The sequence below is a fragment of the Leopardus geoffroyi genome, chromosome B3 (assembly GCF_018350155.1).
Source record: "Leopardus geoffroyi isolate Oge1 chromosome B3, O.geoffroyi_Oge1_pat1.0, whole genome shotgun sequence".
NCBI lineage: Eukaryota > Metazoa > Chordata > Mammalia > Carnivora > Felidae > Leopardus > Leopardus geoffroyi.
In genome coordinates, this window is record NC_059337.1 from 58647414 (window position 1) to 58904287 (window position 256874).

Consider the following 256874-nt stretch of genomic DNA (forward strand, 5'->3'; position numbering starts at 1 on the left):
ATGCCTTTACTAATATGTAAATGATATAGAAGTACCAGCTTCTGAAGGATACCCTTTATTTGCTCTTTCAGGGATATATGAATGAAAAATCATCAGTCTTACTTTGTCTGAAAATATCTTTAGCTCTCCTTCAGTTTAGCTAGGGATAGCATTCTCGTTTGACCATTATTTTTCTCAGTACTTTGAAGAATTTATCCCATTGTATTTTGGTCTTTAATTATGCTGATGAGAAGTTCATTGTCCAATTGTGTCTTTGTAGTTAATTTGTCTTTTCTCTCTTCTGTTGGAATGTTGTTCTTTGTGTTTGGAGACCTAAAGTTTTACTACAATGTGTCTAGCTATGCATTTATTTTGAGTTATCCTGCTAAGGACCTGAGGACCCATGCCTTTCATCATCTTGATGTTAATCCCAATTACGAGATCTCTTATCCACTACATTCATTGTCTTGTGTATTCATTTTCTTTTATTTTTTTAATTTTTTTTACATTTATTTATTTTTGAGAGACAGAGAGAGACAGAGCACAAGTGGGGGGAGGGGCAGAGAGAGAAGGAGACACAGAATCCCAAGCAGGCTCCCGGCTCTGAGCTGTCAGCACAGAGCCCAACTCTCGAACTCACAAACGGTGAGATCATGACCTGAGCCGAAGTCGAAGTCGGAAGCTTAACCGACTGAGCCACCCAGGCACTCCTTGTGTATTAGTTTTCTACTGCTGCCATAACAAATTACCAGCTTAAAATGACTGAATATCCTACAATTCTGTAAATGCAACACAATTCAGAAGTGCATCACATGTCTCACTGGACTAAAATCAAGGTGTCAGCAAAACTATCCTCCTTTCTGGTGGCTCTGGAGAGAATCCCTTTCATTACCTTTTTCAGCTTCTAGAGCACTCCCTATCCCAATTCCTTGGTTCATACCCTCTTCCTCCATCTCCAAAACCAGCAATGTAGAATCTCATTGACATTTCTGTTGTTACATCTCTTTCTTTCTGACCACAGCCAAGAAAGATTTGCTTTTAAGGATTTGTGATTACAATGGGCCCACAGGGATACTTCCAGATGATCTCCAAATCCCAAGATTCTTAACCTTAATCACATCTGCAAAGTGCCTTCTTCCTTGTAAAGTAGCATATTCACAGATCCCACGGATTAGAAAATAGACATCTTTGGAGGATCACTATTTGGTTTATCACACCTTTAGACACTAGCTCCTAATACCACAGTCTCATCCAATTTTTGCTGGTGTTCCCAAGAATATTGAATTCTCTTGCTCCAGCTACCTTGTTGAGAGGCTTGGCTACCATTTCTACTACCAGTGCTCTCTGTGAGAATGTCATTCCTCCAGATGCAATAGTCACTGACAGTAACCACTGATGACCACTTATGATGGTGGTCATCTGGAGCCTTTGGAGTCCCAAAGCTACATGGAGGTGAAGAGAAAGAAAAAAGAAAAATGGCCTGTTCCCTAGCCTTACGGCTCCATTTCCTCCCGCCCACTGAATTTTGGTATATGATGAATAATCTCAGTCTCTTAAATTTTTTCATGAGTTTATAACTTTTTCTCTTTCTAAAAATAAACCTTCTTGTCATGATCTCATGGTTCATGAGATTGAGCCCCTCAATGGGTTCTGTGCTGACAGCGTGGAGCCTGCTTGGGATTCTCTCCCCCTCACTCTCTGCCCTTCCCCCACTCTTGCACACACACCCTCTCTCTCTCTTTCTCAAAATAAATAAACTTTAAAAAATGAATAAACCTAAACCTTCTTTCCAAAGACACTCAAAACTAGACCATTGGTTTTAACTGATGGATAAGCCCCATTCTATCCCTCATACTTATTATCTCCTTTTTCTCTTAACTCTATGTCCCTGACACACCTTCCCAAAATGCCTACTAAAATAATGAAAGTCCTTGTGCATATCAGTTCATGCCCACAGCTTACCAAAGTGCTATTACTTTTCCACAGATTCTCTAAACTGCCAATTTCTGAATACATTTGGAGATCAGTTAAGACACCCCTCTATAGAATGATTGAGTTGATGAATCTCCCACCTAAACACCATTTGGTGGGGGATTCACTCCTGGGTTATTTTCCTACAATGTACATTATTCAAAAGAACGTGACATCAGAGATTATCTCAATCTTCTATCCTACCTAGAACCAAAGTCTTTTCAAATCTGGCTCTGCTTCACTTTTGTCAAGTTCGTTCCTGTATTATTCTGATCCCCACATATTCTCAATTATAATTCTTTTGGAATGTAGGTGAATCCCTTCTGCATAGGACCTGTACTTCCCTGCTCAGGCTGTGCAGAGCTCTAACACCAGTTATCAGACTGAAGGCAAAACCGGTGATGGAGGCATGTCTTGAGGAAAACAAGAGTCATCTTGCAATGAATGAATCTATTTCAGGTGAGTTCATATATGGTCTCCAGGCATGGGGAGGTTGTTTTCCTCTGTTAAGAGGAAATGGTCTGCTTCTTTTGGCTAAGAAGATTTAGGGACAATTGAGAGCTCAAAGTTCTGAGGCTCATCCACCCATATATTTCTTGGCCAGGTGTTAAGGTCTCACATTTTTCCTATATGGAAAAGACTTTGACATGGAAGACCTATTGAAACTATGCATTCAATCTCTTTTGCAGCTCTGCCACGCTAGATCTTGAACTTAATTTTCAACAGTGTCCAACTTACTGCTGCAAGAGATGGGAATCTCCTTTATGTTTGCCACAGAAGTCCTCTGGCTTTCATAATGTTCTTACATTGGCGATTAGCTGCTTCAAGCTGTTGTTGTTGTTTTGCAAGACTTCTAATGCTATTAAAAGCAACCAGTCTATTCCTCAATTCTTATCATTACCATTTTTCCCATACCAGTCAGGTACAGCATCTACTTGGTACCCCAATGCTTTATCTTCCACCTGCACCTCATCTCACCTTTACTGTAGGTGAAAAGCTTGGTTACAGTAATGCATGCCACTGCATAGCAGGAATTATTATCTCACTTGCCATCAAGAAAACCATTCCTATTGCTTTCAGATTGGTTGGCTGTTCAACTCCTAAATCCCATTTTGAGGGTCTGGTCTTTTTTTTTTTTTTTTTTTTTAACATTTATTCATTTTTGAGAGTGAGAGAGACAGACCATGAGCAGGGTAGGGGCAGAGAGAAAGAGAGAGACACAGAATCCGAAGCAGGCTCTAGGCTCTGAGCTGTCAGCACAGAGCCCGACGCAGGGCTTGAACTCACAGACTGTGAGATCATGACCTGAGCTGAAGTCAGACGCTTAACTGACTGAGCCACCCAGGCACCCCTGAGGGTCTGCTCATAAAGACCACTCCTGGTACGAGCATTTTTAACTGAGGGTTCTAAGAAAATAAAGCTGGAAACAAAGCATTATGTGCAAATGTTTTATTGATGGATGCAATTCCCCCAGGGAAGTACATGTGAGAGAAAACAGAAGTGAAGTAGTGAAAAAGCAAAAACAGACATAAGGGATGTATTACCAAGATGGACATAGCTTCATTGCAAACAAAGCTGATTGTTTCATCTTACAGGGCATCTCCAGAGAGTACTTACAAAGCTACTGCTTCTCAGAACCATCTACCACACAGGAGGCAGCGTTTACAATGCTGGCTTCTTTCTGTCTCCAATCTCATTGGTTAAGGTTTACCACACCCCCAGACTTTAACTCCTCAACACTTCTGGATTGTTTTACCCAGCCCCATCAGGTAGCTTCTTGGGAAGCTAGAGCCTCTGCAGTCTATTCTGGCCAATTTTCAGGTGCTTTGGTCCCTCCTCCTAGTCAGTTCTACATGTGGGGGTCAGATAGCAGCAGGGGCTATGGTTATAGCTTTATGACAACTGGATGCCTCATAGGGTTTTTGTGAGGACTCAGGCAATACCCAATATAAGTGGCTACCCATAGTTCAGCAAATGTTACTGTTATTATTAATAGTAATTGAGATTTGTATGTGTGACTATTATGTGATATGACTGTTATGAGCATTTCTCCCACCCCTTCTAAGACTTTATTAAGCACCGCTGGACTCAGTCAGCACTTTGATACAGAGCCAGACACATGTGAGTGGTTCAACAATGCCATGGGCTGTTGTCTACAGCAGTAGGAGACAGCCAAGCAGCCAAATGCATTTACAACAAATTCATAATAATGGTGGCCACCAGCCAGGCGGGATGTAGTTATGCAATGCAGCTGAGCATTTTGCCTTTATAAAAACATGACTATCATAATGCCTTCCATTGTCTAGCTACTCTAAAAAATTATTTTAAACATCTAACTGGACTCTGAAATCCACTAAGGAAATAAATTGGTATTGTTTTTTGTTCTATAAGTTATAGCCATGTAGCTGAAGGATAATTTCCCCATTCACAGAGTCATAGTTTGCTTCTAAAACCATGAATACAGGAGCCCTCCGTTGTAAAATATCTGAAGGATAATATGTTCTTTGGGAAATTTTCTGCATCATCCTGAGTTTGGTTAATCATAAATGAATATCCTTCACTTAATGAATAATTCAAATCAGTCTTGTCACCATGGAAAAGGGGTTACCCTCTTCTAATGTTTCTTTATGAGGCATTCAGTGCCACAGACATAAATGTTTACTTCCCCTGAGGGAATGACAGCTCTTGACAAGTAGAAATATGATTTTGGCAAAGAAATTACTGTTCTCTAAGTTAAAAATGGCTTCAATATTCCTGTTTGGATTCCTGCTTAAAATATATGGAAAGGATTTTTATAGTCAAAGTAAATCTCTGTACTTTTGAATGTGATAAACATGAGCCTTGAGACAGTGAAAAAGTGAATTTGGGGAATTCAAAAATATGCCTTTGCCTTTCTGGAAGCAAGAGTTGAGTTTTTAAAAATAAAAACTGATAGGGGCGCCTGGGTGGCGCAGTCGGTTAAGCGTCCGACTTCAGCCAGGTCACGATCTCGCGGTCCTTGAGTTCGAGCCCCGCATCGGGCTCTGGGCTGATGGCTCAGAGCCTGGAGCCTGTTTCCGATTCTGTGTCTCCCTCTCTCTCTGCCCCTCCCCCATTCATGCTCTGTCTCTCTCTGTCCCAAAAATAAATAAACGTTGAAAAAAAAAATTTTTTAAAAATAAATAAATAAAAACTGATAGAAGTTACTCAGTCTAATGAAAAATGTAAGCTTCTTATGTCATGTAATTCTTCTAATGTAATTTCTTATGTCATGTTCTTCTTGTTGATGACTATAGTGTTTACCATGAGTGTCTCGTATTTGTTTTGAATTCATTTGATGACCTAGTTGTCTCTTTTCCCTGATCTACATCATCCCCATCACCTAAGAACAGATTTGGTTTCATCAGTTCTGATCTTTGGCCTTGTGCCCTAAACATGGCAGGAGGCTCCTGTCTGCATGCTTCAAGCCATCCCGAGCAGCCTCTAGCTACCAGCCTCTAGCCCCTTCTGAGACTATCTTTGGTCCCAGGAAGAGTGGTAGGACTTGCACAGGATATGGAATCAGGTGTCATCAAAGTTGCAGAGAAATATAAGGAATATATGGTAGAATTCTGCAGGAAGTATTGAACTTTAAGTTGGAAGATATTAAAGAGAAAGAAAGCCAGGGAACCAAGGAGAGAACATTCTTTAAACATCTTTATGTTCCAAGTGCTTTAAGGTTAAGACATTTAATCTCCACAACAACGCTTTAACAAAGCCATTATTATCTTCATTTGCATAACTGAGAACAGAGGCTCTGAGAGGTTAGGTGCCTTTTCCAAAGTCACTTAGGTATAGATTTCTTAGGGAAAGTCAATAGTTCTGTGTGGTGATCGTGTACTTGGACAGGTGGCATGAGACAGTGGTAAGAAGGAGATTGGAAAGCTAGATATCATCCAGAGAGTGAAAAGCCTTAATAAGCCATGTCCTTTTTCACTATGCAAGGCTGGCTTAGGTCCTTGTTAGCTTTGTAACCAAAAGCAAGTATTTAACCTCTGTCTGCCTGATTGTCCTTGTCTTTAAAATGGAGGGGGGCTGGACCATGACACCCTCACACCTACCACAAAAGGTTTTGTTAATTTCAGTGAGTTAGTGTAAAGAAAAGAAATTCAAACATAGAAAAGTGCCATACAAATTCTACTCATTTCTCGTCATTTCTAGTTGCAAAAATTTACAATCCAGCTGGGAGGACATGACATACATACAATGTACACAGAATAAATAGAGTAACCACAGAAGTGTAACTTTAGGTTTAGCTGTCTTGATGTCCCAAAAGTCATCCACTGGAGAATCTCCCATCCTATAAGACTTAATGGAAATGGTTTTGCACCAGCGTCCTAAATGAGAATCTCTGTTGACTGGACTGCCTATACCACACCATCAACACTGCACACCATCTGAATTCTTGAATTCTCCAAAATACCACTGGCAATGGAATATATAGAGAGTAGACTTTTATTGAAGATTTGAGGGCAAAACTGTTGGGGTTAAGGCAGGGTAGATATTAGGTACCTTTGTTTTCTCTCTTTTTTTTAATGTGTATTTATTTTAAGAGAGAGAGAAAGACAGCATGAGCAGGGGAGGAGCAGAGAGAGGGAGAGAGAGATTCCCAAGCAAGCTTCATACTGTCACTGCAGAACCCAACGCAGGGCTCAATCCCATGAACCATGAGATCATGAACTGAGTGGAAACCAAGAGTCAGACACTTAACTAAGTGAGCCATGCAGGTGCCCCGGTATCCTTGTTCTTAAATGCCCTTTGCCCTATTCTGCCTATGAGAAGTCCTCACTGGCCATCTCTTCACAAATAGCCCTAGCCCAGTATCATTTTGCTCCATTTCTTCTTCTTTTTTTTTTTTGCCTTCCCATGTTCTACCTTTCCACAAACCTATTCATATTATACTTATGTAGCAATAATAACTAACATGGATTTAAAATCCTATTTTGGGAGTGCCTGGGTGGCTCAGTCAGTTAAGCTTCTAACTCTTGATTTTGGCTCAGATCATGATCTCATGGTTGGCAAGTTCAAGCCCTGTATCGGGCTCTGAACTGATAGCACAGAGCTTGCTTGGGATTCTCTCTCCCTCCCTCTCTCTCTGCCCCTCCCCCACTCACGTTCTCAATCTCTCTCTCTCTCTCTCAAAATAAATAAGTAAACATTTAAAAAATAAAAAATGGGGGCGCCTGGGTGGCGCAGTCGGTTAAGCGTCCGACTTCAGCCAGGTCATGATCTCGCGGTCCGTGAGTTCGGGCCCCGCGTCAGGCTCTGGGCTGATGGCTCAGAGCCTGGAGCCTGTTTCCGATTCTGTGTCTCCCTCTCTCTCTGCCCCTCCCCCGTTCATGCTCTGTCTCTCTCTGTCCCAGAAATAAATAAACGTTGAAAAAAAAAAAATTAAAAAAAAAAAAAAAGAGTAAGGCCTTTAATTTTTTTTTAATGTTTATTTATTTTAGAGACAGAGCACAAGTGGGGGAGGGGCAGAGAGAGCTGGAGACAGAATCTGAAGCAGGCTGCAGGCTCTGAGCTGTCAGCACAGAGCACGATGCGGGGGCTCAAACCCACAAGCCATGAGATCATGACCTGAGCCGAAGTCGGACACTCAACCGACTGAGCCACCCAGGCGCCCCAAGAGTAAGGGCTTTAGAATCAGTCACACCTGGGCTCAAATCCCAGCTCTGTCACTTACTATGTGACTGTAGGGAGCAAGTTAATTTAATTAATTAAGCAACTTAATTTAAGCCTCTCTTTCCTCCTTTGAAAAGGAGGAAACTCGGAAAAGGGCACCTGGGTGGCTCAGTCAGTTGAATGGCTGACTTTAGCTCAGGTTAAGATCTAGTGGTTTGCAAGTTCAAGCCCCATGTCGGGCTCTCTGCTGTCAGTGCAGAGCCTGCTTCAGATCCTCTGTCCCACTCTCTCTCTGTACCTCCCCTACTTATGCTTTCTCTCTCTCCCAAAAATATACAAACATTAAAAAAAGAAAAAGGAAAACTGGGATAATACTAGTACCTTCTTCAAAGGGTTGTTGTATGGATTAAATGGAGGGAAAAGAAAAAAAAATGTAAATCTTGTTAAGCAATGCCAGGAGTAATAACTGCCAAGCAAATGTTCATGTATAAAGAAGCAAAGCCTCTCTATATAAGGTCCTTACACTTTACTTGTGAAAAGAATATCTGGGGCACCTGGGTGGCTCAGTGGGTTAAGCATCCGGCTTCGGCTCAGGTCATGATCTCACAGTTTGTGGATTCAAGCCCCATGTTGGGCTCTGTGCTGATAGCCCAGATCCTGGAGCCTACTTTGGATTCTGTGTCTTCCTCTCTCTCTGCCCTTCCCCTGCTCTCACTGTCACTGTGTCTTTCAAAAATAAGTAAACATTTAAAAAATTAAAAAAAAAAAAGAATATCTTTGGAGCACCTTACCATTTACACAATATGGTTTTTTTCACAGGCATTAATTCAAATTTCTAGCAGCTTGTAAGGTACATATGATTATCATCACATTCAATATGCAGAAATAGAACTAGACTAAGACCATTTACATGGCTGTATAGGGACTCTGGTCAGGACTCCAGATCTTCTGGCTCCTAATCTTTGTATTCCTGTCTTAAAAGGCAATTATTCCCACAGAGGTGATAGCCTTTTAAATGCTTGACAACCACTAGCTTAGCCAAGGGCTTTCACCAAGAGTAGATCAGGAATCTAAAGGTGAGTCAACAGTGGGAGTCAAACACAAACTTTGCCTACCTCAAGTCTCTAGAAATAACTGGCCAAATATAAGCCAATCTAAATGTCCATAAATAAGGAAACACATACCTTAGAGTACCTCCTTATATATAATATCATGTAGCCAATAAAATAAACGAGGGAGATCTGCATGTACTGGCCCAGAAAGACGGCCCCACACATAAGCAAAGACGCCAAGCTGTGGAACAATATGCACGAGACGCTTTCCAGTGATTAGAAATCCGACTCCACGCATTCAGTGACCCAGTCTGCCACTCTCCTCCTTTCCTCAAGCCCAAGGTCTCCTTCCCACATTGATACCCCACATCCCACCAGAGCCCCCCTTCCACAACCCCCACTTCTCCTGTCCTCTTTTCTCTTGCCCGCTCTCCCTTAGCCTCCACCCTTTTCTGCTTGAGAATCCTGTACCTGACCTGCGGGTGTGGGGCACGGGGAGAGGGTGCGACTTCCACGCGGAAACCTGACGCAGGCGCTCTGGCGCCTCCCAGGACGCCAAGTGGCATGTTTGCCCCGCCCCCAGGAAGGAGCCCGAGAGCGTTTGGTCTCCGTTGTGCGCCTCCCAGGAAGGACTGGGCCGCCCAGTCTTCTTCTGACCAAATTACTTTAGCCTTCTGAGGGTGCCTCTTAGCCCTAGGAGTCGGCGTAGCATTTGCTGAGATCGAGTTCAGTACCAGATTTTCCTGCTCGCTCCTCCCGCTTGTGAGACTGTTTTTGCAGGTGATGGTGTTGTCAGGCTTCCTGCTATTGCAGTGCGGTGCTATATGTGCGAGAGTTTAGACCAGATTTTCTTTAAATAGGAAACGGAGAATCAGAAAGCAGGCCCTTACCTATGCAAGGAGATATAGAGCTTTCTCCGTCCCGCATTCTTCCCTGTGTGGGCTAAATCGCATACATAACTCAAATCAATAGTCGTGAACTCAGTTCTTTAAGTAGTAATAATAGTAGTTAACCCTTACATTGGGCTTAACAATGAGCACTGTTTTGATCCCTTTAAAACCTCACCTAGGTAAAACCTTTAGCTAGAATGCAGGTTCCATTATCCCCATTTTATAGACAAGGATGCCAAAAACTCAGGAAGTTAAGGAACTTGCCCAAGATCACCCAGGGGTAAGTGGCAGAGCCCCAGTCAGAACCTGGCCTACTGTCCAGTACCACCCACCACTGCACTGCACTGCCTCTCAGAAAGAAACCAGGCTAAGGCAAAATTGTTATTGTCCAGGTCAAGAAGCAGTTTATTGGGGCTTCGTTTTGTTTTATGTCAAGTTTGGAAAATATGGGAGAAGAGAGAGGAGTGGAGACTGGAAAGAAGACCAGGAGGTTCTGAGCTCAGGTAATTGTAAAGGAGAAGAAAGTAGATTAGCTATGGGAACATACAAATACCCATATCCATGTTTAATATATCTATATCTAGATAGATAGATAGATAGATAGATAGATGTGTGTGTGTGTGTGTGTGTGTGTACTTTATTGAGGAGAAATTCACATACCGTAAAATTATTTTAAAGTGAAAAATAAGTGATATTTAGGGCGTTCAGAATATTGTGAATATTGACAACATTTCCACCATCCCAAAGTAAAACTTACATTCTTTGACTAGTCATTCCCTATTTCTCCCTTCCCCCAGTCCTTGGTAACCACCAATCTGTATTCTGTCTCTATGGATTTATCTATTCTGAATATTTCATATAAATGGAATCATACAAAATAGAACCACACAATAATAAGACTTGTGTCTGGCTTCTTTGAATTAGTATAACGTTTTCTAGGTTACATCATGTAGCATATATATCAGTACTTCATGCTTTTTTATGGCTGAATAAAATTCTATTGTATGTATATAACACCATTTGTTTATCCATTCAGCAATTGATGGACATTTGGATTGTTTCCACATTTTGACTATGATGAATAGTGCTGCTATGAACGTGCCTGCACATGTACTTGTTTGAATACCTGTTTTCAGTTCTTTTGGGCATATACCTAGGTAGGAGTGGAATTGGGGGGCCATGGGATAATTCTATGTTTAACTTTTTAAGGAACCCCTGCGTCCTTCTGAAACTCATTCTTAAGGCTATAGTATTATTCATATTATAAATAATATTAGATATATGAAATATTTTAAATCAGAGTATATCAGACTTGGCAATGTTGATATTAAGATCAGAGAATTCTTTGTTGTGGGGACTGACTTGTGCATTTGAGGATGTTTAGCAACAATTCTGGCCTTTACCCAGTTGATGTCAGTAGCATTCCCCAAGTTGTGGCAACTAATAAGGTCTCAAGATATCACCAAATGTCCTCTGCGTGGCAAAATTTCCCCCTCTTACCACTGAAACCCATTGTTTTAAAGGATTCTCTGTATACGTGAAGCAAATTTGTCACTAAAACAAAACACTCAAAGTAAAGGCCTTTAAGAAATGTATGTTCCTTGCAAGTTTGCATACAGGAGATATTTTTTGTTTACTGTGTAATAATGTTAAGGAGTTTGCAGGTTTACATACAAATGTGTGACAACCAGAAAACTGTATCATTAAATATTCATGTAACTTTCATATGTACCGTTTGTACCATAAACTCAGCTCATCCACAGAACTCTAAGAAATATAGCTTTTTATCTCAGTATGTTATATACCAAACCACATTTACAGCACACTGTGTCACATAATTTTTAAGTTCTAGGCAATCACCATTCTGCTTTCTGATTCTCTGCTGGACTTTTTTTTTGTTTTAGATTCCACATATAAATGATATCATGCAGTATTTGTCTTTGTCTAGCTTATTTCACTTAGCATAATTGTTTATCCATGTTGTTGCAAATACCAGGATTTTCTTCTTTTATAAGGAAGAATAATATTCCATTGTGTATATATACCACATTTTCTTTATCCATTCATCAGTCAGTGGACATATATGTTATTTGCATATCATGGCTACCGTGCATAATGCTGCAATGAACATGGGAGTACAGATAGTGATTTCATTTCCTTTTAGATGTACACCCAGAAGTGGGATTGCTGGATCATATGGTAATTCTATTTTTAATTTCTTCAGCAACCTCCATACTCTTTTCCATAGAGGCTGTACCATTTTACATTACCATCAATAGGGTATGAGGGTTTCCTTTTCTCCACATCCTTGCCAGCATTTGTTACCTCTTGTCTTTTTGATAATAGCCATCCCAGCAGGTATAAGGTGATATCTCATTGTGGTTTTGAGTTTAATTTTCCTGCTAATTAGTGATGTTGACCACATTTTCATGTACCTGTTGGTATGTCTTCTTTAGAAAAACTGTCTATTCCTCTGCCCATTTTTTTTTTCAACGTTTATTTATTTTTGGGACAGAGAGAGACAGAGCATGAACGGGGGAGGGGCAGAGAGAGAGAGGGAGACACAGAATGGGAAACAGGCTCCAGGCTCTGAGCCATCAGCCCAGAGCCTGACGCGGGGCTCGAACTCACGGACCGTGAGATCGTGACCTGGCTGAAGTCGGAAGCTTAACCGACTGCGCCACCCAGGCGCCCCACCTCTGCCCATTTTTTAATTGGATTATGGTTTTTTACTATTGAGTTGTATTGCCTGCAAATATTTTCTCCCATGCTGTCAGTTGACTTTTCATTTTGTTGATAGTTCTCCTTTGTTATGCAGAAGCTTTTTAATTTTATGTGGTCCCACTTGCTTATTTTTGCTTTTGTTGTTGGTGCTTTTGGCATCATATCAAAAAACTCGTTGTTGGGGCGCCTGGGTGGCGCAGTCGGTTAAGCGTCCGACTTCAGCCAGGTCACGATCTCGCGGTCCGTGAGTTCGAGCCCCGCGTCAGGCTCTGGGCTGATGGCTCAGAGCCTGGAGCCTGTTTCCGATTCTGTGTCTCCCTCTCTCTCTGCCCCTCCCCCGTTCATGCTCTGTCTCTCTCTGTCCCAAAAAAAATAAATAAACGTTGAAAAAAAAAAATTAAAAAAAAAAAACTCGTTGCCAAGATCAATGTCAAGGAGCTTAACCCACTATGTTTTTTTCTGAGAATTTTAAGGTTTCAGGTCTCATGTTTGACTCTTTAATCCATTTTGAGTTGATTTTTGTCTATGATGTAAGATAGGAATTCAGTTTCATTCTTTCGCATGTGGATATACAGTTTTTCTGGCACCATTTATTGAAGAGACCATCCTTTCCCCATTGTATGTTCTTCGCTCCTTTGTCAAAAATGAATTGACCATACATGCGTGGGTTTATATTTCTGGGCTGTCTATTCTGTTCCATTAATCTATGTGTTTGTTTTTATGAGAATCACTATAGTGATTACTATAGATTTGTAATATAGTTTGAAATCAGGAAGTGTGGTGCCTCCAGCTTTGTTTTTTCTCAAGATTGTGTTGGCTAGTTAGGATCTTTTGTGGTTCCACATGAATTTTAGGATTTTTTCTCCATGAAAAAGAAATGCCAGTGGAATTTTGATAGGGATTTCATTAATTTGTAGATCACTTTGGGTGGTATGGACATTTTAACAATATTAATGCTGCTAATCCATGAACAGAGAGCATCTTTCCATTTATGTCTTCTTTAATTTCTTTCATCAGTGTTTTATAGTTCTTGGTGTACTGATCTTTCATCTCCTTGGTTAAATTTTTTCCTAAGTATTTTATTATTGATGCCTTTGTAAATGGGATTTTTTTTTTATTTTTGTAAATGGGATTTTACAATCCCATCTCTTTTCCAATAGTTCATTATTAGTGTATAGAAAAACAACTGATTTTTATATATTGATTTTATATCCTGAACTTACTAAATTCATTCATTAGGTCTTCACAGTTTTTTGGAGTCTTTAGGGTTTTCTATACATAAGATCATGTCATTTCTACAAACACAACTGATTTTTATATATTGATTTTATGTCCTTAACTTACTAAATTCATTCATTAGGTCTTCACAGTTTTTTGGAGTCTTTAGGGTTTTCTATACATAAGATCATGTCATTTCTACAAGCAGAGACAATTTTACTTCTTTCCTGATTTAGGTGTTTTTTTTTCCCTTGCCTAATTGCTCTGGCCCTGACTTACAGTACTGTGTTGAATATAAGTGATGAAGGTGGGAATCCTTGTCATATTCCTGATCTTAGAGGAAAAGTATTCACCTTTTTACTGTTGAGTATGATGTTAGTTGTTGGTTTGTCATATATGGCTTTTATTATGTTGAGGTACATTCTATTTGTCCCAATTTGTTGGGAGTTTTTATCATGAAAGGATACTGAATTTGTTCAGTGCTTTTTCTGCATCTATTGAGATGATATGATTTTTATCCTTCCTTTCGTTAAAGTGGTATATCACATTTATTGATTTGTGTATGTTGAACTATCCTTGCATCCCAGAAATATATCCCACTTTATGTGAATGATCCTTTTAATATCCTGTTGAATTTGGTTTGCTAATATTTTGTTGGGAAATTTTGCATCTATATTCATCAGGAATATTAGCCTATAACTTTCTTTTCTTGTGGTGTCCCTGTCTGGCTTCAGTATCAGGATAATGCTGGCCTCATAAAATGAGTTTGGAAGTGTTCACTCCTCTTATGTTTTTTGGAAGCATTTGAGAAGATGGGTATTAAATCTTTTTTAACTGTTTGATAGAAATCACCAGTGAACCCATCTGATCCTGGGCTTTTATTTGTTGGGAGGATTTTGATTACCAATTCAATCTCCTTCCTAGTAATCAATCTTTTTAGAATTTCTGTTTCCTCCTGACTCAGTCGTGGTAGGTTGTATGTTTCTAGAAATATGTCCACTTCTTCTAGGTTATCTAGTATGTTGGAGTATAATTGTTTGTAGCAGTTTGTTATGATCCTTAGTATTTCTGTGTTATCAGGTGTGATATCACCTCTTTTATTTCTGATTTTGAGTCTTCCCTCTCTCTTTCTTAGCTGAAATTTTGTCCATTTTGTTCATCTTTTTTTTTTTAAAAATCCAGCTCTTAGTTTCACTGATCATTTCTATTATCTCTTTTGCCTCTATTTCATTTATTTCTGTTCTGATTTTGTTCTTTCCTTTGAGCTTAGTTTGTTCTTCTTTTCTAGTTCCTTGAAGTGTTAAATATGTTTATTTTGAGATCTTTCCTTTTTAATAATGTATAAACTTTAATGTATAAACTTTATTAATGTATAAAAGCTATAAATTTTCCTCTTAGAACTGCTCTTGCTCCATCTCCTAAATTTTGGTGTGCGGTGTTTCCGTTTTCATTTGTCTCAATAGTTTTCTCAAATCTTCGCCCATTTTACTTAAATATAATTAACATATAACACTGTATAGATATAAGGTATGCAACATAATACTTTGATGTATGTATATATTGTGAAATGATTACCATGATTAAGTTTAGTTAACATCCATCATCTCACATAGCTACAATTTTGTTTCCTTGTTATGAGTCAAGATATTTTAATTTCTTTTTTGATTTTTTTGTTTTGACCCACTATTCAGGAGTATGTTGTTTAATCTCCACATACTGGGCAGTTTACCAGTTTTTTTCCTTGTTCTTGATTTCTAGTTTCGTCGCATTGTGGTCAGAAAAAAATGATTGATTTCAATCTTCTTTAATTTATTAAGATTTGATTTGTGACCTAACATATGATCTATGAGATAATCTCCCTGTATAACTGAGAAGAACATGCATTCTGCTGCTGTTGGGTGGACTGTTCTGTAAATGTCTGTTAGGTCCATCTGGTCTAACATGTAGTTTAAATTCCCTGGTGGATTTTCTGTCTGGATGATCTATCCATTGTTGAAAGTAGAGTACTGAAGTCCACTACTATTATTGTATTGCTGTTTCTCTCCTCAGATCTGTTAGTATTGGTCTTGTATCTTTAGGTGCTCTATGTTAAGCGCATAAATATTTATGATTATTATAGCTGCTTAATGAATTGACCCTTTTATCATTATATAATGTCTCTTGTTACAGTTTTTGGCTTAGAGTCTATTTGTCTATTGTAAGTATAGCTACCTCTGCTTTCTTTCGGTTTCCATTTTCATGGAATATTTTTTCCCATCCCTTCACCTTCAGTCTGTATGTGTCTTTGAAGCTGAAGTGAGTCTCTTAGAGATAGCATATAGTTAGGTCTTTTTTTTTTCTTTTTAATCCATTCAGCTACTCTATCTCTTTTGATTAGAAAACTTAGTCCACTTACATCTAAAGTAATTATTGATAGGTATGGACTTACTATTGAAAATTTGTTGTTTTCTGGCTCTATAGTAGTTTCTTTGTTTCCTTCTTCCTCTATTTCTCTCTTCCTTTATGAATTGATGGTTTTTCTTTTTCTTTTTTTTAAGTTTACTTATTTATTATGAGAGAGAGAGAGCATGCATGTGAGTGAGGCAGGGATAGAGAGAGAGAGAGAGAGAGAGAGAGAGAGAGAGAGGAGAGAGAGAATCCCAAGCACTGCCAAATCTTTACCTACAACCTATCTATATTCCAGTCACATAAATACAGTACCTTCTTCTCAGGGAAACCACCCTTCCTTACTTCTTCCTCTGGCCCTCCACTTCTCAGTACCCTACCAATACAGGTAAAATCTGTCACTTATGCATACTAGAGCTACTACTGAGGATGCACCTAATGAGAGAAAGGGACACAAATCTAGACTACCACATATACCAATCTCTTTTTATATACTATATTAGCATCCACATGATTATCGAGACCTTATTTCTCCCCACTCCCAGAAAATTCCTGAGTGGAGAATAGAGTACAAGAGAAGGGAGCAGGAATCCTGGTGCTCACTCAACTCCGAAAGAGGTCTCTGCAGCACACATAGGCCTTGTAGGTGCTACTGGTGAAACCTGTGTTTAGGAAGGAGACACAGTCAGTTTCAGCTCCCTGGGGGCATAGAAGATTCCTACATAAGGAAGACAGAATTACTAAGAAAAAGATTTTACACATATTCCTTAAGGCTCTTAATTCTTGGGTGTGAATTGAGAATGTTGTTTAGATGCCTTTTCTATGCATCTTTGAGATGGATGGTTACATCAATATTCTCAGAGAGATTTTTTTTTTAGGATCTAGGTAAGGGATTTCTGCCAAGAGAGTAAGCTGAGGTGCCTACCTGCCACACAGGCAGCGATAAAGGATACATAGGCCCCTGTGAAGAGGGCACTGACCTCAACCTTGGAAACAAGTCACTCTTCTGGTGGAGTACCATTGATGCTATAGACAACAAAACACAATAACTTGATCTCTTCCCCACCAGGCAATCAGGTATACCCAGTGAGCACCCACCTAGAAGAATGCAGAGGAACAAACACAGCAGATGAATACGATCCCTACCACCGACCACCAGAAGCCAGCCAATGGTACCCCAACAAGTGTGTTTTATACATTAATCCTGATGGGTCACTAACTCAGAAATTCCCTAGGTCAAGGATTTGTATATGACCCTAACTTCATTGCTTCTGTGAACATTCCTAAGATGTATATGGACCAAGCAAAGCTCTTCATTGCTGCAGGCAGGCACAGATCCTTGGGTGTTCACTAGATGAGATCTGCATTCTTAAGCCAAGACCAGAATTAGATGGACTGCTTTGAGCCAGAGGGATAAGGAAGGCAACATTCACCTAAACCTCAGCCACATGATGCATTTCCCACTACTGGATGGCAGTTGCAGTCAGACAGTAACCAGGCATCAGGATTAGAATACAGCCAGCTGTTTAACAGAAAGGAAAAGATAAACTGAAATGAAATTGTTTCACTTTTAAGTTGTTCAATCAGCTACCAAATAAATCAATGTAATGGTTCTATTCCAGAATATGAGTGCCATAAAAAATGGACACACTGAAGTGTCTTTCTTTTTATACATTATTTCTAACCTGGAACTTCTAAACTCTTAGAATGCTAGTCATTCTCCCTGCTGCTACCCTCAAAGACAATTCCACTTTCCTCATATCATTTTCTGGCAATCATCACCCACATTCAGCAATATCTTCAGTAGTCTAACTGTATCTGTGCCTGCTTTACATACTTACACCTCCTACACCTGATGACCTGTAGCTTTTAATCCAACGCTTCATACCACTTGGACTTCCTGTCTATCTGCCTTATGTGTGCACTGTTTTTATTTGTATTTTGATTCCTTGTGCAACTTCTATTTCTATGAAGGTAGCTGGTGAGTACCCTAATTTCCGAAGGGACTTTTGCTACTGAATAGAACCCCAAATATCTTTACTTATATATCCACTATGCCCATTTAATGGCAAAAGAAAAATATATCATTACAATCTTCCTCATAGAAAAAAATAAAAATAAAATTGGTCTTTTGGACCTCCAGTCAAAAGGGAAAAAAGTAACAAAAATTAACATTGTAAATCCAGATGGGATACATGCATAGCCCAGTATCATGGTTGCCTTAACTCCAAATTAACTGCTGCCTGAGAGGGCCCATTTCACATCAGCTTCTCTATCTGGTCTCAAGTTGTACTGAAGTACCAGTAGTGCCCACTGGGATCTGGTTGGCTTATTGGGTAGTTGGGAAAATGAATTAACTCATTCAACCCTCCCAGTATGATTCCTATGGAACTGAGATTAGCAAATCCACAGTGTGAAAATATAATGATTTCAGCTATCACTTAGGGAAATAAAAATAAATAAGTAAATAAACTCAGTCCCTTGTGTGCACCCATATAATCAGGATAAAAGTTCCAGAGTACTTAGAACCCCAATCTAGTCCACATTACCCTAAAGAATGTGGAAAGGATGCTCAGAAAATAATCAGTTCCTGAGTTGTTACAGGGATAATTACATGGAAACTACCATGGGCCTCTTTGCCCAACACTCTTCTTGTTGAAGCCTGTGAATAAGGAGAAGGCCTAGGAATGATAACAATCAAGAAGGGAAAGACAGAGGGAGAGAGAGAAAAGGAGATCAATTTATGGCAACTTAAACTTATAAATGAAGAAGGGACCTTAGACCATCAGCAGATGAGCAGGGGTGCCTCTGTCATTAAACAAGGAGAGCTGTGTCAGATTCAGGAGGGTGTGGCTCCCCAGCCCCAGAGTGCCCACCCCATACCCCGGGACACATCCCTCCAGTGTGAGTGCCCTTTCAGCACTCAGCTCTGCTGTCAGACCTTCCCAGTGTCTGTCTCACTCCTTCTGGCACCTACTTATATCCTGGCTGGCATTGTTCTCATGTTTTCACATGAGTTTGTCTCATCAATTTAAATTTTAAAAAGCTATAGAAAGGAAATGGTATCTTTCTTGTGTATGCTCTCAGTGTCTAAAGCCATATACTTAATGAATGACCTTATGGAGTACATATTAGCTGCTTAAAAAGTACTTATTTAAATGAATTGCAAATAGGTTATTAGAGCCCGGTGTTGATGAAAGAATCAAAAGAAACCATGTTTGTTGTAACACTGTGTGTCAATTATACTTCAATTTAAAAAGGTTGTGAAAATGTTGTGAAAGTATGAAGACCTAACTATATGCCTACTGCTGTACAAGATAATAGGGATATTAATATGACTAAGGCAAAATTCCTGCTGTTAAGAGTCTAGCAGAAGAAACTAAGCTGATAATGCATAATTGCAGCAAAATGTGAAGTGCTATGGTAGAAGTGTGCAGAAGTACCCTAAGAACATTTCAGAAACAGTTAATTAGCCTAAGCTTTGGGAGACAAAGACCTCAATACTAACTTCATGCCAATTTGACAAGCTATCGTCCCAGGCATTGAGCTGAGCAGTCAATAGCATATGCTGAGCACCTACTCCATAGAGACAAATGTATCAAATAAGTATTATGGGAGAGAGCCTTCATGTTAGCCCTGAGCAAGGTAAGCTATTGCCTCATTAGAGATACTGGAAAACAAGGGTCTCAGAGAGAAACCAGAATATAGGGCAAATATCCGTCATAGTCCCCAAAGAAGGAGAAAAGTTGGACCAGGACATTTCCATGCATTCCTGTGTAAAAAGATGGATCAGTGGTTAAGGATATCCAGAATAAGGGTGCCCAGATAAGTTTGAAGTATGAAGGCATGAAGTGTGAATGCAATGAGCAGAGTTCCCTTGGAGCTTCTGAGTTTTCTTTTATCAGTGATTGGCTGCCCATACAGTCCTCATATATTTGACTTACCAGAAAGCATACTTTCTCTCAATCTGTTTTCTGCCCCACTTTGTGTTCCCCAAAGAAAAGGAGATCAAAATGCCTTCGAGTGCTTACCAACCCCTCAAAGATGTTTCCTGCCACAGCCAGGGTATCTGTGACAAGTGGTACTCATGGTGATTTGCAAAAACCAGGTGACCTAAAGGGATATAAAGACCTAAAGCATTAACATTAGCAAGAATGTTAGACAGTCTCCAGCAAAACCCCTCCTCCATGTTATTGGTAAGGAAACTAAGGTCTAGAGAAGTAGAGTGACAAGCTTAAGACCACAAAGCAAGTTACAAACAGAGCCTGGACCAGAACTCAGGACTCTTGGCTTCCAGAACAAGTAGATTAAAATAAATTAATTATGAAATAGTAGTCCAGCCTATTTTCTGTCCCTGCTCTGACCCTCAGCCTACATAGGGCCTGAACCTGACCATCTGAAATCAGGTATGCTTGAAAGGGTTTGCCTCTTCACATTGGGTTTACCACTCTACATCATACATATGAGCATTTTTCCAGAATAAGTGTCAGAAGTGTCATTTCTTTTTTTTTAAGTTTTTTTTTTAATGTTTGTTTATTATTTTTTTTTTAAATTTTTTTTTCAACGTTTATTTATTTTTGGGACAGAGAGAGACAGAGCATGAACGGGGGAGGGGCAGAGAGAGAGGGAGACACAGAATCGGAAACAGGCTCCAGGCTCTGAGCCATCAGCCCAGAGCCTGACGCGGGGCTCGAACTCACGGACCGCGAGATCGTGACCTGGCTGAAGTCGGACGCTCAACCGACTGCGCCACCCAGGCACCCCATTGTTTGTTTATTTTTGAGAGAGAGGGACAGATCACAAGTGGGGGAGGGGCACAAAGAGAGGGAGACACAGAATTCGACACAGGCTTCAGGCTCCAAGCTGTCAGCACAGAGCCCGACGTGGGGCTCAAACCCACAAACCATGAGATCATGACCTGAGCCGAAGTTGGAGTCTTAATTAACTGAGCCACCCAGGTGCCCCAAAAAGTGTCATTTCTTTGCCTCTTGACAGATCACAAGATGAAAGCCCACCTCCTGAGTGGTATAGGAGATGACTCACCTTCTGTAACACCCAGGTAGTAGAGAATGGGCATCATGCATCCAAAGAAAGGGATGATTGGTAAGGTCCATAATAAGAATGACAGGGCATCTGGTGAGATGTTACACTGAATGTGTTCATGTATGCCATAAGTGAACTTCATTGCAAGCCTCTGAATTAAGCTCTTAGCATCCCAAGGATAGCTGATACAGTGTAGGTATTCAGTGGATATTTAAACACAGGCTATTTCAGGAATACATTTAAATGTACTACAAATCTATTATCCCATCAGTACTAAGCCACAAGGGGTCTTCTGAGCCTTCCTCCCCAACACCTATTTCATTCCAATTTCCAAATATAATAATCAATGAGCAAGAGATTGATGCTGTTTCCTTTACTGATGGGATCAAATTCTCTTCTTAGAGTCAAACTGACATATATACTGGCTCATCTCTTGGACTCACATTTTCATCCTCTACACCTCCCCCAACACTGACACTCTCATTCCTCCCCATGAAAATTGATACGAGCTGAAAACCAATGATATTCTTCACTGACATATCAAAATTGGAGCCAGCCACAGTATAGTTCAGGAAAATTTGAAAGAAAAAAAGAAAGAGTAAACAAAAGTGAAGCCAGGAAGGACGCAAGGGAGAGGGGATTGGCCTCATGCATGATTAGGACCTACTGCCGCTACTAAGGTTGGTCTCCCTCGTGGAGGGAGGGCTATGTCCTTATGAGCTGCTCATTTAATGACATAGGACTCAGCTGTTCAGTTCCCTTTATGCATATGGTTAGTTGTACCCCAGTGTACTTTTTACTTTCCCACCAGATCTCCCACTGCCATCATTAACAAGACACAGCCCAACCTGCTCATGCTTCCCCTAAATTTCCTTTCTCTAGGGTTATAAAAGAGCAGAACCCTCACATTCAATTTCTCATACCTGAACCTGGTCTCCCAGCCATTGAAATGCATTAAATTGAGGATCACTTCTGATGACCAAAATCCCAAAGGCAAGTTGAAGACCCAGGCCCAAAGCACTTCCCTCCAGGACACCTAGAACCAATTAGAACATTATTCCAATGTGAGTCTTGAATCCTAGTTGTCCATTACCTGATTGGGGTTTTAAACATGAGTACATGTACTCTGGAACCAACCTAAGATATTAAAAGTAAATCTGGGGTGATATAGAGTAGGGAGCAGGGGGAAACAGGTTGGTAATATATAAAGAGCCACATATGTCCATATGTTTTTTTTAAACTGTCTACAGGGTAGATGTCACACTTACATACATACAAATAAAAGCATCATAAATAAATACTTTAATATTATTATGTGCAATGTGGATTCTCTATTGTATTCTATTTTCTTTCTTTCCTTCTTTATTTTTGTTTGTTTGTTTGTTTGTTCTTTCTTTAACACTGGCCTAGACCCACAAATTGACATCAAGGTTCACTAATGGATCAGAACCTACAGTTTGAAACTAAGTGATCCAAGGCCTCTAAGAACTTTAAAATTTCTCTTAGGAGCAAAACTGTCACAGAAGCAAATTCCAAAGATTGTTAAGAACTTAGTTCTGTGCCTTTGCAATCAATAATTAGTAACACATGGTCCTTGGCTATGTGTTGTTATACTTATCCTGCATACCCAAAACTCTGCACTGTGGAATTTGGAGGAGGCAGAGGGTAAGGATGAACATGCAGATTCCTGAAAAGGAAAGACACAACTGCTCTGTGGGCTGTGTCTAGGGCAAGACATAGGATAGGGCCAACCAGGAAGACTCCTGCAAACACCCTGAAGAGGAAATGCCAAGACTATGTCACCAACTTAGTGAATGGATAACAAATAATTAACTTTACCATTGAAAAATAGAAGTTCACCCCAAGGGTAAGTGAAATAATTCAACAGATCAGACACAGAGACTTATCTTGAGAATTTTCATCTGGTAGTTTTCTGGTTACCATCTCTCTCCCCCGACTCTTACAGAATTAGGACACAAATCACATGACTTCTTTTTCCTCAAGTTTTGGTATCAGTAAGATGTAATACAAAGGTTTATTCTGTAAGATTGTTCTAATGAATAATCAAAATATTTTTTAAGGGGGAAAAGTATACTTGGTTCTCCCATGGAACTCCACCCGATATCCAACCACTCCCAGGGCAAGAGTAAAGGCTAAGCCATAGATCAACTACCTTATGGTCCTTTGATGTACCAGATATGTCTGATCAATACACACACTGGTTTCCTCATGTCTGAGTGTTGGACAAGGACAGAGAATTAGAAGAGAGGTCACATATGAAAAGAAAACAAAAAGAGCATGTTGCTCATTAAGATGCCTCAGAAACAACAATGACAAAAGGCATCACAGGTCAACAGAGTTTCATTTCAGAGCTGTTCATGTTGTGAACTCATTGCACTTAAAGTGAATAAAATCTGGCTTCCAGAATCCATCCTCCTAATGAATGCAGTCTTTTTAGCTCTATCTCCTCAGTGCCAAATAAGTCAAGGATACAAAATTTAGGTTGTAGTCTTGGTGTGTTTCTCCAAATTATCACTGTTGCAAGCATTCTTAACACCTATTTTCTGTGCATCCATTTGGAGAAAAGGCAGAAAAGAGGAACTTGAGAGAGAGAGAGAGAGAGTCTGAAAGTTACTCTCTCCCCCTAGGCCTGTTACCAGAGGACATGTACATGCTATAGTCAGATGAGCTGTGGCTGCTACAGAATCCAGTTCAGCATACACTGAACAGGAAGTTTGCTCCTTAAACTGTAAGGAATTGTAAAAGACACCAGTGGGTGCAGGAAGTTGGGAGGACAGGAGGGGAAAAAAGCATAAAAAGTATCAGGGAAGTAAAGGGAGACACATACGACCACCAAATCAATTCGATAGCTTAATGCAGCTGCAAGCCTCTTTGTTATGATCACTTTGATGAAAAGGAGTATGGTTTTTCTCATTTCTGGCACAAGCCCTGATGATAAACAGACTGAAACTCTTCTCTGAAACATAACCCCTTCTGCCCCCTAGCAATGTTGAGACACGAGGCTACAAGAAACTGGACTAAAGTCCAGAGCACAGAAGTTTGTTGCTATTTTGCTCCCTGAGCCTTGGGTTTGTAAGTACAGAGGTGGGGGTCGAGAGACAGCTCAGGAACTGTCCAAGGAGAAAAAGGAAAGAGAACAGAGTTCGGGACAAGTTATGGAAACTGGGATACTGAAATTTTTATCTTTCTCATCATTTCATCCAAAGCTTCCGGCAGGAGTTTTTAAAGGGCTTTAGACATCTTGTTAGTTTTTTACCAAAGAATCTTTTTCAGAAAGTGGTGAACCAGGATCAAGAGCAGCAAACAGGTGGGGTGCCTGGATGGCTCAGTCGGTTAAGTGTACGACTTCGGCTCAGGTCATGATCTCGCAGTTCATGAGTTCAAGCCCTGCATCAGGCTCTGTGCTGACGGCATGGAGCCTGGAGCCTGCTTCGGATTCTGTGTCTCCCTCTCTGTCTCTACTCTTACCCCACTCATGGTCTCTGTGTGTGTGTGTGTGTGTGTGTGTGTGTGTGTGTGTCTCAAAAATAAATAAATAAATAAAATAAACAAAATAAACATTAAAAAAAAAGAGCACCAAACAGGTAAGGACAGACAAGGCCAGTGCTCTCTGGAAATCCACAAGGCAGGCTGCCAGGCAATAAGCAACATAAAAGAAAGTACAGAGTAAGGTTCAGCAAACGGGGCTCCTTGGGGGCAAGTGAAGCTCTAGTCATGAATGTTGGAGATAAAGCAAGAAAAACCCTCCCACGACCTTGCTACCCAGCCCTAATTGTCAGACTGAGCTGTCATTCTCAAGGCCAGGACAGATGGCTGTTTTCTTCTTGAGGATTCCCAGGGAGAGTTCAGCTTAGTTTGAATACTACATTTTTTCACTTACCTCTAGTGAAATCTCACTCTCTTCTAATTTATCTGATATCCTCTTTATGTTCCCTGGAGTAGATTTGATCAGTATCTACCACTAGACTCTTCAAAAGTCATCTGTTCTCAAAATTGTATAATCCCAGTCATTTTAACCTTTCCTCTGGAATAAAACCATGTAAACAAGGCTACTAATAGGAAGTATAGCCATATAGTTCTCACCTCGTGGATCCATGACTCACCCCAAAATAAAAATTTTCTTTTCACTACTCCAGCTCTCTCTAACATTGTCATCAAAGTCCCATACATCACCGACAGTATATTTTAAACAGATGTTTTCTGTCTTTTTCAAATATTTTATATCATTTATCTTATGAATAAACCAGGAAATAAGTAACAAATACTAGGCTTCTCTTGTAAAGCCTATAAGAACCATGCCCTGCATGGTTATCAGATACAGGTAATTTTTTTTTTTAATTTTTTTTTTCAACGTTTATTTATTTTTGGGACAGAGAGAGACAGAGCATGAACGGGGGAGGGGCAGAGAGAGAGGGAGACACAGAATCGGAAACAGGCTCCAGGCTCTGAGCCATCAGCCCAGAGCCCGACGTGGGGCTCGAACTCACGGACGGCGAGATCGTGACCTGGCTGAAGTCGGACGCTTAACCGACTGCGCCACCCAGGCGCCCCTCAGATACAGGTAATTGAGAGAAGAAAAAATCATCTTTATCACCATGTAACTGAATCAATTCAAGAGGCTGCTTTAGGATCTCAAGAAACAAAAAAGAGACAAACCCAGATTCTCTCAAATATTTAAGTCTATCAAATAGGAAAGTTTCAAAAAATAGTTGATTCTCGGATTTTACCTATTCCTGGAAGTGCAATTCAATAAATTATGATTCACTTATAAGTAATTAAGATTTACACATCAAATAGCTCTTTAGATCAATTTGTGAATAGAGTTGCTTTCTATCTAGTAATTGTCTTGACACAAGGTCACTTTCCTAAAACAACTGTGTCTCTTGCCCCTATGAATTCTCACCCAAACAGGCCCAGCAGGATCTTCCTGAATAAGCCAGCACGTGTTCTGCAGAAACTTCTTGCCCTGGTGAAAGGTTATGGGTCCCTCCTGATAAGAACCCAAAAATTAAGTTACAAAAGTTACTCCATCCCATTTGTATCAATTCCCAGAACTTAGATTATCTGGCCTGAGAAAGAATTTTCTGTTTCTCAATAAGGACAATTATTCAGCCAGAGGACGACTGATAATGTTGTGGCAGTGGCAAAAAAGCCAGATCAAATCTTGCCAAGGAGCAGCAGGTCAGAATAACCATACCCTGCCTGGACTAGCAGTATCCCCAGCAATCTCTTACCACACAGGTAGACACTAGTTCCATCAGGAGAGACTCTTGGGACTTACTCCTTCCTTGCTCCTCAGGAACAAGGGATTGTTTAGCTTCCAGATTCAGTAAAGGGCCTATTCTGAAAGGCAGCTTTGACCATTCCTCCCTAAAAACCACACGAACCCATAATCCTGAGCAGTCAATCAGATGTGCACTGACAGACTAGAAGGAAAACACCGCCACCCTCAAGAATCTCTGGTGGGCAGGGCCTGAGAGAAGATGCCCAGCAAGTAGAGCTATTCAAATGTGATTTAACATTTAGAGTGTGCTTTCTATATGTGGGGCTCTTTGTAGGAACTTTACAAGTAGTAAGTCCTCCCAAGAATTCTTGAGGTGATTACTGTTATCTTTTCCATTTTGCAGATGTGGAAACTAGAATACAGAAGTTAAATAACTCTCCCAAGGTCATGGAAGCTATAAGGAGCAGACAGAATGTAAACTCAGGCAGCCTGGCTTCAGAATCTGAGCCCTCAATAATCATCCCATGCTGCATCTCACCTGGCCTCCAGACTTACCCGTCTCTGCCATTCCTAAGTATCCTCAGCACACTAAAGTCATGTAAGTAAAAACTCGAATTCTCAAACTCTTGGAAATTTCAAAGAAGGTGAGCCCAGCAAGAAGGCCCCAATTGGTCATTATGCGGAGTCAGAAATGCTTGGCCAGGGCTGGGTGGGGCCAGTCACTAAGCTCAAATGCCCAGGGGTCTTGGTTCACAGATTTCCATGACTTTCTCCACTGCTGTCTCTGCCATCTGAGATGTTCCCTCTTCCTATACATAGCCTTTCTTTTCCCTCTTCCCTCCTCCTCCCCTTCCTCCTCATTTCCCTTTGGCAGGGAGTCCAACCCTGCTGGACTGAGAAGAGTGTATATTATCAGATATAGGTAATCTGAGAGAAGAAAAAATCATCTTTATCACCATGTAACTGAATCAATTCAAGAGGCTGCTTTAGGATCTCAAGAGCTCTTTTGCCTTTCCATGCTTAACAGAGAAAGTGTAAGTAACAAGGATTGTTTAGAGGTGTCAGTATACCTAAAAGGGCATCATTATCTCCGGAATATCATTCACAAAGTGTGTCAAGGAATTGATTTAATTTTAATCCTAGACTTCTTGTGTGTGTCAGGTACCTTTGGTTTGCTTCTCCAGACCCACTCTCCACCTTTCTCTATACCCTAGGAGCCTGACCCTGTTGACTCTGTCAATGGGCTCCTATGCCCTTTAGCTCCGCTAGTTGGGTTCTACCAGGGTGACTCAGAAGGAGATCAGAGTATATGAAAAGACTGAAGTCAGTGTATTGAGGAGCTCTTTATCTGACTTTCCTCCTCACTTCTCTTACGTCTTGTCCCTTCGGGCCTAGGAATAGCAAGAGTTCACTGCTTACAGGTTCTTGCACTATCCTTTCTTGTGGCTCCACCACATCTTGCACACATCTTTGTAATGGTCTCTTTGTAAATAAACCCTCCTGTAATTATCTGAATTTAAGTATTCCATCTGTTTCCTATTGGGACCCAAACTGATACACTAGGTGAAGCTGATTTAAAGTTATACTCGGTCAAATGCCAGTTCAGTAAAGCCACTGCAAAATTAAAGGGGGCGCACTAGTCTAAAAATAAATATAAACCACATGCCTAGAAATGATTTCTGTCATCACTTCGCAAGCACATTCTACCATTTCCTGGGAAAGTTCAGTGGGTACCACGAGAAATCAGTTAAGAGCAGTCACTTTAGGGGGCGCCTGGGTGGCCCAGTGGGCTGGGCATGGGCGCGGACTTCAACTCAGGTCATGACCTTAGGATGCATGAGTAGGAGCCTGCGTCGGGCTCTGTGCTGACAGCCTGAAGCCTGCTTCGGATTGTGTCTCCCTCTCTCTCTGCCCCCTCCCCCCACTTGCATTCTGTCTCTCCCTTAAAATAAAATAAAGACATAAAAAAATTTTTTTAACAGAACAATCACTTTAGGGGTGCCTGGGTGGCTCAGTCAGTTAAGCATCCAACTCTTGATTTCAGCTCAGGTTCATGATCTTGAGGTTTGTGAGTTTCAGCCCCACGTTGGGCCCTGCACTGACAGCACAGAGCCTGACTCTCTCTTTCTATGTCTCTCTCTGTCTCTGTCTCTCTCTCTCTCTCTCTCTCAATAAATAAACTTTAAATTTTTTTTTAAAAATAAAAAAAGGAACAATCACTTTAGCAAAATCCATTAACAACCTGATCCTAGAATATCAAATTGAAACCAGACCTCTGTTGCAAAACATTAAAATTAAAAAACAAGAAAGCCATAAGGGGCATTGCAAAGGAAAGAAAAAACAAACTCTCACACCTTTTAAACCAACTGAGAAGCAGTACGTAGGAGCATGTGAGTTCACTGTCTTGGTATCCTGTTTGGCTTGGGATCTAATACTATCAAGCTCTTTACATAATGGTACAATTTGAGGGTTAGTAACTGTGTTATATCTGGAAGCTGAATTGAGAAAAAATCTATCTGATAAATGTGGAACATAATAGCTTGGCCATAACTTGCTGTGAAGTATGTACCCTCTGATAACTTCTCCAGGTATGTGTATGGGGGGCTTTTCAGATATGGACTAACAATAATCCTTTCACGTGCCTACTGCCCGCAGCTTCAACTGACAAAGCGAGAAGAGAGTAGGGTAAAGATGATAGGTAGTGTTAGCTAAATAGAGCATTAGTGGTCACTACAGGTCAGGCTTAGCAGCAAAGGTGTTTGTGCATTTTCTCAATGGCCTTATCTATAGGATGTGGAAACTCCCAACTAACACAGACAAAGCTATGGAAACTCCCAGGGTCTGGGGTATTTGCATTTAGCAGTTAGGGTGGAAAGCTTAGGACAACTTTCAGAAAATCCATCTCTAGTGACTCTTGACATTGTGGCCGGGTTGATTCTTTCCTGCTCTAGCTTAAAGTAAGAATGACTGAATCTAAGAAGCAAAAAGGTTATCCATAAGCCACAGTGGAAAGCTAAATAGGAGCTGGAAAATCACAGAAGGCACAAGAAAGCTCTATCAGATGGAGGCCAGCAAACTTACATTGAAGGAAGAGACTCCATGAACCTGGGGATGACCAGTTCTGAGAGCCATCAGCCCAGGTATAACGAGAAGGGAACCTAAATCAGAACATGGTCAGGTGCTTAACTGCTGAGTTGTGATGGATGTATTACCTTAGAAGAGAACTCTTTCTCCACAGAGCACCCACATCTGTTTCATGTGCCCATTTCAGACAACAGAAAACATCAGACCTTCTTCACACTAATGGTGGAGATCTAACGCCAAAGATCCACAAAGACAGTCAAGACCTATGAGGTGAAATATCCAAATGGCCCTTCAACCCACCCTCAACTTCTTCCTTATAGAACTCTTACCTCTCTGAGTTAGAGGTAGCACTGGTTCTGATGGGCAGTAAAGTCTTTCCCAGATAAGGTGCTCTCTCTCACTGGGGAGAATCATGACTCTATCTCCAGGGGCCTTTTCAAGCCAAGCCCTAGGTTCTGTTGTTAGCAAAAGTTTCTCCTGGTTTCTAGTATAAAGTTAATGCTGATCACTGACTTCCTGTGCTGATGCAATTTGCCCTTGTTTATACGTTCTTTTCATGATTTCAGTAGGAATTTGAGGACACAAAAGCTCTAGCTCCTTCAGCTGCAGATAGCAGGCTCAGGCCCTAATGAGAAAAAAAATGGAGGCGGGGAAGGAGCTCCTACCAAGGATGGGCTGCCTAAAATTCTTCACTTAGGATTTGCATTGACATGTAACATAGTCAGGCTGGAGACATTCTTCCAGACCTCCTCCCTGGTAACTTGTCCAGATCACACCCACCCACCTACCTTGCTATCCCCATCCAACCCTGCCAGGCTTACCACCATTCTCCCAGGAAGTCAGAACAGTTGCTCTGATAGGACAGCCAGAAGAAAAGGAGACAGTAGAATCAGTTGGAGAGCTAGGAGGAAAAGTGAAAAAGAGAGATAATCTGTAAGAAGGAGGAGAGGTCAATGATATTCAGTGATGTATACAATCAGGTAGCATGACAAATGAGAAGATGCTAGATTTGGTAGTGAAGAAGTGACTGGTTCTGTTTGAGAGAGCTGTTTACAGGAGAGCCAAGGACGATACCAAGTACTAATGAGTTTTCAGAGCAACTGTAATTCTCATAAATTGGTGGTGGGAATGATTTACGCAAGAACAGGCAAAAACAAAATACAAAAACCAACGGTGTTTCTATGAACCAAAAAATGAAGTTTAACGAAAGATACTTTAACATATAATTTTAAAAATAGTGTATCTTCGTTGGTGGGAATGCAAATTGGTGCAGCCACTCTGGAAAGCAGTGTGGAGGTTCCTCAGAAAATTAAAAATAGACCTACCCTATGACCCAGCAATAGCACTGCTAGGAATTTATCCAAGGGATACAGGAGTACTGATGCATAGGGGCACTTGTACCCCAATGTTCATAGCAGCACTCTCAACAATAGCCAACTTATGGAAAGAGCCTAAATGTCCATCAATTGATGAATGGATAAAGAAATTGTGGTTTATATACACAATGGAATACTACGTGGCAATGAGAAAAAATGAAATATGGCCTTTTGTGGCAACGTGGATGGAACTGGAGAGTGTGATGCTAAGTGAAATAAGCCATACAGAGAAAGACAGATACCATATGGTTTCACTCTTATGTGGATCCTGAGAAACTTAACAGGAACCCATGGGGGAGGGGGAGGAAAAAAGAAAAAAAAAGAAAAGAAAAAAAAAAAAGAGGTTAGAGTGGGAGAGAGCCAAAGCATAAGAGACTGTTGAAAACTGAGAACAAACTGAGGGTTGATGGGGGGTGGGAGGGAGGAGAGGGTGGGTGGTGGGTATTGAGGAGGGCACCTTTTGGGATGAGCACTGGGTGTTGTATGGAAACCAATTTGACAATAAATTTCATATAATAAAAATAAATAAATAAATAAATAAATAAAAATAGTGTATCTTCAAATATTTTTTGTTTCCCCATCTATCCTCTCTTCTAGGACTCCAGTTATATGTATATTAGGCCATTTGATGATATCCCACAGATCACTACTAGTATTCTCTCTCTCTCTCTCTCTCTCTCTCTCTCTCTCTCAGTCTTTTTCCCCTTTCTGTGTTTTATGTTGGGTAGTTTCTATTGCTATGGCTTCAAATTTACTAATCTTTTCTTCTGCAATGTCTAAGCTGCTATTAATCCCATTCAGGTATTTTCCATTCCAGATGTTATATTTTCATTTCTAGAAGTTCAATTTCAAACTTTTTTATAGTTGTTTAAACTGTCTACAGATTAGATTAACACACAAAAGGCCTTCCTGCTCCTGTCTCACCTTCAGAAAGATTCCATTCTCTTCTGTGGTGTCCTCAGCCATCTGTCTAAAGCTTCTATCACAGCCCAGTAATCTAGGTGAAACACACAAACCAACCAAAACACTCATTGCTCATAACTCTAATGCATACTGCTTCCTAGGGCTGTTACACAGAAGGCACTTGATAGATACTTGTTGGATAGTGAATAATGAAGAACAACTCAACACCAAAAATAAAAAATAAAAAAAAGTCCAAATACAAAATGGAGAGAGGACCTGAATACCTTTCCAAAGAAGATATATAGATGGCCAACAAACACATGAAAAGATGCTTAACATGACTAATCATCAGGAAAATGCAAATCAGACCACAATGAGATATCACCTCACACCTGTCAGAATGGCTAAAATCAAAAAGACAAGAGAGAACAAGTTGTTGATGAAGATGTGGAGAAAAAGGAATGCTCATGCATTGTTGGTGGGAATGCAATTGGTGCATCCACTATGGAAAACAGTATGGAGTTTTCTCAAAAAATTAAAAAGGGAAATACCATATGATCCATTAATTCCACTACGAGGTATTTACCCAAAGAATACAAAAAAACACTAATTCAAAGGGATACATGCACCCCTATGTTTACTGCAGTATTATTTACAATAGCCACAATATGGAAGTAGCCCAAGTGTCCATCAATAGATGAATGGGTAAAGAAGATGTGTTATACACACACACACACACACACACACACACACACACACACACAGGATTATTACTCAACCATAAAAAAGAATGAGATCTTGCCATTTTCAATAACATGGATGGACCTAGAGGATATTATGTGAAGGGAAATAACTCAGAGAAAGACAAATACCATATGATTTCACTTATATGTGGAATATACAAAAACAAAACAAATGAACAAACAAAACAGAAACAGACCCATAAATACAGAGTACAAACTGATGGTTGCTAGAGGGGAGGGGATGGGAGGGATGGGTAAAATGGGTGAAGGGGAGTGGAAGGTACAGTCTTCCAGTTGTGGAATGAATAAGTCACAGGGATGAAGGGTACAGATTTAGGAATAGAGTCAATGATATTGTAATAGTGCTGTATGGTGACAGGTTGGAGGTACACTTATGGTGAACATAGCATAACACATACAGCTGTCAAATCACTATGTTGTACACCTGAAACCAGCCCTGTGTATCAACTAAGCTTCAATTTAAAAAAAAAAAGGAAAAAAAATTTTAAAATAATGAAGACAGAAGAAATCATGCTGTAAGGAAAGGAGCTAGATACCTTTGAACATCAGGATCATCCTGGCACTCCTGAAATCTTTCTATGTGGTTAACCCCTTCTTGAGCTCTAACGTTGGGTCTGCCAGTGTTAATGCAGTGCTGAAATCATTTAGCCACCTCTGGAGAAAATGCTGAAAATTTGTTTAAATGAAGGAGTTATATTAAGAGGAAAGGGAGAGAGCCAAGAGACTGAAAACTCCAACTTTTTAATCAGGAGGATTAAAAATCAGGAGATTTTAATCTCCTCCTGATTTAATTAGGCTGAGCTAATGTTGAGTGGTTATATTATCTTGCTATCAGCTAAGAGAACAGACCTAGAAATTATCCTGCTTCCAAGAGAATGACTGAAGAAATCAAAGTACCAAGAAGGAGTAGTTGAAAGCCCTCCTGTTCCTCTCTTACTCAATTCCATTTCAATTCCTTGGCGTCAGCCAGAGTCATAAAATAGCTGTTATCTGGGGGTGTCAAACGGATTATCTTGTAGAATTATATAGATTTGTAGAGCAAAATGGACCTTTAAGATCTTCCTGCTAACCACAACTACACTGTGCACTGTGCACTGAGGGCTGTGCACTCAGGCCCTCAGTGAACTCACAGCCTATTACACCTCCCACTTCATGGAGAGGACATCCAGTTCCTCTCTCTAACCCTGACCTTAAGAAGTTTCCTTCCAGACTCCTGTCTTCCCCAAAACCTGAAGGTTATTTCCACTTAGATGACCCACTGATGTCTCAGCACCAATGTGTTCTACACAAGAACTTTCTGTATCTTCTCAGATACCATCTACTCCCAGTTCCCCTCTGTTAGGTGAAGCACTCCTTATACTTGCTTCTCTCCTCCTGTGTCCACCTACCCCCATCCCCCACTGGCACTTTCCCTCACTTGGCCTTAAGTTAAGCATGGGTTAGGTTAGATGAGGTCTGAGAGTGGGGCCCTCATGGTGGGATGTGAAGCAAGTATGTGTTAGAGCTAGGGCCTTTGTTCCCTTTCTCCAGAGGGGAAGTTCTTTGAGGGAAGTGTTGGTATTTGGAGTTGAAGCCATAACCCCCAATATGATGGTATTTGGAACTGAGCTGAATTTAGCCAATGGGAATCAATGGCAACCAATGGCAGGAGACTTGGTATCTTTCAGTCTATTTCATCAACTACCCCAGCACTTGTTCAATGGACTCATAAACAAAGTGGCCATGATAGCAGGGGTGGAAGTTTTGCATAGGCTCTACAACAGGGACTTCTTCTTACCAAGGCTAATCTGGCCTCTGCTGGTGGTGATTGCTGAATCTACCAAGATCAAAGACCAATGCTAAACCTATAGTATGGCATCATTCTTCAGGGACACTAGCCAGTCACCTGGGACAGATTGATTATGTTGTCCCATCATGGATGGGGCAGCAATTCCTCAGTGAATTTAACATTTATTCTGGATATGGTGTCCCTTAATATTTTTATGTCCCACAGTAAAAGTTAAGGGAAGACTTTAGCAATATAGTTCAGGACCACAAATAGTTCACACACCTAAGAGTAAAGGTTTGAGTTATCAGATAAAGAATCAGTAGTTGAAGTACTGGCTGAGGGCATAGGGCATGTGATTTCGGCAGGGGAAGAAGGAGATTATAAATACCAACTACTAAAAAAATTAAATAAACAAACATCAATTACTGTCTTGATTACCAATTAAGAAAAAAGGTCTTAGTAGCTAGGCATATTTTTTCCTTGGTTTATCCTGTATATATTTACATTTGTTAGTTTCTTTCTTCCCCTCCTTTTTTCCCTTCCTGTACTCTTCCATATAGGATGGAAACTAAATTTTAGTAAAATGGTACGTATGGATACTGAGTACCTGAAATAATGAACTGCACCAGCCTGTCTACTGGCAACTCAGCTGTGCTTCTGTACTTCTTTGCTTCCCCAAGAGTTAAGAAGACTAGACTAGAAAATATTTCTTAGAATACCTTTACAGCCATTTTCCATATCAGATTCCACAAATGAGAGGCACTTGTATGAAATCTGAAGAACAGAAAAGAGGCAGCTTCTTCTAGACTATTCAGACTTTAGTACAACATCTATTCATGATTTAAAAAAAAAAAAAAAAACCTCTGCAAATTAGGTCTAGAGCAAACATACCTCAACAAAATAAAGGCCTTCTATGAAAAATCCATAGCTAACATTATACTCAATGGTGAAAAACAGAGCTTTTCTCCTAAGTCCAGGAAAAAGACAAGGATGTCCACTCTAACCACTTTTATTCAATACAGTACTGGAAGCCCTAGCCACAGCAATCAAAATAAAGAAATAAAAGGCATCCAAATTGGTAAGGAAGAAGTAAAACACTCCCTGTTTTCAGGTGAAATGATACTATATATGGAAAACACTAAAGACTCCACAAAAGCTACTAGAAGTGATAAATGAATTCAGTTAACATTGTAGGATACAAAATCAATGTACAGAAATCTGTTGCATTCCTATACATTAATAATGAAGCAGCAGAAAGTGAAACTCAGAAAACAATCCCATTTATAATTGTGCCAAAACAATAAAATATCTAGGAATAAACTTAACCAGAGGTGAAACACCTATAATCTAAAAACTATAAAACACTGATGAAAGAAACTCAAGATGATGCAAAGAAATGGAAAGACATTCCATGCTCATGGGATGGAAGGACAAATATTGTTAAAATGTCTATACTACCCAAAGCAATCTACAAATTTAATGCAATGCCTATCAAAATACCAACAGCATTCTTCACAGAACTAGAACAAACAATCCTAAAATTTGTATGGAACTACAAAAGGCTTCAAATAGCCAAAGCAATCTTGAAAAAGAAAAACAAAACTTGGAGGTTATCACAATTCCAGACTTCAAATTATATTACAAAATGGTAGTAATTAAAACAGTATGGTACCAGCACAAAAACAGATACATAGATCAATAGAATAAAATAGAAAACCAGAAATAAATCACAATTACACAGTCAATTAATCTTTGACAAAGGAGGAATGAATATACAATGGGAAAAAGAAAGTCTCTTCAACAAATAGTGCTAGAGAAAGCTGGGCAGCTACATGCAAAAAAGAAACTGGACCACTTTCTTACATCATACACAAAAATAAAGTCCAAATGGATTAAGGACCTAAATGTGAGACCTGAAACCATAAAAACCCTTGAAAAGAGCACAGGTAGTAATTTCTCTGACATTGGCTATAGCAACATTTTTCTAGATAAGTCTCCTGAGGCAAGGGAAATAAAATCAAAAATAAACTATTGGGACTATATCAATTTGTCATCCTTGCACAGGGGTCGTACTAATCTCTGTATTGTTCCAATTTTAGTATATGTGCTGCCAAAATGAGCACGTTCTTGGGACTACATCAAACTAAAGTTTCTGAAGAGTAAAGGAAACAACAAAACTAAAAAGCACCCTAATGAGTGGGAGAAGATATTTGCAAATGACATATCCAATAAAAGATTGGTATCCAAAATATATAAAGAACTGATACAACTCAATGTCCAATAATCTGATTAAATGAGCAGAAGACATGAACAGATATTTCTCCAAAGAAGACATACATATGGCCAACAGACACATAAAACAATGCTCAACATCATTCATCAACAGGGAAATGCAAATCAAAACTACAATGAGATATCACCTAACACCTGTCAGAATGGGGAAAAAAAAAAAAGAAAAAAAAACTCACAAGAAACAAGAAGGGTTGGTAAGGATGTAGAGAAAAAGGAACCCTGTGCATGATTTGTGAGAAGACAAACTGGTGCAGCCACTGTGGAAGACATTATGGAGGTTCTTGAAAATATGAAAAATAGAACTACCCTACAATCTAGTAATCACACTACTCGGTATTTATCCCCAAAATACAAAAACACTGATTCAAAGTGATACATGCACCCCTGTTTATTGCAGCATTACTTACAATAGCCAAACTATAAAAACAGCCAAGTGTGCATCGATAGATAAATGGATAAAGAAGATGTGGTGTGTGTGTGTGTGTGTGTGTGTGTGTGTGTGTGTGTGTGTGTGTGATGGAATATTATTCAGCCATAAAACAGAATGAAATCTTGCCATTTGCAACAACATGGATGGAGCTAGAGAGTATAATGTGGCACAAAATAAGTCAGTCAGAGAAAGACAAATACAATATGATTTCACTCATGGAATTTAAGAAACAAAACAAGCAAAGAAAAAAAAGAGAGAGAGAGAGAGGCAAACCAAAAATTGACTTAACTATAAAGAACGAACTGATGGTTACCAGAAAGGAAGTAGGTGGGAGAGATTGATGAAATAGGTGATGGGGATTAAAGAGTACACTTACCATAATGAAGGCAAAAAAAAAAAACAAAACCAAAAAACAAAACAACCATTCAGACTTTCCCTAACACTTTCCTCAAAGTTCTTCTAATGTCTGCCCGGTTCCAAAGCCACTTTCATATTTGGGTTTTTATGTTATGGCAATGCCCCATTTCTAGGTAATAAACTCTGTATTAATTATCTATCACAGTGTAACTAATTACCTGAAATTTTAACAGCTTAAGATGATGAACATTGATTATCTCAGTTTCTTAATTCAGGAATTTGGAAGTGACTTAGCTGAGTGGTTTAGGTTCAGAGTTTCTCATAAAATTTCAAGTCAAGATATCAGCCAGGGTATAGTCATCTGGAGGTTTGATACTGATGCTGGAGGAACTGCTTCCAAGATGGCTCACTCACATAGCTATCGGTTAAAGATCTCATTTTTTTTGTTAGCAGGAACCCTCAGTTCCTCAACTCATGGGTTTCTCCATAGGGTTACTTGAGTGTCCTCATGACACAGTAGCTGGCTTCCTCTGGAGGTAGTGATCTGTAGGTGCCAAGGGCAGGCTGCCCCAATATAGACCACTTTGATGTGAACATATTTTGAGCTAAAAACAATCAAAATCCAGTAGATTCAGGAAAAGCTCTTTACGTCCCCCTCAACTGCCTGCTTGTACTAGGAAGAGAGCTATTAACAGATTCCTCTTTACCTAAGGAACTTATCTACATCATAGGGTAACCTTTTTTTTTTCCCAAACATCTCCTTTCATCTTCCTACTAATAGTCTTTCTCCCCTTTGTATCCTCAGATTCCTATCCTTCCCCTTAGCTCATATAAGCATCATGTTACCTCACCGTCTTTGGAATTTCCATGTCTATGTGGATTCCCTGTGCATACGCTATTAAATTTGATTTTCTACTGTTAATCTGTCTCATGTCAATTTGATTCTTAGTCTAGCTAGAAGGACGTTGTAAATTATTCCTCCCCGACAGATCCAAGAGAGAGAGCAAACAGGAAGCCACAATGCACTTTATGACCTCTTCTCAGAAATGGCACACTATCACCTCTACTTTATTCATTTGAAGATGTCACTAAGTCTAGCCCTCACTCCATGGAGAGAAATGAAGCCCTACTTCTGGGAGGAGTATCAAAAAAATTTGTGAGCATATTTTAAAACCACAAGTTTCCTTGGAGCATTTAATCTAAAGAGATTTAAGGAGGAAAGGAGTTCTTAGCAGTTTTGATGATATGGTAAGAAAGTCATCCAGACTCAGGATGAGGCCAGTGAACCAAAAGGTAGTCATGATGCAGAAGTACTTTGACCCTGAAATTTAGGAGAAATTGGGAAAAGAGTTGAGTCAGTTTTTTGCAACTTTTATGTGTGTCTCTCCCTTTTAACTTAAAATTACATTTGAAATTTGGATATTCTGTCATTCATGTCAGATTCTCAATACTAACAATGATATTAGGGTAACACAGATACATCTATTTTCACACTATTTTGACTGCCACGACCCCAAAAGTATTCCACTCTTCATATTGGAGGTTCCTCTCAAACCTCACATCCATTTCCTTCATCCATCATGTCCATCCCCTTACCTCTGGGCTAAAGAGCCTTTGAGCTCACTGCCCTCTGATCATACACCTATGGGAAGGAAGAGTGTGAGGGAAGAGTCCTTCCTTCACCCCCAGATTAGTCTCCAAGCCCCAACCTCAAAAACCAGACAAGGAAGCTGAAATTCTCCTCTGTCTCTCCTTTGAATTAAGACTTTGTCAATAATCACCCATTTACACCTCACCTTTCTAAAATACAGATGTGATTATGTTCCTCTCCTGCTTAAAAATGGACACAAAAATGGTCCCCCAATGCCTATAACAAAGTCTATAAATGTCCTTCAGGAAATTGGTGTATTCCTGATATTTTTGTGATAGGTACATCATTTGGAGAACAAGCCTATAGTTTTAAGAGAATCCCCCAAATAGGAAGTTACCACAAAATGCCAGGAACCACTGACCTCCAGGGAAAAGGCCTGACTCAACAAGGAGCAACAGAATCATCACAATTTGGCTCCACCCTTACCCTCCCTTCTGTATCTTATGTCACAGCTCTGACTTGTCTTTCCCAATGCTACCTGTATGTTCATGCTTCCTTGCCTTTGTTTCTGCCTTTGTCTCTGCCTAGAATACCTTCCCTCCTTTCTGCCAGGAAAATTACTATACATGCCTTGGAACCCAGCTCAAATATCATAGCCTGGGGGAATGAGTGATCTAAGCTGTAACGCAGTTCATATATACTTCTCACATAATTGTAATTGTTTCTCCCCCCTTTTGATTAACCCTGGACTGAAATTATAATCTCAGAGTAATAATGACTCTTATTTACATTTAAATCTCAATGCCTAGCATAGATCATACTAGGACCCACTGTTTGTTGTGTAGGTGGATGGGTGTTGGCTTGGACTACTGACTGACAGAACAGGGACACCTCCCTCTGAGCATTTCTCTGCAGACTCCCTATAAACTGAAGACCATTTCTTCCCAGCCTAATGCTTTGCTCTGTAATGAGCTTTGTACTTTTAGATTTTACTCATTTGTAAAATTGCAAAAATAATTTTGGAGATCAACATAGGCTTGCCAATTTTTAATTTTCCAAGCAAAGACTTAAAAAATTATCAGTTCTCCATCAGGTAATAAAAGCAAAGCCACTTTAACACCTCAAAAGTATGAAGGACATAATCTCAGCCTAGAAGACAGTCTTTTAAATTAAATACATTCAGCCTTTCGAAAAGCTTACCACATTGACCTTATTTTCTCTTATTCCATGATGAAACTTCATCCCTGTTTATGAGTTCTAGAATAATGTTTGGAAACCACTGATTTAAACCTTTGCTTCTGAGAGGCAGCTCCTGCATTCTTCCTCAGGAATGAGATTTAGGCCTCATGACAGGACTAGTCCTGCCGGATCTACCCATGGGTTTCTTTTTGAGGAAACAGAAGAACCTAGAAACAAGAGACCAACTAAGCATACTGAGCACTTACTGTGTGCAACTTCTGTGCTGGTCACTTGGCATTGTGTATTAGGTGCACCGCTCAGTTAAAAACTCAAGAATACAAGCAATGCAACTTTATCTCTTTTTCTTACTGAATTTATTTTTTATTTGAATATGTTCCACTAGGTGACAACAATGATCTTAATTCAGGGTCTCTCTCCCTTTCTTTCCCTGAGGGTTGCATCTTTGATCCAGGGGACTGACTTAGTGCACAAGCAGGGCTAGATTAAACCTCCCAAGGTCTTAAGCAGTGAAAAGATTATGATGAGTCATATGTAATTGAAAAAAATTTAAATACTTACAGTTAATTATTTCCTAACAAAGTTCAGTCAGGGTTTTTTTTTCTCCCCTCTCTCCTGAAATTATCACATCAGTGCTTTTTATTCTTTCAAAAGAACTGTCTTACATTCTTGGATAGATGCTTTCTTTTCCTGGGGCCCTTGATAAGTTCTTGACCTACCAGAGGGTTCATCTGGTTTTGTTCATTGGCCCTTAGCATCCACTTGGATGGGTTGGATTTTATTGTGGGTCCATGCAGATCACCATGGACTCCTCCTCACCCTGTCCACATAAGACTGCCTCCAATCTGAAGGCTCTTTATGCCACATCTGGGCCACTCAAGGTTAGACTTTATCTCTTCAGTATAAATTTCGATCCCTTTTAAAATGCAACACTTACTATTATCAGTCATCATACTCTGTACAGACAAAGGAACTGAGGGAATAGAAGGGTGGACAATAGGCAGGGAACAGTATCACATTATCTGTATCACATTACTTCCATTGGCTCAAATTCTCCTATTTATTTTTTGTTCAGCTTTCTTTTCTGATGTCTGCACTAGACTACAGTTCTATGAGAACAACACATCTGTCGTATTCATTACTATAACCCCAGAACCTAGAACAGTGTCTGGCACATAGGCCCTCAATAAATATTGTTGCTCTAATGACTGAGAATAAATGAGATAAGAATAACACAAAGAGGTGGAAGGGTGTCAGAGTGAGGGGGCTGGAAGTGCTAAAAATAAACTTCAATTATTTTACAATTATGGTGAAAGTTTATGTCAGCTTTCCCTTGGAAAAATTTTGTTCCACTGCAGCAAGAAATGCCTCTTCATTCTACCATTTCTTGTGCTGTTTTCTGGTTTTTGTTTCTGGGCTTTCTCTTGGCTGGAAAACTAAAGTATTTTGGGTCAAGAGTATCAGTATATACCTTTGGAGCTCCCCAAAGGTATATATCTCTCTTTTAGAGATAAAAGATGCTAGTTTACTGAATGAATGAAGAATGAATGAATAAATGAAACTTGAGTCCCGAATATCCAGAGAATCCCTGAGGAATGGGCTCCCTATTGGGGGTTAAGTCCAAAGTGGTGTCTTCTAGACTGAGTCTTATCCAGCCTCAGCATTCCACATCCACTTCTGGGGTGTAGCACCTCCTAGTGGAAGTCCAGGGGTGCTGCCTCTTCCCAAGCCATCCCTCAATATGGGCCTCTTGGTGACTCCCTCCCAGACCACCATCTTTTCATCCTCAAAACCTTAATGTTACTCCCCTGGATGAGGCCCAGTAGACTCTGGCAGGTCCCCTCTAGTCACCCCAAATACTGACAAGGTGAACAATGAAAGCCTCCATTCCAGCCAAGTGGTTCTAGGCAACAGCAGCACTTCTCAAATTTGAATGTGCAGATGAATCACCTGGGGAGGATCTTATTAAAATGAAGATTCCAGGGGCGCCTGGGTGGCGCAGTCGGTTAAGCGTCCGACTTCAGCCAGGTCACGATCTCGCGGTCCGTGAGTTCGAGCCCCGCGTCAGGCTCTGGGCTGATGGCTCAGAGCCTGGAGCCTGTTTCCGATTCTGTGTCTCCCTCTCTCTCTGCCCCTCCCCCGTTCATGCTCTGTCTCTCTCTGTCCCAAAAATAAATAAACGTTGAAAAAAAAATGTTTTTAATAAAATAAAATAAAGATTCCAATCTAGTGGTTTTGGGTTGTGAACCAAGATTCTGAATTTTTAATCAGAAAATATTCAAAAAATTTTTGCAGGGATCTTTTGCAGAAAATATTTTACCTAAAACATTTTTGGATCTTGCCTAAAACATTTTTGGAATTGCTGTTGAAGCTTATTGCACCTTTAAAACTCAGTGGTGACATCTTTTTCTTTGAAGGTGAATTTGAAAAGCAGTCAAAAAACATTTCAAAATAAAATGTGATTATAAATATTGAGATGGATTTACTTACATGGCTTATAAATCAGCCCTGAAAGTTATCCCCAAACAACAGTTCCAAAAATATTTGGGGCAGCTGGTTGGAGAAAGGGGAATGCTTACTTTGAAACATTCAGATGCTTAAGTGTCACTGTGTCCATTTTTAAGGAGTTAATTTTATTACTAGTTTATTTAAGTAAAACTTAAATAGGGCTTGATGAGTGGCAGGCACTGTTGCTTTACAAGTATTATCTCATTTAATTCTCATAAGCCTGCTTTTATTCCCATTTTACAAATGAGAAAACTGAGGCACAGAGACAATACGTGGCTTACCTAAAGTCACCCAGCTAATTAATGCAAGAGTCAGGTTCAAACCCTAGGCAGCCTGCTTCCAGGTGTCACGGAATTAATTATTAAGCTATGCTAACTTTAAACAGTGTTAGGAATAGCCTAAAGAAAGAGTGTCAGCTACTATGGAGTCTATCAGAAGGAAAAGAAAGAAATTAAGTGACTTAGAGTGGAGACTGGAAGCCTACAGAAAATAAATCCATCCCCAAAACAGAAACAGCTGGAGCTGGAATGTGTGACTAGAGAGTTCTTACAGCCTCTACCCCTTTCCTGGTTCTGATGCCTAGAAAAGACCTCAAGATGGAAGAAAAAGCAAGTTCTTAGGTTCACCTTCCACCATTCTATTCTCTCATGGTCTTAGTTGTCCTGTTTTGTAGCTTTAAACTCATCAAATTTAGGGAACTGGGAGCAGGAAGACCCAGGGAAATTGCAGCATGCAGCATTGTCTTGCTTTTTACATGCTGTTCAGTGAGTTTTTGCTGATGGATTGTGAGTAAAGGGAGCACCCCACCGAAATGTCCAACTCTTCCAGAAATGATTCCTGACTTGCCTTGCCACCCTCAGGTCCCCTGAGAGGAGCTGGAGAGGCTCATTCTTCACTCACGATCTGACCATTAACAGAGGCCAAATGAGGAAAGAGAAAGTACCCCCACAGAACGTCCTAAAACACACAGCGGGCAAGATGGAGAGTGGGCCGATTCGCTAGCACTTCTAGAATTAGAAAGAGGAATTAAAGTCCCAGAACTTCAATTTTGGCACTAACCTAATATTAAGGAGCAGCGGGGCACAGTCACGGAGTACAATGTGGCTTCCCCAACCTAAAAAGGCGCCCTAGCCGTGCCATTATTCCCACAATGCCGTAACTCGGATTCGAACCGAGGTTGCTGCGGCCACAACGCAGAGTACTAACCACTATACGATCACGGCGCGCTACCGGAACGCCACAAGAAACCATGCTTCCAAGTATGGATCTTCTAGTCTAGCTGGCCGGCCGCCTTGGCCTTCCGAAGTCGCCCACGGTGTGCCAGGCCCTTCTGGCACTCGCGCTGACCCCTAAGCGGAGTAGGGGCGCCAAGGACTCTCCAGCAGGTCTCAGCCGGTCGTGCGTACGGATCGTAAAAGAACTCCTATGAGGCCGTTATGCTCACGTCTAGCCTGTACGGACGTGATGCCCCGGGGTCGCCCGAACGGTAGGTCCGTTTCACACCCCCATGCCCTGGCGGTCACGCTATCTGAGTGGACTCCGGCTGGGAACGGGGTTGTCTCTAGAATTCCACAAGAAGGAAATACAGTTCCGACGCACCCGCACAACTTCCTTCGAGGTGCGGGGCGCGGTGGGGGGACGGAAACCTGGAGCGCAGCCTTCAAACTGGTGAAGCAGTGGGGTCTGACCCCCGGGCAAGTGTAGACAGAAATCAAAAAAGCAGGGAAACGAGGGCGTCGGTGTTCTCACAGCGAGAGGCTAAGTTGGAGATCAGCAGGTACAGACCGTGACGTAACAAGGGGGCGGGGCTTTCAATAGAGAAGAACTCAGGCGAGGAAACCGAAGGCCAAGTCCCCAGTAGCTCGCCGTGATCGTATAGTGGTTAGTACTCTGCGTTGTGGCCGCAGCAACCTCGGTTCGAATCCGAGTCACGGCATTGCGAGAGCAGTGGCACGGCAGGGGATTTGGCTTTTATTGCTGTCCTCCATTTTTATTTCGAGTTTGTAACAACATTCTCGAAAATGGATCCCAGTCCCCTGTGCCAGTTGGAAACGACGTTTACGTCATGCCAGCTCTGGCTAAATTGGACCTCGGAAGAATATAGGCTTCCTGTTACCGCGGCTACGCGCTATACCGTTCACTGGAGACAAAGCACAGAGCACTCACAAGGCTAATAAGTGTTGTCATAGGCATATATATGAATTTCCATAGCAGCGCTGGAAGAGGACTCCCGATAATAATAGGAAGAGAAGTCTTCACAGAGGAGGTGATTTTTGAAGTAGCTCTTAAAGTCAGAAAAGGAATTTTCCGAGCAGCCAGGATAATCTCATGTGCACAGGTATGATGGAGGTCTCAAAAAGGAACTATGGCAATTACTCTATAAATCCTACCTCTTCCCTACCCTCACTTCTAAAGGACCTGTTGAGTGAATGAATGCGAGTAATTAGGGAATGGGAAGCGACACTGAGGGAGGGCCAAGGATGGGCTGCAAAAGGTGGACGAATTTCCTACACTCTGTGGATGGGGGTGAGGGATGGAGGAGTGAAAGGATTCAGCTTGTATTTAGTAATATCCCTCTGGTGACTCTGCAGGCGGTGAGGGTGATGATTAGAGCAGACAGGTGGCCACCCTAGATTCTCTTGTTAGAACTAGTGGCACGTTCTCAGTTTAGCAAAACTCCTCTGCCTACTGTGGACTCGGCCTAGTTCTAGGCGCGGTGGGGCGGGAACACTGATGAACAAGAAGAAAAATGACACCGGCCCCTGCTGCTGCCTAGGGCACAACCCAGGTGGCCACCGGTACCGGCGGGAGTACCGCGGAAGAAGTCAGGATCGTTGCGGCAGTAGCAGAAGCTGCAAGGAAGTTGGTGGGGAGCGGGTAGGCAGGGTGAGATGCATTCATTGAGTCCCTTACATGTGTACAGTCAGGCGTGGGGGAGTCCACATCCTCCGCGGCGGCGACATTGGGTCACTCCTGGGGGAATCAGCAGGGACTATAACCCCTTAGGAGCGCCCCCTTCAGATCCGGGGTCGCTGCAAAGATCTCCCAGGCACAGGAGATGGGCATCCTAGGAATGGTGGTTACACAACTTGTGGACACTGAGTTCCGGACGGTCCCGTCCCTGGATGCTCAAGTGGTCCCCCTAAACGCCCACCTCATTCACACGGAACCCACCATTCCCCACTACAACATCAACACTTTCTGTAGCTAATGGACCAAAACCCGAGAGAGCGAGAGCGACTGGCGAGAGCGCACTGCGCCTGCGCATTCCCAGAATCTGTGTTACGCTGGAACTCCGCCCTATAGGTGGATCTTTTGGTGACGTGCAGAGCGGGAAGGCCTATGACTGTTGAAGAGGACAATCAGAAGGCGATCCTTAGAGGTCCCCGGTAGCTCGCCGTGATCGTATAGTGGTTAGTACTCTGCGTTGTGGCCGCAGCAACCTCGGTTCGAATCCGAGTCACGGCATTGTGGGAACAATGGCACGGCAAGGGGCTTGTCCTTTTAGTTTTTTTTTTCTTTTTGTGGACAACGTTTTATATTGATCACAACTCGCTTTCTTGAAGTGAATCACCGAGTCTTTCCACCTTGAAAACTGAGCCGGCCCTAAGATCACCACCTCCAGTAATTCTCATTTAATGCTCTGAATACGGTTTCACATGAGTTAGAATCCCTCCCTGCCCGAAAAAATTGGAAATCGGTGTCTAAATCACTCTACAGCAGCAAAAACGCGCCCTTGTGACCTTCCAATTTTTTTTCCTTTTCATGAATTTTTAAAACTTGAGTTGTATGTTTAAATAGAGAATACATGCGCACAAGTCCAATGAACAGTAAGTCTCCCTATCTTCACCTCACCCACCAATTATTAGTTTCCCTCATCTTTCCATGACAGTCCTTGTATAAACAAATATTTATATATGCATATTTGCATAAAAGTATAACCCCAATCTCTGCTTCTTACATAACACAAATGACCTCTTCCCTTCCTCGCTTTCACCCCCAGAAGTCAGACAGGACTTGAGGTAACAAATATGCAGATAGGCAAACTCCCTTTACAAAGAAGAGTACACATACCAGGAGGGAATATCCACCACGGATCCTGTCCTTTTTCTCCCCAGGTCCTGGATTCTGGCTGGGGCAAGTGAAGGCTGACTGGGTTGGTGAGATATAGGGGAAAGGGATCCCTCATTGTGTTTATAAAAACCTTTGGATGGTAGCCTGGGCTCTGCTGAGAAGCAGCTCTATTTCGATTGCATGTTGGAAGGGCAGGGTAGTATCCTAGTTTTGGAGTTGGGAAGAGGGACTTGGTAGTCCATTTGGAGACCCTTCACTTCCATCTCTCTGCTATCTTATCAGGATCAAACTTAAATTACAGACCACTAAAGTTAAACAATTCAGGTTAATGAAAGGTAAAACTGAATCTTACTATGTGTATATTCCAAGCATACAGCATCTCCATAAATATTTGAAGAGAGGTTTCTTATGGAGTCCAAAATTGAGGCAAGTGGCCCAGTTTACTTCATTGCATCTCAGGTTGTATTCTTTCAAAACAAAATCATGTTATTTTCATATCAAATAGAAAACTTGGCCCAAATGAAACTCCATCTACATCTAGAATCTCAAAGAACAGAGTGCATATCTAAGCATACTAAGATGTTTGTTCTCTCAAGTTTGTGTACAGAGATGGGGCTGAGGCAAGGCTGGAGACAAAAGGCAATCACCAGTCTTAAAAGACAAAACCCAGAAGGGATCAGAGCTCCGGAGAGGACTGGGCATCCAAGGTCAGACAAACAGAAGGGAGGACACCCCCACTCAGTACCCACTAAGAAAAGTGAGGGCTAAGGACCAGGCCTTGAGACAGGCACAAATTTAAGAGGTTAAAGGAGGAAGAGGGTATAGCCTGAAAGAAAGGAGGAGAATGATAACAGTGTCATTTAAGGAAAGTTTGGGAGAAGAAGGTTTCAGGGATGGAGGTCGGCACATTCAGGTGCTGCAAAGGAGAAAGAGGAATAAGATAAAATCTTTGGGCTTGACACTTAGAAGTCATTGTTTATTTTAAAAACCTTCCATGAGAGCAACTAGGCAATGTTTATCAAGAATCAGAAAAAGAAAAGTACACCTTTGCCCCAATAATTCCATTTCTGGGAAACTTACTAAAGGAAATAATCCTAAACTTGGAAAAGTTATGTGCATAAAGATGTTTATTACAGGGCTATTTAGAAGGGAAGAGAGTGTAAATAGCCTGACTGCTTAACAAATAAGGTAATATTGAACTAAACTAAAATATGTTCATTTGATGATATATTGAATTGTCATTTTTAAAGTATCAAAAGTACATAATGAAGTATTAAGTCAGCTTTTAAATACCATTTCCAACTAAAAGGAATGAAGTTCCTTTTTAAAAAATGACTGATTACAAGTCTACAGAAGGGGAAGTGTAAGTCTAGAATATTTTCTGTAAGAAAGCAAGTTAACTGCTTAAATATTGAGGGGACCAAGTCAAAAGGACACAGAAGCCTCTTTAAAGAGCTTCTGTTGGCCAAATTTGAGACAATTGGAGCATCAAAGAATAATAACGGTGAGAATGCAAGCTGGTGCAGCCATTCTGGAAAACAGTATGGAGGTTCCTCAAAAAACTAAAAATAGAACTACCCTACCACTCAGCAATTGCACTACTAAGCATTTATCCAAGGGATACAGGTGTGCTGTTTTGAAGGGACACATGCACCCCCATGTTTATAGCAGCACTATCAACAATAGCCAAAGTATGGAGACAGCCCAAATGTCCATCGATGGATGAATGGATAAGAAGATGTGATACACACACACACACACACACACACACACACACACACACACACACACAATGGAGTATTACTCGGCAATCAAAAAGAATGAAATCTTGCCATTTGCAACTACGTGGATGGGACTGGAGGGTATTATGCTAAGTGAAATTAGTCACAGAAAGACAAAAATCATATGACTTCACTCATATGAGGACTTTAAGAGACAAAACACATGAACATAAGGAAAGGGAAACAAAAATAACATAAAAACAGGGAGGGGACGAAACATAAGAGACTCTTAAATATGGAGAACGAACTGAGGGTTACTGGAGGGGTTGTGAGAGGGGGGATGGGCTAAAAAGGTAAGAGGCATTAAGGAATCTACTCCTGAAATCATTGTTGCACTATATGCTAACTAATTTGGATGTAAATTTAAAAAAATAAAAAATAAAACAAGTTTAAAAAAAGTAATAACAGGGGCGCCTGGGTGGCGCAGTCGGTTAAGCGTCCGACTTCAGCCAGGTCACGATCTCGCGGTCCGTGAGTTTGAGCCCCGCGTCAGGCTCTGGGCTGATGGCTCAGAGCCTGGAGCCTGTTTCCGATTCTGTGTCTCCCTCTCTCTCTGCCCCTCCCCCGTTCATGCTCTGTCTCTCTCTGTCCCAAAAATAAATAAACATTGAAAAAAAAAAAAAGTAATAACAGTAATAATGATAATGGATTATATCAAATTTGATAGATAGATAGATAGGTAATTTTTGAGATGATGGAGATGAGAGAGAGAAACAGAGACAAAGAGACAGAGATAGGAGCAACAGCAGCTCTTCTTTTACAAAAGAATGCCAGATAATAAATGCAGAAGAAATGACAGGGTTAGAGTCACCATTTTTTGCAATCCTCAGTGTAATAACAAATACAAGCAGAGATCATCAATGGAAGTAAAAACCGCTAGGTAAAACATTATTGGGAGCAAATAATCAAAGATCTTAGGCTATCACACCACAGCTTACTTTAAATTGCAAAGGAAAGATCTGATGGACTCCATGTTAACCAAGTGATCTAGCCTAGTTTCACCAATAAAGGGACAAATGTGCATTATTGGCCTGCCAGTGTAACACAGTGGGAAGTACACAACATCCTCTATGTAGTGGTCTTTTCCAAAATGTCTGGACTGAATCTAATAAACTATGGAAAGATCCAGAATGTGGGACATTCTATGTAACAACTGCCCTGACACTTCATAATGATCAGTGTCATGAAAAACAAAGTGGCAACGATAAAATGGGGACCTGTTAAAGATTTCGAAAGATTAAAGAAATTTAACAAACAAATGCAATGGAGGGGTCCTGATTAAATCCTGAATCAGGACAAAAATATATATGTAAAAGACATTTTGAGGGAAAAATGGGAAAAATTTAATATGGACTGCATAATAGACAACACTGTTGTGGATGTGTTCATATGGCCCTCTAGAAGAATTCTTTATTTTTAGGAAATGAGTGTTGAATTATTTAGAGCGAAAGCGTCATGATATTTGCAAATTGCATCAAACATTTAAGGAAAGAAGAGAAAGGGATAGAGTAAATATGGCAAAATGATAAAAAGTAGTGAATCTAGGGAAAGGGCACACAGATTTCCACTGTACTTTCTTTGAACTTGTCTGTAGGTTTGACATTATTTTTTAAAAATGGAAGAAAATAAAGCTTACATAATAAAAATGGGGAAATTATGCAATGTTAAGTGAAAAAAATAAGGACATAAAATTGTGTATACCACAATTATAGCTATATAAAAATAAGAACAAGAGAAATTATCTTTATTCATTTCAACATTTGTTAAGCTCCTGCCACATGACAGGCTCTGCACTAAATGATGAGAGTACCCTGCTCCCCTACAGACTCCTGATTTTATGGTGTAATGCTTAAAATGCAAGACTTTGAATCTGGCAAACCTCACCCAAGTCTCAGAGAGCCTTGCTGTGATGACTTCACCCCCATATCCTTGGTTCATAGCAAATTCCTTGGCTTCCATGAGGTGCTCAACAGCCTGCTTCCAGGAGTCCGTACCCTGGTGAGGGAAGAAAGTGCATTAACAGATCAATTAAAACAACAGGAACTGCAGGGTGCACAAAAGGTAGTTTTAAAATTATCATTTAAAGGCTACCTTTATCATATCCTCTCCCCTCCTCATCTAGCATTTATTCGCGTTCTTCACCACCATGAATCCTCTCTCTTATACTGCTTCCTACCCCATTGCCTTTGCTCAGCTCATGCTGACCTCGTAGCTTAGAGTGACCTTTCACTCTTTTGCTTCATCTGTCCAAATCCTACCCAGCTCAGTTCTAACTCCCCCAAGAAGGCTGCATCTTCTGTGTAAACTTGATTGATTCCATTCCCCTGAGCTGTCAGCAGGTTAACTCCAAACTTTTTAAACATATGGGCCTTCATGTGACACCTACCATTGTAAGCATTTTTTTACAGGTTTCAGAGCATGTTCATTATCCATCATCTCCCTAATCCTCACACAACAATTATGCCCTTTGCAGATACAAGGAAAATGAGGATCAGTTGCACTGAGTATCTTGCCCAGAAATCTGGCTAGAGCCCACAACTATTGGACTCCTTAGTCAGTGTCTCCCACAGCCAAGTGTGTATATGTTTGGGGGTGGGGTGTGGAGACCAGCAGCATCTGGATAACGGTGAGCCTGTTAAAACTACAGTCTAGGACCCCACCCCAGCTAGACCTGCAGAATCAGAAAATGCAGTTTATCAAGTTCCCTAGGTGTTTCACGTTCACATTAAAGTTTGAGAAGCACTGTCCTATAATGCCAACCAGAATATGCACAAAGCAGAAAGCCAACAAATATTTCCAGACCTGGGCCCTGGGATTCCGAGGGGACTCTCAGGTTTGCCATCACATCCTTTTCTACTACCCCACCTTTGAGCCCCCTTCCCTCTGGGGCCTCATGTGGCTCTTTGCTCCCTCACATGGCAGATGTAAGCCCAAGGGTGAGAGAGAGACTGAGGCAGTGCCGGGGGGGATGGATGATGATGAGGTGAAGCTGCTATCTTCCCAGCAGAACCAAAAGCAAATATTGGTGTTGGCTTCAGGGCTACATTATTTCTGTGCAGAAACTGGCTTTATTTCTAAGACAAAAATGCCTATCGCTTGAGCATCCGAGCCTCCAGAGGATAAGGGGTTTGTGATAGACAACATTGGAACTGTTTCTAGACTTGATTTATTGACTTGTCTGTTTCTATTCTGTCACTAATCTGATTGACAATGAAACCCGGGATTTGATTGAAGGGATTTCTGCGTGTGTACGCGTGAGGCCGTCAGGGCCGAGTGGGCCTGCTCCAAGCTGGTGCGCCCGTGGATGGGAGACGTTTGCGTGAGAGCTGTTTGCATGTGAGGAAGGCGTGTGTGGAAACGACACGGGAGAAGTGGGTGTCACTAGGGAGTTGATTATCTATGATGTGAGATGTGTCTGCCTGGATTGGGAAGCAATGCAGTGGGAGCATTCGGATGGGAGGAGGTAGGTGGGGCTCCCATGGTACACAGAAGAGAGGCGGTTGTTAAAGACACATCTTATTGAACAGCCCCTTCTCTCGCCCTCCCTAGCTTTTCCTCCTGGGATATTTTCCAGTTAGGAGGCCTTGGGGGAAGGGAGGGGAGGGACGGGAGGCGTCCAAGGGCCAGGACCCCAGGAGTGTGAGACGCCGCTCGTGAGCTGGGAGCTGGGGAGGGGGAACAGATGGAGACAGGTGCGCCCCCACAGGGGCACGTGTGGGGACACGTGGAGGTTTCACCTTCAGTCCAGGATTCGCATCGCCTGCCCTGGGGTCGCCCACTTACTTCTCGTGCGTCCACACCGGCTGGAAACCCGCACCCCCTCTTCTCCTCCCTGGCGAGGGGCGGGGGGGGTGTCGACCCCGAGAGCGAACGGAACCCCGCCCCTCCCTTGTTACTGAGGAGCCCCGCCCCCTCCCGCCGCCCGGCGGAGCTCCGCCCCCGCCCCGCTCCGGCCCCCGCCACCCGCCCGGCCACCAAGCTCCCCTCGCTTAGTCTGGTTGGCCCCATGTTACTGAGCGGAGCTCCTCCCGCGGGCTCCGGCCCGGGGCAGCGGGCGCAGGGGAGCTCGGGGAGCGGCCCGGGGGGGTCGCGCCGAGGCGCCGGGGGAGCGGGAGCCGGCCCAGGAGGGGGCGGCAGTGGCGGAGTGGCCAAGTGGCTCCGGGAGCACCTGGGCTTCCGCGGAGGGGGCGGCGGCGGAGGTGGGGGCAAGCCGGCGCCCCCGGAGCCAGACTACCGTCCCCCCGCACCCTCCCCGGCCGCGCCCCCTGCGCCACCCCCGGACATCCTGGCCGCCTACCGGCTGCAGAGGGAGCGCGACTTCGAAGACCCGTACTCTGGGGGGCCGTCCAGCTCCGCTGCTGCCCCAGCCACCCCCGCCGTCCCCGGCCCCACGCCGCCCCCGCGCCACGGCTCGCCTCCCCACCGCCTTATTCGGGTTGAGACCCCTGGCCCCCCAGCGCCCCCTCCCGAGGAGCGGATCTCTGGACCCCCCGCCAGCAGCGACAGGGTGAGTGCTGCGCCGGGCGGGGGTGGCCGAGAAGAGAGGTGGTAGGAGGTCTGGGGCTTTCAAGAGGGACAAAGGTGGCCTGGCCGGGGCTGGGCCCCTCAGTGTCACAGTTCCTGGCGGACACGATCTGAATCCTTGACCCGGGGGCTTGGAGCCTTCACCCACCTTTGTTCAAATTCTCGACCGACTAATCTGGGACGGGCGCCCCAAACTCTGCTTCTGCCCCTGTTACCGCGCAGGACTAGTGACCCTCTTCATCTTGGGCTCTGCTCTCCTCATCTCAGTCCCCCCGCCTACCCCCCTCGCCCGGGGACCTAATCAGCTAGGTTTTTTCTAACTGGATCTGCGCACACCACTCCCCAGCCCCTTCACCAGTTTATGGCCTTTCTGCCCTCCAGGAGCAGCAGCTCCCTGCCCTTTGATCTCTGACCCTCCCCCCCCCCCACCCCCCAGGGCAAAAGCAACACAAAGCTCCATTCCTCCTCCTCGGGGAGCCCAAGCATCCTTGCAGGTGCTGAAAGCCCCAGGAAGGTGAGGGCTGGGGGTTCTCCCTGTGGATAGAGCAAGAGCTGGCCTTTGCCTTACCCAATGGTACTGGAGCCAGGTGGACTGTTGTTCTCAGGAAGCCGAACAGGCAGTATGTAGCTCTTCACCAAGGATACTGACCACTGAGGTCCAGCCAGGCAGGCCCATTCCTGCACTCCTTCCCTTGTCCCCCCAGGTATGGGGGCAATCAGTGCTTAGAACTTGTTGCCCAGAGGGGATGAACAGCAGATCCCACTTCTCCCCTCCTGGCCTCCCCTTTCCTAGGTCCATTCTGAGGGAGGCTAGAGCCTTTAGTGGACCTGCAGGCATGGGATGAAAGGAGAGCTGGGCATTCACTGTTCTAGAGAACATCCACTCTGCGTCAGAGGCCCTCGGTGGAGAAGCCATCCCCTATCTTACCCCATTTTGGCCTTATCCCTCCTTGATAGCTTGAAAGCCATCCCCAGGGCTCTGTAGCTCTAAATTCCATGACAGTGACTCTGGGCTGCCCTGGCTTTGTTGTCCCCTCCTCATACATCCATGGGAGCTCAGCTCTAGGATTTAATCCCTTAGCAGAGAACACAGTTTTATTTGATTGGAGACCAAAGTTGCTGTCTCAATCTATTGGCTCCAATGTTGAGGCTTTCAGTGGAGAGAGCGACATTCTGCCTGATTCCCTGGATAAGATAGATGTGTCAGGGTCACAGCAGAAGCCTCAGGAATGTGAATTATTTTTCCCCTAGTTCCTGCCATGGGGCATGACTGCCCATCCTGGGCCAGGATCCTTAGCCTGCAGAAGAAGGCTGTGCTTTCATCACATGTCCTTTGGCTCCGCTCCTTCCTTGTCCCCTTCTACTGGGTGATGTGATGGTGGTGGTGGCAGTGAGGCAGAGGGAGCATTAGGCCTTGTTATTACTATTGACCAGTTTCCTCCCTGACCACCATCCATTGGCACGTGGGCCTTAGTTGTCCCTGGCCTTCCTCTCTGCAATATCTTGGAATGTCCTAACAGGCTGCGTCCCAAGCCAGGGGCTCCTCTAGGACAAGGATGGTGTCCTCCTCATATCTATATCTCCCAAGTGCCTGACATACGCTTGGCATAAAAAAGGGTGAATGAGGGGAGCCTGGTTGGCTCAGTCAGGTAAGCAGCCGACTTCGGCTCAGGTCATGATCTCGTGGTTTGTGGGTTTGAGTCCCTTGTCAGGCTCTGTTCTGACAGCTCAGAACATGGAGACTGCTTCAGATTCTGTGTCTCCCTCTCTGCCCCTCCCTGACTCACACTCTGTCTCTCAAAAGTAAATAAATGTTAAAAAAAAAAAAAAAAGGGGGGGGGGCAAAGTGAATGAAATATGTCCATTGAACAGTAACTGTCCATTGCTAGGGTGACCTGAAGGTCAGAGACTCCCTTGACTATAGCTCCCTTTTGTACATTCCCCCCACAGAGACCCCCAAGGAAGGGGCTGCATCCACACAACGATGTGGAGACCCATAGCCTCTCACTGAGGGCATCCATGCCTCAACCTGGGTCAGCTCTATGATCTGTGGGCTATTCAGACCTTAGGGGCCAAGAGTGTCTGACTCCTTTGTCAACTACAGGGACAGGAATGAAATCCAGCAGGATCTCCCAGGAGCCACACAATCTGTGGTTTCTTTAGTGGGTGTGATGAGAGGGATTCAGGGTGCCATCCAAGCTGGCTCAGGGGCAGGGACATTGCTCTGTGGGCCCTGACCTGGAGCTTCCCACCATTGAGAAAGGGCAGCTCCACTCCTCTAGAAGCAGACTTTGGGGGATCCTAGAGTCTTACCTTAGGAAGAGTCCAGGCTAGGTACCTGAACTCCTTATCCTAAACCTAAGTGTTCACATAGACCTGCAGAGCTCACACAGAGTTGCTGTCCCTAAATGGTGAGCCTGCCTGTCAAGCTGGAATTTCTGTTCTGTGAGGCTGTTTTTGCCCTATTCTCTGTTCCTCTCCTCTCAGCCATGCAGGTCTTCTTGGCTTGTTGCTTTTGGGTTCCTTCCTGAGGTGAGATGGGGACTATGGACCAGGGTGTGCCTTGGGTTGGTCCATTTTCCTCCTCCTGGAGCCCAGTGGTTGGTGCTGGGTGGGTTAGAACCCTCTGAGAGGGCCTGGGTTGTGAGGTTTGATGAAATGGGTGGAAATGCTTCTGTGATGAGAAGATTGAGGGGGAAATGAGCCCTGTGGGAAGTGAATGTGGGGGCAGGAAATAATGGGGATTTGGACAGAATCCTGAGAGGCCAAGGGGGCTTAGGACCAGTAATGTCTCCCCATGCAGGGCTCTGGCTACTGGCTCTCCCTGAGACCCACCGCTGCATTTGGCAAGGGGGCAAGGGTGGCCATCTGGGTAGGCCTGGCAGGGCAGGTGTGGGAGCAGCAGGAGCCGCACCCTGAAGCAGGCAGGCAGGGCCTTGCCATCTGGCCATAGGAAGAACTCCCTCATGGTGCTGGGCCCTGTCCGGCCTCCAGGCCATGCTCTGTCAGAGGGGTTAGAGAGCTGGGCCTTCCTTACTTTGTTCCCTTTTCTCAGACCTGCAACAGGAGAATCCTGGTCTAATTAGGAAAGGGGGATGGGTATAGGAAAGTGGCCCTGATTGGATGAAGCTTTGAGCTGCCTGTGACCATCTGCACAGTGTGTCCTTTGCCTTGATCCTGCCAAGATTGTGTGTGTGTGTGACAGAGAGACAGAGAAAGAGATGATGTGAACAATAAGACAGGCACCCTGTAGGAGTTGAAACTAGGGCTCTTGTTCTTAGCTCATGGAGGGGCTTCTGCAGTTCATGAACCTTCCAGAAATTGTGTGCAAATATTTGGGTGCATGAGCATTTTTCTCCCAGATTCTCATAGGGGTTCCTAGGACCCAAAATACTAAAAACTTTTAAAATAGGTATACCTTATACATGGTGTCCACAGGGACTTTGATCCTCCAGGCCCAAACTTGGAAACAAGTGAAAAGACAGGTAGAATGAGGAAAGGGAAGGAGACATTCAGGGTGTCTGAAGTCAAGCAAGACATCCATGCCCTGGGGTTAGGAAGGCAGGTGGGGGCTGCTACTGCAGGACCCTGCTTTAGCCCGTGTTCACTGAGGGTCTGTATATCATTAAGTGACACTGGTCTGGGCGCTGAAAGGGACTCACCACCTAGAAGATCTACCTGGTCCTTGCCTTTTTGGAGTTCATTTGCTTTAATTTTCCTTCTATGAGTTCCACAGAGGCTGGAGTTTGATCTGCTTATGTTGCAAATGTCCTCTGATGGAGGCAGAGGGAGAAAAGAAGGGCCCAGGTTAAGGGACCTTTGTAGACTGGTTAGACCTCTTAACCCTTTGGGGCCTGGGCTGCCCATCTGTGCTGCCATTGGTTTGCTGAGGCCTGTAGCTACCCTGGGATTTTATGGCAGGCCTATCCACTCTTCCCAGGGTCACCTCCTCACATGGTGACACTCCTTTGGGAAGACACCTGCAGCTTGTTGGCTTGGCCAGTGACTCGGTGACACCTCAGTCAGCCATGGCACTCCACCTGTTGGGAGCTGGGAACAGCTGGGGCCCTGTGGACCATGGGTGGGAGCAGCTGACTGGGGCCTGGGGCTTGGAGGGGTAGCTGCTGCCCTCTCCAATTTGCCCTCCCCACAGAACCACTGTGATGTTATGTGAAAGCAGAGGTGGAGCCCAGTCCCAGCACGCTGCCTGATGCCCAGCCGTGGGGCTTCACAGCACCTCAAGGTGCCACACTCATTTTGGAGCTTGCTTTGTGGCTGTCACCATGAGCTCCTGGAGGACCCAGAAATTTGGTCTTTTCGTCTTTAATGATATAATGGCAGATATTTACTGAGTCCTTACCTTGTGCCTGGTACCATTTTGAAGCGGCTGATACGTTTTAGACCAGTTGATTCTTACAACGACCTTACGAGAAAATTCTGTTATTATCCCCAGGTTCTATCTAGGGAAACTGAAGCACAGCAATGTTGAGTCACACTTGCATGGTTTCACAGCTAGTAAGGAGAGCCCAGGTTCACAACCAGGCAGCCTGACTACAGACTGGCTACCAATGCCAGGCCCTGGGACCTTGCACCTGAGAGGGGCCCTGCAGACAGGAAGCATTCACTAAGTATTTGTTAATGAACAAGGGGAAGGAGACTCAGAGAAGGAATGAAGAGTGCATTCTGTGCTGAGTTCGCCATTACCTGAATGCTGAAGGCCAGCATTTGCCACCGAATCCAGGGCCACAGATGTTGTCAACATCGATTGTATGTCTGTGACATTTGAATGTTTTACAAGCATGGCATTTCTCTGTAATTAGAAAAAGATGATATAACAAATTCATTGCATGTGAATGAGTTTCCATGGCAGATAAAACTGGGAAGGCTATTCCAAGAAGTCGGAACAGAGGGTGCAAAAAGTTCGATCTTGAGAAAGGTAAATGGTATACCTTTTCCTGAACTGACAGACTTTCAGTGGAAAAAGGACTTCACAGTTAAATACTTTGAGGAAATGCTGAGTTAAACAAAATTAGCTGTCATGAGTTTTAAGGTCTTATTTATTTATTTGGGAGAGACAGAGTGAGCGGGGAAAGGGTAGACAGAGAGGGAGAGAGAATCCCAAGCAGGTTCTGTGCTGCCAGAGCAGAGCCTGATGCGGGGCTTGAACCCACGAAAGCGTGAGATCATGACCTGAGCCAAAACCAAGAGTCTGGTGCTTAACTGATTGGGCCACACAGGCACTCCCATGCTAAAGTGTATTTTAAATCTACAAGCAGCAGAGAGAAGATGCTACATTTCCTAAATTCTCTGGAAAATCTGCAGCAAGGCCCTGAGAGTCAGGACACCTGGGTGTCTCTACTGCTGCAGGCCATGCACCCCACCAAGCACCTAAACTGTGGGCTGTAGTGTCTGAATATAAGAGATCATCATCAGGGCTAACATTTGCTGAACACTGACTCCATTCCAGCTTCTGAACTAAGGATTTCTATATTCATTTTCCTCTTCCCAATCCTCTGACATAGGAACTAATACCATCCCCATTCTACAGGTAAAAAACCAGGGGCTCCCAGACATTAAGTGTCAACAAGAAATGGAGGATAGGGGCAGTGGTAGACTTTGGGGACCTTGCAGAGCCCAAATCCTGTGACACATGCCCCCCCCCCCCCCCGCTCCACTTGGACGCGCAAGCTCCATGGACATGGTCAGGAACTCATAGCCAGCTCCAGCTGCAGAGCGGAAGGTCAAGCCAGATGGTGGGCCTAACAGCCACCTCAGGAGAGGCTTAGGCAGGAAGGAGAGTGAAAGCATGACAGCTGCTGTGGGAGGGGCACTGCCCAATTGGAACAGGCACAAGAGCTGGGTCTGGAGGCACCCTGCTGGATGGCAGGAGGGAGGGGATCTGGTTGGCAGGAGGCAAAGGGGGCCCTTTGGGCAGCAGCTACTTGCTTACTAGTTTGGAAGGATTTCAGCATTTCAGTAGCATTCTGTCTACCACAGTGTTTGCCGAAATATTAGCCCTGTTTTTAGATACCTTCCCTGCCAGTTCTTTCACCTCTGCCCTTGAATCAGAGGCTTGGATTCCCTTTCACATGTCGATTCTCCTGACAGCCTGCTCCTACAGCTGCTACTGGTTGGTCAGAATGGTCAGAGTTGGGGCAATTGGGGATCTGAGAGTCTGTGTCACCCCAGAAGATAGAGTCTGAGGAGAGGGAGGCCTTTCGAGCATCCAGTAAATGTGCATTGAGCACCTACCGTGTGCCAGGCCGTGTGATGGATGTGGTATACAATAGTAAGTACAGCAGAGTCAGGTAAAGGTCCTATAAACAAAATAAATCATGGTAGAGCAAAGGTGTCAGAAGCCTGCAGAGGCAGCTTTTCCCCGCTGAGCAGTTTTGCCTCTGCACATGATCTAGAAGCCACTGGGAAGGCAGGCCTGGCCTCTGACAGGGATCCTCTGTGCCCAAGATGGGTGTCCATCTTGCCAACCTTTCCAGCAGGAGTTTCTGCCTCTGCTCCTGACTCCCAGCCCTGTGGGTGGCTTCTCTGGGTGACCCGCCCAGGGTGGGGGGCTAGGTTTTCCTGGAGCAGGGTGTGGAGTCAGGGATGGAACAGAGGAGCCATTGAGCTGCCTACAGAGCTGCCACCTGGGTGCCCACAGGCACCGTGGGCTGGCACTGGGGAGGCCCACGCTGGCTGGGAGGGGTCACAGCTCGAGCACCAGCCAGGATTCCAGTGGGAAGGGCACTGGCTTGGGAGGGAAGGGCTAGGGTGCTCTGTAAAGTTGGGGTTGCTGGGCTTGGCCAGGTACTTCTCACTGAGCAGTTTCCCAGGATTCAATGCCCCCCTCCCCAACCAGATTCGTGATTCCTTTCTTTTCCTAATAAACAAGGAAAAGTGGTTCCTTTGTCCATTCTTCCTGTTTTATGTGAACTAATTTAACAAGTATCTACTAAATACTTTCCTGTTCTATGTGAACTAATTTAACAAGTATCTACTAAATACTTTCAGGCACAGGGAATTTAGCAGTAAACGTGTTTCCTACCCTCAGGAAGCTCACAGTCTGTAGGAAGAAGATAAAATAAGTGCTTACGACACAATAATAGCCCAGCACAGAGGCACCTAAGCATACCTGTGGGGAGAATGGAAAGGCTTTCTGAAGAAAGAAAATAATCTAATCCGGGCAGAGGGAAAGTAAGAAACAAAGCATAGAGCTTTCAGGTAACAAAGTAATCTATGGTGGGTAGGGAGAAAGGTAAGAGGAAAATAGAATCTTTAAATCCCTTTAACTTTGGGCTTTTTTTTTTTCTCTTTAATAATTATTTAATTTTGAGAGAGAGAAAGAGAGAGCATAGGGCAGGGGAGGGGCAGAGAAAGAGGGAGACCCAGAATCCAAAGCAGGCTCTAGGCTCTGAGCTGTCAGCACAGAGCCCAACACAGGGCTTGAACCCACAAACTACAAGATCATGACCTGAGCCGAAGATGGCTGCTCAACTGACTGAGCCACCCAGGTGCCCCTACTTTGGGCTTTTTCTTGTGGGCATTACATGGTTTAAGGATAACACATTCATTGATTCAGTTACTAAGTAGCTGCCACATAGAAGCATGAGGCTGGGTGCCAACTGCCAACTCCAGAGTCCCCTTTGGTCAGGCGGGTGGGGCTGTGAGTGCTAGTTGGCCTAGGAGGAAGCAGCTTGGGGTGGGAGTGGATTTCTTGTCTCTACTTCACGGAGGAAAGAGGACTAGGGGTAGAGGGCTCCATGGGGAGATAGGCAGTGATCTAGTAGAAACATTTTTCTAGTACCTACTGTGTGCCAGATGCTACAGCTGGAGAGACAGAAACAGGAAAGAACTCTAAGCTAGTGGATGATATGGTGGGGATGGGATGACCTGAGATGGTGGTCTTCTCAGACGCAGGTAGAGATTTGAGGGAGGTGAAGTTGCTAGGGGGCTTGGGTGGAACAAGATAGAACAAGGTGGGAGCTGAGGAACCGAAGGAAGAGATGGTAGGAGTTGTTCGGGATGTGCTTCAGAGACCCCTACAGGGCTCGTACAGGGCTCAAGAAACATGCAGGAGTGGTCTCTGTAGTTTCCTTTCTCCATCTCTGCCTTGCTAGAATCCTAGATCCACTGACCCAGGGCAGGGGGTCACCCCACAGCATCCCTGCTCAACTGGCTCCCAGAGTCCTGGTCTGGCCCAGACCCAAAGCCTACACTGAGAATGGGGGAGAGGCAGGATTGGCCCCTCCTTGTGCCGCAGGCCCCAGAGCCACCTCTTGTCAATGCCTGTCAACTCAGTGTGCACTGCTTCCCCTGAGGTGCTGGCAGCCCTGGGTGGGCTGGGCTCTGTCCCCGCCTCAGCCTCCCCACTTCCAGAAGCCTGTGCCCAGCTTGGAGAAAGGCTCTATTGTCCTCAGCTGCACCCCGCCCTGAGCACCTTGAGCTCTTACTAAGGGTGTGTGGCTTACAGTTCACTCTGCCTTGACTAGGAGCAGGTACAGAGGTGTAGTCATGAGCCACTTGTAGGAGAGACAGGAGCAGTATGGGATGTGGTGGGCCAAGGCAACACCTTTCCTGTTCCTGTCCTCCAGGAGCCAAGAGATTTCAGAAAAGCCCAAATCCTGGCTTTCCTCAGGGCTGTCCTATAAAGTGGTCTCTCTCCCAGGATGGCCAACTTGCCCACTGGTGGCAGGTTGGGAGCATAATTTTGCACAATCCTGGTTCCTCCACTTAAGAGAAATGGTCTTGGGCATGTTGTTCCCTACCTGCCCTGAGCCTCCATTTCCTTAAAATGAGGATAATAATACCCACATGGCATTGTGATGGATGTTGTGAGGATAAACCAACAGAAATGTGCCATAAAGTGAGTACTTAGCCTTTCTTTTCTCTATGGTCAGCAAATTTTTCTTTGTTCTGCATCTGGGAATGAACTTCTAGGCATGGACCATGAGTCCGTGGTCCTCTGAGTCACCTGCTGCTCCCTGCTTGTTCTTTGAATTCCCCCACCACCTTTGTAACCAGCTCTCTGATTTAATTCCTTCTGTTGAACCACCTGGTGTTGAACACCTCTGTTGCCCTTCCTGGACCCTGACTGAGGCAGGCCTTAAGACCCAGAGATTCATCCTGGCAATTTAACCTAAGGAATGGCCCAGGAGCACAAAATTAACAGAAAAGAAAGATCTCCCACTCTGTTGGCAGCCTAGTAGGGGAGCCCTGCAAAGGAAGATCCAAAGCTTGTCCCCATCTAAGCTCAGAGCCTTCCCTTGGATGCCTCAGGCTCTGTGTCTAAGACATTCTGCCCAGGAGTCATTCCCACGGACATAGCATCTGGGGAGAAGCAGAGATGTCTCTCAGATGTCTGAAGTCTGCTCTTCTCACTGTCTTCCCACAGTTGGCAATCCTAGAAGACTATGCGGACCCATTTGACGTTCAGGAGACTGCTGAAGGCCCAGCAGGAGCTTCAGGAGCTCCAGAGAAGGTCCCTGAAAATGATGGCTACATGGAGCCCTATGAGGCCCAAAAGATGATGGCTGGTGCGTGACGGAGTTAGGAGTGGGGGATTGCTCCCTGAAGCCTGGGTATTCGTACAACAGGCCCTGGGACCTACAAGTTTAAGGACTGATCCTATGGTCCCTTTACTGGGTCCTTGGGGACCATGGGTCCACTTATGGACCCCCTTGGGTCCTTGGCCACTGCCTTCAAGAGAGTCACTTTGGAGAAGGAGCAGTGACTTGTGATGCCTGAGACATGAAGCAGTAGGGAAGGCCACACACCAAAGGTCAGACAGATAGAACTAGGATAGTTAGGAAGGGAAAGATAATGGTGTGGGCTGGGGGTCATGGAACCCAAAAAGAAAATCATTAGATTTAGGGAAGGTAGTGAGTTTGAGATGATGTGATGTTGACGTGAAACATCTTTATGGCAGTTGGAAACACATGGCTAGAGAAGCAAATGCAATGCACGTGAGACTGGGCAAGCATGTCGAGAAATGGGCATAGGGAGCAATGAATAAGACCTGGCCCTGGGGAACAGAGCAGAAGTCAGGAGACGATCCAGGGAAAGAAATGAATGGGGGTGATCAGAGAAGAGAACAGGGGTGAGTCAGGCCAAGCCAAGGTCCCAAGTCAGGATGAAAGGAAGGTTTGTTCAAGAGCAGATAGTTTTAGTGTTGGGCATACCAGAGAGCCAAGATGAGAGTGGCCAAGAGGGGCAGTGAAGGGCTTCAAAGGCTGGAATGAGGCATTTGGACTTGCTCCAGAAGAGGAGGGGAACCATTGTGGATTCTTAAGCAAGAAAGAAATAGGACAAATATGGCGTGTAAGGGGATTACTGAGGCTTCAGTGTACAGAACAGACTAGAAGAACTGGGCATCAGAAAGATGAGTTAGTAGTTGTAGAAATTGTTGAGGCTTTAATGGACCAACAACACCAGTTTCCTCCTCTCCTGAGCTTCGAAATAATTGAGAAATAAGATTAAGGAAACAGATGAAGATGAGAATGTCAGCTTTATTCCTGATAAAGTAGACTGGAGAACACAACTCAATTCTGTCTCCACAATGAGCTTCTTAATACCTCACAGAATTAAAATGGGGCTTGGGCTTGCTCAGGCTTGTGCCATGCAGGACAGCTATAGGCCTCTTCACGGGAGCAGGAGGAGAAAGAACCAGAAGGCCAAGCTGAGAAAGAGAGCGAGCATCCACTGGTGATCAGATAAGCTGCTCCCCTCCTTGGGAGAGGGGGGAGGGGTGGAGCTGTCAGCAGTGTTATTCCATGGAGCTCATGGAAACGTGAACCTGTAGAGTAGAGGTTCGCCCTAGTCAGGGGTGAGAGTCATCAGGTACTGGTGGTAAACACATGGGATTTAGAGAGATGGAAGAAGACCAGGACCGTGGAGAGCAGTGTAGTGGACAGAAATGAGGAAAGTGGGAGTGGGAGGGTGGCTACCCTATTTAGGTCAGAGAGGTGAGTACCCCTAGGAGGCCCACAAATGCCCTGGTATTGGATGTGAAAATGAGCACATTTTTATGGGGGAGTAGCTCCATGGCTTTTATTCAGTTTTCACTGGGGTCAGTGATCCCAAAAAGAAAATCACAGAACAGACCAGACTAGAAGAACTTCTGGGGAAAGAGGAGAGTTTGAAATGCTGAAATGAAAAATCTTGATGGCAACTGGAAGTGTGTAGGTTGCCATGAAACAGACAGGGCAAGGAGTGAGGGTGGGAAGAGATGAAGACCTGGTTCTGGGGAACAGAGACCAAGAGAGGGTCCAGGGAAAGAGACCTAATGGGTGATCAGAGAGGAGAACCATGAAAATGACTTGTCAAAAGAGACAGTTTCAAGGAGGGAGTGATCAGCAGTGTCTCAGCAACAAAGAAGGATTTTCTGATTGTCCAGTGACAGTACTTGGGACACAAAGAAAGAATTGGAGCTGGGTAGCCAAGAGGAGGTGGATTAGGAGAGGACCCTGCTTCAGTTTCCTAACTGTGTCAGCCTCATTTCCCAAGCCCTTGCTGGCCATCAAAAGATCTTTTTTTCTGTCCTTCACACTGGTGCTTCTCTGCCCCTGCCTCCATTGGATCCCATGCTTTTGGAACCCCAGAGGTGTTTTGAGGGCAAGGGACCCTGGATGTGCACCCATTGGGCCCCTAGAGCCAATGGCATCTCCTCTGCAGGAGGCATGGTGTGATGCTGAGGGGCACTGCCAGAGGAGCTGAGCCAGGCAGTGGGGGCTGTGCTCACACCTCCCCTCCTGCCTTGCCCTGGCAGAGATCCGGAGCGCCAAGGAGACAGCAGCTCAGCCCCTGCCTCTGTATGACACGCCCTATGAGCCAGAGGAGGAGGGGACCACCCCAGAGGGTGAGGGGACCCCCTGGCCCCGGGAGTCCCGTCTGCCAGAGGATGATGAGAGGCCCCCTGAGGAGTATGACCAGCCCTGGGAATGGAAGAAGGAGCGGATTTCCAAAGCCTTTGCAGGTAAGCCCTGGGTGGAAAGAGTGGGTCTGCTGGGGCCTCTAAACAACTCTCCAGGTTCAGGGGAGTGGGAGGAGTGGACCTCAGGGGCTGGAGGAGGCCCAGGAGCTAGGCTCAGGGGAAGTGTAGTTGAGTCTGCACCACAGAGATTGGTGAATTGGGCAGTGTGGTTGCAGCACCATGTGCAGGGTCAGGGAATGGGCATGGGGGAAAGATGAAGGTGTCTCCCTACATCACCATCTCTTGGAGGCCAGGAGGCTTAGGCCACTTCTATGTTTTGAGAGACTGGGTACGTTTTATTTATTTTTTTGTTATTTTTCTAAGTTGATTTATTTTGAGAGACAAAAATGCATGAGCAGGGGAGTGCAGAGAAAGAGAGAGAGAGAGAGAGAGAGAGAGAGAGAGAGAGAGAGAGAATCCCAAGCAGGCTCCACGCTGTCAGCACAGAGCCCAATGCAGGGCTCGATTTCACAAACCGTGCAATCATGACCTGAGCCAAAATCAAGAGTTGGACGCTCAACCAACAGAGCCACCCAGGTGCCCCATGGGTATGTTTTAAAATAAAGAAATTCCAAACAAAATGATAAAACTTGTGGCATATATTAAATACTTACACTTAACAAAAGAAGGCATTTAACACTCTAGACAATGAGAACAGCTGTGTGTGTAATCTTTAGAGATACCAGCCCTGAATTAGAGAGCTGAGTCTCCCAGTAGCAAGCTGTGCCAGACCAGGGGTGCATACGCCCCAGGGGGATGTCTGAGAAGCAGGAACCCATAGGGCGAGGGAGGCTATGAGAAATCCCCTTTGCTGAATGAAGATTAAGTGTCTCCTGTACCAAGCACCCTAGTGCCTATCCCAGGCCTGGAGTCCAACACGGGGGTGTGTGTGTTGGTGGTCTGAGTGGGTGGCGCTACAGCCTGGGGAGCCTGGAGAGAGCTTTAGCTCCTGGATCCTTGATTCAGTGAGAACGTAAAGGATTTAAATGCCATGAGACTTCATTCCCACTTTCATGTCCCCCTTACCCCTCCTTGGGCAAGGGGCTCATCCTGGAGCTGGACTCAGCTATCCTCTGGGTCCTCCCCACCTTGGCAGCCAGACTGGGAAACCACAGGTTTCTAATTTGTTTCCTGTAAAGCGTGCACCATTGAGGATGGCCCATTTATCTCCAGAAGTCTCCTTGGAGAATCAATACTGTTTGGATTGCTTAATGGGAAAATCTATGCTCGTCATTAGGAAACCTCGTTAGCAGTCCTGCAGCCGCCAGTGGCATCACCCTTCTAATTGTCAAGGCTCAGGATTGAGGGTGTGGGGGGTAACTTTCAATAAATATCTGCCCCCACATCTGAGTATTCCTGACAGCCTGAAGCTGGGCTGTCTTGGTCCTGCTGCCCATGAGTTCCCAGGCTGTGGGGAAAAGGAGGAAGGGAGGCAGGTCTGAGGGTGTCAGGAGGCTGTGGGAACCTGGGTGTGGTGCTGGGAGGTGTGGGCAGCTCCTTGTTCCTCTCTTCCTCCTTTCCTGGTCCCTTTGGGCCCTGGAGGCCTGTGAGAGTTCAAATGAAGGGGACCCACATGGCTGGCAGGGCAAGACTCTGCTTCCTGCTCTTTGCTACCTGTGCCTCCCACCCTTTGACTAAGCTAGCCTAGTGTGGGTGCTGTGGCTCCACTCAACCCTCTGAGAGTCCTGTTCCCCCCTCAGAAGCACCCCTGCCTCTGCTCCAACCCTCCTCCTTTCTAGGCTATCCTGTGTCCTGGCTCTGGGTTTTGGTGTCTCAACCTCTGCCTCTTTCTGTCTCTCTCTCTGTCTCTGTCCCTGTCTGTGTCTTTTCTCCCTGCTGCTACTGGCTCCAGTTGACATTAAGGTCATCAAAGACCTACCTTGGCCTCCACCGGTGGGACAGCTGGACAGCAGCCCCTCCCTGCCTGATGGGGACAGGGACATCTCCGGTCCAGCCTCACCCCTCCCTGAGCCCAGCCTGGAGGACGGCAGCGGTGGGTCCTGTGGGGGCTTCTGGCCAGGGTGACATGTCCTCTCACCCTTCAGGCCCTGTGGCGTGGGTTGGAGGAGCTGAAGTGGGGCAGGGTCTGAAGAACCCAGGAAGAATCCCCCATGTCCTGGAGGAAGAAAGAAGGGACAAAGTACACATTCCTCATTTCTCCCAAAGGTGTGGGGAAGGTGTCTCCTAAAGGAGATATTTCCGAATATCTTCCTCACCATGCCACAAAAACCCACCATTTTAAATTCACTTTTCTGTATAGGATTTTGCCTGACTCCTTCCCTGATCCATGAGCAATGCAAGTAACTCTTGAGGTGGGGGTGATGCTAGCACAGAAAGTGTCTGACTCCTTAGAGTAAGGGAATGGTCTGATCCTTGCATCTGGTGACAGACTGTAAGGGCTTAAAAGTGCTACAAGGAGAGAAAAAGCCCAAATAGGTAGAAAGGAAGCACTGAACACTTCATCTGTGTTTAGTTTTGTACAGAATGGGCAGCCAAGGGTGTGTGTGAGCACCCATTTGTATTTGTGCCTGAGTTTGAGGAGTATTTTGTAAATACAGGATGAAGGAGGGTCTCTGTTGCCTGTGCGTGTGTGCCTGTGCCTTTTGTGGCCCACTGACTTCAGTCCTCCCTTGTGCTGGCTCAGTGGTCAGGCCTGCCCTGGTCTGGGAGGACAGAGCCGCCTCAGCTGGGTTTCTCTGGGTGGGGGCAGGGAGCCTGTGGGCAGCAGCCTTCAGGGCGGGGGAGGGGCGGGCTGGCTGGCGGCTTTGGGCAGGATTAGCCTGTCAGGATGGCACCAAGGGGAATCAGATAATTGTTCTCAAATCGATAAGTCATTTCTACAGAATGGCTTGGCAGGGTGATTTGGAGAACGGTAATGAACTCTGAGGAGGAGAACGAAACAATATTATCAGCACTGAAGCCACCGGAGGGGGAATAGAATAGGGGAAGGCAGGCAGCTGCTCCAGAGGGGGAAGTTTAAGTGGTTTCTCGTGTTGCTCCTCTCCCCTCTCCTGCCACAGCATGGGGACTGGCAGGCCCCATGTGGCATAGGAGGGCTGAGCCCCATCCCAACTGGGGAGTGGATCCAGGATTCTATCCCTAGAGCCAGTCAGGCCCAGGAGCAGATCTTGCCCTTTCAGAACATTCCTTTGACCCCTTTGGGCAGAAAATGGGGGTTGTGCACTGGTTACTCTATAAGGCCCTATGTCTAGGGTTCTCAGAGACTATGACTGGTATATTCCCCACAGCCCAATTTGAAGGATCTGAGAAGAGCTGCCTGTCACCCGGCCGGGAGGAGAAGGGGCGGCTACCTCCCCGACTCTCTGCAGGGAACCCCAAGTCAGCCAAGCCCCTAAACGTGGAACCCAGCAGCCCCCTGGGGGAGTGGACAGACCCAGCACTGCCTCTGGAAAACCAGGTGTGAGTGTCTGTGTCCAGCTGGGGACTCTCTCCCCACCCCCTTCCCCTCCTGCCACCAGCTTGCCTGCAGGGGACACCCAGAATGGGTGGGCCTGGACGGCGAGGGACCCAGCAGAGATGCCCCCCTTCCTCTCTCTCGTCCTCAGCTGGTACCACGGGGCCATCAGTCGAACAGATGCCGAGAACCTGCTCCGCCTGTGCAAAGAAGCCAGCTACCTGGTGCGCAACAGTGAGACCAGCAAGAATGATTTCTCCCTGTCCCTCAAGTGAGTAGGGGTGGGCCAACTAGCAGCTTTAGGCAGGATTAGCCTGTCAGGATGGCACCAGGGGACTCCATGGGAAGACAACCAGCAGGATAGGAGAAGACTCCCAACATTCCCCCATGCCCAACTAACCTGGGGAGAATTCCATCCTCATGAACATTTGCTGACTCTGGGCCAAGCCCTGGGGATCTGGAGCAGTCTGAGGCTCAGCCCCAAATCTCAAGTAGCTCAGAGTCCATTAGAGGAAACAGCCAAGCTAGTGTCCAGCTCACAAAGGTTCAGCCACTTACTAGCCGTGTAGCCTGGAATCCTCTTAACCTCTCTCAGCCTCAGTTTCCTTAATTATAAAATGGGGAAATAATAACATCTACCTTATGGGGAAGGATCAAATGAAATAATATATGGGAGACACTTAACATGGAGCCAAGTGCTAAATAAATTATCACCATCATCTTTTTTAATGGAAGCCCAAGATGTTCTTGAAGCACAAGCAAGGAGAGGGGAAGTGTGCCTGAGGGAGTCTATAGGGTGAGGTGGAGGCTGGGTCCTGGGAGGAGGGTAGAGCAGTGGACACAAAGCTATTGTTCACTCTGAAGAAGTGGGCAGGAGGTCTGGGTGCCAGTGGCTGATAACTGAGTTTTAAAGGATCCTGGAAGAGGAGGAGGAGGCAGGGCCCTCCCCTCCCATCAGCCTTCCTTCTAGGGAGAGGATATACACAGGCCAGCATTGGCCTCCCAGGCCTTCCTGGCAGAGTGACCAGTCCTCCCTTTGGCACCCAGGAGTAGTGCCTGGTAGAGCCTGCACTCTGCATGGCAGCCTTTCAGAATCCTGTGTCCATTCACATCCTGCCATCACTACTGGGACATCTGTACTGCATCCTACCACATTTCCTGGGGGCATTAGAGTACATGTATACTCCCTCTTCAAGCAAATATATACAGAGATTTGGGACCACTACACAGTTACATTTGAGGATAATTATTCAACTTCAACTAAAAGATGATGGGGAAAATGCCAGAATATAGTCAAATAACCTGAATTTTATTCTTGGGCTTAATAAAACTAGCTATGTGACCCTAGGCAAATCATGGAGCCTCTCTGGGCCTTGGTTTCTCTCTTTGCAAAATGCATTGATGGATTTAGGTTTCTTGAAGCTCTCATACTCTGGGAATCTGCAAATTATCATAAAGTCAAAGGAGCATTTAGATAATGTTCATCTGTCAAAAATTTGATTTATATAATACTAGGAATGTGTATTGCTTTAATAGTTAAGTTTCATAGAGCATCTACTCTGTGCCTAGCAGCATATACACCCTCTCCAAACCAACTACCAACCTGCAAGATCAATCTCTTTTTTGTAGACAGAAATAAATACAAAGAGGCGTGTGACTTGCTCAAGGCTGCTAGGTAATCAAGTGCCAAAAACAGGATTTGAACCCAGCTGAGTCCACTACAAGAACCACACTATCTCATTGCATAGCTTCACCCCCTCATTCAGTGTGGTATAGTCCAGGTCTGGGGGAGACCTCAAAGGTCTGGCTCCTAGAGCAGAGCTGGGCTCTGCCTCAGCCTGGGGAGCAAAAGGGGGAGGGCAGGCCTGGATGCCACTTCAGCTCAGGCTGATCTGGCCCCACCGACTGCCGGCTGCCAGAGCCTCGTTTACATATAAATGGCTTCTCTGAAATACAATTATGGTTTCTCTACTCTCTGTAATGGAAGGGCTTTCACTGGTAATTAAACAGCTTCCTCCAAAAGCCATGTCAGCCTTGGCCCTGCGGCCCAGCTAGTCCAACCCAGGCTCCCGAGGGTTGGGCAAGGGCTCCACTATGTCGTAACAGACCCTTGGGACTTTGCCCCAGGAGGTCTGTTATTCAGATGAATGCTTGTTGCCACTTAGTAGCCCTTTTGGGCCAGATCTGTCCCTCAAGGAGAAGATATAATGCAGTTTTGGGGAGAGGTGATTATCCCAAGTGGACTGTGGGTAGGGGGCTGGCCTCAAACTGTGAGAGGGTGAGGGAAGGCAGGGCCCAAGCTGCTGCCCACAGCCTTGGGCCTGGGCCATGCCTAGGGCAGATGGGAAGACTACTCACTGCCTCCCTTCTCTACCACCCCCAGGGGCTGTACGTTTTCCTCAGGCCCTTAGCTCCTTTACACAGGGCCCTTGTGATCACTGTCAGCTTCAGTCACTATCTCAGGCTTACAGAAGAAGGATGCTCCTGCCCCCATATACGCCCAGCCTAGGGCCCCCGGCAGGCTTTAGAGCACTGTATCCTGGGGTGTGGCGGGGGAGGGGGTAGATTGGGAGGATGGGTGATAAAGGCCTGTTTTATCTGCCCCCCCCATCCTTTCCTCCCTTCAGTCACCCACTTTCCTCTCCCCCACTCATTCACTTGTGGGCCCAGTGAAATGGGTCCAGTCAGAGCCCTCTTTGTACCCAGGCAGGGCAAGGAAAGGAGGTTTGCCAGCCTTACTTCAATATGAGGGTCCTCCCTCACCAGCCCCACCAACCCTACCTCCCATACTAGCTTCTGAGCCTTGTACTTGTCCCCAAGTAGGCTCTGGCCAGGAGAGACAAGTATTCAGGCTTCAGGGCTCCCCTAAGCATTGCTTACCCCTTGCCTGTGGACCAAGCCTGTAGTGGCTTAGGCAAATGTTCTTACTGGGGCCCCACCCCCATGCTCTCTCTCTAAGGCTGAGGGTGTCCGGACCGCTGGGAGCTGGCCAGAGCTCTGAGCAGCAGGGCCCTTGTCTTGTGGGCAGGGCCAGGCACTAATGTTGATTTCCTGGATTATGTCAGGGAGATGAGAGAGGCAGTGGAGCGGTTCCTCTCTGAGGGAGGGAATGGAGCTGCAGCCTTACTGATGATGTCATCCCAGGCTGAAGGGATAGAGGAGCTTGGGGGCTTGGCTCAAGGCCAGTTATCAGGAGGGTAAAGGGATATCCCCAGGACAAGGCAGTTGAGCATTCCTGGATTTGGGAGGGACTTCCAGAGCAGCTCACGCCATCCCCTGGTTTCTGCGAGAGAGAGAGAGAGAGAGAGAGAGAGAGAGAGAGAGAGAGAGAGCGCCTCAACCAAGATTCACTTTTGGTTGTCACATCTGTCCACTTTTGGTTGTCACATCTGTCCACACGCTGTCCTGCCAAGGATGTTTATCTCCACGTGAGTCACTAGGAGCCCCCCACAGGTATCTTCCTCCACAGCTCAAGGATGGGGAAGGTAAACCAGTCCTAGCTAAATAGGCAGCAGGACACCCGTGCCTGGGTCCCAGGGTTTGTGGTGGGGAGAGCAGTCGCTCCAGTTTCCACTTGCACATGCCCTGTACACTCGCTTACACACACATTCTTGGCACACCCGATGCCCTCAACACAAAGCCAGTGCCTCATGTTACCTACTCACAAAATCCCCTCTGCCTCCTCCCTGTTTTTCTGGACTGACCTCCACCTTCCCTAGTCACCTCCGCACACAGCTGGTTTGGAACAGCCACATTTGCTGCAGGACGAGGGGAGAAGAGGAGATGGGGACTGGAGAGGACCCCTACTCACCAGGGTCTCCTCTCCTCTTCCCAGGAGCAGTCAGGGCTTCATGCACATGAAGCTGTCCCGGACCAAGGAACACAAGTACGTGCTGGGCCAGAACAGCCCGCCCTTCAGCAGCGTCCCTGAAATCGTGCACCACTACGCCAGCCGCAAGCTGCCCATTAAGGGGGCCGAGCACATGTCCCTGCTCTACCCTGTGGCCATTCGGACTCTGTAGATGTGAGGGCGGGCACTGTGACAAATCTGGACCCAACCCTTTGCCCATCCCCTGGCTGAGGGCTGTGGTCCTTCCCAGGGACAAGTTCTGTCAAACCTTTCTTCCCTTCTCCCTGAGATCGAGTGGAAGCTGGAGATTCCTTAATTTATTCTAAAGGGGAAGGCCTACTGGGGCCTTGGAGTAAAAAGGTTGTCGGAGCTGAGGACAGAGGAATCCCTGGGAAGAAAAGATAGCCCCTGGAGGAAGGGGACTTCAGAGCCGCTGGTGTCCTGAGGAGTTTAAGATCTGCAGCTCCCCGCCATTTTCGCCCTTAGGGCACAGACGGCGACCCCCCACCCCCACCCCTTCCCCACCACCTCCTTCCCCCTGGGTCAATGCGGGGTGGGGCAGGACGCGGTCCTGCGGGGCGCCCTGGCCATCTCTCCGCCTCCACCCCCACACCACCGGCGGGCTCCGTCCAGAGTCTGGTGAGGGGCTTGGGGAAGGAAGACCCCTAGGGTGGCGATAGCATTGAAGGTAGGGAAACGAGGGGAAGGGCTCGGGATGGAGGGAACTTGCGCAGTCCCCGAGCCGCCCCGGCTCTCGGCCAGATGCAATAAATAAACCCAGTCCTGCCAGGCACAGCCGCGTCCGCGCCTCCAGCGCCGCTCCCCGGACTGCAGGGGGAGGGAAGAGGCGAAGCGAGCGCAATTCTGTTTATAAATCAGCTCCGGAGCAGACACAGGCCGGCTGTGAAAAGCACTTTAGAAGCATCAAGTTCCTTCCTTTGACTAGATGTCAAAACATCCCCCGCCCGGGCTGGGGGCACCCGGAGCCGGCAGGCTGCGCGGCGCCCCTCCCCGCCGCGCCGACGATCGCGGCTCCCCAAGATCGCTTCCAATTTCCTGCCAACAGCCATTCGTCTGGGAGGAGGGGAGCCGCGGAGAGACAAAGAGGCAGCGCGCCAGGCGGGGGGAGCGGGCGGCTCTGCCACGCCGAAGCCGCGCACCCGCGGAGGCGGGAAAGCTGGCGCGGCCGGCTGCGTTTTCTTTCCCGAGGAAGCGGGGCCTGCCGCGCCTCCCCCATTCCCTGTAAGTCCGGCCCCTGGGAGACTTGCAGCCTGCAGGCCTGGGCCCGGATCTGTCTTCTGACTGGGGTTTCGGGCTCGCGGAGGAGCCCGGCAGGGCCGTCCGCGCGCGCCCCCTGCTGGCTGTGCCGCGTGCTGTGGGCGCCAGGCCACACCCGCCCACGCCCTGGCGACGCCCCAGCCCCTGCCCGCAGCTAGAATGGCCAAGGCCCGTGGGCCCAGACCCCCGAGAATACCCACTGGGCCGCGGGTCGAAGCTGAGGTCAGCCCACCCCAGGCTCGCCCTCCTGCTTCCAAGGTCGAGATGAACAGAAGCTGCCCTATGGGGCTTAACAAACATCCGCTGCTGTGGGAGCGCACTATGAGAGCCTCTCCTTTCAGAACCTAAACCTTCCAAATGAAGTAAGAGTCATGAGATTTCGGCTTTCCTAATCCCATGGCCATTTTATCGAAATCGAGGGTATGTGACCTGACAAATGTTAAGAATTCTGGGGAGACAATTGAAAGGCTTACTTGAAGTTGGGCACTGCTTTAGAAATTCCATCATAGAGGGCTGCCCTATCTTTACACTTGGAGGGTATTCAGTCACTTTGCAGATGAGAAAACAGGCTCAGAGACTTCGGGTGATGTACTCAGCATCCATCTTGCTTTCATCTCTTTACCTGGAAGACCCATGTAGGCACAGGCGCTCAACTCCTGTTGTTCAGAGAAGGGCTGGGAGTAGCAGAGGTCCTGGAGCAAGCCAGGCAAACTCTGGCTCCCTGTAGGTTCCTGCTCTGTCCTGCCACACATATCCCTACTTCGTGCCCCACACACCTTCTCCAGAACTCCTACCCCTTCTCTCTCTGCCCTTCCTGATCAGGCTTCAGAAATCTCACACTAGCCACCCTGAGAGGCCCTTTGTCAGGAAGGGTGCCCCTGAGCTGGGAAAGGAATCTCCAGCTAGAGCACTTGGCCTTGGGCCGGTTCCTTTATTCAGCAGATACTGGCAAATTCAGAGGACTGTCTGCACCAGCCTAGGTTACCTGGTTGGTTGAGTAGTTGCTTCTGCCAGTGCCTACCCCAATCTGGAGCAGAATACTGAAACCCAGAGGGCAGAAATGTGGTTTATTTGTAAAGGAGACTACTTCAGTAGGAAGAAGAGAGAAGGACTGAGGAGCACTACAAAGATAGTGGACTGGGTTCTGACTACAATACATGTTTAAAAACTGGGGAGAGCAGCTCAATTGTGCTGTTAGACTAGGATGCTAAAGGGGTTCCTGTAAATTTCTCTTTGCAGCTCCAGCCTCTATGCCCTCCAAGGCATTTGCCAGCCCTTATGACAGCGGGAAGCCCCAGAGGAGGAGGAGGTTTTGGGGAAGGAGTTCCAAGATGCCAGCAGCTGTGCTCTTACTTCATCCTTAGGCTCACAGCCCCCTTATACGCATATACACTGCTTGTCAGCTCCAGTCTTTTGATGTTTTTTCTTAGTTTGGAAGAAGAGGGGTCACTTTGCCCCAAAGCAATAATAGCTCTCCTACCTCCCAACCTCCATTTCCCAGACAGTGCCTCCTACTTCTCCAGGCTGAGACATTCTAGACTCATATGGTCTGAATCCATATGGTGTGATTGACCATGACCACCTGGACTGAGGTGGGAGGCAGGAATGGGGGGAGAAGGCTGGGCAAGCCAGAAACAGGAAGTATAGAGTGAGGTGCAGGCCCAAATCTCTGCTCAGCTGTGCAGTGGGCAGAGCTCCTGGGCAGGAGACCTAAAAGTTCTCATAATGATGGGAGAAATGAGTCCGGTCCTGCCTGTTGATGAGCTGACAGGCCTTTTCCACATTCTTGGTCATGCCAGGGGGGCCACAGCTAAACACCCCAATCTTCCGGACCTGTTGGGGGAGGAAAACATGAAGGCTAACTCAGTGTCCAGAGGGAGGGCTGGCTCAGTGTTCATGTTGAAGACCAGCAAGAGTCCTTGGTGATGCTCCTTCCATGTTTCTCATAAAGGTTTGCTTTGTACCATGCGTGGTGAGGGTTGGCTCAGTGTTTTTAAGTCTAGCTCAGTTTTGGTAGACTTGCTTCCTGTGGGTCCAACCTCTACCCCCTCCAAGGCATTTGTCAGCTTCAGGTACAAGATAAGGGGCTGGGTTAATCAATGTTCAAATTAAAGGATAGCTTAGTGTCTCACTAAGTGCTAACCCAATGTTCATGGTAAAGGTTAGCTCAGTGTCCAGGGTGAGGGTTGGCTCAGTATTAGTGGTAAGAGTAGCTCTGAGTTTATGTTAAGGACCAGCTCAGTCACTAAGCTGTTCCTTGTGGATAGGCATCATGGCTTCAGAAGTGGTAAGTCCCTGTCACCTGCCTCCTCCCTTAGCCCCCCAAGTAACCCCTACTTTTTTTCTGTTCAATTACCCCCACTTATCTCCCAGGTGATCAGTTCTCACCAGAAGTCAATTCCTTCCCTCATGGAGCTGGTTTGGAAGGTTTGCTCAGACCTCAGATGATAAAGGCCAGGAGAACCTTGATATGGGGTGGGACTGACCTGTGGGTGGACCTCCTGCAGGGACTTGAAGAAGGGCTCGAAGGGGGGGCGGCCAAAGTGGGTGATGGAGCGCAGGCCCGTGAACAGACTCCGGTTCAGCACCTTCTGGAAGTGCCGCTCACAGATGTACTGGGGGCACAGGGGCAGATCAGGCCAAGGAAAATCAGGGTCACTGCCTAGCTCAAGTCAGCCTGCAGCCCAGGAGACAGGGAGTGGGGAAGGGAGGGATCTAGAGGCTGAGGATCAGGACCAGTATCTCTGTGCTTCCTGCCATCTGAGCCTGAGCTGTCCACCCACCTGCTTTGGCCATGTGCCTCACCCTACCAACCCACATACCCACCTAGCTGCCCTGCCTGGCCGGCCCTGACATACCAGCATGGTGGTCCTGAGGTCAAACTTCTCAGCCAGCTGGGTGATGTAGATGTGCACGGACACCAGGTCCTGGCAGTCATTCTCCTCCACCTCCCGGATGATGTCAGCCAGCCACTCAAACTGCCGCTGGGTCCGTGTCACCCAGATGAAGTAGATCTGGGGATACATGGCTAGAGCTTAGGACTTGGCTCATCTCAGGCTCCCTATTTCCCGGGGATCCCCATAGCAATAGAACCCTCTGGTCTCAGTCAGCTTGTGCCTTTCCCCAGACAGCCTGGGGAGATGGAGTGTTGTGGGGCCATAGGATCAGGCTCTGGAGTGGGAGATGGCGTTACCCCAGGTCATGGAGAGGTAGAAGGGAATAATAATCTGGGGTGATGGAAAAGGACACTTGTCAAGTGAGCTGAAGGTCTAATGGGGTAGGAAGCCGCTTTTTCACACTGAGCTGGACCTGCCACTCCCTCCAATGGGCCCTCTTCAGGATGCTGGGCTCCCAACCAAACCTAGCCCAGAGAGATATGGTCCCACTGAGGGTCATGTCACAGAAGAGCCTTACAGAAGACGCTGCTGCCTGGAGCAGATGGGAGTGGGCTCAAAGAGAGACTAGAGGGATGGAAGCTGTCATGGAGGGACCCATCTCCAACTTCTGAATAGGATGAAGTGAGATTGTGTTGGGTTAAGAAGCAGAGGCAGAGGGATGCCTGGGTGGCTCAGTCAGTTAAGTGTCTTGACTTCAGCTTGGGTCATGATCTCACGGTTTGTGGGTTCAAGCCCTGCACCGGGCTCTTTGCTGTCTTGATCTCTCTGCCCGCCCCCCACCCCTCTCTCAAAAATGAATAAACATTAAACAAACAAAAAAAGAGCCAGAGCTGGCACAATAGAGGAGCAGAGAAGCTGCGTGTCACCATCTAAATGCTGACAGCATATGGGCTAGGCCCCTGCCCGCTGCGTTCCTGTGCCCCTGACTCACCTGCCAGGCCCAGAGAGACAAGCAGGAGCCTGCTACCAGGTCCAGGCTGGGGTGAAGGGACCCGGTATGGAGGGGGCCTAAGGGCCTGGGCTGTGTTCCTGGAGCCAACCCAGCCCATCAGCCCAGCCTTGCCACCTCCCCTCCTTTTCCTCTTGAAAGCAGAGCCAGTTTCACTTTTGCCCCACCCTAAGTGTGCCCTTCCTTCTCCTCACCCAACAATGCTTCCTTCAAGTGCTGGCTTCCTCTGTAAGAGGGAGTGGGTTTCTTTACCCCTCTCCAACTCTGTTCTTTAGGGTCTGGGGATATTCTGGTCCCTGTGGAGCAAGTCAACTTGGCCTTGCCCAGATCAGGCCAAAAACAGAGGCATGAGAGACAGGCAGAGATGGATCCAGTGATTGGGATCAGGGGCCATGGGTTGGCAGGAGGAGGGGGCACTCACCTTCTTACAGAACACTTGGCAGCTGACTGATGACTTGAAGACCAGGTCTTTGAGGATGGAGGCAAAGGGGGTGACCCCAATGCCCCCTCCCACCAGCACGGACACCTCAAACTTATGCCACTCCTGGTGGCCCTCTCCAAATGGTCCATCGAGGTACAGCTGCAAGAGGAGGAGTGGGTTTGAGTTAAACTCCACCACCACCATAGCTCTGAAACTGGAAATGGGAGGCAGGAGTGAAGGGAAAGCGGCTACTGTGGCATTACCTGGGACAACCAGTCTCTGGATTGGGGGAGGGGAGGAACACAGTGGGGAGCCTGGGGTTGCAGGGCCACGGTCTGCTAAGGGGATGTGGGGGCATGTAGCACATCTGGCCTGGGCCTGGTCACCTTCGGGTATTTGGCACAGCCATCTCCCGTTGGAGGTGAATAGATCTCCCTGAGGCGAGTGGTCCAGGGCCCTGCTGCCCGGATGTGCAGGCTGAGCGTGTCCTCATGGGGTGCAGAAGTCAGTGTGAAGGGGTGGTATTCTGTGGTCCCCAGAGCCAAGCAGGCAATCCGCACCCACTGTCCTGACTTGTATTCAAAGCCTTGGGGCCGCTGGAACTGCAGGTGGGTCACTCCTGAGGAAAAGAAGTGGTTAGGAGGCTGCTGTCCAGGGCCCAGCAACACTGTGGCCTCCAGAGAGTTCCCCACCTGAAGCCTCACCTCTGCTTCTGGAATATGACAAGGAAGGCCTCCCCCACACCGGAAGGCGTTACTCCCCTTAAGCCACGTCCACCCTGAGGAGGAGCTATGCAGCACTGGTGCTGGTGGTCAGCAGGGAAAGGAGCCACCTGGCCTGGGCTCCTCTACTCTCTGCTGCGAGAGAGGCTCAGGTCCTCTGGCAAAGAGCTTCCCTTGCCAGCTCCCTCATCACTTCTGGCTCAAGGGCCCTGCCAACTCCACTGGCCAGGTCAGGTCAGGAGATTGCAAGGTCCGGGCTCTGCCACCCCCACCCCCACCCCCCACTGGCTTCCTCAGTACCACCCAGGTGGCCCCTTGACAGCCTAAAGGCTGGTACCTGAAGGCAGCAGCTCTGCCTTCACCACGCTGATCTCCACCTTCTTCCGGCTCAGGCTCACCAGTTTGTCCCCCATATAGATTAGTGCCGGGACCAGGAAGAAGATGTGGAAACGGGGCAGCTGGATCAGGCCGAAGCTGCCATGGATGATGAGCTGGAGACAGTGAAGAATACAGCTCAGACCAAGCCATACCCACAACAGTGTCTCTGGCTAGCTTGGCCCTTAGCCCCTTGCATTCTCCACCCACCCCACACTCCCCAGGGCTCATTCCATCCCCACCTCTCCAAGTACTAGGCTCCCTTCAGGTTCCCAAATCTAACCACTCCCAACCCCAGCCCCATCCTGCAGAGCGTCCATGATGAATGAGACTACTTGCACCTTCCTGGAACTTTGACTCTCACCCGCTCTCCTGCAGTAGCCTCCTAACTGGTCTTCTACTAGGGTGCCCTACCATGACGCAGTCCCTTCAAGGCAGCCAGTGTGACATTTTAAAGTTCATTTTATCATTCCATCCCAGCTTAAAAAGCCTTAGTGGACTTCCCATTACACCACAGAACCTTGAGACGCTCTGGGCCTCTGCCTGCCAACATTTCCTCCTCCCTGTTCTTTAAACATGGCAAATCCTTTTTGCTTCATGACCTTTGCACCTGCTGTTCCCTCTCCCATGGCTCCCATGGCAGCCTCCATTTCATTCAGGCCTCAGCAGAAACGCTACCTCCTTGGGCCTTCCCTCAGTCCTCTCTATCTTATCTCCCAGTCAACTCCCTTCAGGGCACTCATCATCATCCACACTACTTTTCTTCCCCCTGCCCCACACCTCCTGCCCGTTCACTCCCTGGACTGTAGAGGAAGGAGGTGTCCTTTTTTTTTTTTTTTCCCCCATCTTACTCTCAGCTGTTGGCAGTTTCTGGCACACAGTAGACACTTAATAACTACTGATTCAGTAAAAGGAGTTCCTCTAAATTATCCTCTCCCTTTAAAAATATTTTTTTTTAATGTTTGTTTTTGAGAGAGAGAGAGAAAGCATGACAGGGGAGGGGCAGAAAGAGAGGGAAACACAGAACTCAAAGCGGGCTCCAGGCTCCACACTGTCAGCACAGAGCCTGACACAGGGCTCGAACTCACGAACTGTGAGATCATGACCTAAGCTGAAGTCAGACGCTTAACCAACTGAGCCACCCAGGCACCCCTGTCCTCTCCCTTTAGAGACTAAGAACATCTAACCAGTCCTCCCTTTTCCATGAAATAACTGACAGGTATTGTCCAGCTCTGGTCCTTTCCCCAACAAGCTAGTCTGACAAGGTCAGACACTACTTGCCCCCATTCTTCCCATCTGCTTGCTCCTAAGTCTGGTCAGTTTGGCTCCTGCCTCCACCTCTTCTCAGGCCCTGCTCACTGAGGGCTCACCGGCCCCATGAATGGCCAGACCCCAAGGTCTCCTTTCATCTGCTCCCACCACTGGCAGTCTGTGGCACTAGCAACTACCCCTTCCGTTCCACTTCTGCAACAACGCTGTGCTAGCTCTCTCAGGCCACTCACTTTCCATCTCCTCCACCGGCCCTCTGTTCCTTCTCCCACCCCTGATCCTGCATGCTGCCCAAACCTGGCTTTCTCACTCTGCTCTCCTCTGTGCTCTCCCATGAGGCACGGCCAATCAGCTGAGCCACAGCGCCTCAGCGGTTAAGTGCAGCCCATACAGGTCCACCATGTCCTGCTACTGCCTAATTCCCTGGGGCCATCCACAGCCAGGGCTGTCCTCTCTATGCCCTGAATATTCCATCATCATTTCCACCTCTGCACCAGCGCTTGTGCCCTTTCTTCTACTTGGAATGCTTTTCGGATTCCGCTCTGCCCTGTCAAATCTCAGCTTACCTCTCCTCAAGGCTTGGCCCAAGACCCATCTTCTCCCCAAAGTCTTCCCTAACCAATTTGGTCCAAATGAAACTCCCTTCAGTGAGCTACTGTAACTCACTGAAACACTCAGCTCAGCAATTAATCCTATACTGTCTGCTCATTTTGATCATTTCAAGCGCATGGCACTTACCTCTGCAGCAAATCCTAAGTTCCCAAGGGGTCCACTGGGCCTAGCACCAAACTAGCGCATACTAGACCTCCGACAGACAGATAACTGTTAAACTGAACTGTGGTTCCTCATTCAGCTCTCTCTCTTTCCCCAGCTCAGCATTCCTGAATTCCTGGGCCTTCTCCCACAGGACTAACTTAAACCTCTGTGGGCTCTTCTCTGAACTGGCTCTGGTTTCCCCAAGTTCTTCTTTCATTATGGAGACCATGCCCACCCTCAAGGCTTTCTAAGCATCCAGCCAGGCTGAGAACAATGTGAGGGTGACCTCATACTTCTCTGTTTATACACCCCATTTGGTGTTGGCTCTACTTTTAAACCACAAAGCTGCTGCAGACTCATGGTTGGCTGATGAACCAGGAGAGCTGCCGCCAGCTCAGCTTCTGCTGTGCTAGCCGTGCCCTCTTTAGCCTGGAGCAGGAGCCTGGGCATCCTTCTGCAGGGTCTGCTCCACACTGGGGCCCTTTACTTGTGACTTCTCTTTCTGCCTGAAGTCAAAATAGTAACATAAGGGATAAATGGGAAGGAAGAAGTTTTGGCCCAGATATCCCCCCAGGTGAGACTCTCCTTAGAGGCCAGGGCTAGGATTGCCCAGCAGAGGGTCCTGCACGTTTCTGAGCTGCTGACTTCCCTGCTGGCAGGAAGGGTGGCTCTAAACCCCAGTGAGCCCCCAAACCCAGGAGTAAGTCAGAAAGGGGTCTTGGTCTCCGGGAGCCCTGTCTGGCCTGGCCACTCCTCTGGGTCTCCCATCTAGTTCAAAGAAGCTCCTGCTTCACCAGAAACAAGAACATCATCTCCATCCCTCATAGAAACAATAACCCCAGATGCTAGGGCTCCACCCTAGCAAAGGTGGGTAAGAAGGGATAAATTAGCCTCAGCTTCCGAAGAGGGCAGAGATTTCTTTGGAAATAAACATCATCAGTTCTAGGAAACAACCTAAGCCAAGACTGGGTAGTCATCTTCACAACCATGAAGTGTTGAGCCTCAGGCAGCATGGAAACAGACCTTTCCAATCAGTGAGGACAGGAGGAGGGAGGGCAGCCCACAGACGCCAGCCTGACCCAGGCAATAATGGACTCTCCCTGTGTCTCAGGACAAGGGAGACCCCTGTGTGAAGTTCTGCCTTGAGCCAGGTGACAGATGGCATCCAGGTGGGCTCTGTGCTTCTTGAATGCTGGCAGCCAAGCTATCATTAGTGGGGACACTGGGGCCTTGGACCTTAGTTTAGCTTCTCAGAGAGACCCTCAGGGTGCCCTTTAGGGAACTGCCCGTGTCCATGAGAAAGGCAGGCCAAGCAGAGCTATGACACAGTCACAGATCACAGTCAGCTCTGGAACTAACCAGCTGACGCAATTGATGACAAACCCAGGGAAGGTAAAGAGAACAGGACAAGAGAAGAGAGGGAATGTGAAGGAAGGGAGGCAAGAGCCCAGGTTAAGGAGAAGGAAAGGGAACAGACAGGCTCTTTAAAACCCATTGTATCAACAGCCCAAGTGAAGACATTTGGAGCAAGCTCATTAACTTTACAGGTGGCACTTAGCTGGGTGGGGTGCTAATACTCTAGAAAACAAGATCAGAACAAAAGTGGCAAAACTAAATTCAGATAAGTTTCTCTTTTTTTTTTTTTTAAATTTTTTTTTCAACGTTTATTTATTTTTGGGACAGAGAGAGACAGAGCATGAACGGGGGAGGGGCAGAGAGAGAGGGAGACACAGAATCGGAAACAGGCTCCAGGCTCTGAGCCATCAGCCCAGAGCCTGACGCGGGGCTCGAACTCACGGACCGCGAGATCGTGACCTGGCTGAAGCCGGACGCTTAACCGACTGCGCCACCCAGGCGCCCCCAGATAAGTTTCTCTTAAAAAGGGTGATGCTCCCTCGAGAGTAGGAAGTCCTCCCAGGAGCCCAAACCAGCCACTGGAACTGGAGAATGAGTGGCTGGGAAGAAATGACATCTGCAAGAAATGTCGACCAGCCTAGTACGGCTGCTACTGCAAAACCCATGTCAGGGCACCCATCTTCCAAGTGCTGTATATTGGGGTCAGTCTGCTTGACAGCCCCATACTATAACCTCCAGCTTTGAAGTGAGAAGCCAAGAGGAGTCTTGAAATAACTAAGGGGATAGAAAACTGATGTCTCGGTCCTCACTGCCACCCTGGGATCATCCTGTCAAAACCCCGCTAGCCCTCACCAGCACATAGAGCAGGATGTAGAGGTGGTGGGTCAGCCAGAAGCCCCGGAAGCTGTGGCGGCGGAAGTGGTGGGAGGCAAAGACGTACATGATGGCCAGGACCAGGAGCAGCATGACCCCCGTGAGGCCTGCAAAATGAACATGGGGTGAAGGGCAGAGGAGCTGGGCCATTCTGAGGCTGCCATGGATCAGGTCCCCTTTCCACTCCACTGCTCTGGGTAAGGGCACAGAAGCCCAGGCTTCTCTGTTCTTCTCTCCCCACACTGGTGATCACAGGTGCCTTTTATTTCAACAGACTCTACCCTTCCCTCATAGACCTTGTCACGACTGTTATTTTTCAAGTAACTGTGCCATTTATGTCTGTCACCTCCCTGACTTTCAGGCCTACAAGAACAGGGACCAGACTGCTAGTTCACCACTGAATCCTAGTGCCTACTGTAGGGCTTGGCACCCTGTGGGACTTTTATAAATGTGTGCTGAATGAATGAATGAATGAATCCATGGGGCATCTACTTTGGCCTCTAGGTCAGACTTTGGACATTGCAGGCCCTGCCCCCGTGGAGTCAAGGCTTGGCCTACGTCCCTGTAGCATCACACTTGGCTGACACAGCATGAGCAATGGCACCATTAGTGAGTAAGTGTGACCACCAGAGTCCCCTGGGTTCATCCCAGAGTTGGTGGGAGGCACCCCCTTTACAGGGGATCCCAGGCCTGGGGTACACGAGAGGGCAATACAAGATTCAGGATGGAAGTGTGGGGCCAGAGAATGGCCCCTCAAGTGATTAAGGAGGAGAGAGGCAGAAATTAGGAAGATTAGAGCCCTGCAGTATGGAAAAGCAGAGGTTAAGAAGAGATCTAACCAAAGCCTGTAAAGACCTGAACGGAGAGGAGAGCATAAACACAGCCTTATCCACTAAATCCCACTGTGCAGGAATTAGCAAGCACTCTGAAGTTCAAAGCAGATCGTTTTAGGATTAAAAAAAAAAAAATGCTGTGTTTCACAGAGGGGAGTGAATATAGAAAATGTGTTACCCCAAAGAGGAAATAGACTGAAAATATAAACAGGTTCAAGAAGCTTTTGAATAGATTCACAGATAATAGTTCTAAAATGGGTGATTATGAAGAGTTAGGAATATTCCCCTAAACAGCCCTTGTCAAGAAGACTACAAGGGATGGGGGGTTCTGCCTAGTTTGACAATGAGCCCGGTCTCTCTGACATACAGCTGGGCACAGCACTCAAAGCTACTGTCATGGTAGGTTGTGTATGCTGGGGTGGGAGGTGAGGGAGTCCACTCCCATTCTACAGAAGGAGGAACTTCAGAGTGGGGCAGTAGCCCAGCCAAGCTCCCAAGAGAAGGACTGGATAGCAGAGGCTCCTACTGCCCAGGAGAGTCCTTAGGACCAGAAGGCAGAGCCTGGCTCACCGTGAGAGCCAAGTGAGTGCTACTAGGCTGCCTCATGGCAGACAGAACCCAGAGCCCGCACCTCAGAGCCAGACCAGAAATTCAGAACAGGGAGGGCTCTCACCTGGCACAGTCTGGAAGAACCACCAGTAATACTTCTGGGGAAACTCAGACCTGTCAAGAACGGAAAGCAAGGAAGGATGCTGAGAGGAGATGTCTGGGACTTCCAGAAAGAATCCTCCAGAGGAAACACCCCAAGCCAGCCACTAGTGTCCCTTTCTGCCCATTTGGGACCAAGGCTCAGGTTGGTCATTGTCTGTCTCTACAATCTGGAAGGTGATACTCTGCTCTCAGCCAAGAGAATTTGCTTCTTTCCATCCATAAAGAATACCCCTACCTTGAGATGCGCACACACACACACACACACACACACACACACACACACACACACGTACACACACACACGTACACACACACACACGCACATACTCACTCACCTGTCATCATGGAAGAGGCCAGGGAAGAGGCAGGAGAGGACACTGAGTGGGCTGATGGAGAACAGGTACACATTCACCACATGGCCCGCACTGTGTAAGACTAAGGAAGACCAGGAAGGGTGGGAGTGAGCCTGGGGGCAGCCCGGTGGGGGTGTTCAACCCATTCAGCCCAAGATGAAGGACTCCAGCCACCCAGAATTGGGAGCCTGAAGAAGGACCCTAGGGATCTGTACCTCTGATCTCTAATCAACCTCCTGTTCCTTCCCCCAACCCCTGCTCCATATATACCATCCATGAACACAGCCACAAGAGTCTGAAATGATACCATTAGAAATTCTATCTTTTGGTTTCTCTCATAGTGTGTTTTACAGCATAAAAACTGGAAGAGATCACACACATGTGCACTTGTTCTGGGGTGTTGGTAACTTGTCAGCTGGAGGCTGATGAGGTGGCTCTGGAAGCATGGGAAGGGGCAGTGAGTGGCCCCTGGGCTTATTTCACACCACTGTGGGGCCAGCTCCACCCTCCCGAGGACTTCCAAGATTTATACTCAAGTCAAGCCCAGAGAGAGAGGAGGTGCTCTCAGAGGAGGGGAAGCCAGCAGGGGGGGGTGGGCGGGAGGACAGCGACAAGAATCCCTGGGACCCCCAGGTCCTGCCTGTGAGGACGATGGCAGTGGAGGCAATGAGACGATGGAAGTCCACGGCGGCGTCGAAGGGTATGTAGCGGTTGAGGAAGGTCTCGCGCAGGAAGGTGATGAGGTTGCGGCACATGGTGAGCAGGATGTAGGAGAACATGAAGGAGATGCTGGCGGCCGTGCCCCGGGACAGGATGATGCCCACGCGGGTGGTGTCTGTGATGCCCATGTGGTGAGCCCCGAAGGCGTAGTCTGTGGAGGGGCCCAGGTGGATAAGGGGGTCGCAGTGCAGAGGAAAGAGTGCCGCCTGCAGGTGGAGCCTCCCCCACAGCAGCCTTCCTTCAAGCAGGCCGGGCACACTGGCAGGAGCCACACCCCTGGGGCTGCCCGCACTCACAGTAGGCCCGCTCCAGGAAAAGGCCCCCGGTGATGGTATAGAACACGGCCACACAGCCGATGTGGCGCCGATAGTTCTCCACAAAGCGCTTGAACTGCTGCAAGGTCTGGTGGCGACGGCTGCGCTGAAACTTCTCCCGATGAGCCTCCGTGAACAGCAGGGGCTGGAAAGACGTTACCCTGGGAGACAGGAAGACTTGGCTCTGGCTGTGGACCTGCCATTAGTGCAGCCCGCCTCCCCAGCGGAGAAAGGGCATCGAGTTGCTCAAACCAAGCAGGGTTCAGACCCCACAGGCTATATACCACACTCTTCAAGCCAACTGTCAGAGTAGGGGCAGCCTTGCAAGACGTCACTTGGTCAGTTCACCCCAGGAGATACACTCCCTCTACCCCAGTTCCCACTCACTCAGTCCTCTCCCCTCCCAGTCTGTAGCTCCTCACTCTTACCTGCTCTGTTCTCATTTTTTACTGGAAGCTCAGAAGACACACCCTCCAGGAAGCCTTCCTTGACTTCCCAGGTAGAGGTGAGCACTTCCTTGAGCTCTGAAGCCCCTTGCTCTTACCACTCTTACAACATTCTTCAGTGGGACCTTGTAACTGTCAGTGTACCAGACCATCTTGTCAGACTGGGATCTTCTTGGGCATGGACTGTTCATCCTGCCAGCACCCCTGGGCTCAGGACCATGCCTGGCACCCAGTAATCACTGTATGCATGCTGAAGGGATGGATGAACTGCCTGGGCTTAATTAACAGGAGGAGCAGGCGTACTTCTTGCCAAACCTCCGTCGAATCTCCTGGGGAGGGTCTGTGTCCATGGGGCACTGCAGTCTCTGTGGTGTCCACTCCACCTCAGCGTTGCTGCGGGGACAGCGAGCACTCACTCTGGGGGAGGGACTAGGACAGAAATGAGAGAGATAGGACCTTGGCCGCCTGAGCCACTTGGTCCTCTGCTGCCCCTGTCTGCCTTCAGACCAACTCTGTTGGGAAGGGTCAGAACTGTCAGACAGGGGACAGCAAGATTCCCACAGGGACCTAGAGAGAGAATGAGTCAGATCCTGGGGGTCCCAGCCAAGGGTACACATACAAGGGCATCTGACCCTGGCAGCAGGTGAGTGCTGAAATCCACCAGGCTCTCTGCTCTTCCTGGTGCAGGGCTGCGTCCGCCTAGAGTAAGGAGTGTTTTTTTCTAATATGCATGAAGACACTACATAGGCTAGTGGGGCCCCTGATACCAGGCATTCTGGGGAGAGAAAAGGCAACTCCCCAACCCCAGCCTCCCTCCAACATTCCCAGATGAGGGCTCACCAGATCTTTTCCTGGCTGACGTAGGAGGCTCGCCGGCACAGGTCCTTGATGACCTCAGGCACCTCTACCCCTGCAACACAAAGATGGACTAGGGGACGGCTCAGGGCCCAGAGCCCAGGACGACCTGGTAGCTACCCCACATCCATACTGTAGAGGGCCTCTGGCCAGTACCCTTGCCTTTGGGTGCCCTAGTCTCAGCCTGTGTTCTCTGTGGAAACTAGACCCAGCCATGAGTGGGCAGACAGAAGGCCTGAAACAAAGTTGGCCAGGCAGTGTCCCCTGGACATGTGTCCACCTTTGGCCCCACTCCTAGGACCGTTATCAGGCTGATGGGGTAGAGTTCAGGAACTGTATGCAACTTGCCTGCTAGACCATTCTGCTACTAAAACCCTGCTCAACCCTCCAGCCTAAAATCTCCTGAGAGTTAAGTGTAGATCTAGGTGGTAAACATATAGAGATCACCATAAAATTCTTTCCACTTTTCTGTGTTTAAAAACGCTCATAGGGGCACCTGGGTGGCTCAGTCAGTTAAGCATCCAACTCTTGATTTTGACTCAGGTCATGATCTCACAGGTGATGAGTTCGAGCCCCATGTCGGACTCTGCACTGACAGCACAGAGCCTGCTTGGGATTCTCTCTCTCCCTCTCTCTGTGTGTCCCCTCCTCAAATTCTCTCTCTCTCTCAAAATAAATAAATAAATTTATAAAATGTTGGGAGAAAAACACTCTCCCACGAGCCACGCATTCCTCTCTGTCTGAGCTGCACAGGAGGGGCAGTGAAGGAGTGAGCTGCAAATCCAAATCCTGGGAATATCCAAGTCACTTCTAAGTGCTAAACCAATCTTGAAGATTACCCTGGTCCTGCAGCCCAGAGAGCAAATGTTATTAATCTGAATTTAATGAAATCAGAGTGTTTAAAACAAAATATAGATGTTTATCCCTCAAATTTCAGCAAATGGCAAATGTGGCAAAGTGATTAACTAAAGGCAAATCTAGGTGAATGGTAAAGGGATGCTCCTTGTGCCATTCTTGTACCTTTTCTGTAGGTACATTTAAAATGTTTCAAAGTAAAATTTGAAGGAAACAACAAGGCACAACAACAATTAAAAGCAAAACAAAACAGTACTCAGCATTACTCTTCTACATAACCCTCACTCTCCCAGCCAGTTCGTCTCCTCCACCCCAGGGGCTTGGATGTTCCTGGGACTCTGGCCTGGGCTCACTTCCAGGCACCTGCCCCTGCTCTGCCCTCAGGCCTACATGCCTACTTCCCTGGCTGCCTGGGAAAGGTGAAAAGCTGATGAATCAGGGGAGCTGGGTGTGCACTCCACCAACTCTCCTCCCACCTTAGGCAGGTGAAGCCTTGACCAGAGTCCCAGCTGTGCCCTGCCTAATTCGCCCCCCTCCCACATGGATCTAGAATTGGGCTGCTCAGCTCCCCCAAGTTCTCATAATCCTGGGAGGGACTGGGTTTGGTCTCGACATGACCCAGTGAGAAACTGTGAAGGTATCATAAGGTCAGAGTAGACCACAGAGTCCTGCTACCTGTCCCCTGCTCTCTCTGGCTGTAGCCCCCACCCACCTGACTCAGACACAGGTGGGACAGGAAGTAGGGGGAAGGACAACAGAGGTCGGTCTCCATGCACTCAAGCATACATTTCCTGAGCACGCAGACAAGGCATATAAAGGCAAACAAAACCAGAGCACCCCCCTGCCACCAGATACCCCAGCTCAGATGAATATGGCCTGGATAGGGCTGTTACAAGGAGATTCTACAGTCCCCTGTCCTGGGCACCAAGAACAGGGGCCTTTGACAGACAGCTGGGAGAAGCAGAATTCTAGCTGCTGTTCCTCGCCCCATCCTGACCCTGCCCACCCCAGAAGCAAAGCTGCATTATGACTCTTGTGGGCTGTAGGCACTATTGCGTTCCTAGGCCCCTTCCTCCATTAAACAAAGAAAAAAATATATATATGTATATGTACATATGTGTATATATGTATATATATATGTGTATATATATACATATATATATACACACACACATATAATTATAAAATATAAACATTTTTTACATTCATGTTGATATAAAGAAGAATATAATCCAGGCTGGATGTATTATCACATACTTATTATTATTATTATATTCATTCTTCTGATCTTAAAAGAAATTAAAACATTTCTGTGGGCTCCTAAAAGTATGTGGGCCCTGGGCACTGTGCCTGCTGTGTCTAATGGATAGGTCAGCCCTAAGGCCAGGCCGCCCCACCTTTGACACAGAGCTGCGTGAAACGGAGCTCGCTGTCATGGTCCCGCAGCATGAAGTGGAAATCCTCCCACGTCAGCTCCTCCTTATCCTGGAAGCCCGACTCCCGGAACATGGACTCCACCACCTCAGTCAGCTGGGCCTTGGACAGGCAGTTGTTGGAGATCTCGATGAAGGACCTGGGGTTGGGGGAGGGAAGCCATCAGGACCTGAAAAGAGGCCTAAGGCCTAGACATGAGGGCCCAATGGTCAACCCACCAGGCCTTCAGAGCCCACATGGAAGGGCCCCAACTGACCACGTTCCAAGACCCCTCCTAGTTATAACAGTCTTTGGCTCTACAGAGGAGGAGGAAGAGGGGGAGGAAGCCCCTGTACTTGACCCTTTGGCTCCCACCTTTATATCCCACTTTTTCCCCCAGCAGTCCCTGCCCTAGCCCACTCTTCTGGCTATCCCACATGACCAACCTCAGCATCCTGATGAACTCGTCCTTGGAAATGAGACCATTCCCATCAAAGTCATACATGCGGAACATAAGACGAGACTTCTCCTCAGGAGAGCCTGGGAGAAGGAGGACCCTGTGAGAGCCCCAACCTACCTGCCTAAGTCCCAGGCATCCCAGAAGGGGACTCACATGAGTGTGACCCACTGCTGGGCACAACGAGGTGTTATTCTGCTTCCTGACATCTACCCAGATGTCTGCCATGGCTGGAGACCTGGTCCCAGCACTTCCCCATCTCTAACAGGTAAGCTACCTTCCAGCCTCAGTTTCCAGCCCCTTCCATCTTCTCCTACCTGGACAATTACTCCCTTTTCCTTTACCTTTCATGAAGACCACCAGGATGTCCAGAAACTCCCGGAAGGACAGGTAGCCATTGCCATCTTTGTCAGCAAGAGAGAACATGGACTCTACAAACATGTCCTGGGGCTTGAGGCCCAGGGACTCGGCAAATTCCGCTCTGCTCAGCTCACAAGTCAGGGCCTCCTGTACCTTCTGTGAGGAATCCAGGGGCAGGGTCCCTGCATCTGCCTGGTCGATGTCCAGCACCTGCACTCGGGCAGTAGCAGAGGGAGAGAGAAGGAGACAAGACTTCCTTGATTTGTAGTTGAGGCTTATAGGAGCCACCTTTTCCAGACATCTGCCCAGCACCCTGTCCCCTCAGCACTACCCCATGCCCTGCAGGTGGTTCCTGGGGCCATTTGTCCTACGGAACCCTGACTCTCTATGTTAGCTGACTAGACCAGGGATGCAACTTGATCCAAGCAGACAATCTAGGATTGGGACTGAGATATCTCAGGTCTGTCTTGACCTGAGCACAGGAAAACTTGGAAGTTGTAGACCACCCTGTTCTTCCAAGTGCTCAGAGACACAGACAGAGGGAAGTAAACACACAGAGAAAATGGAGCAGGCTAAGAGAGAGGAGTGACCTTGTTTGCTGGCAGCTTTCCCTTTCCTAGCCCCTTCCAGGCCAGGTCATAGTCCTCCCTTTAGAATTCCTGAGACATCATCATATCCTCAGAGTCAACTGACCCATTGTCAGTCCTAGCTTACACTGAGTTTTCACTGAGAAAAAGCCTCAGCTAAGTTGAGAAAAAGCTGGGCTTGGGAAAGGAGAATTCCCGCCACGGGCTACCTGCAGCCCACCCAGGGGCTGCCCCAGCATCAGAAGAGACGGTGAGGGTAGTAAGCAGGCCACGGGCCACAGCATCTATTTTTCCTGACATCAACTGGGGTCCCCTGGCCCAAGCCTGGCTATGGTTTCATGAGGCAAACCTTGTTGCTTCAAACAACGAGCTTTAGTGAAAAGAGCCTGGGGCTGGTGACAAAAGACCTGGGTTCCTGTCCCAGCTCTACCACCCACTTACTGTGTGACCTCAGGCAAGTCTCTTCACTTGTCTGGCATTCATTTTCCTACTTATCTCACAGGGCTATTGTGAGAATCAACACCAGCCATTGTATGGAAAGTGTTTTGAAACCTGAGAACACTGTGCAGGTAGAAAGGGGTGGCAGCTGCCCCCAGGACACAGTAGCACTCTCTGTCACCCCCCACATAGGAAGTCCTGTGGCCCTGATGGGTCCTGACCTGAGTAGAGGTGCCTAGGTCCTGCCTGGACCCTGGCAATGTATCACTCCACCTGGAGGTTCTTCCATTCTAGTGCATACTCAAGTTCAACTAGTTTGAGGGGTAAATGACAAACGTCATGTGCCTGGCACATAGTTAACGACCATTAAATGCTCATTTCCCTCATGAATCCTCTCCCCAGCCAGCCAACCCTGCTCCTTCTCCTCAAATATTAATTTTTTTTGCCATTTTTCTGGGCACCTCTGCACAGTCCTTCTTGCTCCTTTCCTCTGAGCCCAAAATTTTCCACCTCTTTTTAAGTCCTCACCAAATTTGACCTGAACCATGACCCTCCACTGGCCTGAAGACTTTATACCTTTTCTGACCTCCTAGACTGCTTATCTCCTGGATCAGTTTTGTATCCAGGATTCTTTACCACTTAGCCTTCCTTTCTGGGCATGTCCCATCTTCCCAGAGGGATGACAAACTCCTTTAGTGGGAGGGGGATGGGCATGCTCTATAAGCTCTATTTATCTTATCTCTACCAAGCTTCCCTCTCAACCATTCTCCACCCAGGCTGCTTTATTTCTGTGCCCGATATGGATGCCAAGTCTTTGCATTTCTCTTCCTGACTTGTTTCCCCACAGCCTCTCAGTAATTCTTGGAAGTCTGCAAGGGAAGCACTCGCGCCCTATGGTGGCCTCTGGCAGCTGCACTCTTCCAAAGAGGGGGGACCAAGGGCTTTCAGTGTCCCCACACTGCCTATCTAGCCCTAGATTTCTGCAGCCTTTTGGTCAGGATAAGTCAAGTAAGGGCAGAAAGCTTGGACAGCCCTGAGGAGAGAGCTGAGTGACACATGCAGAAAAGCTCCTGACATGACCTCCCTAGAACGGCACGGGTGGACACGGAAGCCTCTCCTTACAGAAAGGCTAGGTGATTGGGCCAAAAACGCAGTAGAACTGATTGTTAGTGTCAGGGCTCCTGACTTTCTCTGGAATCACCCCATGGCCTGTGCAGGTAAGGGAACTATAGGCATACATGCAAGGAGAGATCTGACCCTACATACACACCTGGGAGAAAAGGTGCCTGAAAAAGGTCTCCAGTAGGTGGCTCCTTTGTTCTCGTGTCACAGCTGCCCTCATGAGCTCCTGCTCCCGCAGTTCCCACTCCTGGAACCTCAGCCCACTCTCCTTCAGGGCCCCCCGAAGGTTTTCCACCAGCACCTGCCGCTCTTCCTCCACATTAAACAGCAGCACCTACGGAAGCAGCAACAGGCAGAGCAAGCATTTGTCAGGGCCTCTTGAGGCCAGGAGCTGTACATGAGCTTTGTCAGGGGCCACTGGAAAGAGTGCCCTCGGAAAAGAGATATACTGTTATCTCCTAGACTCCATGTGCTCCGTGGGCTCCATGGCTTGCTTATAGGCACAAAGCTAGCATTCAAAGATGCATGTCTGAAGCCACTCTTCCCTCTCTATTCAGCCCTGAAGACAGGGGAAGGCAGGGGGACAGATGATGGAGGGGACAGAGGACAGACAGTCAGAGCTGAAAATCAGCCTGTGACTGAGTTCCCCTCCAAAATTTCTAACAAGTCACTAGATCCTAAAAACCAGGCAACAGGGAAGAGGGCCTGGCTTCTTCTAAGGACTCCCAGCTAAGACCTATTGGGGCACCCTTAGAAAAGGAGGGGGGAAGACTGTGCAAGAAGAAGGGACTGTGGAGATCATGTCACCCAGCAGGCCCAGAGAAGGATGAATGTGTTCAAGTTTATCTCTCTATCAGGTACTACAGCCAGGGACTAGAAACCCAGCCTGATTCTGTGCTCCTTCCCCTCCCCTGGCTGCCTCCCTGGATGTGGACAAGGAACCAGGGACCAGCTGGGCCATACCAGGTCATATTCCTTGGGGATCTTAAGCAGCAGGGTGCGGCGTCCTCGGTTGTTGGACACGAGGAGGTTGACTTGCTGGGAGGGGCGCAGCTGGATGGTGCGGAGCACAGAGAGCCTGCCGTCCACCACACAGATCTGCCCAGGCTGCAGGTGTACCAGCACAGGCCGGCAGGGCTCCTTGTGGCCCTGCCATTCCAAAGCTGGGGAGAGACAGGGCTGGGTCAGCTGGGGCCAGGAGGAAGGAGGCCAGCTTAGGGCTGGAGTTAGGTCCAGGCCTCCACAGCTCCTTGCTCCTTCTTAGGTACTGAGAGTCAGCCCCTCTCAACAACCCCTTGTACCTCTAGCATATGTAAAGAATAATAAGTACCATTTCCTGTGTGTTTACTATGTGTGCAATGCTGTACCAAGTGCTTTGCGTGAACTAGTTAATTTAATCTTCATATATCTGTGAGGTAAGTTCTATTATTGGTTCTGTTTTACACGTCACAAAAAATAAGTTTAGAGAGATTACAAAATCTGCCTAAGACCCAAAAGCTCAAAGTTGTGGACCAAGATTCCAATCCTCAACGTGATTCTAGACCTTCATTAATTACTTCTCTACTGCATGAAATTCCACTGTAAGATGCCACAAAGCATCACTTCCCCAGGACTCTAGAGAATCATAGTATGCCTATGAAATGTATGAATGTGACTTCTTCCCATGAGTCTATTACATCTCCTTTATTTGGGACCATTAGGAGAATCTATGCAGGGTGGAGGACTCCGGGTCCAATGTCCACCTAATGCCTCCATGGCTCTTCCCAGCTGGCCTGGCTTGCTTAGAGGCCTAGAAAAGGGAGGCCTTTTCCTTAGGCTGCTGAGGTGGGGGAGGAGACTGCAGCCCTGAATCGTATCTTCTCCACCACCACCCTGGCCAGCTCCAGGCCTACCTTCCATGCCCCCCACGAGCTTCTCAGACATGACGCTCTGGCGGTCCTGGCCCTGAAGCCTCTTGAAATTTCTCCTCCGGAGCCGGGCAACAATCCAGGCACTGAGCAGGCTCACTGAGAGGGCAGAAGCAGTAGGATGCTCAAAGGAAGGTGGGGGTCTGGGGAGAGCAACTGCCCTTTCCTTGGCAAGACCCCCTGCTTTCCCCACCTCCTAGGTCAGCCCATTCAATTGTCTCAAATTGAATTGATGGGGGGGGGGGGAGGGAGCTTTGGGTATCACTTAAGATGCCTGCACAGCCTCCCCTGCTTCCACTGCGCAGGTCCCTTCCCAGGCAGAGACTAGGTCCAGAGTCCTTGTGCCAAAACCTGGACCCACTCTGCCACTCTCCCAGTGGACATACACACAGCCATGCCAAAGACTACCTGTCAAGCCTTTGCCCCAGCTAGTTCTCAACTGGTTCTCATTCAGGGGTTGCCTCTGACAATTTCCCAGGCCCAAGCTCCTGGAAATAACTGTAAATTGTGGCTCCTAACCAATCTGGGCCCTGAAGGGACCCCAGGAGAACAGGAAGGCAATTTTCCCTGGAACTGACTTATCTGTAGGTCAGATACTTCTCATGTTCCCTCCTGTTGTGATGTTGTCCTCATGTGCCCAGAGGAATAGTACTCTGCATGATCTGTTGTAGATGAAACCACCCCACTCCCACCTCTCAACTTACAAATTTCACCCAACCCCACCCTGCCCATCACTTTTACCCAGAGGGAAGCAGCAGAGAGCTCCAATGGTGACCCCAAAGCCAAATCCACTGCCTTCAAAATAGTCCCGCATGATGGAGGGAACACAGGCTGGCAGGCCCTCAGTGCTGAGCTGTCTTGGCTGTGGGCAGGGGTCTCCTGGGGAGACAGAGGAAGCTAGAGTATTGGGGGGGTTGGTGCTGGGCCAGAGGCTCTGGCACAGAATCACTGAGGAGTTAGGGTGACAGAAAGGGTAGGGTGGGGGACTTTTGAGTCTCAGAGGGCTGGGAGCTGCTTACCCCTGTCATTATACCAGGAATGTGGTGTTTGCCTACTTGGGTAACAAATGGGGTCAAAAATGCACCTCAGCCTCTGTCTCTCACACATACACATATGTATACACACACATACACACACACACAGAGTTCACTTGTCACTGCTGTGGGATTAGGATATCCTCATGGCACTGGGCCCTTCTGATGTCACACCCACCCCAGGCTCAGCCCAGCCAGATGGAAGTCTCCTCTCTAGGTCTCTCTGAGTCTCAGTCTTGCCCTCACTTGGGTACCTCCTGGGGTTGTGCAGAAGGGGACCTACACAGCCACATGTGGCCATGTTTTTGCCTAGAGCCAAAGTTCCCAAGGGCAGAAACATTGCTCACTGCCTCCTTGGGGTCTACTGCTCAGCCACATCTGAACCAGGCCCACAGCTGTGGAGGGATGAGGCACCAGACCCCAAATCCCTCCAATCACCTCCTGGTCTCTCACCTGCATGCCAGAAGAAGACATTGGGCTGCAGGGCGCTGGGGCTTGTGTTGGTGACAGCCACTAGAACATCCCGCAGGGAAGTGTTTCTGATCTCCGCAATCTCTTCCTCAGAGAACAGCCTGGGGGTGGGAGAGGTGAGGAGCTACTGCAGTGGTAGACGGAGAGGCCTGAGGAAAGAGGCCTAGAGGGACTGAGGACTCGGTGGGGTCAGTTGAGAATCCAGGGCCCATGGGGTTGCTTACTTTACACACTGAGGGCCTGGGGCCCGGGCCAATGGGGGGTTGGAAGAAGGGTCCAGAAAGGCCTTACCCATTCCTAGTGTTCTCAAACCAGTAGCGGTCACCATCCCGCAACCGCACAAACTGGTTGAGGACGATGGCACTGAAGAGAGGCCCAGGGTCCCCATGGCTCTCCAGAAGCCCCCCAGGGAGCAGCTCCAGTCGGGACAGGTCCTGGTTATACAGGGCAGCTGTGGCCTCCAGCACCTGAGGCCAAGAAAGGACAGGAGTGAGTGCAAAGACCTGGCACCCACCCTGGGGCAAAGAGGTAGTTCCCAGGTATCAGCCTCAAGGATAATAAATGACAGTGACATTCACTCACTTATTATGCCCCAGGCACTGCTCTGAGTGCTTTACATAAGTTAACTCATTTATGGGAACTCACAGATTCAGCTGCCTATTTTATAAAATTGGAATAAAACAGGCAGCCAGTTCCCTATGTAGCTTGCTCTTGAAAAGGTATAAAAGTTGCAATCCCTATCAAAATAACACCAGCATTCTTCACAGAGCTATAACAAACAATCCTCAAATTTGTATGGAACCAGAAAAGACCCCAAATAGCCTAAGCAATCTTGAAAAAGAAAACCAAAGCTGGAGGCATCACAATTCCAGACTTCAAGATGTATTACAAAGCTGTAATCATCAAGACAGTATGGTACTGACACAAAAACAAACACTCAGATCAGTGGAATAGAATACAGAACCCAGGGGGCACCTGGGTGGTTCAGTCGGTTAGATGTCTGACCTCAGCTCAGGTCATGATGTCACAGTTTTCACTCTGCCCCTCCTCCACTTGCACTCTGTTTCTATCTTAAAAAAATAAATGAAAACATTAAAAATTTTAAAAAAAGGATAGAGAACCCAGGGGGAAAAAAAAAAGAATAGAGAACCCAGAAATGGACCCACAAACGTATGGCCAACTAATCTTTGACAAAGCAGGAAAGAATATCCCATGGAATAAAGACAGTCTCTTCAGCAGATGGTGTTGGGAAAACTGGACAGCGACATGCAGAAGATTGGACCTGGACCGCTTTCTTACACCATACACAAAAATAAACTCAAAATGGATGAAAGACCTAAATGTAAGACAGGAAGTCATCAAAATCCTCAAGGAGAAAGTAGGCTAAACCCTCTTTGACCTTGGCCATGGCAATTTACTCAACACGTCTCCAGAAGGGAAACAAAAGCAAAAATGAACTATTTGGGCCTCATCAAAATAAAAGTTTTCTCCACAGTGAAGGAAACAATCAGCAAAATTAAAAGGCAAATGATGGAATGGGAGAAGAGATTTGCAAATGGCATATCAGATAAAGGGTTAGTATCCAAAATCTGTAAAGATCTTATCAAACTCAATACCCAAAAAAACAAATCATCCAGTGAAGAAATGGGCAGAAGACACGAATAGACACTTTTCCAAAGAAGACATCCAGATGGCCAACTGACACATGAAAAAATGCTCAACATCACTCATCATCAGAGAAATACAAATCAAAACCACAACAAAATACCACCTTACACCTGTCAGAATGGCTAACATTAACAACTCAGGCAACAACAGATGTTGGTAAGGATGCAGAGAAAGAGGATCTCTTTTGCACTGCTGATGGGAATGCAAGCTGGTGCAGCCACTCTGGAAAACAGTATGGAGGTTCCTCAAAAAATTAAAAATAAACTACCCTACCACCCAGCAATTGCACTACTAGGTATCTATCCAAGGGATACAGGTGTGCTGTTTCGAAGGGGCACACTCACTCTGATGTTTATAGCAGCGCTATTGACAACAAAGTATGGAAAGAGCCCAAATGTCCATCGATGGATGAATGGATAAAGAAAATGTGGTATATATATATATATATACAGTAGAGTATTATTCGGCAATCAAAAAGAATGAAATCTTGCCATTTGCAACTACTTGGATGAAACTATAGGATCTTATGCTAAGCAAAATTAGTCAGAGAAAGACAAATTATCCTATGACTTCACTCATATGAGGAATTTAGATACAAAACAGATGAACATAACGGAAGGGAAGCAAAAATAATACAAAAACAGGGAGGGGGACAAAACATAGGAGACTTTTAAATATGGAGAACAAACAGAAGGTTACTGGAGGGGTTGTGGGAGGGGGGATGGGCTAAATGGGTAAGGGGCATTAAGGAATCTACTCCTGAAATCATTGTTGCACCATGTGCTAACTAACTTGGATATAAATTAAAAAAATAAATTATGTAAAAAAAAAAAAGATATGAAAGTTGAGGGTCAAAATCAGTGCAAAAGTTGGAATGGTAGAATTGTGTTTGAAAAGGTTTCTGTTGTTTAGAGCTAAGAAAGTTTTTAAAAAGCAAATTCCTGCCTGTATGTTGCCTTTTGGAGACAGACTTCAACATTATATGAGCAGCATTTTCATTTTCCCTTTTTTTTTTTTCTTTTTTTGAGCATTTTCTACCTGACCTTTAATTCTTTTTGCCCCACATATGATCAGCTTAATTCTAATGAGGCCCCGTTAAAGTTTAAGGTTTGTTACTTTTGGTATGCCTGGTGATTCCTATCCTTACATTGATTTTATAAAGTTTACAAGCCCCATGTGCATATTGCTTCTTCATCAGCTTTTTAATTGTCCACTTTCCAACAATCTTGTAAAAAAGTAAGGACAAAAACAATAAAATAAGTATGAAATTATGGAAACATCACTGTGCCAAGATGGTAAGGGAACCCAAACTGGTCTGTTAGCTGGCAGGCAATGCCACTTGTCCAGGTGATAGCTGAGGGTGTGACAATTGACTCCCCGAGGCAGCTTGAGTATCAGTGCATATAAAAATACAGCTTGTTCCTGGATTGAGGACCTTCTACACCTGCTCAGATGGTTGTTGGGAAGAGTGAATGAGATAACGCCTATTAAGTGCCTGGCATGCAGTAGATACTCAACAATCATTTGCTAGATCTGAACAGTCACAAAATCGCATGCCAAATCCTGCTGGTTTGGTAACCTCTATTCTGGTTATGACACTGGGAAAAGCCACCTCAGTGAGTCCTGTCCCTCTCATCAGAGTCTTGTCTCTAGTGTTGGTGTCTCATTGCCTGCTTTCTGTGTCTTGGGCCAATGTGCCCTGGCCCTCCCACCCTGTCCCCTGGGTCCCCACCCCTCCTTACAGTGTGGTTGGTCTGGGAGAGTGCAGGGTTGATGTCCTGCCATCTGGTAATGGGAGGCAGACCCAGTGCTGTCCTGGCCTTTGTATAAGAGGGCAGGCCCAGATCACGGCCCCTCTGCAGACAGCTGGCCAGGTAGTCTGTGCGGGAAAACTTCAGAGACCCGGGCCAGAAATCTGGGGATGAAATACCAGAGAGTCTGAGAGAGCTCAGGGCCACCACAGCTCCACTAGCCCAGGAGTCAGGCTCCAACCAGCCCCAAGGGGACCAGAATCTCACAGAGAGAACGATGGTCAACAGGTCTCTCAGCAGTGAAAGAGTGCAGGATCCCAGCCCCAGGCACTCCTCCCAGCCTGGCTCTGGAGCTCCAGCAGAATCCCCACCCAGGGGCCAGGGGTGTACCACCTTCAGGGACAGCTTCAGGCTCACCTAGCACATCCTCAACCACCACATGGTCCTCTTGCTCAGCGATCTGGGAGGCCATGCCCAGCAGCAGTGCATCCACATCTTCAGCTCTTTGTAGGTTTGGATGCTTTGGGAATGGGGAGAGAATATGGGGCTGAAGGTTGAGCACCAAGGCTCCCTCCACCCCATAGTCCAAGTCCTGGGCCCAGTGAGTGCTGACATTTGCTCTAAAACCAGCAGGCCATTCCCCCTCCATAGGTTGATTCCCCATTCAAGGTGAGTGACGTCCCCATCCAAAGCTCATGCTGCTGGAAGACAGGCCTCCACAAACGCAAAGGATCTAAAACTTTACTTCTATTTTAGGAGACTTGACAGTATGGTTGACAAAGGCACTAGAATATCTACGTCTCGGTCCTTGCTCTGTTAGTGAGTAGCTGTGGGCAAGTCACAGGACCTCTCTGAACTCAGTGTCCTTCCCTTAATAAAAAGAGCATTAGGGGGGCGCCTGGGTGGCGCAGTCGGTTAGGCGTCCGACTTCAGCCAGGTCACGATCTCGCGGTCCGTGGGTTCGAGCCCCGCATCAGGCTCTGGGCTAATGGCTCAGAGCCTGGAGCCTGTTTCCGATTCTGCATCTCCCTCTCTCTCTGCCCCTCCCCCATTCATGCTCTGTCTCTCTCTGTCCCAAAAATGAATAAACGTTGAAAAAAAAAATTAAAAAAAAAAAAAAGAGCATTAGGGATACAATACAATACAATACAATACAATACAATACAATACAATACAATACAATACAATAAAAACAATTAGGAGGACACAGGTCTCTTTCAACTCAGCTCCATGATTCTGAATTCTGTGCTTTTTCTCTTCTCTTTTTTCCTCTTACCTCGTTTCTCCTCTTATGAACACTCTACACAGAATATCAGATTTTGCTTTAAATTATTCATCAATGATCTTCACCCACTCAGGCCTGGTTTGGATGGACAGATTATCCCTGATATCTCTCAGAACCCTTCCTCCTCTTTGCTCCCCTCTCAACATGCCCTGGATGTGTGTAATTGGGACATTTCCTTGGAGGGTGGGATGGCTGGGGTACTCCATGGCCTACAAGGGACCCAGAGCTGTCAAGACAGAAGAAAAACCTATGGGGAAGCAATGAATGTAGAGCCACACCTGCACAGGCCTCACTGTCCCTCACACAGCCCTGAGATGGGGGTGGAGGACTGACTTTTGACCATGTACAGCTGACCGCTGTGGCTCTACTGCCCACTTTCACCACACACCCTCAGACACAAATACACCCACCCACCCACACACACACTATACACACTACACACATACACCCACCCACATATGTGCCCCCAGTCCTGACCTCTCGGCTCCAGTAGCTGTTGCAGACCCGGAGAGCTCTGGAGATGCTTGAGTTCCTATTGATGACCTCTTGGAAATGACAACTGGCATTTCTGAAATGCAAGGAGCAGGGGAGTAATGACTGAGGCTATGGGGTCCTAAAGTCAGGCATCAGCTCTGGTCTCCAAGGCTATATACAGCCAGGGGCCCAGGTCATTGTAAACCCCCAGAAATGTACCCAAAGCATGTTCATGCCTCCCCTTTCCCCCATCTCTTCCTTTCTCCATCCCTCTCTGTCTATATATATATTACTAAACAGCATGGGGCTCTATTTAGAGTACCTTTCTCTCCCAATTCCCAAAGAAAGAGTTTACATATTATCATGTAATATGTAAACATGGCTATTGTCACACATGTCCAAAAATTGTTCCAGAGTAGGAAAATGTAACCTATGAATTATTTAAATTATAATGCAACTGTAAAAAATAAACTGCCATGCTTTGTTCCATATACATTAAACTAAATATATATATATTTAGTTTAAAGTTTCCTTTTTATTATTTTGGAATCAAAGTTTTTCTTCAGCTTTCACAAATTTTTTTATAATTCCCTCAAAAGGCTTGCAAGACTCAGGTCCTGTGCTTATAGCTAAAAATGCCCCCAGTGTGGTGTCAAGACCTAAGGTTTAGACCAGCAGGCTTTGTGACTCACCCTCAGAACCTCAATTAGGCCGTGTGTAATTGGGGAGGTTAATATACACACCAGCTGTAGGAAAACGGATAAAGTGCTTAAAAACCACAATGACGTGTTTTTAAACGATTGTTCATCTTCCCTCTCCAAATTCACTGTTCCCTTGGGGAAATGAGCACACTTCAGACTGATAATCCTGTCCTGAGGGCTCCTGAGAGCAGATTTTTCTGAAATGACACTACCACCCCTTCCAACACACAGACGTTTATGCTGGGCCCTCACCTCATGTAGACGCCAGGAGGCACCATGGTGGAGAAGAACTGCTCAGAGGCCGCCAGGAACTCTGGGGAGATGTTGGGGTCCAGGAAAGGGCTGTATCCTGGGGAAAGAGGATACTAAAATTTAACCCTTAAACCACCCAGCCTCCCTCCCCATGGCTCCTGTCCCCCTCGAAAAAACTCCTGCCGGCTCTCCAATTCTTCCTCCCCATCCGTTCACCTGCATACTTCGGGGGTGTTTTCTGCAGGAAGCTGGGCAGCCACTCATACAGAGCGATGTTCTGAGGGACAAGAGAAGGCAAAAGGGAGGCATGCGCTGGAGCAGCCGCCCTGGGAGGGATCCGAGCCCAAGGAAGGCTTCGGTGGGAGATGAGGGTCAGGCAGGGGCAGTCACGAGGGAGGCAACTCAAACAGGACAGGTGCGCAGGCCCGGCCCCCACAAGGAACCTGGGATGGCAGAGGAGGGCGGCTACATAAGAACCACAGCAAAGGCTCGAGGATCACAGCGCTTTGCCTCCTCATCGTCTCCACGTCCACTCCGAGACGAGACGCTAGCCCCAGTTCTGGGGAGCAGCGTCCTCCTGGAAAAGGGCGTTTCCGGGGGCTGCCCGTCGGAGGATGGAGGGCTCTGCGCAGCAGGCAGGGGCGGGGCGGGGAGGGGGTGCGGACTGACCTGGTAGGTGGCGATGACCCTCTTGCGCGCGTGCTGAAACAGCTCCTCGTCCCCCCACCGCGGGTGCTCGCGGGCCAGCCGCTGCGCCCACACGTTGTGGTAGCGGAACCACAGCAGGCCCAGCGCCTGCAGGAAGGGGTCGCGGTTCCCTCGCTCCGCCCCGAAGGCTGCACGCGACGCCGTGGGGCCGCAGGGGAAGAGACGCGCGGCGGTGTGACCACGGGGAGCGCAACCTCGGCGCCCCCCAGCCCGCCCCGCCGCGCGCCCCGGCCGCCGCAGCCCACCCCGCGGCCTCACCATACAGCCCCCGGGGCCCGCGCTGTCCCGTGGCGGGATCGGGCGGCGTCCACATGAGCAGGGGGCTTTGCGCGTTGCGGGGGAAGGCGGGGTCGGGCCCCGACGCCAGCTGCCCCCCGGAGAAGCTCCGCAGCGCGTCGCTCCAGGAGTGCGAGGAGCCATAGATGGCGCTGCCGTCCAGCCAGCCCGTCACCTCGTTGGTCTGCGGGGGCACCGGGAGGGTGAGCCCAGGGTGAGCCGCGGGCGGAGTAGCTGAGACGGGTAAGGGGGCTCCAGGGCCAGCCCAGCATCGGGGGGGGGGGGGGGGGGGGAGGGGAGCGGGGGGGGCGGAGCCTCTCCCGGCCCGGCCCTGCCAGACCCCGCCCCCGCGACCCCGCCTGCCGCGTCTCACCAGGTCCCGGGGGTTACTGGGGCTCTGTCCGGTCTCGGGGTCCCAGCGGCTCCTCTGGAAGGGTAGGACCACGTCCCCGCGCTGGTCGGGGTCGAACACCGGGTCCCCGGGCGGGATGTGGATGTTGAGGAACTCGGCTGGGCAGCCAGGTGTCTCCACGCTCACCAGGTCGGACAGCACGTGGTAGCCTGTCCGCAATGGGGGCGTGCTAGGGCCAGCTGAGGGCCTGGCACTCTCCTTTTTGTATCAGGTATTCAGCCCTCCCCTACTCCCCTTGAAGCATCAAAAGACTCCTCAGATTTTGGGGGCAAGTCCAAGTCTTGACCTCCTCCACCCTTCCCAATCCTTTGTTACACCTTGGTCCAGACTGTTTTCATTGCCAGTTTGGTCTTCTCCTTGGTAACTGGGAGGTGCCTGCTGAGTGTGCCTAGGCAATTGGGCTGGGAACACCTGCTTCAACATGCAGCTGGGAGCAGCCTGCCCAGAGGGCCTGCCAGTCTCACTGTGAGGCTAGATACCGGGAATCAAATGTAGCCCCCCCCTTCCCACCCCCTGGAGGGCTAGCAGGAGCCAGGCATTCCTGCTGGGTACCAACAACCCACAGACACGGGTCAGACCACCCATTCTAGCGCCCCATTTTGACATCCACCCCCCCTCCCCAGACCTTTTGCCAAAGGCAAAAGACTGAGACTGCCCTGACACTGTCCTAGGAGCCACAGGGGCAAAGAGTGAGAACAGGGTCCCACCAAGAGTCCCTACCAGATTATTTTTGTGCTCCTGCCTCCATCTGTACTCCCAACAACAGCTCAACGTGGGGCAAATTTATACCTCCACCACCAGACTTTCTCCCTCTAGTTTTTCTTCCCCAGAAAAAGAAATACAAGACATAGCTTTCTCCACTTAAGAAAAATCATTTTAGGCCCTAGACATCTTGTGATTTACGACTACTTGCCCAAAGCATATTCTTTACTTATCTTTGCAGGATTTAAACCCCTTGGAGCACTCAGATACCAGAACAATTAAAGGCAGAGAACTGATGTCAACCTTTGCGGCCCTTTTGTTTTTCATCAATTAAGACCTGAACTCTGTCTCCCTGAGATGACTTTTGCCTAAATTCTAGGCTGAATTCCCCACTGTACAAGTGCCTTTGTGAATCTGTATGTACCCTTAGCTTAAAACTTCCCAGTTTTGTTGTCTGGGAAGACATTGCTTTGGGAAATAACCCCTACGTTCTCCTTTACTTTTTCCAAGTAAAACTCTTCCCTTTCCTATTCTTGGCTTGGTTGTGTCTTTTGGCTCAAAACCCACCAAAAGCCGAATTCAGTTTCACGTAACGTCACCTCCCCCCTCCATCTCTCACCCCCATCTCTGAGACCCTCCATCACTTCTCTCTCTCACTCCCTGACTCCCCGCTCAGACACAGACGTGTCCAGCTGACCCTACTGGCCTCCCTCCCCCAGAGGTTGAGGCCCTCACCAAAGAATACTCCCAGCACTGTTCGGTTTCGCAGGGAGGCCTGCCCTGCAGGGCCCCTCATGGCAGTGTTGCTAAGGTCTCTGGGGTTGGGCAGGTGGGGTTCTCTCAAGGGCTGGTACACACCATCTGCATAGCTGGCTGGGACTAGGCGCTGCAGCCGAGAGCCTGCAGTAGGAGAGGTAGAGAGACAAGGATAAATCCTCAGTGGGGCTTGCTTACCTCCTCTCTCCCAGGATTCCCTCCATACCACAGGGAACCCATGAGCCTTTGCTGGTACCTGCCATCCCTTGCCCCTTAGTACCACCCTGACCGAAGGGCTGTCTCCACTTGGCCCTCACCTACCTTTGCTGCCCCATCTGTGCTCCATGAGGTTGTTGTACCACCCATCAAATCGCTGCACCTCCCAGGAAATGGGGTTCTGGGCTCCTGTGTGAGAACAGAGGGAAGGGGCAGCTGGGGAAGTCTGTGCATGGGAGGACAGGCAGGCATGCAGGACATGGGTCTTGGGAGGCTGGCAAGGGGAGCAGCAGAAGTTGGACCCCCAGCACAGTGTAGAAGGTAGGGTGCAGAGGAAAGAACCCAGGACAGAGTGCTATCCAAACTCAAGTTCAGTCTTTAAGCTGCTCGTGGGGGAAACATGGCAGGGAGCACCTAAGGCAGTATAGTGGGCGGCAGTGTGTGCTGACAACCTCAGAGAGCAAGATGAAGCTGGAGAACGGTGGCAATGTGGAAGGGGATGCAGGAGCCTTCTACTGCTCTCACACCTCAGCTCCCAGAGGGACACTGCAGGACAGAAACCATTCCCAGCCCTAAGATATCATATGGAGCAAGAGCCAGCCACACCCTAAAAGCCAACCACTCTTCCATCCAGGGAAGGAGAAGTCATTCTATGACCAAGCCCTGGGTAGGGGCAATGTGGAGAGGGGCTTGGCCCTCTCCTGCTGAGCAGAGCCCAGGGCAAGGGTGCGGGCCCTGGGGCTGTGGCTCTGGGACCTGTTGCTACTCTGGTCTCTTTCCCAGTTTCTGGGGTGGGATCAGGAACTGCCTGGTCATGGGATAACCTTGCCTCTTCTGAGGCAACATGTTCCTCCTATAATTCCTCTTATTGACCCTATTGTACTTTCCAAAAACTAGGATCTGGGACGGAGCCCTCAGTTGTTGAGGGAAGAGTTCAAACAGTGGGGACAGAGGGAAGGGTCTAGAATTAGAGGTGGACCTAGAGGTCCTTCTGGTCAGTGGATCAGATAACCAGATTCCTTTCCCCAAACTAGGAGGCTACAGGGCTAAGGTTCCCTCTCTGCTCACTTCAGAGAACAGAACAGAGAAAGGGAACAAAGAGAAAGAGAAACAGAAGAAAAGGACCCTCATCAGCCATCAAGGGACCCATTCCTCTGACTGTCCTTCCATTCACACCAAGGATAAGATCTCAGAGCTATGCCTTACACTCCTGTGTGCATGTGCATGCCCGCGCATGCATACTCAGTCACCAGGAGGTCAGAGAGGCAAAATGACTCAGACCCTGATATTTGAGCAAAGAATCCAAGTAAGGATCCAGGACTTGGGGCAGGAACTAGGGGAGCCACATACACATGATCTCTAAAATAAGATGAACTGGTAGCAGAACAAGAAGAGGGTCTTTGGGGGAAGGGTGTAAAGGAGAATGCCTCCTGGGAATAAGTGGCAATAGCTGGGTAGAAAAGGAAAATCCAAGGTCAAGGCAAAGAGAGGCCAGGAAGGAATGGGAATGTGAGCAGCTCCTTCATGGGAGAAGCTGCAGGGGTCTACCACCTCCAGTCAGAGTAGATCATTCCACAGATTTTCTGTGCTTCCTTTTCTTGTCCCTTTTCTTATCCTGCCACACCTGATAGGGCTGATAAGGGGCTTGCTCTTTTTAACTTAACTTGTAGCACCTTAAGCCCGCTTCCCTTCTCAGAGACCCAGACTTCACAAAATGGCCTCAGAGTCTAGCAAGAGACTGTCCAAAACTGATGGTAACAAGATGAAATCTAATGGACCATACAGAGGCAATAGTTGTTTGTTGTTGTTTTCATATTGTTTTAAAACACTGGTGACTTTCCTTCATCTTTGGGTCCAATCTGACCACAAAATCCTTTATTGTCTTATGTGCCTAATCAGTCTTTTCCCATTTGGGATCAGGGGTCCTTACTTTATGAAGAAAGAGAGAAGAGAGAGGAGAGAGAAAGGGCCTCCAGACTGTAAGGAATGAAATAGGAAATGCTGACACAGCAGGGTTCCTCTGTTCCTAGCTACACTTCTCCAATCTATACTCACCCATGGATGTCCATGACCCAATCAGGAGTGTCCATGCCAGAGCCAGGCAGAGGCCCATGATGAAAGTGATAATAGCGCTTAGGTGTTAGGACACCCTAAAATGGAGACCCTAGGAAAAGAGAACAGGGAGAATGGGTCCCAGAAATTCAGGAGAGTCAGGCCAGGGCCTCTGCAGGCCTCTGTGAATCTAAGTGTGAGCTGGGCCAACACCACAGTGGGGAACAAAGAGCAAGAGACTCACTCGCCCCCAAGAGTCTTTCACTCATTCAACAAACACTTGGCACGCATCCACTATTTTTTAGGCGTTTAGATCTAGGAACTGGAAATTAAGTGATGAACAAAGCAGACAGAAATCTCTGCCTCCTTGGACTTACCTTCTAAGATTAACTGAAAACCTTGTTTTGGCCCAGCTTCCCAGTGTGTGTGTTCCTTGGACAGAGCCTTGCTTGAGGGCCAGGACACTGAGCTGCTGCTACAGTGTGGTTTTAGGCAGGTCACTTCTCTGGTCTGGACCTTGATTTCCTCTTCCAGCTATGGGAGTAAACATGCCTGAACTGTCCACCTCCTAGCATGGTTGCCAGAATCAGACATGAGATTGAGGTTGAATTCAAAGCAAGAAAAGCGACAGGTGTTATGTAAATGTGATATAGAGAGAGGGTGGGCTGGAGCTTGGCTCTTCTAGGCAGACTCAAAGAATGCAGCACCAGGTGCTCCTGTGTTTGGTGCCAGCTTTCCTCTCTCTCTCCCTCTCTCCAGGCTAACAACTCAATCACCCAGGGACAACAGGGAAATGGGGCAGCAGGGGATTCAGACTGGGACTCCTGAGTGGCACAGGGAGTGCCTAAGGCAAATGAAGACCTTCTAAGGCAGCATATAGACACTGGGGGTGGGGTGGGGCTGGGGAACTATCTAATGGAAGAAAGTGGGAGTTCAGAGAAAGCCTTATCTCAGACTAAACTCTCAGGACTCCTGAACATGTTGTCTAGGAGGAGCCCTGGAGGGTGATCTCATCCCAACTTGCCAACTCCCATGAAACAAATGGAAAACCCTAGGCCCTGTCATAACTCAAAAGCTCAGCATTCCACCCACTCCATCTGAGACTGCCCAGATGGTGGTCTTTGAGAGTTTGTGAAGAGCAGGGCCCTGAATGGTTGAAGCCGTTAAGGATGTTGGAGTGGCCACAGTGGTCCTTCCCTGATCTAGGATGCCCTGCCCCTTCCCCCCTACCACTTTGTCTTGTCTTTAGGATCCGGGCCCCAGACACCAATGTACCACTCAACCCATAAAAGCATGCAGTGAGCTTTCAGGCCAGGCTGTGGGGATAACCTGAAGAGGAATGTGGGCATGCTTAACAATCACTCCTTGTGGGTGGGTAGCCTGTGATTTATATAGCAATATTGGTTCAGTAACTTCCTAACAACCTTGAGTGGAAGGCATAACCTTATGACAGAGCAGTGAAGCCCCAGGCAGTGGCAGAACCAGGGAGAGAACACAGGCCTACCTTGTTCTTAACCCACATGGCTACTTTTCCAGTCTGAAGTCCTAGAATGGGGACCCTGGGGTGGGGGAAATAGGAGCCAAGGCCATAGGGATGCCAATCTGGTCCCAAGGGAGGGCTGAAGGGGAAGCCTGGACTCTAAAAGCCCAAAGCTCCCTTCCTGGCGTAATGTGCTGGTGCCGGGGAGAGTTCCAGAGAGATCCCCTAGGCCCAAGCAAATTAGGCCACCCAACATTCAAGGTTCTCTAAGAATCAAAAACTTGGGGTGGGGTGTGTGAGGATAGGCCCGAACGGGTTCCCTTTCAGCCTCAGGCTAATAACGGAGGCGCAGGGGGGCCAGGGCTAGAATTCCCCTTCCCTCCAAAAGCGTAGCGGAGCTGGGGCACACTCCGCTGCAGCCACGCCGGTGGCTCTCCCTCCCTCCCGAGCGCCTGGGCCCGTGGGCCTGAGAAACCCTCCTCGGTCTGACCTGTGGCCGCGGCGTCCCTCGACCCCAAAGTGCGGACTGGCTCGCCGCGAGGCCCGCGACGCCCGCTCCCGGCCGGCTCCCTCCGCAGCTCTACGCGGGGAGGGCGGGCGGGGCCGGGGGTGAAGAGGGGCAGGCGCGGCCCAGTTCTAGGGCGGGGCGGGGCGAAGTGGGGCGGGAGGCCAGCCGGCGCGCCCGCGACCGGCAGAGGTGCTCCGAGAGGCCCGAAGCGCCAGGTGAGACGGCGCGGGCTCGCGGGGCTCAGGTGGGGGAGCTGTCCCGTCCGTGGCGACGGCTCGGCTAGTGCGGCTACGGGGACAGAGAAAGGGGCAAGTCTGCTGGGGCTGGGGGGTGGGGAGAAGACCTTGGGGGGGGGGCAGGGGAGGCGCTCCCCGAAACTCTCCATATCGTCGGATCTGGGCTCCAAGACCAAGAGGATCGGTGAACGCCCGCAGAGCAGGCCAGGCGTCCGAGCAAGGCATTCGTCCTAAGACCCTGAGAGTGTCTGTGGCAACCATCCCCTGGGGTTCCTCGTGAGCTCTCGGGGTCTCAAGCCCTCCAGCCTCGCCCGCGCCCCACCGGTCTCCAGACTGCATCTCTAGGTTTGTGCCGGAGCTGCCCGGGAGTTCTGGGCAGGGGGCAGGAGGAGGAAGGCCGGAGGGGTGGCTGCGCAGGGGACGGCTCTTGTGCACGGTCCCTCCTCTGTCCCAGACCGAGGGCGGGGGGCAGCGCCTCTGATCCTCGGGTGCGGTCTGAGAAGGTCGAGAGCGACTTGGAGTGGCGGGCGGGGAAGCACCCCAAACCCGGTTTGTCCGGTCATAGCCTGGTCCTTAAGTGAATTAGGAGAAGAGGAAGGTTGGAAGCGAGCCCCGCCAAAAGAAAGGGAGCGCATTCGGTGATAGAACGTCTGGACCTCGTTCCCGCCCCCAGGAGCGCTGCTTGTGAGGTTCCACAGGGAGGAAGCGAGCGGCGCGGGCTGCCACGCACGCACTGTGTGGAAGGGGCGAAGGTAGGAAGACAGTGGTCCGGGTGTGAATGGCGGGGATGATGAGGCTGCTGGGGTCGGTGTGGTCGGGATGGGTTTTGAAGGGGGCCTTGGAGTGCTGCCCCCATCCAGGCCCCTAGGGGCGCACTTCCAGTGCCCCCCTCCCCCCGCGAGTTCAGATCAAGTGGGAGTTACTCAAAGAGAAAGCTTGGTAAGAAGTTAAGAGGAGAAAAGAAAAACCTCGGAAGACCATATATGCCACAAGGTTTACAGACATGGAATCCTTATCTCGGCCTGCCTGGAGCCTGGATAGTTTATTTGCATGATTCAGCGTCCCTGGGCTCCTTACTTACTTCAGCTCTCAACCCACTTCTCAGATCTTCTGTTTCTCCACTTAATTCTTTCCTTAGTGCAACAACATACGCATGCCCACACACCTTCCTGAAGAGAAGAGGCTGGGACAGGAGTTTCTGACAGTTCTCACCAGCCAGAGCTGTCAACTTTAATGGGATCAACCCCAACCAAAGAAACAAAATAATCACATTCTAGTAGCTGTGTATCACCAGTCAGCACTCTTGGCAACTCCAGCCATGTCACCCATTCCTTCCTGGAGAATGATAGTATTTCCGAGTTCCAGAAAATGTGGGATGTGGGGAGAGGGAGACTGTAATAGAGGCCACAGAGTACTAAGGAAGTACGTAAGAACTTTGAATGCTGAAGACCAGCTGTATCAGGCTGGATTTTCTTAAAGATTTGTAACTTTATTTCTTATCCACCCCTTTTATAACACACACAGGAACCCCGCTTCAACCTGGGATTGGTAAAGATTGGGTAACGTCTGAAATACAACTGAGCATTAGAAATGCTTCAGTAATTTAAGGGAGTTCAGAAAGGGGGAAAAAGTGTCCCTCACTTCTCTAGGCTGGGTGAGAAAGGAGGACCCCAGAGTGTGGGGATTGGCCCACCCCATTGAGAAAGCACCTGTTTTGTCACAGGGGCCTCTGATTGAGGGTTTGTGTACCTAGTTCTCTATGTTACTGAGCAGTACTTTCTTCTTGTGTCTGTATTTCTGTTTACATGAAATTGTAGGTGTATGTCTGACTGTATCTTGCACTTATTTGTATTAAGGTACATTGTGTATATATACGAGTCATGGTGGTGAGCTAGGGGAAAGGGAGTGAAGACTGAAAAAGAGATTTTTCTCAGATTGGAAGAAATTCTACTGTCAGACCCTCCTTGGCTTGCCAAGGAGGAAGATGTTCCAGAGGAAAATTATAAGCTTTGTAGGAAAAGCAGGATTGCTGGGTATAGGGACTTTTCATTTAGTCCCACCACTTCATGCAGGAGGCTTGTTAGCTTAATTATTAAAACCAATTTAGGATCAGGGTCATCCAAAATTAGCTTTAGATTAGGCAATGGAGATTAAGGAAAACCTAATTCCTTAAATTAAACAAAAAGAATTTTATTTACTGTCTTTTTGCTTTAGTCATCTTTGATAAATATTTTGGTGAATTGGAAATAAGTTAACATTGTCCTTCTGTACTTAAGATACAGAGAGACTTTTGTTAGTGTTTCTTTGAAGCACCACGTTAATGGAGGTGAGCCATTCTTGTAAAGTATTTTATAAACTCCCACTAAAATATATGCAGGAATAATGCTGATATGTAACGCTAACCAAAGTACATTATACTATTATTATTTGCTTATATTGCAGTTATTTGTTTTTGAAATTTCAGCATATAACATGTATTCATAGTATTAGCAAACTTGCTTTATCTTCCCACCTTACTAACCAAGATATTCTACATTTTACAGCCTTTTTAAAAACATAAAGCCTTCCATCACAATTGTAATGGCTTTAGTCTAGGTGTCATAAAGAATAAATTCTTAGACCAATAAGTAAAATAAATATCACTATCACATATTCACAATTCATAGTTACTTAGCTTTAGCTAGAGTTGAAACATATGTTTCAGATTCAATTAAACGTGAACATTCATGCTTTGGACTCCAACTACTAGAAGAGGCTTTCTGAAAATTTTGTGAAAGCACTACAGATTGACAGGGTTGGTCAAATCCCTTCCTGCCCAATCCTTAGGCCTATATTGGTGACACTCAATTAACATTGAATGAGAATAGAATACTCTATAGGGCACAGAGGGAGCATAGCTCCCTCTTGTGTGTGAAATAGAGGATGCCACCTACAGAGAGGAAGTCACTCATTCACATATATTCATTCATTCAACCCACAAGCTGATTAGTATATGCTACATGCAGGGGATGCAAAGATGGAGATTAGAAGCTAATAGGGAGACTGATGTTCAAACAATTACAATCCAATGTGATTATTGTGATCGTGGAGGTATATTCAAAATGCAATCAGAACATTAGAGGTAGGAACATCTACACTGGCCCAATGGTGTCAAAGAAAATTTCACAGAGGAGGTAACATGAGCTGAGACTTGAAGGGTGAAAAGGAGTTTGCTAAGGAGTAAGAGCATTCCAGGCAGAGGAAATAGCATATACAAAGGCAAGAAGAGTTAAAAGAGTATGTCAGATTCAGGGAGAGGCCAATAATTCAGTATTGCTAGAGGTTAGGCTGGGCCACAGATGGAGGTGCAATGGTAGATGAGATCCGATCATAAAGGATTTTGTATGTGATTGTGAGATTAGGTTTTACCTAGAGCAAAGAAATAAAATGTTTATATTTCCTTGTTAGAAAACAATGTTCTGGCACCAGGCAAGATAGAATGAGACTGAACTAGGGCAGTAGGGAAGGAAATTCATGGATGGTTTCAAGAAATGTTTAGGAGATAAGATGGTCCATCTTTCCGGCTTATTTTATTAATAACAGTGGTGATGTCACCAAAGAGACAAAGAAAACAGAATAAAAAGCAGAGCAGAGACAGTGAATTCAGTTTGGGACCTGTTAAATCTGAGGCATCCATGGGGAAGCCAAGTGAAAATGTCAATGGGACAATTGGCTCAGGTAAGAGGTCTGTCTGGAGACATAGATTTGAGAAGCATCGGCCATGGGAATAGATGAGTTTGCCTACGGAATCATGAAGAGTACTAGAAGAAAAGAGCCAAGGCAGAATCCTGGGAAGCAGAAACATTTCAGAGAGAGGAAGGACTAGCAAAGGAGCCACAAAAGTCATGGCCAAAGGCAGGAGACCCAGGAGAACATGCTGTCATGGAGATTCAAGGAGGACACGTTTGAAGAAAGGGGAAACAGTCTACAATGCCAAATACCACAGAGAGGTTAAGAAAGATGAGATGTGGAAACTTCCCTTTGGATTTAGCATGTGATAACCTAATGGAGAAGATGGGAATGGAGAGAAGCCAGATTGCAATGGGTTGAGAAAATAAAGCAGTGGAGACACCAGCATAGACTATTCTTCCCAAAAGCCTGGCTATGAAAGGGGGAGAGTGAGATAAGACAGTAGCTGGAGGGGACTGAGAAGTTCAAGGGAGAGGGTCCCTTCTCTTTGTGTTCTTAAGATGGGAGAAATTTAAGCATATCTTTGAGAGAAGGAGCCAGCAGAGAAAGAGAAGCTGACAAGTTGTGTAGAGAATGGGGGATGACTAGGGAAAGGTGGTTGTGAAGGCAGGCAAGGATTGGAGTGAGAGCTCAGGAGAAAAGGAGATACCCATTCCCCTGCAATGGAAGAATTGAAGAGTTAAGAAAAAAGCAAAACTTCATGGGAAAACTGAGGCTCAGAGCTTATGTGACTTGTCCAAAAGACAGGATTAAAACTGTCTCTCTGTCTTTTTGCCTGACACTATGCTACCTGCCCCCAGAGATAGCATAGGAGGTGGCCAGCCTAGAAAGAGAGTGAAAGGCTGGGAGCCACAAGGTATTATAGAAGAATCACAGAATTTAGAACTAGAGGGGACATGGAGATCATCATATCCAATTGCAGATGAGGAAACCAAGGATCAATGAGGTTGTCATTTGCCTGCCTAATGTTTTAAAATAAGTGAAGAACTGGTTCCAGCCCAGGGTTCTCTCCAACAAGGATTGGATAAGGAGATAAATGGAGTAGTCAGATGTCCTCTCTTTCCCAATCTTGTAGCTTCTATCTATTCATGTCACTCTGTTTCAGGTATTATTCTTAGCACTTTACACATGCAATCTTGTCTCACACTCACAATGACCCTGTGAGGTAAACACTGTCATCCTTACTTTTAATAAAACCAAGTATCTATAGGGGTCAAGTAACTTGCAAGAGGCAGATACAGAATTCAAACACAGAGCTGCTTAACTTCAAACTTATTCTTTCACTATATCACTTAATAAGACACTACCTAGCCAGACTATAAATAATGGAGCCTCCTGGGAAAACCAAGGCCCCAGTACAGATCGCACACAGGGAAATGAGCAGAGGTGGGATCATTGATTGTAAAATAAGGTGAGCTAAGTTGATTTCAATTATTTTAGAGTTTCCAGAGGAGGAGTCAGGGTGCTTGAGAAAGCTAGACAGACCAGTGTGGGCAGTGCCAGGACCGGGAATCAGCCCTCTGATGATATCATTGGATTATATATTTAGCAAAGCTGTCTGGCCTTTGTTCCTTTGGAGACTGAGAAGGAAAGCCAATCTTTTTGTAATCTGTACCAACTTTCACCCTTATGCATTTGCTTGATAGCTATATAGTAAATATAGTTCTTTTTATATCCTGTGATCTGTCTGATTAGGCTGGAGGCCTGAGAGAGATAAAAGAGAATTATATTTCTTAAGACAGTCCCAGCGGAAGCAGAGAAGCCTCGAGGGTGGTTGTGGCACTGATTTAGGGGACCTAAGGGTTAGGAAAGGAGCATGGGGCAACAGAGATGGATTGCCAAGACCCTCAGACCCTCACAGCCAAAACACAGGGAGATGGATGGCAGAGGAGCAATGGAAAGACAGTAGCAGTAGAATCTGGTGAGCTCCAGAGATGAGGGAACTGGTCTGGTTTATTCTTAGCTGTATCTTCAGCACCAAGAATAGTACCTGGCTCATAGACATAAACATCTATTGTCCTACAGCATACGCCTCCCTGTCACAGCCCCATCAAAATGGCTGCTTTTGGACACACATTCCCCTTCTATACTGGCCTCAAGCCAATCTTCCCAATGGACACCACCTTGGCCGTCATCATTGCCATCTTTCTGACTGCACTGGTCACCTTCATCATCATCCTACCTGGCATTCGGGGCAAGATGGTGAGAAACAAACCCAGCCCTGGAGACCCCAGCCCCAGAGAGACCTTGGCCTCAAGGTGAGGGGGCCAGACTCTCTGACTACAACCAGACTCAGGAAAGAGACTCCAGTCCTGAAAAAGTGTCACCCACACCCCAGGAGGGAGCTCCCTACTCATTGATTCAACACATAATTTGTTGAGAACCTATTACGTGGCAGACACTTTGATCTCAATTGACCAAATGACCTCAGTTTTAGAACCCCTGCCCCACACACCCAAGTCTGGAAAGAGGAAGGGTGGATTTGGAAGGAGGGTGTTCCTTCCTAAACCCACCCACCCTGTGACTCAGAGGGTGTTCTGGCTGCTGCGGGTGGTCACCAGCTTATTCATCGGGGCCGTGATCCTAGGTGAGTATAATTCTGGGCAACTGCCTCTGTGCCATCTAGTTTGCCTCACAGCCAACCTCCCCTCTCCTTGTTGCCTTACAGCAACTTCTGACTCCGGGGGGGTGGGAGGGGCATAAGCAGAGTGTGATCAAGGAAGTCTTGGATTCTGACCCCTTTATTCATCTTGGGCAAACATATTATTGTCAAGCTAACCATGAGCTAGACCCTGAGCTAGTTAATAGATAAACAATTATGCACAAAAGAGACCTAGACCCCTTGGAGCTCTCCTTCTGACTCTAACCCAGTAATGCCCAGATTTTCCTGAGTTCCTGTATGTCCAACTCTCCAACTCCAGCTGTGAATTTCAGTTCTGAGTGGTTCGTGGGCCAGGTCAGCACCAACACATCATACAAAGCCTTCAGTTCCAAATGGATCAGTGCTGACGTTGGGCTGCAGGTTGGGCTGGGAGGAGTCAACATTACACTTACAGGTCAGTGATGGTTCTTACCTGTGAGGGAGAAGATTCTGCTGTGTCTTTGGAATCTAATCTGGTGTGGTCTAAAGTTCTACAGGATGGAGGGATGGTAGGAAGGGAAATTTCCAGAGATCAATAACAGCTTCTGTACACCTGCCCAATGTGATGAGCCCCTACCCAGGCTTGAATTCCTCCTGAGCACACCTGCCCCATTCCCCCAGGGATCCCAGTGCAGCAGTTGAATGAGACCATCAGTTACAATGAGGAGTTCACATGGCGCCTGGGTGAAAACTATGCTGAGGAATATGCAAAGGCACTGGAGAAGGGGCTGCCGGACCCTGTGCTCTACCTGGCTGAGAAGTTCACCCCGAACAGCCCATGTGGACTGCATGGCCAGTACCGCCTGGCAGGACACTACACCTCAGCCACGCTCTGGTGAGTGTGGGATAGAGGCCAGCCTAGACCCAGGGATGGTGTTTCTATCCATCTTTCCTCCACTTGTGTGGAAATTCCTAGTGGGACAGGCTGGCACCAGCCCCACAGTGCTTGGTTGGGAAACCTATAGGCAGAAAACTGTGTCTCGCATCTCTGGGATATTCTTGGGTGCCTGAGCCTCCATGTGGGCCCTTCCAAATAGAAGTGTCTAGGCCAACCTTCACTAGGTCCTTGTTTCTCCAGGGTGGCATTCCTCTGCTGGCTGCTGGCCAATGTGATGCTGTCCATGCCCGTGCTGGTCTATGGTGGCCACATGCTGCTAGCCACAGGCATCTTCCAGCTGTTGGGACTGCTCTTCTTCTCCACGGCCACATCACTCACACCACCCTGTCCCCTGCGCCTGGGCACTGCTACGCTGCACACTCACCACGGGCCTGCCTTCTGGATCACATTGACCACAGGTGAAGTCCAGCCCTGAAGACAGACACAGGGCTTAGGGCCAGGGAGGGAGGGCCAGGGACCACAATATTGGTGGGGGTTGAGGGTCTGCCTCTGGGGGCCAAGATGCCTTTCCTCCCTTTAAAACCCCATCCCTCTTACATCACTCATCGGGGCTTTTTCTCCTCAGTTCCACTACCCATCCCCATAGATGCCTACTCCCTGTGTCTTCAGTCTCTGTCATGTTCCTCATCTCCTAACTCTCCCTTCACCCAACTCTTTCCCAAATCTTCCAATCTTCTGTCCATGCCCGCTTCCCCCAAACACTCTTCTCTATGTCCCCCATTCCTAGAACCCTTCTCTTTCCTGCTTCACATGGCTTTAAATTGTCTTACAGGTCTTTCTCCTCTCCTGTTCTCTCATGCCCCTTCTCATGCCTTTTCCTCTGTGCCCTGCCCTTCCCCCAGGGTTCTCTATTTTCAGAGTTCTCTCTCTCTTTCTTCTGACATGTAATTCAAAGAGCACTGGACTTAGAGTCAAAGCTCAGAAAAATAGAGCCACACCAGCCATATGACCCTAAGCTAGTCACTTCTCTGAATCCCAGTTGCTCTGAAACAGGGATGCCAGCATTGTCTGAGAGTTGTTCTGATGCTCTTGCAAGAGTTCCTTGGGAGGGTATTACTATCACCAAGGCAGGACACCTATTGTCTCATCCCCAGGACTGCTTTGTGTGCTGCTGGGCCTGGCCATGGCAGTGGCCCACAGGATGCATCCCCAAAGGCTGAAGGCTTTCTTCACCCAGAGTTCAGGAGAGGATCCTGCACTGGAATGGAATCCTGAAGAAGGGGGACTCCTGAGCCCTCGCTACCGGTCCACAGCCGAGAGTCCCGAGCCCCAGGACATTCCCCTGTCAGAGGCTTCCTCTGAGGCATGCTGTAAGGAGGAGCATCCCAGAGAGCCTGACTGTACCCTATAAGGCTCTTCTCCCTGGTGGCCACCCGGACTTCCGGTCTGGGTCCAGATCTCATTGGAGCCTCATAAACCACCAGAAATGACTGCAGGTTGGGTTGCTTCAGCCCCCCAGCTCCAATCTATAGGTGGAGAAGGAAAAAGAGGCTTTTCCTTTTAAAAAACAAAACAAAAAGCCCTAATATGCTAAACAGAAATTGGAGCCACCCATAAACCCTGTCTCCATGGTAAGACCAAGCAAGTGCTGCCTGTTTATGCACAGCAACCCTGCCTTCCCTTGATGCCTTGGCTCTTTGAGGTGCCATTTATTGAAACTCAGCTTCATCTACATAGTGTGTGTGTGTGTGTGTGTGTGTGTGTGTGTGTGTTGGGGAGGTTATAGTGTGATACCTGTATGGTCCCTCTTATCCCTCTTGTTTCCCTTTTTCTGGGTCCCTTTTGTTCTTCTTTTACTTCCCCAACTTGTGTGATCTCTTGGTACAATGAAAGTCCTGGGCCAGAGAAGAAACCAAACTTCTTGTCCCAGGATATCAACCACATGTGCTACATTATCTTTAAGCTTCACTTCTCAAATCTGCCAAATAAGATTGTAGGTCTTGCCAAGGACCTAAAAAATAATCCCAGGATTTATTTTTATGCCTTGCCGACATCTACTTTAGTTAGCCCTCAGATACCACCTCGTAGTGAATAAACTGGAGTTAGTAAATTACCTCAAAAATGCCATTCCCTCCAGGTCCACTCACCTGGGCCAGTGAAGGGGAAACCCACTGGGCCAATGGGATAGTGACCTGCCTGGTCACTGCTACCGACCATCCACCTGGGGCAGTTCAGGAAGATACTGGTTCTGGTGAGTTCCCCTTTGGGCTCACTAGAGGGCGCCTCTCTCCCAGAGCCTCGTGGCAAGGCAGAGAGAATGGACTTGGCTGCTTCCAGCCCAGGTAGTCCGCTGAGGGCTCATATTCCCTAAGTCTGGGAAAGCCATGAAATGTAATGGAAACAATTAAAAAAAAAAAAAGGAAAAATATTTATTTACAGGTCACTCTGGGAGACTTTTCCCTGGTGCAGGAGTTGCAGCCCGTCTGAGGCCGCCTGCTTTTCCCCAGTGGCTCCCCCACCCCCACCCCTTCCTGCCAGTGACTTTCTTAGGGCTATCCCGGCCCAGCCCCAGCCGGCATTGCTACCTGGCTTGCAGGGGACCGAGGGGGGGTAGCAGTCTGAGGTTGAGTCCCCCTCAGAGGTTAGTATTGGTCGTTAAGTCCAGGGCTCCAAACTGCTTATGCAGTGGGTTGTTCAGGATGAGAGGCGAGCTCCCTTTCGTCTGGCTACCATAGTCCTTGCCGCTTCGGTCCAAGAAGGTGCGAAGCGCGCTGGGCCAAGAGTAGTGGAGACTCACCACCGCCACTCCCAGCAGGAGGCACAGGATGCCTGCGGCAGCGCAGAAGGAAGGAAACAGGGTAGTCAGGGCTCCAGGCCAGAGTCTGGCCTGCCCCCTCCATCTCCTGGGGGCTACCTCTTGCATTTCCTCCCCCAACACACAGGGCAGGAACACCTCTGATATGGATTACACGATACACAGTTTCATGCGCTAACTGGAGGAAGATACTGAACCCCTCAGAACCCTCTCCCCTCATGTGCAAAACGGGCATAACCACACCTGCCTCTAGGAACTCTTAAGAGGAGCAGATTAGATAATATGTGTGAACTCGTTTCGTCCACTGTAAAGCACACAGCAGTATAAATCCAGTCCCCACCCCAGCCTCCCGGAATCCGCCTCCTCAGTCCTCACCGGTGGCCAGGGTGACCCAAAAGGCGGCGCCATAGTGAGTGGTGAGAGTGGCGGAGCCGAGACGGAGCGGGCAGAGCTGCACGCCGGAGATGGAGGCGAAGGCGAAGATAGAGAAGAGCGTGAAGGCACCGGTGGTCAGGAGCGCCAGGCCCCCGTAGAGCGGAACCGGCATGGAGAGCAGCCCGTTGGAGAGGAGCCAGAAGCAGAAAGCCACCCTGCGGAGGGGATCCACTGGGGTTACGCCAGCCTCGCTCCCCCTCCGTCCCCCACCCCAGAAGGAAAGCCGGGACTGTGATGGCGTAGGCACAGGAGCCTTACAGGGGAGGGGCCGGCTCGCAGCCTCTGCCTGGTCTCTCTGGGTTCCCAGGTCTGTGCGGAGGACCCTGTGACTTTCTTTCTGACCCGAGAGGTGGAAATTCGCACCTCCAGCAGCTATGTGGAGCTGGCTCACACGCCCCCACCGCGACAGTCCCTCCCTCAGTCATGCGTGCTTCCCTCCAGCGCTCACCACAGCGTGGCCGAGGCATAGTGCCCCGCCAGGCGGTACTGGCGGTAGAGCCCGCAGGGGCTGCTCGGGGTGAACTTCTCGGCCAAGTAGAGAACTGGATCTGGCAGCCCCTTCTCAAGCGCCTCCGAGTACTCCTCGGCATAGTTCTCGCCCAGACGCCAGTTGAAGCGCTCGTTGTAGTCTATGGTCTCGTTCAGCTGCTGCACTGGGGTCCCTGCAGAGGGCGGGCGGGCGGTGGAGTCACGGAACCGCACGCAGCGGGGGACCCCGCAACTAAGCAAACACGGATGGGAAAGTGGAGGTGTGAGAGCGGTTTGGCAGCGGTTGGGGAAAGCACGGCTCCAAAAGGAATAAACACTATTTGAGCCTGTGGGGTCCGAGATTTCCTCCAGCTGTCCCTGCCACACTCCCCCCAACCATGGAGTCCGACAACCCAAGAATTCACTTTGCCCCAGCCCCCTCACCTGTGAGTGTAATATTAATTCCCTCCAGGCCGACGTGCAGACCAACATGGGCTCTGACTCGTGCTGCGCTGAAGGCCTTGTAGGATGTGTTGGTGTTCACCCCACCCACTGACCACTGTGCGCTGAAGTGCACGGCTGTGGGGAGAGGCACAGTGTGTGGGGAGGGGTACAGAGAGAATTGGGGAGATGGCATGGGGAGGGTGATGATGGCAGGTAGGGTGCAGTGCAGAGAGATGGGGGGGTCCAGGGGTCCAATGTGGTATACATGGTAAAGGTGTAAGAGTGGGCACTAGAAAGCTGAAGAATGGGAAGAGGGAGCAGGACACGAACCCCAAATCTCGATTTTCCCAGGTGCCCTCTGCCCACCTCCATCCTCACCCCAGGTCCTCTCCCCACCCGCTGCACCACACACTCACCCACAATTTCTGCGCCTATGAAGAGACTGAGAAGAACTCTCACCAGCCAGAACCAGCGCTGCAGGAATAGGTACCTGGGTCAGGCTTGGTAACTGCCCAGCTAGAGTCCCCAAGACCTCCCTTGACCCCATGCCACCTAGATCTTTAGTGCCTCTGAAACTGTCCCCTCTTGCACCACACCCTTTTCCCAGTTCCATTCCTGATGCTTTGAAGCTGAAGTCAGTCTTTTTGTGTACAGGTTCCTCTGAGCCATTGCCATTTCTGAAGTTTTCTAGCCATGCACTTCTGCTGCCCCAGTCCCATTTCCCAGTGCACCCTGCAACATGGCTTTCTGTCTGATGCAGGCCCACCACCTCCACCCACCAGCTATCTGGCTCCTGGCTACTTGAATCACTACTATGGTGAGGCTCAGTGAGTCCAGAAGTGGTAGGCAGGCAGGGGTCATCTACCCCAGGAGAGGGTGGCCCCAGGGTCCTGTCACCAAGTAGACGAGGTGGGAATGCAGCCTCTCAGATATTCCTAGGTGCACCAGTTTCCCAAGGAAACCAACACAGATCCAGACTCAGGGAAGCTAGGAACCCACAGACTTGAAAAACAAGTTAGGTTCCAGGAGAAGTGAGGGGGGAGGAGTCCACGGAAAAGTACCCAGTCTGTTATAACTTCAAATCCTGGGTGGGAGTGTCTGAGCCCTTAGGATGGGAGCACTCATATACATGTATCCCTACGCAGCAGAAACACAGCAGTCTCAGCTGCTGAGACTTTCACACCAGTGAAACACAGCAGTCTCAGCTGCTGGTTTCTGTCCTCTTGGTCTGCCAGTCATTAAGTCATCCCTTAAGGCTGAGACTGGAGTGCAGCCACAGTCTGAGGGAAGGAGACTCCAGCAGCACGTGAAGACTAGAATCAGCCCCAGGATTACTGGACTGGGCACTCACTGTCTGCATCAGCTTCCTGAATGATCTAAGTGGGGTCGGTTTCCAGGTTGTTTTGTACAGGGCCTCAACCTCCCCCGGTTCTTGGAAAGGCATGCCTGCTGCCCCAGACTTCTGTCTGCTCCACCTATGCTCCTCTGGTTCAGTGTTTCAGTCTGACTATCCATGGAGGCACTTGGAACCACATTGCCTGTCCTAGGTCTTCCAGAGACCAGCTGCCCAAGGCCCCCAGGCCCTAGCATCTAGCACCCCCTTACCGAGTGGCCACGGATCCCAGGCAAGATGAGCAGGAAGCTGGCAGCCAAGGCCAAGAACACCAGAATGACGATGAGCAGTGGGACGCTGATGCCAGGGGCATGCTGGGGCTGGGGGTAGAAAGGCAGCTCACCATTCCACAGAGTCATGCTGCAACCCGGCCAAGCTGGGTCTGCTGGAGTGGGAATAGCAGGTACCTGGCAGCCGAGCCTGGGTCCCACTTATCTTTATCCGGTCCCCTGCGTTCTTGGACAGGACTCAATGAGATGGTCAAGCCTGAGCTCCTGACTTTCCCTAAGGAAGTGCAGCGGCCGGCCGGTTGCCTTCAAGTGCTCTGGATTGGCTGGGGCAGGGTTGGGTAGGTGGGAGAGAGGAATTATTTCTCACTGGTTGTAACCAGTTACGTTCAAGGCTCTGCAGATTTGCTCTGTGTTTGGAAGTGGTGTGGGATCTGGACCCCTTTTATAGCAGCCTGAGCAGCTTGCTGGGTGGATGTCAGGGCTTGGCAGCTTGGTGTGATTGGGAAGAGAACTTGCAAATAAGGGGCGGAGGTTGCTATGCAAATGAGAAGAGCCCTGACTCCACAGCAAGAGGGCCAGCCTCCCGCCCAGATGCACACTCTTGGCTCTAGTCTGACCTGAGTGGACACCAGGGCAGCTGGCCTTCGAGGATCCAGAGAAGAGGGTGAGAGTGCCATTGGGGAGGCTGGGATCTTCAGAGCTGGGAGGGGAGGGGTGCTGTGTTGGGAAGGTGGAGACAGGGAGGAGAGCAGAGAAGCAAAGATTCCAAGGGAAAAGACTTCTGCCCCAAATGGGGGCCCTAAACCAGAAGTTGGACTAGGGTTTAGGGCATGATCTTCCTATCCCTCCTGTCCTTGCACAGGCACTCACTGCAGAGTATCAACGGCTGCAGGTCAGGGATTCCCAGCAGTTACTGAGCGGTTGGGGATGAGGATTTGAAGCTGGGCGCTGGGCTGGGGAGTAGGGGGGGAGCCCTGGAAGGCTGGAGGTGAAGTTCTGCCTGGGACTGATAAACCCCAGAGGACTAGTGCCTGGTGTGTTCCTTTGGTTGGGGTTAGTTCTTCCACCAGGTGGAAAGTGGGGACTGGCATCAGTGCCTACTAGATGTCCCGACAAGAGCAAGGTGGGATGTGGGTCCTTGGTGATGTTCCTTAAAGCTTTGCTCCAGAAGTGAAAACAGCTGGCACCTCCTCACCCTGTGTGGGCTGTAGACATGAGGGACACTAACTCCTTGTCCCTCACATATCACCTCCCACTTCCCAGGCAGCAGGGTCAGCATGCTCTGCGCAAGGCCAAAGGCGGTGGTGCTCCTGGGAGCTCTACTGACTGCATCCCTGGATCCAGCGGGTAAGTATCCAGTGCCCCTAGCTTAGCGAAGTCGCCCAGTACCTCTTGTGGGTGGAGTACCTCTGCAAGATCGGTCAAATCGCAGCGCAGGTCAGCAGGCTGGCAAACTTCCTGGCGCAGCTTCAACGCCGTGCAGTGTCGCCTCTTGGGTAGGATTGGGGGCACTCCGGGAGCGGGAGAAGCAGGGACAGAGGCCGCTGGGTCCTCGAGTGGTCGCAGGAAGGCTAGCGCTGAGGAACCACTCTGCCTCACAGGCGGCCAGGACTCACCTGCACTGTCCTGGGAAGTGCAGCGCTATGACGGCTGGTTCAACAACCTGAGGCATCACGAGCTCGGCGCAGCTGGTACGTCCTGTGGTCCGGGTAGGGATGAGGGGGAGGATGGCTAGTGGAGGGCCGGCCCCGGGAGATGAGACCCGGCCAAGAGGAGAGAGTGTGCCGCCAGCCACCCGGCTGTCTGCCCAGCGAACTCCTATGCACTCCTGGGCCCAGGAAACCCTGGCGGAATGGGGTCTAGTCAGTGAGTTAGGCGTAGGGAGAGGTTTGTGTCCTTGTTGGTGAAGGAGTGCCCTGACAAGGCCCCGCTCCCTGCTTCCCACAGGCTTCAGACTGCAGCGTCTGGTACCAGCCAATTACGCGGATGGCGTTTATCAGGCTCTGGGGGAGCCGCTGCTGCCCAACCCGCGCCGACTCAGCGACGCCGCCATGAGGGGCACAGCCGGGCAGGCCTCCCGCCGCAACCGCACGGTGCTGGGGGTCTTCTTTGGTGAGAGCAAAGTGGGCGAACACCGGGGTTGACCAGTCACTTGGAGGCTGACCCAACTCCCAGCCATCTCCTCCTCCTCACTAAGCAACACTTCCAGGCGTTCTTTATCTTGGGGGCTTTGGGAGTGTCGATTTAGGGATATCTGCTTCCCTCATCATTCTCTTACCCGTTACTCCAAATCCAGGAGGATCACTGGACCTCCATTAAAGCCCTTAGGAGCTGAGTCCCCTGCCACCGCTCTCCTACTCATATGATTGTATCCTCTTTCCTCCGAAAGAGAAAGGGGAAAGCAGGATCTGGTGGGAGATGGGAGTTGGTTTGGGGGAGCCCTTATCTTAATTATTATTTGGATTCTCACGCCAATGTTATGAGGTGCGTGGAGAGTGTATTATGTCCCCACTTGAAAATTAGAAGAAAGACCCGAAGCTGGTGGCAGAGCTTAAACTACAACATGTCTTTTGACTCTTGAGAAACCAAGAGAAACTCCCTGCCCATGGGGAGTGGCGATTCTCAACAGTTTGGCCCCCATTGCGGACAGGCTACCACGTGCTGTCCGACCTGGTGAGCGTGGAGACACCTGGCTGCCCAGCCGAGTTCCTCAACATCCACATCCCGCCTGGGGACCCGGTGTTCGACCCCGACCAGCGCGGGGACGTGGTCCTACCCTTCCAGAGGAGCCGCTGGGACCCCGAGACCGGACAGAGCCCCAGTAACCCCCGGGACCTGGTGAGACGCGGCAGGCGGGGTCGCGGGGGCGGGGTCTGGCAGGGCCGGGCCGGGAGAGGCTCCGCCCCCCCCCGCTCCCCCCCCCCCCCCGATGCTGGGCTGGCCCTGGAGCCCCCTTACCCGTCTCAGCTACTCCGCCCGCGGCTCACCCTGGGCTCACCCTCCCGGTGCCCCCGCAGACCAACGAGGTGACGGGCTGGCTGGACGGCAGCGCCATCTATGGCTCCTCGCACTCCTGGAGCGACGCGCTGCGGAGCTTCTCCGGGGGGCAGCTGGCGTCGGGGCCCGACCCCGCCTTCCCCCGCAACGCGCAAAGCCCCCTGCTCATGTGGACGCCGCCCGATCCCGCCACGGGACAGCGCGGGCCCCGGGGGCTGTATGGTGAGGCCGCGGGGTGGGCTGCGGCGGCCGGGGCGCGCGGCGGGGCGGGCTGGGGGGCGCCGAGGTTGCGCTCCCCGTGGTCACACCGCCGCGCGTCTCTTCCCCTGCGGCCCCACGGCGTCGCGTGCAGCCTTCGGGGCGGAGCGAGGGAACCGCGACCCCTTCCTGCAGGCGCTGGGCCTGCTGTGGTTCCGCTACCACAACGTGTGGGCGCAGCGGCTGGCCCGCGAGCACCCGCGGTGGGGGGACGAGGAGCTGTTTCAGCACGCGCGCAAGAGGGTCATCGCCACCTACCAGGTCAGTCCGCACCCCCTCCCCGCCCCGCCCCGCCCCTGCCTGCTGCGCAGAGCCCTCCATCCTCCGACGGGCAGCCCCCGGAAACGCCCTTTTCCAGGAGGACGCTGCTCCCCAGAACTGGGGCTAGCGTCTCGTCTCGGAGTGGACGTGGAGACGATGAGGAGGCAAAGCGCTGTGATCCTCGAGCCTTTGCTGTGGTTCTTATGTAGCCGCCCTCCTCTGCCATCCCAGGTTCCTTGTGGGGGCCGGGCCTGCGCACCTGTCCTGTTTGAGTTGCCTCCCTCGTGACTGCCCCTGCCTGACCCTCATCTCCCACCGAAGCCTTCCTTGGGCTCGGATCCCTCCCAGGGCGGCTGCTCCAGCGCTTGCCTCCCTTTTGCCTTCTCTTGTCCCTCAGAACATCGCTCTGTATGAGTGGCTGCCCAGCTTCCTGCAGACAACACCCCCAGAATATACAGGTACAGGAGTTGGGGGGGGGGGGAAACACTTGGACTGCGGGGTTGAGGGTGGGGAAGGGAGGGTCAGGATCCGTGGGAGAAAGAAGGCAGGTAGGGGCATGTGATGGAAGGATGTGATAAGGAGCGTATTTCTCTTATTACCCCTGTTGGGCAGGGTACCGTTCTTTCTTGGACCCCAGCATTTCCCCAGAGTTCCTGGCAGCCTCTGAGCAGTTCTTCTCCACCATGGTGCCTCCTGGCGTCTACATGAGGTGAGGGAGGGGCTGGCAGTGGAGGAGGCATAGCACACTGGTAGAGATGAAGAATCAACAGCCTTGGGGGCCTGGGGCCTTTTATACAACTCCACAGTAATGGGGGAAGAGAAGCAGAGTTTGGAACCCTAAAATAGGACCCTGGGATAGGAGTTTCAAACTTAACAACTCCTCCTAATGGCTGAACTTTAGCTGCTGAGAGCAGGACTTGTCCAGCAGTTGGGTTATTCTCTTCACTCCTTTCCTTACCACTCTATGTGGACAAAGAGCAACCGATACCTTCAATCCACACACATTGCCAAATCTCTGCTGTGTTCAAAGAAGTTCAGCCCTCCGTCCTGGCCAGACCCCTCTGAGTCCCTGACCCCGCTCAACCCCATGTCAGCTTTTCCCTGAGCTCTCATCCCATCCTTGATGCCCCATTTCAGAAATGCCAGCTGTCATTTCCAGATGGTCCTGAACCACGGTCTTGGCAGCTCCCCAGCTCTCAGGGTCTGCAACAGCTACTGGACTCGGGAGGTCAGCCTGGGGTCTGGGTCAGGGGAAGGTGGGTCAGCGTCAGTCGTGACACACAGGCTGGGAAAAGCAACCGTTCCAGTTGCTTTTTTAGGTGTTGCCTCTCCAGGTAGTAGGAGATGAAGGGGAGAATGATCAGAAACTTTTCTGGTGGGGCACCTGGGGGGCTCAGTTGGTTAAGTGTCCTACTGTTGATTTCAGCTCAGTTCATGATCTCAGTATTCGTGAGTTGGAGCCATTAGGCTCTGCGCTGACAGTGTGGAGCCTGCTTGGGATTCTCTTTCTCCTCCATCCCTCCTTCTCTCTCTGCCCTTCTCTCTCTCTCTCTCTCTCTCTCTCTCAAAATAAATAACTTTGAAAAAAATACTTATAGCTTTGAAAAAAAACACTTAAGAAAATTATCTGGAGACAATAGCTCAGGAGTCTAGGACTGGCCAAGGGCCCTTAGTCCTGAGGTGCTGCAGTGGTTCAGGGTGACAGGGACCAGGCTTTGGGGAGAGGCCCAAGAGCCTACTTTAAATGTGTTGTTGTCTATTTCCAGAACGCCAATCTGAACAGTGCCCAGGCGGTGAATCACCTGCTGCTGGGAATGGCCTCCCAGATTTCAGAGATGGAAGACAGGATAGTGGTTGAAGATCTGAGGGGTAAGCTTGGGAGCTAGATGGGATAAGGGTCCAGAAGCCTGGGAGCCTGGGGACCCCTCGGGTTAATCAACAGTTAGACCTTAGGGTACCTACAATCCAGGAACACAGATACACATGCTGTAAATAGCCACTAGAAGAAAAAAGCTTTTAACTTTTTTCTTTTTTGCTTCATTTAAGTTTAATGTTGCATTTACTCTAAGTTACCTATGTCTGAGTATGTAGGGGGAGAGGTGACACCACAATCTCTTGGTACTTAGGTTTCCAAAAGTTTTCTCCAGTCCTGTCTTGAGGCCAAGGAGGTAAAGGACAGGGACTTTACTATTTGGTGACTAGAACAGTCTTGAGTCTCAGGGGAGATTCTTGCCAGAAAAATTTCCCCTGATCGTACATGGTCACATTGACCCTACGTAGAAGCAAGGTTGATATGGACACATGGTCACAATGTTGGGAGTTCTGGGGGTGAGTAGTGCCAACAACCTAATTCAAGACTGCTGAGCAAAGAAGGGTCAGGAGGATTCAGCCTATAGCCTGGTTCTCTCTCCTTCTCAGATTATTGGCCTGGCCCTGGCAAGTTCTCCCGCACAGACTACGTCGCCAGCAGCATCCAACGTGGCCGAGATATGGGATTGCCCAGCTATACCCAAGCCCTGAAGGCTTTGGGGTTGGAAACCCCAAAGAACTGGAGTGACATCAACCCCAATGTGGACCCCCAGGTGAGAAACAGTAATGATGGCAATAGCAGCTAAAACTTTCTTGTTTTAAGATCTGTGCACATGTAACTCATTTAATCTACATCAGGAATGTTGTAGGGTAGATACTATCATTGTCCTTATTTTACCAATGACATGGTTGGTAAGTCAGTCATAGAGATGGGATTTAAACTCAGCCATCTGATTCCAGAGTATGTTTCTCACCACTACATTGTACCATTCCTACAGGGTGGCCTCAGGGTGATCTCTGTATTGCGTGCCATTGTCCTATTCCTGCAGGATCCTTCCTTATGAAATGGGTGACCTTGAAACTGCTAATTATTAGGGCCAGATAGCCTGGGTGATGGTGGTCACAGGATATGGCCCACAGGCACCTAGCAGTGGTTTCACCATCGGCAGGGACACGTGGGCCCTCCCACCTGTCTTGCCACCACCTGAGGGGGATGGCCTAGGAAAAGTAGGCTCCTTCAGGCCTGAGCAGCAAGCCAGGCAGCTGATGGAGTCCCGTGTTTAAGAATGGAGCCACAGTGGCTGCCCTCCCCAACACACATGTGCACACACACGTGCACACACATATTCCTCACCTCCTGTGGTGCCCCAGGTGCTGGAGGCCACAGCTGCCCTGTACAACCAGGACCTTTCCCTGCTGGAGCTGCTCCCTGGGGGGTTCTTGGAGAGCCACGGGGACCCAGGGACCCTCTTCAATGCCATCGTCCTCGACCAGTTTGTGCGGCTGCGGGATGGTGACCGCTACTGGTTTGAGAACACCAGGAATGGGTAAGGCCTGCATGAACTTCCGCCTCAGATGCCACTTTGGCTTGGAGCCCCAGGGCCTCTGCCTGTAAGCAGCCCCACGGGCCCTGGATTCCCAGCTGGCCTCACCTCCTCTTTAACCCCTCTGTGTCTCTTTCCTCATCTGACTTCCTGGGCCCAATATTGCTGGAGGCTGGCAGCCCTTTCTCATCCCAACCATTCGTGGCTTTCTCCAACTTAGGCTGTTCTCCAGAGAGGAAATTGCAGAAATCAGAAACACCACTCTTTGGGACGTCCTAGTGGCTGTTACCAATGTGGACGCCAGTGCCCTGCAGCCCAATGTCTTTATCTGGCATGACGGTGAGTGGCAATCAGAGAAAGGACCAGGGATGGGGTGAGTCACTTGGTGCTGTCCAGGGAACCAGGTGCCAGGCAGCATTTTCTGTGTGCTGCTGGGAAGCCTGCTTTAGGCAGCCTCCCCCAATAGGTACTGGACTGGTTTGCAGGCTGCACTCTGTGATCAAACTGGGGTAGGTACTGAGAACAGGATATGGAAAGGGACTTTTTGAGCGGAACCAACTCCAGAGAGGTGGGCCTAGTAAGGAGAAGGGTACCTGGTCCTTTACAGGAGAGAGGGGAAGGGTGCCTGGCCAACTAGTGAGATCCTCAGACTTTAAGGTCTTTTGTGTCCTCTCCCTCAGGTGCACCCTGCCCTCAGCCTCGGCAGCTCACAACTGAAGGCTTGCCCCGCTGTGTGCCCCTGACGGTGATTGACTACTTCGAGGGCAGTGGTCCTGGTTTTGGCATCACCATTGTGGCTCTCTGCTGTCTTCCATTAGGTGAACTCTTCACACCCTCACCCACTGCTTTCCTCCTGGCTGCCCTCCTGCCCACAGAATGTCCTTGCCCCTCATGACCTGCTGGTCTGTGGGACTAGCTCTTTGCTACAATCAAAGCCAGGCTCAGGGGACCTTGTGAAGGGAGGAGCAACAGGACCCTCAGTGAAGCTGCAGGCAAGAGGCTCCCCTCCCCACTGGCTCTTTCTGATCCTTTTCAGTGAGTCTGTTTATCTCTGGGGTCGTGGCCCATTTCCGGGGCCGAGAGCGCAAGAGACTACAGAAGAAAGGCAAAGAGAGTGTGAAGAGAGAAGCAGCCAAAGATGGGGTGTCAGGTGAGATGGGGCTGAAGGGAGAGAGGGAAATGGGGCCCAGCTAGGGGCCCCTGGGAGAAAAAGCAGGTTGCAGATGTGGGGAGAAAGCCAGGCTTTGGGGGTGTCTGCTCAGACTGGTAGAGTGGAATTGGTTTGAGGTCAGGGGCCTGGGTACCTGTGCTGAACGTCTCTGCCCAATTGTCCCTTCCCCAGCAATGGAGTGGCCAGGCCCCAGGGAGAAGAGCTATCCCATCACCATCCAGCTGCTCCCAGACCGACGTCTACAGGTCCTAGACAGGCGGCTGTCTGTGCTCCGCACCGTCCAGCTGCAGCCCACACAGAAGGTCAACCTCATCCTGTCCAGCAACCGCAGGCGCCACACCCTTCTGCTCAAGATCCCCAAGGAGTATGACCTGGTATGGCCAGCCTGCCTCCCCTACCTGGAATGCTCCTATATCTCCCCTCTCAGAGCGAGGCCTGTTAGTTCACACTCTCCTCAGCTACAGAGCTCCCCTGTGAAGATGATGCTGGGGAGAGGCTCTCCTTTCAGCTGTCTCCACACTCCATGTGACCCTCCCTTTGACCTGCTCGAGCCATTCACCTGGTTCCAGCCTGAATGCATTGGGAGGCAGCTTTTCTCATCTTCCCTCAACTCAAGGTCCTCTGAGTGGGGGCTGAACCAGACCTGGAGCTCCAAGCACTGACATGGGCTTCCTCCCACCCAGGTGCTGCTGTTTAACTCTGAGGAGGACCGGGGCACTTTTGTTCAGCATCTGCAGGGCTTCTGTGTGCAGTGGACTCTGGGCCTTGACGTGACTGAGTTGGAAGAGAATGAGCTGTTCAGGAGGGCTGTGACCAAGCAGCAGCGGGCCCGTATCCTGGAGATCTTCTTCAGGAACCTCTTTGCCCAGGTGCCACGAGTGTGTCTTTTGGAGACAGGACCTGGCCCAGGGTTGGAGGGAAGCTGGGCTGGACAGGATCCTGCATGGGGTAAACTAAGTTTCTGGTCTGTGTGCTAGAGAGAGACAGCGTTGATTGAATCCTAGCATTGCCACTCACTAGCTGTGTGACTTTAGGCCAGTCACATCATCTGTATCTCCACTTCCTCATCTATAAAACAGTGATTAAAATAGGATCCACTGGCATTCCCAGGTATCCCCCATATGGAATATAGAATAAATAAAATAAAATAAAATAAAATAAAATAGAATAAAATAAAATAAAAGTAATAGGATCCATCACCTTGGGTTGTTGTGAGGATTCAGTGAGATAGTCTACATCAGTGGTTCTCAAAGTGTGGCCTCTGGACCAGCAGCCGCCACCTAACCTGGGAATTTGTTAAAAATATAAATCCCCAGGGGCGCCTGGGTGGCGCAGTCGGTTAAGCGTCCGACTTCAGCCAGGTCACGATCTCGCGGTCAGTGAGTTCGAGCCCCACGTCAGGCTCTGGGCTGATGGCTCAGAGCCTGGAGCCTGTTTCCGATTCTGTGTCTCCCTCTCTCTCTGCCCCTCCCCCGTTCATGCTCTGTCTCTCTCTGTCTCAAAAATAAATAAATGTTGAAAAAAAAAATTAAAAAAATATAAATCCCCAGCAGTCTCCACCAAATCCAGCTAATCAGAAGATTGTTTATCTGGCCAGGCCCCTGCCTCCAGGAGACCAAATCAGGCACATGGTAGCCCTGTGTAAATTGATAAGAGAATAAATATATCCCTAGCTTTTTCCTGCCTGTCCACCACTGTCTACTTCATTTCTGTCCCCAGCATAGGGCCTCTCATTTCGCATTTGGAATCCCAAACTTTGTTCCCTCCCATTTCCACCCCCCACCTATAGACCTAGCACCATTCCTAACATATAAAGCTCCTGGATCTTGAGTCCAGGGAAAAAATGGGCTGGCTGCTAGAGATCTGAGTCACTGCCTCAGAGGCCCAGGTCAGAAGTATATCTAAGGATCAGGAGAGCTACAAGGGCTCACTATTTCTGAATTGGACTTTTGGGAGATGTGAAGGGTCACTGAACTGCATTCAGCCCAGGCCTCACCTTCTTCTCTCCTTCCCTCTGCTACTGCTCGAGTGCAGGTGCTGGACATCGACCAGGCGGAGGCAGGCACCCTGCCCCTGGACTCATCACAGAAGGTGCGGGAGGCCCTGACTTGTGAGCTGAGCAGAGCTGAGTTTGCCGAGTCCCTGGGCCTCAAGCCTCAGGACATGTTTGTAGAGTCCATGTTCTCTCTTGCTGACAAAGATGGCAATGGCTACCTGTCCTTCCGGGAGTTTCTGGACATCCTGGTGGTCTTCATGAAAGGTAGGGGGAGAGTGGACCACTTCAGGAACGAGCAGTCTTTCAGCACAGAGGTGACCTGAATCCCTCTTTTTCTTCTCAGGCTCCCCAGAGGACAAGTCCCACCTGATGTTCACCATGTATGACCTTGATGCAAATGGCTTCCTCTCCAAGGATGAATTCTTCACCATGATGCGGTATGGAGTGGGCCCTTCCAGTTCTGAGACTCCCTGATATTTGAAACAAAGTCAAATCAGAGGAGGGTAGGTGGGGAGGTTATGTGGCCATCTATTTTGAAAGCCTGGATACTGCATTCTAGATTCTCAGAGCATCCAGCTTCATAAGTTTATCTGGCCAGGCCCCTGCCTCCAGGAGGGTCTATTATCTGCACTGTCTACACGAGCTAGAAAATTCTCCCTCTCTAGTTAAAAACAAACAAACAAACAAACAACAACCACCAAGCCAGTATGACCAATAGCAAAAGTCTAGTATCCCTTTTGGATGCCTCTGGATCTTTGTAAACTCTTCTACACCATACCTAACACTGGTGCTTTGCGCCATGAATTAATGGATGGAAGATTAACGACCTTGGTCACTTTTCCTGTATTAATCACTAGGAAATGCAGGAGAAGAAACATGGAAAGTTCCTCTGTATTCCAACCCTTCTTTCTTCTTGCTTCTTAAGTTACTTTTGGTTGTGGTGTGCTGACAAAGACCAGCTTTGAGTGCATAGACTTCTTATTCCTAAAGACACTGTTCTGGTAACAGTGAAAGTCCCCTTCAGCTCCATAAGGACAGGGTTCTTACTTCTCTTTTGTTTCTCACTGAATCTACATCTTCTGCACTGTGATTGGCACATAGCAGGTATTCAATACATCCTTAACGAATCAGATGGAATAAATGAGCAAATGAATAAACCAAATGCATAAAAGAGTGCAGAGTCTTTTACCTTTTCTACCTTAAGCCTTTCCATTTCTTTCTGCATTCCCTCTAACTTCCACATCCCTCTTCCATCCCAGACACCACAACTGGACATGGGCTTCTAAAAGGCTGTGGTGAAGCTGATTGTAGTCCATCCCTCACTGGGTGTGCTATTGCAGGCCCAGACCTGGGTGAGGCTCTAGGGATCTCGGAGAGGGTCCCTGTCCACCAGGGCCAAGCATCCACTTTCTCTTCCTATGTTCAGTTGTAGATCTTGCCCAGTCTCACTTGGATGATGTGTTTTTTAATGGGCTTGCTGTCCCAGGCACACACAGGTCTTTTTTTCTGTTGGATTCACACAAACATGCATGGTTGGCTTGTTTTTGTCCCAAAGGACAACCTAAGAAGAGTATGGCCACTCTGGGTGCTATGAGATCGGGTGTGGAGACAATCCTGCCTGTGCCCTGGGGTGTTGGCACAAGGAAGCAGCAGCCATTGTAGCTACATCTCCTCCCCCGGCATCCAGGCTTCTGTGCCCCCACTGGACTGTGAAAGGGGGAGGCCAGTGGCAGCGTGGGATGCATTAACACAAGAGAGTGGGCAGAGACCCTGCCACACAAGAAGCCCACAGTCATCTGGACATGTCCCTACACTAAATGGACACTGGTCCCACCTTTCAGTGCCCCCTTGTTTGAGGGCTGCTTTCTCTAATTGGTCAAGGTCACTTTCAATTTCAAACCTGTGGCCACCCCACCCAGCTTAACGTCAACTACAGGCTGGATGAACACCTTCTCAATGCCATTTCCCGGGTCACTGGTAACCACATTAGATAATCTGGGGCCCGCCCCACCGTGCACCTGCCTGAACCTGACCTTGCCAGATGACAGACTGGTGTATCTCTCCTCCTCCCCCAGGTCCTTCATCGAGATCTCCAACAACTGCCTGTCCAAGGCCCAGCTGACTGAGGTGGTGGAGTCCATGTTCCGGGAGTCGGGCTTCCAGGATAAGGAGGAGCTGACGTGGGAGGATTTCCACTTCATGCTGCGGGACCATGACAGCGAGCTCCAACGCACTCAGCTCTGCGTCAGAGGTGGAGGTGGAAGTACGTGAGTATGTAAGAAATGGTAGGGGGCACCTGGGTGGCTCAGTCAGTTGACTTTCACTCAGGTTATGATCTCACAGTTCATGAGTTCAAGCCCCACGTCTGGCTTTGTGCTGACAGCCCAGAGCCTGGAGCCTGCTTTGGATTCTGTGTCTCCCTCTCTCTCTACTCCTCCCCATTCATTCTCTCTCTCTCTCCCTCTCTTTCTCTCTCTCTCTCTCAAAAATAAATAAACATTAAAAAATTTTAAAAAAATAGTAGGAGTCAGGGAGGGACGTGTCTTCAAAATGAGAGCTACTGGTGGATAGGAGTCAGGTTTTATTTCTCTTCAAGTCTTTTGTGCCTAGTATAGAGCCAGGCACGTGTAGTCAAGGGTGTCACATACATGTGCACTGCACAAACATGCCTACTGAGAGGTCAAGGGTGGTCTGAAATCCAGCCTACATGCCACTTACTAAGCTCATGCACATTGGTCTGGGGTGTAGCTAGTCAGAGGAAGAGGCGTTATTTTCTTTATACAAAGGATGCAGGATTGCATCTGCCTGCAGTTTTCTAATTATACCAAGTTACCCCCTTGTTTGCAATGGGTGCCCATTTTGGGCAGTGAGGGGAACAAGGCTGGAACAAGAGATGAGAACATGGCAAAGTCACTGGCAACTGCTGTGGCAGCCTTCCCGGAGAAGAGAGGGGGGCAGTCTACCATTCTTCTACCCTTGTGGGGAAGCCTGTCCAGACTCTTGTTCTTCTCTTCAGGTGTTGGAGACATCTTTAAACCAAACATCAGCTGTCGAGTCTCATTCATCACTCGGACTCCTGGGGAACGGTGAGCAGGAATGGGGGCATTGGCAGGTCCCCTTGTCCAGGTCCCCTGAAGAGAAATGAAGGAAGTAGGGCTGGCTGAATCAGTTCCTGGGACCAGATATTTTTCCTCTGAAAGTAGCTCTTAGTACATAATTGATCCTGGCCCAAATTCCAGCTGCTTCCCTCATGCCATGTGGCTCAGGATCCTAGCTGTCTCCCTGACACTTCAAGACAGAATCCTTCTGTAAGACAGATGACCGCATCATATTCATTCTGCCTTGCCTCTCCTACCTGGCTTCTCTCTGACCAGTTTTATGGGCAGGTTCTGTGGGCAGGGGTGGGTTCCAGGATTCATCCCCATCCTCTGAAGTTCTGACCTGGTGATTCTTCTCCTGGCTGCAAAGACAAGGGGAGAATGAGCCCATTTTTCCTTTCTCAGATCCTGCTCTCAGGAACTAGGGCTCCCTGCCTCAGAAGCCCCAGAGCTGGGAGGTCCGGTGCTGAAGAAGAGGTTTGGCAAAAAGTAAGTACTTTCTAGACCCCCAGGCCCAAGGAAACATGGGGAGAAGTCTCGGAGTCTCTGGGCCCTGCCCACCCTTCCTGGACACAAAAGGGACCATCCTGTGTCTCGTTCTGTGTGTCTCTGACCTGATTGGTGAGCCATAGAGTCAAATAATTCTTCAACATCTTCCAACCTCTGCACCCTAACCTTCAGGAAAGGGGCCTGGCACTCAGATGCAATACCAAGATGGCAGTAAGGGCTCTCCTGGCTCCTGCCTGCTTTGGGCACATCAGTGAGACCCGTTCAGGGAGCACCAAGAGGGAAGGACAGAACACACAGGAGGAAGATGAGGTGGAGTAGGGGGAAGACAGAAAAGCGGGTGGATGGAGCAAATAAAGATGAGCGCTGAAAGTTGGGGGTGGGTAGGAGTCTACTCCCCAAATGCTGTTTCCTTCATCTGTTCTGGCCCATCCTGACCCCTGCCAGGTTATCATGTCTCCTTCATGGGGTGGCATTTAGGGGAGGTCAGGGTGCCCTGGTCTCACAGCCAGCTGCCTCCCGTTGCTGCAGGACAGTGGTGCCCCCTCCCCGGCTGTACACGGAGGCACTGAAGGAGAAGATGCAGCGGGGCCCCCTGGCCCAGAAGCTGCGACAGTACAAGCGCTTTGTGGAGAACTACCTGCGGCACATCATGTGCGTGGCGGTCTTCTCTGCCATCTGTGCTGGCCTGTTTGCAGAGCGTGCCTACTGTAAGAGTTTCAGCTTGTGGGCGGTGGGAAGGGGCATGTAGAGAGCCTTCTGGCTGCTCTTCCCACTGGAGCCCAGGCGTTCTGACCCAGGCCAGGGACCCCAGCCTCTGTGCCATGCTGATCCACCCACACCCCCTCTCCAGATTATGCCTTTGCCTCACCACCCTCGGGCATCGCACAGACCACCTTTGTGGGCATCATCCTGTCCCGGGGCACGGCCGCCAGCATCTCCTTCATGTTCTCCTACATCCTGCTCACCATGTGCCGCAACCTCATCACCTTCCTGCGCGAGACCTTCCTCAACCGCTACATACCCTTCGACGCCGCCGTGGACTTCCATCGCTGGATCGCCATGGCTGCCATTGTCCTGGCCAGTCAGTGGCTCCTGGGCATCCTCCCCATTGTTGCATTCCCCTGGGTCTAGCTGTGGGGGGAAGAGTGAGGAGATTGGAGCTACATAGACTCCCGTCTCTCCTCCCTGTGCCTCCTCTGTTCCTCAGGGTGGGAGGTAGAGTCGGCCCTGGGTGGCATCTCTAACAGAGTCTCTTTCAGTTTTGCACAGTGCTGGCCATGCAGTCAATGTCTTCATCTTCTCAGTCAGCCCCCTCAGCCTGCTGGCCTGTGTCTTTCCCAATGTCTTTGTGAATGATGGGTCAGTTCTGGGGAGGGTTCCCCCATGGGACATTTGGGGCAGGCCAAAGGGTATAATGGAAAAGACATAGATGGCCATCAATACTCCACTCTCACTGAATGAGAGTGAAGAGCCTGCTGGGGATGCTCAGAGGTGACTTCCTTGCCCTGGAAGGAAGTGGCCATGATTAGCCAGGCAAGATGTTTGGGAGATGAATTAGAGACTGTTTCCCACATGTACCTAACACAGAACTTGGAATCTTAGCCTACCATTCATTCACTGGGCAAACATTCATGGAGTACATCATACATGACCATCCAGGTGCCAGAGAATAGGCATGCTAGATTCATGCAGTCATTCAGCAAATACTTGTTGAGTATTTACTACAAGCCTAGCATTGTTTGAGCATAGGGATTACAGCAATGAGCAGAACCACACCCTTGCCCTCATGGAGCTTACAGAATGTGAACCGAGCACCCAAAGAAGCAAATAGCAGTAAGAGAGTTCAAGATAATGCAGAAGGAAGAATTTCCAAGAAAGCAGAGGGTGGAACTGTGGGTGGCTGGGTGCCATGTTCCTTGGATGGATCCCTGGCCATCTGAGTGGAGGCCCAGTAACCTCAGCAGGGCCAGCAGAAGCAGAATCACATTGTGACAGTGGGGAAGCCAATCCTGCCCCAGCTAGAAGCTCATATACCTTTGCCCTACAGGTCCCAGCTTCCCCAAAAGTTCTACTGGTGGTTCTTCGAGACAGTCCCAGGTAGGGAGTAGGGGTGTATGTGGGGCCTGGGGGTTCTATCTGAGGACCTCTGTTTGTCTTCATCCTCCCATGAATACATACTTGTCTAGTGGTCGTGGTTCCCTTTCTAGTCTCCAGGACAAGCCTCAGCTGCAGCCCCGGCAGACAAGCTGTTCTGGGGGGCAGGGAGATAAGAGAAGGAGGGTAGACTGGGGGATCGCTGTCATATTCTCAGCCCATGCTGAGGTCCCAAACGTATTCTCTGACCCTGTCCCCGCTGCCCCCAGGCATGACAGGGGTGCTCCTGCTCGTGGTCCTGGCCATCATGTATGTGTTCGCCTCCCACCACTTCCGGCGCCGTAGCTTCCGGGGCTTCTGGCTGACCCACCACCTCTACATCCTGCTCTATGTGTTGGTGAGGGATTCTCTGGGCAGGGCCAGTCCACGGGGGCAGGGATGAGCACTCATAATGGGGGTAGGGAGTAGGCTTAATTGGACCTGAGAGCAGAGACCCCAGCCTCTGAAGTCTATGGTGGCTTTATCTACCCAGCCCAGGCCCAGGGCCCAGGCAAGAAGTGTCTGGGCAAGGGAGGGTGCAGGGAGGGGCCCGGCTGGGCCTGAGCTGTACTAACTGGCCACGTCTCCAGCTCATCATCCACGGCAGCTTCGGCCTGATCCAGCTGCCCCGTTTCCACATCTACTTCCTGGTCCCAGCACTAATCTATGGGGGGGACAAGCTGGTGAGCCTGAGCCGGAAGAAGGTGGAGATCAGCGTGGTGAAGGCGGAGCTGCTGCCTTCAGGTACCAGGCCCAACATGACCCCAGGTGGGGGGGCATTGGAAGTCGACTCATGGGACATGTGGAGATAGCTCCACAGGCCTCCATACCCCCATCAGGCCTTTTAATAATCTGTCAGGGACCCCTGCAGCTTTCCTGATACAAATGGAGCCCCAGAAAGGGCTGTGTTGCCCCCAGGAGGACTTGCAAACAATGAGAAGTGACCATGAGAAGAGGCAGCTGAAAGGCATTTAAGGACAACACAGACCCCCTTGTGTGTGGTCTGGGTGCTCCCCAGGGAACCATCTATACCCCTCCCACCCCCTCCTCCTAGAATAACCCCCCCTTCAGAGATGGGCAATTGGCCCAGATTTCAAGAGTCTATTATTTTTTAGTTGTTTTTTGTTTTTTGTGCTTTTTTTTTTTTAGAGTTTATTTATTTAGAGAGAGAGAAAGCATGAGCAGGGGAGGGGCAGAGAGAAAGGGAGAGAGAGAGAATCCCAAGCAGGCTCCTCACTGACAGTGCAGGGCTTGAACCCACGAACCACGAGATCATGACATAAACTGAAACCAAGAGTCAGACACCTAACCAACTGAGCTATCCAGTTGCCCCTGAGAGTCAATTTTTGAGAGTTTATGTTGGCTAAAGTGAGGATTCACACCACTGTAGAGGCTGGCAGAAGATGGTTTTAGGTGTTGTGGGACCATCTAATCTTCAGGATTAACATAGTAAGAAAATTAATCTCATTTCAACTTTATGTCCATTGAGATTACTTAAGGACAAAAACCTCAGCATGTTATTAGTATGCTTTTTGCACTTTCCAGTACTTGCAAGTCAACTTTTTTTTTTTTTTTTTAAACGAAGAAAGAACAGGCCTGAGGCTCAGCTGTGGTCTGGCACACCACACAGTATCCAGCTAAAATTTGATAAAATACGGTGCCTTCTATTTACAATACATGATACTGGTTTTCCACCTGAGTGATCTGAAGTTTGTCAAGGTAAATCATATTGAAAAATTAAGTCAATATGAAGAAAAACATTAGATAAACAGTAGTGCAGAGATGCGCAGAAATGGCCTATCCAAAGGTAATTCTCAAATGGTGGAGGTTTGGTAAACTGTGAGATGGTCCCTGGGGAAATAGGTCCCCTGACCTGTAGGCTGATATTCAGGATAGTAGCATAGGGGCCTGGATGTTTCACGGGAATAAGGAGTGGAGAGGAGAGTAGCTGGAACAAGGAGCAGAGAAATCTAATTCTGGGGTTACCCAGGAAAGAGAGAAGGGGACCCTCTGACTCCTACCTCCAGGAGCTCCACTTGTTCAGACCATATGTGTGGAGTAGACAAGGTATCTGGGGTATCTGCCAGTCCTCGGGTACTGGAAGCAAGCTTCTGATCCCTGCCCTTGCCTGCCCATGACTCCCAGGAGTGACTCACCTGCAATTCCAACGGCCCCAAGGCTTTGAGTACAAGTCAGGACAGTGGGTGCGGATTGCCTGTCTGACTCTGGGGACCAACGAGTACCACCCATTTACACTGACTTCTGCGCCCCATGAGGACACGCTCAGCCTTCACATCCGGGCAGCAGGGCCCTGGACCACTCGCCTCAGGGAGATCTACTCACCTCCAATGGGTGACGGCTGTTCCAGATACCCAAAGGTGCCTGCCACCAGGAACCACTTTTTGGTCTCCAGCATTGGCAAAGGGTCCCCACTCTCCCCTACCCTGAGACTAGAAGCTCCAGCCAGCACAAGGCCAGGCTGGGGTGCCTGAGAAGAGGCTCTGTGGTTCCTGTAGCCCTCTTCTCCCTGTCCTATACCCATTTCTAACCTCAGATCTGGGGCCAGACCAAGCTCATCTCTTCTCCCTCTTTGGTTGGCAGCTGTACCTCGATGGGCCATTTGGAGAGGGCCACCAGGAGTGGCATAAATTTGAGGTGTCCGTGCTGGTGGGAGGGGGCATTGGGGTCACCCCCTTTGCCTCAATCCTCAAAGACCTGGTCTTCAAGTCATCCTTGGGCAGCCAAATGCTCTGTAAAAAGGTGAGTGTCTCTCTCCCATTCTTAGAAGGAATGGGCCAGACTGCCTGATTGTGTCCCCACATCACAGCAGAGTAATATGAGTAAAAGCCCCTGGCCCCTAGGCACTGAGTCTGCAGGAGCTATTCATACACAGCTGTCCACATGCCCAACATTTGAGGGAGGGTAGGACGTATAGACAGAAGGACATCTGCTGGTTAAAAGACTTAGATCAGGCTTGTGGGGCTGCCAGAGATTCGGAGTCTGTGGGTGGTCTGAGGCTTTCCAGCCTCTCAGGTGAAGGCATCTGGGGTGGATGAAACTTGAGCTGAGCTGAGTCTTGAGCTCCAGCAATGTGTCCCCAGATCTACTTCATCTGGGTGACACGGACCCAGCGGCAGTTTGAGTGGCTGGCTGACATCATCCGGGAGGTGGAGGAGAATGACTGCCAGGACCTGGTGTCCGTGCACATCTACATCACCCAGCTGGCTGAGAAGTTTGACCTCAGGACCACCATGCTGGTATGTCAGGGCCGGTCAGGCAGGGTAGGTATGTGGGCCACCATCTAGACTAAGAGCTGACCCTGGCTCTGTCTGACTGTGACATTCCTCCTCTACTCTCTCTCCCAGTACATCTGTGAGCGACACTTCCAGAAGGTGCTGAACCGGAGTCTGTTCACAGGCCTGCGTTCCATCACGCACTTTGGCCGCCCCCCCTTCGAGCTCTTCTTCAAATCCCTGCAGGAGGTCCACCCACAGGTCAGCCCCACCCCCACCTGTCCTGAAACCCTGGCCTTCCCCTGCCAGGATATCCTGGACTTTAAGCACCCTACAGCTATAATCTGAGTGGAGAACCATCCCATGCTAGCTCCAGGATGGGGTCAGGTGTTGGAGGAAGGCCTCAAACCCTCCCTACCCCCGACTGCCCCTAGCTCAAGCCTCCTCCTCAGAGCCAGAGGTCAATGCTTTAGTCGTTCCAGCAGGCTTGAGAAGCAGCTTCCTCCCAAGGGGTGATAATCTTAAGCCTGCAGGCCTCTCCTCTATGCAATCACTCCCTGCAACACACTTGACAGGTACGGAAGATTGGAGTGTTCAGCTGTGGCCCTCCAGGAATGACCAAGAATGTAGAGAAGGCCTGTCAGCTCATCAACAGGCAGGACCAGGCCCACTTCATGCATCACTATGAGAACTTCTGAGAACCTCTTAGAACTTCCTGGTTCCTGTTTCCCCCTCTGTGGACCAGCCCTGCCAGCAGTTTCTCTGTTAGAATCCACTTCGGGCCTCAGCTAGAAAGCTGGAAGAGTTCCTCCCCCATGTCCCCATCTGTCCTATTCTCTGACAAGGTAGAGAAGACCCCTCCAGCTCAAGCAACAGCAGGTTATGGCAAGCAAAGGAGAGTGGGGACAGCCTCTGCCCTGTGACATGTGTAGAGGTGAAGAGATACAATAGCATTTGCCTCTGATTGGTCCCATGTCCCTATTTTCCTTGCACAAAATCAATGTACTGTTTTGGTATTTTCTTGGCTTAAGCATTTGAGGGATGATGGAGTGGGGATAACTAAGGTGAAGAGAGGGCTAAGTGAAAATCTCCTCAGAGCCCAGTTCATAGAAGCCACGATGCTTAGAATCTGGATGATCAAACTGTCTCTATTCAGTCTCTGGGGTCTTGCTCCTCCAGTTCCACCCCCGACCCCTTCTTGCTCCTAAAGGGTCAGGAACACTGAATAATAACCAGGGAACAAAGATGCCTCCCTAGTCCTGATGTTCCTGCTGTCAACCAGCAATGCCTGCTGCTATGACTTTTCCATGGCCCTTCTCTGAGCCTGTGGAGCAGCACCTGGGCTCTGAGACCAAGGGAATCCAATCTGTCTGCCAGACATCCAAAGCTCCCGCCCAGTTCCCCACTTCCACAAGAGTGGGGTGACCAGCTGTCATGGTTTGCCCAGGACTCTCCCAGTTTTACCAGTGATAGCCTCTTGTCACAGGAAAGCCCTCAATCCCAGGTAAATCAGACAAAGCTGGTCACCTTACATAGGAGGCAACCTGGGATGTCACCTCCATACTAGGCTCTATAAGACACTTCCTTTTCCTTCTGCAACTGTTTCCTAAAAAGCTGAGCTTTATTTTTTAAAATTTAAGTATAATTTTCAGGGGTGCCTGGGTGGCTCAGTCGGTTAAGCGTCTGACTTCAGCCCAGGTTATGATCTCACAGTCCGTGAGTTCGAGCCCTGCATGGGGCTCTGTGCTGACAGCTCAGAGCCTGGAGCCTGTTTTGGATTCTGTGTCTCCCTCTCTCCCTGCCCTCCCCTGCTCATGCTCTGTCTCTCTCTGTCTCAAAAATAAATAAAAACATTTTAAAAACTTAAAATAAAATAAAATAAAATTTAAGTATAATTTTCATATGGCAAGGTGTATAAATCTTCAAGTTATATGTACATGTGTTAACACTAACCAAGTCAAGATAGAGAACATTTCAACCACCTCAGAAATTTCCTTTGTACCCCTTCCAGTCAGTCTCCCCCAACCAGTAGAAGCAATCACTGGTGTGATTTCTGTTACTCCAGATTAGTTTTGGTCATACTGAAGGTACCCTTTGGAAACTGGCTTCTTTCAGCACAATGTCATTGTGATTCGTCCATGTTGTTGTATGTATCAGTAGTTTATTCATTTTTATTGCTGAGTTGTATTTCACTGTAGAGATGTCCCAAATGTTTATCCATTCTCCTATTGATGCACATTGGGTTGTTTCTAGTTTTTGATAATTCTGAATAAATCTTCAGTGAACATTCTTACACTTGTCTTTGTTCATGCACTTTGTAATGCCCTCATTCCTTTTGGGTATATATCTGGACATAATGTACTCATTCTTCTTGGGTATATATTTAGGGTGGAGTTGCTGAATCACAGAGTTCTGTAGCCAATAAGACCTGTGGCAGGGAGAGTTTCTGCCCATCTCCATATCCCTGCCCCAGGCTCATCTTCTCATTGGTCCTACCCAACCTCTTCTGACAAGCCAAATGCCTTTGGCTCCCAACCCTCTATATTGAAGGAATCTCTGACAGAACTGGAAGAATGCTGGATCAGAGACCCGGATTCTGGTCCCAACTTTACTCCTAAGTAGTTACAGAGGAAAATCCCTTAACTTCTCTGAGGCTACTTCCTCATGTATACCACCCTCTATATGGGTATTAGGAAGTCAGATAGCAGTAATAGCCCAGAAAGTGATACAGATGAGAAAATGTATGTGTTGTGTGCCAGTCTCAGCCTACTGATAATCAGTGCTGTAGCTGGACCAGCCCTTGTGGGTTTTTCTTATGATCGTAAGACACCCTCAGCAATCCATCAGGAGACTTTGAAAGATATGAGGTTTATTACTTATAAGTGGTGGAAATTATATGGTGTACCTGGGGCCACACAATGAGGTCATGGCTCAGGCTTAGGCTTCTGCTTCTATTGAGGTAGAGGATGGGTGCTTAGGGTTTTGCAGGCTCACTCTTTATTGGTGAGTTTAAAATATAAGAGTGGAGAGGGTGCCTGCCTGGCTGGGTTGGTGGGTGGAGCATGTGACCCTTGATTTCAGGGTTGTGAGTTTGAGACCCATGTTAGGTATGGAGATTACTTACAAATAAAATATTTAAAAAAACCATAAGAGTGGGGATTGAGAATACAGGAAGACAGGAAACAAGCAGCTCAAATGGTTAGTTACCAAACAAAATCAACCAAGATTTCTAAAACCATGGAGCCTAGAGTGGTGAGGGGATGGGGTGCAGTGCAGCCTGGCTCTTTATCTAGTCATGTGGCTGGCAATGTGTTTATTCCAGATAGCTATTTTTAAGTAAGTGCCTCTTTTTCCCCCTTATTTATTGAGAAATAATTAGCACATATTACTGTATAAGTTTAAGGAGTATAGCATAATGGTTTGATTTACATATACTGTGAAGCAATTACCACAATAGCTTCAGCCTAACATTCAGCACCTCGTATAACTATGATAAAAAGAAAAGAAGAAAAGAAAAAATAATAACGAACTCTTAGGATTTACTCTCTTCACATCTTTCCTATAGATTATTCATCAGTGTTAGCTACAGTCACGTTGTACCTTATATCCTTAGTACTGACTCATCTTATAACTGGAAGTTTGTACCTTTTGACCACCTTCCTCCAATTCTCCCTCCCCACCCCCACCTCTTTTAATCACATGTCTGATCTCTTTTTCTATGAGTTTGCTTTTTTTGGTATTCCATATATAGGTGAGATCATACAGTACTTTTCTTTCTCTGTGTGACTTATTTCACTTGGCATAATGCCTTCAAGATCCATTCATGTTATTATCACAAATGGTAGGATTTCCTCATTTTTTATGACTGCATAATATTATATATATATACATACATATATATATATACACATAGCACAACTTCTTTATCCACTTATCCATTGATAGACACTTGTGTTGTTTTTATGTCTTGGCTAATGTAAATAATGCTTCTATGAACATGAAAGTGCAGATGCTATATATACATATATATATATATTTAATTTTTTTTAACATTTATTTATTTATTTATTTATTTATTTATTTATTTTGAGATAGAGCACAAGCCAGGGAGGGGCAGAGAGAGACACAGAATCCCAAGCAGGCTCCAGGCTTGGAGCTGCCAGCACAGAGTCTAACATGGGGTTCGAACCCACAAACTGTGAGATCATGACCTGAGCCGAAGTCGGATGCTTAACCCACTGAGCCACCCAGGCACCCAACAGATACCTTTTCATGTTAGTGTTTTTGTTTCCTTTAGATATATTCCCAGAAGTGGAATAGCTGGATCATATGGTAGTTCTGTGTTTAATTTTTTGAGGATCTTCCATACTGTTTTCCACAGTGGCCGCACCAAATTACAATCCCACCAACGGTGCACAAGGGCTCCCTTTCTCCACAGTCATGCCAGCATTTATTATCTCTTATCTTTTTGATGATGGTCATTCTAACAGGCGTGAGGTTTTAGTTTGCTTTTCCTTAATGACTAGTGATATTGAGCAGCTTTTCATGTACCTATTGATCTTCTGTAGGTCTTCTTTGGTCCTTTGACCATTTTTTAATGCCTGAGCAATCAAAAGTTAAGTCAGGAACTTGCATTAAAAAGAAAAAAAAGAAAAGGAAGAAAGGAGGAAGGAAGGAAGGAAGGTGGGAGGGAAGGAAGGAAAGTAGATCAGGGATTGCACTATAATATGAGAAAATATATTTGCAATAGGTGGTGATAATTAATCTACCTATTTATTTTTTATTTTTTTAAATGTTTATTTATTTTTGAGACAGAGAGAGACAGAGCATGAGCAGGGAAGGGGCAGAGAGAGAGGGAGACACAGAATGTGAAGCAGGCTCCAGGCTCCGAGCTGTCAGCACAGAGCCCAATGCAGGGCTCGAACTCATGAACTGTGAGATCATGACCTGAGCTGAAGTCGGACGCTTAACCGACTAAGCCACCCAGGCGCCCCTAATCTACCTATTTATCAACAGCATCATGCTTACTGGGCCTCCAGCCCTCCTGCTCCTCACCAGGTGCACAACCAGTTATTAATCCTAAACTCTAGTCCCTTAAGTCTCGACCTTAGCTTATTCCCAAATCTGGCCCATCGGTGCCTGACTTATTCCTTTTTAAGGACTGCTCGAAGTATTTATCTGCCTCATCTTAACTCACCTCTCCTTTCCAAACTAGAGAATGTTGTTGATATGGCTGTCATGATTATCCATAACGCTCTCTATTCAGTCCTACCCTACCTGCCATGCTAGCGTCTGAGGATCTCCTGAAGACTCCATGATCACTCTTGCCCAGACACCAGACCATGCCAAATACATGTCCAGCTGGACAGAGGGATGTGCCTTCATGATCTTGAATAGCCTCAGGTGACACAGCCTGACTCCGGGCTCCAGCCAGGTTCTAGATATTAACCCTATGCGTAGGGGCTCCTGGGATAGATAAGCCAGGAAGAGGCAGCCACCAGGCAATGTGCCTTTGGGTTGAGAAAAATGAGGTCACTGACTACATAAGTGGCTGTAGGGGAGAGGATAGACTCTGGAAAGTTGTGTAAATGAGAGAGGCCACAAAAATGTCTCAGAAAAAGAGGACTGGGGAAAGGTGACTTAGAGGAAATTCGTGGAAACATTAGCACTAACAGGGTGAAAGAGAACAAACCTTCTCTATGTCAGGTCACAGATGTTGATCTCAGGCCGTGGGACAAAGCCCAACCCAGATTCTGCCTTGAAGGGAGAGAGGTGAGGATGAAAATGGAACAGGGATAGAGAAGGAATCAGGTAGGTTGGATGGCAATGGGATTGGGGATGGAGAAGATGAGGGTGAGGACGAGATTGGATGGAAGAGATTTGGGGTCAGGTGGGAAGGGAGTGGACAAGATGAGGAGGCACTGAGGCTGAGCTCTGTAGGAAAGGAATGAAGGCTAGCTCTTTGCCTCTTTTGCCAACTTTCCAGACTGAGCTTCTGCCCCAATTGAGAGAGGAGAAAGTTGACAAGATGTGGAAAACTTCCTACTCATTTGCTAAGGCTTTTCAAGTAAGTGGAACCAACCTAGCAAAGTAGTTAAAAGTAAGGGCTCTTGAGTCAAATTGGGTTTAAGACCCAGCTGGGTGACCTTGAGGGGTGCCTGAGTGGCTCGGTCATTTAAATGTCTGACTTTTGGTTTCAGCTCAGGTCATGATCTCACGGTTTGTGGGTTTGAGCCCTGCATTGGGTTCTGCACTGACAGCATGGAGCTGCTTGGGATTCTCTCTCCTATTCTCTTCGCCTGTCCCCTGCTAGTGCACACGCATGTGTTCTCTCTCTCTCTCTCTCTCTCTCTCTCTCTCTCTCAAAATAAAAACATAAAAAAAAAAAAAAGACCCAGATGGGTGACCTTAAACAAACAAAGGAAACTTTCAGTGCCTCGTTTTGTAGGTTACACGTGTTCAGGCAAAAATAATGTGTGGAAAGCCCTTAACTGTGCCTGACACCTAGTAATATTGCTCCAATTATTACTTTAATTAAGAGAAGTTGAGGATCCAGAAGGCAGAGCTCCATATTTGAGGAGTTTGAGTGTTTAGGTCTTGAGTGATGTCAAATGCCTTGTTTGTAGTCCAAGCCTTTCCTGTGTGACTGCTCCCCCAACTTTGTATCTCCCTAAGAACAGAGAGGAGGAGGCTTGCCCTACCCTCTAGGGATACCAAGCCCCCAGATCATCTGGAAGTCACCCCATCCTGGCCTTGTCTGAAATGGAACGTGACAAAGTGAGCTGACTACTTCCTTGCTGCCCAGTCTTCAGAATTCTATAAAGGGTGTGAGAATCTCTGCAGCAAGTTTCACGGGAATTCTCTGCCCTGGAAAATGACCTCAGATAAACTGTAACATGAAGGCACTCCCTTTTCTGAGAATGAGAGATTGGCAGTGAGAGTCTAGGAGAGACTGCCCAAAACATTAGATGCTGGAATTAGACCTGGGTTCTATTTCCAGCTGTCCTACTAAAACCACTGTGTGACCTTAGGGAAGTTACTGAGTTCTCTGGGCCTCAGTTTCTTCACCAAGTAAATAAAGGGATTAGGCTAAGACCCCTTCCAGACCTAAAATTTCACTATTCCCTTCTACACTCCTCATCCCAAGTGAATGGAAGCCCCTTATTAGGAAAAAGACTTCCTTGGCTTGTCATTTAAAGTTCAATTGGCTAGGGAAAGGGAACTGACTTTTAAGGGTTTATATGTGTTAGATCCTATGTCACATTTACATAAATTTCTTCATTTAATCCTTATAATAGCGTTTTGGATGAGATATTATTGCCCCCATTGTACAGAGGAGGTACCTGAGGCCAGAGAACAAATTGTCCACAGGTATCCAGTAACAGGCAATAACAGGATTTGAACCCAGGTCCCACGAAATCTCGGAATCTTTGCTCTGGCCACCCTGGTGCCTCTAAATGTCTAAAACCAGAAGGCAATCAAGAAGCGATCAAACTATAGCATGGTGCTGTCTATAGTTAATGATACCATATTACATATTTGAAACTTGCTGAGAGTGGATCTTAAAAGTAGTCATCACAAGAAAAAAAATTGTATGAACTATGTATGGTGATGAATGTTAACTACACTAGCTGTGGTGATCATTTCAGAATATACACCATATCAAATCATTAGGTTGCACACGTGAATGTCCATTGTAACTCAATAAAAAAGGGGCAATCAACATTTTTATAATTTGTGTCTCATCATTAATTGTTCAAAAGGTATTCATTGAGCAACTGCTGCGAGCACAGAGCATATTAGATCACACAGGGACTAAAAGGAATTCAAGACACACTCCTAGCCCCCCAGGAGTGGAAAATCAGCCCAGCTCTTGGGAGGAAGAGCAATACCTCTTGCAAGCACAGTACTTGTGCAATGTCCCTCTTTTCTGTTATGCCGTAAGCAACCAGAGGGTAAGACCTGTGCCTCTGCTGTTCACTGTCATTTCCTCACTGCCTAGCACAGTGCTGGGCACAGAGCAGATTCTCAGAGGGTATTTATTTGGTGAATAAATAACAGTGCACAATAAGTGACTGATTAAATGCCCAGATGAGTGGGAGAGCTGTGAGGGCTGAGGGAGTTCAGAAAAGGTCTCTGGAGGAGGCAGACTGTGAGCTGAACTTTGAAGGATGGAAAAGGTCAATTGTACAAACTCATCTCTGGGCCGGAGTCCACTCCTACTGGTCCAGTCTTGAGCTGTTTCCCCTCCACAGCCAGACCTTCCTCAGAAAAAGAGAACATCTCTGAATTTCTATTCCCTTTGGATCTGCTGACACCAGTGTGGTATGGCCACTTTGTCAGTGTCAGTGACTTCTGAAAAAGGGTTGTCATCTTATGGGAAACAAGAGTCTCACCTGGTCTGGGTTCAGGAGAGGCTGACATCTTTGGAAGGCAGAGACTTCGGGGGATAAGCTGGAGAGGTCCCCAGATGGGATGGAAGGCAGTTAGGGCCGAGTTTTCTGGGAGACAGGAATACCAATACCTGGAGTGGTGGAAGTAACAGGCAAACAAAGTAAAGGAATTGCCCTCCAAGTCAGGCCCAGGGCTGGGTTCCCTATGCTCTCTTCATTTAATTTTCTCTGCCACCCTGTGAGGCAGCCATAGCACCCAACCGCAAGAGAAGAGTTAATTAAGTAAGCTACAAAACCAAACAGAATAGGGGCGCCTGGGTGGCGCAGTCGGTTGAGCGACCGACTTCAGCCAGGTCACGATCTCGCGGTCCGTGAGTTCGAGCCCCGCGTTGGGCTCTGGCCTGATGGCTCAGAGCCTGGAGCCTGTTTCCGATTCTGTGTCTCCCTCTCTCTCTGCCCCTCCCCCGTTCATGCTCTGTCTCTCTCTGTCCCAGAGACAAATAAACGTTGAAAAAAAAAATTTAAAAAAAAAAAATAAAAAAAAAAATAAAAAAAAAAAAAAAACCAAACAGAATATTACGTAACCATTTACAATGAAATTTTTTAGATGAATAATCTCATACTCAGGATATTTGGAAAATTATCTCCAGAGTCCTTAGTCTTTTGTCTAATTGTTCAAAAATACAAAATATTTCTAATAAGATGAAAAGAGAAACATTAAAAATGGATTCCAGTACAAACAAAAGTCTTTTTGGAAAACTGTAATTACAAAAATTTTGTAAGCATATAAAAATGGTTAAGATTTGGGGCGCCTGGGTGGCGCAGTCGGTTAAGCATCTGACTTCAGCCAGGTCACGATCTCGCGGTCCGTGAGTTCGAGCCCCGCGTCAGGCTCTGGGCTGATGGCTCAGAGCCTGGAGCCTGTTTCCGATTCTGTGTCTCCCTCTCTCTCTGCCCCTCCCCCGTTCATGCTCTGTCTCTCTCTGTCCCAAAAATAAATAAACGTTGAAAAAAAATTTTTTTTTAAAAATGGTTAAGATTTATTACTAAGTGAAAATAAATCATATCTGTGTTTCGATGGTGACTATGAAAATATTTTTTTATAAATTGTTATCAGTGGTGTTCTCTGGGGGTGGAGAACAACTGAGAATGACTTTCATTTTCTATTTACATATTTCTGTGTTTTTTTAAATACAAAATATGTATTATTTTCATAATCACAAAAATAGAGGTATTTTCAAATTATAACTACATATAAGCAAGGACTGGTAGCACAGAAAAATTCAAAGCTGATGTGTTACAGTGACGACTGCTGTCAAGTCAAAATTTGTATTAGAGCTGATTGTGCCAAAAGAAAAATTTTTTCAAAATCAGGGTTTCTGTTTTAACCCATTAAGTGTGTGTTAGTCTTTTTGTGCCGCAATAGAAAACTATAACATCCTCTAACATATCATCCTGTTTATTTCACTTTCTATAACGTCTCAATCGGCAAGGCTCATACTTATCATCTCTTTCCTTCCAGTCACCACCTTCAATTAAACGTCAACTCCATATCTGTCTTAGCCACTTCTATGAAAGGACTGACATAGACTAAATGCTTGGAAAATTGAAGAAAAAAAAAATCAGTGTTTCACCACCAAAAAAGAAAAGGTGGTTAAAAGGAAACTAAGAAGGAAAAAACAGTGGGATAAATGCTGAAGAATTACAAATATCCAATTGATTAGCATTTATTCTGAAAGAAAGAAAAGAGGAAAATATTTTTGCCTCCCGAAGGGAGCATATGGGTGATCCTTGAAAATTGCTTTAATATCCTTCAGCATAGAAATCCTACTTCTAAAAATCCTACAGAAATATTTTATGTATTTATACAGAAGGATATATGTACCATAAAATTCACTGTATTTATAAGGGCAACATATTGTAGAAACCTACACACCCACCTACAGGATAATGATAAAAGATACATGATGATATATGGTACATCCATACAATGGAATAATATTAGCATTAAAAAGAATGAATATGGTCTGCATGTACTGTCACAGAAATACATGTAACCAGGATATGATCCCATTTTTGTACAATTACATCTATGTAGATATAAATACATAGAATGTATGTCCAGTGTTTGGGGTATATCTGTGAGGACACACACCAAATTATTAACAATATAGGGTTCTATGAAAATGGGGATTGAGGTAAGGTAAGGACATTTTGTTTTTCAGCTGAGTTAAATCTCCATTATAGAGGAGAGCAAATAATCAGCAATGCCAAGAATGCTAGCATAGAAAGCCTAAATAGAGCCAAATTAAACAATGAGTTGATCATAATGCAAACCACCCCTGCCCCCCCCCCCCCAAATAGTAGCTAAACAGAGACAATAACAAGGTACAAGGGCAACTCTGTGATCAAAAATATCACAAAGAAAATGCAGCATCACTGTGGTTGAGGGAATGGTCACTGGAGCTCAAAGCCCCATGTGCCAATTATCTCCATTCACGTTCCATCACTACACTGAGCCTCAATTTCCTGCTGAATGAGGAAGATGAGCAAGATGAGATAATGTTTTTAAAGCTCAGAGAGCCACTCAATCCTCCATAACATTTCCCTGCATGACTACTTGCCAACTCTGTAAATTCTACGATGAGATCAGGTAGAATCTCTGTACTTGGTGCAGTACTTGGTGAATGGTTAGGGGGGTTCTGGGAAGAGGTGTTTTAAGATGCTGGAGTAAGATTTTTTTTGAGCCTCTCTTTTCAAGCCTGGGAAGAAAAGCCTGAAAGGCTGAAAGAAAAGCCCCACAACATGAAGGAAAAGGAACTCGAAATGTAAGATAAAGATCCCAGGAGATTTTGTCACTTGAGGAGCATATTTCAAGGAATGGAAACCCTGAAAGAATTCACCAACACAGGCCACGGGCTATAGAAGTAATTGATAATGACTGTGGGGACATGAACACAGAAGTGATTTAAAACACCAAGGTCTAATTAAATGGTGCATCAGCTTTGATATCCTGAGAACGAGTAGGCAAGGGAATAGTGAGGTTCACAGGGTTTTCTAGACAACCATATGATATCAAAGGGTTAGTAAAGCTGGGGAGGAAACTTAAACTCACATTTCTCTAAAGCAAGATTAAAATATGAAATTGGTAGTAGAAAGGATAAAAATATTCCACTAAAGCTTCTTATGCTAAAAACCAGTTTAAAAAAACTAGAAAGATGAGATGATGTTCTCCTCTGACCTAATTTTCAAGGACCTAGAAAACACAAAGTCCTCCACAGAAACAGCATACAGGGAAAAGGAAGCAAATGAAGAAAGCAACCAAAGCGGGCTGGAACACACCATAATCACAGCCATAATGAGTACCCGCTGAGTTCCTCTGACAGAGGAAGGGAAGGGTCGTTGATGATTCAAAAACAAAACTCACAGGGAGCCTGGGTGGCCCAGTTGGTTAAGCGTCGGCCTTTGGCTCAGGGCATGATCTCACGGCTCTGGCGGTTCGAGCCCCATCAAGCTCTGTGCTGACAGCTCAGAACCTGGAGCCTGCTTCAGATGCTATGTCTCCCTCTCTCTCTCTGCCCCTCCCCCAGCCCCTCCTCCACTTGCGCGCGCACAAGCTCTCTCAAAAAAAACAAAAAACAAAAAAAAAACACACATTAAAAAAAAGTATAAAATAAATTTAAAAAAACATAAAATTCAGTGCAGTCAAGTCCCAAAACACGTGGCTAAGACCAAAAGTTGCGAGATGCAGATAAGCACCAAGGACTGGCCCGCTGTTGGCAGGCACTCAGCTGGTCATCAGACAAAGGAAACGATTAATTAAAAAGACCAAAAAGTAGCACAAGGGTGCAGCCTTATGGCTGGCAAACAGCTGACTTCTCAGACAGTCCTTGAATGACCCTGGGGTGTATGATGTAACAGACCATCTTGCCTAGGCCAGCCCAGGGGTCTTCTGGGGGTCAGGGGTCTTCTGGGGGTCAGGGGTGGGGTTGTAACTGTTTGAGATGGCCCCCTCCTTCTCCCTGCTTCTGGCAACTGGCTACAATCAAAGGCCTTCTGGGAACAGAGAGTGTCTCCTGACTCAGGAGCACATGCCACACCGCTTATGCTCTTCTGCAGTTAAACCTGAAAGCCAGTGAGTCGTGATTCCCTTATTCATTTTCTTAAATCCCAAAAGTGGTACATGATCCTACTTAAAAAAAAAAAAAAATCAATCAATAAAGAAATGTATATGGTTTTATTTATTTATTTATTTTTGAAATGTATATGTTTTAAAAAAGAAATTCCTCATGTTATCTTCCCTTCAAATAATACAAAAAAACCTCAAGAGTTAGGTGCCATTAACAGTTTGGTATCCATCCTTATAGATATTTTTCCCACACATATTCAAACATACATATGCATGTGGTGGGGGGGAATGGTGCAAATTATTTAACTTCTGTACCTCAGTTTTCTCAGCTTTAAAATGGGTGGAGTTGTGCCTGTGTGGCTCAGTCCTTTGGGCGTCAGTGCAGGTCATGATCTCAGTTTGAGGGTTTGAGCCCCACATCAGACTCTGTGCTGACAGCTCGGAGCCTGGAGCCTGCTTTGGATTCTGTGTCTCCCTCTCTCTCTGTCCCTTCCCCGTTCTCACTGTCTCTCTCTCTCAAAAATAAATAAACATTAAAAAAAGATTTTAATGGGGGGAATGATACTAATCCATAGGATTATTTGAGGGTGATATGAGTTAATACATCTGGCATTCTCAGAAGTGTCTGACCCATAGTAAACCCTTGGGCATTAGCTGTTAGAATGTTCCCTCATTCTTTTTCACAGCAGCTTAGTGTTCTATTGTACAAATGATAATGCCTCTGAGAGGGGTTTTACTGACCCTGCTACAGATGCCCAAGAACACATGCAAATTAAATAGCTCTCCTAAAATTAGTTGGGGTGGAGGGGATGTGCTGGTCCCAGAACCGAGGACTCTGCCTTGGATTCAGTGTTGTTGTTGTTTTTTTTATGTTTATTTCTTTATTTTTGAGAGAGAGAGAGACAGAGCACAAACAGGGGAGGGACAGAGAGAGCAGGAAACCCAGAATCCGAAGCAGGCTCCAGGCTCTGAGCTGTCAGCACAGAGCCAACCCAGGGCTTGAACTCATGAACAGTGAAATCATGGCCTGAGCCACGTTAGACGCTTAACTGATTGAGCTACCTGAGCCCCCCGGATTCAGTGTTGTTCTTACCACACCACAGGGATGCCCACAATCCCTCTTAAAAGTCAAAAAGTCTGGCCTGAGCAGCTGGTCCCCATCTTATTTGGACTCCAGTCTGTCTCATGGGTCTTCAGGGCTGGGAGCTCAAGGCTCAGGTGAGCCTTCCTCTTGCTGCAGTCTCCAGACATGCCCCTCCTGGGTCCTTGGGGCTTGACTTCCCCTTCTATGCTGTGAGCCATGCTGAGGGCTCCTGGCCACTCTGGTGTCAGCTCAGGCTGATGGGCAGGATGGCAGTGGCTGGGACCAGAGAGTGAGAGGTCTAGCTGCTTTTCAGGCTACGGACATTTCCAGAGCTCGTTCTGAGTGTGCCAGATGCTAGCCAGTGAGGGATACTTCCATGACTCCTGGAGTCCCTGTCCCACTGGATGGATTGCTCAGGGCTTCTGGACTCAGGGCCTCCTCTGGGTGGTCTCAGGGGCAGAGCAGGGCAGGCAGGTAAGAGGCAGCTCCTGAGTGTAGTTACCTGGTTCCCGATCCTGCGCTCTGTTGGGCCTCCAGGTCTACTTCTAGTGCCCTTGCCCTGGAGGGTTTATGGAAGAGCTGAGGGTGCTGGGTCATGCCAGGCTGAGGCCTTTTCTGCCACCCTGGGAACTTCTCACAATACTTCCGAGCACCTTTGCAGACTCTAGGCTCAGACCTGGAAAAGTCTTGGGGTCAGCCACTCTGCTCATTTACCACATGAAGAGATAAGGTTTGGTGAGGGAGGAGCAGGGGCACAAGCACTTATTAAGCACAATCATGGTGTCATTCACCAACTTAAAGACTTCAAAATCGAAGCTCTGTCCGGCGGTTTAGATCCACTTTCATCAGTCCTTACGGTTGCTTATCAGACCCCAGCCACCAAAATGGTGAAGCAGATTGAGAGGAGGTATGCTTTTCAGGAAGCCTCGAACAGTGCAGGAGATAAACTTGTAGTAGTTGACTTCTCAGCCACATGGTGTGGACCTTGCAAAATGATCAAGCGTTTCTTTCATTACCGTTATGAGAAATATTCCAACGTGGTTTCCTTAATGTTAACATGTATGACAGAATGTTGCTTCAGAGCATGAAGCCAAATGTATGACAGCCTTCCAGTTTATTTTTAATGCTTATTTATTTTGAGAGAGAGAGAGCTCAAGCGTGAGTAGGGGAGGGTCAGAGAGATGGAGAGAGAGAGAGAGAGAGAGGGAGAGAATCACAAGCAGGCTCCACACTGCCAGTGCAGAGCCCAACTAGGGGCTTGAACTCAAACCGTGAGATAATGACCTGAGCTGAAATCAAAAGTTGGTCCCTTAACCCACTGAGCCATCCAGGCACCCCTTCTAGTTTTTTTTATTTTATTTTTTTTCAACGTTTATTTATTTATTTTTGGGACAGAGAGAGACAGAGCATGAACGGGGGAGGGGCAGAGAGAGAGGGAGACACAGAATCGGAAGCAGGCTCCAGGCTCTGAGCCATCAGCCCAGAGTCTGACGCGGGGCTCGAACTCACGGACCGCGAGATCGTGACCTGGCTGAAGTCGGACGCTTAACCGACTGCGCCACCCAGGTGCCCCGAAGTTTTTTTTTTTTAAAAAGAGACACAAGGTGAGTGAATCATCTGGAGCTGATAAGGAAAAACTTGAAGGCACCATTAGTGAATTAATCTAATTATGTTTTCTGAAAACATAACCAGCCATTGGCTGTTTAAAACTTGTAATTTTTTTATGTACAAAAAGACTATATATCCCAACTATCATCTGATTATAAGTGACAATGAAATATTAATTCTACTCTTAAAAAAAAGACTTAGAAATCACTTTATTCTGTTTCTATGACAACCTTGAGCTAGGTATTATTTTTCTTGTTTAAAGGATGAAGAACCCAAGGCTTGAAGAATTTTAAGTGAGTTGCTCAAGGTCATAAGGAAATGGAGTAGCCTAACATGTACCTACCTACTTCTGTCTTACTGTAGGGAGGTCACGACATCTAAACACCCCACTACCTTTACCACACTTCCTTTACCACCTCTTCCAAATGCTTGAGAGATTTTCTCCAGGCAGGCCCATAACCAGACATATACTGGATGACAGAAACACCTCCCCAGCCAACCACCCCAACAATGTCTATCTTTCCCTTGGAAACATCATTCCCTTTGGAACCCTATTCTGAGAGAAGGCAGCATGGCTTCAGGGAACCAATGAACAGGGCAACAGTGTTCCTTGGGTTCTAGTTCTGCCGGGTGTGCAGTGAGATGTGGGAATTTCATACGTGGTACCAGGAGAAGCCAAGTCGGTTTGACTCCGGGAAGCTCTGGTTGGAGCCTGTCTGTCTCCATGCTGTGCCAAAACCCCAGCTGTTCCTCAGAATCAGCAGCCCCGACCTCCAAAAGCCATAGCTGAGTCACTGTCTTCACCCTGCCCTGGATTACTAAATCCTTTGCCTCTTAGCTTTTTCCTCATCCACTCTTTCATAGGTCATGTGTTGTCCTCTTTCTGTTTATTGCTAGCAGTTTTTTCAGAAATTCCTTAGAATCTTAATCCTTGATACTGTCAATGATGTCAGTCCCTTATCATCCCACCCCACAAAGTGGGTGACTCATTTCAGTGTTCTTGAAAGCACACAGCACAAATATATAAGCACCCTTGAAAATCTGTATTGTTAAGGTGTATAAGCACATTATATACATATTTGATAAGAGATTAAAATAGTAATATGATGATTTTTATTTTTTTATTTTTTTTTAATATATGAAATTTATTGTCAAATTGGTTTCCATACAACACCCAGTGCTCATCCCAAAAGGTGCCCTCCTCCATAGCCATCACCCACCCTCCCCTCCCTCCCACCCCCCATCAACCCTCAGTTTGTTCTCAGTTTTTTGTTTTTTTTTTTTTTAATTTTTTTTTCAACATTTATTTATTTTTGGGACACAGAGAGACAGAGCATGAACGGGGGAGGGGCAGAGAGAGAGGGAGACACAGAATCGGAAACAGGCTCCAGGCTCTGAGCCATCAGCCCAGAGCCTGACGCGGGGCTCGAACTCCCTGACCGCGAGATCGTGATCTGGCTGAAGTCGGACGCTTAACCGACTGCGCCACCCAGGTGCCCCTGTTCTCAGTTTTTAACAGTCTCTTATGCTTTGGCTCTCTCCCACTCTAACCTCTTTTTTTTTTTTTTTCCTTCCCCTCCCCCGTGGGTTTCTGTTAAGTTTCTCAGGATCCACATAAGAGTGAAACCATATGGTATCTGTCTTTCTCTGTATGGCTTATTTCACTTAGCATCACACTCTCCAGTTCCATCCACGTTGCTACAAAAGGCCATATTTCATTTTTTCTCATTGCCACGTAGTATTCCATTGTGTATATAAACCACAATTTCTTTAATTAATATGATGATTTTTAAATCCCTCACTCAGCAGACAAGAGTCCTTAAGAGTCCTACAAATTGTCAAATTCTTGGGGGGGTCTGAGAATCCAAAATTTGCATGTTAATAACTATTCCAGTTTATTCTACGCCATGTGGACTTGCATCGACTTAAGAGAGGCCAGAGCCAAAAAGGAACATTCTACACATACCACCCTCACTCCCTCCTGGTGACTTAGTAAAGTTTGGTGACTAGTACCCAGAGTCCTCTGGCATTGAGGTTTTGCATGGTGGGAAGAGAGTCTTCCACTGTTCCATAGTAACCCAGCCACAGTTCCCTATGAATTCCATGCCAGCCCTTTACAGGAGCTGTTTGTTGTCATCCTTGCAGTAGTCCCAGAGCTAGAAGGGACCACTGACTATTCTTAAAAAAGAAAGTGAGCCATTTGCAACTACGTGGATGGAACTAAAGGGTGTTACACTAAGCGAAATTAGACAATCAGAGAAGACAAATATCATATGACTTCACTCATATGAGGACTTTAAGACACAGAACAGATGACCATAAGGGACAGGAAGCAAAAATAATATAAAAACAGGGAGGGGGACAAAACATAAGAGACTCTTAAATATGGAGAACGAGCAGAGGGTTACTGAAGGGGGTGTGGGGGGGGGGATGAGCTAAATGGGTAAGGGGAACTAAGGAATCTATTCCTGAAATCATTGTTGCACTATATGCTAACTAATTTGGATGTAAGTTAAAAATATTTAAAAATTAAAAAAAAAAAAAAAAGGAAACTGAGGCACAAAGAGGTGGAGACTCATCCAAATTTACAGATGGCGAGGTCCAAGCCTCCTCCCAAGACTGGCCTAAAGCCAGAGAGCCAGAGGCTTCATGGCCCCATCCTCAACAGTTCCTGAAAGCTTCCCTAGACTCCAGAGTTCTCCCACATTGTACATGGCCTGGGGCACCCCACTCTCAGATTCTGTTAGGTAGTTTCAACAGTATTTTGTTTTCCAGTCTAACCATGTCATCTTTAAAATGTGTATGCCCTTGAGGTGCCTGGGTGGCTCAGTTGGTTAAGCGTTCAACTTCAGCTCAGGTCATGATCTCATGGTTCGTGAGTTTGAGCCCCACATCAGGCTCTATGTGGACAGCTCAGAGCCTGGAGCCTGCTTCGGATTCTGTGCCTCCTTCTCTCTCTGCACCTCCCCTGCTCATGCTCTGTCTGTCTGTCTCTCTCTTAAAAATAAACACTAGGGGCGCCTGGGTGGCTCAGTCGGTTGAGCGTCTGACTTCAGCTCAGGTCATGATCTAACGGCTTGTGAGTTCGAGCCCCGCCTCGGGCTCTGTGCTGACAGCTAGGAGCCTGGAGCCTGGAGCCTGGAGCCTGGAGCCTGCTTCTGCTTCCGTGTCTCCCTCTCTGCCCCTAACCCACTCACATTCTGTCTCTGTCTCTCTCAAAAATAAACATTTAAAATAAATAAATAAATAAACACTAAAAAAAAAAATGTGTAGACCCTTTAACCCAGCTATTTTCATTTTAAAACATAACTCTAGAAAGCAACGTATGCACAACATAATCACTGCAACTTTATTGTAAGCCCCAAGCCCTGTAGACTATACAAGTACCCAAAATATTGTGGTTTGCTTTGAGTTACAGTACATCCACGCAATGGAATATGGTGATTAAAAATAATGATGTGTTTAATTATTGACATAAAAAGGAATTTAACAATCTGTCAAATGAACATACTTTATTAAATGAAAACAAATGTTAAAACAGTATGTAGAGGACAAATGACCCAGTTTCTTGAACATAATAGTGACATTTAGGGGCGCCTGGGTGGCTCAGTTGGTTAAGTGTTTGACTCTTGATTTTTGTTCAGGTAATGATCTCATGAACCATGAGATGGAGCCCCGCATGGGGCCCTGTGCTGACAGTATGGAGCCTCCTTGGGATTCTCTCTCTCCCTCTTTCTCTACCCTTCCTCTGCTTGTGTGCACATGCATACACACACACACACTCTCTCTCTCTCTCTCTCTATCTCTGTCTCTCTCTGTCTCTCTCTCAAAATAAATAAATAAACATTTAAAAAGTGACATTTAAACAAAATGGAGGGAATCTATAATAGATTAAAAGAAACTTAAGGGGACACTTGGGTGGCTCAGTCAGTTGGGTAACCAACTTTGGCTCGGGTCATGATCTCACAGTGGGTTTGTGAGTTCAAGCCCCACTTTGGGCTCACTGCTGTCAGCCTGATCCACTTCGGATCCTCTGTCCCTCTCTCTCTACCCCTCCCCCACTTGCACGCTCCCAAAAATACATAAATACTTAAAAAAAATTAAGAGACATTAGCCACGTGTGTTTGGATCCTAGTTCGAGAAAATGATGTGAAAAAAGTCATTTTTCTTTTAGATAATTAGGGAAAGTTACTCTTGGATTGATGGAGTGATGGAGTGTTGGATGGTATAAAGCAATTACTGTTAATTCATCAATTACTGTTACTCATCAATTAGAATTGTGATTGTTTTTGTTTTGTTGTTTTTCCATTTCAGTAGATTTATTTGTTCATTTTGTATTTATTTTTTCAAAAATTTTTTTATATTCTAGTTAGCATACAGTGCAATATTGATTTCAGGAGTAAAATTCAGTGATTCATCACTTACATGTAACACCCAGTGCTCATCCTAAGTGCCCTCCTTAGTACCTATCACCCATATAGTCCATGCCCTGCCCACCTCCCTCCATTAACCCTGTTTTTTTTTGTTGTTAAGAGGGAGTTATGGGCGTGCCTGGGTGGCTCAGTCGGTTAAGCGCCCGACTTCGGCTCAGGGCATGATGTCGTGGTTCGTGAGTTTGAGCCCCACATCAGGCTCTATGTGGACAGCTCAGAGCCTGGAGCCTGCTTAGGATTCTGTGTCTCCCTCTCTCTCTGTCCTTACCCTGCTTACACTCTCTCTGTCTCTCAAAAATGAATAAATGTTAAAAAAAAAAAAAAAAAAGAGGGAATTGTGATTGTTAAATAAAGTGCTAATCTGTTATGGGGGGAAATGGGGGAGGAAAGTAGGTAAAGTACATTCCCATTTCTGATTATAAATGCATGTGCATGCTTTATATGTATAGAGCCACACAGAGGAAAGCTGGAAGGAAGTTCTCCAACTTATTAGTATCCTTGGAGAACAGATTATGCTGATTTTCTCTTCTTTTTACTTATCTGCTTTTACTTTCTTAACAATGCAAACCTGTGTGAGAAGGAAAAATACAGATACCATTATCTCCTGGTGACAAGGGCTCTGCCAAGCAACTGAACAGTTGAGCCACTTGGGATGCCTGCAGGGAGGAGGTGCTGAGGCAGGTCTGTGGGAGAGGCCTCCAGGACCAGGGAGCTGGTGGCCGGTACACAGAGAGCCTGTGAGGTCTGGGCAGGGCACATGCGGCTTTAGCACCACCCTCCTGAAGGCTGGAGCTGGTCCCAAGGGAGCTGCATCCTGACTGTGCCTCCGTGGTGCTGTGCCCAGAATAGGCCCACTTTTGGCCCAGGCCCACTTTCTTCCCACAGCTCCCTCCTCACTCTGGATGGATTCCTGGGGTCCCCCATCCATCTATCCCCCACTGCTAGGCTGTGTTTCTGCCTCCAGTCCTATGCAGAGCACAGAAAGGCCAATCATTGACCACCAGCAGGGAAGTCGGTGATGGAGCCAGACCTCCCAGGGCCCAACTCTGGGCTACACAGTCCCCTTCAGGACTATACATGGGAGCCTAAGGCCAAGCAACAGAACAAGGTGATGGCCAGGATGTAGGTGTTTCCACAGGCAGCTTCCTCACCCCCAGCTTCCTCTCACCTCCCTCCCTCAGGCGACTTCTTCACACACACAGATGCATACACAGGACTGGCACTGAAACCCAAGAAGGCCCCTCACACCTCCACCCCAAGGACCACCCCCCTAGGGTCCTCTTTCCTCAGGGCCTTGGGATGATGGGAACCCTGTATAATATCATAACTAAACTGATAGGAGTTCACTCCTTGATAAGTCGTAGATAGAAATGCCAGGTGAATTGTTGCACAATGTAATATTTATTTGCAGCAAATAAGGAACTTAAGGGGAATAACTTCCAAAGCCGTAACTCCCAAGCAAGGGTGGATGAATTCCTTTTATTTATGGTTAGGATGAATATTTAAAAAGGGGGTCTTTGTCCATCATACGTAGAGACAGGCATAAGGTTGTACATGGGCCTTAAGAAACATGCCTATACACATATTGTATGTTATGTAAAGGAGGAGTGAGGTAAAGGTGATTGCCAGTCATTCCAGAGGTCACTCCATGGTTCATTTGTGCAGGCTCGAGTGGGGGCTTTAGCTGAAACTGGTCTGTGTGGTCTGGGCTGGCTGGGTCTTATCAGGGCAGTCTTTATTGCTTGAGTAGTTTTGGCTTCCGTTATAGGATGTTATGGTCTTTTGGCAAAGTTGAGAGATAAACTGGAAAGAACTTAAGGGAAAATGTAGGACAAAGGTCAGTGAGTACAAGCAGATGGGCTGTAAAGATTAGGTCTATGGTGACAATATCAGTGATGATAGAGGCCTTGAGGTCGTCTGGCCCACTCCTCTATTAAAAAGGGAGGAAACCGAGACTCGGATTAGGGAACTGACTGGGAAAATCGCAGTGAGTTTGTGATGCGCTCAGGATTAGAAAGTGTTGTACTGTTCCCACACCTAGTGTTGTATGGGAAGTGTTGAATCACGATATTGTACACCTGAAGTTACTATTACACTGTATGCTAAGTAACTGTAATTTAAATAAAAACTAAAAATTAAAAAAAAAGAAAAGAGAAAGTACCCAGGAATCCTGGCATCAAACCCTTTACGAAGTGCTGTCTCTTGTAGGCTTGATGGGTCCAAGACCCTGAAGACAGAGGCTACTCCCCAATCCCACCACCCCCACCGACGATTAAGATCCACCAAGCAATCTCTTGGCAGGAACACCATCAGGCACCTGGAGAAGGAGCTCAGTGCCTGACTCCACCAGGGTTTTACAAGAGGGGTGCTGAGAGTGGGGGTCAGAGACAGTTGGAGCACAGCTTGCAGCTGCGACAAGGCAGCCACTGCACCAGAGAACACATGCTGCTGTCTTGAAGGTACTTCCTGCAGATGAGCTCCAAGCCAAGCCACTTCCCTGCCACCCTTTCCTCATGCTGCTCCTCTCTGAACTCTCTGGGATTTGGCTATGTGAGTTGGGGTAGGGGCGGTAGAGATTTGCCTGCTACCCGGGGATGTGGGTCCCTTAGTGGGCCTTCTGTATTCCAAGCTAGGCTGAGATCATGGACAGAGGACAGTTCTGGGAAAACAAATACCTAATAAATCCTATTTGCTTCCAACACTTTGAATTTCTGGTCCAAGCAATTTCCCCACATGCCCCCACTGCTCTCCTAAAGGGAGAAAAATACGAGCCAAGAAGGAAGAGGCAGGACTGTGTACAGAGAAGTGAGCCTGGGGTGGCTTGAGAACCAGGGATTGGCGGTCCAGAAGTGACTCCACATTAACATACAGTGACTTCACTGTAGCCAAAGGTGGATGTCAAGAGAAGTTGCTGGAGCTGTGTCCACTTTTCTCCTTTAGGGCCCATGGGCTAGCCTCCCCTTTCCACCCTCCAGCCTGCCTTCAGGGTCCTTCTTCACAGCTCTCCACCCACACACCCCACCCTAGTGTTGGGAGTGCCAGTTGGGTGGGGTCCTCTGTTGATTGAAAGCCAACAAGGTGCCAGGCACTAGTGATCACAGAGGCCGACAGGGCCATATTCCTGGTTCCGGGACTGATTCACTGAGTTAATCAATATTTATTGAGCACTAAGTGGAGACGGCTGAAGAATCAATGCCTGGGCTTCCTGCAATTCCTTCCAAATGTCAGTGGGGAACATTTCAACAAGGCCGCAGGGGTGAGGGAGCCAGGCACAGCTCAGTAATACCAGCTTGGGCCCTCTCACCACCCAGAGGAGTCACTGAGTGGGCAGCCCACCCACAGCCCCTCCTCTCCTATCACCCTCGCTGCCCCTGCTTGGGAGCTGTGAAACTGTCTAGTGGCTTAAGAGCAGTGAGGGGATTTGGCAATGGGAAGTATTGTCTGAACGGCCACTTTCCATCAGGTCATTCACTTCATCACTGCCCTGGTGGCAGCAGCACGAAGCCCAGCCAACACACCAAGCAACACTGGACTTAGAAGATCCAGCCAAATCACAATTGTGAGATAGGTCACCCATGCCTTTGTCCTTGGTAGCCCCACCTTCCCAGGGTCCCCTCTGTAGCTCCTAAGTCCTTCTCAGTTTCAGGGGTCTTTTCCCTCCAATAAACCACAATCAAAGGAAAAGTGGCTACTTGTGAATTTAACAGTGAATCCACCTCCCTCAGGAGCATTTCTGTTGGAAGGCTTCCATCTAGAAGGGGAAGGCCTTCTCATTCCTCATTCAAGGAACTCTGGGCACCAGAGCTAGAAGGAGTTAAGAGGAGGCAGCTGGCAAGTCTGCCCCTGGAGCTAAGCGGAACACAGAGAAGAAAGTACAAGTGGGCTCTGTGGCTGCTGAGTGTGCACAGAAGTCTCAAGACTCGCCCCCTTCCTCCAGAGAGAACATGAGACAGGAAAAGCAGTGGGTGACTTTGAGCAAATTCCTTGATGTCTCTATTTCCTTAGCTGTAAAATAATCTGACGTATCTGGCTTGCTGTGAGGATTAGAGATCATGAACATAAATTTCCAAGTTAATGAAATTATATTTGATGCAGAAAAGGTGTCGCTTTCAAAAATCCTGGGTCCTTCCCTTTGTTAAATGGGTAGCCAGAGTCCATTCCTCCCTACAAAGGGGCACAAACAGGTGGCAGCAGTCAGGTACCACAAGCACAATTTATTACCCAAAGCAGTTTGAGGAATTCCAAGCAGCGATCATGGCCTGCCCCAGTCACAAGAAAGCCAGCACCTCTTCAAACTCACCCTCCACTCCCAGCTGAAGTGAAGGATTAAAAGGCTGCAGCCCAAGTTAGGTCACAGCTACAATATCCTCATTCCTGACCAATAGTCTCAAAGTCACAAATGGGCAAAAAAGTGATTTGGACCCAAATCTTACCCAAGAAAACCCCATGATCAAAACAAGATCGGAGAGATCATTCAAACAGAAAGACACCAAGAGCTTTATTTAACAGCTGTGAAGAGGAAGGCTTTCTGTTTATAATTACCAGAATTAAATGGAATTGTCTATCATCAGTGAATGTGAAAGGAATGCTAACCCTGTGGGGTGGGAAGACGGGTGCACTGACCAGACACTTTGGGGGCAAATCCTGTGAGGACCCCTCCCCCGTTGTCTAGTGACAAAGGAGCCCTCAGGGACTGCCCCTGAAAGCAGACAGGTGGGGGTGGGGAGCGCTGGGAAGGTAGTTTAAGTTACAGAGAACCCTTAGGAATTCAAGAAAAGGTGATCTTTAAGCAATATTGAGAACTTGCCTGGCTCTTTTTACATTTGGAGAATGCAAGCTGGTTGGACCTTATGAGGGATTTCAGCATTGTTTTGTTTTCTTGATAGATTTAAAAATTATCCTAGATGCAGGAAGGTCAGTCCCTTAAAGTCTTTTATCATCAAACCAAATAGCACTTATGTCTAGAAACACTGTGCTCTAAACTATAAAACTGCTGAGAATGCTTCATCCCAGACCCTGAGCTGAGATTTTCATGAAAATCAATTTCTGGGCCAGTTAAGTCTTGATAAAGTTACCTCTTCATAACTCAGCTCCCATCCCCACCTGGCCAGTCGTGGTGGAACCAGGAACCCAATGGGCGGATTTCTTTCCTTACTCAACTCAGGCGCTCCAGGAAGAAGGGGAGTTCCCAGTACCTACACCAAACTCTGCTCTACTTGCTGAACTTTGCTCTGCATGAACAGGTCATTCTGGCTGCAAATTCCCCCAAACTGTCCCTACTTGTGTTTTTAAGGCACACCAATTCCTCCATGTAAGGCTTTCTGCTTATAATGAATTGTTTTCATTACTCAAAAGAAACTTCTGTATTCAAAGCCCATCCCCCCCTGGAGATACTGGGGGGTGGGGGGTGGGGGGTGGGGCGGAAATGGTGAGGGCAGAGCCCAATTAATATTAGGGATTCTGGTCATTGGGGTCACACTTAAGCATGACTTTCAACCCCAATCCCTTTCTGGATGTTTCAAAGGCTTCCAGAGCTTTCTCCAGAGGAAACCTATGGGTGACTAAGGGCTTTATATTCACAGACTTGGATGCAAGCATTGAAATCGCCATCGGCCACCTGTAAAAAGATCACAAGTGTTACATTCAACCTGCAGGAGGAAAGAACTAGGTCCCCAAACTACCAAGCACAAGATCAGCTTGGCCATTTTTATTTATAGCACTGTGGTCCTGGCGAGTCTATTCTACAGCCCAACGATGGTGGAAATGATCTTATGACTTGCAACTTGGGAATCCAGAGTCTGATCCCAAATGCTTCCACCCCTCTGCAATGTCTGTCACAAAGCTTAGAATTCCTTTGGCATGAAGGCATAAGGCATATGGAGGCCACTGTGAAAAGGCAGATTAGCCTCAGAGAAGGAGCTCATGATAACCCAGCCACACCCCTTTGCAGCTTGACTTGGCAGAGTTCATCAGAAAAGAGCACTCTGCTGAAGGAATGGTCATAGACGGTCATAGACAGACGCTAGTAGGGAAGGTGGTCCTGGGAAAGTTCCCCAGATGGGGAGAGGGCAGAACCACAGAACATGAGGTGGGGTGAACTAAGACCCTCTCACTTCCCAGGGTGGGCCCTGGGGCTCTGGGCTAGAAACCAAGGGGCTTGAGTTCTTGCTGTTCTGTTGTCCCCTTTCTCTCCTTCTTCCCTTTAAAAGAGGACAATGAAGATGTGGCCACTTGAGGAAATGGAAAAGAGAGGGCCTGGGTGATAAGGGGCAGACATCCAAGAAGAGCATGCTTCAAGATCCCCCTCCTTGCCTCCCGCTGTCCATCCTTCCCTCTGCCATCTCTGCCCTCTTGTTTGATGCTCTGTCTTTGGATCCCTACCATGTTGCGTGGCTGTCAGTGTGGTAAGGAAAAGTCCCTCATGACTAAACAAGAGAGGATCCTGTTTCCAGAGGCCACGCTCGGGTCTTGCTGGCCCTTCACTACCCTGGCTCACCCACAACATACTCACGTGTTGCAATATCGAAACACGCCCTTGATATCCACCTCCCGGGTGGCTGCGTGCACGAGGGGCACAGTGGTCATCTCAGAGCCCAGTCCTACGAGCACCAGGGTCCCACCAGAACGAGTCGCCTGAAGAGGAGATAAGACCAAGAAAACTCAGAAGATCAGAAAATGCAGACTTCTCGCACAAATAAATATCTGTTTGCATCAGGTGAGTACCCAAATGTTCCAGAGAATAAGATTCTTTCTATACTGGTGAACTCTTCCATATGTTGACCATACTTAACAGAGCAGCAGAGTTATCTTCTGTGAAGATCCAGAGGAGGACCAGGTACACTGGGAGCACCCTCGGCTGTCTACAGCCTCCTAAGAAATAGCCAAGTTCTCCAGACCCCAGTGAGAAATCTCCCCTACCAACAGTTAACCTTCAGGCCCTGAGCATCTTTCAAAGCTTTACTAATTCAGTACCAGATGTTGGTTCAGGTACAACCTCATCTCAGCACCTGCCCCTCCTCCAGAATGTCAACCCCATAAAAGACAGCACTTTGGTCAAACCTCTAAGGAAGCACCCTCTTGGTGATAAAACTACCCACCACATACAAATGGGGAGGGCCATTAGAATTCTCTGGCTTAAAGACTGCCTTACACACACAGGCTGGCTGGCATTTAGAAATATTTTTGTTCCAGAGACATTCATCCTAACAGTATCAGCCACAATAGGTTTTGTCTGCCTTGAACACCTATCTGCCTTATCAGTTTCCCTCCTTAGAATGGGCCAGAGAATGAAATTTCTCCTGACAATCTCCACTCATTCCACTGATTCCACATGAGTGTTGTGCCTCCACCAGAGATTTTTGGGGATCACTGTGGTCAGTACTGTGAGAGATGGAAAAATAGTTCATTTTCATTATAGTTGGGAGCAGCTAGCACTTACTGGGACCAGTCTAACCAGTGGAGCTGCAAAAAGCCACACATCACAGCCTATGGGGGGAAGGAAATGCCATGAAGAGAAGCCTGCAGAATGGGGGTGACTTTGGACTCTGCACTTTTGAGCTATGGGACCCTCTCAAGCAGCTTCCTCATGTATACGATCAGGATGATGCTTCCCCGGTGGGGCTGTTAGGATAAAAATCACAGTTCTCGGCACTAGGATGGGCTCATCGTTCAGCATGTTTTCTGTTTTTATTGAAGCACAGGGTCACTTACAAACCACTGTGACTTATGAACACTGTCAGTTAGGAAAGGCGCTCTCACCACTGGAAAATGTTGCTATCCCCACTGGAAAAGGTGGGGTGGGGTGGGAGGTGAGGTCAAAGTTGTGAGTGAGCCACAGAAAACTTTTTTGAGTGATAAATTGTTTAGAAAAACTGTTTCCCCATCAGTATTTCCTCTCTACCTAGTGAGAAGGAGGAATACTACCAAGCTGGCCATCCCAAGCTGCCAGGAGGCCAGCTATTTGCAGACCACAGGCAAAGGAATGCTTGGACTACCTGACTATTGTTTTGTGGGTGGGACCTCTGCACCAAGATGTCATGAACTCTACCCTAAGCATTTGCCATGTTTCTTCCCAGACATTTTCTAGTCACAAACCTGCCAGGAAAGTGACTCTCAGGTGTGTCCATATAAGATGCCTCCACCTAACCTGCCTGTTGGTGGGGTGGCCTGCAGCACCCTATAGCATCTGTCATGCATAATGGCTCTATTCCCCACTCAGGAGAGGTACTGGCTTCAGGCCCAGATGCCTCAGGTAGCCTAGCAACCGGGCCCCCACCATCAACAGCTGGAGATAGATGCCAACTGTTCCCAATGTTCTCCAGGCAGGGGAGAAGAAGAGAGTGTTGCATTATGAAGCCATGGCTTTTACTGCCTTCCTCTGGAGTGGGGGTCACTGACTGCCAACAACTTGAAGAGGGACACACCTTATTCATCATACCCTCAAAGTGCCCAGCACAAAGCCGGAACGCAGCAGGAGCCCAAGACAAGTCACTGGTTGACTAATCACACACAGACCGAAAGGTTTCTCTTTGCCCCTTCCCACATGGCAACTGTCATCTCTGACAGTGGAGCAGAGGGTGGGCCGGCTCCAGCTGGAACTTAAGACAAAGAAAAAGTGGCACCTGTTCCTCCCCGCCCTCCCAACACTTCCTCAGCCCCTGATGCCACGGGTATTCAGGTAGGAAAATAGGTAGGCAGCTCTGCCATCCCCAGAATGTCTTGCAGGTACAAAGTGCCCTTACGCATGACCCAGCTGTGACTCAGAAGGAAGGAGGAAGCCTGTACTGCCGCGAGGAAGCAATGTGGGATGCAGGGGCTTGTGTGCGCAGTGCTGGAGGCTGCTGCCACCACCCTCCTCAGCCCAGTCCCTCCTATGCCAGCATGGTTGCCCACTGGCTCCTGGTCCCCTTCTTCCCTTTTCTCCTAAGCAGTGGACAGAGTAAGAAAAACTCAGGCACTGGGGCAGTGTGTTCAAGGCAAGTCACCAGGCCTCTTGTGGTAAAATGTAGGAAGTGATAACTAATCTTCATGGCTACTGGGCAGATCTGGCACCACATTTATAAAGTACCCAGCAGAAGACACAGCACATGGTGAGGCTGAAGCCTAGAAGGTATTCTTTCTCCCCTCTTTTCCTCATACTTGGTATCAATGCCATTCCCCACCCCCATTCCGCCAACTTCCCATAAACTACTGGGGGGTTGCCGAGGTGCAAATCAGGTGTTGGCAGCTACCTGTTGCCAGGTCTGGGACAGAAGAGTAGTGGCCAACTGTGACCCTAAAAATCACCACACCTTTGTGACTAACTAAATGAATGGCTCTCACTTTGTATCAATGACTCAAAGACTGCAGTTTTCCTCAATTAAAGAAGATAGGGATTTCCCACACACAACTAAGACATGGTTCCCTCTTCCTTCTGTTATCTTTTTACCAATAGCACTGCTTTTATCACCACAGATATGATCATGATAGCAACCCCATTTTAAAGGGGTGTGTCTCTTAACATTTTTCAAGGCCCATATAGCCTGTTACCTTGTTTAGACTTTATACCGACCTAATAAGGGTACTAGACAAGTGAGATTAAAAAAAAGAAATAAGAAAAACCACCAGGGATACCTAGATTACCTAATTTTGCTTGTGTGTTGGGGGGGGGGGGTCACATAACAAGGGTGGAGACACCTGTTCCTAGCACTCCTTACTGCTATCTACCCTGCACTGATTTCCCAGAGCTGCCCACCAGCTTCAGCGACCCACATCCTACTCACATAGATGCCCGCCTGGATGGACAGCTCCACCCCCGAGCACTCGATGGTAACTTCTGGCTTGCACCCCAGCAGATCTTCCACTTTACTGGCAATTTCTTTAGGGCTCTCCTTGGATATCTGGAGGACGAAATCAGCCCCAACTTCCTTGGCTTTAGACAACCGAGTGGCAGACAGATCTAAAGTTGAACAAAAGTTTCTTTCAAACTGAGAACTGGATGGCAGATTGGAGAGAAAATGAAGATGGAGGTGTATGTTTTAGTGGTAATAAAACTCTGGTGTAGTGGGTGGTGTCACTGAGCCCAAACACTTACTCTCTACACCTTCACACTCCCCCATACACACCACACAGCTGCACACACACACACACACACACACACACACACACACACACACACTCTCCCTTTCCCTTCCCCCATCCCTCTCACTCAGATCACTTCTCAAATATCCACTGTTTTACATCCCCACACACCCTATACACACCACACAGCTCTACATGGCTTCCCTCTCTCTCTCTCTGAAGGGTACCCAGTCCTCACATATACATTCAGATACCTTCTATACACTGATACCTTCTCCACACACAAAGCACTCACTCTCCTACATCCCTACTCCCCTTATAGCCACATACTCCACACAATTCTATACACTCACCCACACTCTCAGATACCTTACACACACACACACACACACACACACACACACACAAATATTCTCTCTCACTGATGCCTTCTCCACACACACACACACACACACCCTTCTATACCCTACATGCTTCCACACATACCGTCACAGATAAGCTCTCCTCACACATACACACATCTTTCACCCATACCACACACTGCACACCCTCCTATAAACATATCATAGATCCCACTAACTCCACCTCATACACACACAAGCACACCTTCTTTACCTCCCGGGTTTGGTCAAATGGACCAGGGGCTAAGCCTCTTCTTAGAACTGAGTGAGCAGTAGGGGCATCTGGGGTCCACACATAAAGAGCCAGACCTTCTCCACAGCAGCCACCCTCTGCCCCTGGGTGGGCTTTTCAACCATTGAACCCCAGGGGGAGAAAAGAGGAAGAGCCCCTTTAGAAACCCAGCACTCCAGGAAAGGAATAGTTCTCAAGCCCCTGGCCTAAACGGTAGGCCAGCTGTTTCCTCTTCAAGGAGATTGAAAAAGAAAACCTTCTTACCAGTCACCACCACTTGGGCTGCACCCATTGCCTTGGCCACGATCAAAGTGACCAGTCCAATTGGCCCTAAATAAAGCAGGAAATGGGAGATGTTTGTGAAATATTAAACATCAGCTCACCCCTTGTCCATGGACAGGAACCATAGCTTGTGTGCACCTCTAGCATCTACCCTGGTGCCTACCACATAGTGAGGCCTTAACAACTATCTGTTGAATGCATAAGTACATGAATATATGAAGAACTGTTCTGGACATGAAATTTGCTCCTACTGCTGAGTTCCATTTAATTCTCTCAACCTCAAAGCTAGAACTTTTCCGTTTACTCTTCTTGGGGAAAATGGCAAATTAGAAGAGGGCTCGAGAAAATATATTTGTTAAGAGAATAAAATGTCTCAGAAGGCCTAGATACACTGTCCTGTTCTCTCTCTGGCTCCTACCCTCTTAGAACCCATCACATCCCCCCAAGGAGAGACACATCCTTTACAGGTGTCCTCTGAGGACCACCTTGGCTTAAGTGACCTGGCTCCATGGGCTGACCCAGCTGCTCAGGCAGCTCTAGGATGTTCAGGGACTTAAAAATCAGTCCAGAGACCACTTGCTTCCCACAGCATCTGCATGCTGGATGACACGGTTTTAGTACAAACCCAGACCCACAAAATGAGACTGTGCAGATTCTTTGAGGATTTGCTTTTTGACACTGCCTTTGAAAATAATTTTGTGAGTTTCCTCCCACAGTCAAAACACTGGAAGATACTTGAAATGACCAACAAAGAGGTGATTAGCTAAACAAACTACAATGGGGTGTTACACAACTATTAAAAATTATGTCATAACTCGTTCATCCAGTGTGATGGAAAGATGTTCATAATATATCAATTTTTTTTAAAAAGAGTGGGTAAAATAAGGCATGTTTACCATGATCTCATTTTTAAAATCTGAAAGATTCAGGGCACCTGGGTGGCTCAGTCAGTTAGGCATCCAACTTCGGCTTAGGTTTGTGAGTTTGAGCCCCGCATCGGGCTCTGTGCTGACAGCTCAAAGCCTGGAGCCCGCTTCAGATTCTATGTCTCCCTTTCTCTCTGCCCCTCTTCCACTCACACTGTCTCTCTCTCAAAAATAAATAAACATTAAAAAAAAAAAATTAAAAACCTGAAAAATTCTACATCAAAATATTCACAGTGGTTCTCTTTCAGGATGATAGGTGATGGGGCTATGGGTGAATTTCTGTGTGTATACACATGTGGTATGCATGACTTCTTTTTCTATGTCAAAAAGGAATTACTTATGCAAATTAAATATATATATATAAACACACACACACACACACACACACACACACACACACACATGCACACATATATATGTCACTTGTGGGGCTCCTGGGTGGCTTAGTCAGTTAAGCATCCAACTCTTGATTTCAGCTCAGGTCGTGACCTCACAGTTGTGAGACTGAGCCCCTGCATTGAGCTCTGTACTGACAGCATGGAGCCTACTTGGGATTCTCTTCCTCCCCCCTCTCTCTTTCTCTCTCATAAAAATAAACTTTAAAAAAATAAAAAGCTTCTGCACAGCAAAGAAAACCATCAACAAAATGAAAAAGGCAACCTATCAAGTAAGGGAAAACATTTGCAAATCATATATCTGGTAAGGGGTTAATATCCAAAATATATAAAGACCTCATACAATCAATAGCAAAAAGCCAAGCGATCTGATTTTAAAATGGGCAGAGGGGGGCGCCTGGGTGGCGCAGTCGGTTAAGCGTCCGACTTCAGCCAGGTCACGATCTCGCGGTCAGGGAGTTCGAGCCCCGCGTCAGGCTCTGGGCTGATGGCTCAGAGCCTGGAGCCTGTTTCCGATTCTGTGTCTCCCTCTCTCTCTGCCCCTCCCCCGTTCATGCTCAGTCTCTCTCTGTCCCAAAAATAAATAAATGTTGAAAAAAAAAATTTAAAAAAAATAAATAAAATGGGCAGAGGATCTAAAGACATTTTCTTCATATATATATATATATATATATATATGTATATATATATGTATATATATATATATATATATATATATATATATATATATATATATACCCAAAGTGGGCCTTGAACTTACAACCCTGAGATCAAGAGTTGCATGTTCTACTGACTGAGCCAGCCAGGCACCCCTAAACAGACATTTTCCCAAAGAAGACGTACAGGTGGCCAACAGGTACATGGAAAGGTGCATTGCTTAACATCACTCATCATTAGGGAAATGCAAATCAAGACCACAATGAAATATCACCTCACACCTGTCAGAATGGCTACTATTAAAAAGACATGAAAAAAAATAAAAATAAAAAGACATGAAATAACAAGTGTTGGCAAGGATATGGAGAAAAGGGAACTCTCATGCACTGTTAGTGGGAATGTAAATTGGTACGGGCACCGTGGAAAACAGTATGGAGTTTCCTCACAAAATTAAAAATAGAACTACCAGATGATCCAGTAAGTCCACTTCTGGGTATTTAATGAAAAACACTAACTCAAAAAGATATCTGTACCCCATGTTCATTGCACCATTATTTACAACAGCCAAGATATGGAAACAACCTAAGTGTCCATCAACAGATGCATATACAAAGAAAATGTGGTTTATATGTACACAGTGGAATATTATTCAGCTGTAAAAAAAAGAAATCTTGCCATTTGTGACAACATGGATGGACTTTGAGGGCATTATGCTGAGTGAAATAAATCAGACAAAGATAAATACTGTAGGATCTCACTTACATGTGGAATCCAAACAAAAGCAAAATGAAACAACAAAACTCACAAATAACAGTACGAAATGGTTTCCAGAGGGGGCATGGTGAGAGGTGAGTGAAATGAGTGAAGAGGGTCAAAAGGTACAAACTTCCAGTTGTAAAGTAAATAAATCATGGGGATATAACATACAGCATGATGATTATAGTCAATAATACCATGTTGCATATTTGACAGTTGCTAAAAGAGTAGATCTTAAAAGTTCTCATCACAAAAAATTTTTGTAACTATGTATAGTGACAGGTGTTAACTGGACTTATGGTGCTGATCATTTGGTAATACGTGCAAATATCAAATCATCACGTGTACCTGAAACTAAGGTAATGTTATATGTCAATTATGCCTAAAAGGGTGTGTGAGGAACACCAAATCACACCCACAAGGAGTATGAGCATGTTGTCTGTGTCACTAGCATTAGACACCTAGAATGGTTCAGTCTGAGGCTGCTAGGGTTTTGTTTGGGTGGCTGGAAGCAGGGGAGGAGAGAACGCAGCCAGCTGCAACCCCAATGCAAGCCGAGTGCTGGCTCAGGGTGGACTGGACTCCATTCCTTCCACTGGCCATGGGCAGGACCCACTTCATTCCTGGATGGACCAGGAGACCACTTCTCTGGCATGACTTAAGTTCAGAAAGTCACCTTTCCCTTAACTACCAAAAATATTCCCTGTCAAGTTAAAAAAATCATCCCAAATTACATTCTTTAAATGAACAAAAACAGATATATTGCCTAGGAAATAACATGAAATACTATTATGTCTGCAGATAGTTTATTTAGCAAAGTGCTGGTCACTGAGGGAATGGGACATCGTAATCCTCTTCCACCCAGAAAGATTCTAGGACCAATTCCAGCCATTGGTGGGGGAATGAGACGGGCAGAGGGATCTCCACATTACCCTTTAAGGAACTCATAACCACAGTATCATCTGTTTCTTACCAGCTCCACACACAAAGACCTTGTTCCCCAGGGTGATTCCAGCTCGCCGGCAGGCATGGATCCCCACAGACAGTGGCTCAATCAGGGCCCCTTCCTCGAAGGTGACATTGTCAGGAAGCCTAGGGTGTCATTCAACACACTCAGTTAGTCCCTCTCTGGGTAACAACAATAGCTAATATTTATTGAGCATTTGCTTATGTGCCTAGCAACATGCTGAGCAATTTACATATATTCATTCACACAAACCTTGGAAGAGTTCTAGTGTAGGCACTAATATTCTCATTTTACAGACAAAGAAACAGAGCCTTGGAGAATTAAATGACTTGTGCCAAAGGTTCAAAACTAGTGAGAGGCTCAAAGGGTTTGAAATGGAAACCAGATAGGTCTGATTCCAGAATCCATGCCACGCTGCCCTGTTCTGAAAATGGTTTTTTTTTTTTTGGACAAATCACTTCAGTGAATGTGCACACATTATGTTTTCTTCAACATGTTACCCAAGAAGAGATATGTTGTGATTACCATTAATAAATGAGAAGTTCATTTAATAAGAGGTTAATATGACCACACTCCAGCATCTCGTCTGCTTCTCAAACCTATGTATATAGCCTTTCTGGTTTCACTTCAGCAAACAATCCCAACTATCAGCAGCTTTGCCAAACAGTGATTTAGAAGCTGATGTCACTCTTGTTTGCTGCCCTCCCCCCGAATTGTATGTTCCAGAAGAACCACATCTGATGGCAGCAGCTGCCTGGTTGCCCCTGGACTGGTTGTAAAGGGAAAAGGGCCTCTCTTCCAGGCAGTTGATTAAATGCTGTGTCACCTTCACCACGGGGTTCTTGGTTTTCACTTCCCAGTCCACTGGCATCCTGACCCTATTAACAACCCCGATGATGATGACAGCAAACATTTGCATAAGGCTTTACAGATTAGAGGGCTTTTTCATCCATTATCTCATTTGATCCTCACCATGACCTTGTCAGGCAGGAAGGACAGGCTTTATTTTTACCTTCATTCTACAGAAGAGGAAACTGAAGCTCAATGACAGAGACTTGCCCAAGGTTACAAGGCTAATGAGTGGAAAAGCAAGACCTGAACTCAGGTCTCTGGTTCCACATCCTGCCTGCCCCATATCAGCCGCCTGCTAGTACCAGCAGCAATGTGGTTCACATCTCACTTCTGCTAACTCCTCACTGTCCAGTATTTTTATTCAGGGCCCCCAAACCTCCACATGCTAGAACATGAAAATCCTCAAGTTCCAAAAAGGAAGGTGTCAGCCAAACCATGTGCTTGTTCCCATGACCTGTCACACTACTCCACAGAATAAGTAATGAGGCTTACAGTCGGCCTCTGCCTGCTGCCCCCCACCATTTCCTCCTCCCTCCCCTCTGCGTCTCTCACATTGTCTCCCCTACTTCAATCTTCTCTCCTGCTCGGATTGCCACCATCACCCCTTCCCACCCAATGTGACCCATCAATTCTATAAAAGAGATAAAAGTTTGAAGCGAAATAATGAAGACTCCCAAACTCTCCCAAGGAATCACCAACCATACTGCCTCAGACATGCCTGCCCCTTCACATCTGGGACTTCCCCCAAGGCTTGTGTGGGCTCTGAGCTGAGGGTGGTCTTTGGTCAGGAATGGTGTGCCGCTCTTAACCTTCACTCTGATTTCCCCTTAGCAGAACACCCAGGAAAATGGGATTGAGGATGGTGATGATAGAGGATTATTATGGTGAGATTGTTCTACTCATTAGGCAGGTGCTTCCTTAATCACCTAGACAGCCACACTAGCCACATGGGGAGGGCAGCCTGGCATGTAGGCAGAAGCACCAGGAAGAGTCCTGGGCCCAGGGCCTTTGCCACTGACCTTTGGAGAGTCTCTGGGTCCTCCTCTATGCTCCCACTAACCTGACCTTGTTCAGTGGGAGGGAAGGGGGATGGGAACACTCTAAGTTTCTTCCCAGCTCTGATCTTTCCTGACTTTATAAACATCAGAAAATAATGCAACTTGGTGGTTTTCACAATAGGGTTGAGGGAACAGCAAAAGGATAATCAAGAAGTCAAGGGGGAAGCAGGAAGATAAAAAGAAAATAAGGTGGGTAGGAAAATAAAGAGGCCGTGGCAGTATAGGAATCCTCACAAACAGAAACCAGAGAAGAGGGTGTGGGTCCAGGGCTGGTGTAGGGATGTGAGCAGAAAGCACCCTGGGAGAAAAGGAGAGGTGGGGGGTTGCACATCCCCTAGGGGCCCTCCTCAGCCCTCCCATTAACACTGCCAACAGAATACACCCTCTCCCACCATTGTCTACAAAGGCCCACCCACCCCATCCCCAGTGCAAGACTTCCTTTCATACCTAACCTGTACTATCCCCCAGACACAAGGCCATATCTATGACATATCATGGCACCATTCATTGAGCACCTACTATGTGCCAGGCCTCATGCTGAGTACTTGATAAACTTTTCTCATTGAATTATGTCAATAAGCTATGCATTTCACCATATTGGTGCTATTATCATCTCCATTTTACAAGCAAAGATACTGAGGTTACAAAGTTTAAGTAACTCGCTGAACGTCACACAGTTGGTCGATGGCAGAGACCAGCAGTTAGTCTTGAAATTTATCATTTTGCTTTTCTGCCTTTCATGAAAACCTCATTTGGTGCCTTGACTTGGAAAGGGCCCAGAAAAGGGAGGATGGTCGGAAACCACTTGCTGAAAGGTAGACTCTACGCACATAACTTGCTTTCTTCTAGAGCAGTTAGATGTTGACTTAAACGCATCACGAGGTCTGGCCTCTGACTCCTCTCAAGGCTTCCAGTAGGCACTAGAAAACTCAGATCTATCAGACTGCCCCTGTAATGGGCACCTGGCCCCTTTCAGACAAGCCCCATCCTGACCAACAGAGCCATAGCTGGGGCCAGGTCGGAATGGGAAGAAAACACACCGTCAGACAGTCAGAAGGAAAGAAGCACATCAGCACCCCAGAGCTCCATGGGTACAACACTGCGCTTCTGCAGATACCAATTCTCACCCCAAAACCATTTCGAGAGTTGGGGTAGGGCAGTGAGCACAGGACAGGAATTTAAGACTCTCAGCTGCCCCAGCTTGAGTCCTTGCTCTGCTCTGCAGTCTCTTCCTGGGTCTGCACCCTTGCACAAAACTGCAGTCCTGGTGCCCAACTCACCGTTATTCTCATGAAGGTTCAATAAGATAAGGCATGCAAAGCACTTATTAGTAAAAGGCCAGGCATGTGGGAATAATAATTGTGATTTCACACGCATTGCCTCATTTAATCTTTGGGTGATTAAATGAGACTGAAGCAGAGGAAGGTTAAGTCATTTCCTCAAAGTCACTCACTAGGAGAGAGTGGATCCAGGGTCCCAAAGCTCATGCCCTGGCTCCATGCCATGCCTCGTCTGTAAGCCCCAGTTGTTGCTGTTACTGGGGGTCACTGCTGTAATAAGTTCTCTTTCCTGGGAGCTGCCTTGGAAACCAGTAATGGAGGATGAACCTCAGCAAGTTATCTGCAGGATGGCTGGAGAGGAGTGAGTGATTTTGGCAACAATTTTCTATTGTTGCTCTAGCAAACGGGAACTTCAGCCCAAAGACTAAAACCAAGTACTGTGAGTCAGTCCTAGCCCTAGTCAAGCTGCCTTCCCTCAATGCCCCCAGAAGGGCCTGTGGAGGGGATGCTTCGTGTCTGAAATTATAAGCTGAAAAGAACAAAGAAATCACCGCAGGAAACTAGGAGAAAGAACCCCAACCAAAAAGGAGGGGGGGAGGTCCCAGGTGGCCAGGCCAGGCCTTGGGCACTAACTTGTAGCAGAAGTCAGCGTTGTGCTTATAGAACCGGCAGAGGTTCCCGTCATCAGGGGGCGTGGCACAGAAGAAGATGGATGGCGACAGATTGTATCGGCCAATCTTGCAGAATTCATCCATTTCTCGCAGAGCACCTGGCTCGATGGCAACACGATCCCCTGGAGAGGAAAACGTGAGCAGGGGCAGAGCTGCTGTGAAGGGGCACATGCTCCTGGGGAGATGCCAGCAGGGGGAGACACCCACCTCCCCGGGATCCAGGGCCCCCTAGACAAGCTCAACCCATTAGTGCTTCCACAGAAAACTCAGGATGCTACACAGAACATGACCAGCACACTTCTCCAGACTGGTTTGGCCTGCCCTTTTACTAACCATGGAACAAGCCAATCCACCCCTCAGCTCCACAACCACTTCCCAGCTTGGGAAACACAGAACCAGTCCCATCTCTAAGGCAAGCCAAGTCCAGGATTCATCTCAAACCGCTGCATGGAGTTTGCAGACATTTTTTTTTCTTCACCTGCTTTGAAAATATGGGCCAAGGCCTTGACAAACACAGGAGCCACAATTATGGCATGCCTTATGTTCAGTCTGGTTGCATTTTGACAATAACTAGGAGTTAGGTGATCCCCAGTTTGCAGACCTGCTTAGGCAAATGACCCACAGAGGTCTCGGGCTCTGGCAGAGCAGAGAGTAACTTCCAGGCTTGTGAACTAGTGTACGTCTCCTCTGCCTCACTATGCTTGCTTGGAAACCCAGCCCTAGAATTGGTCTTCTATCTTTTCATTATGAAAATTTTCAAACTGGGGCGCCTGGGTGGCTTTGTCGGTTAAGCATCTGACTTGGGCTCAGGTCATGATCTCACAGTCTGTGAGTTTGAGGCCGGCATCGGGCTCTGTGCTGACAGCTCAGAGCCTGGAGCCCGTTTCAGATTCTGTGTCTCCCTCTCTCTCTGCCCCTCCCCTGTTCATGCTCTGTCTCTCTCTGTCTCAAAAATAAATAAACGTTAAAAAAAATTTTTTTTTCAAACATACACTGAAGTTGGAAGAACTGTACAGTGAACACCCAGATGTCCTGCACCTCGATTCTTCAATTAACATGTAGCTAATTCTCTTTATCACATAGCTGCCTATCCATCCATCTCTCCTCTATCCATTGAGCCAATCTTCTTTCCTGATGCATTTCAACATAGCTTGTAGCCATTAGTACACTCCATGCTTAAATACTTCAGCCTGCCTATCTATCGTTAACTAGAGTTCAAAACTTGTTTAAGGTTCTTTTTTAAGGTAAAATTTAAATATAGATAAAATGCACAATCTTACCTGGATCACTAGGTGAATTTTGAAAAAATGCATTCACCTGTGTAATATAAGCCCCTATCAAGATACAGAACATTACCACTACCTTGGAAACTTCCTTCCTTTGTGTCCCTTCCCAGTCAGTCCCCAGCCCCACCCGCACAGGGGTGGAACAGTGGAGCTAGGGCCCTCCTTAGCCTGAGGAGTGTCACCGGTGGGAGGTTTTCCCTTTACTAAATAGACACACCTTAAGTTATTTTTATGCCTTTGCATTAAAACTACCTACAGAATAACACAGGGTCCTGGGATGTAGTTAGCGCTCATTAAAAGTAGTGGCGGCAATGATAATAATAGTAGTAATATAAGTAGTATTAACTATTTGCATTGTATTTATCATTATTATAATTATCTGAGCTGGTGTTATTGTACAGGAAATTCAAACTATAAGATAGACAGCCAGATTGTATTTAAATTAAGAATTTTTCCATGCCTTAGATTTATTGATTCTTTAAGATTTGTGTGAAAACTTTATCAACAAATGTTAAGAACTACTCTATGAGTGTGTTCCTTCTTTTTAGACTAGTTGATTAGAATTTTCAGTCCAAATTAGCATATGAAACACTTAAATAAAAATTTTGTCTTCTAAAAGAAAAAAAAAAAAAAGGATCCACAGAAATTCAACCATATTTATGCAACCATAAAATATATTCCCCTAACCTGTGTGTGTCTCTTCCTTCTGTCCCTCTCTACTTTCCCCTTGGCCCACTGAACTTTCTCCAAATTATGGTCTACCATTGACGATAACTTCTGCAATCTAGCATTCAAGAGTCTCCATAATCAGGTGGAGTTTTATATTACTCAGTTTTGTCTTCCAATTATTACATTGTAATAATATAATAATAACTCACAGCTGCACAGTGCTTTTTAAAGAGGGACTTGTATATAGATTATGCATTTTTATCGTCTCCACTAACTCCCCAACACAGAACCTCTACTCTGAGCACCATAGATTTATTAGCGACCCAGATATATTATGCTCATCTCTGTGATTTTATTACTCTGTTCCTTTAACTAGAATATTAGCTTCAGACCCCTTCACTAACTCAAATACAAAACCGTTTTCAAGTCTCCAGATGCTGGGCAGGCCAATGGTTCTGAGCACTTGCTTCAGAGTCAGAAAGACCAAGACAGGCGTCCCAGCTTGAGACTCACTAGTGTATGACTCTGCCTAATCACCGTGCTTTAAAATAATGCCTACCTTATACAGTTGTTTCAGTAATGACATACATAATTATACATGTAAATATTTAACATGGAGGCTAACAGTAAAGCAATGAATATTAGCTACCTTCTTCCTACAATTATTATTGTTAAATATCCAGCCCCAAGATGTATCTCCTCCATGAACCTTCATTTAAGACCTCTGCCCATCACAAATGCCCTTTCTTTGAACTGCTAGAGCCAATTCTTTTTCATACCTTATAGTACCCAATGGTCTTATTCTCTAATTATTGGTATTTATGTCCTGATGTCTGGTCTTCCCAACTAGATGAAAGTATCCAGGTATCGTATCTTCTCAATTCTCTGTATCCCTCAAAGCACAAGGTTGGACTCATTGTGGATTGCACTCAGCACTTATTATAACTGAAATTTAAAGAACCCCCACACTCTTTATTATGACTAGTATTTAGATATCTGGTCCCACAGGTAAGAACCACTCAGGGGCTGTTGGAAAGTATGAATCTTCCCCTTTGGGATAGCCCCACAAAATTCTCAGGGGCTTTCTCAACTTCCACTCATGATGAATGGAGAGCCTGACAACATTCTTAAGTGAGACACAAGTCTAGCTTCTTCAGGGCCAGAAAGTTCCTCTTCATGTAGCTGTGCTCAGAGAGCCTTATAACTGAGAAATGGTATCTCCTGCCAACCTTCTCCTTCCCTCAAATAATCTGATGTCGTTTCCAGGCTGTACAGTGGCCTCATCAGCAAAGGAAGAATAAAGCCAACAGTTGGCCGTGTCACACAGCTCGAATTTAATTCACTTATTGGGGAACATCACAGGCTGCCAATAGCTGAGAATTCCTCCCTTCAAGAGAATGAATTAAGCAAATCTAGAAAAATATTGACAGTTTTCCAGTCGTCCAATAAGATCAGCGACTGTACCAAAGACCCTGGTTCTCAGCATGTGGAGACAGTTTATGGTTCCTATGCCTGGAATGTTTCCCCCACCCCTTTAACTGGTTTATTCCTTAGTCGCCTTCAGGTGTTGGATTAACTGTTCCTCCCTTCAAGGAGCCAGGGATCTGGTTAGAACACCCTGGTCACGTTTTCTTCTCTGTTGCCCTCAACACAACTGTACTTAAGGAACTGTATGTGTGTCCCAGGCCCGTCTTCCTCTGTGGAAGGTAAGATCCATGTGTGTAGAAATTGAAGACTGTCTTATTCACTGCTGTAACCCCAGGGTTTAACAGAGGGCCTGGCCCCAAGAAAGTGCACACAAATATTTATTTATGTTGAGGGATAAATAAAACAGTGAGTTGAAGGGTTTTGCTGACCTGGCTTTAGGTGCTTTACCAATGATCCCACTTTTACAACTGTTCCTGAAGCTTCATGCCCCAGCACCATTGGCTTCTTCACAATAAAATCCCCAATTCGACCATGCTGCCAGTAGTGGACATCTGAGCCGCAGATTCCAACGGAATGCATCCTCAGCAGCACTTCTGATAAAAGGAAGGACAAAACAAGTGAGGGAATGAACCATCCTCCCTGCAGCCTGAGGCACCACCATACTTCCCCTCTGGACAGGAAGAGGGTTTGGTTTCAAAGGCCAGATACAACCACAGAGGGAAACAAGCTAAACAGCAACACTAATGAAGGCTTACAAGCCAGGAAAAGCTTCCACAGAGCAAAATAACTGCTTTTGAGGGTTAATGCTATGTGTCAGCTCAGCAAGGCTGTGGTGCCCAGCTGTTTGGTCAAACAGAAGATGTTGCCGTGAGGCTATTTTTTAGATGTAATTAACATTGGAGTCTACTGACTCAATAAGTAAATTGTAAAAAGTAAAGCAGATTACTCCACCTAATGTGGGTGGTCCTCATCCAATCAGTTTAGGGCCCTAGGAGAAGACTGAGATTTCCCAAAGAAGGAATTCCCCAAGACTGAAACATCAACTTTGACCTGAATTTCCAGCATGCTGGTCAGCCCTACAAATTTCAGATTTGCCAGTCCTCACAATCACATGAGCCAATGAAGATAAATCTCTTCCAGTCCTCTCTCCACATACATATATAATAAACCTATATATAAACAAATCTATATGCTCAATCTCTCTTTCTCCTCTCTCTTGGTTCTGCTTCTCTGGAGAACTCTAATCCACTGCACAAATAAGATATTATTAATGGGAAGAAATGTATCAACCATGTAAGGGAAAAACTGTTTTCTAGGAGAGAGCTGTTTCCAGACAATATGCTACGCCTGAATCTTACCAATTCCTGAGAGGAAGGCTGGCAAAATCTAGGCTTGGCAACACTGTGTGAGCTATCTGGCTGCGTTCTGCATGCCTGTTGTTCTGTTTAAAAGTGCAGATTTAATTTAAACCACCCAGAGATTTCAACTGGTATTTCCCCTTCGCAGGTTTGAATAAAGTGAGATGTGTTGGTATTGTTGTTGTCAGTTTTCCAAATTGAAAATAATGATGCTACTGAGCCCCTCTGCAAAACAAACACGAAAGGATTACTGGCCCAGTCTGACTAAGGTGAGCACGTTGCAAGTATCTCCCTGAGAAAAAGCTCTTCCTTAGAAAGACAAAGAGACCTAAAGCTCTGCTATGCATGCAGGTGTTGCACACCCTGCCCTTGCCACACATCATGGGTGATCCACAGGTGTGGTTCTGTAGAATCTTCTCTGTCCTTGGCCTTGGTGACAGAGTAAGAAATGGCAGGGTGAATACTGAGATCAAAGGTAGAGAAAATGATCTCAGAGTTTCCTCTTTACCAATTTATAATAAGAGATTAAATTTCACTTGCTAGAAACGCTAGCTGAAATTTGCTATTATTTCCCCATCCAATCAAGGGCAGCAAGAGACGAGAAAGAAAAAGCAGAATGTTGTAGCAGAGAAACAGTACCAGGGTCCTTTGGGTCCAAGACAGCCCTTGTTTGGCTGCTTCTAGAATCCATACTAACTTTTCAGGACACAGTGAGGTGCTCTTTCATGTCCCTGAAACACCATAGCTTGGTGAAAACACTTAAGCCCTAAATATACATTACGTGTTAAACACTGATAGAAACAGCTATTGTCTATATTCTTATCACTATAAATCAACAATGCAGCTGACCTTTGAGTAGCAAAGCTCTTGAGATTCCAGGAAAGTTGCCTTCAATCTGATGTTGACACGGAAGCTACAGCTCCGGGGAAAGGTGGGAAAGCACACCCCAACTCAAGGACAGAAAGGAGACCTGAGTGGCTGGGTGCTGGGATGAGCTATCTATAGACACTCTCCCCCTTGCTCTCAGCCTCATCACAGAGTCCTGCACATTATGAAGTGGGACTCAGGGGACGAGAGGGATTGAAAAACTGTCAGCAGGTATCTTGCCCACACCAACAGGGCAGCATGACTTCCCCTGGTACAGACACCACTCAAGGAAATGTGCACGTCAGCTGGGCCTCACAGGCTCACCTGGTGAGAGGCTGGAAGACTGGAACAAAGGTGGCAGGAACTCACCCGCTGTCTGTGCTTCGTTGATTATGACCGTGGGGTGTTGCTCCATACAACCCCTCCCACCCCCACTGGACAGAAAGTCCTAGTCTTCTTCCAATGACGCTCTCTTTTCTAACTAAGAGATTAAGTTCTGTGGACTTCCTCATTTTCCAGACTTGGGTAAGGGTTAGGGTTAGGACAGGATTTGGCCACCCAAACGGCAGCTTATATAGAGAGAGTAACTAACCTACCTCTGTTGTTAGGTCAAACAAGGAACAACTCTGCCTTTTTGTCCAGAAATTGAAGACATTTAATGTCAAAAACTCTGGGACAAGTCAGCAGTCTGATGTGGTAACTCTTCTGGGTCTATCACTGTTTTTATTTCATGTAGGAGTCAAGTTGAACCTATCCAGTCATGCTGTGAATAACAGACTGGGTTTACAGCCTAACAAAAACACAGTTTTTAATTGGAGGTAAAGTAATAATCAGAAGGAAAGGGGGGTAAGGGAGCAATGCACAGGTGTCTCCAGGGTAAATAATAAGAAGTAAGTCAAGTGTCCCAAGGACCTACCATTTGGTCCTGGTTCAGGGATCGGATAGTTCTCCTAAAGGAAATAAAATAGAAAAACCATTTAGTATGCACAATAACTTTCCCTTATGAACATTTTCAACTTTTTTTTAAGTAGGCTTCACACTCACTGCAGAGCCCAACATGAAGCTTGAACTCATGACCCTGAGATCAAGACCTGAACCGAAATCAAGAGTTGGACACTTAACTGGCTGAGCCACCCAGGTGCCCCTCAACTATTTAATTAATGTGGAGTTTCATTCAAATGCTTCTTCTTAGAATTAACACAGGTTCAGACCACACTGCTACCGGGTGAATGCCTGAGGGGACACACTAGATAGTGCTGACTCTAACTGCTGACCTCACCCCACCCACGGATGCACTTTACCCTGGACTAATAAAAAGTATATATGCTCCCCTAGGCAGAAAGGATGTTTGGGCTGTCTTCCTATCAGATCCTGCCCTCCTCAAAAACCACATTCTTAAGATACAGATTTGTTTGGTCTGGGAAACTCTTATAGGGAAAGGATAGGGTATGTGGTAATTCTATGTGAGGGTTTTGATCTCTACTCATACCTTTACATCAGCACAGGGACCATTGCTTGGTCCTCTCTTCTGAAACCTCCCATGTGGACTTTCAGATGCCCTTTGGGAACACACAGGACCTGCATTTTGACTACTCTCCAGGTTCAACAAGCAATCTAGGGCATCTGGGTGGCTCAGTTGCTTGAGCATTTGATTTCGGCTCAGGTCACGGTCTCATGGTTTGTGAGTTGGAGCCCTGAATTAGGTGAGCTTGTGCCCTGCCTCTGGTGAGCCTAGCTTCTCTCTCCGTCTCCCTCTCTGCACCTCACTCATCTGCACTCTCTCTCTCTCTCAAAAACAAAAACAAACAAACAAAAAAAACCAATCTGAGCTATTCTGGCATTCACAGCTAATATTATTATTATTATTATTATTATTATTATTATTATTATTAACATTAACCAACATTTCTTCCCATTGCTAACTAGCTAGGAAATTCCTGGTGACAAGAAGGAAAGACAGTGAGTGGCTAAATCCAAGTGTTCATTTTATGAATTCTTTGAAGGCAGCCAAGAAGAGGAAGGAATGTAAAATGTTCACTGTACCAACTATGTGCCAGACAACATTCTGGCTTCACACACATCATGGCACATGGCCCACAGTTTGCAGATGAGAAACCTGAGGCTGGGAAGTTAAATAACTTGGCCAAAGCCATACCACCACAGAGTGGATAAACCAGGACTAAACCTGATTCCCCAACTGCCTCACTGCATCCCACACTGCACTCCAGGGGTAGAAGATGCCTTTTCTCCTTCCAGGGTGATGCAAGAAGCAGCCAGACAGGTGATGACAATGTTGGGGCTGGGCCCCATGCATAGTGCTCTGTCTGGGAGGGGCACTGCTCAAAGCTTGCCCCCTTCAGAAAGCCTCCCCCAGATGCTTTAATAGGGTAGCAATAGATGACACCCGAGCTATTTTGCTAACAAAATAACCTAGATGCCAAAGACCATGCCTTCAATCTCTTCAGTCACCAGGTACAGTGTACTGCCTCAAAAATGGAGGGGAGGGAGAGAGGTTTGTTCTTGTTATGTAACCACTGTCCATGACGGACACCAAGGAAGGTCTGTGGTTCTCACTCAACTCAGATTACCAAACTTTCTGTTGAAATAGCTTGATGCTAATTTGAATTCCTTGTCCCCAGTGGAACCAAGTCCAAAGAGACAATTGTTAATGCTGATTAGCTAACATTGGCCAACTTTTTTCTACCGGGTCCTGTGCTAAGTGCTGCACATGCATCACCTCGGTTCATCCTCACAGTGATGTGCCCATGGCAGCACTATGATAAAATTGGTGGAACTATATCCAAAGCAGCTTGATGTGGGGAAAACACTTCTCAAGGCAATTTTTCATCTCTTGATAACTTAAACTGGCTACCTGTGAAAGGAAGGAAGGAAGGAGGGTGGGGAGAGGGAGTCCATCTAAAAATGGGCAACTCAGGATAGCTGGCTGTCACCAAAACCTCTCAGAGTTGCAAGTCCCATCTCTGACATTATACATCAGGGATTGCCACATAAAGTTCTGTTTCTCTTATACTGGGTGAGATTTTAAACTGCAGGTTAATTGAAACTAAAGAGTAAGGCCTTTATTTCAAACATGGAACAGCATCCCATCCTCCCCGGTAAAGGCACTGTTAGGCAACTTCGCAAGAAACAAGAGATAAATCCACAGCATATTCTTCATATCCTTACCTCCAACCATGCCAGCTCTGAATACCCATTTAGGGGTGGAGAGGGGTAAGAACCAAGCTCAAAGCCAACAGTTGGCCCTGAGTCACTAGAGATTACCACTGTAAACATATGCTGGAGGTTAACAGAGCTGACCAACTTTGGCCGGCCCACCCCCACAGAGCTGCAGTGACTTTCAGAGACACTAGAGGGCGCTGTGCTGACAGCCCGGTTTTTCCTTGGTAGCAGACCACACACTGTGGAGAACTTAAATACCTCTCCTTGCAAACCAACTTTTTTTTCCATTCTCATTCTTGCTGACTCTAACCACTCTTACAATTCAGCTTGACTCCTGACTCCCCTCTCTGCAGGAGACATGCCACAGAAGCACAAGACCATGTTAAGATCAGTCCCTAAGTCTGTAAATGTTATCCTAAGCATGGCTGCAGAGCTCGTGTTGTAGAAAGTTATCACAACGGGGTTACTGAAAAAACTTTGCTTTTCGTTTGTGGTTCCTTGGTATGACGCTGGCCACAGTCCTCTGTTTACTTAATCTCCTTTTTCTGTCTCAGATTTCGGTGAAGATATTCTTTTGTTCACCCATTTCTTAGCCCGTCTGAGATCCCTCAACTTCCCCTTTTATCCTCATCGCCCTTCCATTCCCCCAAAGTTTTGTTATCATGCATATTCAAGCTTTCCTAAACAGTATTTCTTACCTTTCTGGGAGTAACAGTAAACAAAGGGATAAGGAGGAGTTAACTGTTTTTTCCTGTAGTTGTGTCATTTTTCCGGCATTTTTCACAAGTCAGAAATGCATCACAGACATCCATCCCCTCCAGGTCTCCTCCCACCTCCTGGAATAAGTCATGGAAGTACTTCATGAAGAACTCTGTGGGGGAGCACCGGGGTGGCTCAGTTGCTTCAGCCTCCTTTGGCTCAGGTCATGATCTCACCGTTCATGAGTTCAAGCCCCATGTGGGGCTCTGTGCTGACAGCTCAGACCCTGGAGCCTGCCTCTCTCTCTCTCTCTCTCTCTCTCTCTCTCTCTCTCTCTCTCTCTCTCCCTCCCTCCCCCCCCCCGCCCTGCACTCACACTCTGTGTGTCTCTCTCTCTCTCAAAAATAAATATTTAAAAATAGAAAAAAAAAAAAAAAAAAAAAGAACTCTGTGGGAACATGGAATCCACCCAGGTGTCTCTTGTATCCTAAATGCTATCTTGTATTTCCTAAATATACTTTCTCAAGTTAGCCTAAATATTTCTCTCCCAAATATATCCTCATAGCCCCTTATCTTCTACTTCCACCTGCACATCTGAGTTCATATACCCTCAGTACATCTTGCTTGGGTTGCAGAAACAGCCTCGACATGAGGAGAAATCAAGGGAAGATGCCTTCTCCCTCCGGCAGCTGACCTGTGTGGAGCAGGGGTGAAGCACTCAGACTCTGGAACAACATGTCCGTGTGCAAACTGAGGCTCCCCTCCACCAGCTGCATGACCTCGGGGCAGTTACATAACCTCTTTGTGCCTTCAATTTCCTCCTCTGTATAATGAGGATATTCAGAAAATAGAGTGCCCGGCTCATAGTAAATAAGTTAGGTCTTATTACAAAAGAAATAGAATCAAAGTTATTTTTTCTATAATTAATTCACAGTATGGTTGAACCAGCTCTGGACAGCCTTGTCCTTTTCCTTGTGAAAAGGGTTACTTCTTAAATTTGTTTTGGGGAGAAGTTGTTATTTCCCTTGTTTGTCACATCAGTATTAAGAGACTTGAACTGCTTTTCTTAAAAGGCTGGAATTTGGGAGAAAGTGATATAGGATTCCAGCCTAGTGTTTTAAGCCTGATTCTACCAGTTGTGGGAAGGTGTTGGCCAACCTCCCTGCCTTAGACTGAGGGCTTAGAGGCTGGCCTCACCCCAGGTCCTCAAAGCCCACGTTCGCCTCCCACCCCCATCTGTACCCAGACAACCTGTTGTCTGGCTGCCCTGCACAGACAGAGCAGGAGAGAGCAGAAGACCTTATTTTGGCTTCCCTCCCTCCTCAATTTTCCTCTTCCCTTGAGCATGTTTTGAGCGTGGGAGGAAAATCTAAACATTTCCTAATTAGCCATTTTGTCATAAACGGCTTTGTTCTAGGGGCGCCTGGGTGGCTCAGTCAGTTAAGCAGCCAACTTCAGATCAGGTCATGAATTCACGGTTCATGAGTTCGAGCCCTGCGCCCGGCTCTGTGCTGCCAGCTCAGGGCCTGGAGCCTGCTTCAAATTCTGTATCTCCCTCTTTCTCTGCCCCTCCCCTGTTTGCGCTCTGTCTCTCAAAAATAAATAAACATTAAAAAAAAAAAAAAAAAAAGACTTTGTTCTAGCTGCATTAGGCCTGGCAAACTTGGGGTCAAAGTAGAAGGGTTGAACACTCTCCCAAAGTCCACTGAGCCACTCTCCGGCCCAAGCCCTCAGGGCTCCAACCAGCCTTCTTCTGCTAACAATCTTTATAAAATGCAAATCAATTTAAAGTGCCCAGTGGCCCTGTAAAATCCTAAACTCTCTATGTTCTGGCCACCATGTTCTCAGCAAGCCTCTGCAATTCCCAGCACACCCTTGCAGCAGAGCCTGCTTTGGATCCTGTCTCCCTCTCTCTCTGCCCCTCCCCAACTCTTGTACACATGGTCTCTCCAAAAATAAGCATTACAAAAATAATAAAAAACACTGAAAAAAATAACATTAAGCTGAATATCACTTCACAAAATCTGAACATTTTTCCTCCAGTAATTAGTGTTCTTAATGTCAATCTGATTGAGAAAACTGCCAGCTTTAACAGCCACACTAAAAGATCAAGTGGATGTCAATACTGTGAGTACATATTTCTCCTCCTTCTTAATTTTTGTCATGCAAGTTTGAAAGATAAATTTCCCCCCATACCCATAATTCTAGCTTTTCCCTTCAGAATAGGGCTACTTTTACTACCTCTCTTAGTAGTACTAGGACTTATTACATAAAATGTTCTGATCCTATTTGTGGTATTGTTGACTGCTCCTGCTGCTTGTAGGGGAATGTGTTAGCTTTGTGCCTCTGGACCTCTTGCAGACAAAGGCACTGTCCTTCCCTAGCGGTTGGCAGAGATGCCCAGATTTGCTGGATTTAATTTCCTGTTGTTTATTGGTTTGGGTCTTGTTTTATTGTTAAAATAAATATTAGAATGTTAATAATATTTAATATTAAATTATATCATTTAATTTCATTTAATTTAAATAATATTGTTTAATAATAATATTAAAATAAATATTAATTAAAATATTAAAATAAGGGAAGAGGTATTTCTTTGGGCTATTTGCTACTACCTGATTTTCCCTTTTTCAGAAGGAGTGTTAGACTATTTTCAGTGCCTCTGACTGATAAATCTAGCTCAGGTGTTAAAGGGTTAAGTAGCCAACATTTCCCCACTCAGAGTAAACTCCCAGTGTAATCCAGCTGATACTTGAAGCCTATCAGGGCCCTTTAAAGTGATCTTATAGATACTAGCTCTGTCAGCTGATGGCAAAAATAACCAGGGAAAAAGACATTGTGCTCAGGACCACTGGAGGTGCCAGTGTTGATGCCCCTGCATTAAATAATCCCCTTGTCCTTACCCACAAATCATAACAGTAAAGTACATATGCAAGGATGGGATATTTTCAATGTGTTATATTACAGACATAGAATTATTTTACTTTAAAAATAATTATGGGGCGCCTGGGTGGTGCAGTCGGTTAAGCGTCCGACTTCAGCCAGGTCACGATCTCGCGGTCCGTGAGTTCGAGCCCCGCGTCAGGCTCTGGGCTGATGGCTCAGAGCCTGGAGCCTGTTTCCGATTCTGTGTCTCCCTCTCTCTCTGCCCCTCCCCCGTTCATGCTCTGTCTCTCTCTGTCCCAGAAAAAATAAATAAACATTGAAAAAAAAAAAAAAAGAAAAAAATAATAATTATTACAGGGGTGCCGGGGTCAGTTAAGCAGTAGACTCTCAATTTTGGCTCATAATTTCACAGTGTGAGATTGAGCCCCCTATTGGGATCCCCACTGGGCATACAGTCAGCTTAAGAGTCTCTCTCAAAAAAAAAAAAAAAAAAAAAAAATGTCTCTCCCTCTCCTCCTGTCCCACCTCATAAATAAATAAATAAATGAATAAATGAATAAATAAATAAAATTTGTACAGATTCAAATCAAATCTTTTGATCTAGGGTATAACACATTTCCTCAAAGTGCAAAAACTCATCTTCATGGGGCCTGATTAATGTTTAATTAAGCTCCATACTGGTACATTTCCTCTGCCCTTTATAATTAAACATCAACCCATCATTCTAAAATGACTATTTTCCCTTATAACTTGTTCTTTCCTCCAGAGGAAAATTTGTCATCCCAAAATTTATCTCTTTGGCATAAGAATTATTTTAGGCTGATCATTTTTAACAAACAGCTGAATAGGAAAATATCTGAAAACTATGTAAATTTTGTAAGAGATTTATGCTGACAAGGAAAATCTCCATTTGTAAGGGTGTCTCCCTCTCTGTTCCAGGAAAAGGATAACTATCTCTCTAGATAGTTTTCTAGGAAGAAGGCACAGATTTAAATTTGCATAACAACCTTACCCTTGTTTACTGTGCTTTTTCCTGAAACCTCCCATAACTGGTTTCCCTCACTCTAAGAAGACCTTTTGTCTTTAGCTGTAAATGGTATTTAAGATGGTGGCTTAGGCCATTTCTGGAAATTATTCAGTTTTCCTGATATCTCCCATGCATATAGGAGGTACAGTTATAAAATTTGTTTACTGGGGCACCTGAGTGGCTCAGTCGGTTGAGCGTCTGACTTTGGCTCAGGTCATGATCTCACAGCTCACAGGTTCAAGCCCCTGGTCGGGCTCTGTGCTGACAGCCTGGAGCCTGCTTCGGATTCTGTTTGTCTCTCTCTCTGCCCCTAACCCCCTCACATTCTGTCTCTGCCTCTCTCAAAAATAAATAATCATTAAAAAATTTTTTTTAAAAACAGCTTGTTTAGTTTTCTCTTGTTAGTCTGTCTTTTAGGGGCGCCTGGGTGACTTAGTTGGTTAGCATCATGGCTTGCGGACTTTGGCTCAGGTCATGATCCGTGAGCTCGAGTCCTGCATCAGATGCTCTGCAGTCAGCCCAGAGCCTGCTTTGGATCCGGCCTAACCTCTCTGCCCCTCCCCCACTTTCGTGTGCGTGTGTGTGTGTGTGCGCGTGTGTGTGTGTGTGTGTGTGTGTGTGTGTGTGCGCGCGCGCGCCCGCCTAAAAATGAATAAACTTAAAAATAATACATTTAAAAAAATCTGTCTTTTATTACAAGGGGTCTCGGCCAATAACCTAGAAGCACAGGAAGAAAATTACTTTTCCTCCCCTACATGGTAAAACAAAAATCTGACTATCCCCTATCCCAAACCCACTGTTCAGCTTCCTGGATGTGGGGGCTGGGTTGTTCCATTCTCCCTGGCCAGATGCTGGTGCCTGAAATCTGGCAGAGCTGTCAGGAGTAAGGCAGATAAAGTGGACGCGAAGTGAACTACTCCTGATGCAATACGGACCTAGTACTACGTCTACTATTGATGCAACACCTACAGAAACTGATGGGAGAATTTACAAATATTTACAACATTTGACATTGCCCCAACATCAAAATGCAGCAATACAAGCATATCAGTTCATGGCTAAAAATATAAAATTGGTGTTTCATTCGGGATAGTTTGTGAAGCAATGCATGAAAGCACCCAGCGTATGCCTGGGATATAGTAGGCACTCAACATGCTCTCTCTTTGTTTCCCTTACCTTTCAAGTGAAACCTAGAGCATTAAAAAAAAAAAAAAGCCTCCCTCCTCCCCCCACCAAAAACAGCTTCTGTGGAAAAAACTAATCTGTTTTATATCTCAACTTCATGAACTAGTAACTCAAAGAGAATTAATTCATTTCCCAATCCAAAGCAACTTCTGGATTTCTCAAGACTGACCAGAGAGACACAAAGTAATTTGACTGGTAAATACAGATGGATATAAGATTATCTCCTGGGCCCACATGTATTATAATTTGGCTAAAAATTGTCCACATAGCACAAAAAGAAAAAAAGATTGTCCGTGCATTTGTAGGTGTTGGTCTCATCTCTTTTTATGCTGAGATGTGTATGGCATCTGATGCAGGACTCAAGCTCCATAAGGCTGGGCCTTTTACAGCACCATCCCACTGTAATGGTCCTGCCCCAAGGTGGGCCATTTTGGCATATGTGGGATTATTTTGAGCTGAAGGGAATTGAGATCCTGTGGGCTCAGGAGAAACGTTTGCCCCTCTCTTAACTACAAAGAGCAATCTAAATTGGAGACTCTTGGGTGCCTGGGTGGCTCAGTTGGTTGCGCATCAGACTTTGGCTCAGATCATGATCTCAGGGTTCGTGGATTCGATCCCCACATCGGGCTCTCTGCTGTCAGTGAGGAGCCAGGTTCAGATCCTCTGTCCCCCTCTCTCTGCCCCTCCCCAGCTCGAGCTCTCTCAAAAATAAACATTAAAAATAAATAAATAAATAAATTAGAGGGTCTTTACAGAGTAAGGGCTATCTATTACCAGAGATAAACTTTATCTGAGTTATCTATAGGGCAGGGCAAACATTTATTTACCAAACATTTACTTTTTCATTTTTCTGTGAATTACATCCATTCCCTTTGAAGTCCCAAGCCCCTATCCCCTTTCTCCTTGGTTCATAATGACACATATACCTCATTTTGCCTGACTGTCTTTGGAATTTCCATTGTCTGTATGGATTCTCTGGACACATGCTATTAAATTCTATTTTCTCCTGTTAATCTGTCTTGTGTCAATTTGATTCTTAGTCCAGCTAGGACCTTTGAGGAGACAAGAATTCTTGCTCCCTGACATCATCTAGTCCCCACACACCCCAGAGATGAGAACTACTGTCATCCCCATTATACAGATGGGAAACTGAAGCAGAAAGTAATTTGGCGAGTCACACAACTATAAACAGCAGAGCTGGCACTAAATCCCACTCTGGGCCTCAACCTGGCTCGTGACCTTATTACTGTTTCCTTTTTAAGAGGACCTCAGTGAGCTGACACTTTCTGCTGACTGGCTGTTTGCCTCTTTATGCATCAGCTTGGCTGCCTCTCCCCTTGCTCCCTTCTCTATTTAAAATAGGGAGGGAAAAGTCAGTCTTTTTTTGTTACCTCACATTTTTGTTTTTCTCATTATAAATGAAAGCCACCAGTCAGTGTATATGTGTGTGTGCCTGTGTCTATGTGTGTGTGTGTGTGTGTGTGTGTGTGTGTGTGTTTAGGTGCACATACTTTCTCTCTCTCTCTGATTTACCACTCAACTTACAAAATGCCTGGAGCCCAGGCACCATGGAGGCCTGAATCCCCAGGTCAGGGAGCACTGAAGCTGCCTTGGCCTTTCCCTTGCTGTGGTTGAGGTCATCACTAGCTACATAACAGGCAAGGAATTTAATTTTTCCTTCCCTGCGGCCACAGCATCAAGAAAGAAAAGGGAATCCAGCCTTCTCCATAAGCAGGAAAATGGCTAAGTGTTCTGTTTCCTTCCCAGCAGGTGGAATATGGCAGGAGTTTCAAGTGGCCCAGGTTAAATTTCCCCCACAGAAGCCCAGCCATGGCTGCTGGCTGGTCTCTGGGCTGTCCTGAAGTGGGATGGCAGCACTGGGAAGGGTCGAGCCCTTGCTTCCTGCTTCAGAACCCTTCCAAATCCTGCTAGAGATTTTAGAAATTGGCCTCCCCCCAGACAGCTCCCTTCACATGAGTTCCTGAGGCACAGCCCTTTCTATCAGTGGACCCTGAGCCTGGTCGGACAAAATGGCCACAGCCTGCTCTGCCCAGGAACTCTTGGATTTCATTTTGGTCCTCCCACAGAAAGAAAAACTGGTGTTCCCTCCCAAGGTGCCCCAGGACTGTTCCTCCTTGTTGCTTTCTGGTTTACTAACAGTACCAATCCCCAGTCCCAATCTACTTACCTATTCACCTTACAGAAGGGGGTGGAAGAGTAAAGATAGTCTATGGAAGTAGGGGAAGGGGGTCCTTCTCTGGAGGGAGTGGTGAGGGGCCAGGAAGGTCTGTGTTGTGTTGCAGGTATCTGAGGCAGCATAGGCATCCCTGGTCACTCTTCTCAGCTGACAGCTTTCTGCCTTTTCCCCTGAGTGTGAGGCTCTCTCCAGGGTAGTGTCCTCCATTTGCTGCTTTCTCACTCTACATGTCCTACTCAGCCTAGGCAAGTTCATCCAGCTACAATTTCCCACTAGGGTGCTACTTTGGGCAAGGCAATAATATTTTGTTGAGCAGGACAGTGCTATATTTGAGAATGAGGGAACTTCGGGTCCCCCTACTTCTCCACCATGTCGACTCCTCCAACAGGACAGTGCTGTTAACTCTATGAAGTCTGCCCCTCAGTTACTGTGACAAACCCTCTCCCCATTCCCAAATGCCTTGTGGGGAGGAGGTGAAGTACTGCCCAGTGGAGAAGCAAATGACTCCTGAACTTACATTTCCAGCCCAAAAAAAAAATCAACCCTGCACCCCCGATCCCTAAAACCAAGGTAATTTCTCAAAGACACCTTGATGTTGTGTCCTAGAGACATCTTACACTCAAACCTGACCTCAATATTTTACTCTACTCTTTTGTCTAGTAAATGATCCCACCACATCCTACTCTCAAACAAACCTGAGGACCTCATGAATCCACCCTGAACCATTTTAGTGTAACCACAGGCTACATTCTTTAGCCCATCATGCATTTTCTAGAGCCTTTAGGATATACCCACCCCAACTCATCCCTAATCAAGAGTAGATTCTAAGGCAAAGTTGATTAAAAAAATTTTTAATTAAAAATGATTTTTTTTTTTTTAATTTTACAGAGAAAGAGTGCACATGAACAGGGGAGAGGGGTAGAGGGAGAGAAAGAATCTCAAGCAGGCTCCACACTCAGCACATAGTCAGACATGGGCTCCATCCATCCCAGGACCCTGGGATCCTGACCTGAGCTGAAATCAAAAGTCAGATGCTGGGGCACCTGAATGGCTCAGTCGGTTAAGTGTCCTTGGTTAAGTGTCCGACTTCAGCTCAGGTCATGATCTCATGGTCATGTGAGTTTGAACCCCATATTAAACTCTGTGCTGACAGCTCAGAGCCTGGAGCCTGCTTCAGATTTTGTGTCTCCCTTTCTCTGTGTCCCTCCCCCAGCCACGCCATCTCTTTCTCAAAAATAAATAAACATTAAAAAAAATTAAAGAGGGGCACCTGGGTGGCTCAGGTCATGATCTCGTGGTTCGTATGTTCAAGCCCCACATTGGGCTCTCTGCTGTAGATGTAGAGCCCGCTTGGGATCCTGTCCCCCTTTCTCTCTGCCCCTCCCCCGCTTGGTCTCTGTCTCTTTCAAAAATAAATAAAAAAATTTTTTAAATTTTAAAGAAAAAAAGTAGGATGCTCAACCGACTGAGCCATCAGTCACTCCTAAGCTTTTAAAAAAATTATTTTTTTTTATAAAATCAATTTTAAGGTTGGCTTCCCACTCCCTCCAATCTTCAAGGCTTTGTTCTAGACAGCCGTGACAGAAAGAGGTCATCTGGCTGAGCAGTGGGACAGGCTGAGTTTAAAATTTTTTTTTTTTTTCAACGTTCATTTATTTTTGGGACAGAGAGAGACAGAGCATGTACGGGCGAGGGGCAGAGAGAGAGGGAGACACAGAATCGGAAACAGGCTCCAGGCTCTGAGCCATCAGCCCAGAGCCTGACGCGGGGCTCGAACTCACGGACCGCGAGATCGTGACCTGGCTGAAGTCGGAGGCTTAACCGACTGCGCCACCCAGGCGCCCCCAGGCTGAGTTTAAGAGTTAAGGCAAAGCAGATCCTGGGGTTGCAATTCTAGTTCTGCTACTTATTAGGTCCAGGACTTAAAGCAGGCCCTGAGCAGATGGAGAATCAGGTCCTGTCCACCTCTCCAGCTTTACCACCCTCCAGTCAGTACATCACACTATTTGCAGGGCCGGTAAACAGAACCTGTAATCTTGTACTCCACCTATCTTGGCACTTGCTCTTGCATTTATTTGCCTGAATGACTCCTACTCATCCTTCAAGAACCAGGTCAAGTAGCATCCATCTCCTCTGGGACCTCTCCCCTAGGTCCTAGGTTAAGGACCCCTCCCTGTGAGGTCTTTACTCCGTGCAGCCTCCAGCAAAGCCCTCACGTTGTCTTACTATTAATTTCATCTCGTGTTATAGCAATAAACACTAATAGTGTCACTTTAATTCAAGACCTTGGGTGAGACTCCACAGTGAGTGCAGAGAGCACTGGAATGGGAGTCAACCTCTGAGCTCTCATCTGGGCAAGTCTGTCATCCTGGGGACAGTCTTTTTTTTTTTTTTTTTTTTTTTAAATGTTTATTTGTTTTTCAGAGAGCACAAGTGGGAAGGGGCAGAGAGAGGGGGAGACACAGAATCCAAAGCAGCTCCCGGCTCTGAGCTGTCAGCAGAGCCCGACAAAGGGCTCTTACTCATGGACAAGAGATCATGACCTGAGCCGAAGTTGGACGCTTAACCAACTGAGCCACCCAGGCACCGCAGGAATCACACTTTTCTTCAACTGAGAAAATAGGAGAATTGGCTCAGGGCAGGAGTCCTTGGTCTGGGGTCCACAAACCTCTAAAGGTCGATGGAGGGACTTAAAGGAAGTCCATAAAATCTCTGAACTTGCTGCTAAACTCAATCTATTTGCATTCTGTGAGGAGAGAGACCACAGATTCATAAGTAGTCAAGAACTGTTAATCTGGATAATCTCCTGAGTCTCTCCCATCTAGATTGTGGTGCATAGTCTCTTGAGGAAGGAGGTGCCAGGGAGCAGTAGAGATGGCTGGCACCCGTCCCACACACCCACTGCCATCCCAGGCCCATCTGAGATGGACTTTGTCAAGGGACCCCTGGCATGACCACAGGGCTGATCCTGCAGCTCCCTTTAACTTTGGCCCCATGAGCCAGGGAGCAGAGGTAGAAGTATGGTGGACATACACTTAACGCTCTTAAAGAAACATGGGAGCCGGATCAAAGAGGAAAATGGCTGGAAAGTGAACCAAATGGGGACTAAGGGAGGCCAGGAGGAAAGAACCTTTAGAGACATGGACACTATTCAGATACAGAAGTCTGGCACAGGCACAGGCAACACCATGAGTCCTGGTGACGGAGACCTGTGCTGGAAGGAAAAGGGACAGAAACTGGCACTTTCTGAGTCCCTAGTTAGTGCTGGGTACTCTTGTGATCATAATAATCCTGCAAACGATGTGTAATCAGCCCCAGGCAAGAGAGATTAAATATGAGTTCCACATCTTTTAAATGTGGCCCTCCTTTCTGCCCTGCACTGTCTGCTCAGAGAAATTCAGAGCATATCCTACATCAGGCAGCCTCCTGGTACCTCTTTTTAAAAGTGCAATGATTAGAGACTAGACTGCGAATCTGCAGCTGGCAAAGGAGGGAGAAGGCTTCAATCAGTTTGCAACTTTTCTAGGCTCTGGCCACGTGCCGGCCACGGGGCTGGGTTCCGGGAGGCACTCGACAAGAACCTTCCTCTTAGCACCTTACAAACCAGCCATCCCCTCCCCCCAACATGGTAACCAGCTCTGATCTGGGCGGCCAGGGCACAGAGGTGCAGGCCCAGCGCAGCGCTGGAACTGGCGAGCTGGGACGGCGGCTTGGCCGAGTTCGGAGGCCAGCAGGGCAGGGTCCGGCTAGGCTTCCCACTCCCCTTCCCGTTTTACCAGGCGCAGGTCTCCGGGTCCGTGCACCACCAGAGAGAGGTTCTCGGGCTTGGCCGCCGCCATGTCGCTGTCTCCCTCCCGGGTCGAGGCTGCAGTCTTCAGGACGCGTGGTGATTCTGGTGACAGCCCCGCGAGGGTTGGGGGTAAGGGCTGGGAGGCCCTGGTTGTCAGAAAAGGCGCACGCCCGGCCGGGGCGGGGCTTCCTCTTCCCTGACAACCTGGGCGGGGCTAGCGTGGGGGGGCGGGGCCTTCCTGCTTCCCTCAGGCGCTACCCCGGGGCGCTGGGGGAGGGGGGCCTAAGGAGGGGCCAGAGGAGGGGGCAGGGGAGAGGCGAAACGGTCCTCCACAGTCGTCTGCAGGCGCTGCTGTTTATGTCGGCGTCATATCCAAGGGAACATTGCTGTCCTGAAAGTAACCTGCAGAGGCGTCAGCCACCAGAACAATGTCCTCAGACTTGAGCTGCAGAAGAAGGGGGTTCTGCAATGTGGAGCAGATTCTGAAGGCTAGCACTGAGATTCTGATAAGGTGTGTCTCCGTCTTACCTAGAGGTGAGGCCTGGGGGTCTGTATTTGTATTAGCATTGGAAATATTGAGGCTGCAGATAGGGCACGGTCTACACTTTGAGAAACAGGAACTACACTGATGCAACCTTCATGTGGGCCCTGTATCCCCAGCACCCAGCAAAGTGCCCGGTACAAATGAGAATGAACGAATGCGTCAGTCGGTACAAATAAGAATGAACGAATGGCTCAGTCGGTTAAGCGTCCCACTTCGGCTCAGGTCATGATCTTACGGTTGAGGAGTTTGAGCCCTGCCTCGGGCTCTGGGCTGACAGCTCAGAGCCTGGAGCCCGCTTCAGATTCTATGTCTTCCTCTGTCTACCCCTCTGCTGCTTGCCCTCTGTCTCTTGCATTGTCTCAAAAATAAATAAACATTAAAAAAAAAAAAAAGAATGAATGAATGAATTGACATACCATCTCATGGGCTCCATGCATCAGAGTGAAGAAGCTATGAAATGGAATCTGCAAACCCTTTTTCTCTTAACTGGCTCTGCTTCTTGTAATAGAAGCTGGACTTCTGCGTGCATTCTTCCTTCAGGCTTCTTTTTCCTCAGAAACAATGAAAGTTTACTCCAAGGGGAGAGCTGCCCTCAGGCCTGGCTTAAGTCCGTAAAGGCCCTTCCCTCCTTTGAGAGTAGTGTTCAGGATTTCATTCCCTACAGCCTCTCCCCACACCCAGACATTCTGCTGGATCATTTTATCCCCCCTGGGAGACTTTCCCCAGCACCCAGCCCTTGGAGATAACCCTGTGGCACTCACTGCACACTCCACAGATGGGTCACAACCTGTACTTTCCTTCCCCAAACTGTAATCATCCCTTCCCCCAAATGCTCTGGAAGGTCACTGAGGGCAAGGCTTCATTTCTTAAAAAAAAAAAAAAGTCTAGCCCATATTGAGCTCCAGTTGGAAGAGGCGAGTCCGGTCTCAAAATGGAGGTAAAACCACCGCCTGGTTGCCCCCAGCTGGACTGTGTCTCCGCCGCGCGGGGCGGGGGTCATGATTCAAAGGAACCAGAGCAGTTGAGAAAACTGTTTATTGGTGGTTTGAGCTTTGAAACTACAGATGATAGTTTATGAGAACGTTTTGAAAAATGGGACACACTTACAGATTGTGTGGTGATGAGAGACCCCCAAACAAAACGTTCCAGGGGGTTTGGTTTTGTGACTTACTCTTGCGTGGAAGAGGTGGACGCAGCCATGTGTGCTCGACCACACAAGGGTGATGGACGTGTAGTGGAACCAAAGAGAGCTGTTTCTGGAGAGGATTCTGCAAAGCCTGGTGCCCATCTAACTATGAAGAAAAATTTCGTTGGTGGTATTAAAGAAGATACAGAAGAATACAATTTGAGAGACTGCTTTGAAAAGTATGGCAAGATGGAAACCATAGAAGTTGTGGAGGACAGGCAGAGTGGAAAAAAGAGAGGATTTGCTTTTGTAACTTTTGATGATCATGATACAGTTGATAAAATTGTTCAGAAATACCATCACTATTAATGGGCATAATTGTGAAGTGGAAAAGGCCTTTTCCAAACAAGAAATGCAGTCTGCTGGATCACAAAGAGGTCGTGGGGGTGGATCTGGCAACTTTATGGGTCGTGGAGGAAACTTTGGTGGAAGAGGAGGCTACGGTGGAGGTGGTGGCCGCAGAGGTAGATATGGAGGAGGTGATGGTGGATACAATGGATTTGGAGGTGATGGTGGCAACTGTGGTGGTGGTCCTGGTTATAGTAGCAGAGGAGGCTATGGTGGTGGTGGACCAGGATATGGAAACCAAGGCGGTGGGTATGGTGGTGGTGGTGGAGGATATGATGGTTACAATGAAGGAGGAAATTTTGGAGGTGGTAACTATGGTGGTCGTGGGAACTATAATGACTTTGGAAATTACAGTGGACAACAGCAACCAAGCTGAGGACCCATGAAAGGGGGCAGTTTTGGTGGAAGAAGCTCGGGCAGTCCCTATGGTGGTGGTTATGGATCTGGTGGTGGAAGTGGTGGATATGGTAGCAGGAGGGTCTAAAATTGTTCAGAAGAAAAGGGCTACAGTTCTTAGCAGGAGAGCGAGGAGTTGTTGTCAGGAAAGCTGACAGGTTACTTTGAGACAGTCGTCCCCAGTACATTAGAGGAACTGCAAAAATCTACCACAGAACGATGCTCCATAATCAGAAAAGTTCCTGCAGCTTAAACAAGAACCCCTTCTTGTTCAGGACTGTCATAGCCACAGTTGGCAAAAAGTGCAGCTATTGATGAAGGCAATGTAGTGTCAATTAGATGTGCATTCCTGAGGTCTTTTATCTGTTGTAGCTTTTTCTTTTCATTACATCAGGTATATTGTCCTGTAAATTGTGGTAGTGGTACCAGGAATAAAAAATGAAGGAATTTTTAACTTTTCAAAAACAAAACTCTATTAAGTGTCTTACTTTTTTTTTAATTTTTAAATAGCTTTATTGAAGTATAATTGACATACTGTAAATAGCCAATATTTAAAGTACATACTACAGTAAGTTTTGATATATGTATACATCATGAAGCCATCACCATATTCAAGATAATGAGCATAATGTATCCCCCTCAAAAGTCCTGTCCCCATCCTAAGCAACCATTGCTCTTCTTTCTTCACTACAGATTAGTTTGCATTTTCTAGAATTTTATATAAATAGTATAAAAAGTGGGTATTTTTTAGCCTTTTTTTTTTTTAATGTTTCTTTATTTTTGAGAGGTGGGGGAGGGGTAGAGACAGCAGGGCCACAGAGGATCCCAAGCGAGCTCTGTGCTGACAGCAGCAAGCCCAACACAGGAGTCCATCTCACAAACCATGAGATCATGACCCGAGTTGAAGTCACTCAAATGACTGAGCTACCCAGGCACCCCAAGCTTTTTAGATTTATCACAATTGTTTTGAGATTCATCCAAGTTGTTGGATATATCCAAGTTGCATATATCAATAGTTCATTCCTTTTTATTGGTGATGTGCCACAATGTGTTTATCCATTTACATACTGATGGACATTTGGGTTGTTTCTAGTTTTTTATGATTACAAATATGGTTCCTATGAACATTCATGTACAAGTTTTGATACAGACATATGCTTTCATTTCTTCTAGGTTATCAGGTCATTGTTACTCTATGATTAGCCATTTGAGGAATGTCTAAACTGTTTTCCAAAGTGATTGAACCACTTTAATTCCCAGCAGCTGTGCAACTGGAGCTGGGAGTCCCAGTTTTTCCAAATCCTCACCAACAGTTGGTGTAGTCAGTTTCTAAAAAATTTTAGATGTTCTAATAGGTGTGTAGTGCATCTCATTGTTTTTTTTTTTTAATTGAAGTATAATTAGCATAACATACAATGTTATATTAGTTTCAAGTGCATAGTATAATAATTCAACGATTCTATACATTTCTCAGTGCTCATCACAATAAATGTACTCTTAATCCCCTTCACCTATTTCACCCATCCCCTCCCCCACCTCCCCTCTGGCAACTACTGATTTGTTCTCTATATTTAAGAGTGGGTTTTTTTTTAATCTTTTTTCTTAAAGTCCACCATAAGAGTGAAATCATATGGTATTTGTCTTTGACTGACTTCTTTCACTTAGCATTATACCCTCTAGACCCATCCATGTTGTTCCAAATGGCAAGATCTCTTTCTTTTTTATGACCGAGTAATATCCATTGTGTGTATATATTTCATATATATATATATATACACATACATATATATATATGCCACTTCTTTATCCATTCATCTGTTGATGGACATTTGGGTTGCTTCCATAATTTAATTTAGCTTTTGTAAATAATGCTGCAATAAACATAGGGGTGCCTATATCTTCTCAAATTAATGTTTTTGTTTTCTTTGGATAAGTACCCAGTAGTGGGATTTTTGGATCATATGATAATTCTATTTTTAAAATTTTTGAGGAACTTCCATACTGTTTACCACAGTGGCTACACTAACTTGTATTCCCACCAACTGTGCCTGAGGGTTCTTTTTCTGTACATCCTCAGCAATTGTTTTTTCCTCCAGAATACTTGCCAAGACCTCCTTTTAAAAAACAGAATCTGATAAAATGTTTTGGACAGTGTAGGAGCTCAAAAAAAAAAAAAAGTTTTGATGATAAATGTAGATCAATCTCTGGAACCCCAATAATGATAAAAATGGAAGTATGTGTCAGGGTTGGGGGGGGATGGGTAAGGTGTGACAAAACAATGGGATGGATTTTTGCAAGGGACTGGTAGAGTCACGTTCATTGCTTTGAGACCTATCCCATAAGGCTAGGCTATACTTGACCGGTCCCTCCAGCACTTCCTGCACACAGCTTCTAAGCAGGCTTTGCTTGGAGAGACAGACTAACTCGGGGTTACCTGACTTCACTCGTGAAGCTGAACTTTAAACTAAGCTTTCTCTTCTTGGCTTGTGGAGTTCCTTCAGTCTCCCAAACATGGCTTTCCAGTGGGTGAAGCTGACAATGGAGAAAGCCCTAATGGTTTAATAGCTGAAAGCCACTTGAAGTAGACTCTTACTGACTTTTAAATTAAGTAAACAGAATACCAGAACCAAGGCAGAGGTCTGACAGTAAAATATGACACAATGACCACACTTTGGAGAGGTATTTGTTTTCTTATGAGCAATAACACTTTGCAACTGTCTTGAAGGTCATTGCCTGGAGGTAAAGAGATTTGGAAAGGCAGGAGACAAATTTAGAAATATATTCTAAGACTAAGGCTCTCTATAGAAAACATAAAACAGTGAGTTGATAAAGATTCTTAAGAAACTGGCATTTTTAAAGTAAAAAAGCAAGTTGTTATTATGGCATTTAAACAATTTGGTGTGACATTTCTACATAATTTCCTAACAGAGACTAGCATTCATGATGGTAAGCAATAGACTTTTCTAGGCATTTTAGTGAATAGGGATAAAGTGCTGGCTTTGCCTTTGCTGGTGGCCTGCTTGGCACAGCTTCTCTGGGTCTCTGCCTAACTTTCCCAAACACTTTGAGGGACTCTCTCCCCTGAATACAACTACAACAAGTTGTTGATAAATTTCTGCCATGAAAACCTATTTAGAATTCTAAAATGAAATCATAGGATGCATATCCTCCAGGATTGCATATTTAGAAAAAGGGAGACTTTAGCCCAGGCAGCATCTATTCTATCAAAAATACTGGGTTACTTCAGGTGTAGATAATGCAATATACTAACAAGAAAAATCTGTGTGCCATTGGACTTTAGTTTTCGGAAGGTCAGAACAGTTGTAAAATTCTGATTTCCCGATTTCTCCATTTGGTCAACTATTCAGTTACTCAAACCTGGTTATTTACAACAAAAGAAAGAATAACAAAAACAAAACAAAACAAAAGAAAGAGACAAGAAAGAAGGAAAGGAAGGAAGGAAGGAAGGAAGGAAGGAAGGAAGGAAGGAAGGAAGGAAGGAAGGAAGGAAGGGAGAAAAACATGAAATATCTTGCAGACCTTGGAAATAAGGTTACCAATGAGAGTTAAACTAGTAAAATCCATATGCAATGAATAAGATTAATGAGCTTCCCTGAGGAACTAGTAACATACCTGCCATTACCAAATTTCAGGGAAGATTAGGAAAAGAAGGAGAGCAGGAATTTTAGTCTAGAACTATCCAGGGGAGAGAGGTGCTTGGTGATAGTGGTGGCAATGTTGCTGGCACAGAAGAGTGGAAGCAAGGGGACCCGCTAAAGGTTACTGCTACATGCCAGCTGAGGATGGTGACTGAGATAAATCTTGGAAGTGGAGATGGAGTGAAGCAGGTAGGTCCAAGATTTATTTTGGAGCTAGGCAATGGACTTGGTGAGGATTGGTTTATAGGAGTTGAGGAGAAGGTAGCTAGAAGATTTACTCTCAGATTTCTGACATGATTACTGGATGGATGAAGGCTATTATCTGATATGGGCAGTACTGAGGGAGGAGGAACAGATTTGGGGGAAAGATCAGGCAGGTAATTTTGGGTAGGCTAAGTTTGAGATATCTGTGAGACATCTAGGAGAAATAAACCAGGTCTGGGAAAGTCTCGGTTTGAAAAGTCTATACTAAATTTGGAAACCATTGGTAATAGACTGTATTTAAAGGAATAAAAGAGAAGGAGGTAATGTAGGGAGACTATAGAATGAAAAAAGATACACTTCAGGTCCAAACATTCAGCATCCAACAATGAGGGAGCAGGAAAAGGAAAAAGGAACCAGCAAAGAATCCTGAGAATAAGGAGAATCATATTAGGGAAAGGCAGTGTTTTAAGAAGGAAGCAGCCAGCTGTTAAATACCAATGAGAGGTCAAGATGGAAATCAAAAAGTATGGAGTTAGTGGAGTTAGCCATAAGGAGATCATGGGTGTTCATGGCAGAGTGTTTTGGTATGAAGATAGGAGCAGGAGCCACACTGGTTTGGGATCATTCATATATTCATTTAGTAAACACATAGTAAGTAATTTATAACATGTCAGGTATAAAATATTGGGGATACAATAAACAAGATAGAAACAATCCCCATTCAGGGAGGGGAATCCATTAAATAAATGACCACAGAAGTATTGATTCTATCATACTTAAGGTAAGGGCTATGAAGAAAAAGGAAAGGATACCATGAAAATGTATAACAGAAAAACCCAGTCCAGCTTGAAAGCAAGGGAAGATTGCCCCCAAGGAAGTGATGTATTAGCTGTAATTGAAAGACTTAGGTAGTCACAGGAGTGAGGCAAAGGAAAGAGAGGGTGTGTTCCAGGCAACACACAGATAGAGTCCTAGGGGGGGAAGAGGTCATTGTTGAAAGTCAGCAGTGTGGCAGGGCCATGGTGAGCAAGGGGACCCAACCCAGGGGTGTACATAGGTCTTCCAGTATTTCATGTTGCTGAAATGCAGGAGTACAAGAAGAAATGTGGCAAGAATAAAGATCTTAGGGGGAAAGCTGGAAAATCACACTGCTTGAAGGTGAGGAGTTCCTTCTGAGGTACAAAGTCCATTTTTGTAACAAGGACAGGGAGTGTAGCTGGGAGCATAGAACCTCCCAGAATTAGTTTGATCCTGAGAATCAGAGAAGATAGAGTTGAATAGGGAATCCTATTGACAAGTCTTACTTGCAGGAGACAATGGGGAGGAGCTGGCAGACGCTGTTATAAACAACCTAAAAGCTGTCTGTCTGTGGCTGGGAGAAGTAGGAGCTAAAAGTGTTCTTATAGGGGTACCTGGGTGGTTCAGTCCATTGAGTATCCAACTCTTGATTTTGGCTCAGGTCATGATCCCAGGGTCGTGGGATCGAGCCCTGTGTAGGGGTTTTCTTGGGATTCTCTCTCTCTCAACCTCTGCCCCTCTCTCCCACTCACACACTCTCTCTCTCAAAAAAAAAGGAAAAGAAAAAGAAAAAGCTCTTAAAGACAACTTGGGTTATAGGGGAATTTCCCATTAGCCTTGTCCTCTTCTCTTCATGTCATGTCTATAAATAGCTGGTCCAAAGTGATTCACTTCATTCATTAGTTATCAATAAAGTTCCACAATAGGAACTGTATAAACATGATAAAGGAATAAAGGGAAGTGAAAAGAAATAAAGAATATTCACCAGAAAAAAAATATTGCTGAGGAACAAATGAAAGTTTTGATGGAACAGTTTGCCATAAAACTGAAGAGGGCATCCAATGTGGAGACATTCCACATTGGAGGTAAGGTGGGGGGAGGGGGTAAACTAGGGGTGGGGGAAGGGCAACACAGGTACAGAACCTGAGTGGGATGAGAAGGGCATCTTCACAGGGAAGTGGTATTAACATGGGGTGTCAAAGCCCTAAAAGGGTGAGGAAGAGAACACATGTGTTTAGCACAGCTCAGTGTGAGGTGAGGGAGACTGGGGATGATGAAGAGGATGACTATAGCTAAAGGCTAGTGTTGGGTATAGGAGACTGAATACGTTGGGGACAGCATTTGCTCAGGTGAGGAGGGAGCCACAGAGATAAGAGATTGGTAATCTTAGCCACAGAAATAAGAGATTGGTAAAAGATAAGAAATTTGAGCATAAAAATAAATTATAATAATAACATATCATAACCCATTGAGTAAAATAAGAACAGTGAGTCCATACTGACAAAAATCAATTAATAAATTGAAAGTTTGACAAAATATGTGTAGTTACATAACCCAAAGTACCTCCCTACAAAATATCTATTACATAGAGGAAAAGAGTAACTTTACAGTGGAGAAGCATGGTTATACCACCTTAATCAAGTGATCAGAATTACTATCATTATCAATCAGACATACTGAAATCATGTACCACTGGAAAGGATGTGATGAGAAGAAAACAGTTGAGATATTCATGCAAAAAAATGCATAAGCTGAATCTAATCATGAGAAAATATTAGACAAGCTCAATTTGAGGAATATCCTGCAATAATTTGTCTGTAATCTTTAAATGAGTCATTGTCATGGGAGTCAAAGAAAGCCTGAAGAAATGTTTCAGATTGAAGGAAACTAAAAAGACAAGACAACTAAATCCAACACATGATTCTGAATTGTATCCATTTGCATAAAGGACATTATTAGGTCAATTGGTAAAAATTTACAAGGGTCTGAAGATTATCTGATAGTAGTACCATGTATCACTGAGTTTGTTAATTTCATGAGTTTGATGGGGCAAAATGTTAACAATTGGGTTAGGAAATAAAGTTCTTTGTATTGGATGGGAATGCAAGCTGGTGCAGCCACTCTGGAAAACAGTATGGAGGTTCCTCAAAAAACTATAAGTAGAACTACCCTATGACCCAGCAGTTGCACTACTAGGCATTTATCCAAGGGATACAGGTATGCTGTTTCAAAGGGACACATACACCCCCATGTTTATAGCAGCATTATCAACAATAGCCAAAGTATGGAAAGAGCCCAAATGTCCATCGATGGATGAATGGATAAAGAAGATGTGGTATATATACAATGGAGTATTACTCAGCGATCAAAAAGAGTGAAATCTTGCCATTTGCAACTACGTGGATGGAACTGGAGGGTATTATGCTAAGTGAAATTAGTCAGAGAAAGACAAAAATCATATGACTTCACTCATATGAGGACTTTAAGAGACAAAACAGATGAACATAAGAGAAAGGAAGCAAAAATAATATAAAAACAGGGAGGGGGACAAAACATAAGGAACTCATAAATATGGAGAAAAAAATGAGGGTTACTGAAAGGGGGGTGGGAGGGGGGATGGGCTAAATGGGTATGGGGCACTAAGGAATCTACTCCTGAAATCATTGTTGCACTATTTGCTAACTAATTTGGATATAAATTAAAAAAAATAAAAATACAACAAGTTAAAAAAAAAACAATGAAATAACATGGGATGCTACATAGCCACATGCTTCAGGATTAGAAATAGAGTGTAATACATGGGATGTTCATAAAATTTTAGGGATGAATGAAAATTTAAACATTTTGAGCAAGGAGAAATGGCCCAGTATTATTTGCCTAATGTTTATATAGTATGTAAACATATTGGAAGAAACTTAGAAAACTAAATGGTGTATATTCGAAACATTATTTTGTGTAATAAAAATTTTCAAAGAAAAAAAAGTTCTTTGTAGTGGACTTGCAACTTTTCTATAAATAAAATTTACAAAATTAATATGTATGAAAGAAAATTCAATAATTTTGAATTTGTATTTGTGTTGTATTTGCCTTTGTAAGACAATAGCATAAAGCAGAGATGAAAAAGAGAAGCAATAGTGAAATATTAGAAAGAAATGAGGGGCGCCTGGGTGGCTCAGTCAGTTAAGTGTCTGACTTTGCCTCAGGTCATGATCTTACAGTTCATGGGTTCGAGTCCCATGTCGGGCTCTGTGCTGACACCTCAGAGCCTGGAGCCTGCTTCAGATTCTGTGTCTCTTTCTCTCTCTGTCTCTGTCTCTCAAAAAAATGAATAAATGATAAAAATATTAAAAAAGAAAGAAAGAAATGAAATGTGAGCTGGAAGACCTCAGGAAGGAAAGTGGAATAAAACAAAATCATCCAAAAAAAAAAAAAAAATGAAAGCAAAACTGGAAGTATTTCAAAGGAGTAGGCACTGCTAAAACCAGTTAAGAGACATAGAGGACAAGACTGAGGAAAGTGAGCAAAATGAAATGGAAACAAACAAGTTTAAAAGGATTAGAGAAAAAATGATAGATATGGAAGACAGGCAAAAGAGATCCAATATTTGCATAATAGATTTCCTGATGAAGATATCCAAAATAATAGGATAAAAAATAATTTCAATATACACTTCAAGAGAAGTTTCCAAAAATTAAAGAATAATTAAATCTCCCAACTGAAAGTTCATACCATGTGCAAGGAAATATTAATGTGGAATCTGAGAAAAGGTTACTTGATTACCAAGATAAATAAAGAATCCTTTGGGGAGCTAGGCAAATAATCAAGTCACTTAGAAGGGTGGAAAAAATTCAGGCTTAGCTTAGACTTCTCCATATCAACATTCATTGCTAGAAACAATACCTAAGAAGTCCTCAAGGAAAGTGTCACCCATATATGTTATACACAGTCAAACTGTGGTTTATATAAAAGGCACAGTGAGACATATTTGAATATGCAAGCGCTCAAATATTATTTCCATGAACGTTCCTTGAAGTAACTACTAGAAAATAAACTTAAGCCAACCATGTGATGAATGAGAAACCTATGCCAAAAAAGAGAAGAGCTATTGACGGCAGGAGAAGAAGAAAAATATACTAATTTCAATATTTGTTCATATTAGGGGATTGATAAGTAATGCCTAAGTAGTGAGAGTTAGGTGTATGAGTTACACACTAAAACAAAAATATAAGCCTTCTAATTTCTCAGAAAAAAATAAAAACAAATGCATGTCACATTTAGAGAGTTTTCAAAGAATCTGTAAAGAAATAGAAGACATCACATAAAATAATGTGAGAACTAAGATCAAATATACATCAATCTGATAAGTATAAGTAGGCCAAACTAATTTATTAACATAAAAGAAATTCAGATTGAATCATAAAGCAAAATCCAACTCTGTGCAGTATACAAGAGACCCAAAACAATAATTCAGAAATCTTTACAATTACAAACAAGAAGAGAACAGGGGTTGTAATTGAAATCAGGCAGAATTAATACCGGGACAAACAAGTGTTAAAGGTGACAAAGAGTAGTCATTTATAATAATAAAGAATGCAATTTACAATGAATTTACAAACTTATGAATATGTACCAAACAACATAGCATCAATATTAATATTAATAAACAAAACCACAGAACATGAAAGGAAAAATAGAAATACAGTAGTAGGAGCCTTATAGGTCTAAATTGCATAATTGATAATGTAGATAAAAGTTGGCATTCTGAAAAGAGAATACATTTTTTTTTAAATAGCCATGAGTAATTCACAAAAACTGACCCTATACTAGGCTAAAAGGAAAATCTCAGTAAAGTGCAAATGGTACAAATAAACAGGTTACTTTTCTAAACATAAGACAATCAAAAGATAGATAAGACTGGAGTGCCTGGGTGGCTCAGTCGGTTAAGTGTCCGACTTCTGCTCAGGTCATGATATCGTGGTTTGAGTTCAGGCCCACCGCGGGCTGTGTGCTGACAGCTCAGAGCCTGGAGCCTGCTTCAAATTCGGTGTCACCCTCTCTCTCTGTCCCTCCCCTGCTTGCACCCTGTCTCGCTCTCTCTCAAAAATAAATAAATATTAAAAAAAAAAAAATAGACAAGACTTCTAACTGGTTTTATGATGCAAGCATAACCTAATACCCAAACCAGACAAGGACATTACAAGAAAGGAATGTTGCAAAAGAAAAATAAAAGGAATATTGCCAGTAATCTGTCTCCTCAATGTAGATGCAAAAATCCTAAACAAGACATTATCATGTCTAACTGCAGTAATACATTAAAAGCATGTATGGTTTTTAAAAGCTCAATAACATGATTAGATATGTAGTCAGGTTCGAACCACTGTTGTGCATAGTATAAGATGTCATCATCCATCACCAGGGAACATAATAGTAAATTCCCAATTGAGATGTCAGTTTGGAAGTGTAATTTTTCATAGTAATTTCAGTATTATGTAAGATGAGGCTGCACTTTGAAATCAGACTGATCTTAGATGAAGTCATAATTCTATAATTTATCAAGCTATGTGATTTGGACAAGTTTGGGCAACTCTTAGTGTCAGTTTTTTCAGCTTTAAAATGAAAATGGCACTAGTTACTCCATAATATTAATTTATAGAATTAACGAGACAGTATTTATATGGGTGATGTGTTGGACTGACACCCCAAAGTATCCTCAAACTTAGAATAAAATCAGTGAGACCCAAATGAAAGGAATGAGATCGGACACCAGCAGAAATGATATAGCCAAAGGGATTATTTGTAAACGTGAAATAGATGAATCTCAGGGACATCCAGATGAAATTAAAGTGTCTCAGGAAAATGTAGACTGGATGGGACTAGATTAGGTTAGGCTTAAACCTAATCAATTACATAATAATGTGGGAAGAAAAAAATTCCTAGCAGAAGGGGTTTTTGGTCTCCCAAACCGTCCCGGAGAGACAGTTCTTTGACCTGAGGATGTGAGGAGCCAGTCTCACGACAGCGACTTCCTGATAATATCTGTGGAAGCATCAGGCCACCCAAGCAGGGTGGCATCAGTCACTGCAAACATTTAGGCTTTCTAGTGACATTTTGACTTCCACACAGATTTGTTCACAGGAAAGGAAGATGAACCAATAGCATATCCATTCAATCCTCTTACAGCTGTATGTGTGGAAATCCAAAAGCCCTAAGACCAGGATGTTGGCCACCTTACTTCTCCTAGTGCCTGGCAGATGCAAGTAAGGATACTCCATTACTTATTGTAGTTTCCATCTTTTTCTCCCATCCCAGCCTAGTCTGGTCACGTGTCCATAAGGAGGGAAAAAGGAGGCTTTGGTGATTCAGGTTTCTAGGGTGGCTGCTACATGATTCACCAAAGACAATGTTGTGATGATAATTTGTCAGATGTCCCAAACACCAGCTAGAACTTACCCCCTCTGAAGAAAAACAGGTCTGTTATGGGATGGCTCAATTTTTATGTGGCCGCTGCTGGTTCTTTATCTCATGTTTTAGAGACAATCTTAATCAAATTCCCTCCCCCTCTCCTTGCCTAATTCTAAGCCTTTCTTTTCTTGTTCTCTTTCATCGTGTTTCATTATCTCTCAGAAATGCAGTACTCCTATCACATACTTCTATCGCTTTTCCTTTATACTGTGCTTTTCTCCACTATCAGCCTGCCGGAATGCTTATCATTTTGACCTCATAAATTACTCTTTCTTCATAGTTTGTTTGCTGATTTGATCTTCTGTTGAATGATGCCCATAGCCTACCCTTCCCGTAATAAGCTGAGTTTAACCACAGTCCCATCATGCCAGGAAGACTAGAACACACTGCTTTAACAAAACACCATTTATTCTTTGAGGAACAAAATGAGACGTTTTCCTGAAGAAAAGTTATCATCTCTGCATGTCCCAGATGAATAGACTGACTGACCTTTAGAAGCTAAAACTAAACTCTTTCCAGTCACCCTTCTCACTATGTCAGCCTCTAAGGGTTGGCAAAAGAAGGATGTGGATTTTGTTCTGTCCACAGAGCAAAATTGATCAATTTGTCCACATTGATCGATTTGATCTGTATTGTTTGCACTTAATTCTTAATGGTCTCCAGCTGTGACAGTTAAATCAACAACATCGATTTCATTTTCAGTCTGTACAGAACGCCAAGCCACAAGGGAAAGTGCATGACAGACTCCCAGTCTGTGGGGAAGGACCTCTCCTCCCCAAGAAAACATGCATCCACTCAAATGACTGAAATAGAAAAGTGGGATGGAGCTTCACAATTACTGTAAGGAGAGAGTAATAGGGGTGCTCCCCAAAGCCAGGCTGTGATAGTGGCTAAGAACATGGGCTCTGGGTTTAGTGTCTTGACTTGGAATTCCACTTGCCATCTGATTTTAGGCAACTGCTAAAGCTTTCAAGCCTCTTTTCTGTAAGATAGGGATATAGTCTCTACCTCATAGGGTTGTAGTGAGGATCAAATGAGATAATACACATGAAGTACTTAGCACAGGAATAATAATAGCTAATGTTTCTTAAGCATTTCCCTTACACCAATGTGGTAAGCTAAATAATGGCCCCAAAGACATCCAGGTGTTAATCCCTGGAACCTACAAATGTTACCTTATGTAGCAAAAGGGACTTTGCAGATGTAATTAAGGATCTTGAAATGAGGAAATTATACTGGTTGAACATGTTGTCCTTATAAGAGGGAGTCAAAGGAATATTTTACTACAGAAGAAGGCCATGTGATGCCTGAAAGCAAGACTCTACATGGCTGGCTTTCCAGATGGAGGAAAGTGCCGCCAAAGAATGTGGCTCTAGATGCTGGAAAAGACAAGGAAACAGGTTTTTCACTATGCCTTGGGAGGGTGTGTGGCCTTGCAGATATCTTGATTTCAGCCCACTGAAACAAATTTCAGACTTTTGACCTCCAGAACTATAAATGTATGGTGGTGGGGTGCCTGGGTCGCTCAGTCTGCTGAGAGTCTGATTCTTGATTTCAGCTCAGGTCATGACCCCAAGGTCGTGGGATTGAGCCCCGTGTCGGGCTCTCGCTGAGTGTGGACGCTGCTTAAGATTTTCTCTCTCCTTCTGCCCCTGTCTGCCACTCACTCTCTCTCTCTTTCTCTCTCTCTCTCTTTGTCTATCTCTCTCAAAAAAAAAAATGTGGTGGTGGTGTTTTTCAAGCTTTATGGAGATATCATTGACATAACATTGTATAAGTTTAAGGTGTACAATGTGATGATTTGATATACATATATAGTGGGAGATGTTTACTCCAATTGGGTTGGTTACATCCTTCAGCTCACATAATTACTATTTTGTTGCTGTTATGGGGAGAATATTAAAGCTGTGTTTTCATAGCAACTTTCAATACACAACACAGTATTGTTAACTATAATCACCATGCTGTACACTAGATCCCTAGAACATATTCATTTTTAACTGAAAGTTGTACCCTCAAACTATCCTCCCATTACTCCCAACCCTCAGCCTCTGGCAACCACCATTCTACTCTGTTTCTGTGAGTTCAGTGTTTTTAGACTCCACATATAAGCAACGTCATATGGTATTTGTCTTTCTCTGTCTGACTTATTTCACTCAGCAAAATGTCCTTAAGGTCCATGGAACTTGTTCTCGCAAATGGAAGAATTTTCTTCTTTCTCATGGCTGAATGACATATGTTCCTTCTATATCCAATTTGTTGAGTGTTTTTATCATGAAAGGATGTTGAATTCTGTCAAAATCTTTTTCTGCAACTATTGAGACAATCATATGATTATTGTCTTTCGTTCTATTGATGTGGTATGTCATATTTGTTGATTTGCATGTGTTGAACCATCTTTGCATTCAGGGATAAATCCCGCTTGATCATGGTGTATGATCCTTTTAGTGCTGTTGAATTTTCTTTGCTAGTATTTTGATGTCTGTACTTATCAGGAATATTGGCCTGTAGTTTTCATTTCATGTCATGTTATTTTTTAGGAGTTTTTAAAACCTTATTTTAAAATATTTAAAAATTTTAATTCCAGTGTAGTTAACACACAGTGTTATGTTAGTTTCAGGTGTGCAATATAATGACTTAACAATTTCATATGTTACTCAGTGCTCATAAAGATACATGTACTCTGATGTCATGTGGTGTTCTCACCTAGCGTTAGAATCAGGGTAATGCAGGCCTCATAAAATGGGTTTAGAGTATTTCCTCTTCAAAGTTTGGAAGCATTTGAGATGAATTGGTATCAATTCTTTAAATGTTGGGTAGAATTCACTAGTGAAACCATCCAGTCCTGAACTTTCCTTTGTTGGGAGGTTTTCATTACTGATTCAGTCTTCTCACTTGTTATTGGTCGATTCAGATTTTCTTTTTTTTTTTTTAATTTTTTAAATGTTTATTTATTTTTGAGAGAGAGAGAGAGAGAGAGAGAGGGAGCAGGGGAGGGGCAGAGAGAGAGAGGGAGACACAAAATCCCAGTCAGGCTCCAGGCTCCCAGCTGTCGGCACAGAGCCAAATGTGGGGCTCGAACATGCAAACTGTCAGATCATGATCTGAGCTGAAGTCAGAAGCTTAGCCGACTGAGCCACCCAGGTGCCCCAGGGCTATTCAGATTTTCTATTTCTTCATGATTCAGACTTGGTAGGTTGTATGTTTCTAAAAATTTATCCATTTCTTCTAGGTTGTCCAATTTGTTGGTGTACAATTGCTCATAGAAATCTCTTATCATCCTTTGTATTTCTGTGGTATCAGCTGTAATATCTCCTTTTTCATTTATAATTTTATTTATTTGAGTCTACTCTCCTTTTCTTGGTAAATGTAGCTAAAAGTTTGTCAATTTTGCTTATCTTTTCAAAAAACTAGCTCTTATTTTTGGTGATCTTTTCTACTATCTTTCCATTCTCTATTTCATTCATTACTGCTCTGATATTTATTATCTCTTTCCTTCTGATAAATTTGGGCTTAGTTTGTTCTTCTGTTTCTAGTTCCTTAATGTGTGAAGTTAGCCTTTTTCTTTCTTTCTTTTTCTTTCTTTCTTTCTTTCTGTTGGCATATAGTGCAACAATGATTTCAGGAGTAGATTCCTTAATGCCCCTTATCCATTTAGCCCATCCCCCCTTCTACAATCCCTCCAGCAACGCTCTGTTTGTTCTGTGTATTTAAGAGTCCCATATGTTTTATCCCCCTCCCTCTTTTTATATTATTGTTGCTTCCCTTCCCTTATGTTCATCTGTTTTGTATCCTAAAGTCCTCATATGAGTGAAGTCATATGATATTTGTTTTTCTCTGACTGACTAATTTTGCTTAGCCTAATACCCTCTAGTTCCATCCACATAGTTACAAATGGCAAGATTTCATTCTTTTTGATTGCCAAGTAATACTCCATTGTATACATATATACCACATCTTCTTTATCCATTCATCCATCGATGGACATTTGGGCTCTTCCCGTACTTTGGCTATTGTTGGTAGTGCTACTATAAACATTGGGGTGTATGAGCTCCTTTCGAAACAGCACACCTGTATCCCTTGGATAAATATGTAGTAGTGAAATTGCTGGGTCACAGGGTAGTTCTATTTCTAATTTTTTGAGGAACCTCCATACTGTTTTCCAGAGTGGCCGCACCAGTTTGCATTCCCACCAGCAGTGCTAAAGAAATCCTCTTTCTCTGCATCCTCACCAAAATCTGTTGTTGCCTGACTTGTTAGCCATTCTGACAGGTGTGAGGTGGTATCTCATTGTGGTTTTAAGTTGTATTTCCCTGATGATGAGTGATGTTGAGCATTTTTTCCTGTGTCAGTTGGCCATCTGGATGTGTTCTTTGGTGAAGTGTCTACTCATGTCTTTTGCCCATTTCTCCACTGGATTATTTGTTTTCTGGGTGTTGAATTTGATAAGTTCTTTATAGATTTTGGATACTAACCCTTTATCTGATATGTCATTTGCAAATATCTTCTCCCATTCCACAGGTTGCCTTTTAGTTTTGCTGATTATTTCCTTTGCTGTATAGAAGCTTTTTATTTTCATGAGGTCCCAATAGTTTATTTTGCTTTTGTGTCCCTTGCCTCCAGAGACGTGTTGAGTAAGAAGTTGCTGTGGCCAAGGTCAAAGAGGATTTTTTCTGCTTTCTCCTTGAGGATTTTGATGGCTTCCTGTCTTACATTGAGGTCTTTCATCCATTTTGAGTTTATTTTTGTGTATGGTGTAATAAAGTGGTCCAGGTTCATTCTTCTGCATGTTGTTGTCCAGTTTTCCCAGCACCACTTGCTGAAGAGACTGTCTTTTTTTCCATTAGATATTCTTTCCTGCTTTGTCAAAGACTAGTTGGCTGTATGTTTCTGGGTTCTCTATTCTGTTCTATTGATCTATGTGTCTGTTTTCGTGCCAGTGCCATACTGTATTGATGATTACAGCTTTGTAATACATCTTGTAGTCTGGGATTGTGAGGCTTCTAGCTTTGGTTTTCTTTTTCAGGATTGCTTTGGCTACTCAGGGTCGTTTCTAGTTCCACACAAATTTTAGGCTTGTTTGTTTTAGCTCTGTGAAGAATGCTGGTGTTATTTTCATAGGGAGCCCTATATCTAATTTTAACTTGTCAAATAGTCATGTGACAAAAGTAAAAGGACATGGGTGAAACTTATTTTTATAATGTGTTTTATTTAACCCATTATATCCCTAATGATTTGGTTTGCTTTCTATGAATTTCTGAGAGAGATATATTAACAATCTCTCAGGGCACCTGGGTGCCTCAGTCAGTTAAGCGTCTGACTCTTGATTTCAGCTCAGGTCAGATCCCAGAGCCATGGGATCAAGCCCCATGGTGGGCTCTGCACTGAGCATGGAGCCTGCTTGGGATTCTCTCTCTCTCTCTCTCTCTCTCTCTCTCTCTCTCTTTCCCACTCTGTCCTCCCTCCCCCCCCCCCGCTCACTCTCTCTCTCTAAAAAAAATTAAAAATTAAAAAAATAATCTCTTGCTATAATTTCTGTATTTGCCTATTTCTCCTCTTATTTGAGGCTAAGTTACTGGGTCGTTGTGTCTTACAGAGCTCCCTAAGTCTACTTAATTCCTCCATATCCACTAAATTGAGTTTAGAAAGTACTAATTTGGTGGGGTGCCTGGGTGGCTCAGTTGGTTGAGCATCCAACTTCAGCTCAGGTCATGACCTCACAGCTCGTGAGTTTGAGCCCAGTGTCAGACTCTGTGCTGATAGCTTGGAGCCTGGAGCCTGCTTCAGATTCTGTGTGTGTGTCTCTCTCTCTCAAAAATAAATAAAGACTTTTTTGGGGCGCCTGGGTGGCGCAGTCGGTTAAGCATCCGACTTCAGCCAGGTCACGATCTCGCGGTCCGGGAGTTCGAGCCCCGCGTCGGGCTCTGGGCTGATGGCTCGGAGCCTGGAGCCTGTTTCCGATTCTGTGTCTCCCTCTCTCTCTGCCCCTCCCCCGTTCATGCTCTGTCTCTCTCTGTCCCAAAAATAAATAAACGTTGAAAAAAAAATTTTTTTTAAATAAATAAAGACTTTTTTATAAAGTACTAATTTAGTGATCTTTCCTCATCTGTTTTATTACAGGAACTAGAATATGCTAGTAATAATAGTAATTCAACTATATAACTTTTTCACTGAGCACCTACTAAGTACCTGGTGTTGTACTAGGTACTTTACATGTATTACTTCCTTGATCCTCACAATTTCCCTGTAATTTTGGCATTATGATCCCCATTTACCACAGACAGATTAAATAACTGGTCTAAGATCACTCAACTAGATATGCACTATATTGGAATTTAAACCAAGACGGTTTGACTCTGTGCTCTTAGCTACTCCTTTCTACTGCTACTGAGATGTGCCGCCCTTTCTAAGGCAGAAGATGTGAGTCCAGGTGTCATTTATGAGCATGTTTGCTTTGACATACTGCAGAATGCAAAGTGAATAGAAAAACACCAGATAAGGTACTCCAGGAAAGGTCTGTATATATTAATAAGTTATTAATAGCTTCAAGTGGGTTCTTCTGGTATACAGTAGTAACAGCATGATAGATATGTTACTGGGTCACTAAGCCTTTCATTTGAGTATTTCAGGGAATCATTCATACTAAATAGGAATTTGTGCTAAATAGTATTTCTGGGAATAATTTGTACCTGGTAAAATATTATAGACTCATAGGTCTGGAAGGTCCCTCAGGGATCAATTATTCCAGAACACTTATTTATAGTACTAACAGCCATTATCTCTGAAGGTGGCATTTTAAGGGACTTTTACCTTTTATATTATTTATTTCTATGCTGTTTATTTTTTATAAGAACACACCACACATAATCAGAAAAATAAAATGGTTATTCCTGCTAAGACAATTTAATAGGGAAAAGAATAGTCTTTTCAACAAAAGGTGTTGGATCAACTGGATATCCACATGAAAAAGAATGAAATTGTACCCTTACCTCATACCATACACAAAAATTAACTCAAAATGAATCACAGAACTAAATGTAGGAATTAAAACTATAAAAGTCTTACAAGAAAACGTAGCTTAAATGTTCATGATCTTGGGTTAGGCAAAGATTTCTTAGATACAAAACCAAAAGAAAAATATAAATATTGGACTTCATCAAAATTAAAAACTTTTGTGCTGCAAACAATGCCATCAAGACAGTGAAAGACAACCCATAGAATGGGAGAAAATACTTATAAATCATATATATGATAAGGAACTTATATCCAAAATATATTTTAAAAACTATTATAGCTCAATAATAAAAAGACAACCCAAATTAAAAACGGGCAAAGAACTTGAATAGATGTTGATTTGCGAACTCAGGAGCTTTGCAAGTGAAAACTTTAAATGGCCTCAATTACAGAGCGCAAGGAAAAGAGTAAGGAAAAGGCAAAGAAAGAGTAAGACCACTCCAGATTGGTAGGGGGCAGATTTAATAAGCAAGGGAACTTACATACAAGACTTGTCTTAGGCAGCTGAAAGATGAGTAGATCCCTGCACCTGCCTGCCAGAATCTTAAAAATTTATATAGAGGCTTTAACTGATTTCAGTACATATATTGACCAGATGATCTTAACACCACATTACTCTCTCAAGTCTGCATCCTTGAAAATGGCTCTCACTGTGGGAACAGTGGGCAGAAAACATATTTCAGGGACATGGGAAACGGTGAGGAGGCTCCAATTGCCCAAGTGAGGTTGTGGGTCAATCAGTGGTCACATCCTTTCCATAACTTCCTCTGACAATTAGACATTCCTCCAAAGAAGATATAAAAATAGCCAATAAGTGTGTGAAAAAAATGTTCGTCATTAGCCACAGGGAAATGCAAATCAAAATCATGAGATACAATTTCACACCAAGATGGCCATATTAAAAAAAAAAAACAGATAATAACAAGTGTTGGTGAGGATGTGGAGAAATTGGAACCCACATACATCGCTGGTGAATATGTAAATGATGCAGTCACTTTGGAAAGCAGTTTGGCAGTCCTCAAAATGTTAAACATAGCTACCATGTGATCCAGCAATTCCACTCTTCTATACGAAAGAGAAACAGAAGCATACATTCACAGAAAAACTTGTACCTGAAATGTTCATAGCAGCATTATTCATAATAGCAAAAAGTAGAAACAACCCAAGTGTCTATCAATTGATGAATAAAGTGCAGTATTTTCCATACAATGGAATACTACTTGCCAATAAGAAGGAATGATATAACATGGATGAACTCGGAATACATTATGCTAAGTGAAAGAAACTTGTCACAAAAGGGCATTTTATATGATTCCATAGATACATTCATTCCATCCATACATTCCAGAATGGGCAAATCTATGGAGACAGAAAGATTAATGGCTGCCTAAGGCTGGAAGTGGGGATGGGGAGGTGGGACATGGGCGATGACTACAATGGGTAAAGGGTTTCTTTTTGGGGTGGTGACCATGTTCTAAATCAGATTGTGGTGGTAGTTACCCATCTCTGTCATGATACTGAAAGCCATTGACTTGTACCCATTAAATGTGTGAACTGTACACCATGTGATTAAATCTTAATAAAGCTGTTAGGAATGAAAAATGGCTATTCCATTAAATTGATGCAATATGATTTAAGGGGACATTCTATTCATTCATTATTAAGCAGTGAGATTATTTTCAGTTTTTCACATTGCTAACTAATGGTGTAACCAAATACTCCATTTGAAAGAAATATTTTTTACCAAAACTGCTATAAATCTAAACAATATGTGGGGTACCTGGGTGGCTCAGTCGGTTGAACGTCCGACTTCAGCTCAGGTCATTATCTCACAGTTCATGAGTTTGAGCCCCACGTCAGGCTCTGTGCTGACCCCTCAGAGCCTGGAGCCTGCTTCTGATTCTGTATCTCCCTCTCTTTCTGCCCCTTCCCCGCTCATGCTCTGTCTCTCTCTGTCTCTCAAAGATGAATAAACATTAAAAAAATTTTTTTTAAGTAAAAATTTTTAAAAACTGAAAGATATGTGATATGCTTAAGGTCACCCATATATTTTCAACATCACAAATCTGTCAAGAGTTTACAGGTGTAAAGAATTAGTATCTTCCACACAGTTCTCTCCCATAGGATGAGGTCAGTGGCCTGTCCTTAAGCCTAACTTATGAATAGCTTAGCAGTAAGAGACACAAAATATAGTGCCTTAAACAAAACAGAAGTTTATTTGTCTGTCACATAAAAGTCTAGAGATAGGCAACCCAGAGCTAAGATGACAGATGTCTCCACATGTCCTCAGGATCCCAGGATCCTGCTCTAGGCCCCAGGCTCAGTCTCTTGCTCTGTCAACAATGGGGTATAGTTCTTGCTATTATGGTTTAAATGATAGCTATCACACCCCCATTCCAAGCAACAAGATGAAAGAAACCAAATGAGTGGGGGAGGAAGGAAAGGGGACAAAGTGTATATGTCAGAGGACTTTAAGAAAAGCTCCCAGATGCCCTTTCTGCTGTGCATCCATCCATTGACCAAAACATTGTGACATAGCCATATTTTACTTCAAGTGAGACTGTCAATATGGTCTTTATTCTAGGTAGCATGTGTCCAGATAGAAATTAGGGGTTCTATCATCATGAAAGAAAAGGACACATACATTCAGAAATAACAAGCAGACTCTGCCAATAACTCATAATTTATCTAATGTCATAAGACCCTACAAAAGCTAGAGAGAAAAATGGTCTGGTTACAAAGGATAAAAGAAGTAAGATGAACTAAGAACTACACACTAAATTAAGCAGTATGAGGAAAGACTATGCCTAATAGTGAAAAGCATTAGAGGAGACATGTTTGCAAAAGCATAGAGAAATAACCAAAAGTACTAAAGTGGGGAGAGCATTTTTATAAGATGTGAGCCAAGGCAATATCCATCAGATACACTAGGCACATAAAAAGAAACAGCTTAAATGAGCAATAAGTAAAATCATACTGCCTTTCACTTCCCATTAAGACAGTAGACTTAACAAAACAGTTTATTGTTGCCTACTTTATTTGTTCTTATGTTTCTAATTCCTGAAAGGCTCATGTTATCAACTGATTTTATTGCTTCTGGTAGTATGTCAAGCATATACATTGCATCTGGCCTTTTCCATATACTCCTAAAGATATAATTACTTTTGTTTGGAAATCATTTTGGTTGTAGTTTTTTCTCTACTATGTTAACACATGCATACTACATATATCAGAAAAAATACTTGAACACTCCCAAGAAATCCCAATGTACACAACTTAGTGTAAACTTACTTAATCCTTGTAATAAGTAATTTAAGATGCATAGACAGGTTTGGTTTCTATGCAAGAAATATTCAACTGAATGTGACTGAGATAAAATGTTCAAGAGCAATAATATTTAATATGCTTCAGGAAAAGGCATTAACATTTAGTTTAGATTTTTTTTTAATTTACAAGTTCAGAAGAGTTTAACCACAAATACAAATATAAATATAAATAAGGAGAAGTTACCATATGGGAAAAACAGAACTTTCAAATGCTAATGCTGAGATTAGTGTTAAAATTTTGTATTATAAAATTTGAGTCATGAAGAAAGACCAGGGCCCACATATACCCAAATGATCCAAACACTTAAAAAAAGCACCTTTTCTTTAGTTAATTGTACAGTTGATATGCACTTCCTAGGTGAAAGTATAGTTTTATTTTATTTTATTTTTTTCAAGTTTGGACTGCTTTATAGAGAGAATCCCAAGCAGGCTCTGTGCTGTCAGTACAGAGCCCAATGTGGGGCTCAATCTCACGAACTATGAGATCATGAACTGAGTTGAGATCAAGAGGCAGACACTCAACTGACTGAGCCACCCAGGTGCCCTGGAGAAAGTACAGTTTTAAAAAGATGATAGCTTCACAAAAAATATATATCATTTACAAATCTTCAAAAAGTACTAAACCCAACAGATTCGACACAGTATGACCATATGAATAAAGATAAGAAGTTGCTATCTTGAAATCATTATATCTCATTACTATTTTAGCTTTTTTAGAAAACAAGCCAAGCATGTTGGCTTGTTTCTGGGTTCTCTTTGCAAATCTACTGTCACTTATATCTGTCATAGACTACAGCATATACCATTGTGAAACAGTGGGAAAGCCCTGGCTTGGAAAATCAAGACAGTTGTGTTCTAGTCCTGTTCTGGCAACCAACTAGTCACCCTAGACAAGACATTCTCTCATAGGCCTTCACTTCCTCATTGTTCTCCAAGGTCCTTTCCAGCACTGTGATTCTAAGGTGACTTGAGGATTCATTTCAGAGGATATGAACACTCATTTACATTGAATTCCTACTGGTACATGTTATCAGGAACTGTCCACACATGAAGTCTGAATCATTAAAGTGCTTTACTCTGTATTTTTCAAGCCAGAAACAGTAATTCAGAACTCAACAGTAACATTCTAATTTTTTAATTAAAATAAGATGATCAGAATCATAAAACTTAACATTGAATCTAGAAAAACATATATAATTAATTGAATGTTAAAGCCAAAAGAGCATCTGGCCGAGAGGGAGAGAGAGAAAGACTGAGACTTCTTATAAAGTGTTTTTATGACATTTACTCTATAACAACTGTGTACTCAGGATTTGTGGACATAACATTACAAACTGGGGAGAAAATCCAGCCCAAATGTCAAAACACAGAGCCAAAATGATTCTGAATTTCCTTAAAAACACATTTTGAGAAAGAAAGAGAAAAATTCTTCCCCATTTCCCCAATCCCCTTGTCCCAAGGGGAGAGTGTAAAATTATGTACATCTTTGCTAATATTTCATAAAAAACAAATAACTAGATATAAGTACAATTTAACTTATTATTTTCTCTTCAATTTGCTTTTTATAGCTGACATGTTAATTTCATTTTGAACATGGTATGCCAAATATCCTGAGCTTCCAGGAATAAAGTCACGTAGCTCCCCAAGGAATTTCTTCATGGAATCAATTGATATATAACCTACAAAATTAAAAATATATATACATTTGAAATCCTATCGTACTATTACACTATTTGTTTTTCAATGTCTTTGACTTATTAGAATTAAGATTTTTAAATAATGTTTTTAGAAAGAAGTAAAAAGAAGAAATAATACCAGTGAGAAGATTCTCCATGAAACTTGATAATTATTAGGGAACACCTTTCTTCCCAACTCCCCACTCCGTCCAACCTTCTACCTCCTTTTATTTTATTTTAAATGTTTATGTATTATTGAGAGACAGAGAGACACAGAGCATGAGCAGGGGAGGGGTGGAGAGAGGGGGAGACACAGAATCTGAAGTAGGCTCCAGGCTCCGAGCTGTCAGCACAGGACACGGGGCTCAAACTCGCAAACTGCGAGATCATGACCTGAGTCCAAGTCGGTCGCCCAAACAACTGAGCCACTCAGGCGCCTCTACCTCCTTTTAAAACACAAATATTTTGGGGTGCCTGGGTGGTTCAGTAGGTTAAATGTACAACTTTGATTCATGTCATGATCTTGCAGTTCGTGGGCTCAAGCCCCGCATTGGGCTCTGTGCCGACAGCTGAGAGCCTGGAGCCTGCTTTGGATTCTGCATCTCCCTCTCTCTCTGCCCCTCCCCTGCTCAGTCTGTCTCTCTCTGTCTCTCAAAAATGAATAAATGTAAAAATATTTTTTTAAATAATAAATAAAGCACAAATTTTGATTACCCACTTTGACTACTGAGAGTGTAATGTCCAGGTTGGGGATAAAACATAAAGTACGTAGACTAAAATAACTGGGAAATGTGTCTGGCTTAGAGTGTAATCACTCAGAACTATCTATCCAACTAGCTACTAACAGCATCAACAGCTCATCTTCACCAGCAGAGCTGGGAACACTTTCTTGCATGGCTAACACTGGGATAACATTGTTTAATAAGAAATTAAGGAAAGCCAGTATTACTGCTTAGTCAACAAGGGTTTTGGGTGTGAGTAATTTTTATGTTACATTAATAATCTGAAATTGATAAGAGAGTATCAAAAAACACCCACCTAGAATGCAGAGAGCTTAAGGACTCAATAACACTAAGCAATATTACCTTGATAGCAACTGCTTATCTGAATCATTGTATCTGAGTGATTGTATTTTAAGTGTATTGTGTTTGTAGTTTATATTAAAACTAAAACCTAGTTTAAAAGTAAATACTGTATGAGAAAAACTCTGATAGAGCTCAAAGATGATTGAGTTTAAAACACCACCATCAACATGTGGTACATATGCATATAACTTGATTGCTTCTAATAATAGATAATAAATTCACAGCTAATAAATTAACTATGAATTCAATAATATAAAACTGAGTAGTGCCTTTAAAGATATTTTAATCATAATCATTTACTTCAGAAAATCTCTTGAAGTACTATTACTACACTCTACGTGGTTCATGATTTTTGCCTAATGACTAGGTTCTGTATAAAATAAACTAGTGCAGAAAAATATTAACATTTAGTTAACTGCACATATACACAGTATGTGAAGTTTCTAAAGATATGTATGAGGATAGGAGTTTTAAAAATAATTATTACATTGATAAAAATATTCCTATAATTATAAGAAGGACATTTATGCATCAGAAATAGATTATTGTAGCAGTTTTGAAGTAATTATGACTTTTGGCTGAAGTCAACTGATGCCCAATTTATACTAGCTTAAACAAAAAGGGAGTGTACTAGAAAGACATTGCCATATCAACCAAGCTTGTGAAGAAGGCAGACATGTTGCTGGGCCTCAGAAGTAACTAGCTCTCATTGTTGTCTCTTACTGGTATCCAGTTTTTCTCTACATGTTAATTTCATTTTCCTTTCTTGAGGCAAGTTGGCTTTAGTAGAAAACATGGGCCCCCATTGCTCCCAAGTTTTGTATCTTAGAGCTATGGTTACCTGAATGAGAATGATTTGACTGGCTGCATTCCATGTCAAAAAATCTAGAGAAAAGCTGTGACTGGCCCAACTTAAATCAGGTAATCGTTCCCAAAGCAACTGTTAGAGGCGAAGAGCAAGCTCATGTTTTAGAAAATGACTGTTTCTGTGTAACCCAGATGAACTGGGGGGTGGGGCGGGGGGGGGGGGCAAGAAAAAAGAGTTCCTAGGAAAGGTATTCTTGGTGGAGGATTCCATAAGTGTCTGTGGTAACCAGCCTCCCAAATGGCCCTAAATGATCACTATCTCTTAGTATTCACAAGTTTCTATAGTCTCTGGAAGAAGATTCTGTATTTGGGTTGGTCTTTGTGACCAATAGCACATGGCCGAAGTGATGGTTTGTCACTTCTAAGAGTAGGATATAAAAAGCACAGTGGCTTCTGTCTTGGGTAGGCTCTTTTCCCTCTTGCAGTTCTCTCTCTGAGGAAAGCAAGCTACCATGATGTGAACAGCCCTTATGGATAGGCCCACCTGATGAGGAGTAGGGCCTTGAGCCGAAAATCAGCAAAGACCCAAGCCTGTCAACAACCACATGAGTGAGCTTTGAAATGTATTTCCCAGTTCTAGTTGTGCCTTGGAGTAACTGTAGCCTGGCTAACAACTTGACTGTAACCTTGTGAAAGACTCTGAGACGGAAATATCTAAGATGCTCCTGGATTCTTGGCCCTGAGAAACTATCAAGTAATAAATGTTCATTGTTTTAAACTGCTAACTTTTAGAGCAATTTGTTACATAGTAATAGATAACTAATAAAGTACCTATGATAGGTTCCCAAACTTTTAATTATCAGAACTTTTTGGTTTGAAAATTTTGCCTGCAAGATATTTACTATTTTTTTTATTAATAATACATGTAGCTATCAATCAGAACTTCTTCTGATAACCAGTGATATCAGACTGAAAGAATTTAATTCCAGTCAAAAGCAAAAACCAAACAAAAAACAGACCAAAAAAAAAAAAAAATCCCTTGATATTTTATAGGACATTTGGCACTATCTGAAGACATTTTTCGTTGTCACAATTTGGGGCCACTGGGTTCTAGGGCATAGCTCCAATTTGTATTTTCTGCAACCTAACATCTAATTAGTTCTATTTTAAGAGATTTAACATTCATTGAGCTAAATCTAACCCGTTTTGAGGAAGAGACAATTAAGTTATAGTCACAGAAATTACTACCACTGCCTAAATTACAACTGTCATCCACTACATTCCAACAAGTTATTCCTTCCTGTACAAGCAGATGGGCATGATTTTAAAAAAGGAAGTACTTGTCATTTTATATCAAAATTAAAGACAAATGAATTATCTCTAAAAATTGAAACTTTCTTCCAAGAAAGTGCTATAAAATTTTAACATAGGGGCGCCTAGATGGCTCTATTGGAAAAGCATGTGACTCTTGATCTTGGGGTCATGAATTTGAGCCCCATGATGGGTGTAAAGATTACTTAAGATAAATAAATAAAATTTTTTGTAATTTTTATTTATTTTTTTAATTTACATCCAATTTAGTTTGCATATAGTGCAACAATGATTTTATGAGTAGATTCCTTAATGCCCCTTACCCCTTTAGCCCATCCCCCTCCCACAACCCCTCCAGCAACCCTCTGTTTGTTCTCCATATTTATGAGTCTCTTGTGTTTTCATTCCCTTCCCTGTTTTTATATTATTTTTACTTCACTTCCCTTGTGTTCATCTGTTTTGTATCTTAAAGTCCTCATATGAGTGAAGTCATATGATATTTGTCTTTTTCTGACTGACTACCCTCTAGTTCCATCCACATAGTTGCAAATGGCAACATTTCATTCTTTTTGATTGCCGAGTGATACTCCATTGTATATGTATATACCACATCTTCTTTATCCATTCATCCATCGATGGACATTTGGGCTCTTCCCATACTTTGGCTATTGTTGGTAGTGCTACTATAAACATTGGGGTGTATGAGCCCCTTTCGAAACAGCACACCTGTATCCCTTGGATAAATACATATTAGTGCTATTGATGGGTATAGGGTAGTTCTATTTTTAATTTTTTTGAGGAACCTCCATACTGTTTTCCAGAGTGGCTGCACCAGTTTGCATTCCCACCAGCAGTGCTAAAGAAATCCTCTTTCTCTGCATCCTCGCCAAAATCTGTTGTTGCCTGACTTATTAGCCATTCTGACAGGTGTGAGGTGGTATCTCATTGTGGTTTTGAGTTGTATTTTCCTGATGATGAGTGATGTTGAGCATTTTTTCCTGTGTCGGTTGGCCATCTGGATGTGTTCTTTGGTGAAGTGTCTACTCATGTCTTTTGCCCATTTCTTCACTGGATTATTTGTTTTCTGGGTGTTGAGTTTGATAAGTTCTTTATAGATTTTGGATACTAACCTTTTATCTGATATGTCATTTGCAAATATCTTCTCCCATTCCACAGGTTGCCTTTTAGTTTTGCTGATTGTTTCCTTTGCTGTTTAGAAGCCTTTTATTTTGATGAGGTCCCAATAGTTTATTTTGCTTTTGTGTCCCTTGCCTCCAGAGACGTGTTGAGTAAGAAGTTGCTGTGGCCAAGGTCAAAGAGGATTTTGTCTGCTTTCTCCTTGAGGATTTTGATGGCTTCCTGTCTTACATTGAGGTCTTTCATCCATTTTGAGTTTATTTTTGTGTATGGTGTAAGAAAGTGGTCCAGGTTCATTCTTCTGCATGCACCGTCCAGTTTTCCCAGCACCACTTGCTGAAGAGACTGTCTTTATTCCATTGGATATTCTTTCCTGCTTTGTCAAAGATTAGTTGGCTATACATTTGTGGGTCCATTTCTGGGTTCTCTATTCTGTTCCATTGATCTGAGTGTCTGTTCTTGTGCCAGTACCATACTGTCTTGATGATTACAGCTTTGTGATACAGCTTGAAGTCCAGGATTGTGAAACCAGCTTTGGTTTTCTTTTTCAAGATTGCTTTGACTATTCTGGGTCTTTTCTGATTCCATACAAATTTTAGAATTGTTTGTTCTAGCTCTGTGAAGAATGCTGGTATTATTTTGATAGGGATTGCATTGAATATGTGGATTGCTTTGGGTAGTATTGACATTTTAACAGTATTTGTTCTTCCTATCCAGGAGCATGGAATCTTTTTCCATTTTTTTGTGTGTGTCTTCTTCAATTTCTTTCATAAGCTTTCTATAGTTTTTGGTGTATAGATTTTTCACCTCTTTGGTTAGATTTATTCCTAGGGATTTTATGGTTTTTGGTGCAATTGTAAATGGGATCGATTCCTTGATTTCTCTTTCTGTTTCTTCATTGTTGGTGTATAGGAATGCAACCAATTTCTGTGCGTTGATTTTATATTCTGCCTTTTGCTGAATTCATGGATCAGTTCTAGCAGTTTTTTGGTGGAATCTTTTGGGTTCTCCATATAGAGTACCATGTCATCTGCGAAGAGTGAAAGTTTCACCTCCTCCTGGCTGATTTGGATGCCTTTTACTTCTTTTTATTTCTCAATCATGTCTGATTGCTGAGGCTAAGACTTCCAATACTATGTTGAATAACAGTGGTGAGAGTGGATGTCCCTGTCTTGTCCTTGACCTTGGGGGGGAAAGCTCTCAGTTTTTCCCCATTGGGGATGATATTAGGGGTGGGTTTTTCATATATGGCTGTTATGATCTTGAGGTATAATCCTTCTATCCCTACTTCCTTACAAGTTTTTATCAAGACGGGATGCTGTATTTGGTCAAATGCTTTCTCTGCATCTATTGAGAGGCTCATGTGGTTCTTGTCCTTTCTTTTATTAATGTGATGAACCACATTAATTGTTTTGTGGATATTGAACCAGCCCTGCATCCCTGGTATAAATCCCACTTGGTCGTGGTGAATAATTTTTTAAATATATTATTGGATCTGGTTGGCTAATATCTTGAGTATTTTTGCATCCATGTTCATCAAGGTAATTAGTCTATAGTTCTCCTTTTTAGTGGGGTCTTTGGTTTTGGAATCAAGGTAATGCTGGTTTCATAGAAAGAGTTTGGAAGTTTTTCTTCCATTTCTATTTTTTGGAACAGCTTCAAGAGAATAGGTGTTAACTCCTTAAATGTTTGGTAGAATGCCCCTGGAGAGCCATCTGGCTCTGGACTCTTGTTTTTTGGGAGATTTTTGATTACTAATTTGATTTCTTTACTGGTTATGGGTCTGTTCAAATTTTCTATTTCTTCCTGTTTCAGTTTTGATAGTGTATATGTTTCTAGGAATTTGTCCATTTCTTCCAGATTGCCCATTTTATTGGTGTATAATTGCTTATAATATTCTCTTATAATTGTTTTTATTTCTGCTGTGTTGGTTGTGATCTCTCCCTTTCATTCTTGATTTTATTTATTTGGGTCCTTTCCTTTTTCTTTTTGATCAAACTGGCTAGTGGTTTATCAATTATGTTAATTCTTTCAAAGAACCAGCTTTTGGTTTCATTGATCTGTTCTCCTGGGTTTTTTTGTTTCGATAGCATTGATTTCTGCTGTAATCTTTATTTCCTGTCTTCTGCAGGTTTGGGTTTTTTTTTTCTTTTTCTGTTCTTTTTCTAGCTCTTTAAGATGCAAGGTTAGGTTGTGTATCTGTGACCTTTTTTCCTTCTTTAGGAAGGTCTGGATTGCAATATACTTCCCTCTTATGACCGCCTTTGCTGCGTCCCAGAGGTTTTGGGCTGTAGTGTTATCATTTTCATTGGCTTCCATGTACTTTTTAATTTCCTCTTTAACTTCTTGGTTAGCCAATTCGTTCTTTAGTAGGATGTTCTTTAGTCTCCAAGTATTTGCTATCTTTCCAAATGTTTAGTGTTTCATAGTGTTGTGGTCTGAAGATATGCATGGCATGATCTTGATCTTTTTGTACTTGTTGAGGGCAATAAATAAATTTTTAAAAATAAAATTTTAATGTAGAAATTTAAAGAAAGAAAATAATTAGTAAGAAAATTTTTAAAAATCAGAAAATTTTACTATTGTTTTACCTATAAAATTAAAAAAAGACTACCACAATTTAAAATTTTACTTTAAAAATTCTGGCTAATGATTATTTTTTATATTTTTTTATTATTTTATTTTTATTTTTTATTTTAGAGAGAGAGGCGGGGGGTGGGGAGAGGGGACAGAGGGAGGAGAGAGACAGAGAGAGAAAGAGAATCCCGAGCAGGCACTGCACTCAGTGCATAGTCTGACACAGGAGTCAATCCCATGACCCTGGGATCACAGCCTGAGCCGAAGTCAAGAGTCAGATGCTCAACTGACTGAGCCACCCAGGCACCCTGACTAATGATTATTTCTACGGTTCTTTTTCAGTTTGTTTTTAATATAACACTATCATGTCTTTTGAATAGTCAGACAGCAATGAAACATAGAGCAGCATTGTTACGTGTCCAAATCTAAGCATTTGTCTTTATTGTGCTGATTTTAACATTTATCATTGATTTTTTAAAAATGTTATCAAATGTTTGATATGTCCAAATGAACATGGGACATTTAGTAACTGGTGGTAGAGTTGCCTGAAAAAAAAATCAATACCAGTAACATGCCACAACCATGGTTTAAGGGGTACTTGCATTTTATCTGAATGTTTAGGTATAGGGATAAGTCAGGGTAGCAGTCACTATTCCCAATATTAGAACTTAAGTACTTCTACATAGTTCATTGTCCTTTGCAGTCCACATTTACTCCTCAAAGCCCCAGAACTGACTTCTCCGCTATCAAAGCTGGGTAGCAGTTTTCTTTGATGTCCCTAAGATTCAGTCTCAACCTACACATTAAAAGTTCTTTTTCAAAGTGCTTTTCTAAAGGCCAATTTATTACTCAGATGAACAGGAGGGAAAAAAAATGAAACAAATGGCTAGACAAAATGGTAAGAAGGAATAATACTATGAAAGAAGACATCTAGGAATCTGTGGACTACTTGCAAGAGGTAGTTTTGACACTCGTAAAGAAAGTGTGAGAAAAATACAAATGATTTTTAAAATGAAATTTCAAAAACCTGTATTTTTTAAGTTGCTGTATTTTAAAGACAATTTTTTTTTAAATCTCTATTTAAAAAAAAAGATCAATGACATTACTGAATACCACCCAGATCAAAGTATCTAACTATCCACCTCATTTAGCACTATCTAAGTCCCAGAGGCCACTTTTCAACTGGTTCCCTAAGTTCCATCCTCTCACATCAGCCTTAGTAAGCCATTTTTTCTTTACATCGGGCACTAGAAAAGCCAAATATGGAGTCCACGGACACCTGAGAACCTCTCTAAATTATATGTGAAGTTTGTGTATTATGTTTGTGTGTGTATGTATGCTAGGGAAAGGGGTCTATGTTTCATCAGATTCTCAAAGGAAACTATGATTAGAGTGGTCCATATAATTTATCTTCCAAATTGGTATGCCTGAGAGTAAAAAACTGATGCCAGGACAACAGGCATAAACTGGGACTGTCTTATGTAAAAACATGGATGTATATTCACACTACCAATAGACCAGTGTTTTAACAGAAAATATGGGGCCTATCTTTGGGTCAATTCTACAGATTTATTTAATGTAAATGATATCTCTTCTATTAGTATATGTAACAGAAGGGACTCTACTTGCCAGGCTGGTACAACAGCAGCTTTATTGTACAAAATATTCTTTTGTTTCTTCCCTACTTGGGTTTTCTCTAAATTTTATTTTAAATTACCTGTTACCATGTTGTTCACTGGATAATTCTGAAGAGGGAAGTACATCTGCTTTTCCATAACTGGAGTCCTTATAAAATGCTTTTCTGTGCTATAAAACGAAACAGAGAGAAAGTCATATTTATATTTGGGTTTTTTTCCTGAAAAATTATTCCAGGCAATATGTAATCTATTTGCTCTTTTTTTAAAAAATTTTTTTAAAGTTTATGCAAGGGAGGGGCAAGGGAGGGGCAAGGGAGGGGCAAGGGAGGGACAGAAAGAGAGGGAGAGAAAGAGAATCCTAAGCAGGCTCTGCAATGTCAGTGAGGAGCCTGATGCGGGGCTCGAACCTACAAACCATGAGATCATGACCTGAGCCGAAATCAAGAGTCAGATGATCAACTGACTGAACTGCCCTGGCACCCCAATAATCTATTTGCTCTTGATCAGATTTCAGTTTTATTGGGTGAAAATGTTAAATGTGAACTTTGTGCTTCTAAGTAATACAAAGGCCCATTCAGTTTTCCTGGCCACTTGACAAAGCAAATTTTTAATGTAGAAATCTAAGTCTTTTTTTTCAATATTCTGAAAAGCATAATAATTCAATAATACTTTATAATTAGATAAAATACATATATACATATGTAATCTTAAATATGCTAAAAAAAAGCAGAGTGGGTTCTATTTTAAATAATCACAGCATTTTTGTTATTCAGTGTTTAAATAACTGAAACTCTGTCAACTAGTACTTCAATACTGTAATAAATAAAAAATGATATCTGGGAAAATCATGAGGTATACTAAGATTCTGAAGTAACTTCTGAGTTAAAAAGAAAAAAAGTTAAATTATTCTGAGTGTGGTTGTATAGTATAATTAATTACATTCTAACTCTTAAGAGCTAAGTAGTTTTTAGCTAAAAGATCCTATTTTTAACTATGCCAAATAACAATGTTTGCTATATTTAGCCTGTATATAATTAATAGCTAATATAATTATGAAAACAAAAACCTCAATAATTAAAAATTGGGGTCATCCTTTATTATTTTCCTTTAAAAATCTAAAATTACAGTTAGTATAGTAAAACCTTTATTTTCAATTTGTTTAAAAATTAGATTTCATCTGAAGTCTTCTTCTTCTTCTTTTTTTTTTCATCTGAACTCTTCTAAAAGAAACTATGGCTCACTTAGGATAAGATCCTTCAAATAAAGCAAAATAATATTCCCAAAAGAATCAGAAACTGAAAAGGGATAACCTTTATTATTATTTATCAAGGCTCTAAAATTTTTCGCTAAGCAATGAGATGGAGGAGGAGAGGGAAAGAAATGGAAGACATATCTAGTTAAAAGGAAGAAGCAATCTTTCATATTAACAAATTACCCTGAAAAGCCAAGAGAATCAACTGAAATATTTCTAGAATCTTAAAGATTCCAAGTGGGTAGTAATAAGACAAATACTGCCAAATCAATCACTTTACTTTATAATAGTAATAACTAATAAAAAATAAAATGAAAAAAACCTGATCCAATCCACAGCAGCAGCAAAATTCATAAAAATCTATAATAACCAACACAAGAAATATATGATTCTATATGTAGGAAAGTAGGAAACTTTACTCAGATATAGTAAAGAAAAGTAGGGGTGCCTGGGTGGCTCAGTTGGTTAAGCGTCCCACTTTGGCTCAGGTCATGACCTCGCCACTGGTGAGTTCGAGCCCTGTATTGGACTCTGTGCTGACAGCTGGCAGCATGGAGCCTGCTTCAGATTCTGTGTCTCCTGCTCTGTCTGCCCCTCCCTCGCTCATGCTCTGTTGCTTTCTGTCAAAAGTAAATAAAGATTAAAAAAATGTTTTTTTAAATAAAGAAAAGAAAAATAAAGAAAAACAGAAAACATTCTCCTGGATAGGAATACTGAAAATTATAAAGGCCTAGGGATTCTCAAATTTAAGTTTAACACAGTTCTCAATAAAATCCCAAAGGGATTTTAGAGGTTAAGAAAAAATAATTCTAAAATTTACCTGAACAACAACATATTAGAAAATCAAATAGGCAGACCGAATGTATAATAGAATGAAAAAAAAAATACCTAGCAATAATCTTAAAAGACATACAAGATTTGTATGAAAAAAATATGAAAATGTTCCTTAAGAGCCAAAAAGAAAATTTAAACAAGTGGGGGAAAAAATACCATTTTCTTAGATAGAAAGATTTGGTATCAAAGATAGTCTCCTTAAGTTAATCTATAAATTTTTTTTTGTAATGTCACTAAAAATAATAATTTTTAAAAATATTAACAAGGTGATTCTAAAATTCAAATAGAAAAATAAACCAGAAAGAATAGCTAAGCATTAGGTAAAAACTAAGTAAGTACAAATAAACTACGGATTTAATTAATTATAAAAAATAAAATAAAAATAAAAGGCTTGTGTAAAAACAAAAAGAATAGCTAAGAAAATCTGAAAAAGAGTAAAGAAGAGAAACTAGCACTAGATATTAAATCATATTATAACTAACTAAAACAGAGTGGTGCTGTTGTATGACAAATGAGTGGAATATAAAAATATAAAATCCAGAAATAGACCCAAATACTTACAGGGAACTAACCTATAATAAAGGTGGCATTTTAAGACAGTGAGGGAAAAGATGAATTATTGAATCAATAGCCACAAGTAGGGTAGCTATCTGCAGGAAAAAAAGAAAAAGAAAGTACATCCCCACCTCATATCTTATGTCAAGATATACTCCAAATGTGTCACAGATTTAAATTGGAAGATAAAGTCATCATTAAGAAGAAACCATAGCAAAAAATAATGATGATAATAATCTTTTTAAAAAAATTTTTAATGATTATTTATTTTTGAGAGAGAGACAGAGCGTGAGCAGGGGAGGGGCAGAGAGAGAGGGAGACGAAGATTCTGAAGCAGGCTCCAGGCTCTGAGCTGTCAGCACAGAACCCAATGCAGGGCTTGAACTCACAAGCTGTGAGGTCATGACCTGAGCCGAAGTTGGACACTTAACGGACTGAGCCACCCAGGCACTCCACTGATGATAATAATCTTAAGAGTAGGAAGACTTTCCTAAGTACAATACAAAACCCAGAAAGCCATTAAAGAAAATGTTAATAAGTATGAATATATACAGTAAAACATTTCTGCATGACAAAACCTAACTTTTTTTTAATGTTTATATTTGAGAGAGAGAGAGGGAGCAGGGGAGAGGCAGAGAGAGAGAGAGAAAGACAGAAGATAGGAAGTGGGCTCTGTGCTGACAGCAGAGTGCAGTCAGTGCAGGGCTTGAACCCACAAACCGTGAGACCATGTCCTGAGCCGAAGCCGGATGCTTAACCAATTGAGCCACCCAGGCACCCTCAAAACTTAACATTTTTAAAGTCAAAGACAGGGACGCCTGAGTGGCTCAGTCGTTTAAGTGTCCAGCTCTTGGTTTTAGCTCAGGTCATGATCTCACAGCTTTGTGTGTTGACTTCACAGCTTTGTGGGTTCTAGCCCCAAGTTGGGCTCTGCGCTGTGTGGAGCCTGCTTAGGATTCTTGCTCTCCCTCTCTCTCTGCCCCTCCCCAACTTGCACTGTCTCTGTCTCTCTCAAATAAATAAATACATAAAAAATAAAGTCAAAAGACAATAGGCTAGGAATTATTAATTGTAATTTATTTCACAAAGAAGTAATTCTCCTAAAAGGTAAAGGGTTCTTATCAAAAAATAAAAATAAAAATAAAACTCAATCAATAGGAAAATGTGCAAAGGATATGAACAAACAGTTCACAGAAAAGGAGATACAAGTGATTCTCAAACATCTGAAGACACTCAGCCTCATTCATAATAATAGCAATTCAAACAAAACTAGAGTGAGATACCATTTTATACCTATTAAATTGGCAAAGACCAAAATATATGATAGCACACTGCATTGGAGAAGGTGCAGGTGAAAGAAGGGTGACTAACTATCCCAGTTTACCCTGGATTTAGGGGTTGCTCAGGAGACAGAGCTTTTCAGTGTTAAAACCAAGACAATCCTTAGCAAACCTGGATGTTTGTTGGTAAACAAACCTGAGAAAGTCACTTTTAAATATAACCAGTAGGAGCATAAATTGGTTTTACCTATATGGAAAGTAATTTGATAAGACCTATCAAGAATACAAATCTGCATACCTTTTGACCTAGCAATTCACCTCCTAAGAATTACCCTACAGATACTTGCACACATAGAAAATGACATTACATGATCATCCACTGAAGCACCACTTTTAATAGCAAACTAGAAATGATGTAACAGTCCACTGAAATAAGGGACTCGGTAAATAAATTATGACAAATTCATACCATGGAATATAACACAGTACAAAAATGAAAAAGCTCTTTATATAATAATATGGAATGATCTCTAAGGTAAAATGATTGAGTGAAAGAAGGCAAGGGACTGAACAGGGCTTACAGTCTATCACTATTTGTGAGAAAAAGGAGAAATGAAAATATTTATATTAATTTGCTAGTATATGCACATATAAGAAACTAGTAATAATGGTTGCTTCTGAGAGAGCAATTGGCTTGCTAGGGACCAGTATTTTCACAGTGTCCCCTTTTGTATATATTAGATTTTGATAATTAAAATTTGAAAATGGAATAATATGTAGGCATGAAGAACTGAGGAAAAGATTTTTAAAAGGAGAATAATCAGTTTGGGACTTGCCTTGTCAGGTATTAAGATACATAAATAAAGTTATATAATTTAAAAGAATATTATATTGAGAGAGAAATAGATCCACAGATTAATGGAATAAAACAGTCTAAAAATAGATCTCCATATACGTAAAAACAACCTATGACAAAGGGAAATTACCCATCAATTAGAAATAGATTTATTATTCAAAAAACCCCGTGGAAATTTCTTATTTGTAAAACAAAATCAATTTTGATCTCCTACTACCATAAACCAAAATAAATATCTGCAGAATTTAAAACTGATTTTACATTTGAATGGGCAAGAACTTTTCCAAGTATAAAAGCAACAGAAGAAATTATAAAGGAAAAGTGATCAGTTTAATGGTACAAAAATTTAAACTTGTATCTCTAAAATAGTATAAGCCAGACAACAAACTGAGGATAAAATGTGACAAACTGGCAAAAGGATAATATAGCTATTATATAAAGTTGTCAGACAAGTTGATAAGAAAAACAATGAGACCCCACACACACAAAAAAAGGGAGAAAGAATAAAAACTAACCACAGAAAAGGAAATATAAAATGCTAATAAACAAATTCAAAAAGGCTCAAAGCCATTAGTAATCAAAGAAAAATAAAAATTAAAACAAAATGTATTTGTATAAAATAGCAAGAAATGTACTAATGTTAGTGGTTATCTCCAAGTGGTGTGGTTGTTTATAATTTAAATTTTCTTTATTTTATTTTCTATTTTGACAAATCACACGCATTAAGTTTCCAACAGAATAATTAAATTCATGCAATTTTCAGAAGATTTTGGGAACATATTGAGAAGTGAAAATAGCATAGTGATTAAGAGTTTGGATTCTGGATCAGCTAGACTTAGCTTCAAATTCAGTTTCACTATGTAAGTAATGTTGGGTGACAGCTCTCTGAACCTGTTTCCTCAATTGGAAAATGAGGCTAATAGTATTTATCTATCTTATAAGGTTATGAGAATCAAATGAACTGATTAGCTCACAGGTGTCTTGTATTTAGCAAGTGTTTAATAACAGGTTCATCACTTAGTATTCAGTATCACTAGTAGTATGCCAACAAAATACATGCTGAGTAGGTCCAAAGTATTTTATCTATGTACACACTGCACCCTCTGGTGGTTCCACAAAGAAAAGGCTCTAGGTTAGATACCTACCTAAGGTATCTATCTATTCATATCCTTTGTCTATTGTTATTGTTTTTAGAATGGACATATTTTCCCCAGATTTGTAAGCCTCCTTTGTATTTTTTAAAGAAACTAGTTTTTGTCAGATGTTTTTCCCCAGTGTATATTTTTCTTTTGACTTGATTTATGGTATTTTTATTGCCACATACAAGTTTAAAATATCTGTGGTAGTCAAACTTAATCTTTTCCTCTATGGCTTCTGTGTTTTGCAGGACAACCATTTCTTGAAGAATTTATGCATCTGATATCTTTTCTAGTCAAGTGAATCACTGGGAGTTACCTTTTATTTTCGATTTCTCAGCCTTCTCTTACAAGGCCCTTAAGAATATCTTCATGGTCTTACCTCCTCTATTTTTTTTTTTAATTTTTTTTTCAACGTTTATTTATTTTTGGGACAGAGAGAGACAGAGCATGAATGGGGGAGGTGCAGAGAGAGAGGGAGACACAGAATCGGAAACAGGCTCCAGGCTCCGAGCCATCAGCCCAGAGCCCGACGCAGGGCTAGAACTCACAGACCGCGAGATCGTGACCTGGCTGAAGTCGGATGCTTAACCGACTGCGCCACCCAGGCGCCCCTTACCTCCTCTATTTTTATTTTTCTGCCTCTCTTTACCAGTTTCTTGTCTCAAAAAGCATAACAAGTAAATTCAAAGGAGTGCTATACATAGATATCCCAAGCCTTAAAATATTGATTCTCAGACTTAAGTGGTAGAATATCTAGAAGTCGACCATGAAACAATGTTTTACTAAACTTAATTAAATACAAAACTTTGGGTAAATTAGATAACAACTAACTTTAAATTATAACAAATCAACTAGTAGGTACAAAAGGTATAAGAAAAAATTATGGAAGAAAAACTTAAAATTGAAAAAACTATATAAAGTAAACCTGTTTTTATATTGAAGAGAGACAGCTACTATTAGATCATTTTTATTTCAGCAATCAAATACCAGACCTTTGAAAAGCCAGTACTCTCTGTGAGTATTTGAAAGCCATGGAACTGGAAAATACAGAATTAGGACTAGATTATGAATAAGACTGAAACAAAGGGGGCCTCTCATAGATTGGCTCTAACACAATGGCAAGTCCATGATTGTCTTTTTAATTTCTTGAACCAAAGTGACTACATCATAAACAATTTAGAAAGGAAGGGGGAAAATCACTTAGAACTTCCAATCCTAATAAAATTACTGCTAATATATAGTATATTTCCCTATTTAGAAAATATTTAAAAAGTAATATAACAGCACTACTCATACATAAATTCTTGTTTCTTTTCTGCAAGAATAGTCTAGCATAGTGGTTGGCTCTGGAATTAGACTGACCCAGTTCAAATCCAACTTTTCCCCACTTAATAATAAAAGTTTATATGGCTTTGGGCAAATTAATCTATCTAACCATAGATTTATTTTTCTGTAAAATGGCAATGGTAATAATTATAGTATCAATCCTGTAAGAAGATGGTGAAAATTAGAGGCGCTTGGGTGGCTCAGTCAGTTAAGCGTTCCATTTTGTCTCAGGTCATGATCTCCCAGATCGTGGATTCAAGCCCTGAATTGGGCTCTATGCTGACAGCTCTGAGCCTGGAGCCTGCTGCAGATTCTGTGTCTCCCTCTCTCTCTGCCCCTACCCGACCCATGCTCTGTCTCTCTGTCTTTCAAAGAGAGACAGAGTTTTTAAACGTTAAAAAAATTTTTTTAAAGAAAAGAAGACAGTGAAAATTAAATGAGATAAACACAGCTAGTGCTCCAAGATGCCTCCATTGAATTGAATATCAATGAAGTAGATGAATTCAATACCTTTTGGATAGTTCTTTTTTGTGATCTATTGCTAGTTCACTGCTTTCCTTAAGGTCCTCAATTTCCTTTGGTGTTACTTCATCATGCTGTGGATAGCAAAAGAAATCACATTTTTAAAAATCACATCAATGATCCAATCAAATGTTTTTTCAGAAAGCAAAAAAGTAAATTAGCAATATATACTGAGAGTCTTAAAATTTTTATACACTTAGGTACATTCAATCTAGTTTGGTGTCAAAAACTTACAAAATTTTGTACATACACACAATTATACTATTTGTTTTTAGGGATAGGTGATGAAGAACAGAATTGTTAAAATATCAGCTGTGGTTGTAGTAGATAGTAAAATGTGAACTAATTTTATTCTCCTATCAACTTTGGAAATTTTCCCTAATGTGGCCATATTACTTTTTAGTTTAGTGCCTGGGTGGCTCATTCGGTTAAGTGTCGGACTCTTGATTTCAGCTCAGATCATGATATGGTTCATGAGTTTAAGACTCGCTTTTGCACTGTTAGTGCAGAACATGCATGGGATTCTGTTTTCCTCTCTCTCTGCCCACCCACCCCCACACATGTTCTCTCTCTCTCTCAAAAATAAATAAATATTTAAAAGATAAGGAAAAAAATTTATTAATTTAAACTTAAAATTCTTGACTTGAAGATTCCTAGGCTTCCTATAAATTATAGATCAAAACTATGAAGTAAGCTGAACAAATTGTATTTCCCCTTCAAAATTAAAATGGAGTATTTAGCATGGAGTTATGAAAGAATCAAACATGTATTAAGTTTTTCAAAAAGATTATGTGAAAGTGACTCAGATACTAGTACCTATCACATAATATATTTACTTAATATGCCTTTGGGAAATATCTGTTTATGTCACAAATGTCCAAATAATAACATAACACTCCTCAAATTACTTACCAGATTTATGCATGTTGTTGCCATTCGATGAAGTACCTTCTACTTATATATTCTATGGTTACATTATTATAATTGCCTAATATTCAATATCAATCAATATCTTGAAAGAACAAGTCACTTATCATAAAATCATATAATTTCTAGAGCCAGTCATCAATACAGGCATGTTCTACTAATTTTTTCATAGAAAAAATACTGGATTGGGTTGGAGCAGAGAAAATTTGGTTCCATTTTGCTAATATCTAGTACGTGAACTAAAACAGGTTTTTACCTTCTCTTTACCTCAGGTCTCTCATTTCTAAAACTGAATGATTAAATTAATGAGCTTTAAGGAGCTTTTAGCTCTAAAGTTCTGGCTTACTCAATAATAACTGTCAAATAACAACCATTCTATCACCACTCGCGTCCCTGAAAACAATATGACAAGCCAAGGATTGGATATTTTGATCCTTAGTACAACATAGCCAAAGACACTAAAATAACGGTTATTTTCAGATGATGACAACTTGGGGGAAAAAAACAATTTAATAAAAGGAATACAAAACATATAAGTTAATTGCTTGGCTCCAGAAATATAAAGATTTCTGAAAAATTCCAAACACTGAAAAGTTAAATAATACATTAAGTAGTATATACCTTTCACCTAGATTCACAAAGCATTAACATTTTTATCACTCTGCTGGTCCATTTGAAAATACTTGCAGATAATATGACATTTCACTCCTTAATCTTTAACTTGTGTTGTAGGGTTTTTTTAATGTTTATTTATTTTTGAGAGAGAGAGAGAGAGTGGAAGCGTGGGAGGGGCAGAGAGAAGGGGACAGGATCTGAAGTGGGCTCTGTGCTGACAGAAGTAAGCCCAATGCATGGCTTGAACTTATGAACTGTGAGATCATGACCTGACCCAAAGTCTGACAACTGAGCCACTAGGTGCCCCTAGCTTGCCTTGGCTTTAAAAAGCATTCTTTTAAGATTGTTAAAAACTGAGAACAAACTGAGGGTTGATGGGGGGTGGGAGGGAGGGGAGGGTGGGTGATGGGTATTGAGGAGGGCACCTTTTGGGATGAGCACTGGGTGTTGTATGGAAACCAATTTGACAATAAATTTCATATATTAAAAAAAAAGCATTATTTTATTTTTATAATGCCACCATCACAATTAAGACAATTAACATTAATTAAATATTACCTACTAGTCCATCTTTAAATTTTTCTGATTGTTCTCAAAATGTCTTTTTTACTTTTTATTTTAAAAATATCCAGAATCGGGGTGCCTGGGTGGCTCAGTTGGTTAAGCTTACAACTCTTGATTTCAACTCAGGTCATGATCCTGAGGTTCATCAGTTCGAGCCCTGCATCAGGCTCTGTGCTGATAGTGCAAAGCCTGCTTGGGATTCTCTCTCTCCATCTCTCTCTGCTCGTGTTCACTCTCTCTCAAAATAAATAAATATTTATTTTTTAAAATATCCAAAATCCAATCAAGGTTTATACATCACACTTGGCTGTATATCTCTTGATCTAGAACAGTGTTCCTGCTTTTTTATTTTTTATGGCATTGTTTTAAAGAGTCTAAGCCAGTTAGTTATTTTGTGATATGTCTCACATTCTGGAATTCTCTGAGTGTTTACTCATAATTGGATTAAGGTTAATTAGGTTAAACATTTTGAATAAGAACACTTTATAGAAAATATTGTATACTTTTATTATATCACCTCAAGCTGAACATAATGAGAGCTTATTCCAATATTGGTGATGCTAAATTTGACCAGTTGTTTAAGGTGGTATCTGCCAGATCTCTCCATTGTGAAGGCATATCGCTTACCTTTGTAACTACTAAGTAATCTGTGGGGTGATAATTTGAGATCATGGTTTTAACATTCATTAATGACCCTGCCTAAATCAATTATTTTACTGGGGGTGGTAAAATGGGGATTTTATATTCTACCAATGTTTCTATATTTAAATTTTTTTAAGTTTTATTTGTTTTTTGTTTTTTGGGTTTTTTTTTTGTTTTTTGGGTTTTTTTTGAGAGAGAGACAGAGACAGTACAAGCAAGGGAAGGGCAAAGAGAGAGGGAGAGAGAGAATCCCAAACAGGTTCTGTGCTGCCAGCGAGGAGCCAGACATTAGGCTCAAAGCCATGAACCATGAGATCATGATCTGAACCAAAACCAACAGTCAGACACTCAACCAACTGAGTCGCCCAGGCGTCCGTGTATTTATTAGTTGCTATTTCATAAAGAAGTTTGTCTTATTCCATGTTTTCTTTCCTTCCTTCCATCACTCCTTCCTTCCTTCCTTTATTCCTCTTCCCACCTCATTTCCTCTCTTCCTTCTGTTCTTATTTTCCTTTCTTTATTCCTTTGGAGCATCACTACTGAATCATGGATTCTTTTAAATTTAATTCATTCCTGTCATTCTTTTTGATGCTCAAATTACCCCAAATTTGGCTATTGCATAAAAATTTTGAAGTAAGTCAAAAGCATAGGCAAATTTGAAGCAGAATAGCAAAAGCTATAAAACAGTCAATTTTCAGTTTTGTACACATTTATTGACAGGTGTTATTGAAGATATTTAAGAAATGACACAACAGAGGGATTAGTAAATCAGAATCTATGCTGGCAGTAAGGGTGCCTAGATGGTTCAGTCAGTGGAGTGTACCACTCTTGATCTTGGGGTTGTGAGTTCAAGCCGTGTGTTGGGTGTAGAGATTACTTAATAAAATAAAATAAAATCTTAAAAAAAAATTAAAAGGAAGAATTATCTATTCTGGCCATAAAAAACTGGGTAAATACTATGCACCTATTACTCCCTTAATATTAGTGATAGAAACAAATTTTCAAATTTTTTACATGAATAATACAATAAAAATATCTCAATTTCATCAATGTGCCAGCGTAAAAACAATGTCAGACTAGATTATATTCAATAAAAGCATGTCCTTTAAATTCTATAATCTGGATCACTGACATTAATATGTCACAAGTAAACATTTTTAAGATTACATTGCTTTCAAAAATTTTTGAAACTGTAGATTCTAACCAAATACCTTTATTTACTCTTACCTCTTCTATCTGAAAATGTTGATCTTGTTCCCAAATAAAATTACCAAGTTTTCTTCTTATTTCTGTGGTAAGAAAAAAAAATCCAATACTATTTTTTAAAGTAACTTGGTAGAATTTTCTGAAATTTACCTGAAGTCTGAAATTTCTACGCCAGCATTATTCCATTTGCATCAAACTCACCTAAGATAGTTGTTTAAAATGCAGATTCCTATTGAATCAGATGAATGAGGAGGAGCTCAGGAATTTGCATTTCTAACAAACTCCCCAGATGGTTCCAAAGCATTATAAGAATCATTATTGTAAACTTTTTCTGCTGGAGTATAGGTCTTCATTAGATGTTTGTATCTTTAGGCCAACCATTAATAAAGAAGACAATCTACAGTCAAAATAAAAGGTATAAAATTCCTAAATTTGTAGAGTAGAGGTCCTCAAGAATTCAATAATTTGGTAAAAGAGGAGTGGAAGAGTAACATGTCTAGTGGGCATGGTAGTGTGTGTGTGTGTGTGTGTGTGTGTGTGTGTGTGTGTGTGTGTTTTAAAAGTTTATTTATTTTGAGGGGGGAGGGGCAGAGAGAGAGGAAGAGAGAGAGAAGCTCAAGCAGGCTCTGCACTGTCAATGCAGAGCCCAACACGGGGCTCAAACCCACAAACCATGAGATCATGACATGAGTCAAAGCCAAGAGTTGGATGCTTAACTGACTGAGCCACTCAAGTGCCCCTAGGTCACATTCTTAATGATCTCAAAAGTTTCCATAGTAGCCCACTTGCAGACAAAAAGGTAACATCCCTCTAGACCTATGTCGTCCAATATAGTTGCCACTGTACTAGTTATATATCACTACCATATTGAAATGTATGGCTAGTCCAGATTGAGATGTACTAAAAGTGTAAAATAAAGTCTGGATTTCAAAGATTTAGCATCAAAAAAAGAATGTAAATATCCCAATGATTTTTTGTTATATATTGAAATAATATTTTAGATACATTAGGTTAAATAAATATATTAAAATTAATTTCACCTACTAATTTCATCTATTTTATTCACTGACTTCTTATACTAGAGAATTTAAAATCAATATGTGGCTCACATTTGCATCTCACACTTATACTAAACAATTCTGGGCTGGGTAGATAATAATGTATACTTTTCAATCTTAAAAAGGAGCATGTTTTCACTGAAAACAGATTTCTTTAATTTAAATACATTTTAATGTAAGATGCTAAACTCAAAGACAGGAGTAATAATTTAAAATCAGGTCAGATAGTCATTCTATAATATAAGCCCCGTGAAGGTGGATATTCACTGATTTGCACAGTTTTTGAGTCAATTAGTTCGCCTATCCAGTCACTAATTTATTTGTATAAATAAATTATTTTGGAACAATTTATTGTTATAACCAGCTCTCACAAGGACATCAACTGTGGAAGGAATCCCATCTTTGGGGTTTCTAAAGCTCTTCTATAGAAATCTTTTTCAAGTTGTTTTGTTTCGTTTTGTGCTTTGTTCTAAATAGTCTGCTTACTGGGACTTTGTTTTAGCTTCAGTCTGTCTTTCTAAAGGACAGACACACATATATCAAGAATTGGGTAATAGGGGCGCCTGGGTGGCGTAGTCGGTTAAGCGTCCGACTTCAGCCAGGTCACCATCTCGCGGTCCGTGAGTTCGAGCCCCGCGTCGGGCTCTGGGCTGATGGCTCGGAGCCTGGAGCCTGTTTCCGATTCTGTGTCTCCCTCTCTCTCTGCCCCTCCCCCGTTCATGCTCTGTCTCTCTCTGTCCCAAAAAAATAAATAAACGTTGAAAAAAAAATTTTTTTTAATTAAATAAATAAATAAAGAATTGGGTAATAATGCAAGACCTAAAATGGAGTATTTAAGGTTACCCCACAAAAGATAGGGAAATGATGTTCCAAGCAGGGAGTACTAAAAGAACCAATCTCAGAAGCAGTTTATTAACTTGCCCTTTATAGGATTGCTGAAATAATTAACATGAAAGTATTTTTATTTTTTTTATGTTTTCTTAAATGTTTATTTATTTTTGAGACAGAGAAAGACAGAGCATGAATGTGGGAGGGTCAGAGAGAGAGGGAGAGGGAGACACAGAATCTGAAACAGGCTCTGGACTCTGAGCTGTCAGCACAGAGCCCGACGTGGGGCTGGAACTCACGGACCGCGAGATCATGACCTGAGCCAAAGTTGGACGCTTAACAGACTGAGCCACCCAGGCGCTCCAGTACTTTTAAAAGTGTAAAGAACAGGGGCACCTAGGTGGCTCAGTCGCTCAAGCGTCCGATTCTTGGCTTTGGTGCAGGTCATGATCTCGTGGTTCGTGAGTTGGAACTTGCTGAAGTTCACAAAACTAGTAAGTATTGGATCCTAGCCAGTAGGCACTGTGAGGGCAAGATCTGCTTTTTGTCATATTCTGCACTGAATCCCCAGTATCTGGGTTGAAACCTGACACACAGTAGGAGTTTAGTGAATGTGTGAATGAACAATAAACAAAGCTAGAATATACACCCAAGGAAATGTGATCCCAAGTCCCTTTCCACTTATATTAAATGATACAAAACACAAAAATCTCTGAGAACAAAGCTCAGTAAAGTTGGGTGACCTAGCTGGATTTGGCTAACAGAGATTGGATGACTGATCTTTGCTAACCTTTTTGCAGGCATGCAGGAGGAAGAATGAAGTGACCTAAAGCCACCGAATTTTTTACTTCAGCATTAGCTACTGCAGAGAGATAGTAGGCATGAAAAACTGTAGCATTATCTTCTATGTAATCAAGGCTCTGATATATCCTAGGAGAAAGAAAGGGAGATATTTTAGGTTATAAAATAAAGAAGAATGGGGGCGCCTGGGTGGCGCAGTCGGTTAAGCGTCCGACTTCAGCCAGGTCACGATCTCGAGGTCCGTGAGTTCGAGCCCCGCGTCGGGCTCTGGGCTGATGTCTCAGAGCCTGGAGCCTGTTTCCGATTCTGTGTCTCCCTCTCTCTCTGCCCCTCCCCCGTTCATGCTCTGTCTCTCTCTGTCCCAAAAATAAATAAACGTTGAAAAAAAAACATTAAAAAAATAAATAAATAAAGAAGAATGTATTCAACCTTTCAAAAGCAAGAATAAGTGAGTGAAAGTAGGGATAATTAGGTGTGGGCAATTAGGACACTGGGGAATAAGAGAGTGGGGTGGGGGGCAGCCAGGGTGGTGACCAGACTTCTGCTTTGTAAACATAATGGAACAACAATGTGAAGGGGGGTCGTAGGTGGGCAGATTGGAGGCAGAGCAACTACTGTTATTTATATTCCGTGCCAGAGGTAATGAGGGCGTGTGCGAAGGTGGTTGCAGGGAGTACGAAGAACTTTTACAGGGTACGTGACCACAGGATACGTGTTTGGCCACTGACCGATTAATGCGGTGGAGTTGTTATTTCCAAGAAACTCCTATGGTTTTCAGTTTGAGAGCACAGGACTTGGTGCAGGTGTGAGGGGACAATCAGGAGATTTGGTTTAAACATATTGAATGTGATGGGCCTTCAAGGCACCACGTAAACTTGTGGGAGAGACAGCTGGAAACGTAACCCTGGAACTTGGGCGGACTCGTGAACCAAGTAGGAGGCCATGTCGCTGTGTCGGAAAGGAGAAGAGAAAGGTCATTTATATCCCTCCCCGCTTCCCATCTAGGGCTGAAAACTTGCTCATTTCCAGTCTACTCCTGTGATCGATATTTATTAGGGGCCTGCAACTTCCAACGCCAGCTGCTGACTCATCGCGACCCAACAGGCACTGCCAGGTGGCCTTCAGGTACCTCAGCGTGTCTGGGTGGGAGGCATCACAGCTGAACAGGAAGTCGGCGGCCCTCGGGTCACTGATGGAGCCCCCTTCGGCCACTGTGGAGGTAAGAGCACAAGGTGAGCCTAGCAACTACCCTGGGACCAAAGCACCAGAGCGAGAAGGGATGCTCAGTTCACCACCTCACCCACCCCTTCCGCCCAGCTGCCTACCCCAGAACTGCCTCAGTTCTCCGCCAACGCTGCGGCAGAACCAACCCCGCTGCCCTTGAAACATGGCGTCCGGCTGCTTTCGGGGATGTGGGGGCGGGGGCCTACCGGGGATCGCTGATTGGCCCGAGGTGCAAAGCCACGCTCAATGATTGGTTCTCAGAGTAATGGGCGGGAAAAGCCTGCGGCAAGAAGGTGAGGCGTCTGGCTGGCACTGCTGGAGAGCTGACCGGCTCTGGGGCTGTGGAGAGACCGTTCAGCTTTCCCCTGACATTGCGGAGAGCGCCTAGTCACGTTGGTGAGTTTTAAACCCTCAGTATTCAAGTTATTGTGCTATTGTTACGGGCATGGGCACAGGTTCTGTGGCATCAAGCATTATTTTGCAGCAAAACTCATTGTATCATTTCATTTATAAGTGTTTCAGTTACAATCCCTAAAGATAAGGAGTTTCAAAAAAGCAAAACCACAATACTATTATCACACTTAAAAATAGTAATTCTTTAATATTGTCAAATTTCACCGGTGCCGAAATTTCCGGTTTTTTCAAAATTATGTTTTTCTTTTACAGTTTCCACCACCACCACACTTCACTTCCTTGCATCACTTTTGATAAAGTCTGTTTTCCTGGTGTTGGGTCCATTAAATCTAAACTCTCAAAAATACTGATATAAAGCCTATAAAACATTTTACTATCTTTTTTAATGCCTGCAGGTTCTGTAACAATGGTTCCTTATTCATTTCTGTTATTAGCTATTTGTGCCTTTTTATTTCTTAGTCTCACCAGAATTTGTCAATTTTATTAGACTTTTCAAAGAACAAACTTGTGGCTCTTTGTTGATACTCTTTTATGTGTTTCTTCTCTATGCCATTAATTTCTGTTTTTATAATTTCCTTGGTTTTAAATTGCTGTTCTATTAATTTCTTGAAAGAGGAGTGATTTTCATTCTTTTATTTCCTAATATGTGCAGATAAGGCTATAAATTTCCTCGAAACTGTGTGCCGTGCCACAGTTTTCAAGATGTCATTTTTTATTGTTCAATTAAACATATTTTCAGCCTTCTAATAAGTTATCTGATCCATGGGTTATTTAAAATACTTCAAAGTTTCTAAACACGTGATTATTTAGTTACCTATTGTTAATGATTTCTGGTTTAAATGCATTAAGATAAAAGAATATGGCCTATATGCTTATAATCCTTGAAATTTGTTGAAATTTCCCTTATCATTGAAGTGTATGGTCAGTGTTATGTTTGTGTTTGCAAAGAATATTCTACCTGAGTGTTGGGTACAGCATTCTGCATATGTTCATTGGGTCAAGTTTATTCATCATATTGTCACATTTTTCTGCCAATTACTAAATGGAGCATATTAAAATCTCCTTTGTGGATTTATGGATTTCTTGTTAATTTTTTCTTTATGTATATTGAAATCATGGTGTTAGGCGCATGGTAATGTTTACTTTGTACTTTCTAGTTGACTGAACTATTAAGCACTTAAATAGGAAAGGCAAAACTTTTTAAAACATATGAATAAAACAGGGGAGAATACCTCTTGGTCCTCTGAGTAGAGAATGATTTTTTAACAGATGCAAGTATTAACCATTAGAAGATATTTGCAGTATGATTGGGGTGGCTGGGTGGCCTAGTCGGTTAAGCATCTGGCTTCAGCTCAGGTCACAATCTCGTGGTTTGTGAGTTCGAACCGCGCGTTGGGCTCTGTGCTGACAGCTGAGAGCCTGGAGCCTGCTTCGGATTCTGTGTCTCCCTCTCTCTCTCTGCCCCTCCTCCACTCGTGCTCTGTCTCTCTCTCTCTCAAAAATAAATAAACATTAAAAAAATTACAACAAATAAAAAGAAGATATTTGCAGTATGAATAACCAACAAAGGATGGGTATCTAGAACACAAACATAACCCTATGAATCAATAAGAGACAAAGAGCACAATGGAAAATATGGGCAAACACCTGAAGAGACATTTCATAGAAGAAAATTATGTGGCCAGTAAACTTAGAAAAATATTGTCAACCACGGGGATAATTAGGGAAATGCAAACTAAAACTACAAGATACCATTATGTACCCACTTTACTGATAAAAATTGAGTTAGCAAAGACATATAGTAATGGGAACTCCCACTTGGAGTGGGAATGTAAATTGGCAGTCACTTTGACCAACAATTCAGCACTCCTTACTTGAAGATGTGCATATCCTATGTTAGCATTTATTAGATATATACCTTGAGAAACTCTTGTTGCTGTTTACCCTTATACTTTGTACAATGTTTATGGCGACATTGTTACTAAAGTAACAGCAACAACCAAAAACAAAACTAGAAACAACCACTTATTTATCAACAGTAGCTAGGGTATTTAAACTGTTGTAGTTTCATAAAATGGAATACAACATAATTTTGAATTTTGAAAAAGATAAGGAATACATACAACATGATTCCATTCATTTAAAGTACAAAAAAACAGGCATAATGAAACTTCCTTTTTAGGGATACATATATATGTAGTTTATAGAAAGAACTAAATAGTACATTTGTTGAAAATATAGCTATGAATTACTTTCAAAAAGTAAAAAACCAGATATAAAATGTAGGATAATAATTACCCCAGAGCCAAGAGAGGCACACAGGGGGCCTTAAAAGGTTTTGATGCTATTCTTTTTCCAAAACTAGATGGTCAATTAGTGGGAGTTTTTTTAATTATTATTATTCTCTAAATTACGCATATGTTATATACACTCTCTTGTGTGTATTTTATAATTTAATTTTTAAAAATAATCAAGAAAGTAAGTCAACTTAGGAGGATTTTTTTTTTAACATTTATTTATTTTTGAGACAGAGAGAGACAGAGCATGAACGGGAGAGGGTCAGAGAGAGGGAGACACAGAATCTGAAACAGGCTCCAGGCTCTGAGCTGTCAGCACAGAGCCTGACGCAGGGCTCGATCTCACGGACCACGAGATCATGACCTGAGCCGAAGGAAGTCGGCCGCTTAACCAACTGAGCCACCCAGGCGCCCCAGGAGGATTTTATCTAAAGTAGTTAAACAGATACTTGGCCTTAAGTAAATCACATTTACTCATCTGAAAAATAAGTTTGTTCAGAGCATCTTTTCCTTGGAAATACTTGGTAATCCAGTATTACTAACTTTTTCTTCTCCTGTATCATAGCTACATTATACAACTGTGCAATGATATCACCACTGCTATTTTAAAAGTCAGTTAGTCACAGAAAAGTGCAAGGTGTTCTCCTTTTAAAGTTCTCACCTCAGTGAATCCTAACATCCTGACTACCTTCTACTTTACCTTCTACTTCATATTTTGTTACTAGCAGTCTCATTTGTAGCCTGGGATAAAACAATATAGCCCTAATCACACTTCTCAGTGAATAACATTCAGAATCTCTTTCTAGCAGGGAAGTCTCATATTGGTGTTTTATGATTCATACTCATAGAAGGTTTTAATTATAATCTGAGTTCTACATAGAAGGATTGTTCAAATTATTCAGTACAGAATAACCAATTATCTGGGGAAACTGGGAAAATAAATTTGTGTCATCTATGTTAAGATAAATGCTGGAGAGGTGAGGTAGTATGTTAGAAAAAGTATTAAAGTGAATACTTAATAGATATTCTCCAAATTCTATAGTACTTGTCTATCCCCAAGGACAGACTTCAGATACCAATGATCTAGAACTCTATATATGACTTAATGGATAGGAGCTAGGCCCCATTTTATCCCTCAAACTCTTTGTCATACTAATTGAAATTCTCTACCACTGTGTCTAAAATCCTATCATTAGAAAATTTTACTTCTTGGGCACCTGGGTAGCCCAGTCAGTTAAGCATCAGACTCTTGATTTCAGCTCAGGTCATGATCTCATGGTTTGTGAGTTGGAACCCTAAGTCAGGCTCTGTTCCGACACCATGGAGCCTGTTTAGGATTCTCCCTCCCTCCCTTCCTCTCTAAATAAATAAATAAATAAATAAATAAATAAATAAAAACATTTAAAAAAAGAATTACTTTTTAAAAAAGGAAATATTTACTTCTTGAATATGGACTATATATTAGCTAGTAAGTAGTACCAGGTCAATGTTAAATTTTCTGAATATGATAATTTAGTACTGTGTTTATGTAAAAGAGTACCTTGGGGGCACCTGGCTGTCTTAGTTAGAGTATGTGACTCTTGGTCTCGGGATTGTGAGTTCAAGCCCCACATTGGGCAAAGAGCTTACTTTAAAAAAAAAAAAAGAGAGTGTCTTGGTTTGTAGGAGATACTTGCTGAAGTATTTAGGAATAAGAGTCCTAATGCCTGTAACTTAATCTGAAGTTGCTCAGCAATAATAACATTAGCCATACTATACACTATACACCCAAAATCATATGGGATGGATGTGAGGGAGAGTGAATAAGAAAATGTGGCAAAATACTAATAATTGATAAATCTGGGTGGAGAATATAGGGTGGAGAATATCATACAAATGTGCAGTTTTTCTAGAAGTTTGAATTTTTCTTTTTTTTTTTAAATTTTTTTAATGTTTATTTTTGAGAAAGAGAGACAGAGTGTGTGTGTGTGCAAGTGGGGGAGGGGCAGAAAGAGAGGGGGACAGAGGATCCAAAGTGGACTCCATACTGACAGCAGGAGCCTAATGTGGTGCTCGAACTCACAAACTGTGAGATCATGATCTGAGCCGAAGTCAGACATTCAACCAACTGAACCACCCAGGTGCCCCCCACGAATTTTTCTTTAAAAAATTTTTTTTAATGTTTATTTATTTTTGACAGAGAGAGAGAGAGAGAGAGAGAGAGAGACAGAGCATGAGCGGGGGAGGGGAAGAGAGAGAGGGAGACACAGAATCCAAAGCAGGCCTCCAGGCTCTCAGCTGTCAGCACAGAGCCTGACGCGGGCTGGAACCCACAGACCACGAGATCATGGCCTGAGCCAAAGTCGGACGCTCAACCGACTGAGCCGCCCAGGCGCCCCCCACCACTCGCCATGAATTTTTCTAAATAAAGATGAAAAATAGTTTCGTTAGTTCAATAGTTCTCTGTCCTAGCTGACATTAAATTCACCTGAGGGCTTTTATTTTTATTTACTTTTTTTTAAACTTTTTCTTTTTTAACATTAATTTATTTTTGAGACAGACAGAGACAGAGCATGAGCAGGGGAGGGTCAGAGAGAGAGGGAGACACAGAATCCGAAACGGGCTCCAGGCTTTGGAGCTGTCAGCCCAGAGCCCGATGCGGGGTCCGAACTCACCGACCGCGAGATCATGACCTTACCCAAAGTCAGACGCCCAACCGACTGAGCCATCCAGGCGCCCCTTTATTTACATTTTTAAAAGATTTTATCTTTAAATAATCTCTACAGCCAATGTGGGTCTTGAACTTACAACCCTGAAATCAAGAGTCATACACTCCATCAACTGAGCCAGCCAGGTGCTCTTTATCTGAGATCTTTTAGACCTATAAATGCCCAGACTCCACCTGCTAGAGATTTTGATTTAGTTGGTCTTGGGTGGGGTCCAAGCTTCTGAATTTAAGTCTCCTTAAATGAACTTTTTTTTTAAAATTTAAATTCAAGTTAGTTAACATACAGTATAGTCTTAGCTTCAGGGATAGAACCCAGCGATGTATCTCTTACATATGACACCCAGTGCTCATCCCCAAAAGTGCCCTCCTTAATGCCCATCACACATTCAACCCATCCCTCCATCCACCTCCCCTCTATCAACCCTCAGTTTGTTCTGTGTATTTGAGAGTCTCTTATGGTTTGCCTCCCTGTTTTTATCTTATTTTTCCTTCCCTTCCCCTATATTCATCTGTTGATTTCTCAAATTCCACATATGAGTGAAATATATGATATCTGTCTTTCTCTGACTATTTTGCTTAGCATAATACCCTCTGGTCCCATCCATGTTGTTGCAAATGGCAAGATTTCATTCTTTTTCTTTGCTGAGTACTATTCCATTGTGTCTGTGTGTGCATTTATCACATCTGCTTTATCCATTCATCAGTTAAGGGACATTTGGGCTCTTTCCATAATTTGGCTATTGTTGATAGCACTGCTATAAACATTGGGGTTCATGCTTCAAAAAATCTAGTGAGGTTTCAGGCACAAAACAAGTCCTTATTACATTCTGGTTGAAAGGGACTTATTTTTTTTTTAAGTAGTTTCTTAAAAATAACCATCATAATGTCATGACTGTTTACCCAAATCAGCAGCTATAATATGATTATATTGTATATGTATTGCCAACACTGCAGGAATATTACCTATGGCATGTGTGTGTCCTTCCCAATGTGATTGATAAGACAGGGGGCTTTTACCCTGCCAAAGAGCTGTGCTAATTGTAATTTTAAAGGGCCAGTACTGCAGGTCCTAAATAACCTCCCTCCCCCCCCAAAAAAAGCCTTTTAGATATAGAGGATGAAGCCCAGTTAGATGGGACTTCAAAGGAAAAGAAGGGATGGTTCATCAAGAGTACTGCTGAGATGAGTGATGCTAAGAGCTTTAGACTTAGAAGGAACACACTGGAGGATGAATATACTAGAGAGAATAAGATAAAAAGTATTAATATTTAAATTATAGGCAGGGGGGCGCCTAGTATCTATACTAGAGAGAATAAGATAAAAAGTATTAATATTTAAATTATAGACTGGGGCGCAGTCAGTTAAGCGTCCGACTTCAGCCAGGTCACGATCTTGCGGTCTGTGAGTTCGAGCCCCGCGTCGGGCTCTGGGCTGATGGCTCAGAGCCTGGAGCCTGTTTCCGATTCTGTGTTTCCCTCTCTCTCTGCCCCTCCCCCGTTCATGCTCTGTCTCTCTCTGTCCCAAAAATAAATAAACGTTGAAAAAAAAAATTAAAAAAAAATAATAAAAAAAAAATAAATAAATAAATTATAGGCAGGAATGATGAGGGGAGTCTGGCGGGTTCAGT

The 256874-nt window shown here is 45.1% G+C and overlaps 7 protein-coding genes, 2 long non-coding RNA genes, 4 other non-coding genes and 1 pseudogene across 30 annotated transcripts; 6 read left to right on the forward strand and 8 right to left on the reverse strand.

The window, feature by feature from the left end:
* Positions 1 to 36061: 36061 nt before the first annotated feature.
* Positions 36062 to 36165, reverse strand: LOC123584545. The gene has a single exon (XR_006705511.1). It is a non-coding gene; the product is annotated as a U6 spliceosomal RNA (small nuclear RNA).
* Positions 36166 to 43568: 7403 nt separating this feature from the next.
* Positions 43569 to 43640, reverse strand: TRNAH-GUG. The gene has a single exon. It is a non-coding gene; the product is annotated as a tRNA-His (tRNA).
* Positions 43641 to 44281: 641 nt separating this feature from the next.
* Positions 44282 to 44353, forward strand: TRNAH-GUG. Its single transcript has one exon. It is a non-coding gene; the product is annotated as a tRNA-His (tRNA).
* Positions 44354 to 45813: 1460 nt separating this feature from the next.
* On the forward strand, positions 45814 to 45885 carry TRNAH-GUG. Its single transcript has one exon. It is a non-coding gene; the product is annotated as a tRNA-His (tRNA).
* Positions 45886 to 49999: 4114 nt separating this feature from the next.
* On the reverse strand, positions 50000 to 52124 carry LOC123583084. Its single transcript, XR_006704731.1, has 2 exons — positions 52056 to 52124; positions 50000 to 50267 (listed from the first exon to the last, which is right to left on the reverse strand). It is a non-coding gene; the product is annotated as an uncharacterized LOC123583084 (long non-coding RNA).
* SHF (Src homology 2 domain containing F) lies at positions 51713 to 72819 on the forward strand. Of its 9 annotated transcripts, none has more exons than XM_045449875.1 (7): positions 51713 to 51735; positions 62185 to 62326; positions 64558 to 64764; positions 66614 to 66754; positions 68010 to 68181; positions 68328 to 68447; positions 72012 to 72819. In XM_045449875.1, the coding sequence occupies exons 2-7, from the start codon at positions 62293 to 62295 to the stop codon at positions 72196 to 72198; spliced, it is 861 nt and encodes a 286-aa protein (XP_045305831.1). In that variant the 5' UTR covers positions 51713 to 51735; positions 62185 to 62292; the 3' UTR covers positions 72199 to 72819. The 9 variants fall into 9 exon arrangements, with proteins under 9 accessions (XP_045305831.1, XP_045305824.1, XP_045305827.1 ...); XM_045449870.1 differs by lacking the exons at positions 51713 to 51735; positions 72012 to 72819 and adding exons at positions 52237 to 52779; positions 69224 to 69401; XM_045449867.1 differs by lacking the exon at positions 51713 to 51735 and adding an exon at positions 52242 to 52779.
* A 1538-nt stretch (positions 72820 to 74357) lies between these two features.
* DUOX1 (dual oxidase 1) lies at positions 74358 to 109100 on the reverse strand. 6 transcript variants are annotated; one of them, XM_045449862.1, is made up of 35 exons: positions 109022 to 109100; positions 107429 to 107585; positions 107055 to 107163; positions 105105 to 105188; positions 104763 to 104927; positions 103287 to 103474; positions 102896 to 103097; positions 102599 to 102765; positions 102146 to 102206; positions 101930 to 102026; positions 100980 to 101070; positions 99635 to 99737; positions 99209 to 99381; positions 96090 to 96265; positions 95781 to 95899; positions 95035 to 95172; positions 94279 to 94392; positions 93350 to 93549; positions 92535 to 92720; positions 90224 to 90449; positions 89869 to 89962; positions 89407 to 89582; positions 87140 to 87209; positions 86603 to 86728; positions 85836 to 86014; positions 85460 to 85690; positions 84802 to 84901; positions 84429 to 84478; positions 82902 to 83029; positions 78631 to 78784; positions 77958 to 78190; positions 77572 to 77730; positions 76163 to 76318; positions 75791 to 75919; positions 74358 to 75137 (listed from the first exon to the last, which is right to left on the reverse strand). In XM_045449862.1, the coding sequence occupies exons 3-35, from the start codon at positions 107110 to 107112 to the stop codon at positions 75015 to 75017; spliced, it is 4656 nt and encodes a 1551-aa protein (XP_045305818.1). In that variant the 5' UTR covers positions 107113 to 107163; positions 107429 to 107585; positions 109022 to 109100; the 3' UTR covers positions 74358 to 75014. The 6 variants fall into 6 exon arrangements, with proteins under 6 accessions (XP_045305818.1, XP_045305819.1, XP_045305817.1 ...); XM_045449863.1 differs by having other exon boundaries at positions 86603 to 86692; positions 95035 to 95190; XM_045449861.1 differs by having other exon boundaries at positions 95035 to 95190.
* A 308-nt stretch (positions 109101 to 109408) lies between these two features.
* DUOXA1 (dual oxidase maturation factor 1) lies at positions 109409 to 118118 on the forward strand. Of its 3 annotated transcripts, XM_045449877.1 has the most exons (8): positions 109409 to 109620; positions 109949 to 110027; positions 115030 to 115206; positions 115534 to 115591; positions 115926 to 116060; positions 116267 to 116480; positions 116724 to 116941; positions 117638 to 118118. In XM_045449877.1, exons 3-8 carry the CDS (start codon positions 115060 to 115062, stop codon positions 117892 to 117894), a joined length of 1029 nt encoding a protein of 342 aa, XP_045305833.1. In that variant the 5' UTR covers positions 109409 to 109620; positions 109949 to 110027; positions 115030 to 115059; the 3' UTR covers positions 117895 to 118118. The 3 variants fall into 3 exon arrangements, with proteins under 3 accessions (XP_045305833.1, XP_045305835.1, XP_045305834.1); XM_045449879.1 differs by lacking the exon at positions 109949 to 110027; XM_045449878.1 differs by lacking the exons at positions 109409 to 109620; positions 109949 to 110027 and having other exon boundaries at positions 111589 to 115206.
* Positions 118119 to 118897: 779 nt separating this feature from the next.
* DUOXA2 (dual oxidase maturation factor 2) lies at positions 118898 to 123480 on the reverse strand. 2 transcript variants are annotated; one of them, XM_045449880.1, is made up of 6 exons: positions 122251 to 123474; positions 121062 to 121119; positions 120646 to 120780; positions 120182 to 120395; positions 119674 to 119888; positions 118898 to 119312 (listed from the first exon to the last, which is right to left on the reverse strand). In XM_045449880.1, exons 1-6 carry the CDS (start codon positions 122395 to 122397, stop codon positions 119119 to 119121), a joined length of 963 nt encoding a protein of 320 aa, XP_045305836.1. In that variant the 5' UTR covers positions 122398 to 123474; the 3' UTR covers positions 118898 to 119118. The 2 variants fall into 2 exon arrangements, with proteins under 2 accessions (XP_045305836.1, XP_045305837.1); XM_045449881.1 differs by lacking the exon at positions 120646 to 120780 and having other exon boundaries at positions 122251 to 123480.
* DUOX2 (dual oxidase 2) lies at positions 122844 to 142953 on the forward strand. Its single transcript, XM_045449876.1, has 34 exons — positions 122844 to 122932; positions 123532 to 123615; positions 123870 to 123959; positions 124216 to 124380; positions 124919 to 125106; positions 125286 to 125487; positions 125618 to 125784; positions 126182 to 126242; positions 126397 to 126493; positions 126922 to 127012; positions 127551 to 127653; positions 128203 to 128366; positions 128965 to 129140; positions 129358 to 129476; positions 129818 to 129955; positions 130174 to 130287; positions 130480 to 130682; positions 130992 to 131177; positions 132343 to 132568; positions 132648 to 132741; positions 134380 to 134567; positions 135321 to 135390; positions 135808 to 135891; positions 136441 to 136619; positions 136763 to 136993; positions 137172 to 137271; positions 137960 to 138009; positions 138276 to 138403; positions 138636 to 138789; positions 140191 to 140423; positions 140647 to 140805; positions 141147 to 141302; positions 141411 to 141539; positions 141854 to 142953. The coding sequence occupies exons 2-34, from the start codon at positions 123546 to 123548 to the stop codon at positions 141974 to 141976; spliced, it is 4638 nt and encodes a 1545-aa protein (XP_045305832.1). The 5' UTR covers positions 122844 to 122932; positions 123532 to 123545; the 3' UTR covers positions 141977 to 142953.
* Positions 134869 to 153145, reverse strand: LOC123583088. 2 transcript variants are annotated; one of them, XR_006704733.1, is made up of 4 exons: positions 153099 to 153145; positions 136934 to 137043; positions 135660 to 135764; positions 134869 to 135435 (listed from the first exon to the last, which is right to left on the reverse strand). It is a non-coding gene; the product is annotated as an uncharacterized LOC123583088 (long non-coding RNA). The 2 variants fall into 2 exon arrangements; XR_006704732.1 differs by lacking the exon at positions 153099 to 153145 and adding an exon at positions 149675 to 149876.
* An 11974-nt stretch (positions 153146 to 165119) lies between these two features.
* On the reverse strand, positions 165120 to 200236 carry SORD (sorbitol dehydrogenase). The gene is made up of 9 exons (XM_045449882.1): positions 200020 to 200236; positions 185986 to 186019; positions 183273 to 183437; positions 179424 to 179583; positions 175607 to 175725; positions 171882 to 171947; positions 170687 to 170862; positions 167437 to 167558; positions 165120 to 166542 (listed from the first exon to the last, which is right to left on the reverse strand). The coding sequence occupies exons 1-9, from the start codon at positions 200080 to 200082 to the stop codon at positions 166377 to 166379; spliced, it is 1071 nt and encodes a 356-aa protein (XP_045305838.1). The 5' UTR covers positions 200083 to 200236; the 3' UTR covers positions 165120 to 166376.
* A 1272-nt stretch (positions 200237 to 201508) lies between these two features.
* LOC123582179 lies at positions 201509 to 202652 on the forward strand (annotated as a pseudogene).
* Positions 202653 to 225025: 22373 nt separating this feature from the next.
* TERB2 (telomere repeat binding bouquet formation protein 2) lies at positions 225026 to 250016 on the reverse strand. The gene is made up of 7 exons (XM_045448444.1): positions 249931 to 250016; positions 249735 to 249816; positions 248595 to 248734; positions 245940 to 246001; positions 241953 to 242038; positions 234281 to 234369; positions 225026 to 225649 (listed from the first exon to the last, which is right to left on the reverse strand). The coding sequence occupies exons 1-7, from the start codon at positions 249992 to 249994 to the stop codon at positions 225510 to 225512; spliced, it is 663 nt and encodes a 220-aa protein (XP_045304400.1). The 5' UTR covers positions 249995 to 250016; the 3' UTR covers positions 225026 to 225509.
* Positions 250017 to 256874: the final 6858 nt, after the last annotated feature.

What these genes read in the sequence shown, in the direction of transcription:
- TERB2 (XM_045448444.1), bottom strand. Translation starts at nt 249,994, where the DNA reads ATGTTTCAAGGGCAGCGGGGTTGGTTCTGCCGCAGCGTTGGCGGAGAA. An exon ending in TCCCACCCAGACACGCTGAG is followed by an intron (nt 248,735 to 249,734) that starts GTACCTGAAGGC and finishes TCTTTCTCCTAG; the next exon opens with GATATATCAGAGCCTTGATT. An exon ending in AAAAAAGAACTATCCAAAAG is followed by an intron (nt 234,370 to 241,952) that starts GTATTGAATTCA and finishes TTCGTTTTATAG; the next exon opens with CACAGAAAAGCATTTTATAA.
- DUOXA1 (XM_045449877.1), top strand. Translation starts at nt 115,060, where the DNA reads ATGGCTGCTTTTGGACACACATTCCCCTTCTATACTGGCCTCAAGCCA. An exon ending in CTGGCATTCGGGGCAAGATG is followed by an intron (nt 115,207 to 115,533) that starts GTGAGAAACAAA and finishes CCTGTGACTCAG; the next exon opens with AGGGTGTTCTGGCTGCTGCG. An exon ending in AGTCAACATTACACTTACAG is followed by an intron (nt 116,061 to 116,266) that starts GTCAGTGATGGT and finishes CCATTCCCCCAG; the next exon opens with GGATCCCAGTGCAGCAGTTG.
- DUOX1 (XM_045449861.1), bottom strand. Translation starts at nt 107,112, where the DNA reads ATGGGCCTCTGCCTGGCTCTGGCATGGACACTCCTGATTGGGTCATGG. An exon ending in ACAGCTACTGGAGCCGAGAG is followed by an intron (nt 99,738 to 100,979) that starts GTCAGGACTGGG and finishes CCATTCCCAAAG; the next exon opens with CATCCAAACCTACAAAGAGC. An exon ending in TCTCTGCTGCTTCCCTCTGG is followed by an intron (nt 94,393 to 95,034) that starts GTAAAAGTGATG and finishes CTGCCCTCTCAG; the next exon opens with TGAGCCTGCTCAGTGCCTGG.
- DUOXA2 (XM_045449880.1), bottom strand. Translation starts at nt 122,397, where the DNA reads ATGACTCTGTGGAATGGTGAGCTGCCTTTCTACCCCCAGCCCCAGCAT. An exon ending in CATAGGCGCAGAAATTGTGG is followed by an intron (nt 120,781 to 121,061) that starts GTGAGTGTGTGG and finishes CTCTCCCCACAG; the next exon opens with CCGTGCACTTCAGCGCACAG. An exon ending in TATGCCTCGGCCACGCTGTG is followed by an intron (nt 119,889 to 120,181) that starts GTGAGCGCTGGA and finishes TCCCCTCCGCAG; the next exon opens with GGTGGCTTTCTGCTTCTGGC.
- SORD (XM_045449882.1), bottom strand. Translation starts at nt 200,082, where the DNA reads ATGGCGGCGGCCAAGCCCGAGAACCTCTCTCTGGTGGTGCACGGACCC. An exon ending in AACGCTGACTTCTGCTACAA is followed by an intron (nt 175,726 to 179,423) that starts GTTAGTGCCCAA and finishes ATGACACCCTAG; the next exon opens with GCTTCCTGACAATGTCACCT. An exon ending in GTGTTTCGATATTGCAACAC is followed by an intron (nt 166,543 to 167,436) that starts GTGAGTATGTTG and finishes ATCTTTTTACAG; the next exon opens with GTGGCCGATGGCGATTTCAA.
- DUOX2 (XM_045449876.1), top strand. Translation starts at nt 123,546, where the DNA reads ATGCTCTGCGCAAGGCCAAAGGCGGTGGTGCTCCTGGGAGCTCTACTG. An exon ending in GGGTCATCGCCACCTACCAG is followed by an intron (nt 125,785 to 126,181) that starts GTCAGTCCGCAC and finishes CTTGTCCCTCAG; the next exon opens with AACATCGCTCTGTATGAGTG. An exon ending in ACCCCAATGTGGACCCCCAG is followed by an intron (nt 128,367 to 128,964) that starts GTGAGAAACAGT and finishes GTGGTGCCCCAG; the next exon opens with GTGCTGGAGGCCACAGCTGC.
- SHF (XM_045449867.1), top strand. Translation starts at nt 52,279, where the DNA reads ATGTTACTGAGCGGAGCTCCTCCCGCGGGCTCCGGCCCGGGGCAGCGG. An exon ending in GATTTCCAAAGCCTTTGCAG is followed by an intron (nt 64,765 to 66,613) that starts GTAAGCCCTGGG and finishes TACTGGCTCCAG; the next exon opens with TTGACATTAAGGTCATCAAA. An exon ending in CTGCCTCTGGAAAACCAGGT is followed by an intron (nt 68,182 to 68,327) that starts GTGAGTGTCTGT and finishes TCTCGTCCTCAG; the next exon opens with CTGGTACCACGGGGCCATCA.